This window comes from Rhineura floridana, chromosome 3 (assembly GCF_030035675.1).
Source record: "Rhineura floridana isolate rRhiFlo1 chromosome 3, rRhiFlo1.hap2, whole genome shotgun sequence".
Taxonomy (NCBI): domain Eukaryota; kingdom Metazoa; phylum Chordata; class Lepidosauria; order Squamata; family Rhineuridae; genus Rhineura; species Rhineura floridana.
In genome coordinates this window covers 95,077,106-95,365,463 of record NC_084482.1, presented here as the reverse complement: position 1 = coordinate 95,365,463, position 288,358 = coordinate 95,077,106, and the positions used below count along the sequence as shown (strand labels likewise).

Below are 288,358 nucleotides of genomic sequence, written 5' to 3'. Positions count from 1 at the left end.
TTGGAAGAAGCACATTGAATTTACAAAAACGGCCGCCTTGAGAATGTGTGGTTCATTACTCACCTTTTCTCGTTCAGTGGGGGGTAATTTGATCACCCCGGCATTGAAAATCTACCAGAGTAAGGTACTTGCACAGATACTGTATGGGGCCCTGTGACGCGTTTCCCTGGCTCTCCCTGTCAGGTTCCTACCTGCTCATGGTTACTGCCTGTCACTAGGCACCACCAGGGACTCCACCAGTCCGGACTGTCCTTTTTTATGGTTTCTCTCCCCGCTCTAGCATAGACCTCACCAGATCCCCCTGCTAGGCAGCACCACCAGTCACGTCCTATAACCCGTATTCCCAGAGACTCTGCCTGAGTCTCTCTATCAGGTTACCTCTGTGACTGCGTGCTTAAGCTGTCCCAATCCCTTTGTATCAATGCAGATAATCCTGGTTTGCTCTGAATATTTGTGGTGTTATTCTTCCCTTCCCCGCTGCCACCATTTGTCACTCTTCAGCCTTGGTATTTACCTTACCCTCCCTTCTGGTCTGTGAAACCCCAGCCAAGGATCAGGCCTTTGGTAAACTAAATACAGTATTTATTAAATAACAAAGATAACAAGATTACTTTATAAAGGCACATAAGCATATGGTTTCATCTATTACTATGATACTTGACTTATCATAAACTAGAACTCCCACTCTCTCTTTCTCCACACTCTCCTGACATCCACCTCTCAAACAACTCTCTCAATCCCACCAAAACAACCCTCTCACGTTCTCCCAGATTTAACTGTCATCCTTCCATTTATACTCTCCGCCATTCTCAACACTCAGCCAATCATCCAGCATTCTACTGCCCATTCACTCCCCCCTCCTCTTTCATTCCACTTACCATGTATCTCCTATACAAACAGCACTTACCATATATACACTAATACAGGAACATCACAGGCCCCAGTTTGGGGATGGGAGGACTCATATTTAGATATATTAGAGTCAATTCAAAATAATTTTTTTAAAAAACTCCTATTCTTACCATCAAGCACCCCGGCAGCCCTTTTAAGATCAGAGGTAGGCTTTCCTTCCATTAGAGCCAGAATTCATCTGGCCCTACTAAACTACTGGAGGGCCAGCTCACATCCTCCCTCTTCCAAGTCAACCCTAAAAATAGGCGTTGAAACCGCTTTGCTGGACAAGTTTTGGTCTTCTCAACTGGCTAAGATCTGTCAGTTATACCATATTCCTCAACAGATTCTATTAGACCAAACCAGCAAGTTAAGCCTCAAGGAGGCCATTTTTCATCATAGTGCTTGGCTTGATAGACTGACAACAATGAATTCTAAGTTCTCCAAGTGGTATGGCCTTTTCAAATATGATCATTGCAGAGCAAACTATCTGGACCAGATCTCAGTTTTGAAATTACGACAGGCATTTACAGCTCTCAGGTTCCAGACAATGCCAACTGCATCTTTGTCTGGCTAATATAATAGCATTCCATGGACCCAGCGGTTATGTATCTGTGGAGCCCCCGAAGTGGAAGACCTTTCTCATTATTTGTTAAAATGTCCACTTTACAAACACCCTCGGGCCAAATTTCTGGATGGGCTTTTGCCTTGTGGGGGCCCAGAGCAGTTAGTTCCTTCTATTGTGTTTCTTCTGTCAGATACTGACCCGGAGATTTCGTACCGCGTGGCTCTCTTTGCCCTAGCGGCCTCGAAGCTTCGGGTAAAGTATCTAGCCGACTAGCAGTCGGCCTGACAGCTGCTGTTGTGTACATGTTTTATTCTCTGCTTTTGGTGGGTAATGATAGCGCGTTTTGTATGTATAAATGTGTATAAATTTTATGCTTATTTAAATTGCCTTCTGTACTGGCATCTCCTGCTAAGGCCTACGTCCAGGCAGTAAACAATAAACTGAAAACATCACACTTGTTTCTTATCCATCCCCTTATGGGCTCCTTCCTAGCTGACCAAGGTGTGACGATCCCACAGCTGGCTATACCTGTGATACTCCCACCAGGGCCACCACCTGTCAGGATCTCAGTTTTTATTTGTTCTCTCACACGCTCTAGCACAGATCTCACAAGATCCCACTGCTAGGCAGTACTACCAGCCACTTCCTGTAAACAATACTGCCTGAGACTTCGCCTTTAGTCTCCTTCTGGCTTCTTGTTACTATGTGTCTGAGTGCCCTTGCCGTCCACAACCCCCCTGTACTTTGTCTATAAAGTATACAGCCCTGGGTTGCTCTATATGCTTGACAATGTTACAATATCTCTCTCTTCACTGCTGTCACCATTTCATACTGTTTCTCTCCAGCCTTTGGTATTACCCTGCCCACCCTTCTGGTCTGTATCAACCCCAGCCAAGGATCAGGCTTTTGGTAAACCAATAAAATATTTATTTATAAACACCAGGAAATAACAAGATTATGTAAGGTAGATTTAACAAGCGTATGGTTTCATACAGTGTCACTCTTTATGTTTCTGGTCATATATAATTTGCCTAAATATCAGCCAAATACAATCCAAGCCTCCCTCAGAACTCTGCCAACCAACTCATCCAAATAACTCTCCACTAATGACTCTCACAACTCCCCAACAACTCCCCTGTACTTCCTCTCATTTATACCTTCAGCCATTCAAACACTCAGCCAATCATCATCCAACATTCTCTAGCATTCTAGCCCATGTACTCCCCCCATCACTCAGTCACTTACCATATATCACTTAATAAACCCGCACTTACCATATTTACAGATATTAAAATACAGGGACATCACATTTCCCCCCCTTTAAATAAAAGCAAAGTATTACTCCTGTACCAAGGAATAATACGATGCGTTATATACAAGTGTCCGTCACTCAGGGGTAGAGTGTCCTTTTAGTCCCACATCTTAATCACTTGATTGCAGTATCAGCAATCTGCCTTGAAAGTCCGTCCGCCAGCATGTTGTCCTTTCCCTTGATGAAAACAAAGTCTACTTGATATTCCTGCAGTGCCCAGGACCACCTTTGCAGCATGGTGTTGCTGTTTTTCATAGTGTCCAGCCACAGCAACGTGCAATGATCCATGATGACCGTGCACTTCCTTCTCCACACGTAGGGACGCAGCTTTCCCAGGCCCCACATGACTGCCAAACATTCTTTCTGAACCGATGAGTAGTTCTGTTCTGTCGCTGACAGTTTTCGACTCAGATATGCAATGGGATGCTTGATGCCTTCCTTCTCTTGCATCAGCACAACTCCAAGAGTCAAATCAGATGCATCTGTCGCCACGATAAAAGGCTGCTCAAAGTCCGGAGCTATCAACACAGGACTCTGGCACAATGCTTGCTTCAGTTGGTCAAAAGCTTTTTGACACCTTTCATCCCATCTCATGCACTCAGCACACTTTTTCTGCATTAACTCATGCAGTGGGGTTGTTATTTCTCCAAACCCCTTTTATAAACTTTCTATAAAATCCAGCCATACCTAGAAATGCTCTCACTTGTTCCTTGTTTATGGGAACAGGCCAAGATTGGATAGCCTCTACTTTATCCCATAAGGGGGTTATCTTTCCACTCCCCACCTTATGCCCTAGGTAACTTACTTTGTGTAACCCAAACTGGCATTTTTTTACATTGATGGTTAAACCAGCCTTTTTAAGTGCCTCCAACACCACTGTTAAATGTTGAACATGTTCAGGCACCGACTTGCTGAATATAGCGATGTCGTCTATGTATGCCACAGCAAAATCTGGCATGCCTCTTAAAATAGTATTAATTAATCTTTGAAAGGAACTTGGTGGATTCCTAAGCCCCATGGGTAGTGTTGTAAATTCATACAACCAATCAGGTGTGTTAAAAGCAGTTTTAGCCTTGGATTGCTCTATCCCCCTTATGGGATAAAGTAAAGGCTATCCAATCTTGGCCTGTTCCCATAAACAAGAAACAAGTGAGAGCATTTCTAGGTATGGCTGGATTTTATAGAAAGTTTATAAAGGGGTTTGGAGAAATAGCAACCCCACTGCATGAGTTAATGCAGAAAAAGTGTGCTGAGTGCGTGAGATGGGATGAAAGGTGTCAAAAAGCTTTTGACCAACTGAAGCAAGCATTGTGCCAGAGCCCTGTGTTGATAGCTCCAGACTTTGAGCAGCCTTTTATCATGGTGACGGATGCATCGGATTTGGCTCTTGGAGTTGTGCTGATGCAAGAGAGGGAAGGCATCAAGCATCTCATTGCATATACCAATCAGGCTTCCAGTCAAGCCTCACCCCCCATGCCACCTTTTGTGCTTTCCCTAAGGCCACAGCTATGGGTTAGCTTTCTTTCCTGGTTAGTATCCCTCAGATGAACTTTTCGCTGCCACCATATATACCTTTTACCTCACACTTGTTTCTTATCCACCCCCTTATGGGCTCCTTCCTAGCTGACCAAGGCTATTTTAAACTCCAAACAGATTTTATTTGACAAAAGATATAAATAAAACAATTCTTTTACTTCATTTTTCAAGCATGTGGTTACAGATTGTTGTTCTTCAGTTCCTATTACTCATTAAGTTCCTTTATTACTACAAATAATCCAGCCTCACTACCCACTACTAAATACCCATCCAACCCTAGCCTTCTCAAAAACTCCTCCCTATCTCTTAAATGTCAAGCCCTATCTAACTGTCAGCTATCAAGCACTTCAAAAATAACCCAGTCATCCCACATTCACCCAGCCAATCATGCACATCATGCACCAACATTCCATATTCTCATTTCCCCCTCCCAGCTCTCAACACTTACCATACTTAACCTGCTAATCCTCACTTACCATAAACATTGAAATAAACCCACAACAATTATTTACACAGCAACATGGAACATAACATCTCCCTCACCCACATACACAAGCGCAGTACACTTCTTGTGCCCAAGAAGGTTATGCAGCATCCACTGAGAGTTCTCATCTCTCTTTGGGAAGAAAGTCCATACTGCATCAGTATGGAGGTTCTGGAAATACAGCCTCTGTACCAAATCTTGATAAGCCGTCCGCAATGATGTTGTCCTTGACTTTAATGTGCTGGAAATCTTGCAGACTCCACAAACATCTTTGAAGCATGGTCTTTGCATTCTTCATGGTATCTAGCCACAGCAGCACCCAATGGTCCATAAGCACCATGAATTTCCATCCCCACACTTAGGGACACAGTCAGTTTAAAGCCCATACAATCACCAAACACTCCTTTGGCACAGACTAGTGTTTATGCTCCCTCTGTGTTAGTTTACAGCTCAATAGGATGTTTCACTCCCTCCTTCTCTTGCATGAGCACAGCTCCCAATCCAAGATATGACGAATCAGTGGCTATGAAGAATTGTTTGTTGTAATTTGGAGCTATTAATATTGGGCTCTGACACAGGGCTTGTTTCAGCTCATCAAATGCTTCCTGATACTTTTTGCTCCAAATTATTTTATCAGGTCCTTTCTTCTTGGTGAGGTCATGTAAAGGGGCAGCTATGTCACCAAATCTGTCTATGAAGTGCCTGTAGTATCTAGCCATCCCTAAAAATGCATGCATTTGTCTTTTATTATTCAGAATTGGCCACTTCTGAATAGCTTCCACCTTACTCCACAAAGGTGATATATGCCCACTGCCCACTTTGTGTCCTAAATCTATAACTTCAAGCAATCAAGGGGCATTTGTTTGCCTTTATAGTTAATCCAACCTTGTCCATAGCCCCTAATACCATAGACAAGTTTTGCAAATGCTCTAACAGGGTTTTGTTGAAAATGGCCACATCATCAATATAAACCATTGTGAAGTCTGACGTGCCTGCAATTACTGTATTAATTAGCCTTTGAAATGAGGCTGATGAGTTCCTTAAGCCAAATGGGAGAACTGTAAACTCAAACAACACATCTGGTGTTCTAAAGGCTGTTTTGCATTTTGATTCCTCCTCCAACTCCATTCACCAAAACCCCTTGCACAGATCTAAAGTGGAGATACATGAGCTGACCCCAATAGTTCTAGCATGCCGTGAATTCTGGGCATAGCGTAGGTATCTGGGACAATCTGTTTGTAGATGGTTCTGAAATCTGTACAAAAGTGAATGGTTCCATCCTTCTTAGGGACTAGCACCACCCAATTCTGGCACTTCTTTGACTTCCTGCACTCTTTAAGTACCTGAAAGGCTGTCACATAGAGGAGGGTACAGATTTGTTCTCTGCTGCCCCAGAGGGTAGGACTAGGTCTAATGGTTTTAAGTTGCAGGAGCGTAGATTCAGATTGGATATTAGAAGGAACTTCTTGACAGTAAGGGCGGTTTGGCAATGGAACCGAGTGCCTAGGGAGGTGGTGGGATCCCCTTCACTGGATGTCTTCAAGCAGAGGCTGGACAGCTATCTGCGGGAGATGCTCTAGCTGTGGATTTCCTGCTGTGAGCAGGGGGTTGGACTTGATGGCCTACAAGGCCCCTTCCAACTCTATGATTCTATGATTCTATGGACTCAAGCACACTGCCATTCACACAGTATGGAGTTGATCTGATGGGAGGATGACTCCCAGTGTCTATATAGTGTTTATAGACACTGGTTCTACCAGGCTTGTTATAAAAAGGTGGGCATATGTTGTCAGCACTTTCATTATTTCACACTTCACATTCTCATTCACTCTTTCTGACCATATTAACTGATTTAGATCCCCCTCCTACTTGCTCTCCAGCAATAAGTCAGGTAAGTCTGGGCCACTTCCTTCAGGAAATAAGGTCAATTGAAGTGCCTTATGTTCCTTACTCTTATAACATGCTTCAGCATGTTAACAAGTAAAATTTTATCTTTCCTCTAGTTTCCCACAGCTAGTGCGTACATATGAGTGTCCAACTTCTATCTGATGGTAAATGGACCCCCTCCCAACTAGCCTGTAGCTTGTTGTGTTTCCTATGTATATAGGCTATCACCAGGTCTCCTACTTCATATGACCTCTCCTGTGCGTTCTTATTATACCAGGTGCTTTGCTGTTTTCAAGCCTTGCAGAGGTTTTGTTGTACTAACTTCATAATACCTTCCAGTTTGGCCTTGAATCCCAAAACATAATCTACCACTGATGTTTTCTGTTCACCAAACCACCTCTCACCTCTTTTAGTAATTGCAGAGGTCCCCTCAGTCTCTTCCCAAACATAAGTTCAAAAAGGAGAAAAATGTTTTTCCTCACTTAAGGCCTGCTCCCTGATTGTTTTTAAGCTGGTGTCATTGTCTACCTCCTGCTTAAAATCTTGGGTTTCACAGACGCCTTGTTCTGGGAGTGCTGTCATATTGGATTCTGTTTCCCCTCCACAGAGGACTCAGCAGTAACAATTTGTTCATTCATACTAACAGGTTCAGCCTCAAACAAATGGGATACAATGCCACCCAGGCTCTGTGCTTCTGACTCCACCTGACCAGTGTTGGCCTTTGCCCCTGGTGACTATGTATATCTTTTCTCCTGTTCCGATAATATTTCTGCCTAATATCATAGGGTCATTCTGATGTGAATTAATTCCAGCCTTAAAAACTCCCTCCTTGCTCCTCCAAGAAACGTTCACTTTAGCCAGTGGGATCTTATTTGGACCCCCCTCCCGACTCCTTTAATTTTGATGGTCTCATTGGGAACCAAATCTGAGGTAGCGATAAGATCTTCTCAAATCAAAGTAAGCTCTTCTCCAGTGTCCAAGACAGCCCAGTATTTGGTACCATTTAGTAGAACTTCTTTATTTATTACGGTAGGGCCCCACTCATACAGCGGGTTATGTTCCGGACCCCCGCTGTAAAGCAAAAACCACTGTAAAGCAGATCCCATTGACTTACATTGACCAAAATGGCGCCCAGCAGCAAAAAAACGCCGTAAAAGCGGAACAAGCGCTGTAAAGCGGGGCCTTTCTACAATTCACAACCGCTGTATTAGCAGAACACTGTAAAGCGAAGTGCTGTAAAGTAGGGCCCTACTGTATTTATTAAAACGTCTTCCCTCAGGCCAGTATCAAACTCATTTGCTTTCTCAAGTCTCACTTTGCAGTAGTGAACTGTTTGTGAGGACTCTGAAGAGGATTCTATAGCCTTACACATTTTTACTAAAACTGGGATGTTAGATGTCATTGAGGTCTCTGGACAAGCATACCATAGGTGTCCAGACTTTCAACATTTATAGCAAGTTCTTTGGTCATCCATATTAAACACAGGCTTGAACTGACCCACATTCACACTGGTTTTAATTTGTGAACTGTGCTCCTTAGGCTTTGACTGTTCCCATTTTAGCCCCATGTTGTATTCTCTGTGTTCAGTCAGTTTGTAATGGTTCTTCCTGAACAGTCTGCCTGACCCTCCCCCTCTGTTGAAGGCTAACCAGTCTTACATCAGTGGTACATGCTCTGGTAACCTCACGTTTGGACTACTGCAACGCGCTCTACGTAGGGCTACCTCTGAAGACGGTTCGGAAGCTACAGCTAGTGCAAAATGCGGCGGCCAGACTGCTAACAAGAACCAAGCGGTTTGAGCATATAACACCTGTTCTGGCTCGCCTGCACTGGCTTCCAATATGCTTCCGGGCCAGATTCAAAGTGTTGGTACTAACCTATAAAGCCTTATACGGCGCGGGACCACGATATCTGCTGGAACGCCTCTCCCGATACAAACCGGCTCGTACACTACGGTCTACTACAAAGGCCCTCCTCCAGGTCCCGACCCATAGGGAGGCCTGGAGGGTAGTAACAAGATCTAGGGCCTTCTCAGTGGTGGCCCCCAAATTGTGGAATAGTCTCCCCGAGGAGGTACACCTGGCGCCGACACTATTATCCTTTCGGCGCCAGGTTAAAACCTTTCTCTTCTCTGAGGCATTTTAATCTAAGTTAATTTGAGTAAATGTTGTAATTTTATTTTAGATGGTGTACTTTTATATACTTGTTGTATTAGATCCTGTAATTTTATTATTGTATATGTTTCTATGTTTGCCGCCCAGAGAGCTGTTTGCTAGTCGGGCGGTATATAAGCTTAATAAAATAAATAAATAAATAACAACTCAGCAGCCTCCTGAACATTCAGAGGTTTTCTGTCCCTCATTATTAACCAAATTTCTGAGGGGAGTTGGTAAAGGAATTGATCCAATATAATTAAAACCCTTATACCTCCCTTTGTTTTTGCATTAGCACTGTGAACCCATTTGTCAAATAGATCTGTTGATCTGGCACCTAGATCTAGGACTTGCCAGCTTGTAAATGACAAGACCAAAATTTTTCCTGAAATGATCTGGCTGCAACCTGAATCTGTTATACACAGCCTTCTTAAAGGGTCATAGGAGACAGGCTGCTTCTGAGGAAAAACTGTGGTAAAACGTCACAAGTTCTGCTGTCACCAAACTCAGGATAAATTTCATCCTCCCTTGGGATTTCCCAAATTTATGCTGTTTTCTCAAAAAAGGATAAAAATATCTCAGGATTTTCTCCAGGAGAATAAAGGTGGAAATCTCTGGGAGTTACTTTGGGCATCTTAGAGCTTTCTGCTTTAGCCCTTTCCTGAATTCTCATTTGTTCCTGACAAATTGCCTTATAATCTCTCCCTTTCAGTTCTTAACTTTTCTGCTTCCACCTCACATTGCCTTTCTCTCTCCTCCAGTTCTACTCTCCATCTAAACTCTTGTCATTCTTTTTCCTCAGTCTCCATTCTCAATCTTTCTGACTCTAATAAGCACTGTTTCTTTCTGTCCTCTGTCTTTCTCTTTCTGTAACATCTCTCTCTCTTTCTCTCTCTGCTGCATTTCTGCCTTCCCTTTCTCTCTTTCAGATTATAAATACTTTGGGCTCATGGTTGTCACATGGGTTCTTTCAAAAGGTGTTGCTCTTCCACCAGATCCTTTTGTTAATTGATACTGTCTCAACATTAACATTATTTCAACTATATTTTCCTTTTCTAAAGGGAGGTTTAATTTCCTATGTTGCTCAACAGAGTTTCCTTCTTCATACTCAAATATTGTCATGTTTCACTGTCACTAGAAACACACAGTTCACCACACACTCTTTAACGTTTTTCTTGCTTATTTTCCCCCTCATAAAACACACTATTTTGGAGGTATTTCTTTGGTTGGTATCACACACTTTAGTTTTCTGTGTACACACAAAAAAAACACTGTTTGGGGAAGGTATTTCGTGGTATCCCATTTCTGCCACCACCTGCTGTCACACCTCCCCACTACACCTTCTGTACCCATCAGGCTTCCAGGCAAACCTCACCACCTTGTGTCATCTTTTGTGCTTTCCTAAGGCCACAGCTATGGGTTAGCTTCCTTCCCTGGTTAGTATCCCTCAGAGGTACTTTTCACTGCCACCATACATACCTTTTACCTCACACTTGTTTCTGATCTGCCCCCTTATGGCCCCCTTTGTAGCTGGCCAAGAACCAGCCATGTTTTAAACTGCAAACAGATTTTATTTGACAAAAGATATAAATAAAACAAGAATTATTTTACTCCATTTTTTCAACTGTGTGGTTACAGATTGTTATTCTTCAACAATCCTATTACTCATTGTTCCTTTATTACTACACATAATCCTGCCTCACTACACACTACTAAATACCCATCCAACTCTTTGCTTAAAAAATCTTCCCTATCTCTTCAGATGTCGAGCCCTATCTAACTGTCAACACTTCAAAAATAACCGTCATCCCACATTCACCCAGCCAATCATGCGCACCCTGCACCAACATTCCATACTCTCATTCCCTCCTCCCAGCTCTCAACATTTAACCGTACTTAACCTATTAATCCTCACTTACCATAAACATTGAAATAAACTCACAACAATTATTTACACAGCAACATGGAACATCACTGGGATCACCCATCCCACCCTGGATCCATCCCTGAAGCTATTTGGGGGCGCGGCTAAGAGGTTTTTAAAATTAAAAATATGGTCAGGAGGGGAGAAAGAAGAAGATGCTATGTCTCCTTCTCACCACCACCACCCCACTGAGAGCAGGTATGTGCAATCAGCAGCACCACACAGAATGGAATTATTCTGCATGAAGGGAAGCAACCTGTGAATGAGCAGTGACCACTACCAAACAGGATGAATCCTCCTGCTTATCAGCTGGTAAGCAAGAGGATTTCCTACTGCAAGGTGCTAATCCTTTCTGAGCATCTTCCCTGCATGCAGGAAACCACTCACAAAGGGGATTTGGCATGTAGGGCTTAGGGAGGCCTGGCAGGAAGGAGGAGAGGTCAGGTAGGAAGGGCACCTATCTTTTCCCACAAAGAGATGCTTTCTTTTCCCACTTTCTCCCTTTCTTCCTACACATGCCTACCTATCCTTTCTGCCTGATGCCCCACCATCTGATACTCCCAGATTATTCTGGTTGCTTTGCTGTACATGACCAGTAGAGATCTAGAGGTATCTCAACCCAACTCGGTGAGGCCCAATTGCCTCGAAAGAGACTCGATTTGGCTCAGACGTCGGCCAAATCTGGAGCATTAGCCTAATATCTGTTTTCTATGACTATTGACATCTTTATGAGTCAGTTCATGCTACCTGTACTGGTGCACAGTGGAAAAACATTTTTTGTCAATATTTGGCAATTCAAAAGAGTCTTTCTAATGATCCCTTGGGGTTGTTGCACTGTGGAGGCAACATAGTCTGGCCAACTGACAGACAAACTGCATTTCATTAAATCACATTAAATCACATTTAGCATGTCTGTCTGTGTGTATGTGCATTTAAAGCAATCATGGGGGGAGCTCAGTTAGGATTTGAACAACAGCATGCAAGAACAGCGCCCTCCTGACAGGCACCGCTGCTGCTTACCTGCTGCTTAGCTGGGGTGGAGGAGCAGCAAGGTGGGGGCCATACAGTTCCACTGACGAGACTACAGCACCAGATTGGCAGTGGTGCTCCCATGAGTGCAACAGCCTGGCCCTGACCTCACCACCACCCAGCCCCATCCAGGTGAGCAGCAGTGATGCTGGTATCAAGAGGGTGACTCTTCAACTCCACCCCACCACATGCACTGCTGCTGAATGTGTTGTAAGTAAATAGTACAAGTACATAAAAATATGTGTGGCTTTTATTACCAAGTCATCCTGGCCTTCATGCTAGTCACTGATCATTGCAGTGCCATACAAAAGACACATTGCCCTCCTAATATATTTTATTACAAGTAGAACTGAAATGACATTTTCAAGCATCCTTGGAATTCACAATATTGTTCCAATGCTGCAACCAGATCTAGGGGATGCTGTACAGCTGCAGTTTAAGCTCAGCACAAAAGTGAATAAAGAAGCCGTCTCAATGTTTCAGTGTAATCAGGCTCAAACAAGATATGTGCTCCTTGGTGGGAAAGATACAACAGTGATTTCTCCTATGACAAGAATATGAGATGTATCAGCAGAGAGGAGAAAATAGATTGCTGCCAAGCAGAAAACAAAACTTCTTACTCAGTGAACAGTTATAGATAAATTCAGAGTTCAGTTGCAGTTTTAGAGACCCCCTGAGTTTCTCCCTAACGTTTGCAGGGAAGTTTGATATTAATTAGCACAGATATATTGCAGAAGATAAGAAGGATGCCCTCAATTTAAAAAAGAAATGAAAAGAAAGGCATCTAAGCTGTATACAGTGAGTGTAAGATGGTTTCAAAAATCCCAGTTGCCCTGGCATTAGTGAGAGCTGGTTGCTCAGGTTTCTTCCTGGACCCTTTTTTCTTTAAACTTGTTATAGGTCTTATTGCAGAGAAAGGAGAATGTATCTTGCTAATAAAGCAGAGAGAGAGAGAGAGAGAGTATGGTTCTAGAGGAGCCATGAATCTAAGATGTACAACAATGCACTACTTCTGCCATCTGGAGGCCTTTCATAAAAACGTCCTCTCAATGATTTAATCTATCACTGGCCTGTCAAAGCTTCTTAGCTCCATAACAACTGAGTTCTACAACAGCTGCTTTCCCTCTTCCCCAACTCATGAAGCAGTGCAATGCCAAGGCACAGCCAACCTTTCAGCTGCTACTCTGCTGGCTTGTTACAGCCCAACGTTTCTCCTATTACAAACCTGTCAAATTCCTCTCTTCTCTCTGCAGACACTGGATTGCATGTCTCTTGGTTTTTCAAAAGCTTTCAGCGTTTGACAAAATAATAAATGGGTCCATACAAAACATCCCAGCACTGATGTTGAAGTGAAAACTGATTTGCAGTAGGAAACCAGCTTGAAGGGTTGGGTTTTCACAATTCCAAAGTGCTCTTCATTTTTCTGTTACCATTAGCACTGATGCAGGACTGCAAACAGCTCTTTGACAATGGTTATTAATATATTCACTATGGCAACTGTCAATAGGGTTTGGACTCTACTGAATCATTGCCAGTAAAAGAGTGAATGTATCATAATATAATCAACAGCGAATCCAGCTTGTAAGCTGTGGAGAGCAGGAAAACAGTTCTCCCTACTTTACAAGTATTAAGACAAAAAGAAAGAAAATTGGGAGCAACATACAGAAATAGAGTACAAAAGCAGAGGACTGGCTTTGTATGCAATAGGAGACAGTTTCAAATCAACACTTAGCAAGGTGCACACTGGTAGTCTTAGACAGGACAGTCGGAAGTAGCCAACATTATTTCCCAGTGGTTCTGTGAGGGTCTGTATGTGCAGGATGATTTGGTGGCTGGTGATGTTGCTTGCAGGTCAGAAGGTAAGTGGTTCAAGCCTTCTTAAGGCTGCATCATAAAAATCCAATCCACAACAATAGAGTGTAAGTGAATTAATGGAAAATTCAGTACCAGATCTGAATTGGGCAGAATTCAACCATATCACTAATCTGTATAGGGAGGCCCAGGACTGATCCATGGCATCTCTAGTTAAAGGGCCTCAGATAGTAAGGCTGTGAAAGATACCTGCCTGAGGCATTATATAGTGGATGATACTGGGGCAGATAGTATATGGTAGCTCTTGGCAACTTTGCTGGTGTGTCAATTATATCATTTCTCAGAAAGAAATGGTTTGGCCAAGATTATTCATGCCATGGTCATATCAACACTGTACCATGGCAAAGCACTGTACATGGGACTTTCCTTGAAAAGTTCTCAGAAATGTCAACTCAAAATGCTGCCAGATTAATGACCAGAACAGACCACAGGAAACACATGATGCCAACATAAAAACAGCTGCTATATACCAGGCTGTGGAAATAAACACATATATAATATATGTTTTTAATATTATATTTTATATTATTGTGACCCATACTGGGACCGTTTGGTGAAGAGCCAGTAACAACAACAACAACAACAATAATAGGACCAGGAATATTAAAGACTGGATGGTTCCTACAGACATACATATCTGGTCCTCAGTCCAACAGTCCACTGTGTTTGGAACTTCAGCCCCTTAGGGACATCAGCCTTGTAGCCATTATATCAAGGATGCACACCTTCAGTAACCCAGATGACCACAGGGTATTATACAGCCACGAGAGTGGCTGTATACTATAGCCAGCGGGGATTTTTCACATTCCGCAATTTTAAATTGAAAATAACCCTCCATGCCATTCTGATGCTTCCCATAAGCTCATTTCAAAACAAAACCTTACAAAACTTATAGTTCTGAACTCAGAAACGCTTGCTTAACAACCCTGTCAATTTTCATGGCGATACACAAAACAGTCAGAGAGAATCGAAAGTTCAAAGTGTAAAAAGAGAGAGAAAATCCTCAGAGCCCTTTTGGACTTTTTTCTCTGTTCTCATAATCTGTTGAAATTCATTAAAGATCAGCCATGTTCACAGAGTACCTGTAATCCTAATACTGACGTTGCCCCATACTCTGACCTTCATCTGCTGCAGTTTAAAAGTTTAAAAAATGCCTGGCTGATGTTTAATTAATTTAATAAATTTTGGCTGGGACCCAATGATAGCGCGGAGCATGCTCAGTAAGGACCAACTGTCAGAGTTCTAAAAGCCTCACAGCTGCTGGGCTTGGCTAATCAGGGGGCCACACCCACACCAGACTTTGATTTCACTTGAGACAGTCATGGCTAAAGAATCCTGGGAAGTGTAGTTTGTGAAGGGTGCTAAGAGACTCCTATTCCCCTGAGAGAATGGTTTAACAGTCAGCCACTCTGATTGAAGGTCTGTGAGGGGAACAGGGCGTCTCCTAGCAACTCTCAGCACCCTTCACTAACTACACTTCCCAGGATTCTTGAGAGAAGCCACTGTCCAAAGTGAAATAAAGGCCTGGTGTGGATGTGGCCAGGGACAGCTTTGGTTTAAATTTGGGTGGGAGGCTACATGTGTCTGCTGTAGAATAAAAAGGTGGGGGAAAGGCTGAAAAAGAATTATTCTGTTTACAATGTTTTCCTTTTGGAAAGGAAAGGGGCTTCCCTTCTGCCCAGTGCCCACCCAACCAATCTCTCCCCTCCCACTCCCTGCCCCTTCCCTGGGTCAGTGTTGGACTACGACCTGGGAGACCAGGGTTTGAATCCCCACAAGGCCATGAAGCTGACTGGGTGACCTTGGGCCAGTCACTGCCTCTTAGCCTCAGAGGAAGACAATGGTGAAATCACCTCTGAATACCATTTACCATGAAAACCCTATTCAAAGGGTCGCAATAGGTGGGGATTGACTCGAAGGCAGTCCATTTTCATTTTCAAACATGATTGCATAGAAATAGATCCCACTGAACTCAAAAAATATGCAAATGATCAAACTCACCCTCCCTTCTCCTTCCTCTTATCCCCTCCTCTTGCCCCTTCCCTCCCCCTTCCTTTGCCCCTCACTCTCCATCCCCTTCCAATCCCCTCTTTCTCCTTCCCCCTCCTCCCCTTCCTCCTCCCCATGGTTAGTTTTACCTATCTTAAACATGATTGCACGGAAGTAAATACCATTGAACTCTATAAGCATGCAAATGATCAAACCTGCCCTCCCCTCCACCTTCCTTTGCCCCCCTCCAATACGCTCCTTCCCCCTCCCCCCTCCTCCTCCCCCATGGTCAGTGTTTCCTATCCTAACCAAGATTGCATAGGAGTAAATCCCACTGAAAATAAGCATGCAAATGATCAGACCTGCTTTTCCCCTCTCCTCTCCCTTCCTCCTCCCCTGCCCACTCAAGCCCTCCCTCCCTCCGCCCCCCGGTCAGTTTTACCTATCCTAAGCATGATTGCACGGGAGTAAATCGCACTGAATTTAATAAACATGCAGATGATCAAACCTGTCCTTCTCCTCCCCTTCCCATCCTGCCTGCTCCCCTCCCAGTCCTCCCCTCTGCATTTCCTCCCCTCCCTCCTCCTCCTCCTCCCCTCCCCATCCTCTGTGGACAGTTTCACCTATCCTAAGCATGATTGCAGGGGAGTAAATCCCATTGAACTCAATAAGCATGCAAATGATCCATTCATTCTCAGCAAACTTGCACAGGATCCCATTTCTTACCTCCCGGATTAAAAAGCAGGGAAATTCACTAATAGGCAAAAAACCTTGCGGTTTAAGAACATACCTATAGCCCACAGCTATTCTATCAAACTTTAAAAAGCAGGGAAATTGGGCAGCTATAGTGAATGCACCAGGGGAGCAGGAGACCTGAACTCCTCTCTGAGATATTGGACTGCCCTACAAATTGGTCAAAATGCAAACACCATTTGGGTTGGTCTTTCACAGTCCAATCCACTTCCTGTGTAGCTTGGAAGAATTTGGTAAAATGTGCCTCTGAGCATATGGAGAACTGAACTTAAGATTGCAAAAATTAGAAACAGAAACTAGAACTGGCACACCTAGATTTTCCAACTGGCTCTGAGGATGTTTTTTCTGTCATCCTCAGTTCAAGCATTACTCTCTACACTCCTAGAGATCAATGGACTTAACACAATTCAAAGACGCTACCGGAAGCAAGTAGTCCCTTCATTGAGCCTGATGGCATTATTCACTTCCCTGGGTAGTTGTACTCAAATGCAGTCTTTTTGTCCCTGTGCCAAGGCAGTATGTTATCTGGATCCATATCTGCAAATGGCGAAGCAATATACATTACATATACTCAAGTTATAGTCAGTTGGAGCTACTGAGCCTCATGTAGATATATTATTGATTCGCCCCTCCCTCCAGATGGTGCAATTCAGAAAAAAAATGTTTTTAAATTATGCCTTGCAGAGATGCTGAGAAGTGCTGCTAATAACAGGCATATTTCAAGTGAATACTGACCTCCTTTTCCTCCCCATCAAGCTAATGCGTCCAAAGTGCTGTCAGTATTTTGTATAAATTACCTGCACTGTAAGAACGTAAACTGGAGCCTCTGCTTAATTAGAGCTATTTAAGTACCATCTCTTCCCAACAGCTTATTTAGGTTTCCAATAGAAGTCATAGATGCGTGCAGAAAACAATGCATCTGAATTGCAGACAGACAGACAGACTGACAGAGAGATATATATCTTTGCCCTAAAATTAAGTTGTGTTATTTCTTGACAGCAGCCCATACTAAGGTACCTGTGCTCCAATTCAACCAGAAAGTGGAAAAATGAATGTTCATGGTCTGGCCTGACATAGACCTCATTTAAAACGACTCTCTCTCTCTCTCTCTCTCTCTCTCTCTCTCTCTGTGTGTGTGTGTGTGTGTGTGTGTGCGTGTGCGTGTGCAGATTATGAATGAAACTAGCTGCAAGAAGAAATCAATATCCTCCTTAGGATTGTTTTCTGGGGTAAACCCTGAGCACCTAAGCAAAGTGACATCCTATAATATTATGCTAGAAGAGAGTTTTACATAGAGAGTACCAGAGGAAAGGAAGACTTGCTCTAAAAACTGCCTGCCCATCCTATCTGATACAGAAATGCAGGATATGACAGAAAGATTTGTTTCTCTCTGGGAACGTTGTGACATGTGCGACAAAACTTGCTTAGTTATTTAGTAATTAATTACATTTGTATCCCACCTTTCCTCCAGGGAGCTCAAGATTGTTGGAAGTGGGGCAAGAGCAACTCCTGTTTTGTTCTTTTGTTTGTGTTCCAGAAGGGAGATAGAGTTAGGGTCCTCCAGATGGATAGGCTTGATTGCCTTTACCTGTGATGCTCTGACTGACTTCCTTCCAGCTGTTAGACTGATACGTCTTAAGGGAAGCTTACCTGCCCCTCCTCCTTCCGCCCTTTCCTCTCTTCTCTTCTCCACTGTCTGAGAGAGAGGAGACACCTTTGTCTCTGCTCTCTCTCTCCTAGCCATGAGGTCAACTCCCAAGCCTGGACGTTGTGCCTCCAACTTAGTTAGTTAGAACTAGGTATGCCTTTCTATCTACTATGTATTTCTATAAATAAAGTAGCTTTTCTTATTTTACTAAGTCTTAAGTCTCAGTGATCTCAGTGCAGGGTAAAAGCCTGCTTTCCTAGGTAAACGCACACACACTGGCGCACACGCATTTCAGACCACTGTTACTCTCTGCTTAAACTAATTTACACCACAACAAAGATGACATACAGAGCGTTGCCATAGTGCCCAGTTAGATGGGTTTTACCCAGATTCAAGTCATGTGACCTGGTTCCCACTTAGACCATTAGGTGGCCTAGATTCCCAGCTTTCATTTTTTTAAAAAAGCAAGTCTCTAGCCCTTGTGGATCCAGAGATATAAGGCAAAATGTGGAGGCAATTTTCTGCCCATTTTGCAAGAAATCAGCCTACTCCCGCCTTCCATTGTTCTTAGCAAATGAGGGAGACCACAGCTCTCCTGGGAAAATCAAGAATTTTACACTGACTGACTGCTGCATATACAGAAACTGATGTGCTCATGTGATCAACACATGGAGTTCTGCCCCTTATCCACAGACTTTCTGGTTGAGTCAGCAAGGAGAAGCAGCCTTCCCCTCAATTGCCTCTGTGTCTAAGGGTAAGTGTCTTAAGTGATGAATGCAATGGGAGTGTCTGCCTGCCATCATGGAGGATAAAGGGGTCTGACTCCACCAAATGCTCCCTCCCCTGAACAAATACAAGATATAAAGGCAAGCCTCTCTGTAGAAAAGGCTGAGATATTAGCATTTGCTTTTTTTGGCCTTGTCCCTGCCATGTTAAATGGTGCTTACTCCCAAGTGGAGTTGCATTGGAATTAGGGTTGCCAGGTCAGAATCATCTCAAAACCTGAGATTTTAGGGGCGGGCCCAACTGATGTCATGGGGCGGGCCCAAGTGATGTCATTAAGCATGATACATTAAGCATCAATCACAGTTGCTTGGAGCGTACAATTAAAAAAAATCTGACTGGAAATTAAGCTAGACATCTTAGCTAAAGGATGGAGCCTGGCTAGGGAACATTTAATCTAGCCTACTTGCTTTTGGCAAGAAGGGTTTAAGTGCCTTCAGGCCAGGCCAGTCACCAGAAGGTCACTGTAGGAAGAAAGGAGCCTAGTGTTGTGGAGATGTTAGATGGGAGCATTCGGGAGTAAAGGTGGATGCCCCTGAAGGCTGCAATTCTAAACACGCGTACTAAGGGACTAAGCCCCCATAGAACTCAACAGGACTTACTTCTGAGTAGATATAGTTTGGATGGTGCTGTTGGTAAAGCTTAACTAGGGATCCTCTGCAAAGACATCCATATCCAAGCAGGGTTGGCAACCCCCTGCCTGGAATGCCCTGCCCTTATCTTTTAATGTGGCTGCTCCAAACTTCTTTACAGATTTGACCCTTCACTTCAGAAAGAGGTCTGAGAAATGAGTAAGAGTAAGAAGATTCTCTACCCTTTCTGTCTGCATAGATGCCCTCATCCTTCCCCTGCGCCCAGCAGAAGCTCTGGACCAGGTGGGACACAGTGGCATCTCGTAGAGGGCACCCTCCCCTTTCATGGGGTGTATGATTTGTCCTGTCCCAGAGCAGATTTTGGGGTGGGCACCCCCAGTTACTTATTTTTCCTGTATGTCTTTTTCTGCTTTGATTTTGTATAGATGCCCTCTTCTGTTCCCTGCGCACAGCAGAAGCTCTGGGCCAGGCGGGACACAGTGGCATCTCATAGAGGACACCCTCCACTTTCCTGGGGTATATGATTTGTCCTGTCCCAGAGCAGATTTTGGGGTGGGCACCCCCAGTTACTTATTTTTTATGATTTTATGACATCATTATGTATTTATGATAATATCAGAAGCCTGATGATTTTGATGGCATAAATGTATTGTTATTCTTGACGGGGAGAGTCCCCCGATCACAGTGATATATCATACAGGGTACCCCAGCATATATTTTGGGGTTCAGAGGCATGTTAAATTTGGATTGAAGTTGCTGTAGTTGTCAACTCTTTTTTTTTTTAGTGTTTTGAACTTTCAAGCAAATAAGGAACTGGGAACTAGGAACCAACTTCAGCGTCGTATCAGTTAAATAGATTAAACAGTCGTGGGGGACGGCTGACACTTTGGTGTATATCTCGGGAACCAGACCACCTAGAAACTTAATTTTTTAAAAAATTGAAGCTGAGAGTCTGGAGATTAAGGGGTGCTAGCTGGAGAGCCAGAGGGGCCCCCAAAAACCGGAGACTCCGGCTGAAAACAGGAGACCTGGTAACTCTAATTGGAATTCAGCCTCACTCACCCTGTTACCCAGCAGAGCCTCTCTTCAGCAATTCAGAAAAGGCTAAAATGTTTTTTTTTAATACATAACCTCCTTCAAAATGACTTGCTGGCATCTCCCCACCAAAGATCACTCTACTTTATTTCCTCCCCAGAGATGTGTGTGTATATGTGTGTGTGCATATATAAACACAGAGAGACATATATGCATATGCACAGATTAGATTAGATTAGATCAGAGCTTGGAAAAGTTACTTTTTTTGAACTACAACTCCCATCATCCCAATCCAGTGGCCATGCTGGCGGGGCTGATGGGAGTTTTAGTTTAAAAAAGTAAATTTTCCAAGCTCTAGATTAGATAGATAGATAGATAGATAGATAGATAGATAGATAGATAGATAGATAGATAGATAGATAGATAGATAGATAGATAGATAGATAGATAGATAGATAGATAGATAGATAGATAGATAGATAGATAGATAGATAGATAGATAGATAGATAGATAGATAGATAGATAGATGCATTGGGCGTGTAACCTTTCCCCCTCCTTGACCAGTAGGAATGGTCCCCCCCTTGAAACAATAGGAATGGAACAGCTGCCCTGTCTAATGATAGCACTGCTTGCCAGGTCTCTAAAATTCACTGGGGGGGGGAGAGGTATCAGTACTCAAGTCTCCATCAAATTCCAGCCTGTATCATAAAAGGGTGTGTTTCCCTTTTCTGAACTGGTTTGTGAGAATCAGAGTACTAAAGACATTTCTTACATGCTCAGACACTACTCTCTTTAGATAAGATGATTGACTGAACAGATAATATTGAAATCTTTATTTCTATGTGTGTTACAAGTTGTAGCTGTGTGTTTATTTCACATTTCCTAATTGTTGATACAGGCAACCTCTCAACCCAAATATGCCTTTTTGTTTTATGCTTGATTTTTATACTGCTGCATTGACTTGTTTCATGTTTGTTTCTATTTTGTGTTTTTATTATGTTCTTATATTGATTGTGTATTTTTATTGTTTTTATTATATTTGTAAGCTGCCCTGAGCTCTGTTTTTAACAGTGGAAGGGCGGGATATAAATCTTCTTAATAAATAAATATTCCATAGCTCTGGAAACTAGAGTCTAGGCAGTTACGGCTGAAAATGTAAGCTTTAAAAAAATGATCCCTCACATCCTCTCCCAGTTTTCGGTGGTAATTACTAGGCACAAAAATAAAAACTGGACAATGCAACTATTAATATGCTTAATTTGCATAAATAGAAAATAATTTGCATAATAAGCAAATTGGACTGCCAGGATTAGTGGAGCTCCAATATGGCAACCCTAGACATACATGGTTTTCCTTCTCCCAATTTGTATCCTGTAAACAATCCTGTGAGGTAGGTTACACTGAGAGAAGGTGACTGGATCAAGGTTAGCCAGTGACCTTCATGGGTGAGTGGGAATTTGAACCCTGGTCTCCCAGGATTTAGTCCAATATTCAAGCCACCACACCACACTGACTCTCCCCTTGGCCCCCCCATCTACCTTGTTTCTTATCCACCTCACTGTTTCTGGTGCCACTTGTGGAGCTCTACAACAACCAGGAATCTGATGATGACATAAGGTTTTTGGTGTTAAAATCATTATGAATTGGAGGGGCAGTATTCTAAAGAGCACAGCTGCCACTCTGTCCCAGTTGGCATGTAGACTCAGACAAGGAGAAGTAATAGACACTTAATCCTTAACAATTTCTTAATTCTTCATGACCTTTAATACTCCTGTTATCAGAGAGATAAAGCCAGAAGAGCTGTTTGCCTCATTGCAGGATTTATTAGTAGTAATATTAGTATTAGCATTTTTAGGGAAATATCAACAATGTATTCTGTGGAACAGCATTCCCGTTGAGATAAGACAGATGCCCACTATCAGTATTTTCCAGAAACAGTTGAAAACATTTTTGTTTCAACCAGCTTTTCCAGCTCAAAGCAAAAAGTGAAAGGTCTATGTTGTAGGTGTGTTCATTTTGTATTGCTTTTGAACCTCTTTTCTGTAGTTGATTTGTACTATTTTGAAAACTGTTTTAGTTGTTTTTATGGTATGCCTGTAAATCTCCTTGAGACACATGTAAAAGCTGAATAATTTATCAAAATTGTTTATTTATTTATTTATTTATTATTAAACCGCAGTTAAACATTCCATAAAAGGGACAAAGGCCATGCAGAGTTCAAAATGGGATTAGTACATAGAAGGGAGTACAAAGCAAAGGAACCATGATTTTGCAGGTTTTGACACTCTGCATGCAGGATTAGCTCATCAATATTAGCGACAGACAGTCCATAGGCACTGACAGTACTCTTACATTTACTGAATTAGGTGCTCAGCCTAAGAAGGATGCTCTCTCCTTCTAGGCTTGACAGATGCTCAGATGGATCTATCCCAACCTATCCCATTGCAGTGTTTCCTTTTCCCACACACAATGATAGAACAAGGGTGGGCTTCAGCCTGACACCATCGTGGAAAGGAATGAAGAAAAAAGGAGCAACTGACTTCCACAGTTTAGACAGAAGAGCCTGTCTGTCAAATAATTCCAGTTATTAGAGTTGTATCATCAGTAACTGTTTGGGAAACCATATATTTGTGCTTATTAGTATTTACGCTGGTTCTGTCTTTTAAGATTGTCCAGATTTGTAAATGAATATAGCCATAAAGAAACTAACTTCATACACAGAAATTAAGTATGTGGTGATCACAAGTTCAGCTGTTCATGGACAGTGATGATTTTTTTTGTAAGCTCCCTTTCAGGCATTCTTAATGTAACCTGCATAGTGCTAAGGGGTAATACAAGCATCCATCTTTGCTCCACCTTGACAGAGTGAAATGATAAGAGGATGGAGTACTTGCTTAACATGCTGTTTTTTTAAAAAAGTCAAAGTCACCTGGATCAGACTAGAATGAATTATCTGATACATTATTTGGTGCATGCCATTTAAAAACACTGATCTGGGAGTTTTGGCTGGAAAATGGGTTATAAATCTCATACATAAATAAATAAATGCCATAGCCTCTTCATCATTTGTGAACTACTTCTAGAAGGGGAAAACTTGGTATGTGAGAGTAATGCAGGGATAGCTCTCTCCAGATGTTGTTGCACTACAACTCAGCCATGCTAGCTGGGACTCGCAGGAGTCGGAGTCCAGAAACATCTGGAGGGCACCAGGTTGGTCATCCCTGGTCATATATATTTGTACATATATCTTGATTCTTCCAAAGCACTGTTTTTTGGATTTTATCTTATGTTTATATTTTGTACTGTTGTTACTGCTTTTGACCAACAAATAAATGTACTTACTATTATCTTTTCCTTCTTTTTTGGGGGGGGGGAGGATTATGGGACATCAGATGTATACATGCAGGTCCTGGTCACACATCATATTACAACTACCAAAGTGATTATATGGTCTCAGCATGTGGTAGATATCACTGTTTGGCAATTTGGGGTGAGTATATGAGCCACCCTGAATTGCCACAGGACTTTTTCTTTTCAGCGCCGGGTTAAAATGTACCTCTTTTCCCAGGCATTTTAATATATTTTAGTATATTTATAGCACTCTGGTATACTAAATTAATTGTGTAATATGTTTTTAGCTTTGAGAATTGTTATTATGTGTATGGTAATTATTATGTGATTTTATCTTATTGTATTTTTTATATTTATGTTGTTCACCGCCCAGAGAGCCGTTGGCTGTGGGCGGTATAGAAACTGAATAAATAATAATAATAAAATAATAATAGGTCATGACTCATTTCTGCACTGAGCAATATGCCATTCATGGCAGATGGCTAGTGAAAGTCCCATGTGTTAAGTGGACTTAAAAAATTGGTTGGCACACAGCTGTTTAGAAAAGTAAATGGCCTCAGATGAACATGCCAAAGAAAATTCTCATGAAAGTAAGGAAGTAAAGGGGCAGGGGATGTTTCTGGAGCTAGTATGGATAACTTATATACTAGGAGATCAGGCTGGTTCTGTATAATAGCCTATGACATTTGAGTGAAAGAGGACTGCCCTCAATCAGAATTATACATAGCAACTGCTTCACTTTAGCTTTATTTGTAGTCAGTGTGACACATGGATTATAGAAATGAACTTTGTACTGGCAATTGAAATCTGGGCTGCAAAATTTTATATTCAAAGCTGGGAGACTTGATATAGTGAATCAGCCCCACGGGCACTCTCTCTTGGGTTATAGAGGTCTGGCATATACCAAAGAATTTTAATTTAGCTCCATTGTCTGGTTCTGAAAATTGACATAAGTTGGCTTTCTTTGGGGCTCACTCTTAGCTACTTCAAGTTGAATGAACACTACCCTGAATCTTCTATTGTTGGCATATTCAAGGTTTGTTCTACTTTGTGTCAGCTGAAATCCATCAAAATGTTCCCACTGGCTTCAGTGGGAATTGGAGACAGTCTTTAATCGCTATATTTTATTCATCAGAGCATAGGAAGATGCAAGATCCTTAAACTGTTTCAGCTGACCTGATATTCTTTATATCACTAAAGCTGGTAGACTCCCTCCACCTCCCTCCAAACTGTAACTTTGAAAAGCTAAAGTTTTCAAATGTAATATGTTAGATTAAAATAAAAGGCAGATTTGGGACAAAAAAGTTTTATCACCGTCACCTTCTAGATGACATTGATGAGCAGAAGTCTGCAGCTAGCCAAGTCATTCACCACTGAATCTTGAGGCTTCTAAGTGAACTCACACCAACTCACCAAGTCATTCTTATACTACCCTTTGGATATGTGTGCTGCACACAAACAGGGGCATAGGAATATACAGAAACAAGGAAAGATTATTTGCCTCTCTGTTTTCAGAGACAGGGATAAATATGATTCAATTTTTAAAGCCAACTCTATCATATTTGCACTTTCTGAAACAATATGAGAACCACAACACAGCCATCCTTTGGCATTTTCATCGGAATTTTGTGGTGCAGTTCTCCAACCAAGCAATGTTTACAAAAATTCATAGATTAGATAAACATGTGCATAAAATGAATATATGAATGAAAATAACATACAAAAATGCACTATATTAGGAGAAAATGCTTGCAAAAATGTGTACATTAGTCAAAACTGCCTACAAAAATGTGTTTAAAAAGAGAAATTTGCATGGGGTACCAATGATTGTGATAATGATGACAATGATGGGTCTATTCTTTCAGTGTTTCCTCTGGAGCCAATCCAATATCTAGTTTTTCCCCTCAATTATTTTTCAGAAGAAAAATTAGAGTATTCTGAAACTTAATCAGAATTTCTACTTTTATAAGGAACAGACGGTCATCTCTCCTGTATCAAATTTTGTGTGTTCAAATTTAGGAATCTGGACATGATTAGTAGGCATTTCACTGGATGAATCTTCCAGGATCAATTATACCTACCACTGCATGAAATGAGACTTCTCAATAGACAAGGATAACACTAACAGTATCCCAACATCTCTCAGCCAGAATTTGATAGTGGGGGAGTAGGTTTATTGCTCTCTTGCAAAAATATTTGCATTTTTCTAAATCTGGACATGGATGTTGCAATTCTATTTCATCTTTAGCACAATATATTTCAGATGTGAATGAGTTCAGAGACAGCAACAATGAACAAAAAAAGAAATGAATATGGATTTTGTTGGTACTTTTTCACTCAGAGCAGACGCAAAGAAACTGGCCCACATCTTGAATAAAATAGCCCATATCTCTACAGGGCAATCAAAAGGGGAGAAAAGGGTTAGACTAGGAAGAACCAGTAAAACCCAAAGTTGCATTTGGCTTGAAATAGTGACCGTGCATAACAGGAACTGTTCTGAAGTATCTGAAAGAGAGAAAATTGGGTCATAGTTGTACAGACAAGCACCTCATTGGGAGGGAGGGGAACAACTTGACACAGGATTTCAAGATAAATTAAAATGGTAACATTTTGGTACCTTCTCAAATTGTGCAATCCTATATATGTTTACTTAGAAGTAAAAGTACCACTGTGTTCAATGGGTGGGTGGGGACGGGGGAAATCCATGACAGAGCAACTACCACATTCAAAGCACTGCTGCCTAGCTGTGACCAACATGGGACATGGAGGCAGTTTCCCCATCTCCCCGAATGCAGTGGGCTGGAATTAACTACACCAGTTCCAGGGTTGCTATGGCTTCAGGGCCTATTTGGGGGCATAACAGAGAAATGAAAGGCCATAGGATTCTTGGTTACACCAGAATACCCTGTTTTGGACTTCATTGCTGACAGTACATCAACACATGCAGATCTTTCTGCTGGTGTAGCAGGGCAGTTCTTGCACCATAAGTGCCATCCCATGGGCAGACACCATCTTATGCCACTTCCTATGGACTTTTAGCCAACCAAATGTTGATTGTAGGATTTCAGCTGTAACCTGTTCCAATTGCACTCAGTAAAAGAACACTTGTGCTAGTAAACCGGTTGCATAACTGCTAGTAACTTTAAAATATCTGTTAAAACTGCCTCTGTGCCTTTATTATGAAAAGTATTGTTCAAGTTTAACAGCATTGCTATTTTATAAAGCAAACATGTTTTCAAATGCATTTCAATGCTTCAGTGTCTTACTGATTTTCATGTATAAATTTCAATGTAGCTTCTATTACAAAATCAGTGACTTCAAAAAATAATTTACGATGTCTGTCAATAAAAACAATATTTTCCAATATTGTGCAAATGTTCAATGAATGAATGTGCCAGCCAACAACATCCCATATAATTTATCATTATTCTACCTTTGGTAAATGCTACTGTCAGCTCTCTTAAATACTTCTGAATGTGATTGCTGATATCCTTTTTTTCCTTTATGCTATTCAGTATATTAGCTCTCAGCTTGTAATAATCTCACAGCAGTTGAGGGATTTTTTTTTAATTTGATGAGTCTCGATGACTTGGATAACTTGTTCTAATTAGCTCTAATTGTTTTCTCTCTATGATAATTATAAATTGGTTTGATATATCACAGTTAACATGCTTGAGGAATAAAAGAAATAGTGAATGGTTTGGGCAATAAATAATGACATATGGAGGTTTTCACTGCAAGGTTTAAAATAGTAATCCAGCTAAATGGCAGAACTAATTACCAGCAACAACAGTGATGTTGTTGTAAGGAAAGAAGACATGTTGTTGGTTATCAAGTGGTAACAGTATCTTTGTTCAGATCCATACCCACATTCATTTTTAAGGAACAGACCTGCATCAGTTCAGTTCCATATTGCAGATCCTCTCCGTCTAGAGGCTGGTTCACACATGCCTGTTCATCAGTTGACTGCATCAGCAGTCAGTGACTTAAATGCACAGACAGAACATTAATGTCTCCTTATAACAGCTCAAATGCAGTGTTCTTCAATGAACTCAGCCTCACAGTCTGCTGCCAGGCATTACAGCCTGGTTCACATGCTCCTTACATGCATGAATGGCAGCATGCATGAATGACACATCACAGTTATCTGTGTTAGTAAGCCCAGCATCAACACCTGACAATACATGGACAACTGTTGGGGGCCACACACACCTGTATGGCCCAAGGAGCGGGACACCTTGCCTGGGACTCCGCAGCCATGCTCCCCTGATATTACTGACACCTGATACCTCTTCAGGCTCCTAGTAGCTCAGGCTCTGGTCCCAGCAACACTACAGACACCAGTAATCCCCTCCCATGGTGCAGTCACGAGATATGAGCTAGGCAGCCATAATGCAATGCCCAGTGTCCACTTGGCTCCCATCTTGGAGTCCCAGTGTGGCGGCCTTACCCTGTGGAATTCCCTCCCCTTAAATATTAGACAGGTGCCATTTCTGTTATCTTTTCGGTTTCCTCTTTCAACAAGTCTTTTAAGTTGAGACCTATCCCAGTCTGTGTCTGTGTTGGAATTGCTTTTTAATATGTTATTAAACCTTTTTAAAAATGTTTTTAATCTTAGATGTTTTGAAAGCTTTTTTTAAGTAACGTTTTTGAGGATGTTTTGTTTTAATGTATTTTAAAGTTTGTTTTTATGATGTTTTTATGTTTTTGGTGCTTTTGTTTGCCGCCCTGGGCTCCTGCTGGGAGGAGGGGTGGGATATAAATCAAATCATCATCATCATCATCTTATTACATCATGATTACCACTGGGTAAGCTTATCTAGGGGTGGGACTGATGGTTGCAGCACTCGAAGGAGATCAAAGTGGAATGGGGGGGAATCATCTGGCACTTCCCCTAGCAGACATGTTTTATTTTCTGTCTAACACAGAGCCCAGTTCTACTATAAAAGTAAATGTCCTATAGATGTTGTCCCAGCTATACTTATCTAAAAGCAACTCTCATGTGGCTGGGAGAACACTGAAATTACCCAACCACATGTGTAGGACACTTACGTGTGCTCCTGGCAGAAGTTCTTCATGGGTATGTGGTTCCTATTTATTTGTTTTTACTTGCTTATTTATTTGATTTACAAAAGTATTTATATACCACTCTCTCATAATGTAATTGGGTAGTCAAAGCAATGTAAAACCATTTTTAAAAAGCAGCACAGAACAATCATGAAAATGACTGGCTACTCTTAAATAACTACAAAGGCCTGTTGGTGTAAAAAACAGTCTTCAAGAGATACCTGTAAGTCAAAAGCAAAGATCCCTGCCAAATCTCTGCTGGAAGAGTATTCCACAGCATGGGACCAGCAACACTTATTGCCCAACTTCTGGTTGAGGCCTATTAGGCCTCTGTAGCATGGAGGAATACCACCTTGGGATGATCTCAGTGACTGGGCTGGGATGTAAGGGCTTGGAAAACATAAAGGGCACCACAGAATGCTTCCTAGCATCACTCAAAGAGATCGCAAATACCATCAGTGCCATTACTGAGAGATAGTCATGGTGTAAATGAGTCCAAGCTGAAGCCTCACAGAGAGGTTGTCTGGGCTTTAGCCTTTAAGTGAGGTCCTCCCTGGCTCACTAGTCCATGAACAACCATCTGGGGAAGAACTCATCCACTACGGGTATCATTGGCCAAAGGTACAAAATATTAGGAAGCAGTGTTTGTTGTTTTGATGAGAACACTGGTTATCTGCTTCCTTCTGACTTTCAATGATCTTTTTATGTGTATATTGTTTTTTCTCTTTTTTTAAAGTGTGAATTCTAGGGATTGGAATTAATCATAAACAAGCTAACAGTGACAAAGGAGGAAAATGGAAACTACACATAACTAACAGTTGTGGGCTGGCTGATGGAAGTACAGCACACTGTCAAAATGATTAAACTGGCCAACTTGATTAAGACAACGGAAGTTTGACAGAGCCGTAAAGATAATATAATAAAATCTTCTGAATTGGCTTCCTGCAGCCAAGAGTATTATTAATATAATCTTTCCGATTGTTTTATTCCCCACAATTCAACTTTGCTCTGCTTTCTTTTGCTTTGTGTATAATTTCTTCATATTGTTCTTTCTTTCTGTTTGTCATGATCATATTGCTTGTTATATATTTTTGATGAATTTTCTGAATGTATATATTATTCTAATTTTGACACTAAAACCATTTGAAAAGAAAAAAAAAACACTTTTCTCTACCAGCACTGTGTCTGCTCCTATGGTACTATCCCTAATAAAGCCATTTCTGTATTCATTTACATTTAATAATAACAAAACAATTTAAAGTAGGAATAGTTTTGTTCTACTAATTTAAGGAACTCGTAATACATTATTTTAATTTAATTTTAAATATGCTTAATCTTAATTATTACAGTACCAAATTCCTGCTCAGCACAGTTTGGATCACTCCTGGTGGGATAAAATCTTTATTTTAGATTAAAAATAAGAATTCACAAAGATCAAATTTTGAGGCGTGCTAATAGAATTGACTGTTGCAACATGCTTTCCACAGGACTGTCCTTAATGACTGTTTGGAATCTTCAGGATACGGTGCAGGATATGGAGACTCAGTCCTTGATGATAGTGAAGTACCACACATGAACTGCCCACCCACTGGATCCTGAACATAATTTAAGGTATTGGTTTTGATATTTAATGCCCATGTTTCATTATTGAAGTTAAGCACTGAATGCCTGGATTGGGAATTTCCTGGGAGCTGCTGCTGTGAGTTTACTAGAGGAACAGTAGGATGTTTATGTAAACCATCATCGTTACCATCACCATCATCATCAATGGGCTGCACAGTTTAAACGAGTAGCTTACTCTAAGGAGAGTGGGGATGTGTCCTAGGAAAACACACCTGCCTTTTTAAGACTTCCAAGAAAGCTGTTATCTGAACTATGGGAAGACACTTGGAATCTTGCTTGTTATTCTCAGCAGTGGCTGGAGAGATGATTCAAGAAGCAATACTACAAGCAGCCACTGAGTGGTGATAGAAAAGGGAAGGGAATTACTGCCCTTATCTATTTGTACTGCGAGGTGGCAGTGGAGGCCAGGCCCAGGGTGCCACAATCAACAAAATGCAAGTTTATGAGTGGATAGCCACTCCTGCTGATATCTGCAGCCTCAGCCCATACCAAGGAACTTGCACAGTGCTGGCTGAAGCACGCTGTACCTCCATCACCACTACCCTGGCACTGAAATATCTGGGTGAGGATTCCTCTCTCTCCTTAATTGTCACACAGGGGCTGCCAGCAGTTATACTGAGATAGCCTCTGAGACACTTTTTCTGTTCAATGATTAGGCAAGGTGAACCTGTGAAGATGCCTTATGTCAAGTCAAAGTCAAATCACTGGGTCACCTTCTAGCCCAGGGGTTTCCAAAGGGGTGCCCTCCATACATTGTTGGACTCCAGTTCCCAGCTGCCCCATTCAGGGTAGCCAACGATCATGGAGGATGGAAATTGTTGTCTAACTACATTATGGAGGGCACCACATTGGATACACTTGCACTAGCCCAATATGTACTCAGACAGAGTCTCTGACTGAGCTCTTTTCCAGCCCTATTACCTAACATCTTTTTAGCTAGAGAGGTGATCAATTGAACCTGGAGGTTTCCACATGCAAAGCACGTGCTCTATCACTCACCTGCAGGTCCTCCCTGCAGCGGTCACACAGCACAATGCAAAACATGATGCAGACCTCAGAACTGGTGCATAAATACCACTTTCTACAACTATTATTTAACACTACATTGAAAATGAGCCATTTCTGTGAACACATTTTCTTGAACATGCTGCCAGGGTTGAACAGGAGGTGTGAACAAGAAAGGGTCGAGAAAACAGTTTTGTTTTTCAACTTATGGAAAGATTTCATGTTTCCCACCACCCTGATTCTCTTGCTTTCATCCACAAATGCCCTCTCACCCCCACTCCCCTTTCTCCCTTCTCTTTTTGACTGATGAACACCAACAAAGATATCAATCCTGTGAAGTTTAATTCTAGTTTCTTTACAGAGCTGTCCTGGGGAGTCATGTATTTGTATTGCTGCTCAAAAGGGTTTTAAATAATGCAATTATAACAACTGAGTGCCAAGACACCAAAAACTCCTAAGTGCTATGTATTTCTGAAAAATTGAGGGCTTTATTATGACTATAGAAAGTTGGAATGATTTGTAGCACAGTCAGGTTTACACAAAAGCAAAAGGACAAAAAAAAAAAGCTCCACAACAGCAAATAATGCATTTCAAGAATAAGGAGGAAGGTTTGAGGGGAAAAAGAAAAAGCCACCGTGTTGAAACTGCTTAGTGACTGTGTTCAACTTTATAGTACTAACAACAGATTGTAATTATTTGTTTAAGCCAGAGATGGAGAAACTGTGGCCTTCCAGATGTTGTTGGACTCCAACTCCCATTAGCCCCAGCTAGCATGGACAATGGTTGGGGATGATGAGAGTTTATGTCAACATCTGGAGAGCCACAGGTTCTCCATCCCTGGTTTCAGTCATATTGCCCATCCCTCAGATTGAGGAGAGGGGATTTCAGGTAACAAAGGGCTCATCCATACCTAACCGGAAAATCCACGTTTCCATATTCAGTTGGTGACCTCGAGATCCATACATGTCCTCTTTGTGGTTGGATTGTGAAAACTCAATAATCACGCATCCATACGTGTGGGATTCTTTTTTGTCTAAATTGCTTTAGCATTCCCCACTCCCCTAAGTCCACCCCTTTTCAGTGACTGGTCCATAACTGTCATTAATAAATCAAATTATAAATAATAATAAATTTGCTTTTCACACACTTTTTTGAAGAGCGCAGAAATGTATATCTTTTTTTAATTCCCATGCATGAGCAGGTTTGTGGATGTGCTATTGGATGGGAAGGAGACAGGGGGCTTGGCATATGACAGAGGAACACCCATGGTCCTCTTATTGCAGGAAAGTCCACAGCATTGCGTCGGAGCACACGGATGTTAACGCAATTTATTATTGGTTTAGGGAAGCATATCAGTTTTTTGGTGGTATGTCTAATGCAGATTTGTGAAAGCGAAAATCCGTACTGGCTTGCAATGTCATATGGATGACAGTGAATTAATGAGGACACAAAGCTATAACACTGCAGATTATACAGCGGTATGCACGGGTCCATAGATGGCAAGAAATCCCATACTTGAATGATATAGGCATTTGAAGATTTTAGGACATGGCTCAGTAGGGTCATGGATGTTAACTTGCTCCATCAGGTCCTAATACACACATTCTTTTGTGAAACTGGTGAAATGGGCCAGAGACATGGGACATTCCTTTTTGGGGACTGAAGATATGAAGTTAAAGGGGCACTTGAGCTAATGGGGATCAAGGAAATGTAGTAAGGACCATGAAGAGAGATGTGCCTGAGGAAATCAGATGGGGAGAAGTAAACATCTTGTCAAACATCTTATCTTGTCAAGTCACTTTGAGACTTTTTCTCTTGTATAAAGCAACTGACAGTATCAGTTGTATTAAATATCAAACATAATCAACAACAACAGCAGGGAGAAGACAGTTGAGGTATCTGGCTAAAAGGTGTGATAGGCTGAAGGTGGAAGCCCGAAAGTTGGACTGAGTTTATATTGTGAAGGGAATAGAAATGTTATGGTCTCCTCTTATTTCTTATGTATTGTTTAGCTCCCCAAAGCCTTTATTAACAAGATAAATACTATTATGTATCAATATATCAGTGTATCAGTATTGTTATACATTCTGAATAGTCTTTAAGAATAGTGTTTAAAACACTGTTAGAGAGGAACTGTCTGGGAGGAACAGCCTTATATGGAGTCTCAGGGACTGCCTTATATGGAGTTGCAGGAAATGGAATGTTGTAGCAGCCAGTGTTCCAGGCAATCTGCTAAGTCGAAAGTAAATACAAGATAAGGACATGGGAACTGCCATGGAAATGAACTATGCTGTCTGAAACACCTGCAAGGTCACCAAACTGACACACTGCAGTCTGAGTTGTGATCTCATGCAACCATCTGTCAGATAGTCTGAATTGTGGCCTTGGACACTTGTATAAAAGGAGGGCTGATTGAATAGTACTTTACCAGTGCTCTTGTAGCACTGGTCGAAGAAGTAGGCCTGTGTCACATCCATCCATGTCATCTGATAGTGAGAAGTATGAGGGTATGTATTTCCAACTACTTTGTAACCCTGCCTTAGTAAAACTTTGAGCTTGGACTCAGTCTTTTGCAATACCGCAGCCTAACTGATGCTGTTCCTTGAGGGTTTTATTCTTTAAAAGTCAAGGTTTCTATACTTTATATATTAATTGTATACTACAATATACCTGCTTCTGATATTTATTTCTGATTTCTGATTCTGACATGATGGCCAAGGTCACCTAGAGTGCATTTAATAGCTGTTGTGTATAAGACATAAATAAATAGAATATTATAACAATATTCCACTGTCTGACTCCCCATTTATTTTCCTGATTACTCCCAAGACCCAAGAATCCTTGGGTGGGATATCCAACCATTAAAATCTGCCTATTCAGACGACTGCTGTTGGAAAACTGCAAGCTTAGGTGAGCTAACATCTAATATATAAGGACTCTGAATAGATACAGGTAAAGTAGAGAAAGTAAGAACTCTCAGTCCTGTGCATTCACTAGAAAGAGACCATCTTGCCAGTTTCAGAAAGCTCTAAGATTGGTGTTGCCAGAAACAAGGAATGCAACTGCTGTTCTTAACACAGTATTGTGGAACCTGTGGTCCACCATCACTCCAGCCAGCATGACCGGTGATCTGGGACAGTGGAAACTGAATTCAGCAACAGCTCAGGGACCACAGGTTCTACACTCCTGGTTTGCCATTTTAACTCACTTTTCCCACACTCAAAGAGTATGACAAAAGAAGAATTTGAAGGACACTAGTCTGTAAATGACAGAGGGGACTCAATATACAAAACAAAAACAAGAAACACTTGTGATATTTATGCTGCAGTCCTATGCTCACTTACCTGGGAATAAATCCCATTGAAATCAATGGGGTTTACTTCTGAGTAGACATGTATAGGATTATACCAGGAAGGGAGAACCTGTGGCCCTCCACATGTTGTTGGACTCCATTTCCCATCATCCCTGGCCATTGCCATTGCTATCTGGGGCTGATGAGAGTTGGAGTCCAACAGCATCTGGAAGGCCACAGATTCCCCATCCCTGGATTATACTGTTAGGAGGATGGTTTAGATTTGTAGTTTACAGATTTTAAGTCAAGAAAACCATTGTGGCTTCATCATGAAATACAATGTATTTGCTAGCTTTGGCTAACACAAGGGAGGAAAAAGCTATTTTTCAGAAGAGTTGCCACCTTTATGGGCAGGCTCTTATCCTTTTCATAGCTGCATGACAGGAACAAACAAAAAAGTGAAAACTTGTCCAGTATGAAACCCTGTATTCAAGTAGCCTGGACATCAAATTTGCAACGGGAGGAAAAGTTCCATCTTAGGCCATTGATTAAAGGGAGCAAGCGGGATGGTTAAATCCATGATAGAGAACATGAATAGATTCACCTACTGATGAATGCTTGCATTGCTAATATTTAGTGATTTAAACAAAATCCAAAGAGATAATGGAACCTTTCTGAAAAATTACCAGGACTAATCTTGTTTGTGCTTATGCAACTTCAATGAAAAGAATGCAGTTACAGCAATCGAATCAGGCTCAAGTTCTGTAAAAACACGGTTCCAATTCACCAGACAGTGACTAAATACTACAAGATATATTTTCCAGAGGAATGTAATCCTGTGCTGACCAGGGAATTGACTAGATGGCCTCATAATAGTTCTTCTTTGCTGCCTCTATTGCATCTGCGGAGTGCTGTCCCAGGAGGCTGTTCCAGGTGGTCCGAAGCCTGGTCGGTCCAGTTGCTCAGGAACCCTTGGAACAGTCAAAGGCCTCCTGTGACTTATTAGCAAAACACTTCACCGATAAAATCGAACACTTACGGAGCTCGATCCCGTGCGCCGTGGACACAGTGGATGAACCAGAGTTGGCCAGTTGCATGCCGGTAAATTGGGATCGGTTTCGGCTTCTCCCTTCTGAGGAAGTGGACAAGGTGCTTTCATCTGTGAAGCCAACCACTTGTCTTACTGATCCTTGCCCTTCGTGGCTCCTTGTGAGCTGCAGAGAGAAATTGGGCGAGGGGATCAAAGCGGTGGTAAACGCATCCTTGAAAGAGGGTGTGATGCCATCAGCCTTCAAGGAGGCAATTGTAAAGCCCATCTTAAAGAAGCCCTCCTTGGATCCCCAAGTATTCGATAACTTCCGCCCAATTTCGAATCTGCCATTTCTGGGCAAGGTCATTGAGCGAGTGGTGGCCAACCAGTTGTCAGCACACTTGGATGAAACGGATTATTTGGATCCATACCAATCGGGTTTCAGGACTGGTCACGGAACTGAAACAGCCTTGGTCGCTCTGGTAGATGATTTGAGGAGGGCATTAGATAGGGGAGAATCCACCTTTCTTGTCCTCCTCGATCTCTCAGCGGCTTTTGATACTGTCGACCACAGTATCCTTCTGCTTCGCCTGGAGGGATTGGGAATTGGAGGCACTGTATTACAGTGGTTCCATTCCTTTCTCTCCGACAGGTACCAACAGGTAGCATTGGGGGAGGAGGTATCAGACCCTTGGCCTCTCAATTGTGATGTGCCACAGGGCTCTATCCTCTCTCCCATGCTATTTAACATCTATATGAAGCCGCTGGGGGCAATCATCAGATTTGGGCTGCAGTGTCATCAATATGCGGATGACACTCAGCTCTATCTCTCGTTTAAATCTTCACCAGAGTTGGCTGTGGAGACCTTGTCCAAGTGCCTGGAATCCGTGAGTGGATGGATGGGAAGGAACAAGCTGAAGTTGAACCCTGATAAGACCGAGGTACTACTTGTGGGGGACAAGAGAAGGTTGGGCGACATTGACCTGAAGTTCAACGGGGTGAGTCTACCCCTAAAGGACCAGGTCCGCAGCCTTGGGGTTGTGCTTGATTCCAGGCTGTCTATGGAGGCTCAGATTCCGGCAGTGAGCCGGGCAGCCTGGTACCAACTACACCTCATACGAAGGCTGCAACCCTACCTTCCTGTTCACCAGCTCCCACTAGTGGTACACGCCCTGGTCACCTCTCGTTTGGACTACTGTAATGCGCTCTACGTGGGGTTACCCTTGAAAACGGTCCGGAAATAACAACTGATACAAAATGTGGCGGCTCGACTACTTATGAATAGTCGCCGCCGAGATCACATCACACCAGTGTTGTTCGACCTACACTGGCTACCAGTTGTTTTCCGAGCCCAATTCAAGGTGTTGGTATTGACCTTTAAATCCCTACACGGTTTCGGCCCAGTTTATCTCACGGAGCGCCTTCAACGCCACCAATTATGCCGCCCGACAAGATCGGCCACACAGGGCCTTCTCTCAATCCCGCCAACAAAAACAGCCAGATTGGCGGGTACTAGAGAGAGGGCATTCTCAGTGGTGGCCCCCACTCTTTGGAACTCCCTCCCACAAGATCTCCGGCACGCCTCTTCCCTAAATGTGTTTCGGAAAGCCTTAAAGACCTGGCTCTTTCAGCAGGCCTTCGGGGTATCCGGGGAGGGTTAATTGTTATAACTGTAATGCCTCCTGCCCAGTTTTAATATTGTTGCTGCAGATGTATTGTTTTTATATTGTATTATTATATTTTATCAATTGTATTCTAACAAATTTGTAAGTCGCCTAGAGTGGCCATCGGCCAGATAGGCGACGAAGAAATTAAATTTATTATTATTATTATTATTACTTCTGCATCTTTACATTATACTATTTCAATGCTAAGTTATAAATCCTACTCAAGACAGATTTATATGTTTGCTTCCATGAACCTCTCAAGTGAAGCCAGGAAGCTGCAACACCATAGTGAAGCCTTAATATTCTTCATCCCCCTCCTTAATGTTTCCGCTGGCAGAGCTGGACAAGGGGCAGGAAGAGATACTGTGTTGAGCAGAAGGCCAACAGTTCATAACTGCTTTAGGGTGGCCAGCAATAAAGGAGCATGAGGGTGAAGGAAAGCAGCCAAAACTAAAACAAGCACTGGACTGAAATTGTGAACGTTATCAAAAGGAAAGTACATAATGGCTGGCATCTTCACAGCATTGCTGCTTCTAGATAAGGCCTCCAACCCTTTAAGATCTGTAGTCCTCTGTAATATTTCTTCCCATATATTCGGAATGTTCTGTGTTCCCTCTGCCTCCTGAGTGACCACAGCTCACATCCACACATTAAGGATTAGGAGGCAAAAATGTGGCCTTCCTAGAAACATGGGAAGCTGCCTTATAGCAAGTCAGGCCATTGGTCCATCTAGCTCAGTGTTGTCTACAATAGGAGTGGGGAACCTTTTTGAGCCTGAGCCTTGCATTCCCTCTTGGCCAACCTCAGGAGGGGCCACATTCCAGCTTGACCAAGAAAACCACTTAGTCGTGCCTTACAATCTATTTGAGGTGACATCAAGGGAATGTGAGTTTATTGCTGATCTCTCTATCTAGTAGTGCCGGGTCTCAACTATGAATGGGGAACCTGTGGTCTTCCAGATGTTGTTAGGCTACACCAGGTGTGGGGAACGTTTGGCTCTCCAGCTGTTGTTGGACTCCAACTCACATCAATCCCAGCCAGCATTGGACTGTAGCCCAGGTGTGGGGAACCTTTGGCCCTCCAGATGTTGCTGAACTCCAGCTGCCATCATCCCTGGCTATTAGCCATGTTTGCTGGGGCTGATGGGAGCTGGATTCCAGCAACAGCTGGCCAAGGTTTCCACACATCTGCTGTAGCCCAACAACATCTGGAAGACCACAGGTTCCCCATTCATAATTGAGACCCAACACAACTAGAGAGATCAGCAATGAATTTACATGATAAAATTTTAACTTCCCTTGGTGTCATCTCAAATAGAATGTAAAGTATGACTAAATGGTTGTCTCTTTACTTCCCTTGTTATGGTGTTTAGTATTAACTGTGCAAGTCTTACACAAACACTCATGTATCCTAATAAACTACTTAAAATATAACATTTTAAATATAACATACATCACGTAGTTAGTCATGTACTACAGTACAGTGCTTTTAAACAAAAGCATTATTGATAACACTGAATTGCCTACCATCATCTCCTGTAGAGGAAATTGTTCTAATAAAAGGTTCCTTAAAGTCCTTTTCTTCCTTCAACATAGAATAAATTTAGTTGTTTCAGACTTGCTAATTACTAGCCTCAACTTGTTATATATTTCATCATAGTACAGTATAATTTACGAGTCCTAGACTTTGGCGAGAATCATTATTTGACAGGCAGAAAAAGATTTATAGGGTAGAAAAAGATTTATAGGGCATTCAGAAGAAAAGGTATTATATATAATGATTAATAAAATTAATACTGTTTGGCTTTATTTCAAACATAGTAGTTCTGAACTTGAGTGGCCATTACAAAATATTTTTTTAAAAGCAGCAATAACTGAGCTGTAGTGTTGGACAGCTTAAAAAGGCTAGGTGTGAGCCTGAGGGGGGAAGTTTTCCCTTTGGTCCATTGTCCAGGTCTTGCCCACTGGACACAACAGGAAGCTCTAGCCAATGAGGAGCCAAGGCTACTTCTCAGCAGCCGCCATGCCATCAGCACAAACAAGATGTGCTGCAGAATGGAAGTGAGTCAGGGATTTTTTAAAAGAGCTTTATTGGTGCTACGGAGAATGGGAACACACACATACATACATACACACACTCTCTAGGGGCTGCCATCCCTGCTTACTTGCTTGCCATCCCCACCTACCATCACCAAAACTCCCCTGCACTCCCACAGATCACCAAAGCCCTCCACTTTCTCCCCATGGGTTGCTAAAGCAGCCCTCTTTCCCCCATGGGTCAGCAAAGCCTCCATCTCCCCCACTATGGGTTGTCAAAGTTCTCCCCTCCTCCACAGGCTGCCAAAGCCCCCACCTCCCCCCACAGAGGTGGCCAGATCTCCACCCTCCCCCTGCAGGTCATTGGAGCACTCCCCACACCCCACAGAGGTTGACAGAGCTCCCCCACCCCACCCCCCATGTGTCACCAAAGCTTCCCCCACCTCCCACGGGTTACCAAAGCTCCCCCTTTTGTAAGCATGATGCTTACACGCACACACACATATATATACACAAATAATGGGGTGGAAGGATAGGGTGAAGGTTTGCACCAAGGTGACTTGTCCTATAAATATATGATGTAATACTTTAAAAAATTCAAACTATGAGTAGGAAACAAATCACATTCTTTGCTGTTTTCTCCTTCCCTTATCATTTCAAGGTGGTATTTGCATCTGAATTACAACATATTTGAGGTTCAAAATTAAGCTCTGGAATAGATTGCAGTTCCTGGATCTGTGAAAAGCTTTATAATTTAGTTCATCGTATTCAGTGATAAAAAGTATGATGCCTAGCCCGTATGGTTTTCAAGCAGCACCTTTGGGGATAAATAGCCGCCGGAGAGGGGTTGTTTTCAGAAGGAAATAGACACAGATCAGAACCCTGCAGCTGTTTTTTCTTCAAAATATAAGTGCTGGTTTTAAGTGCTTTAAAAAGAAAAAAGCACAAGTGATGTAAAATGTAGTTTGGCCCTCAGGTGTCCCTTGTGGTAGAACATCAAATGCTCAGCATTTCAAATGACTGATTTTACGTTAATTAGCAGCATGCCATAAATACCCTCGTGCCTATGGAAGGGAAATGAAAAAGCAGTCCTCAAGATATTACACAGCATTACAGTTTAAGTCTTTATGGTTTTTCACTGTATTCTGAATTATAGAAGGCAGGGTTGGTCTAATACCAGTATACTTTTCTGAAATTTAAAAAATTGAATTAATTGGATCTTGGTACTTTTAGTTTTGCAGATATGAAGAAAATGGCTGTCAGTTGCCAGCTGCAACAAAAATAATTTCTAAGTTGTCACTATCATTGGATGACTCAAAATCTATTTGTTCATTGGGACTACATCAGTAGCAGATGCATTTTATTTATTTAATCAATCAATCAATCAATCAATCAATCTATCAATTAATTTTTATTCTGCCCTTCTTCCCAGAAGGAGCCCAGGACAACACATCGTCATCTGTGTACTCTTGTCCTTCAAACCAATTAATGACCAATTGATTACCACACTGTCTAGACTCCAAGCATAATAATTACAAAATATGTATTGGTTGATTCTTTGGTGGATATTTATTTTCCATATTGCTGTAATGTTGTTCATCCCAAGTGCAGGGCAAGACTCCTTGCCAGGACAAGAATATATTTTGTATGAACCAACTCTCAGCATGACTTACTTTTAAGGTGAATGATTTATATCCAGTACTGCACATTGATTACTTGCTATGGGGTGTTTGTGAACTGGCATGCGGAACACAAATAGATGCATTTCAATAAACACAAAGGTCAACAAAATAATTGCTTGTTTAGAAATTTAACACAAAAGCTCACATTAGCTACAGCTTGAAGTCATGTGTCAAGGTATAGAGGAAGACGAAGATGGTACAGGATCACTCTGATTTGCACTTGACAGAAAATGTCGTATGACAAAACACTTTGTGGCTGTGGGGAAAGTGCCACAGCTCAGTGGAAGAGCATCTGTTTTGCATGCGGAAGGTCCCAAGTTTTGCATTTTCAGTATTTCCAGGTAGGGCTAGGAGAGAACTCCATCTGAAATTCTGGAGAGCTGCTGCCAGTCAGTGTAGATAACACTGAACTAGATTAAATAACTGTCTGACTGTCTGGGTATCCAGAGCAGCCCTGTGCACGTAAAGAGAAGATACATAGAAAAATGTGTCAATGACCTCCACAGCAGAGCAATTTGTTTTCTCTGTTGCTCCCATATATTTGTGACATCCGCATTTTCTAATGCTAAATGCTACCCCTTGTTTCTGAAGTTCATTATTTGTACTAAGTGTGGGAGAAATGCCCCAGGCCAAAATAAAATAAACTGGGAAAGAAAATTGAAATGGTTTATTAGCACAGCATGCCCCTTCCATGAAAATAAATGTGTGCCTGGTGATGGCTCATTTTGTGCACTCTGTGCACCATCATACAAAGAATAAATATTCCACATTTGGTAACAAATGACACCTGAATTTGATGTCTAGGCACAGAGAGTGGATGATTGCTCTTGATTTCCATGCTGTGCTTGTTGGGATTGTATGTTATAGAGGGGCATTCGCTGAAGGCTGCTTCAGCCTCAGCATTACAACTTTCCTACATGCAAAGGGCTTCTTTGAATGAAAATGCATGAAAGGCACAGAGGAGTGATTGCTTCTGTGTCTTTTGCATCATGTTGTGCCTTCAACAGGAGAGATCCAGGGACGCCATCATTTAGGGATAGAAGGACCTATTAATTTCAGTTCTCTCCATTTCTCATGTTTCCAGTCTTAAATTCAGTTCACATTTTTGCAACAATTTGCATTTTTTAAAAAAATAATCATGAAAACTTTCCAGCATTTTAGTGTGAATTTCTCCTAATAAATATATTTTGTATGCATGTTTGCCTTTTTTCAAGCAATCTCTCGTAATAGAATACATCTGGTATTTTTTCTAATTTTTATCCACACTTTCGCCTAATAAATGCATTTTTGTAAACGTTGCTTGGTTGGAGATCTGCATCACAAAATTTGGATCAGTGTGATTTTTGAAGGATGCCCATTTATCAGTTCTCATATTATTTCAGAAAGTATTAATTTGATATTTTGGGCTTTAAATGTGAACTTCTTGAATTTCTTCCTGATCCCTCGCATCGTTGGATGTGAGCATCCAGGAATGCATCTTTCATGTTGTCTCCAACACTGAAATGCTTTCTTGATAGGAAAATTGTGACGTGCAAAGATTAGCATATTATCACATCACATTTGTGTATCACTCTTTCCCCAAGGAACTCAGGTCAATGTACATGGCCAGTGTAACATTAACTCTTCAAAAATTATTGCCCCAAGGTCACTCCATGACCTTCAGGGACAAGTATGGATTTGAATCCTGATTCCCATCCCCACCCCTGTTTTCAAAACTGGCTCTCAAATGGAGAGAAAACTGTTGTATTGTGCCATCTGTCTTTGGACTACCTACAGTTAGCCTGGGAAATGGTTGCTGGTCCCATGTGGCTTCCACGTGAGCTGCACCTGTGTGCCTAATGCTAGAAAAACTGTCTAGCTGGCAGTGCTTGTAGTAACTAATTGGTCTCCACGTGAATGCCAGGCACATTGATTCCATCATGCAATTTTTTGCACTGACTGTCAATATGTTTCTGGGCTCAGTTCAAGGTGCTGGTGTCAACTTATAAAGCTCAAAACAGCTTGGAACCTGGGCACACCTTAAGGACTGTCTCATTCTGCACATTCTTCCCCACATGGTCCGTTATCGTCTGAGCTCCTTCTCCAGTTCCCTCAACCTGAAAGACCGTCTTATCCCTTACATACCCAGTCAATCACTGCGCTCCGCAGGTGAGGGCCTCCTGCAGATACTATCTTATCAGGAGATCTGTTCTGTACAACATAGGAAGTGGACCTTTAGTGTAGTGGCACTTACCCTTTGGAATTCCCTTTCCTTAAATATTAGACAGGCGCCATCTCAGTTATCTTTTCGGTACCTGCTAAAGACCTTTCTCTTTCAACAAGTTTTTTACGTAGAGGACTTATCCCTGTCTGTGTCTTTGCTGGAATTACTTTTTAAGATGTTTTTAAAGATTTTTTTTTTAAAAAGAAGATCTTTTGAAAGATGTTTTGTTTTAATGTATTTTAAAGTCTGTTTTTAAAATATTTTAGAGTGTTTTCAGTGTTTTGTTTGTCACCCTGGGCTCCTTCTGGGAGGAAGAGCAGGATATAAATTCAATAAATAAATAAACCTCACAAATGTAGGGGTCTGGGGCTCTCCTGAGCAATGTGGGATGGGACACGGGGAGCTCCTGAGATGTATGTGGGGGAGGGAATAATCCAAAATCAGGTTTAAGGAAGTTGACAGAGGAAAAGGTTTCCCTTCCCCCCTCCTCCTAGTGGTCCCTGTGTCCTGTCCCACATTCTTCAAGAGAACCTCCTGACATTCTGTAGAGGTTTTTCAGGGGTTGCAGGTGGCTGCAGGAGGAATGAGAGAATGACACACTTTTCTTCTGTGAACTTCTTTAAATTAATTTATCTTATGATCCAAGCCATAGTGTGGATGCCTAGGCTGCAAGCTGGTGACTCTACTAACCCTATTAGCAGATAGTATCAGTCCTGTGATTTAGCCAATGGTTCATGTAAAATAACGTTGGGTTTCAAACCATATCCTGAGCCCTCAGTTGCTCACTATGACATGTTTGTGAGACACTTTGCAGATAAAATCGCTAACATCTGGAGTCTGGACTGACTTGAACTCGTCATTAACTACAATTGTACCAGATGTCCCCCAAGCTTCCTCTGGTCATTTTTCTATGGCTACTTTTCAGCTTGTAAAGCCTGAGGATGTGGACAGGACTCTTGGAGAAATGAGGGCCACTGCTTGCTCACCTGACCCTTGCCTATCCTACCTAATTAGAGGGGGAGCAGCCAGCTGGTTGGCATATTTAATTAATACCTCCCTAAGAGAAGGTTATGTGCCAACATTATTGAAGGAGGGTGTGATAAGACATTTATTAAAGAAGCTTTCTTTAGACCCTGCAGATCTTAACTTCCACCCAGTCTCTAATAATCTCTTTCTGGGTAAGGTAATTGAGAGGGTAATGGCTGCTGAGCTCCACATTTTCCCGGATGAATCGGATTATGCAGACTCTTTCCAATCAGGCTTCAGGCCTGGTCATGGGACAGAGACTGCCTTGGTCATTCTGTTTGATGAGCTATGCCAGGCATCAGATGGGGGAGTGAATCCCTGTTGGTGCTACTGGACCTCTCAGTGGCTTTTGATACCATTGACCATGGTATCCTCCTGGGCTGCCTAGCTGGAATAGGATTGGGAGGCACAGTTTTACAGAGGCTCCAGTCAGGGCCGGCTCCAGGAATGCCAGAGCCTTTGGGCATCAGCTTGCCCTGGGCCCCAGCATGTATGCGCGCCCGCACACGCATGCAGGCCCCCCACGTCCCCCCACCTACCTGTCTGCTGTCTTTTACCATTGCCCTTAATGAAGATGGGGGCCGCGGTTTCCCTAAGGGGATGATGCTACGTGCACCCATCTCTGCCATCAACTAAGATGGCGGCAGGGGCTTCAGTACCTTAGGGAAACCGCAGCCGCCATCTTAGATAAGGGCAATGGTAAAAGACAGCAGACAGGTAAGTGGAGGGAAGTGGAGGGGCGTGGGGGGGCCATAGATCACAGAAGGGGAGCGGAGGGGCCCCCTGTAGCTCCAGGGGCCGTCAGGCCAGTGCCCCACCTGGCCGCCCTTTAGAACTGGCCCTAACTCCAGTCCTACCTGGCAGACAGGTCCCAGAAGGTGGTGCTGGGAGACTGCTACTTGACCCCCTGGCCGCTGGCCTATGTGCTCCCACAAGGTTCCATCCTGTCTGCTATGCTCTTCAATATCTACATGAAACCACTGGGAGAAGTCATCCAGAGATTTGGAGTACAATGTCCTCAGTATGCTGATGACACACAACTCTATCTCTCCCTACCATCTCACTGCAGGGAGGGAGTGTTTATCCTAAACTGGTGCCTGGCGGCTGTGAAGGACTAGATCTGTGCTTACACTGAAACTTAATCTGGACCAGACAGAAATGTTGATGGTCAGGGGGAAAGCTACACCAGGGATAGGGCTACAATCTGTGCTGGACAGAGTGCTTTTCACCAACTCAAACTGGTCTACCACTACAACTGTTCCTGGAAGCAGCTGACATGGCCACAGTGACACATGCTTTGGTGACATCGAGGCTTGATTATTGTAACACACTCTATGTGGGCTGCCTTTGAAGATGGTTCAGAAATTGCAGTTGGTTCAAATTTTTATTATTGTTGTTGATGATGATGTTGTTATTAATTAGATTTATATCCTGCCCTTTCTCCCAGTAGCAGCCCAGGGTGGCAAACAAAAGCACTAAAAACACTTTAACACATCATAAAAACAGACTTTAAAATATATTAAAACAACCATTAAAAACATATTAAAACAGAATAACTACAACTAGTCCAGAATGCAGCGGCCAGATTGCTGACGCAGACCAGAAGGTCCGCTCATATAACACCTGTTCTGGCCCGTCTGCACTGGCTTCCTGTTCGTTTCCGCGCTAGATTCAAAGTGCTGGTTTTGACCTATAAAGCCCTACACGGCATGGGACTGCAATACCTGGTGGACCGCCTCTCCCAATATGAACCTACCCGGACACTGTGCTCAACATCTAAGGCCCTCCTCCGAGTGCCATCCCATCGAGAAGCTCGGAGGGTGGTGACTAGAACCAGGGCCTTTTCTGTGGTGGCCCCCGAACTGTGGAACAGCCTCCCCGATGAGGTGCGCCTGGCGCCGACGCTACTATCTTTTCGGCGCCAGGTAAAAACCTTTTTATACTCCCAGGCATTTTAATGTGTGTTTTAATGGTATTTTCATCATTATTTGTATTTTTGGATGTTGTTTGGTTCTTTTATTGTTTGTTTGTTTTGTTTTCTTGATTTATTGTATTTATATATTGCTTGTTTTTTATCTTTTTGTACACTGCCCAGAGAGCCTTCGGGCTTAGGGCGGTATATAAATTAAATAAAATAAATAAATAAATAAAATAAACCATTAAAAACATATTAAAACAAAATATCTTTAAAAACATTTTTTAAAAGCTTTAAAACATCTATTTTTTAAATGTGGCAGCCAGAATGCTAACTGGATCACCATGTGAGGATCATATCACCCCTGCCTTTTGTCATCTCCACTGGCTCCCAATTTGTTTCTGGACCCAATTCAAATTGCCGGTTCTGAGCTTTACAGCCCGAAACAGCCTTGGACCAATGTACCTGAGGGACCGCTTATGCCCATATGTACCTGCCCATGATTTAAGATCAGCTGTCTCTGGTCTCCTCTGCATGCCTGGAATGAAAGATGTCAGACTGGCAGGCACGTGGGAGACAGCCTTTTCAGCCATGACCCCCAAGTTTTGGAACACCCTACCCCAAGAAACCTGCTCTGCTCCTCCTTAATGGTGTTCCAGAGACGTTTGAAAATCATCCTGTTCCAGAAAGCCTTTGGGAGCAACTGAAGGTATGTAGCCTGAAACTGAATTTCCCATTCTGCGTCTCTGTTGAAATTCCTTTTTAATATGTTTTTAAACCTTTTTTAAAGATGTCTTGAAAGCTTTTTAAAAATGTTTTTAAGAATGTTTTGTTGTAATGTATTTTAAAGTCTGTTTTTATGATGTTTTAAAGTGTTTTTAGTGCTTTTGTTTGCCACCTCCTGCTGGAAGGAAAGGCAAGATATGAATCCAACAATAAATAAATAAATAAAAATTATTTTCCCTTGTCTAGTTTTACCTCTTTAGTCCTCTTTTAATATCATTCCCCTTAAATGGTTAACTGTATTTGTGTATTTTTATCAACTTCAATTTTTTTGTGTCTTAATTTACTGTTTATGAGGTATTGTGAACCACCCTGAATGCCCCATTGTAGGGGTGGGATAGCAATATTTTAAAAAAATAAATAAATAAAATATACCCTTTTTCAAGCATTGGTGTCCAGAGGAAAAAGATGTGAACTTATACAACATCGTTAACAGACATTCTTAAGAATTTATGATGCATCTTCCATTACTAATGGTGATCTAGCTGAAGTCAGATTATGCTTGATAGATGTGCTTTGGGCCAAACCAAATGTCTGCATGTTTTTTAAACATGCAGTTGCCTAGTTGGCTATAACATGAAGATGGGGTTTTTTACCTTTTTTATCCTAAGGAGCATGCAGCACATCCCTACACACACACACACACACACACGAGGGGGAGAGAGAGAGGGAGAGAGAGAGGGAGAGAGAGAGAGAGAGAGAGAGAGAGAGATGTGTGACCTCACCATGCTCCACAGATGTGAGCCATCTCCTTGCCCCACAGCTCTGCTGGAACAAAACAATAAAATGCTTCCACACTCTCCAGAACAAAAGCTGATCAATAAAAATGTTCTCGTCTATTTCATGCACCTGGTTCAGTTTTACTATTTATAGACTTGTTCCAACAATAGCATACTAAAACTCTTGATCAAAATCTCCCAAATAATAACATTCCTAGCAGGATTTGAAAGGAATCATTTCAGAAATAAAAAGCAAAACCTTCCAGGGTTGCAATTAATAAAAATAAATTTGGGCTTTGAAATTAATAAAAATAAATTTGACACAGATTTCTAGGATGAATAATGGGGGAAATAAAATTTTCTAGTTTAGATTCTCTGTAGAAACAGTAGTAACACAGGAAAGAAGCAAAGGAGGAAGAACACCAACAAACATCTCTATTTTTGGAGATGGCAGGTGTTGCTACCACTCACCATATGCTCAGAGGCACATGTTACCAAATGCTTCCAAGCTACACAGCAAGTGGATTGGACTGTGAAAGACCAACCCAAATTGTGTTTGCATTTTGACATTTGTAGGGCAGTCAGAGAGGAGGTCAGGTCTCCTGCTCCCCTGGTGCATTCACTATAGCTGCGCAATTTCCTTGCTTTTTAAAGTTTGATAGAAATACCTCTTGGCTATAGGTATGTTCTTAAACCACAAGGGCTTTTTGCCTATGAGTGAATATTACAGGGAAGGGAGCCTCCTGTGGGTTGGTTCACCAGCCCTCCCTGGACCTCCTCTGGTCTATGTTATTGATGTTCAGTGGTTGAGGCCTGCTGTCAGTGATGACCTGTACTGTGCTCTGAGCTCCCTTTATAGGAAGAGAAATTAAGGGACATACTCACTAGATGTTTACTATTCTGTTCCCACACTTCTCATTATCTTTTCCTCTGTAGTCATAACAAGACTAATAAGATATCTGCTGTCCCTTAGCTCATCCGTTGTCTTTTTCCAAGGAGAGTCATGCTTTCTGCAGGGAGTGAAGTAAGACTGCATTTCACAACTGGTCACTAGATAAGAGCTACAAGCAAGCATTTTTGTTCATTCATATACAGCACCAAGCCACTACTGTTTATTATGCTACATAATTAAGCAGTTTCAGATCCTAAAATAGGCTATGGAGGGGGGAACAAAGGAGCAATTGCTGGATTCCACGTATCTCCAGACAATACCATTTCCCTTGATGATACACAATTGAACATTTGGCTCCTCTCCTCCCCTGATGCATAGCCTAAATATGTTCTGGGGGCTCCCCCAATCTTCTGGAGCAGATTTGGGGATGGTGCAGTATGCACATGGGGGAGGAAAGGGGAGAAAGTCCCATTGCACTTATGCTAATCCTTGCACTAGAACAAGTATTTCATTGAATACCACCCATTTTCTTTATTGCAAATTTGGGGGTGAGGATGGAAGCAGGTTTGTTGTGCAACAGCACCAAATCCACTTTCATTGCACAACCTGAATCTGCCAGTATGCAAATGATACCACCCACAAAATAGCAACAATCTGGAAAACCTTGCAAGTCAATATTGCAAAATATATAAGGGAATAATTTGCAGGCTCACGAAAGAAAGAAAAATAATAATCAGACTCGGAAATCTGAAATTATCTGAAAAGTTAGTGGACAGCGAGGGATGCCTCAAGATACAAGCACCAGAAGTCAAAGGTGTGCTAAAGGAGAAAAGGGAGACTGCAGAGCATCTGAATGAACTATTTGCAGTTGTCTTTACTACAGAAAATGTGGGGCAGATCCCTGTGCCTGAAGTAACTTTCTCAGTAAGAAAGCCTAAGGAGCTGAGCCAAATAGTGGTGACAAGATATGAAGTTCTAGGCCTTACTGTCACCTAAAATGAACCAGTCATCAGCCCCAGATAGCAGCCACCCAAACAATAAGAACTCAAATATAAAATTGATTTTGTTAGACGATTTAGGGATCCCTAAGATCAGCCATGGTACCCAAGGACAAGAAAATGGTCAGTGAAACACCATTAAAAGGGGAAGGAGAATCCAGGGAGATCTAGAAAATTAAAAGCTGGTTAGCTTAATATCTCTTCTGGGGAAACTGGGGGAAATCATTATTAAAGATAGAATTGCCAAGAATATAGAACCATAACTCTTGCTGAAGCAGAACATGGCTTCCATAAGGTAAGTTCTGTCTAATGAAATGTTTAGAGTTTGTTGACAGTATCAATAAGCATATGGATAGGGGTGATTCAATAGATGTTGGAAGTTAGACTTTCAAAAAGATTTTGCTAAAGTCCATCACCAAAGACTCATGAGTAAATTTAGTTGTCATGGAAATAGAGGGCAGGTGTTCTTATGGATCAGTAACTGGTTAAAAACCAAAGGTGCTTGAAGAGGCTAATGTTCTAGATTTAACTGTGTGGGAATGTTCACTGAAGTCAGTAAAATACCCTTCAATATGGCTCAGCTGAGCTCTGTCAAGCAGACCTTGCTCAAAATCAACTTTAGCTGAAGAGAAAGGGAAGAAGAGTAGGCAAACCCTGACCATAATTTTGTATTGATTGAGCTGTGGGAAACAAGGGGTCACGGCTCTTGTCATAATAGGAGGATATAAAAAAGGTCAGTGTTGGAATCTCAATTCACTCCTGAAGGCAAAACTAGATCTATAAAGAAATAGTCGATACTTGTTTCTAGAATGCCCTGGATATGTCCAATTCAGAAGAGACAAAATAGAGATAATGGTTGCTACATTCTAGCTCCTTAACCTCTTTGCAATGACCCCATTTCTTATAAACTACAGGGCCCTAACTCATATTAGGTCAGTATAATACATTACCCACAGCAAAAGGGAAATCCCCAAATGTCCACAAGAAACTCCTGTGGGTGTCCAAAGTTTACTTTTTTTAAAAAAAATCCAGAGATCCTGACATGTAATAATTACTATCTTTACTAAAGAAACTAAGTATCTTTAAGATGATAACCTACTCAGTTAAATGCGAAAATGTATGTGTACTCTATGTGAAATTAATAATAAATAAATATCAATTATGAAGTACACAGAGTGTTTCTCAGCTTTAAAAAGTACATTTTTAAAAAAATGAGCAGGCACTTTTCATGTTCAATGTCCTCTAGTTTTTGCAAAAAAAACCCTCCTTCATAATAGAAGAAAGACGTCTGCATGGTATTAATGGATTTGACTAATTTTCCTAATATTTTTTACACCATCTGTTCTACCAACTCAGGATAAATTGTTATCTTAGAAGCTAAGCTTTAAAAAAGGAGCAGAATTTTAAAAACTAGTGGAGAAAATCTCTTAGCTCATTTTGGATCCAGTAGTTTGGATCAAGTAATGAGGAACAGAACCCCATTACAGGAATGGAAACTGTAGCCCATACCTCTGTTGCTGTTTTCATAAGACCTACGATGACAAAGGCAAGAGTTCAACAAAAGGAGGAGCTGGCACTAGCTGAAGATGAATAGACAGAGCTGAATTTAAGAAGAGGGTGCTGTTAGTGGGATGCCTAAATCAAAATCAGAGAAAAGATGTGGAGGACATGAAATTCAGCAAAAATTGGCTTAAGAGATCAGCACTCTTACAAAATAAGTGCAAGAACATGAATTAAGCCTGCCAAGGCCCACATTCAGTGAGCTAGACAACGACATAAATGATGGTGACAAAGCCAACATTGGCACTGGAGTGCTTAAATGGTAAACTCAACACTTCACCTCCTTGAGCTCATTATGGGCTATGCCCAAATTCCAATGAAGCTTAAGTCTACCACAGAATGGGTTATATCCAGCCAAGTTTTCCTGTTGGCACCAGGACTTCCATTTCCGCCACAGAACTTCCCCTCCCTCTTCCCTCCCCCGTGCACCCCTCTACATTTGTCTGGGGTTTATGGAGCAGATTTGAGGGAGCCTTGGGGCAGGTGGGAAGAGAAGACAGGGGGGAAATTCTATACCAGGAGGTCCTTGAGCTAATGGGACGACTTTGTTGGATAGAACCTAATAAGTTCATTCTGAGTGAGTTAATCACTTTCTGACTCAGTTTGCATGCAATGCTAAGCCAAACCGTGGTTTAACTCAAATAAGCAAACCTGTGGGTTGCTGGGGAGAATATTGCTGCTTTGCTTTTCCTCTAGTTCTGCTGCTACTGCGAGCAAAGCCATGGTTTAGCTTAGTTTTTCATCCAAACCCAGAATTGTGGGTTATTTTGCTCCAGACAAACTGGGTCCCTATCTCTGCACCCTCCTTCGCCTTACCTAGTGGCTGTGGTGATGGTGGTGCCTCTCTGCAAGGCCTTCATTTCTCCTTAGCACCTTGAATGCTGACATGGTGCCCAAGCACCGTGAGACATAACTGTTCTTTTCCCCAGAAAATTAACTGGTGGTTACTAAAGTGATAGGGAGGCCTCTCTGTGAATCCTTCATTCCTTCCTATTATCTTGAATGCTGATATGATAGCATCCTGATGCCAGGACCATGAGAAAAGTGGTTACTCATGGCAAAATTGGGCAGTATTGGGAGGCAGAAAGGGGTTGTAACTCAAGGGTACAGCACATGCTTTGCATGTAGACTATCAGAGATTCAATCCCTTGTATCACCAGATAGGGCTGTCTAAAACCCTGGAAAACCTCTGCCATTCAATTTAGACAGCACTGAGCTAGGTGGACCCCTAGGTGGATAACTTTTACAGTGCCACATATGTTGCTCTCTTTAATGTCCTGTAAATCTAGCAGGCAGCAGTAGGGAGAAAAAAGAAGAAATTATTATATGTAATTGGATATGCTTGACATTTTTCTGAGAGTCCCATGAAACATTGTTTTAAGATTTACCAATAATATTTTTTGCACTGAGGAAGTGACAGAAATCAACTTGTGTTTCAAAGCAGGAGGTCATATTAGATAATGCAATAGGTTAATGTATCATGATTGGAGAGCATTTTAAATGTATAACAGCCAGGCTGTGTGGTTTTCTCTTTTTTTTTTTTTCAATAATTTTTATTCAGATTTTCATAAAACATACAAGACGAAATCATAAAACATTCAAAGACAAAAAACAAAATCAAAAATAGTTAAACAAAAAAAAAAAAGAAAAAGAAAAAAAAAAGAAAAAAAAATAAAAAATAAAGAGTAAAATATTGACTTCCCATTTGTCAAAGATCAAATCAGTTATAAGTCTATAATATATAACAATCCTGTCTCTTAAGTCATATTATAAAATCACTTTCCTCCAGTAGTTATCTTACTTAATCATCAAATCTCATAAACATTACTTTATTCTTTCCACAAAAAGTCAAAGAGAGGTTTCAATTCTTTAAGAAATATATCTATCAATTTTTTTTCCAGATAAGCATATCGATTAATCCATCTCATTACTAATTATGATAATCTTATTGTCATAACCATAGTCAAAATAAACATTTCAATTAATCCATCACATCAGAATCTGTTAGGTTCAGTAATTTCAGTAGCCATTGTTCTATTATCCCTATTAGTTCCATTTTCCATCTTCCATCTTCAGTAGTCTTGTTAAGTCCAGTAATTTCAGTATCCAATCTTCCATTATCAGTATTCCATAATAATCTTGCTGTCAAAGCCATAGTCATATAGTAAGAGTCTGATGGGAATTACCTCTATCCCAAATATTTTCTTGCCATCCATTCTGAATAAGTTGCTGAAATACTGCTGTAAAATCATATCTCTGTTCTTTTTTTCAAAATACACTGGGTCATCTCTTGAAAGTTTTTCCATTGTCACATGGCTGCAGTTAATTCCATAGATTTTCTCTATATTGGGCTCCATCACATCATTCCAGTCCAGAAGATTATCCATGCCATTGATAACTTTATCTCTAGAATCTTCATTAATTTCTTCAGAGATAACATTGAGTTCCAAACAATAAATTTTATTTCTAAAGTCCATAGACTCCAAATCTTGTTCCTGTTCCACGTTTGTTCCAATCTCCGGGATCTCCTCTCTCACAGGGACCCCTGTTCCAGTCTCCAGGGTCTCCTCTCTCACAGGGACCCCTGTTCCAGTCTCCAGGGTCTCCTCTCTCACAAGGACCCCTATGTCTTTAATCTCCTGTGTCTCCAAACAATAGATTTTGTTTCTAAAGTCCATAGACTCCAAATCTTTTTCCTGTTCCACGTTTGTTCCAATCTCCGAGGTCTCCTCTCTCACAGGGACCCCTTCCAGGGTCACCTCTCTCACAGGGACCCCTATATCTTTAATCTCCTGCTTCATTTTACTCAATTCAATTTTCAGCTCCTTACAACCCTGTCACAGGTTTTGTTTCGTTATCTCAATCTCATCCATTATTTTCTGAAACATAGTTATTTCCAGATTCTCAGCCACTTTCTTAATTGCCATTTTAAAAGAAAAATATAGGAAAACCACTTCTTATTTCAGCAACAATTGGGTTAATACTCCAAACTTGGTGACATCACAGTATAAACAGAGCAGACAGCCTTATCTCTCCATGCTTAAGTAAACAAAATGCAGTTCCCAGGATCGAAACAATTAATGGCGGTCGTCAGGAAACAGATTCGTCAAAATAAAATAAACCAAAAAGAGAGTAGTCTCAGACAATATAATATTCTTCAAAATAAAAATCTGGAATAGAAATCCCTCTTCTGTGTATATCTTTAGAATGCAAATCCAGGACAGCTTTTTGCAACAAAAACAGAGATAAGCTATTAATTAGTGAGTAGCAGAGAGAAGTTATGGCTCCCCAGTGAGATGTCAAAAACCGATCAATCTGGCAAATCTCTTTTAAACAGCAACAATTTAAGTCAAGTAAAAGAAAAATATAGAAAGAAGGGTGCTTGCCTGTTAGTGCGTTCTCTCTTAGAAGATAAGATGAACGTTCGCTTTATCAGATAGAGCTTGTTGTTGAAAATCCGTCCCACCTTCGTCGGCTGGACCTCGTCCCATAAATTAATGAGATCTGGTCGTCCCAACAAAAATAGGCTTTGAGGTTAATCTCTTCGTTTCTCCCTACCCGGGAGAAGTTTAATCAGTCAAAAAAAAAAAAAATCTGACTGATATATCTGAATAAGCTTCTTTTGAGGCAGGAGCCCGTCTCAAAAGCAGGCACAGGCTAAGTCACCCTTCCCGGAAGTCGCTGTGTGGTTTTCTCAATAATTATAATAAAAGACTTCACTTGGAGTATTGCTACATGATGTTTTTTCCTGTCAATTACTATGATTAGGTAATGTAAGAACAGACAATAGGCATTGTTATTTTAAACAGTGTTAGTGACTATTGCTCAGACAACTAAAGACTCATTTTATTGAATGCATTATTTGATTCAGATAATTAAAAAAAAATTCATAACTGTCATTTTGGTATGTTCTAACAATATTAGATTTCGGTCATCTACTTTGACCTTACTGAGGTCATTGCTTTGCATTATCACTCACTTGTAAATCCACACAGGCTATTTAGAGTTTACCGACTTCACCCTGCCCAGCTAGACTCAGATGCTGCCCGAAGCGGGGGGGGGGTGATGTCGGAGGCGGCGGCAGCAGCAGTGGAGAAGGAGGAAGTTCCATGCAAGGCACCCCTGGAGGCACCCCTGGAGTCCCCAGAGGGGCAGTGGGGTTGCCCTCTGTCGCCTTGCCGGGGTAGCTGGACACCCAAGAAAATCAGGACATTCCCCTCCCAACAACAAACATATGAAACTATAGACCTGGTTGCAAATGCAATTCAGCTGGCTTTGAGGAGACTGGAATTTAACACAGAAAATGCAGTTACTTGTACCATGGATAAAGCCACCATTAAGAGCTATTATGTGTATTATTTAATTTTTGCAGATTGTATTTTGTATTGTTTTATTGATGCATTTTTATATTGTATTTTATATTTGTGTTTTTTGTAAACCACCTTGAGGGCCTTTGGCCAAAAAGCGGGGTATAAATAAACTAATAATAATGATAATAATAATGATAATAATAATGATGATGATGATGATGATGATAATAATAATAATAATAGATCAGAAGATAAATGAAACTGGATCTCCAATTTGTACCGCTAGAGACTAATTCTAAATTTTTCAGATCCCTGCTGAAAGGAGTGATGAGGTTCAATATTCCTCCAGTCCTTCCATTCCCACACCCATTCTCCACCACCTACTACAGAGCACACACATGGGAATATAAGAAAAGCCCTGCTGAATCAGACCAAAGACCCATCTAGTCCTGTTCTCACAGTGGCCAAGCAAATGCCTATGGGAAGCACACAGGCAAGCAGTACATGAGTGGAACAGCACTCTCCACACCTGTGCTCCCCAGCAACTGGTAATCAGAAATACACAGTCTCTGATACTGAAGGTAATTCATTCATTGGCGATCACTCATGGCCGAGTAAGATTGTCTTCCAGGGTAAGGTCTTTAACAGTGGGTCCGTAAGTGACCGTGGAGGCCAATTCTAGATCCACACAGCCTCCCACAGTGAGGACATAGGTTTCCAGATGGAAGATGGTCACGATGAGGATTTGCTTGACATGCTTTCTGCTTAGCTCGTTTGTCCCTTTCGCCCTGTACTCATGTTTCTTCAAAGTCCACAGCACCTTTGATAATGGCCGACCTCCAACTGGGACACTCATGGGCCAAGGCTTCCCAGTTCTCGATGCTTATGTTACATTTTTTTAGATTAGCTTTGAGAACATCTTTAAACCTCTTTTGCTGTCCACCGACATTCCGTTTTCCATCCTTAAGTTGGGAGTAAAGTAGCTGCTTTGGAGGACGGTGATCAGGCATTCGAACAACATGGCCTGTCCAGCGAAGTTGATTTGGAGGATCATTGTTTCAACGCTGGTGGTCTTTGCTTCTTCCAATATGCTAACATTAGTCCGCCTATCTTCCCAAGTAATTTGCAGAATTTTCCGGAGGCAGTGTTGATGGAATCTTTCAAGAAGTTGGGAGTGGCGTTTATAGATGGTCCATGTTTCACAGGCGTACAGTAAGGTCTGTAGTACAATGGCTTTGTAGATAAGCATTTTGGTCTCCTTGTGAATATCCCGATCCTTGAACACTCTATGCTTCATTCAGAAGAATGTGGCACTCTCAGAGCTCAGACAATGCTGAATTTCAGCGTCGATGTCAGCTTTTACAGAGAGATGGCTGCCAAGATAAGAAAAGTGATTGACATTCTCCAGCATCGCACCATTAAGCTGGATTGATGGTGCTACAGAGGGACTGGTTCACACTTGCTGATGAAGCACTTTGGGTTTTTTGATGTTAAGTGAGAGGCCAAGCTTTTCATATGCTTCTGCAAAGACTTTTAGGATAGTTTGAAGATCTTCCTCTGAATGTGCGGAGACTACATTATCATCGGCATATTGAAGTTCTACGACAGAGGTTGTAATTACCTCACTTTTTGCTTTCAGCCTACTGAGATTAAAAAGCTTTCCATCTGTTCGATATGTGATTTCCACGCCAGTGGGAAGTTTCCCCTCAACAAGGTGTAGAATCATGGCAATGAAAATAGCAAATAAGGTCGGAGCAATGACACATCCCTGTTTGATGCCTGATCCCACTTTGAATGAATCACTTTGAGAGCCATTGTTGTCCAAAATTGTTGCCATCATGTTGTCATGGAGGAGTCGCAAAATATTCACAAATTTAATATAGCCATCATGACTAGTAGCCATTGATAGTCTTATCCTCCATGAAGTTGTCTTTCTTGTTTCCTGAGCCTCTCTGAGACCTTCTAACAATGATGCTATGTCAGAGGGGAAGTGGCATTTTTCCAAGGTAAGAAGAGGAACCCAATTTTGGAAGAAGATAGCAGGCCCCTAAAAATGGGCTCATGAGCTGTGTTGCAAGTTCACCATCCCTACACTAACAAAGATACAGTAAGCCTCTAGTGCTCACTCTCATCCAAAGGGAACTGAGTTCTGCATTCCTAAAGTTCTCACTGCTCAGAGAAATAGGCAGTATTTGACACAGATATCAGGAGTGGAGAGAAACTATAAGCTAGTGAGTGAATCAAGCTGGAGCAAATAATATAGGAACTTCTGAAAGAAATGAAAGCACGGTATGCACATCAGTAAATGGAAGCTTTACAGAAGCAGTTTAACAACCACCCTGAAGCAAGCCTGAGCAGCCTATAAACCTTCCAGCTGCAGCTGAAGTTGAGCTTATGGGCGCTGCACCAGAAGGCAAAAGATGTGCTTGATCAGCAGCTACAGCGCATCAAAGCTCACCAAGAAGGCCATCACAGAGACACCAGTCAGGATTGGCTGAGGAGAAGGCCCCATACATGAACAAAATTCTTCCTGTAGAATATTTCAATCAGTAGATGACAGTCAAAAGGCTTTATCTAACTTGGAGCCAGCCATCAAGGACTAGAGAAAAAACCTGAGGAAGAGGTGGGAGGAGAAGCAAGCATAGCACTAAGCCGGAAGTGAGTGGCTTGGAACCAAGATGAGATAAAGCCCCATATAGACTCTTATGCCGTGTGTGCCCAGTGAAAGCCCGGGTGGATAGATCAGATGCCTACAACTGGCATATCCCAGGGACAGGAAGAAATACAGAAGCACATGAGTTATGAAGGCAAAAAGGACTGACAAGCTCCACAGGGCTGAGCCACAGTGCCCTCCAATGAGTTGAGTTCAAGCAGGGCTGTAAAGGAAGAAAGGAAAGAATGGGAAGCACGCTTAGAGTTGAAGTTGCATTACCTGACATCATGGTGATGTTTGGTCATTGACAGGAGGTGGGTGGCCCCACCCATATGTCAAAATGACTCACAGGAGCTGGGGAAGAATTCAGAATACAGTGTGCCAGCCAGATCCTGTCCCCCATTCCTGATCTAAAGTAAGAAAATTGTAGCTTATATCTGAGAGCAGTTAGAATGAATACTGGGATGTTTATCTCCATGGAACCACATACATCCCCAAAAATGGATACTGTCTTTTTCTAAGGATGGGTGATTCTTTTTGTTTAGTTAGTGGTGAATAGCACCTGTAACGGTGAATGGAAATAGTTTAGCCAAATGAGAAGAACAATCAACTGATGATGGAAAGAGTGCTTGACTGTAAGAAGAGATAACGCCTTGTAAATAGCTGACCATGTATCATCTTGTATGTTTTTAGTTCTTATTAATATTTTCAGTTGTCTTTAGTCATGAAACTTTGAGGCTGTAAGCCTTTAAAAGCCAATTTCCATGGAAGAAATATTTATTCTGAGAATTGGTTGCATCTGCTTGGCTAATCTGGTTGCTGCCAAATAGGAATGATCAGTAGATATTGGCTCAGGAGCAACTAACAGGAGAGGTATGAATTTAACTGAATTGGAAGCAGTGTTTTGTGGAGGGTCCATGTTGTTGATTTGGGGAAACTGAAGCAGGATTGGCAGTTGTGTTGGCTGCTGCAGGAGTCTTATTTGCTCCTCTGTGCCCTGCTTATATATTTGCACATAAAACTGATTTTATAAAGACCCCAATGATTTTTCATCCAAATTAAATAAAACCCTGCGACAGAGCCTCTAGAATTCTCAGAGCTTGGGGAAGATGGGAGAAGTTACCAATAGTTTTCTCTCACTTGTCAACAATTATGTGGAAGTTGTATATTCATTAATTGAGAACAGGAAATGGTTTGTGATAACAGCTTTTAGCTGTCTATACTGCAGCGGGGCAGGGAACCTGTTGTTAGATTCCAATTCCTATCAGCCCTAGCCAGCATAGGCAATGGTCAGGGATGTTGCGAGTCATAATCCAGCAAATTCTGGAGGACCACAGGTTCTCCAGCTCTGGACTACATATGGCCTGCAACATGTGGTGGGCTACATGTGGTTCTGGCAACAAAGCACTGAGAAATTAATCATTACAATAAACCAACAACTCAGTCATAATCATGCTTAATGAAGTCAAAGGGACTTGGGATATGCTTAAGATTTCATCCATGAGATCTTTTTTTCTTTTTTTTTTTGCTATATCAGAATTTTCTCCTAGTGGATTGCTCTCAACACAATGGCATGGTGCTTGGAAAATTGGATTTGTCCACCTCAGCTGATGCTTTATTTTTTATTTTAAATTATTTGTATTTAATTTTCCATAATATTCCAGATAGGAAAATATACATATTTATTACTAACCCCCCCCCCCCAAGAATAATTAAAAAAACAGAAAGGGGGGAAGAGAAAGAACAATCGACTACTACTGTGTCGGAAAAAATATGCTATTGTCATAAATTAAAGTTTTTCAGTTTTGTTTTTTTCTTAGCTGATCTTTATTATTGTGTTTTAGGAATGAAGTGTCTTGAACGCTTGAGGAAAGAGCTATTTTAATAAACAAACATTGGGAAATGCTCATCACTACATCCCAAAGTCTTGAGACATTAACATACATTTAGGCTATGGTCTGAAGGCACATAAGGCCAGCTCCCTGCTGAAGCTAAGCAGCGTCAGGTCTGGTCAGTGCCTGGATGGGAGACCGCCTGGGAACCTCATGTAAGCTGCCTTGGGTTTCTATCATGAAAAGAAAGGTGGGGTATAAATGTAATAAATAAATAAATAAATAATTTACAGCCTTACATATAAATGTATTGGTTGTTAATCCTTAAGGGAGAGGATAAGCTGCACTTGTGTGCTGCAGCTGCTCAGCTTCCAGATCCTCGATTGTCAGCTTCACTCGGTCAATGGGTTAATGTGATTCATGATCACTGTAATCAATCAGATGTCTGAATTTACAGTAGACTGACATGTTCCAGCTCAAGTGATTCAGTTTTAACTGTTTTGCTAGATTTTAAAAAGATAAAATCTAGATCAGACCAAGATAGTTTTACCCAAGCATTCTATTTCCAATAGTGGCTAGCCAGATGCCTCTAGAACAGAGATAAAGAGCCTGTGGCCCTCTAGATGCTGTCAAACTCCAACTCCCATCAGTCCTAGCCAGCATAGCCCATGGTAGGAATGGGGGAGAAATTTGATTGAATTCACATTGAAAGCAGAAGATATCAAATTTACACTTTCTGAAACAATATGGGAATCAAAACATAGCCATCCTTCAAATTTCATACTTACCTGAATTTTACGATGCAGTACTCCAATAAATGTTCACACAAATTCATATATTAGGGAGAATTGTGCATAAGATGAATATAACAGTGAAAATATGCATTAGGAGAAATGGCATGAAAAAATATGTGCATTAGTCAAAGCTGCTCACAAAAATATATTTATTAGGGAAAGAATTGCACTAAAATGCTGAAGAATTTTCATAAGGATTTTTTTTAAAAAAAAATCACAAATTCATGAAGAAATGTGGAGAGCTGAATTTAAGATTGGGGAAATGAGAGAACCGAAATGGACAGATCCTTCCATCCCTAACCAAAGGTCGATGTAGTCTATCATCATCTAGAAGGTCACAAGTTCCCCATTTTTGTTCTAGGAAGTTCACAAATAGGGCATGGCTATCCTGATAGATCATCCCTCGGCATAGCATCTCTATTTTGGGTTTGTGGAAGCAATTTAGCCTAAACTGTTTCTCTAAATTTTGTAAGAGATGGAAAGTTAAAACAACAGCTTGGTCCTTGATGCTACAACTGTCCATGGGCTGACATTAATTTCCCTGATCGTTAAAGAGAAGTGGAGAAACAGAGCATGCACCAGGAGGAGTGTTCTACAACGTGTGGCAGTTGTTCCATTAGCATGTCACTATGAACAAATGCGGATGGACAAAGATCACCCACTGCATTCAAAGGTTAAAAGCTTTTCCATTTTGAACTTTCTGCTGAATGTAATTTTGTAAAGATAAAGCAGCACCGGAACATAAAACTATGCCCTTTATTTCAGTACTTACATAATTCAAAGACACTAATGAGAATAATGGAATGTGGCACTGTGACCGCATCAAGGGACTCCTTCCGGAGAGGGCTGGAGACAAAAGCACAAATGGCTGGCCCCTAACTGCTTCTTCTGTATCACTCCATAATGGAGAAGGAAAAGGTTCGGGGGTTCCAGTCCAATTTTCTTAGACTTTGGAAGGCTTTTAAAAGAAATAAACAAAGGGGCAAGAGGAAATAAGACAAAGTCTACACACAAGTTGGACTACATCATGGGATTGACAATACACATGTTAAGGCACATATTTCTGGAATTTGCATCTCATACAAGAAGGCTAAACTTTTCCTGAAAGAAATCATCAGTAACTATCTATTTGCGCAGGGGTGGGAGATTGCTAGGGGATGGCGCAGGAGATCCAAGCCCTAGATCTTTCCAGACAGGCTCCAGATCTCCTGTTCTTCCCCACCACCACCACTTTAAAAAAAAACTTTTTTAAAAAACTTTGCTCATAGGGCACCTTAATTTTCTCAGAGGGATGCTATACATTAATGCAAATTTGTGTCATGGGTCTGTGCCTCAAGCCCTTTAAGTACCTAATAACACCTCTGTCTGTGCTCTATGGGAGTATAAAAGGTGATGTATAAATGACTTTCAAAAATGAAAAGCAGCACTGGTACAAAAATTAGCAAAGAGCTACCGTAGTTGCTAAGAGACAGACATTCCAAACTTATTTATTTATTTATAATAAATAGTAATCACAGGGTGGCTTACAGCATTGAGTGTAGAATTCCCTCCCTGCAGAGGTCTGTGTAGCATTATCACTGTATAGCTTCCACTGCATGCTGAACACTCACTACTTTACCCTGGCCTTTGATGGCCAAGAAAGATATATTTTAGGAGGCACCCTATTCTTCTGATCATAAATCATTTTAACTGGTTGTATCCAATGCTAGCTCTACTCAGAATAGACCAGTTGAAGATCATAGGCATGACTAATTTAGGTTCATTAATTCAAATGGATCTACTCCGAGCAGAACTTAGTTGTGTACAACCCATTGGTTAAAATATTTTATTTTTATATTGTCGTAACCCACCCTGGGACCTTATGGTGAAGGGTGAGTAAGAAATCCAATCAATAATAAAATAATAATAATATCTGAAAAATACAACAAATAAATCAAACCATACAATAATAATAAACTAAAATTCAGTATAAAACAATTACAGGAAAACAGCAGCAGTTCAGATAAAGGCACATAAGGCCAGCTCCCTGCTGAAGCTAAGCAGGGTCAGGTCTGGTCAGTGCCTGGATGGGAGACCGCCTGCGAACCATATGTAAGTCTTGCCTTGGGTTTCAATCATGAAAAGAAAGATGGGGTAGAAATGTAATAAATAAATAAATAATAAACTAAGACCTAAGTTAAAACCAAAATAAGTTAAATATCTCCAAAGACCTGAGATAACAAGGTATGTTTTAACCCAGTACAATTTCTTGAACAAAATTTCATGTATGGGAAAAGTCTATATTTGACAAATGCTTTCAAACTAATAATGCTTAAACCAGATTTACAGGAAAGAAAAAAAGAGGAAATTTAGTCATGTGGCAAAGAATCCACTTAAAAAATGACCATCTGTGTCCCCTGAGGAGACCCTATTTAGAAGAAAACATTGCCTATGACAGCTTTCTTTCCATTGTGAAAGCCCTCAGATAGGCCTGGACTGAGGTTGGATTGCAAACACAAGACAGGTTTTTAAGGAGGGAATATGCTTCTTCTAAGCCTACAAGAAAAGTGTCTTCTTATCAGCAAGATAACATGCTGAAATTTCCTACAAAAGTGCTTGCTCTTGGCTTCCAGCTGCAAATGGATCATTAGAGCCAGCAAAGATTAAAGGTGCACTTGTGGTGTAGTGGTTAAGGTGTTGGACTATAACCTGGCAGACCAGGGTTTGAACCCCACACAGCCATGAATTTTAAAGGAAATATCGATATTTTGAAAGGAAATATTGATAACATTGTTCTTAATATCACTATTTTAGGGGTGGATTTTTTTTAAAAAAAATCAATTTTCAAAAATAGTTGCAGAAAATTGCTACATTTTTATTTATTTATTTATTTATTTATTGGCTTTATATCCCACCCTTCCTCCCAGTAAGAGCCCAGGGTGGCAATCCACAACAATAAAGAATAAGCAAATTAATGGAAAATTCAGTACCAAATCCATATTGGGTGGAATTCTAGCACATCCCTATATGTGGTCCATGCTTTTCTCTTACAGGGCAGTGTCATCATGTCCACCATTTTTAATCACATTGTGTAAATCTGATTTTATAACCCCAAGGGTAACCAAAACAACTAGGGACACCACCTTTTTCTTTGGCAGTGTTCTTGTGCCTGTATTAGCAGTTTGACAGACTTTGCCTTGGTAAAGGCAAAGAAAACCGGTGGGGAGAGAAAAACTTGGCTACCTTACACAGAAGAAGGGTTGCCAACTCACCAATAAGAAAATACCCAGGCCTTTTCTTGTATTTTTGAACAATTTTGCAGGAATCAGCAGGAGAAGCTTTTTAATACAATTGAGCATCAGCAATGGCCTGCTGATGAAACTGTGGTTAAAGGCACAGCTACACAGACCAGTTGAAAAATTGGCAACCCCAACTAGAACTTGGTAATGATAAATGCCACACTGTTTCCGTAATTTATATTTCATTAGAATGTTTATAAAACTCTTTCCTAAACACCACAAACTGTAAGAGAGGAAAACCGACTTCCAATCTAAAAATGAGGGAGGGACCTGGGCTACCTGGGACAGAAAGAGGAAAGGGGTCACTGAATATAGGGCAGGAATATCAGGGTAAGAAGACAGGGAATAAGAACAGGGAATAAGGACAGGGAAGGCAGGGCTGTGGAAGACTACTTTTGCAAGACTGCCTGGTCTTACAATCCTTATAAAAAAATGCTCTTCAGTACAGCTAATAGGATTCTACCTGTACATTCAAGCCTTTTTTGAGGGGGGGAAGTTAGATATTTCCTTCTTGAGACATAAAGTACAAGCTTTTGAAAGAGATTATATTTCTGATATCTGGCAGGTAGCAATAATAATAATAAAAAGTAAAATAACATGGTGGAAATTTACAGCCTCTTCACTTCAAAGACAGTATTAGTGACCTGAGGTTTCATTGATGCCCCCTCCAATAGCAGTAACTTTTTAAAGCATTTGTTGTTTACCAGGTAACAACGAATGTGATTTTTTTTTAACATTTCAGAGTGCTTCAAAAATGTATCTTGAGAGAAGTGTCTCCCTTTGATCAACCCTTGATAATTGGCTTCTTTTAAAGCAAGGATAATTTTGTTTTCTTTCAAGATCAACTACAGTTATGCTTGGCAAGTTTCTGAAATATAAAAGAAACGTTTTTGTCTGAAACAAAGATGCTTAAGTTGCTACTGTCCACACACATTTTCAAACTGGCTTTTTTTGGGGGGGAAGGAAGTACAGAAAGATGTTAGTTCTGTTGACCCACTTCAGGCAGGAGGAGAAGAAGCATAATCTAAATGTATGGTGCGATTATTCATGGTGCTTAATACAGCTGGGAACAAGGCCTTTATTCCTTTTTTCCACAAGTATCAACCCTAGGTAGAGCCAGCCCTACCATTAGGCAGAGTGAGCAGACTGCCTCCGGTGGTAGATGCTGGGGCAGAGATGTAAGATGGCATTGGTTTCTGTTCTGACCCCATCTTCATTGCATGCAGGGCTGTTTCCATTCCACTGAAGTTTGGCATCTGATAAAAACTATGTTATTCAACTTACTGCCCACTGTGGTGAAATTGTACATAACTAATTATGCAATTAATTATGTTATTGTTACGTTATTTCACACCATTCATTTCAATGCAAAGGAAAAACATGCAAATGGGGGGGAATAATCAATTATGTATTGTTTGAGGACTGAAAACAGAAGCAAATACGGATTGCTGGATTGATTTCCATCCTGGACATGGAACAACAGCAGCAATTTCCACTGTGTTTCTGTCAGAATTCTCCGACTTCCTTAGCTGGGAGCAGCAACCCTTGCTGTTCCTCCTAAGCCTCCTGGCCATTCCCCTCTGTGGGAGGACAGATTTGTTTGTGCTCACCATGGCATGTCCTGGCTCTCTAAAACTAGCCTGCTGCCTCTGGTATGAAGCAAGGCACTACCCCATCTCCAGCAGAATTAAAATTCAACTGTCACTCCAGTCAGCTTCTTTATGTGAAATTTGGAGGGGCACATTCCAACAGAAGAGTCCCAGCTGAGCAAAAACACTTGGGAAAAGCTTGAGTACCTAGCTGACAATGAGAGGCATGAGGTTACCCTTAAGTGTTGTTCTGGCTGAAAACAACTGGAAGGAGGCTGGGGCAACCTAGGGGCCTTATCTGAAGAAGGCAATCCTCCTGAGCCCTTGAAGGGCTATTGGCCATCTTGTCTACTTGGAATGCCCCTAGGTAGCCACCTTGCCAAACGAAGAATCATTCTCTCAGGGCACTGATATCTCATAGCAATTGAGAGAGATCACAGCCAAAAAGACTAGATGCCATGCTGCTGTGGTGGGAGGCCAAGTGTCCTAAAGGCAGAATAAAAGACAACTAGAAATCATTCCCTGGTCAATGGATGCCCATTGCCATATATGAAGAGAGGCCCTTCACCATGAGGCCTTGCTGCCAAATAAAGAAAAAAACCCAAAAAAAGGCTTTGGAAAAAAATCTGGTTTTTTCCCAGGCCTTCACATCTCTAGTCCTGAAGGGGATCCTGGAAACCAAACATCTGGGAGATGAAGGACAGCCCCATTATCTACATGGACATCTCAGGTAAAGACAGGTCCTGGAAATCCATAGACCCCATGAAGCCTCTGATCTGATAGGCCAAGCTGAAGGTGTCGTTTCCTGTACAAAGGATAAGGCACAATAAGCAAGCCCAGACTAAGGAAGCAATTCTATAACACTTTCCAGAAAATGGCTGCTAAAGTACCATTCAATGCATGGCCTGCCATTTGACATGCTGCAGCAGCTGAAGTGTATTTTGAACTGATGACCAGACACACAGACCGGCAAGGAGATTGTGGGCCGGAACATTGATTGCTTCATTCCCATGACCAAACTGAAGTATTATTTTGCCGTGGACACTGTCTCTGTTGGCAAAAAGCTGGGGTTGCTCCTGTTCCCTTTCCTGCACCAGGACTGACAGGTGCAGTACCAGCAGGACACCCCAGTGGCACCAAGCTTTGATGTCAACACACTGATGTAAGAACTAGCAGACATTGTCAAAACATTAGGAAAGTACTGATTGTTATTGTATTGTTACTGAAAGATGTTGCTGTTGCTTTTTAACAATGTTAATATTTTGTTATGTAAATTTTTGTAAACAGTATTGTTCTTTTCTGATGTGTATTTTGTATTTGTGTTTAACTTTTGTGAGCCACCTTGAGAGCCTTTTTGGCAAAAAGGCGGCATAGAAATAAACAATAGCGAGGGAGCCTGCTCCACGAGCTAGAGGGAGCCCCAGCTGACGAAGCGTCAAGGTGAGTTAAGCAGCAGAGCGGAAAGAGGGTAAGTAGCTCCCATTTATTCCATTATTTAATTGAAGTAAAACAGCTCAGAGCAATAACTAATAAGGGCAGCCCAAGGTCACCCTGAGCTAGGAGCCAAATCCTGAAAGAACCTATATCTTAGGAGACAGATCCTAGGAGAAGGAAGCGTATAGAAAGCTAGTTTTCAACACCACCCTAGCAGGAAAGCTTCAGGGGACACTGTAAACAAGGCTAAATTCCAGTCAGAGAGAAGGGGGGAAAGGAAATTCCACCGATACATACAGGGAGAGAGTCAGCTCAGTCCTTGCTAAAAAGGGCAGCTTCAGCCTTCCTGAAACACAACCACAAACTCTGTTTCCCTAGGTTAAAGAAAGGTCAGGCTGTTCTAGGTGGGAAAACAACAAACACAAAAGACTTGCCTGGAAGGCGCAGCCCCTTCCTGAGATTAAAAGCAGCCAACAGCTTAAACAGCCCCGCCCCTCGCTCAGGAAGGAAGCCTGAGAGAATACTAAAGAGTTAAGCCCCAGCTGATAGCCATCAGCCTCAAGTAACACCATTGGCTGGCAGCAGTAGCTGGGAGGAACCAGCCACACATATAAAGTCAGAGCACCTAGTGAGGGAGCCCCAGTTGACAAAGCGTCAAGGCCCCAGCTGACAAAGCGTCAAGGCCCCAGCTGACAAAGCGTCAAGGCGAGTTAAGCAGCAGAGCGAGTTCGGCAGCAGGGCGAGGAGGCCAGGGCCCCCCACTCTGCCCGTCTGTTCCCTGACCTCAACTAAACCACAGTCTCCAACCCATTGACGTAATAAACCTTAAACAAAACTATGCAGGTAAGAAGCCAGCAGGGGTGTGGGGGCTTTCCAGTGTTTTGCACCGCCTGCAGCATGTACGACTATCTGCCTGTTGGACAGCAGTCGTGGGTGTGCTCTCGGTGCAATGAGCTCCTGGCTCTCTGGGAACGACTTCATTTCCTTGAGGCCAAGGTGGCGGACCTGGAAAAGCTGAGAGAGGCAGAGAGGTGTGTGGAGGAGGCCTTCAGCGACGTTATAGCTGTGTCCCACTCCAACGATGATAGCTCTCCTGCTATCATGGAGAACGATGGTCTCAGGGAAGGAGAGCATCCAGCTGAGGAAGAGGGAAACAATCCCTTAGAAGGGACCCATTCCTTGGGGGATGAGCAGCTATCCTCTCGTGCCGAGGATATATCTCCAGGGGGTGGAGGGATCCTTGTAGTGGGTGATTCGATCATTAGGAACATAGACAGTGGGGTGTGTGATGGGCGTGTAGACCGCAAGGTGTTTTGCCTGCCTGGTGCGAAGGTTGCGGATATCGCCCGTCGTTTAGATAGTTTGGTAGACAGTGCTGGGAAGGAGTCAGTGGTCGTGGTGCACGTTGGCACCAACGACATGGGGAAATGCAGCCGTGAGGTCCTGGAAGCAAAATTTAGGTTGCTAGGTAGGATGCTGAAAGCCAGGACCTCCAAGGTGGCTTTCTCTGAAATGCTACCGGTTCCATGCGCAGGACCAGCCAGACAGGCCCAGCTTTGCAGTCTCAATGCGTGGATGAGACGATGGTGTCGGGTGGAAGGGTTTGGATTTGTTAGGCACTGGGGAACATTTTGGGACAAGCCGGGCCTGTACAAAAGGGACGGGCTCCACTTGAACCAGAATGGAACCAGACTGCTGGCACTTAAAATTAAAAAGGTGGCAGAGCAGCTTTTAAACTGACTGAGGGGGGAAACCCGACAGGAGCTGAGAAAGGTCCGGTTCGGAATAAACCTCCCCCCTGGGATAAAAACCAAAGAAATGATGGAATTTTAAAAGGGATAGGCCTAGAAGTAGGTATTGTGAGAGCAGGGGCACAGGATATAAATTCAGAAGAGCAAAATTACCACAGGCCTAACCACAAGTGCCAAAGACACTTGAAGAGAGACACTGCTTACAAGTGCCTGTACGCTAATGCTAGGAGCCTCTGAACCAAGATGGGAGAACTGGAGTGCTTGGTCTTAGAGAAGAGCATTGATATAGTGAGCATAACGGAGACCTGGTGGAATGGAGAAAACCAGTGGGATACGGTTATCCCTGGATATAAACTATATCGGAAGGACAGGGAAGGACGTATTGGTGGCGGAGTCGCTCTATACATGAAAGAAGGCATTGAATCCAGCAAGCTCGAAACCCCAAAAGAGGCAGACTCCTCCACAGAATCGTTGTGGGTGGTGATACCATGCCCCAGGAGGGACTTAATACTGGGAACGATCTATCGTCCCCCTGATCAAAATGCTCAGGGAGACCTTGAGATGAGATATGAAATTGAGGAAGCATCCAAACTAGGAAATGTGGTAGTAATGGGTGACTTCAACTACCTGGACATAGACTGGCCGCATATGTGTTCCAGTCATGACAAAGAAGCAAAGTTTCTAGATATTCTAAATGACTATTCCCTAGACCAGTTGGTCATGGAACCGACCAGAGGGACGGCAACCCTGGACTTAATCCTCAGTGGGGACCAGGACCTGGTGCGAGATGTAAGTGTTGTTGAACCGATTGGGAGCAGTGACCACAGTGCTATTAAATTAAACATACATGTAAATGGCCAATTGCCAAGAAAATCCAACACGGTCACATTTGACTTCAAAAGAGGAAACTTCACAAAAATGAGGGGATTGGTAAAAAGAAAGCTGAAAAACAAACTCCACAGGGTCACATCACTCGAAAATGCTTGGAAGTTGTTTAAAAACACTATATTAGAAGCTCAACTGGAGTGCATACCGCAGATCAGAAAAGGTACCGCCAGGGCCAAGAAGATGCCAGCATGGTTAACGAGCAAAGTCAAGGAAGCTCTTAGAGGCAAAAAGTCTTCCTTCAAAAAATTGAAGTCTTGTCCGAATGAAGAAAATAAAAAAGAACACAAACTCTGGCAAAAGAAATGCAAGAAGACAATAAGGGATGCTAAAAAAGAATTTGAGGAGCACATTGCTAAGAACATAAAAACCAACAACAAAAAATTCTATAAATACATTCAAAGCAGGAGACCATCTAGGGAGACAATTGGACCCTTGGATGATAAGGGAGTCAAAGATGTACTAAAGAACGATAAGGAGATTGCAGAGAAGCTAAATGAATTCTTTGCATCTGTCTTCACAGTGGAAGATATAGGGCAGATCCCTGAACCTGAACTAACATTTGCAGGAAGGGATTCTGAGGAACTGAGACAAATAGTGGTAACGAGAGAGGAAGTTCTAAGCTTAATGGACAATATAAAAACTGACAAATCACCGGGCCCGGATGGCATCCACCCGAGAGTTCTCAAAGAACTCAAATGTGAAATTGCTGATCTGCTAACTAAAATATGTAACTTGTCCCTTGGGTCCTCCTCCGTGCCTGAGGACTGGAAAGTGGCAAATGTAACGCCAATCTTCAAAAAGGGATCCAGAGGGGATCCCAGAAATTACAGGCCAGTTAGCTTAACTTCTGTCCCTGGAAAACTGGTAGGAAGTATTATTAAAGCTAGATTAACTAAGCACATAGAAGAACAAGCCTTGCTGAAGCAGAGCCAGCATGGCTTCTGCAAGGGAAAGTCCTGTCTCAGTAACCTATTAGAATTCTTTGAGAGTGTCAACAAGCATATAGATAGAGGTGATCCAGTGGACATAGTGTACTTAGACTTTCAAAAAGCGTTTGACAAGGTACCTCACCAAAGGCTTCTGAGGAAGCTTAGCAGTCATGGAATAAGAGGAGAGGTCCTCTTGTGGATAAGGAATTGGTTAAGAAGCAGAAAGCAGAGAGTAGGAATAAACGGACAGTTCTCCCAATGGAGGGCTGTAGAAAGTGGAGTCCCTCAAGGATCGGTATTGGGACCTGTACTTTTCAACTTGTTCATTAATGACCTAGACTTAGGAGTGAGCAGTGAAGTGGCCAAGTTTGCTGATGACACTAAATTGTTCAGGGTTGTTAAAACAAAAAGGGATTGCGAAGAGCTCCAAAAAGACCTCTCCAAACTGAGTGAATGGGCAGAAAAATGGCAAATGCAATTCAATATAAACAAGTGTAAAATTATGCATATTGGAGCAAAAAATCTTAATTTCACATATACGCTCATGGGGTCTGAACTGGCGGTGACCGACCAGGAGAGAGACCTCGGGGTTGTAGTGGACAGCACGATGAAAATGTCGACCCAGTGTGCGGCAGCTGTGAAAAAGGCAAATTCCATGCTAGCGATAATTAGGAAAGGTATTGAAAATAAAACAGCCGATATCATCATGCCGTTGTATAAATCTATGGTGCGGCCGCATTTGGAATACTGTGTACAGTTCTGGTCGCCTCATCTCAAAAAGGATATTATAGAGTTGGAAAAGGTTCAGAAGAGGGCAACCAGAATGATCAAGGGGATGGAGCGACTCCCTTACGAGGAAAGGTTGCAGCATTTGGGGCTTTTTAGTTTAGAGAAAAGGCGGGTCAGAGGAGACATGATAGAAGTGTATAAAATTATGCATGGCATTGAGAAAGTGGATAGAGAAAAGTTCTTCTCTCTCTCTCAGAATACTAAAACTCGTGGACATTCAAAGAAGCTGAATGTTGGAAGATCCAGGACAGACAAAAGGAAGTACTTCTTTACTCAGCGCATAGTTAAACTATGGAATTTGCTCCCACAAGATGCAGTAATGGCCACCAGCTTGGATGGCTTTAAAAGAAGATTAGACAAATTCATGGAGGACAGGGCTATCAATGGCTACTAGCTGTGATGGCTGTGCTCTGCCACCCTAGTCAGAGGCAACATGCTTCTGAAAACCAGTTGCTGGAAGCCTCAGGAGGGGAGAGTGTTCTTGCACTCGGGTCCTGCTTGCGGTCTTCCCCCAGGCACCTGGTTGGCCACTGTGAGAACAGGATGCTGGACTAGATGGGCCACTGGCCTGATCCAGCAGGCTCTTCTTATGTTCTTATGTTCTTATGTTCTTAATAACATAACATTCTTGTCCCTCACCTCAAGCAACAAAATGTCTTGGGAAGACCCTGATCCTACTGCTAGCTCAAGCAACATGTATACTACCATCCACTCATTCCCCTTCACAAACATAGCATGCAAACCAGGCCATCATAGATATGGCCTGCAGGAGTTCCTGCAATTAATTAATTAATTAATTATTGCCTCAAACTACATCCTTGATTTTCTGTGCAGTTGTATTTGTCCACATGACATATGCATATGAATAGTCAGGACTGCACACAGATGCAAAATAAAAGTTAGCATGATCCAGCGCTTAAAATTGTAGGTCTGGAGAGTTTCCACAAGTAGGGACGTTGCTGAAACCCAATGACCATTTTAAAAAACTGCATTTTTGAGAGGACATGTCAATCACTTGAAAAGCTGTGGAGAACATTTTTGAGTGATAGATATGCACCCTGAAAATGATATTTTTGCCCCTTCTTTGATATCCCCTTCCCAAGCCCCATTCAAAAAATGTCTTACCTTGGGCATGGTTAGGTGTACCTCCCTCAACACAGGACAGGCACAACTTTCTCCTTGCAGCATCTTTCCCCTAGGAGTGCTAGGAAGAAATTACACTCTGTATGTCATTTGTAGCCAATGAGAAACCTGATGCTTCTAATACAGGAACATAGAAAGCTGGCTTATATGAAGCCATACAGACCATTGGTCCATCTAGCTCAGTATTGTTCACACTGGCTGGCAGCAGCTCTCCAGCCTTTCAAGCAAGAGTCTTTCCCAGCTCTACCTGGAGATGTCGGGGATTGAACCCAGGACCTTCTGCATGCAAAAGAGATGCTCAATCACTGAGCGACAGCCAACTGCAACCACATTTTTCAACACAAATCCAGATGTGGCTCTGACACATATAATAGGCACATATAATGTGATTGGGAAGCTACAATAAAGAATCCAGTGCCAACTCAGATAAATTAGCTGTCTAATACAAACCATTCTGTTGTATCCAGGAATCATGGGAGAAGTAAATCACACACGCTTTATTCTAAAATAAGAAGTAACAGCCATAGCAAAACTGAACAAGTATGCCTAGGCCTATGCAATTCCCCATTTCCTTGTACAGGCTGCCTCCCTTCACCTTGCTATATCATAGGTGGCTTAAAATAATGCTTAAAGGAAAACTACCTACTAAGATTCCAGATAATACCAACCAAACTGCAAGGTCTGCCTTATAGCCAATGGAGATGGGTCCATTAGGGCAAGTGGTACATTGCCCCATCTGCCTATCTTATTACTTACAACCAATCTAGACAATAACACTGGCTATCAGCCTCCTCCTCTTCCTTAGGCTTAGAATTGCCTTGGTAAAACTCAGCATGGAGGAGGATGGGGCCAAGACCAGAATTAGTTGGCTCTGTCTATCATTGGCTTTGGATCTACGAGCCATTTGCTCTGACTCCATCTGCCTTCTATGCTACCAGCCCAATGAACACCAGCCATTGTTTATAGCTAGTCCAAGCCTCAAACTTCAAAATTCAATTGCATCCCAAAAACTGCAGGCATGCAGTGGTAAAATGCATGAACACTATTTGCATATTTTGCATATTGCATACCTTCCTTTTTCAACAAGCCTTTTATGTTAAGACCTTATCCCAGTCTGCATCTATGTTGGAATTGCTTTTAAATATGTTTTTAAACCTTTCTTTAAAAAAACAATATGTTTTAACCTTTTTAAGATGTCTTGAAAGCTTTTTAAAAATGTTTTTAAAGATGTTTTGTTTTAATGTATTTCAAGTCTTTTTATGATACTTTGGAGTGTTTTTAGTGCTTTTATTTGCTGCCCTGGGCTCCTGCTGGGAGGAAGGGTGGGATATAAATCAAATAATAAATAAATAAATATTTACAAGGAACACAGGTCTATCTCTTTGATAAGACATCTCCCTCTTGGCTTTGATCTTTTTACAGCAGATCTTCTTGCAGAGGAAGGAACTGCAATTGCACACCTTGCACATGCTGAACAGATGATGTGCAAGAGGGACCCTGAGGACTGGATGAAGTTCAGCTGCAAGCTGGGGGTTCCCCACCCCCAGTTTATATCAAATTGTTGGGGAAGGTCATCCAGGAATTTGGAATTTGATGTCATCGACATACACATGACTCCCAACTATCTCTCTCTTTTCCATTTCATTCTAGGGAGGATGTGGAGGTCCTAAATGGACACCTGGAGGAGGCAATGGACTGGATGTTGTGAACAAATTGAAGCTTAATCCAAACAAGACCAAGGTTCTCATGGTCAGTAAAGACAGGGTTCAACCAATGTTGGGTAGGACTGCTGGTTCTTCTGGATACAGGCTTGAATAGAACACTTCTGCTTAGGGCAGGAGAGCCTTTCCCAGTTGAAACTAATGTGCCAAGTACAAATCGCCCTGAAGAATGAAGAATTTATCCTTAAGAATGGCTATGATGAAAGATGCCTTAGTTACATCATATCTGGATTACTGCAGTGCATTCTACACAGCAGTGCCTTTGAAGAGTAGTCAGAAACTACAGCTGGTCTAGAAGGCAGCAGCCAGAATGCTAACAGGGTCTTATGGTTGCCATGTCAGAAGCATCCCAAAACCTGAGATTTCAGGGGTGGATCCTAGTGATGTCATAGGGGGTGCCATGATGTTGTCATAGGGAATATGCCCTAATGATGTCATAGGGGTGAGCCCTAGTGATGTCATTAAGCATGATACATTAAGCATCAACCACAGTTGCTTAGAGCATACCACTCAGACAAAAAAAAATATCTGATTGGAAATTAAGATAGAAATCTATCTTAAAGGTAATGGGAACTATAATTAAGGGTGATGGGAACTATAACTGTAAGAGGGAAACTACACTTCCCAGGATTCTTTGGGGGAAGTCATGGGCTTTATATGAGGGTTGGATGTGCTTTAAATGTATTATGTGGATCTGCATTACTTCATAATCTTTGCCTGCATATAGATCATTTCTAGCATAGCCCTGGGCTCCTACTAGGAGGAAGGGCAGGATATAAATAAATAAATTTAAAAATGGAAATGAGATACAAAGTTTATTGGGTGACCATGGGCTATGTACCATCCCTCAGTCTAATCTGCCCCTCAGGGTGAAAACACCAGAGGGGGACCATGACCACCCCAAGGTGCAATCATCCGACTCTGAATGGATCACTCTGAAAGCCATTGTTATCTAAAATTGTCGCTGTCATGTTGTCATGAAGGAGACGCAAAATATTCACAAATTTATTCACAAATGTACCGGTTTTCAGAAGGATGCTCCAGAGAGTGATTTGATTCACAGTATCAAAGGTCTTAGTCAGATCAATAAATGCCATATATAAAGGTTGATTCTGCTCCTGGCATTTTTCTTGAAGCTGTTGTGCAGTGAAGATCATGTCCACTGTTCCCCTGGAAGGGTGGGAACCATTCTAAGATTTGGGGAGGACATCCTCTGAGATCAGTAGGAGGCAATTTGCAAGGATCCTTGGAAGGATTTTACCTGAGGTAGCAAGAAGAGAGATACCTCGATAGTTCCCACAATCTGTTTTATCACCCTTCTTAAAAATTGTGATAATTAAGGTGTCCCTAAAGTCTTCCTGGATCTCCTCCCTCATCCAGATTTTTTCAATGAGCTTATGAAGTTGTTGTGTAAGTTCAGGCCCACCTTCTTTAAAGACTTCAGCAGGAATTCCATCAGGTCCACTAGCTTTGTTGTTCTTCATTTGGTTGATAGGTTTACTGACTTCATCCAAATTAGGGGATACTGCAAGCTCATCTCTAATTTGTTGTTGTGGAATTTGCGAGAAGACCTCACCAGCCACAACAGAGTTACGATTAAGGAGGTTGTGGTAATGCTCTTTCCAGCGCAGTGCAATAGACTCTTTATCCTTAAGAAGTTTGCTACCATCCATTGAACGTAAGGGATTTGTACCATAATTTGTTGGTCCATAGACGGCCTTTGTGGCATTAAAAAAGTCCCATGCATTGTGAGCATCTGCAAAGTGCTGGATTTCTTGAGCTTTCTTTATCCACCAGGTGTTCTTCAGTTCTCTAGTTCTTCTTTGGACCTCAGCCTTTGCACTGGCATAGATTTTTTTCTTAGCAGCACAGTTAATGTCTATCTGTCATATCTGGAAGGCTTTCCTTTTCTTGTCGATGATATGTTCAATCTCACTATCATTCTCATCAAACCAATCCTGATGTTTCTTAGTTTGGTATCCAATAGTTTGTTCACATGATGCAATAATGGATGTCTTCAGTTTAATCCAGTGTTCCTCGACATTTTCAGGGAGTTCCGTTGGTAGATGTTTCTTGAGAGTTGTTTGAAAGCAGGCTTGCTTAATAGGATCTTGAAGGGCATGGATGTTCATTTTATGCCTTGGTTTTCTTCCTTGGAGCCTACATTGAGGAACAATATTAATGGCCATAGTGGATCGAATTAATCGGTGATCTGTCCAGCAGTCATCGGCACTGCTCATGGCCCTAGTGCAGAGTACATCATGACAATCTCTGGTATGGACAATCATGTAATCCAGGAGATGCCAGTGTTTTGACCGAGGGTGCTTCCATGATGTTTTAAATCTATTTTTCTGGCAAAAGAGTGTGTTTGGAATAACAAGATTATGCTCTGCACGTTTAGTCAGAAGTAGAATTCCATTCAGGTTGCTATTGCCAACTCCTTCTTTCCCAGTGGTTTCTGGCCATAAATCAAAATCACACCCAACTCTTGCATTGAAATAGCACAAGAGGATCGTTTTATTCTCCTTAGATGTCTCTGATAAGATGGTGTCCAGCTGGTTATAAAAAATTTCCTTGATGTCTTCTTCAGCATCTAATGTTTGTACATAAGCACTTAGAATAGTTGCCTGCTGGTTTTGGGCAAGTTTTAACAGGAGAGTTGAGAGTCGTTAATTAATGCCAATAGGAACTTATGACAAGAGCTTCACAAGATTATTTTTAATAGCAAAGCCTACTCCATGTATTTGTCGTTCTTGTTCAGGCAGTCTTTTCCAGAAGAAGGTATAACCTCCTTTTTCTTCCTTCAGTTGTCCTTCTGCTCTTTGAGTTTCTTGCAGTGCTGCTATGTCAATATTAAAATGTCTCAACTCCCTCGCAATGATGTCAGTCCTGCATTCAGGATGTTCACTATCTATATTGTCCAGCAATGTCTGTATATTCCATGTTCCAAAGTTCAATTGTCTTTTGTGACCCCACTGGACATGGTAATCCAATCAGGGAGAGAGATGAGGCAGACTATGTTTAGGGCACCTTTTCTAGCCCCCCATATGGGGTGAGCAGAGTGGATCCTGAATAGGACTGCTCAGTCATGGATATCTCTGTTGAACTACTCAACTGCCTCGGTCCTTGAGCCAGGACGACTGAGTCTGTATCCACTCCCATGTGCCAGTCCATGACTAGGGGCTTCTAGATTTCACAGTCCTGTCCCTGTCACCATTTGCTGATCGTCATGGGACTTTTGGTTTGGTTTGGTTGGAAGACGCCCGTGCATGAATTTTTTTTATGTGGGGAGATCGGCGCACAATGATCAACACACAATCTTGACAGAAAAAGGCTTTGATGCAATGGCATGGGATACCACGACGATTGGAAGTCTTTTATCTGCTGCAGCCTTCATCCGCCTTCACAGCAGTTGTAACATACACATTGTTGTCCTCCGCCTGTACTGCTGTTGAGGACATTCTTAGATCATTCTTTGTCTGGTTTCTCTCCCTTGACGTTACCGCCATGGGTGATCCTGCTGGGAGTACATGACTCCCGACGGCAACGCTCATAGGGTTCATTGGAACACACAAGCCCACTCACCACTACAAGGTGACAATCCAGCAAGGGGTAAAGAAAAAAAAGCTTCTACATGCCTGGATATGCTTGCCTAAACAAAACTGATTTTAGCAGGTGCTGAAAAGAGTACAATGAAGATGTATGTCTAATGTCAATAGGCAGGGAGTTCCAAAGTGTAGGTGATGCCACAGTAAAGGACTGATATCTTACAAAAGCAGAACAAGTACTATGTGGCACCTGTAACATGGAAAAGACACCTTGAACTTGGCCTGGTAGCAAATCAGCAACCAGTGCAGATTTCAGAGCAAAGGTAATATGTGCTGATAAGATCTCACTCATGTCAGCAATCGTGCCACAGCATTCTGCACTATCTGCAGCCCCTGGGTCAGGTTGTGCTGCATGGGACAGGATTTTCTTAGTTTTGGCTTTTTGTTACGAATCCTGACTGGTTGTAGGGGATGCTGAGTTTTCTGCCTTACTCATAGGAATCTTGTTGTGGTTGGTATGGTATTGCATTTAGGAAATCATCACTGTCTTTTGTTTTTCTTTTCTATTTACATTTCATTTATTTTTAACCTCACTCCCTTACATACAACAATAGTGGTTCCATGCACTCTGCTCAACCCCCTTAAACCCACTGATGATGCACCTTGTTGGCTGCATGACAGTTTGTTTCTTGCCCAATAGTAGTTAAACAGAATTCACATATTTGGAAGTGTGGTTGCAATTGTTGTTTCCAGTCTACTGCCTGTGAAGGTAAACCAAATCATGTGTGTTTTCTGTCTATCAGTTGTTACTCACTGGAAGTGGGTTGGCTGTCAAAGTGAGTTTACAGCAGCCCACAAGGTAGACAGAAAAGGGTAGAGAATCTTCTTTCTTTTACTCATTTCTCAAACCTCTTTCTGAATGAAGGATCAAATCTGTGAAGAAGTTTGGAGCAGCCATGTTAAAAGATAGGGCAGGGCATTCCAAGCAGGGGGTTGCCAACCCTGCTTGAGTATGGATATCTTTGCAGAGGATCCCTTGTCAAGCTTTACCAATAGCACAATCCAAATTATATCTACTCAGAAGTCCTGTTGAGTTCTATGGGGCTTACTCCCTTAGTAAGGGTGTTTAGGATTGCAGCCTTCAGGGCATCCATCTTTACTCCTGACAGCTCCCATCTAATATCTCCACAACACTAGGCTCCTTTCTTCCTGAAGTGGCCTTCTGGTGACTGGACTGGCTTGAGGGCACTGAAACCCTTTTTGGCAGAAGCAAGTAGGCTAGATTAAATGTTCCCTACCCAGGCTCCATCTTTTAGCTAAGATTTCTATCTTAGTTTCCAATCAGATAATTTTTTTTAATTGTATGATCCAAGCAACTGTGGTTGATGCTTAATGTAACATGCTTAATGATATCACTCAGGCGCACCCCATGACATCACTAGGACCTGCCCCTATGACATCACTCAGGCCTGCCCCTATGACATCCCTAGGGCCCGCTCCCAAAATTTCAGGGTTTAAGATGCTTCTGACCTTGCAACCCTATACTGAGATAATCTTCAGAGGGCCTCCCAATATCCCCTGAAACACATTTGGTTGGAAACAGAGAGAGGTCCTTTTCTGTTGTTGTGCATAAGCTTTAGAAATCCCTCCTTGGGGAACTGCATTTCACCCTCCCGTCCCCCTCTTTAATGGCCTTCCAGAAGATAGCAAAAATCTTCCTTTTTCAAGGTGGGTTTTTGTTGGTAGAAGGCTGTTTGTTGTACTGGTTTTAATCCACAGATCTGAAAGACCTTTTTACTGCTGCTACTGGTGCATTTTTTCTTCTTAGTGTTTTGTAAATGATAGCTTAAGTTGTTTAAAGCATCGTTTTGTTTTGTTAGCCTTTTAAGATGAAAGTCAGAGAATAATGTTTTCAATGTTAATTATGTTTTCATTATGGACATTTATGCTTTAATAGGATTTTTTGGAGGCGGTATTCAGCTGCTGCATCCCATCAACCCAAGGAGTTCTGCTACTCTTCAGGAATACCTTGACCTGAAACTTCCTGATATAACATCCTTTCCCATCTTTGCAAGGGAACTACTGATGGGGGTATGGGTTGTCAACAGAATTCCCAGCACTGTCTCTAGCATTCACCCTTTAGAAGAATTCTGGTGAATGGGAAAGCTTGCTCACTATTTTGCATTGGTTTTTAGGATTTGTGTTCTCAGAAATATGTTTTTAATGGTTTTATATTGTATTTACAATTGCATTGTATTGTATTTAGCTTTGTAGTTTTCCTTATGATGTAAGCTGCATTGTGGAGCATATGCTCAAGAAACATATTATAAACTTTAAAAAAATAAAGTTGCAATGTTTGCTCATTGATAAATACATTTACCTTCCATTTTTGTCCTTGCTTCTTGCAGGTTTATATTTGGGAAGCCAGCACATGAGTGCTAATATCAGTGCTTTTCTTACGGTGATACTCATGGTACAGAGTACTGTCACCTCTTCCACACACCCTGTCTTTTGCCGCTGCTGGCAGCCATTGTGTGCTTGCACCCATTGCACTTTTTTCAAGATATGAGTACTGGCACCTCATTTTTGTAACAGGCTAATATGGAACTGATACACAAAGGAAACAATGTAAACACTTTCTTAACAAATTTAAGGGATATTAAACTATTCAGCTACTGAATATTGCTCCAGCTTCAACAGAAACTTCTATAGATTTCTTGCTTGTTAATATACTAACAGTGCCATCTTCCACATGTCTACTCAGAAGTCCTATTGAATTTTATGGGGCTTACTCCCAGGTATATAGTATAAGACTGCAGTCTAAATAAAACTGTGAACAAGTGGCACACTGCTGGTTGAATTAATATCCAGTTGTTCTTGTTGCTAAAGCCTTATGCAGCCAATTTGTTAAACTCCAAAAGCAAGTAATAAAAAATGCAGAGTAATTTTTTTTTAAAAAAGCGTTTTAATTCAGATGGCATGATCAAGTTTATTTCCTCACACCTGACTGACCATGCACTTCAAATTCTGGCAAACCATCATCAGGTCTGACAGCTTGTTCACCATCAAAAGCATCATAAAAAGAAAAACCATAAAGATTTACTTTAGCCTTGAGGACTGATTTAGGTGGAAGTTGAATTCTTTACAACCTGACAACTGAATGAGATCATTCTTTGTTGAATGTCTGGAATGTAGGAACTTGGTTTCATTCTAAAAAGCATACCAACAGTGCAATCCTATGCATGTTTATTTAGAAGTCCCAATGCATTCAATGGAGTTTACTCTCAGAGGTGTGCATAGGATTGCATCCTAAGCAAGGCATCAAATGAACTATCAAACCAGATTTACTTCAGTTAGCAATCTGCAGCAATCTGTATTCGTAAACTAGTGAAAAAAACTGAAGGTGTACAGCTCAGTCTTGTGTATACTCATTTGGTTTAGGATTACAACCTAATGATTTAAATGTAAACACAATGGAGATTGTTTGCATCTGATAAACGCTATCACATGACAACTATCCAATGCTGTCATATCAAATATTGAAATAAAAGAACAGGAGGTATGAAGGATTTGGAGGATTTTTTACATCATCATTTACAAAGGAAAATTTTGAGAATTATTGAAAGCAAAATTATTCCCTGTAAAAAAATATATATCAAAACTTGCAGTTAATTTAATACTATCCTTTCATTTGTTTAAGAGTTAACATGTATGTGGACTCAAACTGATTTTGTATTGATATTTTTAGGGATGTTTTAAAAAGTGGATTTATGAGTTTTATTGATTTTTGGAAATGATTTTAATGTTCTCGTAATGTTTTATTTTTTTATCATTTTTCAAATAATCCACAAAAACAATGAAACAACTTTCCTGACCTTGGTTCAACCCCCACAGCACAGCCATCCTAGGCATTATTGCTTCTGTATTTCTGTACCAGCTAAAGCTGATCCTCCCCCCCAAGCTTGTTATATCATTTGTGGTTTGATCTCACTTTAGTGTGTCCCAAGAAACCTCACCACTATTTACTGCACTTTTTACTGTTAAAAGAATACAGGAGGAAGGCACTAAAAACATTCACTATAAAGTTTTTAGAGTCTAAACAATATGGTGACAAATGTAACTTCTCTTTCCACCAACCTCCTGTCTCCTTGTAACCTACTTCCCCTCAGGAACTCATCTGTCAGATCTTCTGTTTTTCTGCTGAACTCACTTTGTAGCATCCTCAGGGATTCCTTCTGCCCTTGTTGACTAGAATTTCTTTGATTTCCATGCCATTTGCTCAAATGCAAAGAGGTACAGTTAAAACAGGAAAGCAATTTAGGTTGCTCGCTGAAGGACAAAGCAATCACAGAGTTTGCAATTGATTTGGACCAAAAAATGAAAGGTGCTTGCAGTCATATGGATCTTAAAACCTAATTTACCTCAATTTTTTGCTTGTTAAAAGTTCAGCCATGCAAAATGTTTGACAGACTACACTGAATCAAAGGCATTTACTGAAAATAGATTCCCCTTCCCCTTCACTTTATACTTTAGTGACGTGCCCTCATATTTTCCCAAGATTTACCCTTTCTATGCTTTTCCATATTGGCCAGTTCCATTCCCCACATCCCACTTGAGGTCTTGTTCAATCAACAACTCCCATCATTGCTCCAAGAGAGCTGCAAGTGAGGCTCTTCTTGTGGTCCTACCTAGGAGAGGCTCATAGTGTCCCAGGTTAGACAATGACCATGGCACCATTGTTGACTACCTTTCAGCACCAATTAAAATCATTTTTATTCTCCCAGATTTGTATTGGGAATTGATCTGCCATGGAGTCTGTAATTTACACTGAGTTGTCGATAGTCTATTGTGGATCTACTATTTTACTGCATTTGTTATATTTTAAATATATTGATCGTGTTTTATTTGTTTCCCAGTTTTGTAACCTACCCTAGGATCATGAAAGTGATGAAGGGCATAGCAAAAGTGCAACTAATACATAAAAACAAATAAATGAGCTGTTGATTCCAATCCAGGTCTCAAACCTAGAGCCTTGACTTCCACAGCCATAGGGTAGGGCTATGGTTCAGTTGCCCAGTCAAGCATTATCAAACATTCCATAAAGCCAAGAATGCTTTTGTGTAAGCACTTTAAAAATCTAACCTACCTTTTTAATTGCTTCATGGATGCCATCATGTATGTCAGAAGTTATCATTTGAGGATATTTAAATGGTCTAGTTTTCTGCTTTTTTTAAATCAATGAAATGCCATGTGTGACCCATCTGACTAACAGTAGCCCAAGCTATGCTCTTGTGAGCCATCAAGCAAGTGATGCAAGGAAGAGCACCAATATCATGTTCCAACTGACCGGCACTGATACCAGCTCCAACTTGGAGCTCTAAGGATGACTACTCTAGGCTGATTGTTAAAGCTTTGGCTGTGCAACTGTGTTCTCTGCAGGCTATTAGGAAGTGTGTCCTCCCTTGCTTCAATTCTTCCCTGTCCTTTCCCACCATACTAAGCTTCCTCATGTTGGGATGGCAACTGGTTGGCCACTGTGAGAACACTGGACTAAATGGGACATTGGGTTGATCTGGCAGGCTTATGTTCTTGTGGATTTTTAAGTTAAAGTAGCAACATAGAATGGAATAAGCCAAATTAGCTTGTAGCCACTAGGTAAGGCCAGTTAGTATATATTAAAAAGTATGAAAAAGGCCTCTACTGTTATTCTACATTCAAATAATTTGACCAGACTTGAAGTCAGATATGTGGTAAAATGATCACCTTTATCTACTTTTGGTCTACTTCCAGTCAGAGATTATTATTTTTTTAATTATAATTTTTCCAAATGCAAGTATATATTGCATACATTCCAAAGTCCTTGTATGTTAGATCAGGTGCTCATTAGACTCAATGAAGAAGACTCCACCAAGACAATGGTTCATTGAGAGGAGACTAGTAATAAACAGGATATCCTGCTACTAACCCCTAAGGATACCTCATGCCCTATCATAAAGACCTTGGAGGTCCTTTAACTCATTACACCAGCAAGCTTCTAACAGTGAGTGAACAACTGTTTCATGTAACCATTATGTCTTAGACTGTCACACAACATCTGTAGCCCCATCAGCACAATATATGAATAGATATAAATAAGGGTGTTATGCTAATTAGCCGTGTATTTCCATTTGCTTGCACCTTTACAGAAATATAGGAGTACACAATGCTTTTCTAATTTGAAGGCTGTAATTCTAAAGTGGACATATGAAAATGATTCATTGCAATCTTGATGTTTCTTCCTTCCAGCATTTTTCAAATTGCTTGTTGTATTTTTGGTCAGTTCTCCACCCTCAATATTCCTCTTTTTCTCTCTCCTTCAGACGCCCCTTTTGATTTCCAAATAATATACTTCCCATCCTCCATGAGACAGACGTTTCTGACAACACAAGCCATCTTTCTTTCAAAAACAATCTGGCAAAACCTATCTTCAGAGATATTTTACTTGCACTTCTTCTCGTTTGTCCATGAATTACGCAGTAGTTTTGATGATGGGCAGGATCCATTCATTGTCTTATTTGTCTCCATTACATGACAAGCTGTCCCTCCCTTCCATAACATTACACACTAATTTAACTGTGAGCTACAGCTTAACTTCTACAGCTAAAACTGGTAGTATATCAAGTTCACCATCAAAAAGGTTACACTGATTTGCATACCCCTCTGCATGAGAACATATTTCATGAAAGAAGAGTTTCTTGGAAAAAGAATTGGCTGAAATCTTATGCACTCTTTCCTGGGGGTAAGCCCCACTGAAGATAGCGGGACTTAGTTCTGGGTATACATACTTAGGTGTGTATTGAAAGGCCTTTAAAAAAAAGTAAATCTACAAGTGGCAGCCTATCAGGAACTTGATAAACCTTCTGCTGACACTGCTAAAATAGGAGTTCTTAATCACCTGGCAAGTCTCAAAACATTGCTGATGTGCTGCTTTGTCCTTGGTGGGTCACAAATTGTGCCAGCCTGATGTTTGGTTAACAGGACATTTTTACACAGTACATAGAGGGGGTGGGGACAGGAAAAATAGAGCTAGAGTGAATGCTTATGTCAGGTGTGGGGAACTTTGGCCCTCATGTTACAAAACTACAACTCCCATCATCTCTGGCCATGCTCACATGCTGATGGGAGTTGTGGTTCAGCAACATAAGGAGGGCCAAAGGTTCCCCACACCTGGTTTATGTGGACTGAGGAAAACTGTCAGATTAAACTACTGCAAAGAGGTACATGGCCTAATTGTGTCAGAAACAATAGGCTTTACATTTGGTACTTCACTTAGGAAACAAAACAAACCACAGCTGCAGGCATGATTATCAGGTGATTCTGCATTTATATCCACCAACCAATTTCTAGGAAATTTAAGACTGTGAAAGGTACTACTTCATTTCAGTGGAGTAAACCATCACTAGTACCAACATACTGAATTGAAAAGTGTGAGATATTCATTACATTCATGCATGTGAATAAAGAGAAGTGGAATCCACAGCAAAAAGTTGCAATATATTCTCACCCCCTAAGAATGCTCCTCTTCAGGGCGCTAGACAGCTACACCCTCCTCCCGAGACACTATACCTACTCGTGCCACCCTGGGCTCCTACTGGGAGGAAGGGCGGGATATAAATAAATAAATACAAAAAAGGGGTAAGGGGTAAAGCAGGCCAATTCATTATTCCTCTTCACCATTGTTTTTCACACTCCATGGCTACTGGGCATACTCAGTTCTAATTGGATCATTGCTAGAATAGGGTTTCCCTTTAAGAGTTTTTAAAAGGACTTTTGTACTCCCACATACAACAGGGTGCCCAAGCATGCTGACACATCCCCCTTGTTTTTCAATAGCCACATTTTGGCTTCACTTTAGTCGCTACTCACCAGTTGAGTTCATTGTTACAGACAGTGATGGTTGTCACACCCAATTGCAATTATTGAAGTTATTGTCAGACAGAATCATATCTATGGTGCAGTGGTATCCCACAAAGGCTGCTTTAATGGCAAGACATAAATGCTAAATGGAAATACAGCCTGAAGTCACATTTCCAGAATTTGGAAAAATTTCATTTGTGTCTAACTTGTTAGCAGTCCCTCAGCTCCTACAATTCTACATACGTACCACAGATAGAGAGGTTACACTAGTAACCTGCCTGTCTCTAAAAGTTAAACCTTGCTGAATCTCTGAAATAGAATCTACTGCAGAAAGAACCACACATTAATACTACAGTGCTATACATATTTACTCAGAAGTAAATTCCAGTGGTTGAACGGAGATCATACCCAGGTATGTATGCATAACCATATTTACAACTCTCATTGAATTAAGTGAGAACTGCTTTGAAGTCATCATAATGCTTTTGAGTAAATATGTTCAGGATCAGTCTGCTAATTACATAGCCAATCATTTTAACAATGTGGAATTGGACACCCAAATTTTGAAAAATCTAACTTAATCAGGATCGCTAAGTACATGTTGTCCTCAAATTATTGATTAGTTACGTTTCACCAAGTAACTTTTTAAAAAAAGAAAAAGAAAGCTAATCCATTTTATTACCTTACCAAACCCTTGAGAACTATGCTTCCAGATGTAGGTTTTTGCTTTTCCTGCTGCATATTTAACAACACAATTCTGTGTGCAGCATTAGGAGATGAAATAAAACCAGGGTCAAATTTTTGAGAAAGGTAAAATTCTTTCTTCACTAATATACTCAAGCCATAATCCCAACAAGTTAGAATAACCTTGTGGCCATTTTATTATTCTCCATTCCTACTCCTGTTTGCTCAGGAGTCATTCCTTATGCTGTTTGCCAATAATTTCTAGGTAACTCATTTTGAAACCTAGTTTGGTGTGGGTTTTGTTATACATTTTGGCAGAGAAACAGAGTGCACAGAGTATCAATAGACCACCTGAAGGACAAACACTGTGAATGATCAGAACACATTTTTAATGAAGTTGCACAATTATTGCAGAAATTGATGCTGGGGAAAATCATTTATTTTTTCACTAGCACATTCCCTTAATTATTGATTGTAACACATAGACACTGTGAAACAAGTTGTGAGACAATGAAAGATAGCTGTTAATGTAAAAATATTGCAAATGATTTATAGGCTAAGAATCAGATTCTCAAAACATTATTTATGTTTAACATCTATGTAAACAGAGGTCTGCATTTCTTTCTAGATCACATTTTCAAGGCACAGATGTCATAAGCACTTGAGCATGACCAAACTCATGAGCCTAGTTGCATTTAGGCATCAAGTGCTCATAGTGTTCAGGCATTCTTACATTTCAACATTACTGTAGTCTACAAAGCTTTGGGCTATCCAAGCATTTAGCAGCTGGCAGCAAACACGGTAATCTACAAACATGTCGTTGACAAGCCTCCCCAAAACCTTGCCAGTGGTTAACTGGAACAATTTGTGATGTTGTGCTGGCATTGCTATTGGAATATACATGCTAAAACATTTATCAGTACATGTAGTATGTCTTGGAGTAGGCCTACATATCATAGTCTCCACATAAAGCTACAGTGTCTTACCATGCCAATCACACTTATTGGGGGAAGAATCTCCATGCCTTGACATCACTGTGCTTTCATAACCACATTCTGGAGCTGTTAATAGGATGTAGTTAACCCACATGGCAAGCCACCACACAGAGGGTATTTTAAGGGTATTGTTATGTATGGACAGGCCCTTAGAAAAAGCTGTTTTCTGACATGTGACCATATTTGTGCCATCTGACATGTGAGTGTATTTGTGCCATCACTCAGGTGATAAAGAGCCCCCTTTTAAAACACTAAGATTGATCTCCACATGGAAAAAGGAATGAGAAAAGGAGAGGCTCTATGAACCACTTCTGAAAAGCAGGAGAGGCTTCTGCAAACTGAAATACCTGATGTGAAATAAAATGAATTTTTTTAGCTTTCATAGAATCATAGAATAGTAGAGTTGGAAGGGCCATCAAGTCCAACCCTCTACTCAATGCAGGAATCCAAATCAAAGCATTCCTGACAGATGTCTGTCCAGCTGCCTCTTGAATGTATCTTGAATGAAATGTGTACATGTAAAACAGATGTTAGTTACAACTCAGTAAAGGAGACATATGAAATGGGGAAGAATCTAATGAACCCTACATACTATAATGATGTTCAAAGAGGACCATGAATTGTTTTTGCAAGAAAATAATAAAGATGTCCCTTGCTTTACTTATTTTTTTAATTACAAGACTGGCCTTAATATAAAGTGACTTGCAAAAGTAATCAGACCCCTGACCAATGCTCTCATATTAATGAATTACAAATGGTACATTGTAATTTAATTCTGTATATTTTATTTTGAAACACTGAAACTTAAAATCAATTATTGTAAGGTGACATTGGCTTTATGTTGCAAAATGTTTGTAAGAAACATAAAAAACGGAAACATGTTGTTTGCCTAAGTATTCAACCCCTATGCTCTGGAAGCTCCCAGTTTACACAATGAAAGAAACTGCCCTATTGAGGACACAATTACCTTACCATTGGCCTCCACCTGTGAACCATTCAAGTTGCTGTCACATTGTCAGGATAAAAACCCCACTGTTGAAGGATCATTGGTCAGGCTGTGGATCTGAAGGAAAATGAAGACCAACGAGCATTCTACAGAAGTGAGAGATAATGTAATACAAATGTATAGATTAGGGAAAGGGTACAAAATAATATCCAAGTGTTTGGATATCCCAATGAGCACAGTTGGATCAATAATCAGGAAGTGGAAGCTGCAACACACCACCCAGGCACTGCCAAGAAAAGGCCATCCCTCAAAACTCAATGAAAAGGAGACCTGTGAGAGACGCCACAGAGAGGCCAACAATCACTCTGAAGGAGCTACAAAGTTCAGTGGCTGGGAGTGGAGTAATGGTGCACCAGTCAACCATATCAAGAGCTCTGCATAACACTGGACTGTATGGGAGGGTGGCAAGAAAGAAGCAGTTACTCAAAAAGTACCATCTGAAAACCCGTCTGGAGTTTGCCAGAAAGCATGAGAGTGTCCCAGCTGCAATGTGAGAAAAGGTTTTGTGGTCAGATGAGACCAAGATAGAGCTTTTTGGCCAAAACTAACAGAGCTATGTGTGGCACAAACCTAACACTACCTGTGCCTCAAGACACACCATCCCTACAGTGAAGTATGGTGATGGCAGCATCATGCTGCGGGGATGCTTCTCATCAGCAGGGACTGGGCATCTTGTTAAAATCGAAGGAAGAATAGATGGAGCAAAATACAGAGAAATACTGCAAGAGAACCTGCTTCAGTCCACTAAAAAACTGAAGCTTGGGAGAAAACTCACTTTTCAGCAGGACAATGATCCCAAGCACAAGGCCAAAGCAACACTGGAGTGACTCAAGAACAAAAAGGTGAATGTCCTACAATGGCCCAGTCAAAGTGCTGATCTCAATCCCATTGAGAATCTGTGACGCTCTTTGAAAATTGCGATCTACAAGCGACATCCAACCAACCTGAACGACCTGGAGCTAATCTGCAAGAAGAATGGGCCAAAATCCCTCTGACACTGTGTGCAAAGCTGGTACATACCAACCCCAAAAGACTTAAAACTGTTATTGCAGTGAAAGGTGGTTCTACTAAATATTAATGTGTGGGGGTTTAATACTTATGCAAGCAACATGTTTCAGTTTTTTATGTTTCTTACAAACATTTCCCAACATAAAACAAATGTCACCTTACAATAACTGATTTTAAGTTTCAGTGTTTCAAAATAAAATATACAGAACAAAATTGCAATGTACCATTTGTAATTCATTAATATGAGAGCATTGGTCAGGGGTCTGATTACTTTTGCAAGGCACTGTAATTGCACATAGCATACTTGAAACAAACTTGCAATTGGGTTAACATAGTTATTTAAATCTAGACCTCTTCAACTGGAAGGTTGTAACTCAAGAAACAATGCAAGATTTCTACATGAACTAAAAGGATTCTGTCCTGATCCACATGGCCTGAGAGCAGTGGGGCACTGAGCAAGATCTGAATGGGCTCAACAGGAGTTGAGGTGATTGCACTAATCAGCAGGTATCAGTTTAACAGATAGTATGTTCTAGGTAGCAGGTGAAATTTAATTCTCGAGGACCTGAGAAAGTTCCCAGACAAAACAGATGTTGTTTCACAACAGTACTGGGTAGCTCATCCGAGCAAACGCAGACCTGCTTAATGCTCAAGTAGGTTCTTCTCATGCTACCAATACTTTATGATATACTGACAGTGGCAATATTCATACCACAACCTTAAAAAGGTAAAGGTAAAGATGTCCCCGCACTTTTAGTGCGAGTCGTTTCTGACTCTTAGGGTGACGTCTTGCGACGTTTACTAGGCAGACCGTATATATGGGGTGGCTTTGCCAGTTCCTTCCCCGGCCTTTCTTTACCCCCCAGCATATGCCGGGTACTCATTTTACCAACCACGGATGGATGGAAGGCTGAGTGGACCTCGACCCCTTTTACCGGAGATTCGACTTCCTCATTCCATTGGAATCGAACTCCGGCCGTGAGCAGAGCTTCGGCTGCGTTACCGCCACTTACCACTCTGTGCCACGGAGGATCCTACAACCTTACTTGCAATTAATTTCAAATGCACATTAATTTTCCTCTCTCTCTGTTGTCTTCCTGTTTTAACACCTACATCATGGATCTAAGACGGAAGGGCCTCAGTTGTTTCTCAGCACTGATTGGGAAGATATGTCTTTCTTTTTCTCTTCTTGCCTTCAATGTGTTCAGCAAAGGACAGCGGGAAAAGGAGGCAGCTAGCATGGCGACTGGCACACTTTTCAGTCCCATTAGCCAGCTGTCAAATTGCTGTTCAAATGACTGGTTAGGCTGGCTCATTGCTGAAGGAAATGAATTAAAAATGACCTGACATAACTGCTGTGCCTGGTAAATCTAAATTCAATCCAGACTGCTCTAGCAATCTCAGTCATAAAACTGTAGGTGACAAGGTTGAAAAGGACATGATTTTATGTCAAAACAACATAATCCTCCCTACTACTTCAGAACGTACTTTAACCAAGACTTAAATATTTCTAACACAGAGTGTTTACCTAAGTATTATCCAACAGACCATATAATGTCTACAATGTCCATGCAATGCAGAGGAGTTACCACCTCTGTGTAGATATTAACTGTCCTCCCAGCACTTTGCCTAACATATAATGCTGACAATGTTTATGCCAATAAAAGGGAAATTTTTATACATGCAGATGTTTAAGTACTTCTTATTAGCAGTATGGTACACATTACATATTATTAATATTTGAGAATATGCCCTTAGTTTACTTTTATTTCAGAAAAAATATTCAAATAAAATTTCATTTATGAAAATAAAATGGTGTACACACATACAAATTAAAAACCACCACCACAAAGGTTCAAGAAACAAAACTTGAGCCCTCATGTCAAGCTACAATTTAATTAGATGGCAGCTATCTGCTTAGCAGTCCTGAAAGACTAAACAAGGTTATCCTCTTTAAACACAGGGGGGTTGCCACTGGAGTTCAGCATGAATACAGAAAGTTTATACAAATTTTTAGAAGCTTTTACAGACTTGAACAGCTAGCCAAGTTTTGCAGTGTTTCACATTTTAGAGGGATAGATTGGCCAACCTGAAAAATATTAATATTATCTATTTGTGGGTTTTTAAATAATGTTTTTTGCATTACACATACTTTGAAACTAAAATAATCTTGGAATTCATGTGGAAGCTTCATACAATACAAATTCACAGTACCTATTAATAAAGTATTAATAAAATGTCTGCATTTCAGTTGCACTGCTGTGGAATAGATTCTCTGCCCTGGGCTACTGACCATGTACTAAAACAGGAGGAAGATCTTGTTCCTCTTGCCTGATGGTCTCTCCACAGAACCAGTTTTGTGGATTTTCTTTTCGATTACTAGTCTTTGGAGATTAAAGCACAAGTACACAATTATGTACTTGTCAAACTACACTCTCATTCTCCTTGATCATACTGGTTCACAGACTTTTAAATTGTGTCATTTCATTTATGTTACTTAGTTGGTAGACCATTGTCTTCTTTCACCCAGTCTTCCCTTTTTCATTATTGTAACCCATAAAGTTAGCTTCACCAAGAAGCAGGCCTGGTAATGTAGACATGCTGCTGTGTTCATCTTAAGACACATGGAGTTTTCTTTTCCTGAAAGGTACAAAAAAGCATGTCTTAGAAGAACATTTATAACAAGCCAATCAATAGCCATTTGCTCTTTTGTATAATTACTTGGAGAACACATGCATTATACTCCATGAATAATACTTGTGGGAAATTACTTTTATGAATAATGTTAAGTTCATTTATCACATTCTTATACAAGACACAAGAAACAGTATATACATACTCACTTTTCCTCTTTACAAAAATGGGCTCCCAAACTGTTCTTGTAGAAGTTTCTCCATTATTGAAATACCCTATAAAAATGACACAGACAAATAATGTTGCACATTCTACATAATTTACCAGCGCACAATATCTTTATAAATAGAATCTCTCTGTTTAGATCATCTAGGCAGTATATGACTAATGTCTCAGAGTTGTATCCCATGCTAGTCCTACTCAGAGTAGACCAATTGAAATTAATGTACCTATAATTTCAGCCCTGGATATCATCTGTTGCAACTTTCATGCTGACAATATGCCAACCAGAACCTGGAAGCTTGGTTGTGCTATTTTATTTTTATTTTCTTACTGCACACTGCTTGTTTAGTGGATAACTTCATCGGTCCGGACAAGTCCTGAACAATGGCCATAAACTAAAGCTCTATAATCATGGGATCTGCTTGTTCCCTTTTAGCAAAAGGGTAACTTCTAAACATGTAGTAAAGAATGTCCCCCTCAAAAAAGACACAGCAGGTTTCTGTCTCATATAGGAATATCATGGCGAATTTCAGTCACTGCCAAATAGCAATTATCTGAACAGACAATCATGCAATTTGGTTGAGTATCAAATAATGCAATGGTTTCCAAAGCTGAATTGGGCCAAATATTACTTTCTGCAAAACCAAGACCAGGAGCAGACTGTGGTACAGATCATGAACTGGTCATATCGAAAATCAGAGTAAAGCTAAAGAAGACCAACAAAGCAATCATAATGCCAAAATACAATTCAAATAACATCCCAGAAAAATATAAAGATCAAATAAGGAACAGATTTGAGGCTTTAAATTTAGTTGACAGAGAACCAGAAGAACTATGGAGTGAAGTCAGAGACATTATCAGGGAAGAATGCAAAAAGACAATACCTCTAGTTAAAAAGAGAGAAAGACCTGAATGGATGACTGAAAAAACTCTTAAAATGGTTAAAGAGAGAAGGAAAGCAAAAGCAAAAGGAGATAGAAGCACGGTCAGAATCCTAAATGCAATAATACAGTGACTAATACATAGGGACAAAGAGAACTATTACAATAGTTATTGTATAGAAATAGAAGAGGACAACAAAGCGGTAAGAACAAGAGCCCTATTCCAGAAGATTAGAGAAATGAAAAGGAAATGTAAACCAAGATTAGGGATGTTGAATAATCAACAGGGAAACACACTGACTGACTGAGACGAAATAAAAGGAAGATGGAAGCAATACACTGAAGAACTCTATAAAAGAGTTGTCAGGATGACATATTCATTCACAGAGGAACAGTATGATGAAGAACCAGAAATTTTAGAATGTGAGGAAAGCTGCTCTTAGAATACTGGGAAGAAACAAATCACCAGGAACAGATGGCATACCAACAGTTGCTACATGCTACTGAGACTGAATCTGTCCAAATTTTGACTAAAATTTGTCAAGAAATATGGAAAACTAAACAATGGCCCACAGACTGGAAGCATTCAATATACATCCCAATTCCAAAGAAAGGGGATCGCAGGGAATGCAATAATGATCAAACTATTGTCTTAATTTCCCATGCAAGCAAAGTAATGCTCAAGATTCTACAACAAAGGCTCTTACCATATATGGAGCGAGAAATGCCAGATGTCCAAGCTGAATTTAGAAAGCGATGAGGTACCAGAGATATCACAAACATATACTGGACAGGAACGGACCAAGGAATTTCAGAAGAAAATCACCCTGTGCTTTATAGATTACAGAAAAGCCTTTGACTGTGTAGATCATGAAAAACTATGGAATGCTTTAAAAAAAATGCGGGTGCCACAGCATCTGAGTGTCCTGATGCGCAACCTATACTCTGCACAAGAGGCTACTGTAAGGACAGAATATGGAGAAACCGACTGGTTCCCAATTGGAAAGGGTGTGAGATAGGGGTGTATTTTATCACCCTATTTGTTTAATCCATACGCAGAAGATATCATACGGAAAGCGGGATGGGATCAAGATGAAGGAGGTGTGAAAACTGGAGGGAGAAATATCAATAATTTAAGATACGCAGACAATACCATACTACTAGCAGAAACCAGTAATGATTTGAAACAAATGCTGATGAAAGTTAAAGAGGAAAGCACAAAAGCAGGACTACAGCTGAACGTCAAAAAGACTAAAGTAATGACAACAGAAGATTTATGTAACTTTAAATGAGAGCCAGCGTGGCATAGTGGTTAGAGTGTTGGACTATGACCTGGGAGACCAGGGTTCGAATCTCCCCACAGCCATGAAGCTCCCTGGGTGACCTTGGGCCAGTCACTGCTTCTCAGCCTGAGATGAAGGCAATGGTAAACCACCTCTGAACACCGCTTACCATGAAAACCCAATTCAAATGGTCTCCCATGAAGCTGGAATCGACTTGAAGGCAGTCCATTCAAAGTTGACAATGAGGACACTGAACTTGTCAAGGATTATCAATACCTCGGCACAGTCATTAATCAAAATGGAGACAATAGTCAAGAAATCAAAAGAAGGCTAGGACTGGGGAGGGCAGCTATGAGAGAACTAGAAAAGGTCCTCAAATGCAAAGATGTGTCACTAAATACTAAAGTCAGGATCATTCAGACCATAGTATTCCCAATCTCTATGTATGGATGTGAAAGTTGAACAGTGAAAAAAGAGGATAGGAGAAAAATCAACTCATTTGAAATGTGGTGCTGGAGGAGAGCTTTGCAGATACCACAGACTGCGAAAAAGACAAATAATTGGGTGTTAGAACAAATTAAACCAGAACTATCATTAGAAGCTAAAATGATGAAAGTGAGGTTATACTTTGGACACATAATGAGAAGACATGATGCGTTAGAAAAGACAATAATGCTGGCAGGGGAAGGGAATAGAAAAAGAGGAAGACCAAACAAGAGATGGATTTTCCATAAAGGAAGCCACAGACATGAATTTACAAGATCTGAACAGGGTGGTTCACGACAGATGCAGCTGGAGGTCACTGATTCATAGGGTCGCCATAAGTTGTAGTCAACTTGAAGGCACGTAACACAACAAATTGGTTTTAAAAAATCAGGAGAATGCTTTCCTTATCTTTCTCTCACACTTCCACAGGAAGTGAGAACTAGCTAACACAGTCCATCAGTCTAAATTAAGTTTGCCACCATTTACTAAGTAGTTAATTGACATAAGTGAAAACCCTGAGGTTTGCCTTAATAATTTAAAAATGTTATTTATTGAATCAGTTACGTTCACAGTGTGACAGGTGTTTTTGCTTTCCTCTTCGTAGCACAGCTGTTATAAGGGAAATTGTTTTACAGACAGGCTGGGGCAGGAGAGAAGGGAAATTTATAAGATGAGTAAAAAATGTTAAGAGGCAGTTATAAGTAAGCACTAGTATTTTCAGTCAGACATGGCTAAATAATTCTAATCAAAATATTCTTTTCGACTACAATGCTTATGATCTTGGCTACTAAGTGCTAACTTGTTATTACTTGAGACTGCAATGATGCACTTGAAAGGCACAGGAAATTTTGCCTATTAAAATATCCATCTTTTCATATGCAGCTTAAAAGCCCTTTTTACCATTTTTTTAACTCTTCTCTTTTTTAATTCAAAAGTTCATCCATTACTTATGTTCATAACAGTTGACTGGATTCAGACCAAGTTAGCTGCACACCAATTTCAATGGGACTTAAAAGCAACAAACAGGCAAAGCAATCTTAACTCTGCCCCAGGGTTGCTTGAAGAGATGGAGCTACCGCTACATTCAAAGATCTGATGGCTCTTGCCAGTCAGGGCAGGAAGGGGGGTCTTTATCAGCTCCAGGCTGGCATAGCATCAAACATTTCTCCAGCAAATGGCCCAGCTTAGGATCAGCAGATCCTTGGCTTGCCCTGCTCTGCCACGAAAACATAAGAGTATAGATGTAATGTACCATCTAGACAACATATTTAAACTACTCTATCCAATATTTTGGTTAGTTATCCATCTGGTTAGTTATCCAATATTTTCTAATTATGCAATGATATTTCCTCCAATATCTCAAGTCATTCTACCATATAATCTTTTACTTGTTATAACTCATATTTTTAAAATACGTTACGGTTTTTCAAAACTTGTTCTACTTCTCAGTAAAGTAGACAAGCCCTAATCTAAGCCCTTTTACTAAAATGGGTTCAATCCATTTATTTAGGTCTTAATCTCACTATAGGATATATCATCCTGTTACAGTCAATTCAGTCCATATATATTTATGTATCCCTGGTTCCCTCCAGATCTTATATTTCCCTTGCTCTATATTAGATGACAGGTCATCCATTACAAAAAGCTGTTAGTGACTTTGTGGGTGCAACTGTACTCCAGTTCTGTCTTACAGCTGTTAACAAGTTTGATAATAAAAAAATAATTCTTTTTAACTCTAAGAAATGTGAACTGTTATTATTCATGCCACCTATAAGCATAAAAGCTTTTCTGATGAATAAGTCATGGAATAGTTTTAATATTTTTTAAGATAAAAGATTCTGGCAGCTTGCCCCACAACACTGCCTGGTTCAGATGCTAAAAAACAGGTGGGCAGCTTGCTCCCCCCCACACACACATACACATATGCCTCCTGGAGCTGCCCCATTTTTTCATCCCATTAGACCCAATCAGTATGAGTGTATTATCCTGGAATTGCCATTGTGTGCAGTGGTTTAATTAGCTCTCCAAATTCAGATATTCCAAACAAAAAAAATGCCCAAATGCATTTTTGCCGAGAGAGAGAGAGAGAGAGAGAGAGAGAGAGAGAGAGAGAGAGAGAGAGAAAACAAACGAACCAATGGTTTGTTGTAACAATGAATTATTCAAGAAAACATAAGTTGTCTCACAGACAAGAAAGAAAGAAAACAAGATATGGTTCATAAGTCAACAACAAATCATGGCTCCACAATGTAGTTTGCCAGAAACCAAACCATGGTTAGTCTGCTAGAGTGGATTTGGACATCCGAACAAATAGCCCTTTGGCTGAAAAAGCCATGGTTTAGTGCTACGTGCAAACCAGACAAATTGGTCAAATTTATGTAGCAGCACTACCTGACCTGTAGTGGTTGCCAGGTCAGAAGCATCCCAAACCCTGAGATTTCAGGGGTGGGCCCGAGTGATGTCATTAAGCATGATACATTAAACGTCAACCACAATTGCTTGGAGCATACACTTCAAACAAAAACATTTATTATTATTATTATTATTACTACAATTACAGCCAAACTTCCAAATATGTGAATTCTCTTTTACCACTACTGGGCAAGAAACAAACCATCATGCAACCAACAAGGTGCATCACCAGTGGGTTTAAGGGGGTTGAGCAGAGTACATGGAACCACTGTTGTTGCTTCTATAGAAGTAAGGGAGTGAGGTTAAAGATAAATGAATAGAAAACAAAAGACAGTGATGATTTCCTAAATGCAGGGCTGGCGGCAGGTATGTCTGGGCCCTTGGGCACCAGTCTGCTATGGGCCCGCTCCACCAGCGCCCACCTGCTCGACCTCTTTCTGTGAATGCCCTGTGTGCTGCCCTACACTGCATGCGTACACATGCCTGCCATCAACCAAGATGGGGGTAGGGGCATTAGCCCCTTACAGAAGCCTCTGCCGCCATCTTGGTTGATGGCAGCTGCACACACAGCATGCAGGGCATTTACAGAAATGGAGGAGAGGTAGGTGGAGCGGCTGGGCACTGCGGGCCCGCACGGTCTTTAGAGAGGGTTGGGAGATGCTTCTCTGTGACCTGCAGCAGAGTCGGCCCTGCCGAGGACTGCAGAAGGGGAGCGCTACCTCCACACCCTAAGGAGGGGCCTTTGGCCAGGGTCTGACCTGGCTGCCCTTTGGCATACCACAACAAGATTCCTATGTGCATCGCACAACCAGTCAGGATTCATAACCAAAAACCAAAAGTAAAAAAATTCTGGTAGCCAGTCAGCCAAGCTCAAAGAAATCCCCATGCAGCACAACATGATTCAGGGGCTGCAGATAGTGCAGAATGCTGTGGCACAATTGCTGACATGAGTGAGACCCTATCAGCACATAATATCTCTGCTGTGAAATCTGCACGGGCTGCTGATTTGCTACCAGGCCAAGTTCAAGGTGTGCTTTCCATGTTACGGGTTCCACACAGTACTTGTTCTGCTCTTGTAAGAAATCAGTCCTGTAATGTGGCAGCACCTATGCTTTGGAATTCCCTGCCTGTTGACATTAGGCAGCCGCTGTTATTGTACTCTTTTCAACGCCTGCTAAAATCATTTTGTTTAGGCAACCCAGGCATGTAGAAGCTATTATGTTTTTTATCTGTTTTTAACTCATTGTTGGTTTTATTATTATTTTGAATGTTTTTAAATACCTGTTCTAAACTATTTTTGCCAATAATTTTATTGTTTTAATTCCTTCTGTAAACTGCTTTGAGATTTTTTTACAATAAAGCGGTATATAAATGTTGTAAATAAAATACATAAATAAATTTTGGAGTCACTGTGGCCCTTGGGTCTCTTTCCACTTTTAGGAAGAAAGGAATCTGCCTTACACATAGAATCATAGAATAGTAGAGTTGGAATGGGCCTATAAGGTCATCAAGTCCAACCCCTGCTCAGTGCCAACTCAGGCCATTTGATACCATCTAACTCAGTACTGATGATATGGACTTGCACTGGCTGTCCAGGATTCTAGGCAACAGTCTTTTCCAGATATTGGCTTTTGGACCTTTGCATGCAAAGCATATGCCCCACCACTGAGCTACAACCCTTCCCCTGGGGGATGACAACTGTAAATGTGAGGAGGAAACTACACTTCCCAAGATTCTTTTGAGGAAGCCATACCCTTTAAATGCGAGTTGGATGTGCTTTAAATGTGTTGTGTGGATCTACTTTATAAACTTTTATCTGCCTTATACTGACTCAGGCCATTTGGTAGCATCTAGCTCAGTACTAATGACAGGGACTAGCATTGGCTCTCCAGAATTCCAGGTAATAGTCTTTTCCAGAAATTTAATTTTGGACCTTTGCATGCAAAGCATGTGCCCTATCACTGAGCTAGTCCTCCCCGTTTAAAAAAGTATCTTTTAAAAGTGTTATTTTCAATTCGCTAACGAATGCACATCATTCATTTCTGCTGCAGGGGAAAGACTGTGCTGGGACCATCAGAGGCATGTCTTTCCACCTGCCTTGCCCCACCCCTCTGCCTGGTCCATATAAGGAAGAGCTGCAGACTGAGAGGTACTGCTGCAGGGATGAGACTGTGCTGGGACCATCAATGGGCAAGCTTTTCCACCTGCTTTGCCCCCTCACCTCTGCTCTTAGAGACATTTTTCTGGGGACTGCCCTTTATCTGGAACATGAGTGCTTTTGGTTTTTAGCCGTTGTTTCTTTTTAGAAATGCTAGGATTTTGTTGGCTTGAATTTTTGTACGTTGTGTTGTTTCTATTTCTATTTCTATTTTTGTATTGTGTTTTTCTCTGTGTGTAAAGCTGCCTTGGGGGGCTTTTTGGCCAAAAGGCGGCCTAGAAATAAACTATAACATAACATCATGCCTAGGGCAGATCCACACCATGCATCTAAAGCACATTCAACACCCATTTGAAGCATATGAATCCCACCATAGAATCATGGGAAGTGTAGTTTGTTAAGGGTGGTAAGAACTATAAATGTGAGGGGGAAACTACACTTCCCAGGATTCTTTAGGGGAAGACATGCATTTTAAATGCGAGTTGGATGTGCTTTAAATGTATTGTGTGGATCTACTTAATAAACTTTGCCTGCATGTAGATCATTTTAATTATTTTTTTCAAAATGGAAATGAGCTATAAAGTGTACTCGGTGACCATGGGTTACTCACCATCTCTCAGCCTATCTGCCCCGAGGATGAAAACAACAGAAAGGAAGCATGACCTCCCCAAGGAAGAAGGGCACATTTAAAATGTAGAGGAAATAATAATCTACGACCATAATGTGAAATCAAATACTTACTGGGATACAGCAAGAAGAAATATTTATATAAGAATGACAGTCAAAGATGTTTATTATTTACACAACCTGTAAAGATATTTATAGTGCAATCCCACTATAGGGGACCCCCACAATCCGGCATCTCCGGTTAAAAACTGGAGACATGGCAACCCTAGTAGTGTATACCCATCATGAAAAAAATACTTATGCCACCATTCAAATGTTAGAAACTACAAATGTTTTCTGACATGGATACCAATACAGGTAAATTCGCCCTATTTGGCTTACTTATATTTAAGAAGTGCATTAGGTGACTGTACTGCAACATCTGAAGCATATACCAAATAAGTCCAGTGCATCCATCTATTTCTGCCTGAAACTACTGGTTGATCATGAAATCCTTATCTTGTTGTGCCAAGCATGGATGTAACAGAAAAGGTCAAAACACAAGACTAGCCATCCAAAAACAGTGACAGAAAGTGCTTACAGTTGTAAGATTTGAACCATCTACAACTACACCAAGACTGTCAAGTATCCATTCAAACAAAGTAAGTTTCCAAGTTTATCAGGCAGAAAGAAAGCAGAAGTCTGAATGCCTGCAGACTAGAGGGGTTAAAAAAATCAATTATTCCCTTTATTTAGAAAAGGTATAGAAACAAGAGCTAATGTGGCAGCCATCACTTCCACTCATGTGGTGCAGTTCTATCTGCACAATCTTAAAATACTTTCCAGTTCTGACATTTATCCAGAGACCTCCAAAAAGATACCAAAATCAATTGTTTTCTTTTCTCAGATTTATTGTGCCAAGTCCTTTAAATTATTCACAGAACTATCTTATCCGCTACCACATGGATGAATGAAATCTACAAGATCATCGGGGGGGGGGAGAGAGAAATACACAGTGGAAGAAAGGAGATTTAATTTTTCACCTGCTTTAACATATTCCCATCTCCATATCATTTTCCAGCTCAATAGGACATAAAAAGGTTCCACAGTCCAGTCACCAGTCTTGAGGATCATTTTCTCTGCCCAAATGGTCCTGAATCTCACAACAAATAATGTCAAACTAGGAGTAAGAAATAACTATAGTCGGCATGCAGCTGGGAGCTGTTTTTCCACGGTGCATTCTCGGCTGTACTATTCAAAAGGTTCACACCATGTCACTGAATGTAGACTGGAGAAAGCCATGGAGAAGCAGCACCTATAAATCTTTTTACCCTGGAGAAGACATTCTAGAAGTAGATTCAGCAACTGCATGTAGCAGAATTTGGACATCTTTTATGTCTTTGGCTAGCACAGACTAGGGAATACTGTAAATTACAACTGTGGTTACCTCTCAAAACTTAGAATCATCATTTATTCAGTTGTTGCTAGTTTATTATTTTCACCAGTTTCCCCGACAATGAAATTATGTGTTCTATAGGGCTTGGGTGCTGACATGGTAAAAACTCAACTGTGGACCCATAGGAAGTAAAAACTAAATCTTTAAAAGAATAACATAACTCAGACAACTCCAAAGAATAGCATAGAGAGGTAGGTCTTGGTTTTGCCATAATATGCTATCAAAACTAAATTTATTTGTTCAGGTCAGGACCTTCACAGATGTTCCTCAAATGGACGCAGAGATCTAGGTTTTATGCCACTTTCCCATGGCTTTATCATTTATCTTATTTCAGCTCAGCAAATCAAGTATAGTTGGCCCAAAACATCACTCTTACAGCATCTTCTGTGGAACAAAATACAAAAAGCAAGAGGGCTCACAGTGGTTTCCCAGTTTAGAAATCTATTTTATTAAAAGGTTTATTTATTTATTAGATTTACATCCTGCCCTTCCTCCCAGTAGGAACCCAGGGTGGCAAACAAATACACTAAAAACACTATAATACATCATAAAAACAGACATTAATATATATTAAAACAAAACTTCTTTAAAAACATATTAAACAAAACATCTTTAAAAACTTCTTTTAAAAAAAGCACACCATATAAGGGTGCTTCCAGACAGGGACTTAATTTGCAAACATATCATTCAGATATAGTAAATGGGTCATCAGTAACAGGAGTTTTTAAAAACAGGTTTTCCCTGGAAAGGATAAATCCAGAGATACAGGCTAGCATTTTGGCATTGTGTGGGCACTGCAAAAAAACCCCACCACCCTTGCATTTACAAAGAACAACAATCCCACATTAAACACCCATCTGGAAGTATCATAGATATTTACATAGCACTATTTTTGAATGTTCAGAACACCTCATTATTTCAGTAATCTTACAACATACCTGTATGGTAAATCAGAATTATTCTCTGCACAAGTGGGAACTGCAACAAAATGTTGTGACTCATTCTTGTATCCTAAAAGTAGTGCTCCTGTTCAGGTTCCAGCTAACCAGCCATGAGTGCCTCCATCAGGCCACTATTCTATCTATTCCCACTCCCACTGTTACTTTTTTCCTGTTCCAACCAACACATGACACTCTATGCCAATGGAACTTGCTCAGCTCCCACTGAGCTCGTTTTGTGGAGAGGGTGCCCTCTTATAGTTGCTGCTTTTTTTTAACAGATATTTTATACTTCTACAGATTGTGGGGTTCTCCTGAGCATGCCAATACCTTTCTCAGCAGTCCCATTTTGGTTCCATTTCTGTCAGCATTCACTACTTGAGTTCACTCTGAAGGAGTGATACTGCAGATGATGAGCTGTGGCTGTGAGAGTGGCTTCCCTGAAGCCTGCAAGTGAGCTGCACACTTCCTGATTCACAGCTCAGTCTCCTTCTAACTATGTTACACATGCTCTTGTCTTCTACATCTCTAACAAGCAATAAAAGAAGTTTGCTTGCACTGGTATGCAGTGTGTGGGGACAACCCTTCATTTATTTTAGCTGCACATATGTAAATACAGTATTTTTTCCACACTGCTTCTTTGGCTGCCTACAAGATTCCTCAAGCATTGGCAAAATTATGAATTAGAATTAAAAGTTAATTGTGGACTATTGTAGCAGTTCACCAAACACTGGAGGCGGGGGTTAGAGTAAAGAGAATTTAGGTAGGGGGCTCACGTAACCCCTAGACATTCTCTTTTAGTTGAGCACCTGTTTCACACATTTGCCCCATCTGAATAAAATTACAAGGAAATGAAATTCAAACAGATGTCCAGCAGTACATGTAGGCTAGGAATCTAAATAAATACATAATAGGAGTTATCGTCTACATGAAAACTGCCTGCCACAGTCAACTGAAATTACTGAGCAAATGTTTGAAGAGGTCGTAAAGGGGGAGGGCACTAAGATGTCAAGAATATGAAAAAGATTATAAAACAATAAAGTTAAAGCGCTCACCTTTTTAACTCCTTGATTTAAAAAGGTTTGTGCAAAAACTTCCAGGAAGCAATTCAGCAGACCTGCCCCTTTTATTGACACTTTGCCTTTCTGAATGAATTCTGTCCTACAAAACAAGAATGGAATTAATATTTCCTCCCTCCATAGTAGGTACTGTGATTCTGTAATAAAAGTACACCCTATAATAGGCATAAATATCATATTCTAATATCAAAATGTACTAAAAGATTTTTCAAGGCCCACATAGTTGGACAAGAGCTATGAATCTGCCTATTTATTGTGGGAGCTTGTTTCATAATCTCAGGGCTAAACAGACAGAGCCTTCTTGGATGTCCCCACTGATTTTATAGCAATATGCAACTGCAATAAATTGCTACTACTGCATCTAATTTGTGGAAACAAACTTGCAAGCAACAAAGCTCACAAAGTAATGCAATTATGTTCCCTATAACCAACACAAGCAATCAAATTGCCTCCTTCATTATGAAGTTTCTGGATCATTCCAGGACAGGCCCATGTAAAGTGTACTATATAAGTATATAAATGAAAGGTTATCAGCACAAGCACCAAAATGGCAAAATCCCCCTCTTCCATAAAGGGGAGGAGTTGGAATATTTTAACTGAAGTAAGACTTCATATGAAGTAGATGTTACACATCATCAGAACCATAGATTTGACAGGGATGCCAGAGGCCATCTAGTACACCCCCTGCTCAGTGCAGGATCTCCAGTGTAGGATGCAACTACAACATCCCTGGCAAATGACTCCCCTTCCTCTGCTTAAATACCTCCATCCTCATTTCCTTCTGCCTCTGAGGAGGTTCAGCACATGATCCCAGGTAGATCTCCAGGCCAAGCTCCAGCAGTTTCTAATTCAAGTCCCAGCAACCCTATCAATAGGACTATTAAAGATCCAAGCTCACATCTGAAATACTCATTGTACTGAGTCAAGTTAGGAGGATTGTAAAGCTCTTTGCATACATGTGCTATAGAAATAACCAATAATAACCCAGCAATGCAAGCAACCAGCGGCTATGGTTTTTCCTAAGAGAGGTGGCAACTAAAGGCAAATGGCATTTGGGGGGGGGGGTATTAAGCCTGATAAAGTAATTGTGAGAAGCCCCAAGTTGCTATTCTTTTTTTGCAGCCTCTGAAAGACACAAAAAGCTCACAGAAAATATTGATCTCAGATTGATTCTTTCAGCACACAGCTGGGTGATGTGGCATCATTACAACACAGTCACAGAGAGAAGTCTATTAGCGAGATCTAACTACTGAATTATTGACTAGTTAAAGGTATAGCAAATTTGGCTTAATTGTATTTGTGATTGGCGTTTTATACTAAAGGTGCTTTAATTAAAGTCTTGACAGTTTAGTTCAGATAATATTTCTTTCCATGGATTTTGTGTTTTTTAAAAAATGCTTTAAAACTTGTATCAATTTAAAAGCTCTTGATGAAACATTCAGTGTAGATTCTGCACACCCATTTCTTATTTTTTTCTCATATGAAATTGTGCTGATAATTGTAGCAGTCCACTTGCTTGATCTGTAGAACTGGGGGGGGGGGCAACTTAAGGAAGACGCATTGGAAGTCTGTGCTCAAGAAAATTCTCACTTTCTCTCCCGCAACATCCCCCCTGCCCAATGTTACACTGTTCATGTGATCAGGCTACTTGACATATTGCTATTCATCCAAATCAGGACAATTTCATAACATGAATCACCAGAAGAGAATAATAATAATAATAATAATAATAATAATAATAATAATAATAATAATAAATTTTATTTCTAGGCTGCCTATCTGGCCGTGTCAGCGGCCACTCTAGGCGGCGTACAAAATCAAGTAAAATACAACATATAAAATACACATATAACCCAAGAACTTTGATATAAAATTAAACTAAAGAAAGAAATGGACAAGACTGGCATTTGGGGAAATACTCAACTGTTAGAATCTTACAGATTTCTTCCTGCATATTATAATTTTAGACATTTAATGGTGACAAATGGCATTTAAACATGTTTAACACATGGGATTTGAAGGAAAGGTTCTCTCAGCTGAACTAGAAATCGTGGGTGTTTTCATGAAAATGTGATGAAGAGAACACCACAAGTTTATGCACACAGTCACTGGGGAAATAGTTTTCTCAGCCAGTACAGTACAGAGGTAGACAGAATCATGCTCAATGTTGTGCTAAGAAGGGGGGGACCTAATATTGCACTTGCAACCTGCATAAATTATGTAAGTCTGCATTGTTACTCTTGCAAAATTTGTCCTTCAGCATTTCCCCCACCCACCCATTTTCTATAGTTTATTTTTCTTTTGCTAGTCATGTAGGTAGGCAAGGCATTGAATCTCTGCTCTCTGCAAAGCTTAGCAACTCTGTTAGCAGAGGAAAGGAACCTGTGGCCCTCCAGATGTTCTTGGACTAACTCCCATCAGCCCCAGACAGCATGAACAACAGGAGTAAGGGGAATTGCAGTACAAAACATCTGAAGGGCCACACATTCTGTATTACAGTCATACAGCTTCTAGGATTTTGTTAGGAACTCCCAAACTTTAAAGCATGTCATCACAATTATAAGGACTAGTTTTTTTAAAAAAAGAAATTAAGCCTCACATTCTCAGGAAGATGAATTCTGCTCCCAATGTACCACAATCTGTATTTCTGTAGAAATGCAATATATAAACAGTCCTGTTCATGATCTAGTGTAAAACAGTGATGAGATGGATTGCTTTCACAAATTACAGAATCTGGAGACAAATCAGACAAAGATAGGAGACTCATCTAAATACCAGTTTGAAAACCAGCGACAATAAACTAAAGTTTAGTTCTCTACTTTTAAAAAAGCTCCCTAATGTTATACCAGCCTAACTGAAATTAGTTAAGCTTCTAAAGTCATGGAGCTACAACAACATTCAATCTGGTCTTCAATTTGGCCTTTTGAAACCAAATCTCCCCCCTGGGGATTCCAAAAGAAGGTCTAGAAATTCATCTCTCCTACAAGAATCACAGCTAGTTGGACTGATATTCCAATCAAATACACTTCCACTTCCATAAACAGGTACACAGAGAGCATTAGTACCAGACAGCAAGCCAACTTTGATTTTCTGTCTTCTGTTTTTGTCTTCTATTACTTTTTCTATGACTAGTGAGAAAAATACATTACATTATGCAATGCAGATTAGGGGCAAGGTTCAGTCGGATTTAATGACAGAAGGTTTCAGCAAGCTGTAATTTCAAAGGGAACAAGTGCTGCTGCTGTAATTTCAAGGGGTGCCTTTCAGATATGCTGGCATCACTTTGACGGAGTATTTTAAAAAACAGGGTAGGCGAGAAGAATATAGAGGGAGCAAAATTCATACTGTAAAAATGTGGCTTTTTAAAAATGTATATGACAGTGTGACGTTTATGATATAAGATAAACAAAAAGAACCTTCAGTTGTCTGCTAAACATGCATTAAACAACATTTTTACAGGAATTGGCAATTGTCACACAAGTTATTATTTCCAAACGCAAGGGTATTTTTCCCCAGAATCCATCATCAAATCAATCACCAAGTAACATATGTCCCAGCGCTGCCTTTAAGATATGGTTTTTCAGAAAGGTGTTTTTCAATTCACATATTAATTCAGGCTACCAATATATTTTATAGGCTTGTAACTTTTGCTATGATGGTTTATGCACTTTACTAAAATTGTTGTACATTACAGTGTTATTTTATGCAAGGTTACACATAAAGATACTAGAAGCCTTGTACCCAGCATTGTTTGAGAATTCTAAGAAACCAAAAAATCAATGCAGTTTTGAAATCGGTGGTTAATATCAGTGCAGTTTTGAATCTTAATTCAAAATGGCATCCTATTGTATCCAAACCAGAGCTTGGAAAAGTTACTTTTTTGAACTACAACTCCCATCAGCCCCAGCCAGCATGGCCACTGGATTGGGCTGATGGGAGCTGTAGTTCAAAAAAGTAACTTTTCCAAGCTCTGATCCAAACAGACGAAAACTTGCTCCTTAGTCTCAGGAACCATCATGCAAAATTTGGTTATATATCTTGAGAGGTGTCCACATGCATAGCAACAGACAAACAACATTCCAAATTGTATAGTGGATTTGCTTATATTATTACCATCTTCTATATTACTTTATAGATTCTTAAATAGTTTTTTTAGGCTAAATCCTGAGGCTTATAAAAGAGAGAGGCACCCAGAACAGAAGCACTTCTGTTAGGAGATGAGAATACACTGCAATATTTTGTTGCAGTTCCCCTTGGATAATCTATTACCCACAGAATATGTGAATGTGTGTGTTATTTGTATTGCAGAGGAACCCCATTTTGGAACAAACTAGCAGAACATTATTTATTTATTATTTGATTTCTATCCCGCCCTTCCTCCCAGCAGGAGCCCAGGGCAGCAAACATTAGCTGTTTCGATCCCACCCCCACCCCCGGCCTTCAATAATGACATACATATTTCAGAAAGGCTGAAAAGGAACTATGCACCTGGTCATTTGTGCTCTACAATAACATCGAAGAGGTTTCCTCTTCAGCCCAGCTGACCGCTGGGGCTTACATTACCTGATGTAGATAGACACCTTACAATTTTTAACAAATTAGAGGGTGAAGCTGACAGTGCTGTGCTTATTTGTAAATTACAATTCAACTTGGGGGTTCACAAAATCACTTAGCATCCCTACAGGCTGTATGGTAACAACAGATTATTCATATGCTCATCAGATAAGTAAAAACACACAGTTGTCAATGCAAAGTTATCAACAAGAAGGAAACTTAAGAGAGAAACAAGCTAGAAGAAATGCATTGTGAACCCCCCCCAAAAAAAAGAGAGAAAACACCACATGGAATTCTGAACAAAAGGGGCATGGTTTGCTTCTTCCAGTCTCCAGAGATGTGAGAGGAAAGTTTACATAATGTATATCAGAGTTATTTTTCCCCAATGTGTACAAGCACTACATTAACACTAAACTTCAGTCTGCTAGATTTGTTGTCCATTCTGCCCAGTGTTGTAAGATTCTTGGGTAGCAATACCAGCCTTCCAAATTAGATTCTAGGAGTATGCTGGTGTTTCTGTAACATCATTAGAAATTCCAGTTGATTAATAATTTCTTTTTATAAAATCTACAGAGATCACATTCTCATTTGGTACTTTGAACTTAGTCATTGTTAAAACACATGCACACACACACAGACTGTTTTTGAAGTCCTAAGCAGGCTACAAAAAACAAGAAGTTTATTAAGTCCTTAGTCATTCACATGGTGCTGGAAGTCTGCACTTGGCTTGGAGGGTTAGACAGGCCTAACTTAGATATCAGCTATGAAACTCTGCCCTGAAGGCTATCAGCTGCCCTAGGGCTGCCAATATTCTCTAAGGCACAACCATCAGATCCTTCTGATGTAACCTGGCAAACAATACATGGAAATTAACTAGAAGCTCATGTACAATTATGTACCCATAAAGAATTTACACCTTACCAGTTTGGATTTTCCAAACTTTCCCTGAAGACTGACTCTTCTTTTAGAGTGGCATACTGCGTCCATGTAAGACACTGAGTCTTCATAGACATAATTCTTTCCTGCATATTAAGCCAAGATTCTTCTTCTAGGTAGACTTCAGACACTTTTAGGACACTGATCTGTCAGACAAAATTTTTACATGTTTCAACAATGTCACGGTGCTTGAAGAAACAAAGAATAATTTATTTAGATTTAGTATTTGTTTCCAACCTCACACAATAAAAAGATCAATAGCTAAACTAAGGATTAAAGACATCTGCAACATTAATCCTTTGACACTAATAGCCAAATTAAAAACTTTAGCGGTTAGCAGTAAAATCATGCAAAGATATAAAGACTTATTCTCACTGCTCAGTGCCTAGTTATATTTTGCAAACTGCAACATTTTAAGCATTGTAGATTAAGTCATTTTAGTTGCCTATTTGTTCTCTTAAAAGTAATAGATTCTAAATGAAGACATTTGCTGGCGGTTGTGCTCAAGACCAAAAAAAAAAGCCAAAACATTTGGTTCATTTTACATTCTGTTTGGTACCTGAAAATTTTAGGTTTTCCCATCTGGACGAGGCATGAAAAAGGCAAAACAGAAATGTGATAGAAATAAATTATTTGGGTTTCGACATACAAGATAAAGATTAAAAGTCAACAGTTCACAAAATAGAACATGATACATAGCAGAATGTAAATTCAAAGCATTGTTAATGTGCAAATTTAGATCATAATAAGCTTAAAAAAGAAGTCATCATCCTGTTATGATTCCAAAACAAGATTTCCTACTTAGATCATGAGGAAGTTGCTTAGATTTTCTTTTCAAGCTCTCAGAATTGTAGTTAAGGCTAGTTTTTTAAAACTGACCTTTTAGGAACTAAGGTAATGATCTAGGATTTGAAACAGAGGCCCATTCTCAGTAGTGGCTCATGGGGGGGGGCAGAGGCATCCTCCTGCTGGGAGTGCTATGCTTGTCAGGATAGGGCAAGGCAGCAGTGGCAAGGCCAGGGAAGCTCCGGGTTGGCAGCAGTAACCCTGCAGGAGCTTCTCTGACTTCAGCACTGCCTTGCTCCATCCCCGACCCAATGAGTGAAGTGGTGCCACCAGGAGGACGTCACTGTCCCCATTCCCCCTCATGAGCCACTGCTGCCTAGCTTCATTTGGGTCACATGGGATAGTTATTAAAACCTTCCTAGCTCAAGCAGGCAATACTCCTGTGGGATTTTCCTACACCTACGATGTTTCACTACATCCTTAAAAACCAGCATGTATCAACCATGACTGACAATTACCTGTCTTAAAAAGTGTGGAATTACATTCTGGCATGTTGCAATCCTTTTCCGGTATACAATTCCTGTTGACAAATCTGAGCATAAAAGAACAACAAGAGTTATTTCCTACTTTAGAAAACACAGATTTTTCAGAGTAACAAAACAAAGTCAAAGGATTGCTCTGCAAATGTAAGTGGGAAGGCAAGGAAGCCTGTATGTGGTAAAGGGATTCAGTTTCCATTCTCATTTTATCAGCCAAAGGATTCCAGCCTAGTTGCCAGATGGACCATGACAAAAAAGTTGAAAGGATTATACGCTTAGTCCAAAAACCGTAGTATGTTTGCCCACCTCAACACACCAAAACTCCATCCTGCCAGGGAACAGATGGTATGGATCAAATATTTTATTGACATCTATGCTGGCAATGACAAAGCACTACACACAATTCCAGAGACAAGGTTTACAGAACTGGCTATAACTGCAGTGAAATTGCTATAAGATTCAGACAGTAGCAGTTGGGGAGATAATTTCTAAGGTAAATGTGTTGGTATCTACAAGTTTCAAATACCTTCCTGGGTCAGCAGTTCAGATCAAAAATGGCTCATTCTGCTCACTGTGCACTCTGAAGTATATTCTGAGAGCACAAAATACATCTCCTCCCACCACTGTCAATGTCCGAGGCTAAAAGAGATTCTCTTCCTGGACAATTAAAATTTATTTTTATATTGAGTTGGGCCAGTGACAAGAACAAAGCTCACAACAACAACAAAAACACCACTAAAACCCTTCACAAATTATAATTATTGAGCTACAATAAGAGCATGACTAGCTTCCAAACTCACTTTGCATTTTAATATTTAATGATCCCAATCAAGTCCAAAAGCCTCAGGATGATGTTAAGTGATGATCTGACTAGACACATAGCCCAGTGGAAAAAAAGTTCTCAGAAAGAGACAAACCTCTCTCACAAAGTTTACCCGTGTTTTTTTTACTTATTGGTTCCTGGGAGGCAGCATTTTGCAGTAGGCTTTAAATAACCACCCAATGTGTTTCCCAATGTGACATATTTACAAGGGGTCGAATCTGATATTTTTCAACAGAAAGGGTGGATATAACTATCATTATGTATGAAAAGTCCAGAATCTGAACTCTTTTTTTGGGGGGGGGCATAATTTGGGTCTTCTTAGAGGCCTGGGGCTGGGGAGTTTAGGAGAACCAAATGTGTGATGCAGAAAGTGATATTTACACTGGGAACCCTGCCCACCTTGGCTCCAGCTTCTCACAGATCATCTTCTACGTAGTCCTTCATCAGCCTTTGCATGGGGAAGGGGAACTAATTCCTTTCCTCCACCTTAGCTACTACTACTTTCTCAGTTTGAAATGCCAAGATGACAAGAGGGTGGTTCTGGGAGAAGATAGAAGGAAAGCAGTCTGGCAGATACCCTGGGAAGAGAAACAGTAACTGCAATAAGCTCTGTCTACAACCACTTCCCAATGGTGGGCAACTGGGCAATTTGTCTTCAACAGCCTGTCAAGGCTTATAGGCAATGCAGAGAAAGAATAAGAGCCAGAGTGATAGTTCATAAATTGCTGACTCCGAACTGCTCTGAGCCAGAGAGACTGGATTTCAAAAACTGTGGAGAATGTTTGTTCATTTTGACTTCAGTAACGGTTAGGTGTGGGGAAGGAATTCAAGCGGTTCACATTCCAGCACAAACTTACTTGATCCGCAGCTCTCAAACCAATGTGCAGGCAACTGGATAACCTGCCAATTGGGATGGTCCAAGGGCAACCTTAAAAATAATCATCCAATAACCACCCATATTGACGTACTGGAGGATCAGCTTACCCCATATATGCCCACTCAACCACTCCAATCTGTGGAACTGGCACTTTTGCAAATGTTTGTTCTACGCTTGTAAGGAATCAATCTTTTATTGTGGCAGATCCTACACTCTGGAATTCCCTGCCCTTTGACATTAGGCAGGTGCCTTCCCTGTATTCTTGTTGGCATCTGCAAAAAAAGTTTTTGTTTAGGCAAGCCTGCCCAGACATGTAAAGTTCTAAGTAACTTAGAACGTGTACTTTTAACTGTTGAATTTATTCATTTTGCTTTTTATAAGCTTGTTTTTACCATTGATTTTACAGACAATTTTAATGTATGTTTTATATTCTTTGTAAACCGCTTACAGGTTTTATTTACAATTAAGCAGCATTCCAATAGATCTGTGAAATAGATCTGTCTTGCTGTTTCTAGAAACTTGCAGAGTGGCAACAAAGTGTGGTACTGACTGCGCACATTTAAAATGTGAGTTTTCTCTATCCCATTTCCCTTCTCTTAAGTTGTTGAGAGGTGGGCTGCCAGTGCCACTGGTTATTCTTCTGTCTGGTAAGAGGTGGGATGAAGAAGGAGAATTTTCCCACAGGGCAGGAAGGCAAACAGCATACTTGCGCTCCAGGTAGGCGTAAAAGATGAAGGGATTGTGTGGTAGGGGGACAAGAGGAGCTCTCTCCCAGTCTCCTTGCCTCACAGCTTTTCAAAAGGTGCCAGCTCAAGACAGCAGTATGGAGGACTAGGAGGCAGAGAGACAGCCCTACTGGTTCAGTGTCACCTGCCTAAACCTAGGGTCATTTACGTTATTGCATAATCTGAGCCACCTGCCTTCAAAAGGCAGGGTGGTGGGGGATGGGAGAGGAGAGTTCTAGACAAGTAATGAGCTCCATCAAATCCAGAAGAGGTGTCTCCAGATAGGACAGCATCTCCAAGCTTCATACCTGATCCTTCAGGATAAGTGCAAATCACACAGAAGAAGCTTACATAGCTATCCCCAATTGGTAGAACCCCTAAAAAGAAGCACCCATTTTATCTGGATTAAGTTTCAGCTTGCTTGCTCCCACTGTTCAGCTCAGAGGCAGAGCTGAGGGTCATTAGCATACTGAAGACATTTCACCTCAGACATCTTGTTGACCTTACCCACTGGTTTCATAGCATTAAAGAGGATATGGATCCTTGTGGGCACCCCATAAACACAAAGCCACAGGGTGAAATACTTCCAGAATCGCCTTCTGGGATCAGCCTCTAGGAAGCACCTAGCTACTGAAGAACCATGGCTTTTGGGTGCAACCCAGAAAAGTTGTCCAGAAGACACCATGATCATTTAGAACAAATGCTGCTGAAAGGTCCAGAGAATGTAGGGTTGCAGTCCCCCCATCCATCTCCTAATACAAGGCACCCAGCACAGCTAACCAAGGCAGTTTTCAGTTCCAAAATTAGGTCAGAAGCAGACTGGTACAGATCTAAGAATTCAGTTGCACTCAAGAATATCTTGGAGGAAATTTAAATTACCTTGTAAAACTGCATTGACAAGTTGAACAATACAATTCTGAATATGATTTCAAATGGACATGTAAATAGCTGAAAACTCTGTTGAGCATTCAAAGCAAGCAGAGAAGCGTCTGGCTTACCTGTTCGCTCTTCCACGGTTTTTACAGCCACAACATGTTTCTCCATGGGGCTGGGATACTAGAGAAAAATGCAAGAGAGAGAAGATCACAACTTATTGTTTGCAAACCGCTTTGGGAAACATTCTTTTCCTGAGAAGTGTTATATAAGTTAATGAAAATCAATAAATATGTACATGGAAGGACATTTTCTGCTCATTGATAAAATCCTAGGAGAATTTGCATGGCATTTCTCAACAGATTTGAAGGGAACAGGGCTGATTTATATCAAAGAGTTTGCTGTGATTGTTTACGCCAATTAGGAAATTTCCCAAGAGGAAAATAAATAACTTTTTTTAAATGATGAATTTAAAATATTACCCTACAACATAAATTAAGCACAGATTTTAAAATTGTGATCTAGGTTACAAGACATTTTCAGAACAGAAACTGAATGAACTGGGGAATTTTGACCAAGGTCATATCTTCCAAATTCTGTCCTACCTCTATGAAATGACCACTGTTCTTTCAGATGTGGGCTATAACGCCATCTATGAGTTATAATGAAAACGTGGAAGTACACAAGGGTGGAATTAAGTACTTAAAATTATTCGTGGTGTCATGAAACTACGGAGTGAATCTATCCTAAAGGTTGTATGGGGGGATTTGAAATGCATACTATTGTGCTATCTACCTGTTTTAATTGTCCTAAAGCTTATTTTAAAAAGTAGCCAAGCTCATTCTCTCCCCTTCATAATTAACGATTCATTTTTGAAACAGAAAACCTGGACTTTGGATTTCATTATTAAAACTTATGATCTACCTTTTTCAAGGTTCAGTTTGAATGATAATTATATTTCAACTTTTCCTCATAGACATTTCTTTTTATTTGGGACTTTGGAAAAGGAAGTATGTCCGTTTTACAGGGTGTACTGTCAGTGACGTTCCTGCATAAATGCAGAGTATGTTTCTAATCTCTCAGTGTACACAGGCTGGGTTCAGATGCAGCTAGAAACCTAATTTCTCATAACATACACAAACTGCAGTGAATCTCAGATTAATTCAGTTTCTCTCTCTCTCTCTCTCTCTCACACACACACACACACACTCACACACACACTTTTTGCATGCCAAAAAGGGGTTCAGAAATATCCACTTTTAACTTTAAACCAACTAGTTTTTCCATGACATATGAACCTGGGGAGCAGTAATTTGTTTTAAACTATGGTTTAAGAACAGGATCTGAACCATAGTATGATCTTGGCTTATTCTCTCCATACATTAAACAAATCACAGTTCCTTGAGTGTGGACATCACTGAGAATTGTTATTTGTTCAAAACTGGATAATCTTCCAACCTCCTCCTCTAGCAAGTGAAACAGGAAGGGGCCCGAAAGCACAAGGCTGAGGCTCATCAGTACTCATTTACATAATGGAAAGCCATGGTTTCCTGCTATGACTGAACTTGGCCATTAAGTAATCTGAATAGTACCATTACATTTTATTTGAGTTAAATTATATCTTTCTTCTAGTTTTGCCTATGAATATGAGAGACGGTGAATTGCAGAAAAAAAATGTTCAACTTTTTTGCTTACTTACTGCACATTCAATTTTGCATTTTACGTGACTATAAAAGATTCATTGTGTTAACATGTTGCTTGAATTTGTTGAAAAGCTGTAAAACCCATTTCTTATGTAATGATAGTGATAATGATAGTCTAAGAGTATTTGTGGCAGCACTCATTCACAAAACATCAACATATAAAAGTGACAGAAGCTGGATGTGTATTTTTTGAAACAGACTAGCAATTAACACTATGGAAATCAGTTGCTGCTAACAAGCTTGGAGCCTGGGATAAATTCTGTTGAGAGCCTAGAAAGTCAGAATGGTGGCCTTAATGTTAGCAATGGTGCATAAAATTGAGCTTCAGTGCAAGAAGGGCAAAACAGAAATTCTTTTCTCCCATACCCAATTATTCACTAGAAAGTGGCACTGTGGGTGGATGGCTTTAGGGTCTCGGAAATGGGTGCTCACCCTGTTCTGAATGGTGTTGCAACTCCTCTGCCCCACCTCCCAAAAAGAGCAGGTACAGAGTCTGAGGGTAGTCCTTGGTGCAACTTTTTCACTTGAGGCCCAGGTAGCCTCAGTAGCCTGGTATTGTACCAGCTCAGCTGGCTTGCCAGCTGAGAGTTTCTGTACAGGGATAACCTAGCCACTTTGACCCACATTGTGGTAACTCCTGTTTAGATTGCTGTGATGTGTTATACATGGGACTGCTCTTAAAAGCTGATCTGGAAGCTGTAGTTAGTACAGAACTTGGCTTTCAAAATTTTGACAGATATGGTCAAAGTTGTTTAAATTCCACCTGTTTTGAAAGATCTATGCTGGATGGCTGTTTCCAAGCCCAATTTAAAGTGCTGGTGCTTAGCTTTAAAGCCCTAAACAGTCTGGGACCCAAACGAGTGCCTCTTCCTGAGCCAATCCACCCATCTTTTAAGGCCTTCTGAAAAGGCCCTGCTTCCAAATACTCTCTTTAGAGGTGCATTGTTTTTCCACAAAAGAGAGGGCATTTTCTACAGTGGTGGACACCCAAAGTTTAAATGCCAGAGGTACATCTGGCACTAAGTAAAGACCATCCTATTTGTCTGGGCATTTTAAATTATAGTTGATTTTTGCCCTAGTCTGTTTTTTTTGGGGGGGGGGTTAATTGCTTTTTGTCTTACTATATTTTGATATGCATATTTCAAATATGTCTGTGTCTGTGTTGGAATTGCTTTTTAATATGTTGTTAAACTTTTTTTTAAGTAACATTTTTGAAGATGTTTTGTTTTAAGGCGTTTTAAAGTTTGTTTTTATGATGTTTTAATGTTTTTAGTGCTTTTGTTCACCGCCCTGGGCTCCTGCTGGGAGGAAGGGTGGGATATAAATCAAATAACAACAATTGCCAATTTTAAAATGGTTTTAAACATTGTATGAATTGGTTTGTATACTGCCCTAGAATCTTTTGATGAAGGATAGTTAAAAAATATGTTCAATAAGGAATAAATATTCTAGGGGTAGGAGGGGACTTTAGGGGAGTATCTATCCTTCCCTTACAACCTGGTTTCTCGCTTACAGTATTCTCATTTTGTGGTCTTACAAGTTAATATGAAAATGAATCTGTTCACATGAATGCATTTTGAAACATAAATCAAGTGATACTGCACTAAGCAAATGTGTAATTATAGAATGAATGCAAATTCATGTCACTACAAGAAATTTACCAAATAATCAGGAAACAAAAAAGGAAGGAAGAATGGTGAAGAAATTAGATCTAAGATAGTAGTAAATGGTTTGTAGAATGATAAAAGCCAGATATACAAGTAATTATGAATGCCATAAGCAAAAAACACAGTAGAACTCCAGAAAGCATTAACTATAAATATCCATTTCGATGTTCACTGTAGGAAAAGTTTTATTTAGTGAAGTATACGGCAGTGAAATCTGATGCTTCCATGCAGCTTGCAGCTTTCAAATGGCAAGTAACAGTGTAATTACATTATCAATGAAACTTGCAGTCTATAAGACCCATTCGTGTGAAACAAAAAAGCCATTTGCATAAGTCTTCCACTAAACAGCAGACTCTTATTACCCAAGTATTTAACTAGGAATAGACTCAATTTTGTACACAGTCTAATATAAGGAAGATGTTAAGACCTTGTGAGTAGGTGGAAAGTTTAACTATTAGCAACACCATAGCTTCCATGCAACTCTCTTTAAAACCACTTCAAGCTTTCCCTAAGCCTGTTATACTCTATTTTTAAGAGATTACAGAAAAGCACAAGAAATATATTGGCTGATGAGTTGGTAAAACTCTGTTTGACATATACCGCAGGGTATGTTCCCATGCTCATAGTTTGGCTCTTTAGCAAAAAACAAGAAATGCAAGAAGCTGAATCCTAAGAAGAAGATAGCATTACCACAGAAATTTCAAAGTTGCAAAATACGAGGCAAAACCCTTGAACTAGAGCAAGGACCCCATCCACAGCTTCCTTCTGTAAAACTACATCCATAATGAATGTCAAAACCAATCCTCTTCCACCTTTGCAACCCAATAAATTAGAAATATGCAATTTACAACAATGTTGGTAAAAATAGGGCTACAAAGTTCAGTGAATTATATTGGCTACTTTCAGAGAAGCGAATATCTTTTTTATAATTAATTCTAATTGCAAATTTATTAAGAAAAAAGGGGGAAAACAAAAACACACACAAAAGATGGAAAACTAACATCTTAAGTTGCATCTAAATTGGTGAGTTATGTGCATATGAACTGTCATCCCTCAATTACCTACAAAAGGAAAAGAGAAAGCAGGAAGAGCTCTCATTTCCACTCTGCAGGAGTCAGGAGCAATGACTGGTTCTACTATATAGCAGTTGGGGATAACAATGATGGGCTCCTGCTGGGAGGAAGGGAGGGATACAAATTAAATAATAAATAAATAAATAAATAAGATGGAGGTGTGAAAATTGGAGAAATATCAATAATTTAAGATATGCAGACAATACCACACTAATAGCAGAATCCAGTAATAATTTGAAACGAATATGGATGAAAGTTAAAGAGGAAAGCACAAAAGCAGGACTACAGCTGAACTTCAAGAAGACTAAATAACAGAAGAGTTATGTAACTTTAAAGTTGACAATGAGGACATTGAACTTGTCAAAGATTATCCTCAGCACAGTCAGTAACCATACTGGAAACAGTCAAGAAATCAGAAGAAGTCTAGGACTGGCAAGGGCAGCTATGAGAGAACTAGAAAAGATCCTCAAATGCAAAGATGTATCACTGAACACTAAAGTCAGGATCATTCAGATCATGGTATTCCCAATCTCTATGTATGGATGTGAAAGTTGGACAGAGGAAAACACGGATAAGAGAAAAATCAACTCATTTGAAATGTGGTGTTGGAGGAGAGTTTTGCAGATACCATGGACTGTGAAAAAGACAAATAATAACTGGGTGTTAGAACAAATTAAACCAGAAGGATCACTAGAAGCTAAAATGACGAAATTGAGGTCATCATACTTCGGACACATAATGAGAAGACATGATTCACTAGAAAAGACTAATGCTGGGGAAAACAGAAGGGAGTAGAAAAAGAGGCCAAACAAGAGATGGATTGATTTCATAAAGGAAGCTACAGACCAGAACTTACAAGATTTGAACAGAGTGGTTCATGACAGATGGTCTTGGAGGTCCCCAATTCATAGGGTCGCCATAAGTCGTAATCGACTTGAAGGTATATAACAAAAAGGATTAAAAAGCAGAAGAAAACAGTCTCCAAAGTATGCAGAACTGTAGGTTTGTTTGCTTTGTATAGGTGAAATATACAGATAAGCAAGCTTAATTGAAAATTCATTTTATTGGTTAGCACTGTTAGCTTGTTTCAAAAACACAAACTTCTTGAAGTAGATCACCATCTTCAAAATGATTTATTGCCATCTTGTGGGCAACTGTAGAAGTGCATGAAATAAGCAAGGAGACATGGCAATCCACAAGGGGTGGGAATGGGGGAAATTGGAAAAACATGCACTACGGCTGTTATTCCTTACTGTTCCTAAAAGATTCCTTGGTGATCATCCACTCTGCCAAAGCTTTAAAACCTACTGCTTATCAGATTTCAGAGTTAAATGAGAAAGTGACATGCTTATGAGGTGCCACAAGGGTCTTGTAAATCTGCGATAAATTAACCACTAATCATAATCAGCTCATGTTGGAGCCTCGTATCTATTTTTAATGCATTACATCACCAAGTTGGAAACTTCATTTTTAAGGTTATACAGCATACCCCTCTTCCATCAGCTACCCAAGATGCAAAGGGTTTGTTTTTATAGTGATCCAGGAAAAAGTCACATATTTATTACAAATGCATGGAAGCTACTCCTCTGTGGCATAACATCTTTCTGTCAGAACCACACAGGCAGTGGCAAGTGATTTCTAACCACTATTATTCAAGGTAACAAGACACCAGTTTCTGGCTACCTGTAGAAAGAAAGTATTGTATATAATGACCATACCTTAGACAACATTTTTTAAAAACATCACCAAAGACCATGGATATCTGTATGATATATCACAATTTTGCAAATCACTTTGATGGGTTTCCAATTTATATTTATTTTCCTGCAAATTTAACAAATGTCATGCTACATTAAAAGGAGAGGGTCAACAATTCAGCAAACTCCTTTGGGTGTGGAGAAGAGTTTGGGATTACTTTTCAGGACTTTAATTCTTTCTGCCCCTTTCTAACATCCTCCACTAAACATCAGATCACAACTACTTTTGAAACTCCACTACCATGAGATTATAAAGTAGTTTCCTTCCAACAGAGAGAGGTTGTTTGAAGAGATTAAAGCCCAGTTTGGTGTGAAGAAGTAGTAGTTCTTTGAATTCTGACCTATGATGAGGTATGATGGTGATTTTCCAGCTCTGTTGTCTATTGAACATGATGGATGACTTTGAGATAGGGTTTGCACAGTATGCAATTATTGATTAATGCTGTTATTGCTTTATGTGCTGCTATTTCTGAAAATGCATTTATTTCCCAATCTTTCAGCCAAAATAAAAATAAATATCACAAAAATCAGCATGAATTCACTTTTCAAGTGGTACTTCCACTGAGAAGGTTAAGACAGAATGTAATCCTTAGGAATACTATCAACACTGAAAAGCGAAGGTAAAAAGAAAGCACACCATGTAACATTCACCAAAACATGGCTTAAGTTAAATGGTAGGAAGAAAACCCTCTAGTCTTGTAGTTGAGTAGACAGAGAATTCAGCATGGTTTAATATAATTTTTAATAACTAAAATTCTTCAATGCAAGTACGGTCAAATGCAACTAAAGAAAAAGGAAGCATCACAAGACTGCAAAATATATTTGGATAATTCTATTTTAAATCCCAGAAGGAAAGAAATAAGTTCAACAATTTCAGGCTTCCAGAAATATCACAGCAAATAAAAGTATTGTAAAGTAAATTCTAATAAATGCATGACACAGCTAGTAAGGAAACTTACATCAAATATAGTAATGGTTTAGGTGAGCCTAAAAAAACCAGAAGTTACAAAAAAGCTGATATTTTTCCAATTCTAGCAAAAGTGGTTGACACTTTATTTTACTCTAAGTGAAGTGCCCCCCCTTTCATGTCTTATTCTTTACATAGTAGTAGTTATGGCACAGTGCAAATGTGGGATTGCACAGGTTTTTTTCCCCTTTGTATGTTTTTGAGAAATAGAAGCAGCTTTTTCTGTGGTGCTGTCCTCACACTAGTCAAAGTACCACAACGACAGTACAAATATAGCATAGAAGGGCTTGTTACAGGGCTTGTCCTTTAAAAAAACTTTTGATAGAAGTCTGGCATTTCAATGCTGAGAAGGAAAGCTGCAAAACTATTAAAGTACAAAGAGCAATAGCAATGCTCATGTAGAACTGTGAGGAAGCACACATCCTTTAATTTGTTTTAACAAAACTTTTAAATGGGTACATCAATTATGGGAGCATCATATATGTGAGTGGTTTGCTAGATCAGTAAAGACATTTATACACTGTGCAAAAGATGCCCATGGTTGCCACATAATATGCTAACATACCCCATTATCTGGAGCACTGGATGTGGTAGATGGAGAATTATTTTTCCTAGCATGCAGAATTTGTGGCTTAAATGCTGAGAAAATGTAGTTTTCCCCCCACAATAAGAAACAAGCTGGTATTCCTTAGCACACTGGAATTCCCAACCACCACCACCAATTAATTGCCTTTAGAAGCACTAACTCTTCAGTCACCCCTCATTTTTCCATAGCCAGGCAGAGTTACATTTTACCTTTCCTTGAGCAGCAAATCTAAAACTCTTTCCATTTTCAAGATTATGTTTAGTCACTTTTAAGTAAAACAAGATACTACACCCTTGTCTCATTAAAAGAGCGCTCAGGATCAATTCAAAATGACTACTAAGTGGTAGCCTTCCCACACACCCATACCACTCAGGCTATTTACAGATGTTACCTTGGAAATAGCAGCAGCTCCGTTTTTCTGCTGTGGGATGAACTCCTCTTTCCCTTGCCTCCACTACTCAAACAAACATACAGCCTCTGAATCAAACACCAAGTGACCCTTCCTTTTTTGCCCCCTACCATGCTTCAGGAGAACCATCGTCTTTGAAGGTTTCTTTCCTATCAAGCAACTTAGGTATTTATCTGATCACACATTTGTTTGGGATTTTTAAAGTTCCTTTTACATGTTAACGTTTTAAAAACTGCTTTGAGAAAGAGAAGAAATGGGTTCCTTACTGACCTCAGAGCAGTTTTTTTTTTACTGTTAATAATATGTAAAAGGAACTTTAAAAAATACTGAGCAGCCAACCAACACCATGGACAGTCCCTCTCAGTGGCAAACTGGTACAGATTTCCCTTGATCTTTTTTTGGGGGGGGGGGGAGATTGTGCATCTGCCTGAAATGGGTGAGTGCGCTTTCACAGTAGGGTTATTGTTAAAAACTTGATTCATTTGTGTTTGGTCCTAATAAAAGTATTATCCAACTCTGAACTTCTGGATTCTTTTTCATCTTACGGCCCAACATAGTTGCCCTTGGGTTTTTATGTAATAAAATGGTGCATGTATAGATGCATCTTTAGATTTTGTGTACTATTTTTGTTTATGTTAGACCCAGAAAATACTGCACTACAGAATGGTCACACCACAACTGCATACTAATGAGAATGAAAATGAAAATGAAGGTGATTAAGTATATAGGCAGTATAAACAATAGGAAGAATAAGTATAGTACACAAAATACCAGACTGCCTGTGAAGTCTAAAATGAGATCCATCAAATGAAAAGGGCCAGGTTGCTTAAAAAGCTATCTTTCTGTACACCTTGAACAGAGCAAGGATAGTATTAAACAAGGTCACTTGACCTTAGAATGCCAAGTGAAAAGCATGCACAGAAATAGCAATTATTTTTACATTTCAGTTTCATTTCTAAAAAGGCACAGCTAGAGGGCAATAAAGTCAGCATATTATGAGCATCTATAATTAAACTGTTTCTACACTTCTATTCAGATAAAAACAAAAGAACAGGAATATAGCAATAAGAATTAGAATTCAACGGCCAAACCAGACAGATGCATGTTACTTTTAAAAACATATATGAAAATCACCTTTTGCAAATGGCTGTTAAGTAGGAACAAAAGAGCAGCATGCAACAGGGAATGTGTGACATGAAGATGGCAATTTACTAAGGCTGCTTTTCATTTAAAATAAATTTGGGGGAATGGTTAGGTCCGTGTGTAATACCTTGCTTGGGATTAAGAGTTAATTTAATATTCAGCATAGGATTTCAAGTACTTGAGGCTTTAAGGAGAGGCAGGTATCTCTTCTGTTTGCAATGGGGTACAAACATAAGAAACACCCAGAGAAAACACCTGCTGTTTTCTACCTTTCCAGACCTCAAGATCAAATGAGGTAAGACCTAACCCTGTCTTTCTTCACTCCATTGGTTTGAGAGGTGGAATTTTTATCCATGTGATGCAGTTTGGAAAAGGAACAACAGGAGTTTCTCTTTCAATTGGGATTGGGATTGCAGACTCACTCACAGAAATATAATCCTCTGAACAAACCTAAATGCACCTTTCAACAGCAAACCATAACAGCTGTAATTAGGTGATCAGAGAGAGGAGCTTGGGGATTTTGAAATGAAATGAAAAGAAAATTAAACAATACAAAGAAAGTAATCATCCCTCCTCTCTGCAAAAAGACATAAACTAAGCAGCTATACCCCCTTATCCTTACCCCGCCCCCAGAATCAACTTGATGCAATTCTAGTTAAAGAGTAATTTTTCACAATTCTATATCCTTCAAACACAGAACACATCTAAAAGGTAGCTGTCCGAGATATCGGGGGGGGGGGGATCAGAGACTAAGTGCTCTGTTCAACGTTGTGAATAACTGAGCATGCTTAATCCTGAGGTTCCTAGGCCCCAAGGCAATGATCCTTACAGGAATATTATCCCTGGGTGAAGCTTAGACCAAGGGCAGATAGAGGATAAAACTTGTAGCAGGAAACTCTGCCAACAGCCTGTAACTTTCCCCCCCACAAGTTTGAGAGGGCAGCAGTGACAAAAATAAGATCAGTTAGTGGTATAACTCCACCCTTTCATCAAGGGGTGGGGAACCCTTTTCAGTCCAAGGACAACATTCCCTTGTGGGTAAACTTCCAGAGGCATATGCCAGTGGTGAACAGGGCCAGAGGCAAAAAGAGAGCATGACCAGAATCCAGAGCTTGGAAAAGTTACTTTTTTGAACTACAACTCCCATCAGCCCAACCCAATGGCCATGCTGGCTGGGGCTGATGGGAGTTATAGTTCAAAAAAGTAACTTTTCCAAGCTCTGCCAGAATCAATAGATGTAACTCTTGCGTTTGTACAGGAGGGCATTCAGCCCCCACTCCTGGGACTAAAGTTCCCTAAAAAGGTAAAGGTGTCCCCGCATTTATAGTGCAAGTCGTTTCCGACTCTTAGGGTGATTGTCTTGCAACATTTACTAGGCAGACCGTATATATGGGGTGGGATTGCCAGTTCCTTCCCCAGCCTTTCTTTACCCCCCAACATATGCCGGGTACTCATTTTACCGACCACGGATGGATGGAAGGCTGAGTGGACCTTGACCCCTTTTACCGGAGATTCGACTTCCTCCTTTAGTTGGAATCAAACTCCGGCCATGAGCAGAGCTTCGGCTGCGTTACCACCGCTTACCACTCTGCGCCACGGATTAATCCCTCCACTCCCTACTGGAGTCTAAACAGTGTTCATATGAATGCCCCTCATGCACTGAGGGAAGAATAGGTTCACAACTAACAGGCACTGTTGCCTAGATCTCTCTGGTCCATTTGACCAGGAGTGGCCACTCTGTGGCTCTCCAGATGCTGCTGAGCTACAGCTCCCATCAGTCTCAGCCAACACAGCTCATGGTCAGGGATGATGGGAACTGTAGTCCAGCAGCATCTGGAGAGCCACAGAGTGGCCACCCCTGGACTATGCATTCAAATCTACGGAGAACTGCAGGAAAGCAAGCTGAGCTGCTCCCTGGGAGAGACAGGGGTGGGCCTCATCTCCATACCCAGCATTAATTATTCATAGCCGTTAACACTGCCCTCATCTTAAGGTTAGAGGAACAGAGGGCTGGTGTCAGAATATTTCAGTTTTAGAGCTTTTGGGTTCTTCACCACAATGCGTTCCTTGGATGTGTAAGGGAGTTCATGTGAACCCTCTATAGAGAACAGCGCATCAGTGGGAATAAAATCAAAACCTTTGGTTAATGCTCTGCCTCTTAATACAAGACTCTAGCTGCATTTTTCTCATCCTCAGGAGAAGACGGAAGCATGTGGTCCAGAGGCTCATCCCACCAGTTTGTTCACATAATGGGAAACCAGAGGTTCCTATTACATCCAAACCAGCCCAGACTTTCTTTATTCACGCCCTCAGCTTTACTTGACCTAACACCCTTAACTTTCTCCGATTCTACTCACTCACCTAACAGCTTTAACTGCCTTAGAATGCTTTTGTCGCTCTAAAACAGCTTCTCCCTCAAAGTTCTAAAAGAGCAAGGGCATCACACAGCAGTTTCCTCTGCAGCTGTGTTTGAGCAGGTGTGGCAGGTGGATGAAGCCTGACTCCAGAATCCACACAAGATGCAGGGATATTATTTGTTCTCCTTTGTGAATAATTTGTACAGGCTAGCATTCTTCTGAGTTGTGGCTTGCTGCCAGATTATAGCCAAAGGCATAAGTGCATTTTATCAGCTCCATATTTTCATTGCTTTATTAGTTATTTGAGGCATTTATAAACAGCCTAATTAACCATGTCCTCTAGGCAGTTCACAAATTAAAAACAATAAAATACAAATACAATTAGCTTGTAAACACAATAAATAAAAAGTAGCACCAGTACAAAGTCCGTGCAAAACCAGCATAAAACCATACTGGTTGCAGCACTAAGATTTGGGGAGCATCATCCATGCTTACATAACTTCCACATTTAGTTGCTGTGTTGATACATATGTGTTGTTTCCCTTGAAGAATATTTATAGGGGTCAGCGTGAAAAAACTCAATGATGGAACAGTGGTTCCCAACTAGGGTTGCCAGGTCCATGGCCAGAGACTGATCCTGTATCTTTAGGAGAAGAGAAAGTCAGCCAAGTGCTGGTGTTCTTCTAACTCTGTAATGGGGAAAACCACAAGGTGGAGTTCTCCCTTCCCCTTGCACAACTTTTAAAGATACAGAAGACCTCTTAGTTGCCAGGCCCAGCCTCCAAGAGATCTTCTGTATCTTTAAAAGTTGTGGAGGAGGAAGGGAGAATTCCACCTTGTGGTTTTTCCCATTACAGAGTTGCAAAAACACCCGCACTTGGCTGACTTTCTCTTCTCCTAAAGATACAGGATCAGTCTCAGGCCATGGACCTGGCAACCCTATTCCCAATCTTTATGAATACAGGACCCCCTTTGTCACCTCAAAAAATTTCATGGCCCCCACATGCTAATTGTTGCAAGATGCTGTTGGAGGTCACTGATTCATAGGGTCACCATAAGTCATAATCGACTTGAAGGCACATAACAACAACAAAAGAAGCATTAAATAATGTTACTTTTTATTCATCACAATAATTTATTACCTGCCCTTCACCAGAAAATCCCACAGCAGGTTACAGCAATATAAACAACTTCTAACAAATTTTGAAGGAAATGAAAGGAAGGAGATAAAAGCAAACCACCCAGAGTTAATGGTTAATGTCTGGGCATTTGGATACTAGCTTTAAGTGTTCCATCTGTATACAATGATGTCTCCTCTTCAGCACTCAGCTCAGGAACCTCCATATCACAACAATAACATGTCTAATCAACAGAATGTCAACAGGCAATGCTTTCCCTGTAATTCTATTTCCGTACATTCATTCATTCATTTTATATCCTGCCCTTTCTCCCAGCAGGAGCCCAGGACGGCAAACAAAACCAGTAAAAAGACTTTAACACATCATAAAACAGACTTTAAAATATATTAAAACAAAACCACCATTAAAACTATATTAAAACAAAATATCTTTAAAAACATTTTTAAAAAGCTTCAAAAATCTTTTTTTAAAAAAAAGGTTTAAAAACATGTTAAAAAGCATATTCCAACACATACACAGACTGGGATAAGGGCTCTACTTAAAAGGCTTGTTGAAAGAGGGAGGTCTTCAGTAGGCACCAGAAAGATAAGAGAGATGGTGCCTGTCTAATATTTAAGGGGAGGGCATTCCAAAGGGAAGTGCCACTAACTAAAGGTCCGTTACCCATGTTGTGCAGAACAGACCTCCTGATAAGATGGTATCTGCAGGAGGCCCTCACCTGCAGGGCACAGTGATCGACTGGGCATATAAGGGATAAGACGGTCTTTCAGATATCCTGGTCCCAAGCTTTATGGAGCTTTGTAAACTAAAAAAGGTGATTTATTTGATTTAACTCGTTTAATTTCTGCCTGCCACATAGCTGTTAAAGGCACAAGAGCCCTGCTCTCCCCCAACCCTAAACCATGCAAAGAACTCAAGAGTAAAAACAACAAAATTTGGGGAACTTAACATATTTTAAAATATTTAAGAAATATATTTAAAATGAACATACACAACTGTATAAAAACACACTCAAAGCCTTGATAAAAAGCAACAAAAATACACTGAGTATGTGCAATTTCACATTTTTAAAACTTACTTTGTTGTTGTTATGTGCCTTCAAGTTGATTTTGACTTATGGCAACCCTATGAATCAGCAACCTCCAATAGCATCTGTTATATACCTCCCTGTTCAGATCATGTAAGTTCAGGTCTGTGGCTTCCTTTATGGAATCAATCCATCTCTTCTTTGGTCTCTTCCTTTTTCTACTCCTTCTGTTTTTCCCAGCATTGTTGTCTTTTCTAGTGAATCATGTCTTCTCATTATGTGTCCAAAGTATGATAACCTCAGTTTCATAATTTTAGCTTCCAGTGATAGTTCTGGTTTAATTTGTTCTAACACCCAATTATTTGTCTTTTTCACAGTTCATGGTATCCGCAAAGCTCTTCTCCAACACATTTCAAATGAGTTGATTTTTCTCTTATCTGCTTTTTTCACTGTCCAACTTTTGCATCCATACATAGAGATCAGGAATACCATGGTCTGAATGATCCTGACTTTGATGTTCAGTGATACAGTAGGGCCCCGCTTACCGGCGCTTCACATTCTGGTGTTCCGCTAATGCAGCAGCTTTCAATTAGGGGAAATTCCCAGTTTTAAAGCTGTTTTTGCGATTTTGCGGCATTTTGCAGCATTTTCATGCAACACGCCCCATTATACTCAATGGGTTCCGCTTTAAGGCAATTTCCGCTTTACAGCAGCAGTCCAAAATGGAACCTGCCATATAAGCGGGGCCTGCCTGTACATCTTTGCATTTGAGGATCTTTTCTAGTTCTCTCATAGCTGCCCTCACCAGTCCTAGCCTTCTGCTAATTTCTTGACTGTTTGGCTCAGCCACTAACTCTCAGCCTAACCTATCTCATATGGTTGTTGCTCCATTGAATTCTATAGGACGTCTGAGTAGATCTGATTAGGATTGCAGCCTAAGTCCTTGTATTATAGACACAAATCCTTTTCATCAGAATGATGCATCTTTGGTACTATGAAGCCCCATGCCCCCTCCCCAAAAAAGTAGTACAGCTTCAAAGCTTAAACACAATCAATCTAGTCTGATTACTGCAATTTGATTTACCAGGGAGGAAGCCCATTAAATATGAAGAAACTTACTTCTCAGTAGGCATGTATACATTATACTATAAAGTAACTACAGAGTGAATTTTTAGTGAGTGCCCAGATCCTGTTACTTTGTGGGTAGGCGGCCGCTCCCAGGGTCCCTCTGTCTGTACAGCTAGAGTCAATCAGCTTGATCAATCTTCCCTCATTGCTGGTGATAAAAGAAGGGGGGAAAGGCATGGAGCCTGAATAAACCCAGCTGGCCCTTTCTCTTGATGCACTCACTTGAGTGCTGTGCTGCTCAGCTCTCTGTGTGGCAGGAACTGACTGTATCAACTGGAAGAAAGGAAGGGGAGGCAGAAGCGGCTGTGTGCCCATACAGTGCAGGCCCGCAAGTTGTTGGTACACAGACCAGCCATTAATTAAAATTTTAAATTAATAAATAATTCTTCTTTTGGCTCTTTGCAACCCCCCCCCTGGATTATTTCATGACCCCCAGGTTGGGAACCACTGTGATAGAGTATTTCTTTTGCATGCACAAGGTCGTAGATTCAATGCCTAACATATCCAGGTAGGGCTGAAAGACCCTGAAATCCTGGAGAGCCACTGCCAATCATGGTAGACAATACTGAGCTAGATGGACCAACAGTCTGACTCAATATAAGGCAGCTTCTCCTATCTTCTTGCCTGGGAAACATCAGCATAATGGTATAACACTAATCTTATATAGACTGAACCAATTACCAACTGGCTACCAAGCACAATTAAAAGACATCCATTTTGACCTTTAAATCTTCTAGGACCAGCCTACTTTGGGGTAGCTTTACCTCAAATTACTCCACCACTGAGATCTGCAAGTGAGGCTTTTCTTTATGTTGGCACACAGTCACAATGAAAATGAATGAGAACGATCCCCAGTATATCATGTCAACACTGTAGTAACTGACTGTGAGTCTGACATGCATCAACCACAGCGCAAGTCCTGGGGAGCCTTCACACAATGCATCAGATTTGCCCTTAATGTTCTAACATGATGAAAATAGGCACCTTGGAAAGTATGCAAGACACAAAAATCTGTCAGAAAGGAGACAACATGGGCGTCTTGGTATTTATAACATCTGACGAAGTACATCTTCGTAAATCATGAGAAAGCAGCAGCAGCACCTGCTAAGGGGGAAAACGTGCTGAAGATAACACATGCAAAACAGAAAGCTAGTGGGAAGTAGAGATCCATGGATGCGTCCACACTCACGCACCCACACCAAATAAACACAAGACACAAGGGAGGATGGAGGTGAGATATAACGCACACACAAGCGTGCACCCCAAAAATCCAAACGGCAACAGACGAGCAAGGTCTAACTGCATATTATTTGGCCGGCAACAGAAAGCTGTTAAGGACACAAGCCAAATAAGTCAGGGTTCTGCTAACAACCAAAGAAAAAAAATTAGAGGAAGGCAAAGAAATACTTCTACTGAAACCAACGAGAGGTTTGCTAGCAGGACCGGAAGAGTACCGGAAAAGGTGGGGGGGGAGACTTCAAAATAAAGATGAAGAGAGCGTTGGCTGAGGTGTGCTGTTACCGCCATTTCTCCTCCTAAATAAACCCCTTACTCTTGGAAATCGGGGGCGGCCCACAGCTATTTGGCCAAGGCAAAGGGCAGCTCTTCCCACTTTTCTTTGTGGCGGCCTGTGGAACTGAGCACGGGGCTATTAATTCCTCCCGTCTCAGCTCGACAGTGCTTTTCTTGAGGGAGGGAGCCACGAGCCACACACACACACAAGGAAATGGAGTCCAAAGAACTGGGGTCTTTCCCCGGCGACTTTGGGAGGAGGAGAGAACTCCCCGTTTTACCTTGCGGAGGTAGCTGGCCACCACTTGCTCGAAGGGGTATTTGTAAACCTCGCGCGCTTCTACGGTCACCCCCATGGTGGGCGTAGAGCCGCCGTTGCGGCGCCCTCCTACTAATTTGTTCCCAAATTCCAGCGGCGCTCGCTTGATGGCCAGTCCCCTCCCGTCCCCGCGCAGGCTCCAACACCCCCTCCCCCCTCTTTGCACAAACGCTACTGTTGAGCTACGTCGTTTTACAACGTGCTGCAGCGTTGCCTTGAGAGAAACACCTTCCTAGGTCACAATGCAAACACGTGCGGAGGTGAGGGCGAGCGGTTTAGGCCTCTTTGGGTCTTGTTGGCAGGGAAAGTTTGCTAGGCCTACAAACTGACTGGACGTGGGTGCGTCTGCTTTGAATCGAACGGTGTACAGTACTCGTTCTGGGAAGCCGTGGCCATCGGTGACTTCTTAACGCGGAAACAAAACAAAATACGTGTTTGGTGGTAACGTGTGGCCGCCCTCACGTTCGGTTATTACCTCCTGCCTTATGGGGAAGTGCTTTCTTTGTAGGACAATAACGTTTGAACCGAAGAAGAGCCCGCTCAAGAATCCAGTTACGTAAACAATTTCTCCGCGTGTGCGAGAAGCCACACCTCCTTCCCATATCTCCGACTCCAGTTTTACGGGTCAAAGTTTGCGCAGCTGCTTGGACGGAAATGTAACAACAATACGCCCGACCTGCTTAAACGGAAATGTATCGCTAAAAATGCCTTACTATCTTGGGGACCACCATGCCGAGAGAAAAACCCACATGCAATGCAATCCTTTACATGTCTACTCAGAAGTAAGCCCCATAGACGTTAATGGGATTTACTTCAGGTATGGGTGCATACCAAGGGTGCAAACCTGTGCACATTTATTGTGGAAGCATGTCACACTGAACATAATGGCACTTCTGAGCAAACATGCTTAGGATGGGGCTGCTTGTGTATATATGTTAAATTGTCCTTAGATGGTGTCCACCAGGTTTCTGCGATATCCATATGACAGTGCTGGCATCAAATGCTGGTGCATATGTTTTAAAACATTTAATCCAGATTTGATACCTGAATATAACCTCCTATGAATCTGTAGTCACTGCTAGTGTGGAAATTCATTCATGCATTTACTTTTTTTATGAGTGGATCTTTTTATTGTTTCAGTGGATGCCACACCTTTACTTCATTTGCACTTCACCCAAGCACAACCTAGCCATTTTATTTCCAGTGGCCCCCTGTACCAAAGGAAAGAAAGCTATTTCCATTGATTGCCACATGCCCAGTTCAGAGACACAGGGTTGTTTTCAGAATAGCAGATTATCAGCATAGCAGATTGTTTTAAGCAGATTGTTCCCCCACTCGTCCCCCCATGCACCCCCTAAATCTGTTCTGGGTTTTCCCCCAACCCTCCAGAGCAGATCTGAGGATTGTGGCTGGGGGAGGAGAGGGGGAGGAAATCCCATTGCACTAGACTAATCAAGTACATGCGCCTGGCTTGTGCAAGACTTCTTTATCACTCTTGTGCAATGGCTCAGTATTTTTAAAAAATAAGAAACCAAATGGAAATGGATATTACCAACACCCCCCAAAAAGGCACAAGCCTCTATTTTGCCCATTGTGAAATATAATAAGCTAGTAATGTTTGCTCCTGCGCATTTCCTGGGATTTTTTAAAGGTATATGTGCAGAAATACCTGTGCACATGCCCAGAATGAAAAAAGGCAGTGAAAGAGGAGTAATTGAGAGAAGGGACAGAAAAACACTACCCAGATACATTCCATCAAGGTCCGCCCACTGATGTGGGTGAAACAGCTAGCAATGAATATTATGACTGGGGGTGCGGGGGACACCAGGAATTTTGTTTCATCTCCCACGTTTGTATAATTCTAAATTTAACTGTTCTCTTGTGGCCTTTGTCACCACTTCCCATGCATTGGACAAGCCTTCTGGTTCTGTATTCATTGTCCTTTCCTGACATCATAGGGCACTTCCAAACTGTCACTATTTTGGGGTGGGATTGAATCACATACCAGCAAATTCAGGTTGCACAATTATAGTAGATTGGGAGATCTTGTGCAACAAACCCACATCCCAAAAGATCAGACTTTTTGCAATAAGGAAAAGCTTGCTGAAAAAGATCAGGATGAATGGTCAGTAAATAGGTCATCTAGAAGCACCCTTGGTTTAAAAATGTAATATGTTTTCAGCTGTCTAACCACTCAGGTCAAAAGAACATGATTTTAAATTCAAAATCAGCCACAAACAGCTGTAATCTTGCCAGAGAGGGGAGAGACAGAGCACTTTTCATCTCTCCCATTTTTCACCTCATACTTGTCCCCATCCCAAGCTGCTTTTCCAACCAGAGGAGAAAAGATACAGGATTAGTGCTTTGTAGCAGGCATCTTTAATGGATGTGGCAACCGTTGGCTTCCTCCTTCTGCTAGCACTCAGCATCACGTTGCCATGCAAGATAACAGTTTCATCATAGCACTTAGATCAGAATCAATATAGTCATATCCCCAGCCCTCATCCACATTAGACCAAACACTCATTCATAACTTGCCTCCAGTTTTTTGGACCTCCCTAAGGACTAGATATTTGTCATACTTTGTTAATTTTATACAACCAGCAAAATGCCCCTCTTCGTGACTGGTTATATTGAGACAGAGAGAATATATACTATAGTAACATAGGTTGGGTAGGTAAGTCAAGGATGCAGAACTCTCTTGGAGAGCAGCCATGTCTGTGAGAGTCATCCAGTGACAAGAGTAGGAGGCAGGTTTTCCATTCACTGAAGGAAAATCTTAGATGCAGAGCTTAGAAGTGAATGTCAGCTATTTACTACATGCAGAAAGTAAAGGTATACACCATTGTAACGAGTGCTTAACTTGCTTCCCACCTCTGGGGACCCCAGCCATTATCAAGCCTGTTCCTGTTTATGTAGCATCCTCCTCCTTTACTTTCAATCATCCTGAATTTTAAATTCTTGGTCACATCAGAATGTGACAAAATATTGGAACTGGCTTTTGATAGGAGAGAGAGGTGGCAGGGAAGGCTCACAATGTTCTACTTTTGCTGGGACAGTTAGACCTTACTAGTGATGAAATATTTATCATAATGGAAAGGATCCATGTTTTGTAGCCATGCATTCAAGTCACTGCCAGTGCCACTGTTTAAGATATGTGGCTGGACCTGCAGAACTGGGCCCACAGCCTGTTTGTATGTCTCCAGTACCATGAACGAGAGGCTTAGGACACAAGCCACCCTCCTCATCTAGGATACTGCTGTTGCTGAACAAAGGAGTTGGGGGCTGGTAGGGTGGGGTGGTGATGTGCTCCTGCCACTCTGCCTCATTCTGACATCTCTGGAACACAGCAAGAACCCCACAAGAGGAGGTAATGCATATCTGTGTGCTTTAGGCAAAGAGCCATCCTGTGTCTTTTTTGCAGTGTGGCCAAGAGATGAAAGCCAGGAACCAGTCTTTTTAGATTTGGGAGCCTGATAACACATTTTCCTTTGTGCAAATGCTAGGCATGGTATTTCTATTACAGGTAGCTTAGCTATGATAGGCAAATGCATGTTCAAATAGTTTATTCATGTTTGTTTATATGAATAATATTGGCACTTGGGCAGCACCTTGTCATGGTCTCAATGCTGCATTGTTTTATTGATTTTATGAATTTCTTACCCTGCCCTTATTCAGATTCCCAGAGTGGCTTAATTGGTTATATGCTTACCACAAGAAACATGAAAGGCTTAAATATTACTGTTGAACAAGAAAAAAAGAAAGAAAGGAAGAGTGAACAACATTCACACAAAATCTTACATTTTTGTTATTTTTATCCACTAAATAACATTCACAAAAATCAATAACACTCCAATCCTAAACACATTTCTTGGTGGTATGTCCTGTTGATTTCAGTGGGATGTATTTCCAAATAATATGTTTGGAAACATGTAAGACTGCAATCTAAAAAATGGTTAAGAAACAGAATGTGATCAGTGACAATTACAGATATGAGGTCTGATCCAGAAGCTCCTAGACGTAAATGATACAGTGCAAAGGTGGCACTGCCGTATGAGTGTGGAATGTTGCCATATGAGAACAACCTTCTGTGTGCATTTGTACCTTGTGTGGAGAACTAATCTCCTTTATTTGAGTGGAAAGCCCTTATGGACACTAGTGTTTCCATGAACCTTTTAGATCATAGCCAACCAACCTCATCCAAAAATGTATATCTAGGATAATCCAAATGATTCTCCTGGAATTTATGCACTGTTGCATTTAGAACCTCTTAGCCTACCTCTTAGCCTTATTAGTTAAGAGTAATGCCAGTGCTACCTTTTACAGTGACCTTTGAATGATTAGACTGCTGCCAAATATGAATTTCTTCCTCTGAGGCTCAGAATAGGGATGACAGCAACAGACTTCAGTCTTCAAAAGTAGGTCTGCCTCAATGACATCTAAAGGTAATGCATAGGATGAGGATGTGAATTAAAGCACCAGCAGTGGAGCACATGGGGGTACTGAATCCTCTGTTCACCACTGTTAGCCCTGCAGTTTATTCCCCAATGTTGTTTCTCCCCCTACTGGCATCTGTTTCTGGAAGAGAGCCTGACTTGGGGAAGGGGGGTTTGCAGAGGGGGAAATGGCAGGTAAGAGAAGGTTCAGCACCCCTCCAGCTGACACATTGATGCTTTAAATCACATATTCTCCCCCCCCCCAATTTAGACCCACATTTGAAGGCACAGGTCTGCTGCTCAGACATGTCGTTTGGGCGTGAGGCGCTCAATCAAGCTTCTGAAGTGAAAGTGATATGAAAATGTGATTTAAAAATGACATCTACATGGTTGTAAGATGCAGAGCCAAAAAGCCTAAAAAGGACCTGCCATGCCCATTTCATAATGTGGTAGCTGGTAAGAAAAGCTTGCCCCCTCTTGATTCAAGCCAGTGCAACCCAGTACAGGGCACATGTGCAGGATTCAGTTTTGGGGGTGTCACAGAAAAATCATTTTTTGTGGTGATTTGTCTAAAGCTTAATCCTGTCCGTGGCAGTAGAGAGACAACCAGCTTGCCATTGGCTGGCACTGTGCATAGGACTCCTGTTTTTGCTCACGGAAAGGCTGTTTCCATATACATATGGCTTAGATAGCTGTTTTTCCTCGACTGTAAACATGTGCTCTTCTGGCTTTCACAGTCACAGGCTGCATATAAGGTAGGCTTCAGTCTTAGCTGAGAGGTGAAACTGACATAGAGCAATTCAGAAATGAAATATAACGGGCCATAAGATCTATGTGGATGAAAGGGTAAAATTTGAAGCACCCCCCATTTCATGTACTAGCCATACTTCTGTTAAAATTCAAAGCATTTCTATGTTATACATTTTTAGAACTAAGTAAAGGCTTACTGTAGTTATACATTTACAAGACAATCTTCAAAGCAGTATTATATGAATGGGAGTTGCACTGGTGAATGTCAACATTAGAGAATCCAGGTGTCTTCAAAATATGATGGCATTAGTGCTACTAATACAGCTATTTTAGAGAAATTTTCTAACATATACATTCCAAAGGACACAGTTGATCATAAATTAGTCTGGCTACACTTGAAACCTCAGCAGGCAAACAATGGGAGGAATCTCTTAGCGTATCAAAAGCATTAGATTTCATATGCAAGCATTAACAGAGTAACAACAGAAAGCACTCTCATTTGCCTTATTTGTAGTGGTTTTGGTGCTGTGAGTGGTAGATGCTAAGTATTCAGCACTGCTTCTTCATCTAAACTAATTAGAGTTCATGGTTTAGAAATTGCAACTGGGGACTCATTTAAAGAACACAAGCCTCATTTGTTAACAAGAGAATCCTGAGAGAGGCAGAGCTTCCCCATTAACATCAGTGGTAGCATCTCACTGAATAAGGCCATAAAATACATTTTTTCTCTTTTTTCCAATTGCCTATAGTTTTCCTCCATCCTTCTCTGCAGCAGTGTTTAGAACAGGGAGATGCTGCCTAAATCATACAACAAACGAACACAGTGTTCTTTAATAAACAGTAAAAATCAAATGAGCTAGATCTACAGAAAATGGCAAGCACCACAGGGAGGAATAAATGTACAGCTAATTGCAAAATAAGGAAACGACTGAAAAGGTCCATGAATGGTGGAAGTAAAAGGATGGAACTGAAATTATAATCGTACAACATGTTACAATTTATTTCATCAGTTGAGGTACAGTTGCTTCTGTTGTCAGTTGCAGAAGAAGAATTAATTTCTGTCCTAGAATGCTCATAACCTAAACCCAGGGAATTCAAGAAATTACATGAGGAATACTGTTAGCCTAAACATAAGCAACGTTTGAGTAAAAGTGCTCAAGAGTTGCAATACAGTTATCAAAAGGTGCACAACATCAATATCTCATGGGAAAGGGGCATAGGAGAGGGAGGTGAGATGATTTCTATTGAAAAGAATCTAAACTCTGCAACAAGGAAAAGCTTCTCTCCCTGTCTCTCTCTCATTTGACTTCCTCATTGAGTTCTGGTGCTGTTGCCCTTAGTATGGTACGTGTTCAATGCTGTTGCTTCAGTGAAACAAATTAGAGTTTCTTATTTATGATAGGAGACTCAAAATAAAAGAACCCAGAACATGATCCAGCCAAAGTTCTTTTTAATACTGATTTCAGTGGGAGAGGTCATCTTGAATCTCATCCACAGAAGTCAATGAGACTTAAGAATGTGTTACTTGGCTGGATCATAGCCCAATTTATTAACAATCTGATAGCAAACAGTAGCACTTGCAATGCCATGGAAGGGAAGTGTTATTTTTAAATGGCTATTACCTTAGTAAAACATCTCAACACCAGGTATAAACACTTTTACCTGTCACCTGAGTATGCAAAGAGCTAAACAACAGAAAGAAAAACTAGAGGGATTCCTTTTCTGCAGAAAATGAACAAATAATGGAAGCCAAGAGAAGCCAGATACCAGGTACAGTCAATGGACACAGGTCTGGCAGGGTTGCTGGCCACTTTCATTACAAGCAGGGCATCGCAGAGCTCTGTAGGACTCTTTAAATCGGTTCGCCAACATTGAAAACTTGCTTCCGTGGCACACAGAGCAGGGTGCAGAGCCTGATCCCTTACATTGAGAGCAACTGATCTCATCATCCACTTCCTGAAATATAAAAGGACTGATCAAAATAAGCTTCCTTAATATCAATTCACACAATCCTTTAGCTAAACTAAATCCAATCAGCAGGATAAATTCCTCTAAGATGTATATGGCTCTTGTGGTTTTTGAATAGCTCACTTTTCTGTTTGCTTGATTAATATTAATGGGGATGCCAATGCCCATCCCTTTCTGTGATCCTGGTTCCTTGACAACCTTCTCGCAACCCCTTTTTTCTTATGCATTATGCAAAAAATATGTGAATGCCCATTTCCTTAATGGAATACTTCTGATTTCAGAATTTTAATTACTGTTCTGTCCACACATAATACACATTTGATAGCCTTTAAGGGCTGCAACTATTGAGTTGTAGAGGTGGTTAGGACTACCCATTTCTGCTGTGGAGAAGGTTCAGCAGATCTGGATTTCTGACAAACTTCCCCTTCCAAAATCTGCTAAATTTTACCAAAATTGAGGGCTCAGTGGTTACTGCAGCACAGTGTGCCTCTGTGAGTGGGAACAGAGACCTCCTATTTTGATGATGGCACACTGAAATCCTTATGGTATTTCAGAGCAGGAAAACTTTGCTCATGTGTAGCAAGCCCTAGCATACTGCAGAAGCCTCCAGAATCCAAATTCCTTGCTGATTTTTGCCTGTGGAAGAGTTTGGGCAGAACATCATCTTGAATATTCTCACTTTCAAGGCTCAGCACATGTTTCCTTTGGAAGTTATGATACTAGGAATACAGTGTCTTTACAATAAGGTTGTGCTCTGTATTTGTACAAATAACAAACCAAATAGGGATAACTTGGGCCTATTTGTATCCTGTCCAAATTGGGTTGAAGCAGCTACAAACCTCTACAGAGCAGATCGGTTAGTCCCAAATTGAATTGTAGAGATTCATATAGATCTGTAGCTCAAAACAGTCTCTAATGAACCCAGACAGCATGTCTCTGAAATGGATCAATTACAACACCTCAAAGGAGAGCACTAGGGTAGAGAGAGGAAGGAAGGCTATAATGCTTTCATCCCACCCACTACTCTCCAATCATAGTACTTGGAAAGGGTGAGGTCTTGAAATGTAGAGATCTTTTGTAAGTTCTGTCTCTTAAAAATGTTTGGTGGTGGTTGGGTAGCATTTGTTCAGCTTGTGTATGTTTTCTGTTCTTTCCAAATTAATTCCACTCACATCCCTATTTACATACTTTTTTAAAAATGAAGTTTGTTGTCTGTAATTATTTATTAAATTTGTTATTTGCTTTTCTACACAAATATGTGCACTCAAAGCAACTTACAGTTAATAAAAAGTAGCAGTAAAAGAAAAAGATTTAAGTTAAAAAAAAAACCAGTATATAAGGCAGTGCAGCAACCCTTCTTAGGAAGGCTACACAACAGAAGCACTCCAAAAGCCTTCCAAAGTTGAGAAGCAAATGCCTAGGAGAAGAGTATTTGTTTTTGCCTGGTGCCTAAAGATGGGTAATAATGGTGCCAGGCATACCTCCCTGGGAGAGCATTCCACAAATGGGAGCTGCTACTGAGTAGGCCCGTTCTTATGTTGCCACTCTCTGCACCTCCTTCAGAGGGGAAACATAAAGAAGGGCCTCCCATGGCAAGTTGGTCCATATCAGGAAAGGCAGTCCTTGAGGATTATTTTATTCAATTCTGATTGCTAAGAATTACTATTAAACCTTGTGGGAATATTTAGCCACAGCTTTCTGAATTCAGTATCATCATCATCATCCAGTTGCTACCCACAAGCAATAAGAAGCAGCCAGCTTACATGGTTACACTTTTATTATTATCATCATCATGAGCCAGCCAGTTATGGGCATATTAGCCAGCATTCTCAGTTAAGAATTATTATTTCCGATTACTAACATCAGTGAATATTACTAATATTAAACTGTATTTTTATTTTTCCCTCACTCACCACTATCTGCCCCCTATAGCAGGTAATTTTTAAAAAAAATCTTTCTTGGAAAAAGCAACTTTTAAAGATGGCTAGCCATGAAAATCCCTGGAGCTACCCACCTTAAATTTTGGCAGGATTAATTCCCTTTATAGGGGCTATCATGTCACCAAATTCCATTTCCCGGTTTGAAAAAACAAAACGTGTTTTAATTTTAAAATATTTTAAATTTTAAAGGTGGCTAGCATGAACATCTGTGGAGCTATCCATCTGTAACTTGGCAGGTTTAATTCCCTATATAGCAGCTACTATCGCATCATATTTTGTGTCTCTAGGTCAAAAAACAAAAATGTTATAGTCATTTCAGTTTTGCAATCTAAGTCAGTGGTACTTCTGAGGATTTGTAATACCAGGATTGTGATTCAGATTTGGATCTGAACTGGGTAGGATCAGGTCCAAATCTGTACAGACCAGATTGGGACTGATCTGTATTTAACAATCTGAGCCACAGATCGTATTGAGGGTGGGTGGGGTACATGCACAGCCCTATTTTGTAATGACCAAAGTCTGTATTGAGGTATTATGGAGATGCAATAAAGAAGTAAAGACACAGGCAGGAGCGCTAATCACAATACATCTTCAATCTTATCATCAGTAGCATAGTGGTAAATTTAGAAGTGCAGTGTCCATTCATGAGTCATGCCAGACCCCTTTGCAGTGTGTGTGTGTGAGAGAGAGAGACACTACTTCAGCAACCTCCCTTTCAGAAAAGCTCCTCCCTGGGGCAAGGAAGCACCTCCTAGCAACTCCACTTTGCCGGCAGACAACAGTATCCTGAGCATGCAGGGACCCACCCACTGCTCCATCCTTCCCTCCATAACTTTTTTTTTTTAAAAGCAAGCCCCAGTCTCCCAAAAGCTTGCTCCCCAAGGCTCCCCAAAAGCCAGCCTGAGCTTGCAGTGATATCCCTCCCCACTCTCAGCACATTATTTTTAAAGTAAGCCCCAGCCCTCAGCACAGTTGTTTTTTAAGTTAGCCCAAGCCACAGGGCAAGGAGGCACGGACCACAATTTGGGAACCTCTGCCTAAATAATTAAAGTAAATACAGTACCTGGGATTGGCAGTCCACTCTCCTCACTTCTCTGTAAATTTCTCTCTCTCAACTCCTCATGACTCTTTCCTCCCCACAACAGCAGATGGTGTGAGCCAATCAGCATGCAAGGGAATTCTAGTGATGGGATCTGCAGTCAGAATTAAACGGATTTTTTGCCCAACCCAGCCTGCGGTCTGTCTCTTGCCCCATGGTATGGCACCTCTCTTCCTATTCCTATTCCTCCTCCGCAGTCTGGTCCTGCTTGGGGAGGCTGTTGCTGAGGCCTCTGCTCTATCACTTGCCCTAGGAGGGCCCTCCTCTCCTGCCTTCTTCTCCATGATGGCAAGGGGCAGATCAGAGGGGGCCTCCTGCAATAAAAGTAACAGGACAGGATCCCAGAGCAACCCAACAGGACTACACACCTGCTTATAATTATAATTAGGAATAGGTCTACACCAGCCAGATCCATTGTATTTCTTTATAGCTGTCCTTGCACGCATGCACTCACACACAACTCAGAATAGGCAAACTAACTCCAGCCCTCTCCAGGTGGAGATGCATGAAACTTCCCTTTATTATCCACTGTTTCCCATTAACAATCAGATCATTCTAAAAACATCTTATCAGGAAAACAACAGGGGAGAATAAGCAGCTACACAAGTACTGTACATTTGCTGAACGTTGCACGTGAATAACTACAAGGGTACAGCTTAGCTATTTGGTACACAGATTGCACACTCGTTGAATGGAACATGTGAACACTCACTCCTACTGATGCCACATTATGGCTGGCACTATTCTGTTGCTTCAGCATTACATAAAAAGGTATTTTTATGTATTTTCAAACCATTCTCTCCTGTTTTCTCAAAATGCCATGATATTGTACCATTTTTAGAGAGGATGATTTGTTTTCAAAAGCTAATGTGATTCCATTTCAAAGGGAATGTAAGTGTAGGCTGGTAGCTGGACAGGTTAAAATTAGTGTGGCCACCAAAAAAAGAGGAAATACATCACCAAACAAGAGGATTGGGTGGGGCTACAGAAAAATGACATATGCTAATTTATATTTATATATGTACATTAGAAATAATGATTATAACATAAAAATAAATACAATATATGTCACCACAGTGTGGAAGGCTGTGAGCTGTGTTGCTGCTCAACCTGCTGTCCAGGCACTCTTTGCTGATGGGAAACTTGAAGGCCATTGGTCTCCCTTCCTAGGGTTCATTGTCTTTAAACTGGATTTGGACTGGACAGCCCTTCAAAAAGAGGATACCATTCAAATAGAGGGTTGTGCTCTGCCAAGTAGGAGTTTTGAGCTCCCTCCAAGCTTTTTCGTAGGCCAATGATGTAGAAATAAGCACAGCCACAGTTGCACTGTGTTGGGTGAGACTTTTGTGCAGAATCCAACAAAAAATTCAGAGAGAATCTAGGACTCTGGACAACACTTTTGTTAAGAGCAAGTTTCTCTTCATCCTTGGTGTTTTGAAAAACAACCTGCAAAATGTGGGGGCAGGCATTTGTCTAGTAGGGACAGATCTACCTGTAGATTTACCTAGATACGTAGAATTACCTGTAGATTTACTTAGCCCATTACAGTGCCACTTGGGAAGAGGAATTCCATAGCAGCCTTGATTAGGATACTGAAATAAGTTAGCACTTCATGTTGAGCAAACAGCCAAAGTGAAAAAATGTTTTTCATTCTGATCTGCGGCTGCTAATAGTTGTCTCAAACTCAGGGCCTATCACATCACCTACCCCACCTAACAGGAAGGCTGTTTTTTGTTTGTTGCGTGCAGGAAGAAAGGGAGGGTTTTATTTTCCTAAAATTATGATTACTTCTTTATTTGTGAAAAATAAACCAGCAATCTGTGCATGTCTAGGACAGTCCTGTTATATCCACAAGCAATTCACGTCTTCCTCAGCCTCTCCCTTTCTTTCTGTAAGTTGCTACTTTCTCTACAGAGCCTCCCTCTCTTCCAGAGATACACGTAGCCAGAAGGAAAGAAGTGCTCTGCAGCAGATCCATTCCTCAACAACCTGTACCCATTGACAGAAGAATGACGGCAAAAAGGTAAGGCCAAGGGCAGTGCCGTAACTAGGCAGGTGCGACAGGCAGGGGTGTCACCAGCCGGGTGCGGCAGGTGCGGGCTGCACCCGGGTGACACCATGGAGGGGGTGACACCAGAGCCACCTGGCCCCACCCCTAGGCTGCGGACGGCACCAGGTCCAGGAAGAAGTGGGACAGGCAGACGCCGCTGAGGGCCGGCGGAGAGCTGAGCTGCCTGCCCGGCCTGTGCGGCATGGCACGTGCGCTTAGAGGTCATCAGAGGTGTCACATGAGGAAAGGGCACCAGCGGCCTGGATGATCTCCCACGGGGCGGGGCCTCAGGGTCCAGACTCCAGGATTTAATCACTGGAAGAGATCGTCAGCCTGGAGCACGCATGCACCGAGCACGCGTGAGACAAACCAGCCACCCCTGTCCATGCCCCTGGGAGGGCGCACGCCAGAGGTCCGCACCCCCCCGCACTCCCGCTAGTGACGCCGCTGGCAACAGGTGCACAGGCACAGGGCCCAGGACGAAGGGGGCCCTGAAATGGAACTGACAAAAAAAAATTGTCAAATATAATAATATTTTCAAATTTTAAATTTCACCGCCATGCTCTGCTGTGCAGTTCAGATGTCAGTGAACCAAGTGCGTCAAGTGGGCCCAGGCAGCCCATTGCATTATTTAGCGGTTTAGCGATTGGTCATTGTGTCGCTCAGTCCCTGGACGCCCTCGACACACTCTGCTCACCAACATCTGAATGACTGAATTGTCACTTAAAAGTTTTTCTGATACAAGGTGGTCATCAAAGGCCAATGCAATAAAGTCACTATGTTTACAATTATCTGAAGTAAAGAGAGGATTGGAAACGATTGCAAATGATTTATCAAATCCGGAAGCTGTATCAAATGCAAAAAGTTTGCTGTTAAAAATTAATTACAGATTTATCTGTACTCTTTCTGTGTGGAATAAAATTCTACAATGCATTGAATGAACAAATAAAGCATTACAACGAAAAGATGTATCGATAGACCATGCAACAAAATTAATTGATGGACTACATGGTACTTTACAAGGACTACAAGAAACAGGTTTCGAACAAAATTTCCTGGAAGCAAAAGATTTGGCTGAAACAATGGATATAGAGATTGGATTTCCTAATAAACGGAAGAGAAGAGTTAAGAAAATGGAAATAGATGAAGCACCGGATGAAGGAAGTAGCATGACACCCGAAGAATTATTTAAAATGCAATTTTACAGCATTTTGACACTCTGTTGTCTCAAATAGATTGGCGTTATGAGCAACTGAGAACTACCTGTGACGATTTTTGCTTTCTCTATGGCTCGTCTTTAGAATCGATGAGCGTTGCTGATTTACAAAAATCGGCTGCACATCTCGCTATTAAGTATAGCAAAGATTTAAATATGTATGAGCTCACATGTGAAATTCAAAGCTTTAAGTTTGAAGCCTTGACACTAATACAAAACATTAAAACTGCAACTCCACTTGATATTCTACAGGCTCTTCATGATTTTGGATTAATTGAGTCATATCCGAATATCAATGTTGCTCTCCGAATATTTCTCACTCTTCCCGTTTCTACTGCTTCGTGTGAGAGAAGTTTTAGCAAGTTAAAATTAATTAAGAATTATTTAAGATCGACTATCAGACAAGAACGATTATCCAATCTTTCCATAATTTTGATTGAATATAATATCGTTAAAGATATTAATTATGATGATGTAATCAATGAATTTGCTGAAATGAAAGCCAGAAAAGTGCAATTAAAATAATTATTTTCATTTATAAATACATGTGAATGATCTTGTATATTTCTTGTGTACACAACAATTATTTATAAACAATTGTTATATCGTATTTGTTTTATATCCTGGGCAAGGTCCTTGAACGAGTGGTTGCGGGCCAGCTCCAGACACTCTTGGATGAGACCGATTATCTAGATCCATTTCAGTCGGGTTTCAGGCCTGGTTTTGGCACAGAAACAGCCTTGGTCGCCCTGTATGATGACCTTTGTCGGGAGAGAGACAGGGGGAGTGTGACTCTGTTGATTCTCCTTGATCTCTCAGCGGCTTTCCATACCATCGACCATGGTATCCTTCTGGGGAGACTGGCTGAGTTGGGAGTGGGAGGTACTGCATTGCAGTGGTTCCGCTCCTACTTGGCAGGTCGCCTCCAGAAAGTGGTGCTTGGGGAACATTGCTCGGCACCCTGGACTCTCCAGTATGGGGTTCTGCAGGGGTCAGTTCTGTCCCCCATGCTGTTCAACATCTACATGAAACCGCTGGGTCCGGTCATCCGGAGCTTTGGAGTGCATTGCCATCATTATGCTGATGACATGCAGCTCTATTTCTCCTTTTCATCTTCTTCCTGTGAGGCTGTCAATGTGCTGAACCGGTGCCTGGCTGTGACAATGGACTGAATGAGGGCTAATAAACTGAGGCTCAATCCAGACAAGACTGAGATGCTGCTAGTGGGTGGTTCTTCTGACCAGATGGTGAATGTCCAACCTGTTCTGGATGGGGTTGCACTCCCCCTGAAGGAGCAGGTTTGTAGCTTGGGGGTTCTCCTAGAACCATCTCTGTCACTTGAGGCTCAGGTAGCCTCAGTGGCATGGAGTGCCTTCTACCAACTTCGGTTGGTGGCCCAACTACATCCCTATCTGGACAGGGATAACCTGGCTTCAGTTGTCCATGCTCTGGTAACCTCTAAATTAGATTACTGCAATGCACTCTACGTGGGGCTGCCTTTGAAGATGGTTCGGAAACTGCAGCTTGTGCAAAATGCAGCAGCCAGATTGGTAACAGGGACCAGACGGTCCGAACATATAAAACCGATTCTGGCCCGCTTGCACTGGCTGCCTTTATGTTTCCGAGCTCGATTCCAGGTGCTGGTATTGAACTATAAAGCCTTGCACAGCTTGGGACCACAATACCTGATGGAATGCCTCTCCCAATACGAACCCACCCATACACTACGTTCAAGATCAAAGGCCCTCCTCCAGGTGCCTACTCCAAGGGAAGCTCGGAGAATGGCAACAAGGGAGAGGGCCTTCTCAGTGGTGGCCCCCAAATTATGGAATGATCTTCCTGACGAGGTGTGCCTGGTGCCAACACTGTTATCTTTTCAGCACCAGGTCAAGACTTTCCTCTTCTCCCAGGCATTTTAGCATGTGTTCTATATTGTTTTAAATTTTTAAATTGTGTTTTAAATTGTTTTTTAAAAGATGTATTTTAAATTGTATTTGTTTTTAGTTATTGTAAACCGCCCAGAGAGCTTCGGCTATGGGGCGGTATACAAGTTTAATAAATAAACAAATTATTATCTCCCCCCCCAAAAAAAAATTAAGGAGCCCAAAAATAAAACCTTGCACAGGGCACATGGTGTATGATGCTTGCCAGTGTGTTGAACCCATGTGCTATATTTGCCCAGAAAGTTTAAACTAGACAGAGAAAAACAGGAGGTCTCTATGGGCTGCCCAGTTCTGAGCATTTTTACCTGTCTTGATGCTGCTGCTCTAACAGGCCAGGGTCAGGATGAATGACTATGACAAAGACCAGAAAGGAACCAGTACTTTTATCCTCTGCCTGTGAAAAGGGGACCCATTGTGCCAAGGCTACACATGAACACAATGCTTTCAAAAGATATGGCTGAGGATACTAATTATGTCACAGTATTAGCTAATTATTAGATGCTTCAACATACATTTAGCTGCATAACATGTATAACAGAGAATTCCTCCAACATATGTATAGATTTTACTAAAACGTGACAACACATCAATCATAAAAGCATTATGTTATCATTTATTTATATATCTCATTTTGGCCCAAAGCCTCCCCCTCCCCCCAACAATGAAACATGCAGAATAATGTTATGTATTCTGAGGTCACATCTATACCTTTATGAGTTTTGAGGGGAAGAACCTAGACGTTCTATTTCCGGGCAGTTGGGTGTGTTACTCTGAATTTCTTATTACTAGAAGTTCAACTTCCACCAACATGCCATAAATCAGGGGTGGGGAATCTTTTTCAGCCTGAGGGCCACATTCCCTCGTGGGCAATCTTTTGGGAGCTGCATACCAGTGATGGGTGTGGCCAGGCACACACCACTCTCCATCAGGCAAGCAAAAGGTATTATCACAGTTCAAGAACAGCCAGGTAAAACTACTAGAGGAGGGTGCAGAGCAGAGCCAGTGAGGGGTGTGCCCTGGCCAGATTTCCAAGGACTGGACAGAGAGAACTGGAGGGCCGCATTTAACCCCTGTGCCTGAGGTTCCCCAACCCTGCTGTAAGTCTTGAAAACTCACAGATCTTTATTAGGCCATTTGAGAATTTTATTAGGCCATTTGAGAATTTTAGCGTTTCCCTTTTTCTTATAAATTACTGTACTTATAAATTACTGTATACTCTTTTGCGGGACTCTCCAGAGCATGTAGATACCACTGCCTCAAGGATGGCCCTTTTCTGCTTCCAAACGTAGCTTGCCCTACCTGTGCAGGCTGGTTGTGAACAAGCTTGTATTCAGTATCCTTTATGTTCCCATCACTTTGGTTACTACTAGTTTCTCTTCTTCCTTCATGATACATTAAGGACCAGTCATCAAGACCTTCGTTCTGCATGATTTTTCTCACCAGCTCTTTCTTATTCATTGGTGTTCGGATGATTTTCAGATTGCTAGTGTAGATGATAATCTTCCCAAAATCTAAAATGGGGGGATCCTGGAATGAAACAGATTACATGTAAGTTAAAAATAGTAGAAAGCCAACAGCTGTCAGAGAGTAGAAACACACTCACTGTTTTGCCAGTTCCATCTCTCTCTTCTGAAAACGGGGGCACATGCTGCTTGTCAAACCCCACCCGCTTTTACTGTAAGACCTGGTGGGAGCAACTTGAGTGTGGGTTTTTTTTAAAAAAAAAAATTCAGCTTCAAAGAGATTTTGCAACTGATCAGCAGGTGTGGCTAATGGAAACACTTTGATCTGGTGATTAGTGTTTTTACAGCCTTAATCTGTAAGCACTGATCAGCACTGACGACTTTGCATTCTGTCAAAATGCACTGAAGTCAAAACAATATCTTACCATTCACTTCCAAGTTCAGAAGACTTGCATATTGAATATATGGCATACTCACTAATGTCCATCTCAAACTTTAATTTCCAAGTGTCTGTTTGAAAATACCATCATGTTATAAAAAGCATAATATAGCAATTAAAAGGATGTGTGCCAAACAGCTGGAGAAATTCTGAGTCTGGGTTTCAAACTCAGAGCACCATCCACTCCATTGCCTAAAAGCTTTGCCCTCATATAGCATGGACTCTGCTTACCTGAAATGAAATCCTCTCAGTAGACCAAACGAGCAATTTGGCAAACAGCATCAAAATGTTATCTTAAACCTAGAGTCAGAGTAGGAAAGCTGTGGCTCTCCAAAAGTTGTTGGACTCCAACTGCCATCAGCCCCAGCCAGCATGGCCAATGGTTAGGGATGCTGGGAGCTACAGTCTAACCATGTCTGGATGGCCACAACTTCCTATCCCTGCCCTAGAGACTTTGATGACTCTCACAACCAGCAACAGTGACTGCTATTTCCTATAGTGAGTAGCCACTGGATTTTGGAAAAAGGAAAGGTCCAAATAAGGAGGCATTGATTTATTCAATCAGTCAGTCATCTATTACAGTTATTTATATCCTGTTTTGCAGGATACAAATCTTTCTAAGACAGCTTACAAGTAACATTAAATTGTGTTGTTGTTTTTAAATCACTTTTTTGTAGGAAGAAGATAAAAATGGTAGTATTGCTATTTACTTCATCATTCATACTTTACAAAACACTGTAGCTCATTGAAAGAAAAGTGCTGCAGAACCTGAAAACATTGTCTATGCCCTGTTGATTTCACTTTTCACAATAAGGAATGAAATGGAAGAAAGTTCTTCATAAATCCTGGCATTTGTTTTCTCTGCTATTGATTTCTAAAGCTCACAGTGATCTTGTAGACGTTGACTGTTGCAGCAAGTGTACTCAACTGGGCAATTTTCTTTGTTTCATTTCCTAGGTATTCTGTAGTGTTTCCATTTTCAGCTACTTTACACAGTCTATGCTTCATATTGCACACCACACTGTTTCCACCCCTGGGTCTAAACATCAATAGTGACATTTTTAAAGGATAGTTACTTGGCCAACATGAGGACTATATGTTGTTTCTGCTTATTGCATTTGCCATTTTAAAGATGCCATCATCTCCATAACGACGGTCATGTTTAAACAAACATTACTTACCATATGGCTCTCCTCTGCCTGATGGTCATTTAAGAGGGAAGGACTACCTGTGAGGGTGTATTTGTTCCCTTCTCTGAATACACTGATCCTCTGTGCATTCAATTTAGCTGGTGGACAAAATCTGGATCCTGGGCCTTCACCAATCCCAAAGAAATTGTCTCTGGGTTCAAAGTCCCAGTGCCGAAAACTATGAGAACATTCTTCCTGTGGGATCTCAAGTTCCTGTCCATCTTCATATACCTGCTTTAAGACTCGGCCACTGTATGCTGAGGAGATTTTGAATCTCACTTTTTGGGATCTTGAATCATGCCTCTGGCTCAGTTTTCTCTGAAGCTCATCCATAGATATGGGTTTTTCACAGTGCTTCCCAGAAATTAGTTCAGCAAGGATAGCTTTGGACTTTCAAAAAAGCTGCTCACATTCAGCTAGGCAATGTATAATTCAACGATTCTATTGGGCTCTCTCACATTACAGTTTAAGGGGACACCTTGATATTAAACATTGATAGAGCCTCATGAGAAGAAACAATTGCTGTGATGAAATGTAACAGGAAATTTACTCAAGAGAATAGTGACTGAGTTGGTTTATAAGACATAAAAATTTGTTGCCTTTTGAAGGACAGTGTTTAAATGGGATTTATCACCAGAGGGAAAGAAAATAGGCACACAAATGTGCACACATTTCATAGTGACAGGAATCATTTCAAATACACAGAACCTGTGGGAGGTACAACAGCAGGGATCATTCAGTTTGTAACTTAGGAGTTATTGTGTTACTAGTAAGTCAGCCATGGGGGGTGTTGCTTAGCAACCAGGCAGAGTGGCATAATCTCTGCTGTGGTAGCACATGCTCTGATCGGCTGTGTAATTCTGAGAGAGTTTTTCCCCTGTAAGTTTGGTTGTATGTCTTTCTGCTCTGTACAAGGCGTGAACTGAAAGATAAAACCTCTCTGATTATTTCTGCTCAAATTATACAATGTTTTGGTTCAGTTTGCCCAGTAAAGTAGTAGCCAGGATCTTTTCTTTCTGGATTCTGTCTGTGTTATTTGAGTTACTCTGTTAACAGAACCTACATTTGGGTTAGCCATTATTTAGCAGCTAAGTTGTGCCATTTCACCTTAATGAATCAAAAGAACAAGTGGCAGAGTAATAAAGAAGAAAGGATCACCACTAGGTTTAAGACATTCTTGATTTTACTGCAAGATACAGAAAAAGACTAATTCTGCAATCCTACAACAGCAAGGACTGCAGGAAGCTGCATAAATACCACTCAGTGAAAAAGCAGGCCTGCCTGTGGTATGACACTTGTGAGGCAAGACACACACAGAAAGAGAGAGAGAGAGAGAGAGTTACGTGCACAGAAAGTTCAACAGGCAGAGTTGTCCTACCAGTGGTGTTCCACTGGCACTGGAGGTCCAAACAGGTTGTTCTTGAGGCACACTGAAGTGCCAGATGAAGACACACCTCTTTCCTTGGGACTTTTTCATGAAATGATGTAACTGAAACCAGACTCAATAAGTTGTTTATCTGCTCTGCTATTTAGTATGTATGGTTTTAATTGTGGATAGGTTTATTTAATGTGCTGTATGATTTTATTATTTGTAGAATTGTAATCCATCCTGGGATCATTAATTTGATGAAGGGCAAGCTGAAAATCAAAATAATAAATAGATGATGATGATGATGATTACTTGCGCTTTACCAGAAGGTCCCAGGGTAGGTCACAACAATATAACTACAACAGGTAAAACAAATTACAAAAAAATTAAAAGCAATTTAAAGCAATATATGTATAACACACCTACATTATATCAGCTACACTGGCTTCCAGTGTGTTTCCAGGCTCATTTTAAAGTGCTGGTTTTCACTTAGAACCCTAATGGTTTAGTCCCAAGCTACCTGATGAACCGCTTGCACCCATATCATCCTGCCCACACCCTGAGATCTCAGTCAGAGGCCCTCTTGGTGTGTCTGTCTCCTAGGCTGGAGAGTTGGGTGAGAGAGAGGGCCTTTTCCGTGGTGGCTCTGTATCTTTGGAACTTCTTCCCAGTAGAGTTATAGTAGGCTTTTTAGAAGGTTTTAAAGACAGATTTGATTGGCCTTCCCCTGAGTAGTTTTTGTCCCGCTTGCTGGATGGAGGCTAGTATATCAATATGTTATTGAAATTCTGTTTTTATTTCTGTGAATCTGTTTTATTCTTGGTTTTAGTAATATTAATTGGAAAATACTTGTAGCTTTTATTGGTTGTAGTAATATTGAGGTACTTTTTTTGTTACAGTACTCATCAGTACAAAGCACTGTCACCTTTTTCTTTTCTTTTTTGCTGCCCATAGCAATCATTTTGTGCTGGCACCCATGGCGCTTTTACCAAGGTATGTGTACTGGCACCACGTTTTTTTTACAAAAATAAGTAGTTTTTATTGTAAGCTGTTTTGGACTGGTTTTGCCAAGAAAAACAGCATATAAATCTTAATTAATTAGTTAGTTAGTTAATAGCAAAGAGGGGGGTCACAGCTCTACAGGATTCTAAGTCCCCTCTTTCCCCCCAACATTCCTCAAACAGTCCTCCAATCCTGGAGCTGGCATAATTAATTTTCTCATATTGTGGTTAATGTGAGGGGGGGAGACAGAAACAGAAGATGAAAAAATAGACACACACCCCTCCAATTTCTACCTTAAATACCAGAGCACTGGATGTGGTAGATACTCTGACATGCATTCTCCCCTTCTCCACACACAACACACACTAGGATTGTTATGTATAGCTACTCTAAGAGAAATCTTTCTAAGATACCTTTTGTCAGTCTGGTACCCTCCAGCTGTTGCTGGACTACAAATCCCATCAGCCTCAGCCATCATTGATGAGAGTTGTAGTCCAACAACATCTGGAGGGCACCAGGCTAGCAAAGGCTGCTCTACGAACACGCCTGCTATGACACCTACAAGCATTATCTAAAAACAAAGTATGCATTTTTTTCTTTTATAAAAACTATATAAGCCAATATAATAGACCAGTGATTTTCAAACTATATTCCAGGGAAGCTTATAGGAGGTTCTTCAGCAATCAAGAATGGTAGATAGGCCTGCCTGAAAGCTGAGCTGCAGAGGAGTAAATGGATATATATTCTAGGTCTTTGGTCTTTTAGTGGGTCACCTGTGAAGTGTATCACTGGCATGATGGCATTTGCTCTTTTTTTTAAAAAAAGTAGAAAGATTACAGGGAGAACAGTAAAGGACAAAGAGAAAGAATATGTCTTTTTACTGTCAAGTTTTACTGTCTTGGCTTTCTATTTTAAAAAATCAGAAAACTGAACTGGGAATTTTAGTTTCCTGCAGGTGCTAACGATTTCCCCACATCCCAGTCCTACAAGGACTAAATAGAATTGCCGAAATTTGGGGCATTGTTAGCAGTAATCATTTCAAGTGGTGAGTCCTCACCTTTACCAATATGGTCAAAATTATTGCCAATGCCTATGTCCACTGGCCCTTTCATGAACTACACAACAACAAATATGGACTTGGGTGATGATACAAGCAGGGAGACCCAGGCAATCCTGGCTCTCTGATTAGCGTATTGTGCTCAAATTTACAAAAACATGTATTTGTGACATTCACACATTACATTTTGAGGTACACCTTTAAGATTTTTCAAATACATGAAGAAGCCTTGGTGCTTAGTGGAGTTAAAAAAAAGCCAGGCTTTAACATGTTTGCTCAACGCAGCAACTGTGCAACCACCTTCTAGCAAGTTTGACAAGTGCCCAGTTTTCCTTTCAACTTTGAGGCTGCAGAGGTGGGTGGGGATTATCACTGCACACATGAAATCTTAAACACTAAAAGTTAGTTTTCTAAAAGGGTTCCCAGCTGTTTGTCAACTACTTAACTGATTGAAATAAATGTTACAAAATTCCAATGGAGCAGGGCAATCCAAGTTCAAAACATCATTCAGCTATGAAGCAGATACTATGTCTGCCCAACCTACCTCACAGGTCTGTTGTGAGTATAAAGGGAGGAGAACAACCAAGCCTGAGCTCCTTGGAGGAGTAGCAAGATAAAAAAAGACTAAATTTTGGAGAGAACAGATTGTCTTGACAAACTTACACTGACAAGTCACTTATCTGAATGGGAAAAAAAGCATTTGAAGCAAACACATTGCTTGGCCTAAATGATATTTGCATTTTGTTCAGTCATACAATTAGTAATAAATGTCCTTTCACAGATGACAGCTCTGATGAAAATTTACATTTCTGGGGTATTATTAACCAGCTAATGCATTAATCTACCGATTTCTCTAACTTTATTGTCAGCCACATTAAAATGGGTGCCACCATGCTCCCTGTGTATAATGTATAATTCAAACCTGCTGTTGCATGACACTACTGTAATTGACGTTGTTGTTGTTTCTTGCTACTCTTAATGATGATGATTAATATCATCATCATGTAAAGTGCGAGGAACCTCACACTGGTGACTCTAGCAGGGTCTAACTATCCAACAACATGGCATGTGCAGAACGACTTCTGTGAGCACAATGGAACTTCCCCTCCCTCTTCCCCCCATGCCCTCCCCAAAATCTTCTCTATGCATTCCCCCAATCCTCTGGAGTAGATTTGGGGGTAGTTCAGGAGGGGTGTGAGGGAGGAGAAGAAGAGAGAGGAAGTCCCACTGCGCTCACAGAAGTTGTTCATTACAACCCTTTATACTTATTTCTGTGTTTGCCATTGACATTATACAGCCACAAGAGTGGCTGTATACTATAGCCAGCATGGATTTTTCACATTCCACAATGTTAAATTGAAAATACCCCCATGCCATTCTGATGCTTCCCATAACCTCATTTCAAAACAAAACCTTACAAAACTTACAGTCCTGAACTCAGAAACACTTGCTTAACAACCCTCTCAATTTTCATGGCGATACGCAATACACTCAGAGAGAATGGAGAGTTCAAAGTGTAGAAAGAGAGAAAAAAAACCCAGAGCCCTTTTGCACTTCTTTCTGCCAGAGTTCTCGTAATCTGTTGAAATTCATTAAAAATCAGCCATGTTCACAGAGTACCTGTAATCCTAATACTGACCTTGCCCCATACTCTGACCTCCATCTTCTGCAGTTTAAAAGTTAAAAAAACGCCTGGCTGATTTTTAATTAATTTAAGAAAATTTGGCTGGAACCCTGTGATAACATCGGGCATGCTCAGTAAGAACCAACTGTCAAGAGTTCTAAATGCCAGACTCACAGCTGCTGGGCTAGGCTAATCAGGGGGCCACACCCACACAAGACTTTGATTTCACTTGAGACAGTCATGGCTTCCCTCAGAGAATCCTGGGAAGTGTAGTTTGTGAAGGGTGCTGAGAGGAGACCCCTGTTCCACTGAGAGAGCTCCAGTGCCGGACTGGTTTAATAGTCAGCCACTCTGATTGAAGGTCTGTGAGGGGACCAGGGCCTCTCCTAGCAACTTTCAGTACCCTTCCCTAACTACACTTCCCAGGATTCTCTGAGGGAAGCCATGACTGTCTCAAGTGAAATCAAAGTCTTGTGTGGGTGTGGCCAGAGACAGCTTTTGTTTAAATTTGAGTGGGAGGCTACATGTGCCTGCTGTGCAATAAAAAGGTGGGGGAAAGGCTGAAAAGCAATGATACTGTTCACAATGTTTTCCTTTTGGAAAGGAAAGGGGCTTCCCTTCTGCCCAGGCCCACCCACCCAATCTCCTCCCCTCCCTGCCCCTCTCTCAGGTCAGTGTTGGACTACAACCTGGGAGACCAGGGTTCGAATCCCCACACAGCCATGAAGCTGACTGGGTGACTTTGGGCCAGTCGTGGCCTCTTAGCCTCAGAGGAAGGCAATGGTAAAAACACCTCTGAATACCATTTACCATGAAAACTCTATTCAAAGGGTCAACATAAGTCAGGATCGACTTGAAGGCAGTCCATTTCCATTTTCAAACATGATTGCACAGAAATAAATCCAATTGAACTGAAAAAGTATGCAAATGATCAAACCCTCCCTCCCTTCTCCTCCCTCCTATCCCCTCCCTCTTGCCCCTCCCCTCCCCCTTCCTTTGCCCCTCCCTCCCCATCCCCATCCCCTTCCAATCCTTCCAATCCCCTTCCAAGAGGCACATGTTACCAAATTCTTCCAAGCTACACAGGAAGTGGATTGGACTGTGAAAGACCAACCCAAATTGTGTTTGCATTTTGACAAATTTATAGGGCAATCCAATATCTCAGAGAGGAGGTCAGGTCTCCAGCTCCCCTCGTGCATTCACTATAGTTGCCCAATTTCCCTGCTTTTTAAAGTTTGATAGAAAGATCTGTGGGTTATAGGTACGTTCTTAAACTGCAAGGTTTTTTGCGTATTAGTGAATTTAGACAACCGTTTGCTGGCTGGACTCCCTAGGGGTAGTTTTACATATTATAAGAAGCGGTGGCCAAAAATAAACCAACAACAAATGTACAAATCACTTACACAAACTGCTTTTCATATCACTTGGATGTACGTGTAGGAACTATACCGGAAGAATTGTGACAAGTTGTGCAAGTTTTACAACACAACAACCGCAATATTTAAACTGGCATAACTTTGATATGTGTTTTTTGCAGTCCCATAATTGCCATGTTCCAGCCAGTTTTAAAAGTGGCAACATTGTTCCCATCGACAATCTTTCCTCTGGCCGGCTCCCTGCTGCTCATGTATCTCTTCCGGAAGGTGATTAGTAATGGATTGAGGTAGTAATGTTCTAGGTCAGATTACACTAAATGTTTAAAATGTTGCCCACATTTTAGAGTGAAATTGGAAGGACAGGTTGCATTTTCCAAAATGGCCACGTACCACATGCTGCTATCAACAGTGAGGCAGCAAGGCTGTGTATGTCGAGGAAGGAACTGAGATTCAGTAGTAAATCCCACATTAAATTTCCCTGGAAAACTCCAACTGCTGAGAGAATTGAACAGTTGGCTTGAGTGTTTCAGAAAGGAAACATGGCTGTTTCCTATACTGCAGTTAGGCCCTTTTCTTAGGCCCTTTTCTGTTCTGTTGGAATTCTCCAGCATCCCAATTCATGGAGTTTTGTGATGAATTGACCACTGGGGCACCTCTTGGAACCTCCTTGAAAAAGAAGAAAGTGAGTAACATCATGTGCTCTGTGGGGCACATAAAATGCCCATGTCAATAAGAACTTTTGCCCAAACAATAAACTATAATGTCACAATGTCTAAGGGGAAAAAAGGGTTTCCTTCTCTTTTCCTACATATAAGGCAAAATCAAAACTTCAAGGGGAGAAGAGAACACTTAGTACTTTAGGAAAGCCAGTCAAAGGATGGCAGAGAGGTATCTAATTTCATTAGAGTTGCCAGAAAAATTAATGATCATCATTCCTTCAATAGTGAACTCTGGTACTTGATTGCCTATCAGACCAATAATGAAATGGGGGTCACATCCATAACATATATTTAAAGCACTCTTTTACCGCTTTAAACAGTCATGGCTTCCCCAAAGGATCCTGGGAACTATAGTTTGTTATGGGTGCTGAGAGCTGTTAGGAAACCTCTCACATAAACATAGCAACCATTGTCAGTCAGTGCCTGTACCTTTTCTAGAGCATTTATTCAAGAGTGCATCCACTCACAAATAATTGTGCTAACTTGCTGTGTGCTTATCATCACACTTAACACAGGTATGAGTCAAGGATACCTTGCTGCCATTTCAAATCACAAGCTTGCAGAAAATCCCTCCTATGATCTGTCCTGTCATCTCCTTGGACATATCTTGGGGATGGGGAGACAGCAGGTGCAAATGCAACCTAAAATGCTATATTATTTCTGGATGATAATTTCAATCAGGAAAAAAACAACACCCAAATTATAAGTTTCTGGACTTTAGAAGAATTGTTCATACAGACCAATATGATTCCAGGCATTAGTTAGAAAGAGTGAAGACATAGGTAAGTACATCTTTTGTTTCCTGCCAGCCTTCAAAGGCAACAAAAATAGAGGACTTGTGCAGAGCGTTTATTTCTGGGTGGGAGGACAAGCAGTTAGCTTTAGATCTATAATTTGTAGCATCTAGTAACTAGCACTCCACACACCCTATCCTTGGGGATCTTTTAAGAAGGAACAAGGCTGCTAAAATTTCCCTGAAACCTGGGACTATTCTATTGTATAACAGAAGTTTTTTTTTTAACTATCAGTTCCAAAGAGGAAATGCTACACTACATACACTTTCTGCCTTTTCTTCCCATCCCACCATTGCTGTCTCCATGATATCCAATTCATTATTATTAAATTATTATTTTTATAAATTATTTTAATCATCGTTATCAACATCATACAAGATCAAAATCGATCGACCCCTGCTTTAATTCATACCTATGGGGAGACTACCACATGTTCAAAGTCACATTTGCACAAGAGTAGATAGACCTGACTATGCACAGTCAACTCATGCATTCTAGGGTGTAAGAGCATGGACTTTTTTTTTCTTTTGCAAATGGCACCTTGAACACATACAGAGGCAGATTAGAGTCAGTGGGCACAACTCCAATCCCCACACACATGCATGTGAAAATGAATGAACACACCGGATTAAACCTTAGTGCAATATGAATTATAAGGGTGTGTGAGTATATGAGTGTTTCATGCAGACACGCACACATGCAACCTTCAAAATATGCAGTATGACATTTCCCCCTACACTACCAAGTTCTCTGTCTTACAGAAGGATTCCCTACTTTTCAGGTACCACATTAGGTGCTAGATTAGACATTAACCATTGTTGTTCTGTCCTGCTGTTTTGTTGACTTTGTTCTCAGTTACTGTTGTAATTTTAGTTTATGATTTTAATGATATTTTGTATCTGTCTTCTTATCAATTAAATTTACAAATTAAATTTATTAAAATAAATTATTTTTGGAACTTGACCTGGAACCATTCAGTGCAGAGTAGGCTGTAAGTACAAATAATAAATGGCAGAGCAATCCAGTTCCAATCCCACTTTCTGCCAAGCAGGGCAGGGTTTGGATTAGGTGGAGGTGTCCCTCCGCCTAGCCCTGCCAGCCTCCACTTGTGGAGTGATGTCAGCGCAGAGCTCGCTCTTCTGCCTGCCAAACATGCTGGTAAGCAGAAGTGATACTGCCGGGATCTTTGGAGGTGGGGAGTGGCTGAGATGATCTAAGATCTGTTTGATCCCAGGCTGGCTCCACTGGCATCACATGACAGATTCAAGCCCAATCCAGGCTGACACAGCGACCTGCCCGCCTGCCTCTTCTACCCTGGCTGTTCCACTGCTCTGTAAAGCACTGCCAGGCTGGTGTGTGGGTGTGGACTTAGGCAGTGGTGGCTGGTGCCCTTTTAGACTGGTAGGGCGGAAGACAGGGAGCCCAACAGTAGGTGGAGCCAGAGCTAATGACAGGAGGAGCCAACTAATTCTAGTTGTGTCCCCATCCTCCTCTCTGATGAATGCTACAAGGGCAAACTTGAGAACTGAGGAGGAGGAAGCTGACAGCCAGGGCCACCCCTAGACTAGTTGTAAGTAAGAAGGCAGGAAGGTGCAGGCTGGCTGAGGGAAGACAGAGATTGGTAGGGCTGTGTCCCCCTAGCCCCAATGGATCAGACTCCACTGGACAAGTGCAGAATTTGTAAAACAAAAATAACAAGCTCTGGAAACTTCTTGTGGCTCTTCTGAGCTGGTGTGTAGGTAGCTTTCCCCCAAAACACAAACCGTTGGGTAAAGGACCAGTTTTATAATGTCTATCAGTTACCTTGGTGTCACAGGGTGGGACATCTACCTATTAACTCATGCTTCCTCCCTCACATTCCCAGCAGCCCCAAATCCAGCTTGTCCTTATCCAAGAGAAAGCCTCTACAAGTCGTTCAAGTTCAGCTGAGCATTAGGACAAAAAATACACCCATCTTAATCAAGATTTCAAATGCTGTCAAGATATTCCTAAGGCAGTTCCTATTATGGACACCAAATGTCCCACAGGAGAACACCCAAAGTTAACCTTCCTACAGAGATAATAAAAGGCTAGAACAAAGGCTGCTGTTTCAGATGCATCATGTCTGCTTCTTTTACAAGAGCTAAGCCAACCACCTAGAGGCTTTTATTTCTGATTTCTCATATCTTGTTTTGTGTTTTTAAAAAGTCTTACAAAGAGTTTTTAAAGCAAAGTGGCTTAATGCTACATAACCACACTCTTTCCAGCAGATCCCTATTGGAGCTAAAGGTTCATTTCACCTTGTTAATCCCCTAAAATGCATTCCTTGTCCTAGGTGGTGTTTTCTAGTCCTTTGTGCACAGGCTTGTTGTGTTTTTTTTGTTTTGTTTTCTATCCTTTTTCCACTCCTCCTCCTCTATTCCTAAAACAGGATACACTTCATAAAATAAAATAAAGAACAGCTGAGCCAATTTATTGATCTACTTTGCAGGGATACAAAGCCAGAATAGCTCACTTAAAGTTTATCACACACACTAACAACCCCCTCCTGGTTCATAATTGACTTACCCATTCTCTCTTGTCTGAAATATGTGTAGGAGTAGCTCTTGGCAACATATGAGTTAACAAGGCAGCACGTGTTAAGTTGAGCTAAGTGAGTAATGCACCTAGTTAAAGTTTTCAATGCGGCTGCAATTTGGAGAGTGAGAGAAAGGGGAAAAGCCTGATCAGGAACTGTGATTTTGTGAGCTGAACTCGTTTTAAAGGGGGTCATGAACACAAGGTCAGTAGCACTTGCAAAAATTAGTAGCCTGCTCCACTTTCTTTTTTCCCACAGCTTCCTTCTTCAGACAACAGAAGCACTCTGAAAGAAATTGTAGCTCCCAAAGCTTACGATCCTTCTTCATCAGGGTGAAACTTGTTCAGTGGATAATGATTTCAAGCGTGTAAAGCTGGGGGGAGGGGCAAGATAGGGGTGGGATGGAGAGGGAAGTTGGCAACATTTGAAAATTTGATCAGGGTCGACTTTATTCAGTCTTTCACACATCCACTTCTGTGTGATATGGGATGGTGCTGGTTTTTGCAGGCCATGACTTGAATTTGGAATTTACCTTCCTGTTTCACTTCAGCTCAGTGTACAGTTGTGAAAGCAGCAAAACAGGCTGAGTGACTTTTATGCCGTGGGAGGAATACTGATTTCTCAGGCTGGTTTTGGATGATCAAGTCAGCTAAGATGAGGCAAGATACAAAACTGCTAGTCTCCTGAAGTCAAGCAAAGCTCTCTTACTTCCAGGTATGCCAAAGTAATATTTGCCGTCAAAGTGACTTGCAGATGAGAAAATATAGAGAAAGAAAAAATGCCTGTTAAACATAATGTGAAACACTGTGGGTGGTGCCAGCAGAGCAATGTCGGTATACCTCGGCCTGTTTAGAAAAGGGGAGTAAAGGGTGGCATGTGCTCAGCCATGTGTTTTACCAGAACACCTTCTGGCTTTTATCTGGTGTGATCATTTTTACTGCTTACATAATTAGTTTTTATATGGCATTAGTCTAAGATGGACAGATCCCTCAGCAGTACTTCTGAAAAGAAATGTATTGCCCTGCTGTAAATACCTCACTTTGAAAGGAACGTATGGGGTGGTCCTCTCATTATTATTATTATTTTATCAGTGCTTACCTGTGCCAGTGAATGGAATGTGGCTCTCTCTCCTCCTGACACATATCAGCCAATGGGTATAATTCTATTGACTGACACTTATATTCACAAATGACTAATGCCAAATTTTGGTGGTGGTGGTGGTGGTGGGCATACGCCATACAAATGAGCTGATGAGGCAGTGCTTTGAAATGTAGGTGGCATTCATTTCAAAAAACTGAAGAAATCAGATACTGCACTTTCCCTCACTCTGTTCTTTCCTTACCATTAGGATGGTGATTTTCCAATTCTAAATATTGTAAGTATCCTTCAAGGAACATTCCTGGTCCTGGCAAACATCATGTGGACTTTACTGGCTCTACTTGAGATTAGATTTTTTCAATAACAGAAAAAAGAACATGGATGATTTAGCCTTATTTGACATGTTAAACTGCCCAGTGTGCCTGGAGAAGCTGGACATCTCGGCCAAGGTACTTCCCTGCCAACACACCTTCTGCAAGCCTTGCCTCCAGAGAATCTTGAAGTCACACAAGGAGTTGAGGTGTCCCGAATGTCGAGTCCTGGTCCTCTGCAGCATTGAAGAGCTTCCAGCCAACTTGCTTTTGATCCGCTTATTGGACGGGATCAGATTTGGACCCAATGTGATGAAGTTTGGCTCACTCCAAAGATCTGGGGTCCTCTCCTCTCCTGCCTCCATCAGGCAAGTCCGGGGAGATCCAACAGCTTTACAACTCAATCAATACAGGCTGACTGACAATCCCAGGATCCCTATGGAAGGGGTAAGAAGGTTTCATTTATTTTATCACTAACTTTGTTAAGCAGAACATTTTTACCCCATTTTTCATTTTGAGGGGTTGAATGAATTCATTTAATTTATAGAGGTGGGTAATTTCTTCCCAAATTATCCAGCTATCTTAACTGGATTTATGTTGCAAGTCCCTTTTAAGTTTAATCTTATTCCAGCTGGAACAGAATCAAACTACTGAGTTTTTAAGGAATTGCCATCTCCAGTTGAGCTCAAAATTGTGCAGAGACTTTTCAAGTGACATTGTAGTGCTTCTATTTCCAGTCCTAGATTAAATCAGGGAATGGAGAATTTATACATGTGGGAGAGCAAAACTACTTTCACACCTGTTGAGGACTGAGAAACGGTTGATTTTTACTGACCTTTAAAAAAAAGTAATGCTTTGTCCTGTGCCATTATGATATGAGTAAGGAAAAATATATCTTTTATAAGACTAGAATCAAGTTACTTGATCCTTTAAAGAGATGTGTGACTGGGTCTGAATATGGATGAAAAGTAGGTCAGCTGTGCCCTAGTTTCTTCCTCCTCACCCGTCCGTCATACCAGTCCTTCTCAAGTGCCTTTCATGAAAAACACATCATGAGTGTTCCCCCTCAATGTTTGTTTTCATGCTTATGTCCAGGCACAAAGTGTGTGGATTTGAATGTTTGGCAAAGGCAGGGACTTCAGTGTAAGAATCACATACGTATGATTATGAATGCTTCCTAACAGTTTTGCTTGGATATTACAGGAAGAGCTCTGCAGCTTGCTATGCCTTATGTAAATACATTTCTAGGGAGTATGTGTATCTTGAACAGTTCTGATGTAATTTCCCTTCGACAGTGGTTATTTAAGGTCACATAAATGGCTATTTAAGGGAAATACATGTCAAGGAAGTCTCAATCATTATTAGCTTTTATTTATTTTATTATGTTTCTATCCTGCCTTTCCTCTAAGGAGCTCAAAGCAGCATACATGGTTCTCCCCCACTTCATTTTATTCTCATCACAGCAACCCTGTGAGGTAGGATAGGCTGAGAGATAGTGACTGGTCCAAAGTCACCCAGTGAGCTTCACATGGGTGTGAACATTCCGACACTCTAATCCCTGAAACACACTGGCTGTTTTTATTGTGACCTCAATAAGATTAGATTAGGCTAGCTCATTATCTTTTCATTCTGTGTGGCATCTTTTTTTAACATTTTAATTCCTTAGGGTAACAGTCCAGATAAGCAACCAGAGCAAATCAGAATGGGAGAAAGGTGTCTTCTCCCCATACCTGTCAAACTTGACACTATCTGTAACCTAGATCAATCACTTACTGGGCACCTATCAATCTAGTTTCACCCATCTTGTCACAGTCTCATTGCAAAAGCATCTGCAATATTCATTGTGTAATTCTGTTTATTCATCAAGGGTGGAATCCACCACAAGGTGCTCCTGTACAACCCCTATTGTGATAAATATGACAGTGTTTGGAAGACTGGACTCTTAACAAAGAAGGAGAGGGAAATGCAGTTCAACTAGTCTAACCACCTACATCATGGTTTCATTTTAATATGCAAATATTTAAAACAGTTAAAGAATGTCAGCATCTAACTTTTAAGTTAGATGCCAACATTCTTTAACTGTTCTAAATCCAGAATCCTCCATTTCAAAATCTGTTTTGAGGTTAATTATCTCAAGTTATTAGATTCAAGATTAGGTACATACAGCAGCCTTGCAGACATTTGCCCAGCAATGCCTGAAATGGGCAGGCTTAGTGGAACACTCATGGTTTGCAAGACTTTATTACCATGTAACATCTGACCAACAAGAAATGACTATGTGTACAAATGGAACAAAGAACCAAGGGGGAAAGTTGCAGAATATTAAGCCTACATCCACATAATACTGCCAATAGTAAAAATGGACTAGTTTTCAATCCCAGTCCCTAAAGGCTGACTTTGATGAGGTGATCTAAAGAAAAGGGTCTATACTGGTGTCACATCTGAACATGGCAGATCATATTGAGTCAGGTGAAACATGACAATTTTCTAGGGAACCTGGAGAGATTATAAAGCACAAATAACCATAATGGTGCTCTCCAGATGCTGTGAATTATATAACTACCATCATTCCTGACCATTAGGGGTGGGGTGGGAGTTCGAGTCCAAAACATTTGGAGGGCACCACATTGATTACCTCTGCAATAAAGTACAAAGGGATCAGAAGATAAAAACAGATCTACAGGATGCCAAGTAGATCCAGGTACAGGAGTCTTGGTGTATGCTAGAGAGCTGTAAGGATTACAAATATTCTTGACAAAAATAGATGATGAATTTGAGCGATAGAGAATGCAGTGTATTATTGATTGGCAGTTTTCTCTGTATCCATATTTCCTTAGCCAGCATGCTGAGTAAGTTAACATGCACATACAAAAAAAAGGTTTTTGCACCAGACCACAGTGATAAGAAATGCTGAACCTCTAACAGAGAGATCCTATACTCACATTGTGCCGAGACTGGCAGAATAGCCGTCACATACAATGTGTGCTCTGCCCGGCAGAGGGGTGAACTCACAAACAGAAAATACAAAAATGGCAGAAAAAATGACAGACATGCCCACTTGGGATTCAGACACAGAAGGTAGCCAATCTGCACAGACTGAACTGGGAGCATATCCATCACATTGCCACTTCCCCACCTGGCAAAAAACACAGTGAACTAGGCAGCAACCACAGGCACAGCCAAGTGATATTTGTGGTATTGCCTGTTAAAGCAGTGACAAAAACTCCTAGGAAGTTGCTGGTTTGAATCCCCCAAAGTCAAAACACTTTATCTCACACTCACCACCCCTCCCTGCTGGGAATAAAGGCATTCACTCTGGCAGCAGCGACTTGCAAGGGGACTCTGTGGTGCAGTCCTCAAAGCAGGCACACTGGTTACACTGGGGCTGGTGAAATCAATGGGAAGGAAAAGTCTGTGGCTGGTGTAAAGTTGCACTGTTGATGTAGGATATATGACAGAAAGGGATGTAAGGTATGACAAAAGGATGCTGCTGCTTCCCCTCTCTGTGCTGATGTCTCCACCCTGTTTCAGTCATTCTGCCAGCATATTTTTACTGTGGAGGGGTTCTGCTTCTGCGTGCGTATTTGTTGTTGTTGTGTGGTTCCGCCAGAGTAGAGGGCCTTCGGGGAAAATCCAGGAAGACTCATCAGCATAACTGAAGTATAGGATTGCACCTTAACAGACCACAGTTATTATCTGGATGCACACAATGAAGGTTGCAAGAGAAAGAAACAGTTTTCCCCTATTGTATGGTCTGAATACTGCTACCAACTCAAATTCAACAGTGTTGTGCTGGTTGGCATCAATTTCCATGCAAGATCTAAGCTTTACAGGCATTTGTTGTTTGCTGGCGAGATCTAGAGGGTTTAAGAGGAAGAAAGGTGGCCCCTTAGGAGAATCAATCGGTCATTTCACACTGGCCAACGTATTTTTACTATGCAAGCCCTCCATGTAGGATGGAAAATGGAAATGTACTGATTCCAACTTATGGCGACCCTATGAATAGGGTCTTCATTATAAACTGTATTCAGAGGTGGTTTACCATTGCCTCCCTCTGAGGCTGAGAGGCAGTGACTGGCCCAAGGTCACCCAGTGAGCTTCATGGCTGTGTGGGGATTTGAACCCTGGTCTCCCAGGTCATAGTCCAACACCCTAACCACTACACCACGCTGGCTCTCCCCATGTAGGACATTTTGTAGCAAAACCTGAATGAGTGAATGGAGCTGTCCATGGATGCAGTACATGTCACATTCTGGCAAGTCTGCATGGAGAAATGAAGAGGAAATGGAAGGGCTACACATGTGAACAGGCCCCATGTATTAAAGAGAAGTTTAACTGTTGCTTCATATAATAGAAGGGGAAAATAAACAGCATAATCTCTCAGAAGTATGTTGTGAAATTATTATTTCTGCTTCATGGAATTCCATAATTATTCTGGGCTCCTTCTGAGAGGATGGGCTAGAAATTTAATAAATAAATAAATAAATAATGATACTATAAAAGTTTAATATTTGAATGTCTAGAACAGAATACCACTGGAAAGCGGGGAGCATGGGAAGGCAGATGGGAATGTAATGTTTGGGTGGGGTGACAGGTCTGTTTTCATAATTATCTCCAGTGAGTACACAGAGGAGGAGGAGGAGATGGTGGTTTCAAAAAGGATACCAGATTGGCTTTCAGAAATTGCCCAGGATTCCTTTTAAGCCATTGCCCAAAAGCTGACACTGAAGCAGACCTTCACTAGCCAATCCATAGCCATTCTGTGGATCACATGTTGGGCCTTTGAATGGATGGAGGAACATGTCGGTATAAGAGAAGTTTTAAGCCTGATCTCTTCCTGGATTTATTTATTTATTTATTCTATTTCTATGCCGCCTTTTGGCCAAAGGCCCTTAAGGCGGCTCACACAAAAATAAAATAAACACAAATACAAAATACACATCAGAAAAGGATACAGTGCACAAACATTCAAACAAAATATTAACATTGTTTAAAAAACAAAACTACAAACTAGGGTAGGGGTGAGAGCCTCAAACTTTGATCCACCAAGAAGTCCAATTTGGCCTGTAAGGCCTTTTTCCCCCAAACCACAATCTCCCACCCACCCATCAGCTGACAAAGCATAGGAAGCACAGCATAGCACAGCAGTGGCAGGATCACTGGATTGGCTCTGCTTCCCCATGTCTTCTCCTTTCAGTAAACTGCAGCAACACTTGCCATTCAGAAGTCAGGTGCATAATGCCACCTCACCAACCGCTATTGCCAACAGGATATCCTGGGCCTATTACATTGCCTCATGCACGGGCACACACGCACCAGAATCTATTGGCAAAAACTGCTGCTTATGTACATATATTAAGTTAGCGTACTTCACTGAGCTGTTGTGAAGATAAAAGGGGGGAGGAGTTAAGACATTTTACACAGCCCTGAATTCCTAGGAGGAAAAACAAGATACAAATATACACAAACAAGATGCCTTTTAGGCATGTGCAGTTTCACACACACATATACACAAGCAATTTTACCAACTTTGATAACAAAAAAAAAACTGTCCTTGGTTACAGTACATGATAGGTTTTTAACTTGCTGCAGCTGTAAGATGCTTCATTACTTTTATGGCTGTATTTGCCGATTCATTTCTACTTTATATTTTTGTTTTATGGTTACTGTATATCAATAGATAACAGCCCAGTGGTGACAAGCAAACCAGTAATTGCTATGTGGGGGACATGGAAAATGGGGGGGGGTTGCAATTAGGGAGGGAAAGAACTGACAGTTTTGGCTCTCTCAGTTTCTTATTTTTCCAATCTTAAATTCAGTTCTCCACCTTTCTGCACGAATTTGCGATTTTTTTAAAAAAAGAATCCTCATGAAAATTCTCTGGTACTTTACTGCAAATTTCTCCCAATAAACACATTTTTGTGGGCAGTTTTGACAAGTGCACACATGTTTGTAAGCCGTTTCTTATCACATAATGCATTTTTGCATGTTATTTTGACTCACTTATTTTTACGAAGAGAGCCAGTGTGGTGTAGTGGTTAGAGTGTTGGACTACAACCTGGGAGACCAGGGTTCGAACCCCCACACAGCCATGAAGCTCACTGGGTGACCTTGGGCCGGTCACTGCCTCTCAGCCTCAGAAGGAGGCAATGGTAAACCCCCTCTGAATACCGCTTACCATGAAAACCCTGTTCATAGGGTCACCTTAAGTCGGGATCGACTTGAAGGCAGTCGAAGGCAGTTGAAAGTTGGCGAACTGCACAGCAAAATTTGAATAAGTTTGAATTTCAAAGGATGGCTGTGTTTTGGTTCTCATATTGTTTTGGAAAGTGCATGTTATAAATTCAGCTTGAAATATGAACTGAATCAAAATTCTCACCCATCCCTAATTGCAATATCACAATTTTTTCTCAGTAGAAAGGAAGCCTCATTTATTTCAAGGGAGTTACTTTCAGGGAAAATATACCAAAGCCAGCCCACTGTGTTTTATACTGTAAAGGCAGCACACTTGAATGAATGAAATAATTTGGACATGGAGGAAAGTGCTTAAAAAAACATATTCCAGTGCACACAGACTGTCCTCCGCCATCCAGCATTAGGCTAGCAGCAGCAACAAAGGTTTTTTCTACTGCTTCTCTGGGAGGCTCCCCTCTCAAGTCCCAGGGGTGGTGCTCAGCATACCTTCCCCTGATTGCTTAGCAACAGTGATTAAGCATCTTTAATAGTGTTGCTGCTTGCTGAGGTCTTAGACAGTTGCCTCTACATTTTGCTTTCTAACTTTCTTTATAGATATCTGGTAGACTCACTTTAAACAAAATGAAAGCTAAAAGTCCATGGGCCCTGCTGACTCATAGCCTGCTACAAGTGTACCCCCTGTACCTCCCTTGTCAACAGCCCTATAGGTTGCCAGTTAGGAAATTGGATGGGATGATATAGTATTTTACCACTAGAAGAAAAAATGCAACCTAGCTTCTCTGCCTGCAGATCAACTATTGGGAGGTGGTGCTCAGGGATTTGCCTCACCCTCTGGTGTTTGCTCGGTACCAGGACTTATCAGCAGTCGCACTGCCATATGACTGTCACTAATCCAAAAATTATAGTTATCCAATCCACAGTGTGTCCTCTCCCATAACAATTCTGTGTGAACCACTTCCAAATGTTTGTATTATCTGATGAGATATTCAGATAATCAAGAGTGCTCACCATATGTAAGACATTTCAAAAGTGATTTCAAGTCAGTCGGATCTTTTCAGTTGATTTTAAATGACATCAAAGATAATTAGAGCTGTCAATGTTGTTATATAGTTGAAAGGAACAAGATACAGGCCTTGCCTCCCTAGAGTTATTTAGCTGCTTATGTTTGTCGGAACCTCTGCAATAATTTCCATTCTCATATGGTTGTGATACATGCCCTTGTCTTAAAATGACCAGATAACAAAGGGATTAATTAAAAGAAAGAAAAGCAAAAATCTTCTGTGATAAGAAAAGTAATAATGTAAAGTATATTGGTTTCGGATTCCATGTCTGCATTATAATTATCTGTTACAAAGCCTCTATGTTAATAATGTTTGTCAAAAACAAGTTGTTAGAGCTCATGAAAAAGCATAATCTAATTCCCAAGGAGACCTCACTTTCTTACCTTTGCTGAATGGTTCTGCTTGGTGCAGAATTACATATGTGGCTTCTCTTGCCAGTTTCTAAAAGTGTTTCACAGAATTCTTAAGAACCCTTTGTTCAACTTTGCCATCTTATTTTCTCTCCTTGCCTGGTTCTAAATGGAGGCATCTCCACCCATGGCAAACTCAGCTTCCGCCATTCCAAGTTATATTTCCTACAGTAGTCTTTTGGCATTGTATGCAGAGTAAACACATTCCTGCATGCAGTAAAACATGATCCTTCCTGGATCTCAGCAGGCTACTCTCTCACAGGCTAGATTTGCAAGAACAGTTTTGCACAGAGTAACACCAGGGAAATTGACCTTTTCTCACGTTTCGCAATGGGATGACAGTAAGCACAACAATGTTGGTAGACATTCAATTCACACATTTATGATTTCTCAGAAGGCAGCCCTTGAGAAAGAGTTAAACTCATTCTTGTTGTCTTCTGATTGAAAATACTGTTAATTTCAGAACACTTTCAGAAGTCTCAAGAAATAACCAAAAAGCCTGCCAAAGCATCAGATTCTTCACCATGGGACTTTGGGCCCATTCACACGGCAATTTACTGTGAGATTGATGCTACTTGCATCCCCATTTAATTCACATGGTTCACATGATGTTGCAGGCAAAGAGAAGCTAGATGCAATTTTTCCCTTTAAATTTGCATTAAACTAATCCAGGGATAATCAAAAAGTGAAGGAAAAACCATCTCCGCTTCACAGAGTTACTCCATGTAGGCACTTTGCTTCTATGTTTTTTGCTGGGCAGGTGGATCCTCACTTCCAGATAGTCCCCTTTCTCCGCCCATTAACCTCTCCATGAATTCCATTTTGTTTCCAGCGGCTTACATCCGAGTTTCCTATAGCCTTCCTTTCTCCACTGCCCACTCTAATCAGTTTTGTGTCAATTGCACCCCCACCTCTGGGCTTCAGCCAGGAGAGGCGTGCAATTGACAAGAATTGTGCCTGGCTGCGACAATGGACTGGATGAGGGCTAATAAACTGAGGCTCAATCCAGATAAGACTGAGATGCTGCTAGTGGGTGGTTCTTCTGACCGGATGGTGGATATCCAACCTGTCCTGGATGGGGTTGCACTCCCCCTGAAGGAGCAGGTTTGTAGCTTGGGGGTTCTCCTAGAACCATCTCTGTCACTTGAGGCTCAGGTAGCATTGGTGGCACGGAGTGCCTTCTACCAACTTTGGTTGGTGGCCCAGCTACGCCCCTATCTGGACAGGGATAACCTGGCTTCAGTTGTCCATGCTCTGGTAACCTCCAAGTTAGATTACTGCAAAACGATTCTGGCCCACTTGCATTGACTGCCTGTATGTTTCCGAGCTCGATTCAAGGTGCTGGTTTTAACCTATAAAGCCTTACATGGCTTGGGACCACAATACCTGATGGAACTCCTCTCCCGACCCGAACCCACCCATCCACTACTCTCACCATCCAAGGCCCTCCTCCGGGTGCCTACTCCGAGGGAAGCTGGGAGTCTGGCAACAAGGAGTGGTGGCCCCCGAAATATGGAATGATTGAATTGACGAGGTGCACCTGGTGCCAATACTGTTATCTTTTTGGCGCCAGGTCAAGACTTTCCTCTTCTCCCAGGCATTTTAGCATGTGTTTTTAAATTGTTTTAAATTTTTAAATTGTGTTTTAAATTGTTTTTAAAAGATGTGTTTTAAATTTGTATATTTGTTTTAATGTTTTTAGTTACTGTAAACCACCCAGAGAGCTTTGGCTATGGGGCGGTATATAAATACCTCAGGGAGACAGCCACTTTTACAAGCACTAGGACAGGCAGGACATATTACATCACACAGAACATCACCTGCAGGTCCTGCAATATAGTTTACATCATCGAGTGCAAAAGACCAGGATGTCATATCCAATATGTAGGAAAGACCACAACTGACCTACGCACGCGCTTCAGGAATCACAAGTCGGCAATCTTGACAAAAAAAGTGGAGCAACCAGTTGCAAAGCATTTTAACTTCGAGGGTCACAGCCTGTTGGACTTTTCCATAACAGCAATAGAGATGCCAGCAGATCCAGCAGCATTGACTAAAAGGGAGAACTTTTGGATATACTCTCTGGACACATTGGCACCCCATGGCCTGAACCTGGAGGGCAGTACCACCACTACTTAGCTTCTGCAAATGAAGCCCCTCTGAGCATTCCATCCTCAAAGCTCTATAACTGCCACCTTGGTAACAGCATTTGTATGTTGGCAGCTGATGAAGGCGGAAGCTGAAACATTTTGTTAACACAATAAAAACCTCTGTTTGGTTAATCACAATTACGATATATATATATATATATATATATATATATATATATATATATATATATATATATATGTAAGAAGAAACAATGAAATAGACAAAGAAAACTACAGGCATACCCCGCTTAACGTTGCTTCACTTAACGTTGCCTCGCTATAACGTACATGCTCCATACGTCCCCATACCCCGCTTAACGTTCACGCGCTTCGCAATAATGTACACTTTATTGGCATGACGCCACTGCCATCTAGTGGTGATTGCGTGCAGTACAAGTGAAGACAATTGCTTCACTTAAAGTTTATTTTCGCTTAAAGTATACTCTCCAGTCCCATTGCAAAGGTTAAAGCGGGGTATGCCTGTATCTCTCCCCCCCAACAGTATTGTGTCAATTGCACCCCTAAGCTCTGGGTTTCAGCTGGGAGAGCCCTGCAATTGACAAAAAGAAACAATGAAAGAAAAAGATCTTCCCCTGCCCAGTAGTATCATGTCAATTGCACTCCAAAGCTGTAGGGCTTCAGCAGGGAGAGGCATGCAATTGACAAGAAACACTGACAAAAAAACCTTCCCCTTCTCCATTAGCAATAGTGATACACCAGAGGGAGTAAACATGTAAATTTGGGGGCGGGGGCACGAAACAGTGACACCAATCCTTCCCAGAGGAACTCTGACTAGTGTGAAGGGAAAACAGCAGATCTGATGGTAGGAAGTGTGAACGTTGCAAATATATCGCGATGGCAAAAGCTGCGTCTTTACATCTTTTAGCTCCTGTGTGAATGAGCCCATAAAGCACTGTCTGTACTGTACCATCACTTAATCCCACTTAAGCATACTGAAATAAAATGAAACCAAAGCAGTTTAAATGGAAGTAAATGCATGTAAGTAGTTTGCACACTGTAGCAGTGAACTCAGAGATGTGCTCTCCATTTTGCAAATATTTGGGTCTGTGAAGTGTAGAAATAAAGTAAGGGAGGGCTGCTCCAAGTATTCATTCTTTTTATTTTTTGATCAGGAATGGCAACTTATGTGCAGTATTTTTCTTCTGGCTACAGCAAAGATTCACCCCTTTCCCTACCTGGTGTTGCTTCACCATCTTTTTCCCCAAGCTGCTATTTCTTTCTCTCTCCTGAATTAGCCACATAACCAATCATGGATCATATAATAAATGAGATGCTGTCAAAGCATTAGGTAGTCAGTCAGATGTGGTTACAGGATAATATCAATGAAGGCAAGTGAATGCAGTTGAGAGTAGGAGCAAGTGAAAGCAACATAAATGAATGGGAGCGCATATTTTAAAAAAAGAATACTGAAAAACTGTCAAATAGGAAGGCATTTTTCTGCACTCCTGAAAATGTTCACAAAAAGAAATCTGTGAATACTGTCCTCTTAGCCCTAAAGTAGGGTGAAAAGAGATGTGTTTGCATACTATAGATGCATAAGAAGAATTAATTGTGGAATATATCAAACATTAATTCATTTTTATTTTTGTGAAATTTGCATGATCAATTTTTTGGTAATAGTTTAGAAGTAACTGAAATGTTTGGACTCTATCAAAAAATCTTTGAAACTTTCTGCAAATTCCCACAATGCTATTCTCAAATGCTTGCCTGATGTCACATCATTTTCTCACTATATTTTTCTGTAATTCATCACACTAGGCTGCCTTGTTATGTGCACTGCTGTGGTTTCTATCACCTCCATCTCTTCCCTTTTTTCATTTTAACTGTCTCTTTTATAAAGAGAAATTAATGTCACCACATACTAACAAGGAACACTGACTTCATCACACAACAATAGCTAGCGTAAGAAAACACACTACTGAACCTTTCCAAAAACCCACTGGAAAACTGACACTATTTTCAGAAAATGCTATAATAGTAATAATAATGATGATGAAATGCCAGATGTTATGTTTTGATACATCCTAGAAATTAATACAATGATTAAAGGTGGGAGAATGGGTTCTTAGACACAAGAAGAAAGGTAGTGGTAACTTTTGAAGTGCAGAAACTCATCATGACATCCCCCATAGCAACCATATCCCAAGAAGAGTTCAAAAATGCAGGCACCTGTATTGATCTATACACATATATACACACACATAAACAAATGCATGCACACCAAAGAGCAGCACTACATTACATAATGCCAAGTTTATTAGGATCAGCATGACTGCAATCCTATGTATAGTTAGTTACCTAGGAGTAAACCCCATTAAGCTTAGTGGGTGCTTACTTCTGACTTGTAAAACACAGAGCTTAAACAAAAGATTTTAAGCCAGCTGAAATGAGAACTTTAGCTTTTAATTAGCTAGGCCAACAATCTCACAAAGTAGTGTTACCATTTATTTAAACTGAGAGCATGAAGAACCCCATCAAAGAAAAATCTAGAAGTATCCAGCCTCTGCTTGACCATTTTCCTCATCCTTTCACTTCTTTTATGTTGATCAGTCACAAACAAAATGGAAAGCCTCATTACCTCCTGTTCAAGTGCTAGAGCAAGGGTGGGGGACCTGAGGCTTGGGGGCCAAATGCGACCCTCCAGGACTCTCTATTTGGCCCTTGGACTCTCTATGTGGCTCTCCAGGCCACTTCCCAAGTTACACCCCTCTCTAGCTCTGCTTCATACCCTGAGGGTTTTTTGCCTGGCTGGAATGTGTCTTTGAACTCTGACAATGCCTCTTGCTTATCTGGACAGAGGACAGAGAGGGGTGTGTCAGTTCAGTCTTGGTACAAAGGTAAAATTTACATTTATTGTTCTGTCAAATTTTGCCTCTGCCCTCACCCCATATTGGCATGTGGCCCTCAGAAGACTGTCCAAAAAGGCATGTAGCTCTTGGGCTGAAAAAGTACTTCAGCCCTGTGCTAGAGTAAGGATGGGCCGTTAATCCCCCTAGCACACCAGCAGACAACATCATCACTCCTGCTCTGAAAAAAGGCCTCGACTTGCCCTCCCATGCTTTCCCCCTCCACTGCACCACTGATAGTTGCTAATGGACTATCACATCATGCAGTTCCAAGACACTCCTCATCCTATAGGCAAAAATTGCTAGGATAATGATCATTGGTAATAACTATAGTTAGTAGCAAAATAGAAACCTCATTTTCAGAGTGACTGTATCTCAAATTGCCAGCTTTGGATGTTTAGCAGCAGAGGATGGATATTGTGATCATGCCCCCTGGGGGCATTTGGTCATTCCTGAAGTATATATTGGAGTTAGCATAGAGGTTAAGGGCATGAGCCAGAAACTCTTTGGTTCACATCTCAGCTATGCGTGTTCTCACTAAAACTCCAATCCTATGCCCACTTATCTAGGAGTCAACCCACTGAATTCAAAGGGGTTTACTAACAGGAGTTAAACTAACAGGAGTCTGGCATTAGAGGTATAGGGAGGAAAAGACAAAAGGGAAAGAGGTGAGTGACCTGGCATAACCCCAGGAAGCAGTTTTGCAAAGGAGGTCAAAGGGGAGGTCCCTAACAAAAGATATTCTTGTAGCACACACCTCATACCAGTGGAACTCTCCTGTTAACCTTCAAGGAGGACAGAACAAAGCACAGGCCATTCCGATACAAGTAGAAAAAAGAAACAAAAGGTAATAGTGGTTATGGATGAAAAGGACACTTCAGTGCTATTTCAGGCTTCATTACCAGAAGTATCATTTCCAAATTGTGTGAAGTACTAGTTCCCCCCTATATGACACTGGTTTGGCCTCATCTTGAGTACTGCATCCAGTTCTGGACACCACACTTTAAAAAGGATATAGACAAACTGGAACAGGTTCACTTGAAGGGAATGAGGATGATCAGGGGACTAGAAACAAAGCCCTATGAGGAGAGACTGAAATAACAGGAACAGCCTTGAGAAGAGAAGACTGAGGGGAGATGATAGCGCTCTTCATATACTTGAAAGGTTGTCACACAAGGAGGGCTAGGATCCCTTCTTGATCATCCCAGAGTGCAGGACACAGAATAATGGGCCAGGGGCGTCACTACCAGGGTGCAGAGGGTGCAGCCCACACCCGGGTGTCACCATGAGGGGGGTGACACCCAGAGCTGCCCCACCCCGCGCCGTTGCCCAGCAAGGCTGCTGCAACTCCTCCTCGGAGGCGGGCGGGCGAGACCGGGAGCAGCGTCCGCGGGGCAAGGGAGGCGCGCCGATGTTCCCAGGCCTTCTCCGGCTGGGTGCTCCTCCGGCGCACGCCCTCCCAGGGGCATGGATGAGGTGGCTGGCCCCGAGTGCATGCACACTCGTGCACGCAAGCCCAGCCACCTCGTCCATGCCCCTGGGAGGGTGCGCACCAGAGGTCCGCACCCCCCCCGCACTCCCGGTAGTGACACCGCTGTAATGGGCTCAAATTACAGAAAGCCAGATTTTGACTGAACTTCAGGAAAAACTTCCTGTTAGAGCAGTGCAACAATGGAATCAACTACCTAGGGAGGTGGTGAGTTCTCTAACCCTGGAGGCCTTCAAGAGGCAGCTGGACAGCCACCTGTCAGGTATGCCTTGAGCTGGATTCCTGCACTGAGCAGGGAGGTGGACTTGATGGCCACATAAGCCCCTTCCAACTCTACTGTTCTATGATTCCATGATTCTATGATTCTCCTTAAGAGTAGACATGCATTGTAAGCGGCATGTTGAAAGCCACTGTTTTTCACACTCAGCTGCCATCACCTATCTGCACTGCAGTACAGTAACAATAACACTGACCTGCCTTAGATGGTTGTCATAAAATTACTTAGATAATATAAGTGAGGTACTGTAAGCACAGAGCTATATAGATTATGATGATGATGATGGAGAAGGGGAAGTGCATAGGGAATTTTCCTTCCACAGAAAATAACATTGCAACTTTTTTTATTCTGATATGCAGTATCATCTGAGAAATATTTGGACTTTTATGAAAGTTTCCTATTATTGTGTACTACTTTGATCTGTGCACTCACATCATGGATGTGTAGTCATCTCTTAATGGAAGACAGAGATTCTTTAATCATGTACAGTGTGCTGCTCAGTCATGACTACAGGAGGAATTTTGGCATACACAAAAATCAGGGCAATCATCAACTGCTACAAAAAGGAAAAAGAAAAGTTTCTTTAGATCTTTACAGCCAAGACAGAGAAACAAGACTTTGCTTTTTAAAAGTCTTCTTAAAAAGAAAGCCTTTCCCCCTAAACACAGTAAATTGCAAGGAACTCAATTTACTGTATCTAGCCAAGATGAATAAAGGGTTTGGAAAGAGAACACAAGAGAGTTTAAATAATTTAAAAGGTGATGCTTTAGACCATTACATCCATTCTCTCCCCTTGCAACATATACGAACATCCTGAGGAGGAATCAGCCTTGAATCAAAGGAAAGGGGGAAGAGGAAATCTAGCACTGACACAAACTAATGGCCCAAAGAGAGAAATGTTACTGGATGGGACTCTCTGCACAAGAATTGTCCCAGTGGACATAGCAGTCTTCACTCCTTTTGTTTTCCTTCTTCCAGCCAAGAGTTTGGTTCATGAATTACAAAGAACTCTTTGGGTTATTGTGAACGCTTTGTAGGTCAGGTAACACTGATTCAAACTGGGCCAGTCCAAAAGAAAAATCCCACTCAAATCTCAAATAGATGTCAAAGATCCTTTGAAAAATACAACTGTTTCTTTGGAAGTCCTCTGCTGCACTCTCTATGTGTGAGCAAGAGAATAACATCCTTCCCTTGCTACTGTGATAATGAGACAGATAACTCATCTGCCAAGACAAAAATACACTCAACACCAACGCCGCCACCTTCTCACAAATCCCTGAATATATACGCTTATATTTTCTTATCTTTCAAAAACATCTTCCCAACTCTGCTTTTTCCCTTTCATTTTGGAAGGCACAGACAGGATTTGCCTCACTTTTTCCTCCAAAATTAGCCTCCAAAACTGGCCTTCACAGATCACTTGCCTTGGAATGTTGCTTGGTACTCCACTGACATTTGCATGCTAGAAAGAATGACCTGCTATTATTGATATGAGAGAGACTGCACAACATACAACTCCCAAGCTATGCATGGTATGCCTTCTCATTATGTATTGCAGCCTCCCAAATGCTTGATAAAATTTCTATTTCTGTGACCTGTCTTACTAAAGTCATAAAAACAAGGGGACATATCAAGTCCTTTGTGTGCCACGTACAATCTGGGAGCCACACATGACAATTAGTTTATCCCTATGGTTTTGGACTGCCTTCATCAAGCTGGTGCCTTTCAGATGTGTTGAACTACAATTCCTGTGAGGTTTAGTCTAAAACATTTGGAGGGTGCTAGGTTGGCTAAGTCTGGTTTGTATCTCTTGGTTGCATTTTATATACCTATTTATTTATTTAATTTTGACACCACCTTCAAGGTAGCTTGCAAAAATAGATCTGCTCAGCTTTAAGGTTCCACAAGGTCCTTTTTTGTTTTTATAGTATTAGATAATGACATAGCATAGAAGGATGGATATTCATAGCAGAGATGGGAAACACTGTGGCTCCTCACAGGGTGTTGGACTCCAACTCCCATCAGACTCAGCCAGCGTGGGCAATGATCAGGGATGGTGGGAACTGTCCAGAACTCTCACTCTCACTTGTGAAAATTGCCAGGCAATCTTACCCTCCCTTCTCTAAATATCCCAGATCCAGATAATGCCACTGCTGATGCCTGTCCACCCACCCCAATCCTGGTCATATTAAAGATGCCATCACTTCACATTGCTGCACTAAACCTGCAATATTTAGTTTCTGCTGTGGTCAAACAATGCTATTATCACCAGGGCTGAGGACAATGTAGAGCTGTCTGGAGGAATAAGGTAGTCACCGTAGCAAACTTACCTACTACTTTTGAGTGATTTATTTAATGCAGCCTTGGGCAAGTAGAGAGTAGAAGCAGCAGGACAGAAAGTTACTCTTCCCCATATCAGTACACTCAGGAGAGTAAGTGTATTCTCCTTTCTCCCTGCTTAGGAGTGAGCAGTGAAGTGGCCAAGTTTGCTGACGACACTAAATTGTTCAGGGTTGTTAAAACAAAAAGGGATTGTGAAGAGCTCCAAAAAGATCTCTCCAAACTGAGTGAATGGGCAGAAAAATGGCAAATGCAATTCAATATAAACAAGTGTAAAATTATGCATATTGGAGCAAAAAATCTGAATTTCACATATACGCTCATGGGGTCTGAACTGGCGGTGACCGACCAGGAGAGAGACCTCGGGGTTGTAGTGGACAGCACGATGAAAATGTCGACCCAGTGTGCGGCAGCTGTGAAAAAGGCAAATTCCATGCTAGCGATAATTAGGAAAGGTATTGAAAATAAAACAGCCGATATCATAATGCCGTTGTATAAATCTATGGTGCGGCCGCATTTGGAATACTGTGTACAGTTCTGGTCGCCTCATCTCAAAAAGGATATTATAGAGTTGGAAAAGGTTCAGAAGAGGGCCACCAGAATGATCAAGGGGATGGAGCGACTCCCTTACGAGGAAAGGTTGCAGCATTTGGGGCTTTTTAGTTTAGAGAAAAGGCGGGTCAGAGGAGACATGATAGAAGTGTATAAAATTATGCATGGCATTGAGAAAGTGGATAGAGAAAAGTTCTTCTCCCTCTCTCATAATACTAGAACTCGTGGACATTCCAAGAAGCTGAATGTTGGAAGATTCAGGACAGACAAAAGGAAGTACTTCTTTACTCAGCGCATAGTTAAACTATGGAATTTGCTCCCACAAGATGCAGTAATGGCCACCAGCTTGGACGGCTTTAAAAGAGGATTAGACAAATTCATGGAGGACAGGGCTATCAATGGCTACTAGCTGTGATGGCTGTGCTGTGCCACCCTAGTCAGAGGCAGCATGCTTCTGAAAACCAGTTGCCGGAAGCCTCAGGAGGGAAGAGTGTTCTTGCACTCGGGTCCTGCGTGCGGGCTTCCCCCAGGCACCTGGTTGGCCACTGTGAGAACAGGATGCTGGACTAGATGGGCCACTGGCCTGATCCAGCAGGCTCTTCTTATGTTCTTATGTCCCTTTGTCATGTAACATGGAAGGGGTAGGAAATGTGTGTAGAGGGTGGAGCAGAATCATGGTTGGTAGCCTTGCACCCCAGACCTTGCCATGTTGAACAGAACATCTGAATGGTGCCTGCACATGTGTAAGTTGTACAAGTGTAGGCTTTCTGTTCAAATGGCGGGGTTCACTATTGCACTTACATAGCCTAACCCAGTTGTACATGCATTGGCTTCATTCAGACCTTCCACTAAAAATGCAGAGAGCCAGGGACAGGACCAATAGGCGTTAATCCAGCTTTCCAACACCTTCATGCACTTCACATTCAGTGTGACATGAGCAGGGCCAGAGCCAAGAATCCCTTGCATGTGCCCCAATATCTTGGGTTGCTCTTGACATCCTTGTTAAGACAAGAACCATTTTGATCATTATTAACTTTCCAGCATTATTGCAAAAGTCTAATTGGAAAGGACACTACTACACACATTCTCGCCCTTTTGCAGACATATATTAGTGACAAGAATGGCAAATCTAACTTGCCAAATGTTATTGTTAGCTTCAGAATCAAAACACTGTATTTGCATTGTGTCAGAGTGCATCCTAACACTGTTTACTTTTTATTCATTCTGCAACCTGTTTTAGCCTGTTACTGCTGTGTACTGTAATTAGGAAGCAATTTACTGAAATGTAAAAAGCTTGACAACCTGAGGATTGAAAAAGTAGTTTACTGAGGCAAACATTCTGTTAAGGCAGGCATTATTTGGTGCTAACTTTTAATTCAGGGGGTACTTCCAGGCAAAGGTTAATTGTGGAATTGGTGCTATTCATTCCCGCACGTTTTTCACACCATCTACATGACATGTTCATAATCAAAATGCCATCCTGTTTTTTGTTTTTGTTTTTACATTTAATTTGGGCTTCCTCTTCCCATGTAAAATTCATTAAGTACATCCTCAGTGGAAGCTCTTTAGTGCATTTTTGTGTGTGTGGGAGGGTTGTCACATGTCTGGTGACATTTCAGCAGGTGGTCCCTATCGCTACACCCCTACTTCAGTTTGCTCCTCACCTGCGCATAATTTAGTCATTTGGCTTCAAGCAGCCTACACATACACATTATACATTTAAAGCACATCCTCCCTTGCAAGAATCCTGGGAGCTATAGTTTGTTAAGGGTGCTGGGAATTGTAACTCTGGAGGGTAAACTATAGTTCCCAGGATTCTTTGGGGAAAACCATGTGCTTTAGATGTGACTTAAATGTATGGTGTTTATGCAGGCAATAAAAGTGTGCCTATATCCACCGATCACATGAGAAAGCAGTCTGATGGCTACCTTGCAGAAAATGCAGTGCCTAATACTTACATGAGAACCCACATCTTATCACGCCTCCAGATATCATTTCTATTGTGCGTTTGATTTCTGTTCATGATGCAAAAATATCAGGGTGACCTGCTTGTTTTTTTTTCAGTCAGTGCATGTTCCATAACTTCCTGCTGAAATTATTTAGTTTTTTTATTCCGCAAATGTTTCACTTTATCTTTTGTCTCACTTTTGTTGTGCTACAGCACAAAAGTGCCCCTCTGGATGGCAACAATGTGACAACATTGAGGAAGCATCACAGAACAACTAGTAAAGCAGAATTATATGTGGATGGTTCTGTATAAATCCACCACTAATGCACTATTATTGCATCAATGATATGTTGCTGAATGCATCTGTTTAAAAGAAACCACCAGTCTGGAGGGGCATGAATATGATTGTGGAAATTAGAGGAAAGAGGCCACAGAAAGCTGCAGAAGTGCAGAAAGAGGGAACAAAATGACTGGAACAATTTTTACAAAACAAAATGTTAACTTCCAAAAATATTTGTTACCAAGGAAATCACTGAAAGAGAAAAAAAATGGAAAGGGATTAGCAGATGTACGCAATGTCATCAGTCGATTGCCGGCAGTGACTACAAAGAGGCTAGCAATCTTGCTTCCTAAATTCTCAATCCTAGATTTGAAAAATCACACCTGTAGATAGCAGGTAACTGCATAACTAACATGGAGCTATTCTCCAGATTTGTTTTCTACTGAAAGACAGAGGGACCAATGCATTTTTTGCTATGTCTAATCTGCTTCTAGCCTAGGGACCAATGCTGAAGAAGTGGAAAGGAATAATTACCTCCCACTGGGAAGAACGAATTGTTTGTTAAATTTGTATTGCACTGTGATGTTCCTATATTAATGTATATATGGTAAGTGTTGGTTGTTTAGAAGATACATGGTAAGTGGAGTGAAAGAGGAGGGGGGAGTGAATGGGCAGTAGAATGCGAGATGATTGGCTGAGTGTTTAAAATGGCTGAACGTATAAAAGGAAGAGTGAGAGTGGAATCTAGGTGGTGGATGAGGTGAGAGAGTTGTTTGCCAGGAGAGAGTGGAGAAGGAGGGGGGTGGAGTTCGGATTAGTATTGAATAAAACCATATGCTTATGTGCCTTAAGAAGAAATCTTGTTAATCTTGTTAGCTTTGTTATCTTTAATAAATACTTAATTTGGTTTACCAAAGGCCTGATCCTTGGCTGGGGTTTCACAGACCAGAAGGGAGGGTAAGGTAATGACCAAGGCTGAAGGGAAACTGTAACAAATGGTGGCAGCGGTGAAGAGAATAACAATACCAGTATTCAGAGTCTCTGGGAATACTAATATTAGGACGTGACTGGTGGTTGCCTAGCATGGGGATCTGTTGAGATCTGTGCTAGAGCGGGGAGAGAAACCATATAAAAGGACAGTCCGGACTGGTGGAGTCCCTGGTGGTGCCTAGAGACAGGCAGTAACCACGAGCAGGTAGGAACCTGACAGCGAGAGCCAGGAAAGGCTGTCACATGCACCTCTCCACCAAATGGTGCTCTAGATGGCTAACGACAATACACATACAATAAAATGTAATAAAATACAATAAAACAGCAAAAAACATAAAAGCAAGGGAATTAAAGCAGCCAATTCAAGGAAATTAGAACGTATTCACAGAGCATTGCTCCCATGATCAACTCTTCTTCTGTTCATCTTTTTTCTAAATTGTTCTTCCCAACAAACCACAGAACTTGCCATTCATTTGCTTTGTTTTGCTAAAGGTGAGGCTCTGTGTGTGCTGCAATTCAGTGAGGGCATGGGATAAGCACAGCATGTGGAACTGGGTGAAGAATTCAGCACCTAGAGGATCTCAGTTTTGTCGGTAGCTAGTTTTTCCTCATTCCTTAGAGCTACCATTTCCATCCTTCTTCCTCCCGTGTAAACTTCAACCATATAAGAGTCTGAGGCCTCATCTTCATGGGAGAACTTCTTTGTAGGAAATATACTTCTTTTACCTTCGTTTTTCATTTGCATCGTCTGCAGTTCTTGCTCAATGTTAGCTGCCAATCGGTTCTTCCCATTCACACAAGCAGGCATTCCTCTGGGGAGGATTAGTCTTGCTTTTTCCTTGTGGCCTTGCCCTCTAATTTTACATTTCCACTCCCTCTGGTTGCTAGGTGACCAAGCATGCTCAGTCTGTTCTACCAGCTGCAGTAGGTTCCTTTTTTAAAAAACCTGGAAGTGCAAACATCTGTGTTTTCCCTGGTGGGACACAGCTGAAATACAAATCTTTGTTTGAGCAGTATTATGCTTTTGTGCACAAGTTGGGGGGGGGAATAAAGGTACCATTTGCAGAAACATAAAAAAGGGCAGCAGAATAGAGGAGAGCAACCGAAGTTGCTTCTCAGCCTACAGGAAATAAAATGAACGAAAGGAGGAGGGGGGAGTGGGCGTGGAGAGGGGAATGATTGACCCACCCATCTAAAAGCATCGGAGCAAAGCATCTGCAAGCACTAGAGAAAGGGAATGAAAACTTTTTTCCTTCCTTTTCATATTATCAGTGGATAATAATGGGTTAGTACAGATTTACAGGTGGAAAATTGTGTGTTAGCTTCTGTTTGCCAATAACATAATGTGAAAAATGCAAATTTAAAGGAGGTGTGAGTAGCACCACACAGTAAACCACCAAGTAGTTGAGCCCTGATACAGAGAGGAATGTTTCACATGATTGATACCTCTGAGAAAAATGAGTCCAACATCAGTACAGTTCTTAGGGAGCCACAGGAAGTCAGGTGCTCCCTGCAGCATGACTCATGTCAAACACCTGTTTTAAAGTACCACACATACTCTGGTACACACTGAAGAAAGTCATAGATTGGAATGGGAGGAGTAATCTTTCTGAAGGATGTTTAAATAACTTCAGAAAGAGCTGCAATAAATATCGATCATCCATAGAATGAAAAAAGGAAAGCTAGAGTAGCCAAAAAATGGTCTTCCTTAAGTATACCTTTGAGTGAATGCAGTTGAGAATTTACCAAGAAATAACTAATCATAGTATGGATACCTGATGGAGAATCAAGCTATCAATGGCTACAAGCCACAAACTCTATGTTTTACCACCACTCTTGGTGGCAGTACATCTCTGAATATCATAAGAATATAAGAACATAAGAACATAAGAAGAGCCTGCTGGATCAGGCCAGTGGCCCATCTAGTCCAGCATCCTGTTCTCACAGTGGCCAACCAGGTGCCTGGGGGAAGCCCGCAAGCAGGACCCGAGTGCAAGAACACTCTCCACTCCTCAGGCTTCCGGCAACTGGTTTTCAGAAGCATGCTGCCTCTGACTAGGGTGGCAGAGCACAGCCATCACGGCTAGTAGCCATTGATAGCCCTGTCCTCCATGAATTTGTCTAATCCTCTTTTAAAGCCGTCCAAGCTGGTGGCCATTACTGCATCTTGTGGGAGCAAATTCCATAGTTTAACTATGCGCTGAGTAAAGAAGTACTTCCTTTTGTCTGTCCTGAATCTTCCAACATTCAGCTTCTTGGAATGTCCACGAGTTCTAGTATTATGAGAGAGGGAGAAGAACTTTTCTCTATCCACTTTCTCAATGCCATGCATAATTTTATACACTTCTATCATGTCTCCTCTGACCCGCCTTTTCTCTAAACTAAAAAGCCCCAAATGCTGCAACCTTTCCTCGTAAGGGAGTCGCTCCATCCCCTTGATCATTCTGGTGGCCCTCTTCTGAACCTTTTCCAACTCTATAATATCCTTTTTGAGATGAGGCGACCAGAACTGTACACAGTATTCCAAATGCGGCCGCACCATAGATTTATACAACGGCATTATGATATCGGCTGTTTTATTTTCAATACCTTTCCTAATTATTGCTAGCATGGAATTTGCCTTTTTCACAGCTGCCGCACACTGGGTCGACATTTTCATCGTGCTGTCCACTACAACCCCGAGGTCTCTCTCCTGGTCGGTCACCGCCAGTTCAGACCCCATGAGTGTATATGTGAAATTCAGATTTTTTGCTCCAATATGCATAATTTTACACTTGTTTATATTGAATTGCATTTGCCATTTTTCCGCCCATTCACTCAGTTTGGAGAGGTCTTTTTGGAGCTCTTCGCAATCCCTTTTTGTTTTAACAACCCTGAACAATTTAGTGTCGTCAGCAAACTTGGCCACTTCACTGCTCACTCCTAATTCTAGGTCATTAATGAACAAGTTGAAAAGTACAGGTCCCAATACCGATCCTTGAGGGACTCCACTTTCTACAGCTCTCCATTGGGAGAACTGTCCGTTTATTCCTACTCTCTGCTTTCTGCTTCTTAACCAATTCCTTATCCACAAGAGGACCTCTCCTCTTATTCCATGACTGCTAAGCTTCCTCAGAAGCCTTTGGTGAGGTACCTTGTCAAACGCTTTTTGAAAGTCTAAGTACACTATGTCCACTGGATCACCTCTATCTATATGCTTGTTGACACTCTCAAAGAATTCTAATAGGTTACTGAGACAGGACTTTCCCTTGCAGAAGCCATGCTGGCTCTGCTTCAGCAAGGCTTGTTCTTCTATGTGCTTCGTTAATCTAGCTTTAATAATACTTTCTACCAGTTTTCCAGGGACAGAAGTTAAGCTAACTGGCCTGTAATTTCCGGGATCCCCTCTGGATCCCTTTTTGAAGATTGGCGTTACATTTGCCACTTTCCAGTCCTCAGGCACGGAGGAGGACCCGAGGGACAAGTTACATATTTTAGTTAGCAGATCAGCAATTTCACCTTTGAGTTCTTTGAGAACTCTCGGGTGGATGCCATCCGGGCCCGGTGATTTGTCAGTTTTTATATTGTCCATTAAGCCTAGAACTTCCTCTCTCGTTACCACTATTTGTCTTGGTTCCTCAGAATCCCTTCCTGCAAATGTTAGTTCAGGTTCAGGGATCTGCCCTATATCTTCCACTGTGAAGACAGATGCAAAGAATTCATTTAGCTTCTCTGCAATCTCCTTATCGTTCTTTAGTACACCTTTGACTCCCTTATCATCCAAGGGTCCAATCGGCTCCCTAGATGGTCTCCTGCTTTGAATGTATTTATAGAATTTTTTGTTGTTGGTTTTTATGTTCTTAGCAATGTGCTCCTCAAATTCTTTTTTAGCATCCCTTATTGTCTTCTTGCATTTCTTTTGCCAGAGTTTGTGTTCTTTTTTATTTTCTTCATTCGGACAAGACTTCCATTTTCTGAAGGAAGACTTTTTGCCTCTCAGAGCTTCCTTGACTTTGCTCGTTAACCATGCTGGCATCTTCTTGGCCCTGGCGGTACCTTTTCTGATCTGCGGTATGCACTCCAGTTGAGCTTCTAATATAGTGTTTTTAAACAACTTCCAAGCATTTTCGAGTGATGTGACCCTCTGGACTTTGTTTTTCAGCTTTCTTTTTACCAATCCCCTCATTTTTGTGAAGTTTCCTCTTTTGAAGTCAAATGTGACCGTGTTGGATTTTCTTGGCAATTGGCCAGTTATATGTATGTTTAATTTAATAGCACTGTGGTCACTGCTCCCAATCGGTTCAACAACACTTACATCTCGCACCAGGTCCCGGTCCCCACTGAGGATTAAGTCCAGGGTTGCCGTCCCTCTGGTCGGTTCCATGACCAACTGATCTAGGGAATAGTCATTTAGAATATCTAGTAACTTTGCTTCTTTGTCATGACTGGAACACATATGCAGCCAGTCTATGTCCGGGTAGTTGAAGTCACCCATTACTACCACATTTCCTAGTTTGGATGCTTCCTCAATTTCATATCTCATCTCAAGGTCTCCCTGAGCATTTTGATCAGGGGGACGATAGATCGTTCCCAGTATTAAGTCCCTCCTGGGGCACGGTATCACCACCCACAACGATTCTGTGGAGGAGTCTGCCTCTTTTGGGGTTTTGAGCTTGCTGGATTCAATGCCTTCTTTCATGTATAGAGCGACTCCGCCACCAATACGTCCTTCCCTGTCCTTCCGATATAGTTTATATCCAGGGATAACCGTATCCCACTGTTTTTCTCCATTCCACCAGGTCTCGGTTATGCTCACTATATCAATGCTCTCCTCTAAGTCCAAGCACTCCAGTTCTCCCATCTTGGTTCGGAGGCTCCTAGCATTAGCGTACAGGCACTTGTAAGCAGTGTCTCTCTTCAAGTGTCTTTGGCACTTGTGGTTAGGCCTGTGGTAATTTTGCTCTTCTGAATTTATATCCTGTGCCCCTGCTCTCACAATGCCTACTTCTAGGCCTACCCCTTTTAAAATTTCATCATTTCTTTGGTTTTTATCCCAGGGGGGAGGTTTATTCCGAACCGGACCTTTCTCAGCTCCTGTCGGGTTTCCCCCCTCAGTCAGTTTAAAAGCTGCTCTGCTACCTTTTTAATTTTAAGTGCCAGCAGTCTGGTTCCATTCTGGTTCAAGTGGAGCCCGTCCCTTTTGTACAGGCCCGGCTTGTCCCAAAATGTTCCCCAGTGCCTAACAAATCCGAACCCTTCCACCCGACACCATCGTCTCATCCACGCATTGAGACTGCGAAGCTGGGCCTGTCTGGCTAGCTGGTCCTGTCTGTCTGTCAGTTCCTGGTAATCTCAATTAGGGAAGGTGCTATTGGACTCATACTTCCATAGGCATCTGTTAGGCACTGTGAAACTAGGATGTTGAACTAGACGGGTGATTGACCTGATCCAGCAGCAGGGTTCTTCTTATGTCCTTAGTGTACATGTCATCTAGGTAGCTGTCTCTGCATTCTGTCTAATATAAGTTGTTTTTTTAACCAAACTCCTGTTTATCTGGAGTTCTGGTTGGAGGCAGATCTGTGGCAGAAATATCCTGTCTGCTTGGCAAGACATTACAAATGGCTAACTTCACATGTGGTTATATCCCCACTGCGGCAAACTACCTCTTAGTAAAAGGTTGTCTGAATTCATCTTTTATATCAGGGACAGGGAACCTGTGGCCCTCCAGATGTTGTTCAACTACAACTCCCATTGTCCCTGATCATCACCCATGCTGGCTGGGGTTGATGCATTCCAACAACACCTCTCCAGGTTTCCCATTCCTGCTTTATATTTTTAAAATGCAAAATCAGAAGACCTTGCTCTAGGAGACGATCCTAGAATGGTTAATGCTCCAGAGTTTCCATCGGTCTGAATTTGGCCCTGCTTGCATATGCTCTTAAGAATCAACCAACTCATTTCTCCACATCAGTCTAGGGCAGGGGTGACTAGCCCCCAGTTCAGAGGCCTGATCCAGCCTCCTAGCATTTTTTTTTTTAAAAAAACCCAGACCCTACTTATTTGAGCAGTGGTAAAAGAAACAAAAAGTTAAAGTAGATACAGAACTGGGAGAGGTAGAGCCCAGTGCCCTGATGCAGATGGAAATTGATCCCTCTCGAGTCATCAGATCAATCATATGATGAGTGGAGAGGGTGTGATAACACAAAGGCACACAGCCCTCCTCCTTGGCTGTGCATATGAGTGCGAACTGGTGTGTGTGCAGGCACACATGCAGGCACACACACACACACACACACATGTACATGCAAGTGTGATATAGCTTCACCCACCATTGGCATGCAGAACCCAGGAAGTTGTTACAGGTGAATGTGGTCTTCAGGCCAACAAAAGGTAGCCACCCGTGGACTAGGGTATGTCTATTTAGCCAAGGAGGCACCTACCTTGAGATGATTCCATGCTAGGGAACGTTAAGAAAGGTACTGAAAATAAAACTGCTGATATCATAATGCCATTGTACAAATCTATGGTGCATTCGCATTTGGAACACTGTGAACAGTTGTAGTCACCTCATCTCTAAAAAAAGGATATTGTAGAGCTGGAATTTTTTCAGAAAAGGGCAGGCAAAATAATTCTTTATTTATTTCTTCGTTCATTCATTTATTATTCGATTTATATCCCACTCTTCCTTCCAGCAGGGATGCAGCAACTCCCCTATGAGGAAGGGTTGCAGCATTTGAGGCTCTTTAGTTTAAAGAAAAGGCTAATAAGAGGTCATATGATAGAAGTGTATAAAATTATGCATTGCATGGAGAAAGGGCATACAGAGAATTTTTTCTCCCTCTCTCATAACACTAGAACTCGTGGACATTCAATGAAGCTGACTGTTGGAAGATTCAGGACAGACAAAAGAAAGTACTTCTTCATGCAGCGCGTAGTTAAACTATAGAACTCACTCCCAAAGGAGGCAGTAATGGCCACCAACTTGGATGGCTTTAAAAGAGATTTAGACAAATTCATGAAGGCTATCAGTGGCTATTAGCCATGATGGCTATGCTCTGCTTCCATGGTCGGAGGCAGCATGCTTCTGAATACCTGTTGATGAAAACTGTAGAAGAGTGCTATTGCACTCAGATCCTGCTTGTAGGCTTCCCATAGGCATCTGTTGGCCATTGTAGGAATAGGATGCTGGACTAGATGGGTCATTGGCCTAATCCAGCAGGCTCTTCTTATGTTCTTATAATTATCTGACCATTAGGCAAATGTGCCACTAGGCAGATGTGGCAATGTTAGTCAGAGTCTCTGACTTTGTAGGTCTCCATAGACTGAACATAAATCTAGACTGACTGAAACTAGCTCAGTATAAGGAATCAACAGTTGGTATAGCACAATAGGGAGGAGAGCCTTTTCTGTTCTCATCTTAAGACTGAAACAGGCTGCAGGCTGGGCTAAATGCTATGCCCTCTCCCAGAAAGAACTATATTCCTCTCTTTAATTGCATCCAGTCTGACATAGAGTTATGTGTCACTATCACTTTGTAAACTTTCATGCTGATAAAGGTAATATTTTAATATTTCTATTTTCAAAACATAGTGTTCTATTTTTGTCTCAGCGTGAAGGCATTTACCTTTTCAACTTCTATTTGGGGCTATTTATAGCATATTGGGGAGGAGAGCCTGGCTGGGAGTCCAGAGTTTGTGAGTTCAAATCCCCGCTCGTGTCTCCTGGGTGTCAAGGGCCAGCTAAAGATCACCCCACAGTGAGTGGCTCAGGGGTTACGTGCCCTGCCACCTGTGCAGCAGTGGGCAAGCTGCATAGTCCCAAGGAGCCCAGTTGCCCCCCAGCTGGCAGTTGCGGACAGAAAGGGGCTGGCTTGTGCAGCTGTGGCAAGCTGAGCAGGCCCTAGCCAGCTGGGGAGGACTAGCCTCAGAGAGAGGCAATGGTAAACCCCCTCTGAATACCGCTTACCATGAAAACCCTATTCATAGGGTAGCCATAAGTCAGGATTGACTGGAAGGCAGTCCATTTCCATCAGGAATCAGCTTGACTACTTTGTGCCTCTTATTGGCCTCTTCATCAATAACTACAGCTTTAACTTTAGTTTTAAAATGAACCAAAGGCATTCTAAAAATATTTGATGTACTATATAAAGACAAATGCAAAGGGACTGGGCTTTTTCTCTATTGTTTGCTTGGGAAAGGCTCTGCAGTTTTTCTAAAGGGAAAAAGCAAAGTTAAAGAAACTCCAACTGTTTTGAACTCTCAGAAAATAATTATAGGAAAGGATTGAAATGACAACTTCACTTTTTGACAGTATTGTTCTTTGCGACAAGACTGAAGTATTCTCAGTTGCTTAAAAAGCAGAAAAACAGAACTGAAATTATTATGAAGTTACCATAAAATGGCACCAATCCTCCACATTAGAGATGTGGGTGTTTTGCAAGCTGATCACACAAACTATATAAATAACAATCTCTCCTTTTATCATGGAAGTCCAATCTGTGGGAATAACTGTTAATGGCTGCCCTGTACAATGATATAGACTGGTAATTTATTCTTTGTTTATTGCCTTTTTGTGAAATACACATAGCCTTTCAGGGCAATGCACTAGTCTGATGGACTTAACCACTAAAAAGAGCAAGTTTCCAAACAGGATGGCTCCTTATGACAGCAATGGACCTTTTAGTGAGGAAGGGCATCTCCCCATGTTTCAGACCAGATGTGGTTATTTCACAAGAGTGCATGTATTTCTAATTATTTTACAGCAAGAAAGGAAAGGACTCTTACAACATTTTGGGACCAATGGTCTGACTTGGTCTAAGGCCTGTGTTCTTAGGTCTCCCATGCTGAGGGCTCTTTTAAAATCAAAAGCCAATATACTTTAAAATTGCTTTGTAAATAAATAAATAAGATGACATGTAGTTTGTGTTGCGAATTGCGTGTGTAGGTCAGACGTGGTTTGAATCCAAAAGCCGTTTAGAACAGGAATAAGACAGGCCAGGCAAGTTTCATGTAAGAGTCTTTACTAGGCAAAGACATTAGAGACATCTTCCTCCATTGACATTGCTTCCCCCACACTCTGAGTTCCTGCCAGTTCCCAGCTTATCACACTCTCAGCCAGCCACTCTGACCTTGATTGTCTGGAACTCTGTTCTCACAGCTTAACCCTTCTGCTTCAGGTTTCTCTCTCTCTGCTAAAAACCTTGTCTGTGAGTCTCACAACCTGCGTCACTGACCAACAGCCCCCACCTGAGACTTACAGACTACAAAACATCATGTTACAATTATTACATTTCTACAACATTAACTTTTCATTACAAATACATTTCAGTACATGGTTTCTTACAGTTTCTATTTACAGTTTCAGTTCAGTTCAGTTTCTCTTTGTTCTTTATTTACACAAGTTTCACAGATTCATGTTTGCTTTTATTTGATGATACAATTACATTTCATTCTTCAACACAAAACTTCCACATTAGATCCATTGTTTCTTTATCTATTGGTCCCTCTTTTTCCCATTCTACTGGAATTTCATCTGTTTCATTATTCTGTTGTGTAACATTAAAAGCAAATCTCTGAGGAGGTTGACCTTTCGTTTTTCTGTCTGATTTCCTGACATTATCTATTTCCATTTCTTCTTCACTTTCAATTTTACTCGGACCAGCACCACTAGTACTAGGTATTTCTGTATCATGTGTTGTTATGTCTTCACTTCTCAGTCTTTTAACAGTACGTTTGCCATGGATCAAATCTTTTAATGCAGTTTTTAATGGAATTTGCTGCCCGAAAGGAACATCCGCAGCTTCCTGTTTGCTTTCACTTTCTAAGATCACTGTTTGACTGTCTCTCCAAGGTTTATCTATCACTTTTATGTTTCTGCTTAACACTACTTGTTGTTTCTCAGGTAACCAAACTCTGTAATATGAATTCTGAAATCCTAAAATGCGTCCTGCCTGCTCTCTTGAGTGTTTTGCAACATGTACCCAGCACTTTGCCCCAAAACGTTCTATGTGTTTCACCCTGGGTTTTCTTCCAGTCAGTTTCTCATAGGGAGACATGCCTATTGTTCTGTGCATTAGGCGGTTCTGAATATAAACAGTGTACAGAATACATTCACCCCAATAAGAGTTATTCATATCAGCATCTGCTAGCATTGCTCTCAATGAATCCTGCAATGACCGGTTCCTCCTCTCTGCCGTTCCGTTGGAGGATGGGCTGAAGGGAGCAGTTAGACTTTGAATTATCCCCTTCTTTTCCAAATATGTTTGAAATGAATTACTGGTAAATTCACCACCTCTATCTGATCTGATATTTTTGATAACAACCCCATGTTGTGTTTCTGTTCTCTGTATGAATGTCTTTAATTTCTCTTCTGCGTCACTTTTCTTTTTCAATAAGAACACATGTGTAAATCTGGAAAAATCATCCACAATCACTAAATAAAACCTTGCTCCACCTTTTGAGCACTGAAAAGGTCCAGCTAAATCCACATGTATGAGCTGATAGGGTTCTGAAGTCGTGCTTTCACAGCTCTTATTTACTGGATTCACGGTCATTTTTGTTTTATAACATACCTCACACTCATCCACATGCTCACAGTGTTTTAACTTCAAATCTTGACTATATTTTGGGGTGTTTTGTATCTTTTGAAAATGGGCGTGTGCTAGTTTTCTGTGCCATTCATGGACACAATTATCATGTTTCTCTTTATTTACTGCTATCCAAGCACACATGTCTTTATCAAGCTTGCACTCAACCATAAACATATTGTTCTGTAATTTCCCTTGCATGCATATTTCACCATCTTTTCTCACAAAACATCTATCCCCTTCAAATGTAACTTTACAACCTATTTGAGCCAATTTTCTCACTGATAGAATGTTATATTTTAAACCAGAAATCAATAATACATCTGTTAAAATTCCCAAATTACCCATCTTCAGCATTCCTCTCGCAGTAGCGTCCTGAGTTGATCCGTCAGCCAGATAAAGTTTCTCCTGCGTCGGCTTTGAAGTGTAAAATAAACTAGAGTCTGTGATTAGGTAATTAGACGCTCCACTGTCAAGAAGCCATTTAGAGTTAATCAGTTTATTGCTCTCCTTAGAAACAAAGTTCACGCTTGCTCTCTGACTTTCAAAGTTTCTGTAATTCCTCTTCTTTAAACAATGTCTCTGTATATGCCCACGTGATCCACAAAAATAACACGTTTTAGTCTCTTCCCTGCTTCTTTGATTTCGTTGTTGTACAGACACAGTCTCAGCCTCTTTTAAGTCCATTTTCTTATTTTCTTGTCTCCTACACCACTCTTGTTGAAGTTTCTGTTCCACAAAGTCCAAAGTTAGATTCCTGTCAGGTTGGCTTTCCAGACCAGCGACCAGCATGTCCCATTTTTGATCAAATGAAGATAACAGGAGATAAACCATTTGTAACTCATTATGATGAACGCCTCGATCTTGGAGCTCAGCATTTAATCTACGAAATTCAGCCAAATGCTCTTCCATAGTCACATCATCTGTAAAACGCATCTGATATAGCTTCCGTGCTAAACACAGCCTGCTTCCCGCAGTTTGCTGTACATGCGCGGCTCTTAACTTTTCCCACATCTGATTAGCAGTCGGCTCATTACTCACCAGCAACAGTTGTGAATCTGATAGCCCCAGAGTAATAAAAGCCTTCGCTTTCTCATCTTTCTTCAGCCACGCTGCTGAAGGAGCTGCCGGAGGGGTTTTTTCCACGACATCATTCAAATCCTCTTTAATCAGAACAGCTCTCATTCTCCATTTCCAGCTGGAGTAATTTACAGCATTCAGCCTCTCCATCGGCATCCCGGAAGACAGATTTACAGCCATGTTGCCCACTCTTACTTGCCTCTTACTTGCGCTTTGTTTCTCTCTGCAACAACGCCACTTCACCGGCTCTCGAACCCGCTACCACACCTCATAATCTGGGCCCATAACCCCTGTTGCGAGTTGCTTGTGTAGGTCAGACGTGGTTTGAATCCAAAAGCCGTTTAGAACAGGAATAAGACAGGCCAGGCAAGTTTCATGTAAGAGTCTTTACTAGGCAAAGACATTAGAGACATCTTCCTCCATTGACATTGCTTCCCCCACACTCTGAGTTCCTGCCAGTTCCCAGCTTATCACACTCTCAGCCAGCCACTCTGACCTTGATTGTCTGGAACTCTGTTCTCACAGCTTAACCCTTCTGCTTCAGGTTTCTCTCTCTCTGCTAAAAACCTTGTCTGTGAGTCTCACAACCTGCGTCACTGACCAACAGTTTGTTCTGAAGAGGTAGAATTCTAGGTTGAGGCAGACAATGGGAAATTCAGTTAGCTTATTGATTCATTGATACGGCCCAGCCAAGGACAGAAATGTGGTTCCATTTTTCTTGGCGAGGCTCGAAGAGCAGTGATAGACTGAGGTGGCAGAATTCCTGACTGTTTTGTTTCAGACAGCAAGGGTGGGGGTTATATTTTAGAATGCTTCCTCACATAAAAGGCTCCTTGCATGTAGTAAATCAGCACGTCAGGAGAAGAGCTATAACGCACCACAATCCTGTGCATGTGTTCATTGGGGCTTGCTCCCAGGTAAGTGTGCATAGGATTGCAGTTGAAACCTTTCTGTATCAAGGGGAGTTTTGTTATCAGGGAAGCATTCTTTCATTCAGTTCATCAATTCATATTCAATGGAACAGTGGCAACACCCACCAACCATGCATGGTAACAAGTGCAGAGAGACACTTGGACACTGATTTATATCCCGGGTGGTTTTGATATTAATTCCCAGCAATGTTCTTACACTTGCAACTGCCTGCAACTTTGTTTTTGTTTAAAAATAATAATGGTTTTCTAATATATACTCCCCCTGCAACCCCAAGTGGCATAGTTCAGAATTCTGTCACCTCAGTCTATTACCTCAGTCTGTGGCAATCCTTAGAATTGTTATAAATTTGATTAACAAGGAAATGGAGGCATTTCCTCACTCACCATTTCACATCTGGCTCAGCTTCTTTCTTCCATCCCTTCAGATCACAAAGGATTACGGGTAGGACCGTGGAGATGACAATCTTAGTTTCAGTCCAGCAGTACAAGCAGCAACCTGCTGCATGGTTTGTTCCCTCCATCATGTTTTACATTACCATTGTTGTTCTTATGTATCCTCTCTGTGGCTTCCTCTTCATGATACTTTTCACTGACTAGGCTTTGCTGATGAACTGGTAGATGATATAGCCAATTAGTTCTCTTTGATGTTCCATTTTATCTCTTTCTTAATTTAGTGACCTTCCCCCTCCCTCTTTTAAAAAGTCTAATAATATGAGCTGGCAATCTTATAATAAATTTAATGTCAACAAAAGCTATAACTAGCTCATTAGGCATAATTACAGTGCACATTTCTTGGAGCTCTGAAAAGAAGCTTTGAACAAGTTTCTTCACACAATATGTCTTCCGCCCCCTCCTCACCCTCTATTTTATATGATGGGGAATTCTAGCATATTAGATCATCACAATTACTCAGCTGAGACCAGACATTTTTTTCTGTTTTCCATAGAAAGCCTGAAACCACCAATGATGGTGAAACCATCACAAGCAGAGCTAAAATTAATTTGGCCCCAGTACTCTCTTCAAAACTGTCCCCTGCCATTTTTGATTCAGATATTCACTACTAAATATTCTCTAAATTTTCAAAGTATTCACCAAATATTTGATTGCAGTACTTAACATCCAATAATACCTGATTTCCTATCTGATTTTGATTTCAATTTCTTATATGAGGCAGTTGATATGCATATCTGATATCTGACAGTTGGCAAGAAATAACATTTTAACATTTGACTATATTTGACAGTTGTCATGCAGTACTAGTTAGTATTTGACTATACTGGACAGTGGACGTGAAGCAATATTTCACATTTGGCTGAATTTGATAGGTGTCATGCATTGTTATTTAGTATTGGGCAACTTAGGAGTTCTTATGTGACACTTGCAAAAATTAAAATATCAAAGCATACTAACAAATCTAGCATTGTAATTCTATGCATGTCTGCTCAGAATTAAGTCCCATTGCATTCAGCCAGTGGGTATAGGACTGCAGCCTGAAGCATTTAAATTTTAAACATTGGTTTAAGATTTAAATTTGAAATTGTGGCAGAATTTGATTGCTTGTGAAATTTTGTTTCAGCTGTAATCACTAGGTAAATACCACTGGGTACAACCTTGTTAATATCAATGGGAAAAAGAACATAGCATGAGAAATTGTTGGAAATTACAGACAGGCTAAGAGAGCTCTGGTAAAACAACCTGCCTGAGCAGTATCTAGTGATGTCAGATGACTAGCAAACCTATGATGAGTTGTGATGTAAAGGAACCTGACAAGTCATCATGGGCTCATCAGTTAACTGAGTTCATGGGGGACCACTCAAACGACCTGCTCTTTTCATATATAAAATGGAACCCTTGTCTCTTCTCTTATGCAGTGTGCCCTTCTTGTTTTTTTGTATAACCCGACACTTGCTAAACATAAAAATATAAGGCCTGTTGGATCAAGCTACTCCAGCATTTTGTTCTTACAGTGGGCAACCAGATGCCTATGGGAAATCTGCAAGCAGAACCTTAGTGCAAGAGCACTCTCCCCACTTGCAACTCGCAGCAATTGAATCAACCAACATTCCACTTCATTTAAAGTGGCCTTGAGTTCTAGTATTATGAGAGAGGGGGAAAACCTCTCCCTATCCACTTTCTCCATGCCATTCATAATTTTATACAACTCTATCATGTTTGCCCTTACAACAGAACCAGGACCGACTGGCAGGGAGGGACAACAGTACTTAGCTGGTTTCCTGGTACCAGCATTTCTGTGGGGAGGGAGAGGGGGATGGGAGAGGTGGCAAGAAGTTTGGCGCAGTGCAAATGCACAGATACTGGATTGGCTCCACCAGGGTGCTTACACTGCACCAACCTCCCTGTTGCCTCCCCCCCCTCCCTGTAAGCTGCAGCGATGCTGGTAAATGTCTCTGTCTCTCCCTGCTGGGCGCTCCTGAACATTGTGGGCAATGGTTGTTGAGGTGCAGCATCTATTCCAGCCAAACTACTAGAATGTATCACACTGCCTGGAGCTGAGAAGGAACGTTTGTGGAGTCTGAACTTTGCTAAACTAAAATAATGGGTGTGTGGAATGGGCCTTTAAAGGTTGTACCATTCTCTCATCCAAAAGCAAATTGGGGAAAAAAATCTGTAAGTGGCTGCTCTGCTACCTCTCACTGCTCAGGGAAGTGGTGAGTGCTCATCCAAAGTAGTTCAACATTTACAATCAACTTGATCTAAAAACAGACCCAGGTAATTAGTTCTGGATTGGCCCTCAATGAGGCCCAAACAAGCTTTATAGAGATTTCCGCCTTCTCAGATAGAGGTGCCTGAACTTTCCTCAGCTCCATTCGGAATTAGGTCGGCAATCATAAATGTCACTTGAGAACTCAAAGTGGGGGTGTAAGAAACGTGGTTTTCCTTAAGGGAAAACCCCCCTATGAGACCCCAAAAATGGTCTCCTGTGGAAGACCCACGACAGAGACAAGTGTGAATCAATTTTAAAAGCTTTTATTTCGTACTTGCAAGGACGGGTGTCCTACCAGAAGGCAGACACACCCAAATGACATTGGTACAAATCTTTTATCCCCTAGCCCGATGCTTCATGCCCTCCCCTGTTTTCCCCATTGGTCAGGTACTTCCAGGGTTCACAGCCTATCAGATCCGCCTGTCCCTGTCACATGAAACTCCTCCCCTGTTTACATCTCCCACTCCTCAGTTTTAGGCTACCTTATACCCTTATTTATTATTTCCCATATATGGTATATTGCTCCCCTCCCCTCCTCATTAACTAAGCATAAAAACTCCCTTTACATCAAGCAAAGCAATGAAGGGCTAAAAACATCAGCTGAATTAGTCAAGTGTAAATCCCCTTTTTATTTTGAAGTGGAACTCGACCACAAACTGTCTGTTCTGGCTGCTTTGTTTGAACTTCAGACAGATGTCCTATTCTAAGAAAAAGCCCCTTTTTCTCTACTTATGTTAACTTCAGCCTCTATAGAATATCTATTACAAACAGTCTATCAATTTATTAACCACTTATTCTTAACAATAAAATCACATATTTTATTTATCCTTAGAATATTTCTGAAAAAGCAACATAATATATGCACTTCTCACAGGGGGGAGATCAACTATGTTTAAGAGTTCTCTATAGACTTGTAATTCTGTGTACCAGCCCTCACAAGCCAAATCACTATGAAGATTGAAAACCTTTCTGGAAGTTTAGCTTCCCTGTAGTGGAACTTAACCTAGAGTGAATGGACTATAGCAGAATGAGATATTCACAAAAAGTTGCTTGTTCTGGTGGTCAGTCACAGAAATGTAGACAAGTTCCAAGTCTAAGGTCACATGCACCTGTATTACTTGATTGGCATGGTGACATCAGCATGAACGTCACTTTTTTACACTTCAAAATTATTTGTTGGATGCTCACAAAGCAAAGCTTCTGTGCATTAATTCGCATGCGAATTACATTCACATTTCAAAAACTGTGAGTCAATTTCAGCAATTAATCAAAGTTTCATTGAGAGTAATGAGTTAAAGTAATAACAGTAACTGCTGATTTTGATCACTTCATCCAGTTGTGCAGGTGCAAAACCAGCAGATACATTCAAAATAATTCCAATTTACATTTTGAGCAAGAGGAAGAATTTCAGAGCAAAGGAACTGTCTGAAGAATGCATGCAGACATTATAAGATAGGCAAACTCTTATTGTAATGCCATTCATTTTTTAATTTAAGTATTACTGTTCCCAAAAGGGCATACTATCACTAACCATCTTCCTCCGCCTTCACCACCAGGTATGTTTTTACTCCCCTTTTCTGTCACTGAAGTTTCTCTTTCTTGAGTGGTCTTGCTCAAGTGTAACAAATACCTTAACATTTTGTTTCTAAATCTGAATTTGAAACTTCATTAGAGGTTGGTTTGATCAAGAAAGTGTGGACAATTTTCCTTCCTGCCTCTCCAGCTTAACAAGGCTCCTCCAGAAGTATTTTTTATTGTGCACTAATGATTATTTGTGCTTATGATGGTATCAGAGCCGTTATCCATGATCCCACTTTCTATGCTGTTTGTGCCTACATCACTTTTGGGGCAGACATATTGCTTTGTTTGTAATTAGTGCATGTTCTGTAGCTTCCTGCTGAAATCCTGTAGCTTTTCATACTACAAATGTTCGGTGGGGGGGTTGCTTTTCCCATTATAGCTCCTGAGAGCCCCTCTGGATGGCAATAACGCAGTATCATTCAGAAAGCATTGCAGAACCACATCCCCCTGTTGTGTTTTGCTTTCCTTTCCTTTGTTCCTTCTGTTTTGCCTTTTCCCACCTTGCCCCTGTTCTGCTTCAGCTTGTGACCTTGACTCGTCCTTGCCTGGGCTTTCTGAGTATGTCTGACTGAACAGACTGTGCTACAAGCTTCTCTGGCTTTCATGCATCCTGGTCTCTGATGCTCCCCACTTGTGAAACATTATAATTTGGGTGGAACTTCTCTTGTCATGGCTGTATAGTAACTGTAGGTATTAATTAAATTGACTTGATCTCTAGCACTTGTTTCCTCTATTTTGCAAGCTTTATTGCAAACTTCATTGTTTTAACATAAAGTACTTCTTTTTTCCATTTCTTTCTTTCATTTTGCAGTTTAGATTACATTTTTGGATGCTTGTTTATTCTTCCTACTTACCCCAAAGTAAGCCCCATAGTGCTCAATGGACCTTACTCCCTGGTAGGTGTGCATAGGATTGCAGCCGCAACAACTAATCAATAGTTATACCCATTCATGCCAGCCAAAATCAGCTGCCTGAAGCAGCTGTCTCATCCTGCCTAATGGTAAGGCTGGCCCAGTTTCAGGATATGCTCTATTGCCAAGGATTTTCCTTGCTACTTGTTTGGAGAAGCATAGCAGAAGTGGCTTGCATCTTTGGAACATCTCTGGAGAATTAAGCATAAACCTCAAGGCTGAGGTCAAATGTGGCACCCAGGGCTCTCTATCAAGACTCTCTCCAGGCTCCACCCCCTCACCAGGCCACATCCCACACCAGCCCTACTTTGCACTCTCCTTGTATGCTTTTGTTTGGCTGGAATGCGTCCTTGAATTCTGCTAATGCTTCTTGTTTGTCTGTATAGAAGATAGAGGGGGATGTACAAATGTCTGTGGAGAAGCTAGCCTTCTGCAGAAAGGTAAAATACACATTTGTCGCTCTCCCCGCTTTTGCATTTGGCCACCATTGGCATGTGGCTCCCAGAAGGTAGCCCAGAAGATAATGTGGCCCCCGGGCTGAAAATGGTCCCCCTCCCCAACAGAAGCCCTTCAGCAAAGGAAAAAAAGCAGCCATATAATGCTGTAGATCCTTTCACTGATCAGGAAATGGCAGGCAGGAGTTAATGATGTGATAATGAGATAATGATGAGATAATCAAGATCAAGGGGCTAATAGGGAAAAAAAGATTGTTTCTATGGAGTGTTGTGATCTCCTTTTCACAACACATGGACATTCCAAAGTCTAAGCTAGCTGTATTAACAAGTGAAGAGCAGCTTGGCTAGATCAGGCTAAGAATCTAAACTTCCAATAATGGCCAGTTATATGCCTCCAGGAAGCCCATATAGTGGGCACAGAATTGTGAGTTCCAGTGTTTGTCCCCAGGATCTGATGTCAAGAGGCACCCTGCTGCTGAACATAGAGATTTCATTTTGTTGCAATGGCTAATAGCTCAAAATAATAATAATAACAATAATAATAACAATAATAACAACAACAACAACAACAACAACAACAACAATAATAATAATAATAATAAATTTAATTTCTGTGTCGCTTATCTGGCCAATGGCCACTCTAGGCGACATACAAAATCGTTAAAATACAAAATGAGAAAATACAATGATACAATATAAAAACAGTATTAAAACAATGCAGCTGCAACAACAATATTAAAACAGGGCAGGAGGCATTTCAGTTATAGCAATTAACCCTCCCCGGAGATCCCGAAGGCCTGTTGAAAGAGCCAGGTCTTTAAGGGTTTCCGAAATACATTTAGGGAAGAGGCGTGCCGGAGAACTTGTGGGAGGGAGTTCCAAAGAGTGGGGGCCGCCACTGAGAATGCCCTCTCTCTAGTACCCACCAATCTGGCTGTTTTTGGTGGCGGGATTGAGAGAAGGCCCTGTGTGGCCGATCTTGTCGGGAGGCATAGTTGGTGGCGTTGAAGTAAGATAGACTGGGCCGAAACCGTATAGGGATTTAAAGGTCAATACCAACACCTTGAATTGGGCTCGGAAAACAACTGGTAGCCAGTGTAGGTCGAACAACACTGGTGTGATGTGATCTCGGCGGCGACTATTCGTAAGTAGTCGAGCCGCCGCATTTTGTATAAGTTGTAATTTCCGGACCGTTTTCAAGGGTAACCCCACGTAGAGCGCATTACAGTAGTCCAGACGAGAGGTGACCAGGGCATGTACCACTAGTGGGAGCTGATGAACAGGAAGGTAGGGTTGTAGCCTTCGTATGAGGTGTAGTTGATACCAGGCTGCCGGACTCACTGCCGAAATCTGAGCCTCCATAGACAGCCTGGAATCAAGCACAACCCCAAGGCTATGGACCTGGTCCTTCAGGGGTAGGCTCACCCCATTGAACTTCAGGTCAATATCTCCCAACCTTCTCTTGTCCCCCACGAGTAGCACCTCGGTCTTATCGGGGTTCAACTTCAGCTTGTTCCTTCCCATCCATCCACTCACGGATGGATAGACCTAAAATAGACCTATCCTCCAGGAATTAGATTAACCCATTTTTAAAATCTTCTAAACTAATGGCCACACCACTTCCTGTGGCAACAAATCTTCCTGTAGTTCAGCAGTGGGAAACCTCCAGCCAGCGGGCACAATTAGGCTCACCAGCCTCCCCATTTGGCCCACATGGCTGTTTCAGGCTGTTCATCCCCATTTGTGGCTCACCTAATGTCATATGACATTCTGGCATAAGACAGGTAAAACCACAGCTGGATAGAAACAATTGGGAGCCTTACAGCGTATGCCAAATTGCTCCTTTGCACCCATAGATTGCATTTGGCACTGTTGAAATTTGACTCCAAATACAAGCCATATGGCTTTGGCAAGGATCGAACCCACTTGCATTTGGTGCCAAATTTAAACAGTGCCGAATGCAAGCTGCAGCAGCAAAGAACAATTGGGAGCACACTCTAAGCCATGCACTCCCCATTGTTCCTTTCCCACACCTGACGTTATATGATGTCTGGTGACTGAAAAGTGGGCAGCCTCGCTCACTTGTCAGTGTGGCTAGTGAATCCTGCCAAAAGTGGTTCCCTGCTGTAGTCTCTTCTCACCCTACCTACTGCTCATCAATTTTGTTAAATGGCCCGAAAATCTAATATTAAGATACACAGAGAAAAATCTCTGTTTTGCCTCTCTCTCCCCAATGACTCATATTTAAGTGTATTATGGTCTTACCAGAACATGTTATTATGCCAGTACTCTATACTACATGTTACTCTACAATAAGGGTGGGGAACCTATGACCCTCCAGATGTTGGACTCCAACTCCCATCAGCCTCACCCAACATGGCCAATAATCAGGGGTGATGGGGAGCTGTAGTCCAGCAACATCTGGAGGATCACATGTTCCCTATCCCCGCTCTATGTGCATGTGTGGTTACAGCAAAATTCCATCAGCCTCTTCTTTTGAGAAAAGTGGCTCCAGGAGGCAGAGATTTGGATTTGGAGAAGCAGGGGGTGAGAAGTTCTTAGCCTTTCCTCCCACCATTTCACTTTCCCATTGCAATTCTTCCCCATATGATTCCCCACATGGCTGTTTTGTTTGCTTTTGCTTTTTGAACACACTATTCTTTGGATAACTGTTATATCTGATAAATATTGTGAGCTGTTTTGAGGACTCCAGTCAAACAGCGGGATAAAAATCTGCTAAATAAAAATAAAATAAACATGCCCAGCCGTTTCCCTGCACAAACCTGTTTGTTGAATCCCACAGGTGTGGTGGTGGTGAGGAGAAACAGCTTGCGGGGGGCACATTGCAACATAAAAGTGAGCAGAGGTAGAAGGGTCCACAACCCTCCTTTCTCTGCTGCTGCTTCTCCACTCCAAATTGCTACCTCCCAAAGGCACTTTTTAAAAGACGCAACGGCTGTGACAGTTTTGTTACCCACAAGCAGCAATGAATTGCAGGATCCTAATCAACATTGGAGAGGATGAGGTGTCATTGGGGGAGCAAAGGAAACTGAATTCCGGCTTCCTGGGAAGTTCCAAGAAGCTATTGCTTTACTGCCCCTCCAGTAGTTCAATTTCTCAGATTCCACTGCACTGCTCTTGTATAACTTTGTGTACAGGACAAGAGGAATATACAGCAGAATCTGAGACCTGGAACCACACTGTTCTACAGAAAGCAAGACAACGCAGTAGCAACCTTATCTGAAGCATCAGTGTACCCTTTAAGATCTGAGGATTGTTTAAAAGTTAAGAAAGTTTTAAGCGTTTAAAAAAAAAAAACTTTGGGAAACAGTTTAGCATGCTGTCTCTTTTAAAATGTTGTGAAATGCAGAAAAGGATTTGGATTGGATTGGACCAAGCAGAAGCACTTCTTCTATTTCCATGTTGACAATGTGGTGCATCATCATTCCAGGATAAGTGGAAAATAGCTAAGTTTTTATTATTAGAACCTTCAAGGCAGCATGCACATATATGCATTGCCTCCTTGCCTCTACAGTTGTATAGAAACTCAGAAGCTTTCTCACATGCCACAATGAACACAATTGAAAAGCTGTTCTTGCTTGAGCTCTGCTCTTACAATTTATCACTGCTGTGGATTAAACTCTGTCATGTTGTAGTTCTTTTAATATCCAGATCTGCATGTGAAATGAATTGGTTAGGTATCTTGCAGGATATGTTGCCAAGGTTTTAAACCTCCACTGGCATCTGTGTATCCCAGAAGCTGAAATATCAAGCTGTTTCGTTACAGGCAGGCTCAAACACTAACAGCATTGCTTCCTATTTGCAAGGTCAGAGATCTTACAGAACAAGGATGGGGAACCTGTAGCCCTTCAGATGTTGTTAAACTACAATGCCCATCAGCCAGCAGCATGAGCCATGGCCAAAGATGATGGGAGCTGTAGATGTCCAACAACATCTGGGGGGCCACACGTTCCTCATTCCTGTTATAGAAGTTACCCAGAGGGCATTAATTTAGGCTCATCTGCCCGTAGTCAAATGAAGTGAAGTGCAGAGAACCCCTTCCTTGTACTTGAAAACTTGTTTTCACCCTCTCTGTGATTGACAATTTGCCTAGCCTGACAGGGAATTGATGAAGGAGCATAAGCTACTTTATATAGCATGGTAAAGCTTTGCGGGGGGGGCATATTAACATCGTACGGCCCCCTCTGCTGCAGATAAGAATGCTATTGCAGCAGCAATTGTGCTGCCTGGCTGTCCTGCTGCAGCACTGGCTCTTTCCTGCTCATGTGTATTCTCTGGTGTGTCAATGCATAGCCATTCCAGATGAATAAGGCCAGACAAAACTACCATTTGCTTCTCACTACGGGAAGTAGAATGAAAAAAATATGCCCTTGAGTCCTCTGAAATTATTTCATTCATACATACATTTGTTCTATAGAGAGCTGGGTGCTGGGGAAAATCTACCAGTAAAGAAATCTGTATAATTAGCATCATCACCACCACCACCACGTTGCAGCTGAGGTGGGGGGTGTCAGTGAATTGCCCAAGAGCACCACCTAGCATGTTAAAAGATGAACTGATATGTGAACGACCAAGTTCATAGTTCACTCTCCCAGCCTCTGCACCAGGGCTGGGGCACCTTCAACCCAGGGGCCAGATGTGGCTCTCCAGATCTCTCTGTTTGGCTTCTGGACTCTCCCCAGTTGCCCAGAAGGGAATGTGGCCCCCTCAGGCTGAACAAATTTCTGCCCCTCTGTTGTGCACCATTCCAGCTCTCAGCTCTGCCCCTCCCCTATGACAGTTTATCATATGACTGTTGAAACTAGTGTCACTATGGAACCATGCAATTTGTCAGCTCAGGAGCCCTGGGGTCCTTCTAGGAGGAAGGGCAGGATATAAATGTAATAAAATAAATAAACGCTACTGCAGATTGTATGGTGGAGGAAGCCAAAGGGAGGGTCACACAGGGCAGCTAGGCTTAAATGGGACCAGACCTCTTCCCCAGAACATGTTTCCAATGTCAGAGCTTAGTTCTGTAATGTGAGATGTAATGATAGAGTGTTTTTGAGCATGTGTGCAAAGTTCATAAGAACATAAGAACATAAGAAGAGCCTGCTGGATCAGGCCAGTGGCCCATCTAGTCCAGCATCCTGTTCTCACAGTGGCCAACCAGGTGCCTAGGGGAAGCCCGCAAGCAGGACCCGAGTGCAAGAACACTCTCCACTCCTGAGGCTTCCGGCAACTGGTTTTCAGAAGCATGCTGCCTCTGACTAGGGTGGCAGAGCACAGCCATCACGGCTAGTAGCCATTGATAGCCCTGTCCTCCATGAATTTGTCTAATCTTCTTTTAAAGCCATCCAAGCTGGTGGCCATTACTGCATCTTGTGGGAGCAAATTCCATAGTTTAACTATGCGCTGAGTAAAGAAGTACTTCCTTTTGTCTGTCCTGAATCTTCCAACATTCAGCTTCTTTGAATGTCCACGAGTTCTAGTATTATGAGAGAGGGAGAAGAACTTTTCTCTATCCACTTTCTCAATGCCATGCATAATTTTATACACTTCTATCATGTCTCCTCTGACCCGCCTTTTCTCTAAACTAAAAAGCCCCAAATGCTGCAACCTTTCCTCGTAAGGGAGTCGCTCCATCCCCTTGATCATTCTGGTTGCCCTCTTCTGAACCTTTTCCAACTCTATAATATCCTTTTTGAGATGAGGCGACCAGAACTGTACACAGTATTCCAAATGCGGCCGCACCATAGATTTATGCAACGGCATTATGATATCGGCTGTTTTATTTTCAATACCTTTCCTAATTATCGCTAGCATGGAATTTGCCTTTTTCACAGCTGCCGCACACTGGGTCGACATTTTCATCGTGCTGTCCACTACAACCCCGAGGTCTCTCTCCTGGTCGGTCACCGTCAGTTCAGACCCCATGAGTGTATATGTGAAATTAAGATTTTTTGCTCCAATATGCATAATTTTACACTTGTTTATATTGAATTGCATTTGCCATTTTTCCGCCCATTCACTCAGTTTGGAGAGGTCTTTTTGGAGCTCTTCGCAATCCCTTTTTGTTTTAAGAACCCTGAACAATTTAGTGTCATCAGCAAACTTGGCCACTTCACTGCTCACTCCTAATTCTAGGTCATTAATGAACAAGTTGAAAAGTACAGGTCCCAATACCGATCCTTGAGGGACTCCACTTTCTACAGCCCTCCATTGGGAGAACTGTCCGTTTATTCCTACTCTCTGTTTTCTGCTTCTTAACCAATTCCTTATCCACAAGAGGACCTCTCCTCTTATTCCATGACTGCTAAGCTTCCTCAGAAGCCTTTGGTGAGGTACCTTGTCAAACGCTTTTTGAAAGTCTAAGTACACTATGTCCACTGGATCACCTCTATCTATATGCTTGTTGACACTCTCAAAGAATTCTAATAGGTTACTGAGACAGGACTTTCCCTTGCAGAAGCCATGCTGGCTCTGCGTCAGCAAGGCTTGTTCTTCTATGTGCTTCGTTAATCTAGCTTTAATTATACTTTCTACCAGTTTTCCAGGGACAGAAGTTAAGCTAACTGGCCTGTAATTTCCGGGATCCCCTCTGGATCCCTTTTTGAAGATTGGCGTTACATTTGCCACTTTCCAGTCCTCAGGCACGGAGGAGGACCCAAGGGACAAGTTACATATTTTAGTTAGCAGATCAGCAATTTCACATTTGAGTTCTTTGAGAACTCTCGGGTGGATGCCATCCGGGCCCGGTGATTTGTCAGTTTTTATATTGTCCATTAAGCTTAGAACTTCCTCTCTCGTTACCACTATTTGTCTCAGTTCCTCAGAATCCCTTCCTGCAAATGTTAGTTCAGGTTCAGGGATCTGCCCTATATCTTCCACTGTGAAGACAGATGCAAAGAATTCATTTAGCTTCTCTGCAATCTCCTTATCGTTCTTTAGTACACCTTTGACTCCCTTATCATCCAAGGGTCCAATTGTCTCCCTAGATGGTCTCCTGCTTTGAATGTATTTATAGAATTTTTTGTTGTTGGTTTTTATGTTCTTAGCAATGTGCTCCTCAAAATCTTTTTTAGCATCCCTTATTGTCTTCTTGCATTTCTTTTGCCAGAGTTAGTGTTCTTTTTTATTTTCTTCATTCGGACAAGACTTCCATTTTCTGAAGGAAGACTTTTTGCCTCTAAGAGCTTCCTTGACTTTGCTCGTTAACCATGCTGGCATCTTCTTGGCCCTGGCGGTACCTTTTCTGATCTGCGGTATGCACTCCAGTTGAGTTTCTAATATAGTGTTTTTAAACAACTTCCAAGCATTTTCGAGTGATGTGACCCTCTGGACTTTGTTTTTCAGCTTTCTTTTTACCAATCCCCTCATTTTTGTGAAGTTTCCTCTTTTGAAGTCAAATGTGACCGTGTTGGATTTTCTTGGCAATTGGCCAGTTACATGTATGTTTAATTTAATAGCACTGTGGTCACTGCTCCCAATCGGTTCAACAACACTTACATCTCGCACCAGGTCCCGGTCCCCACTGAGGATTAAGTCCAGGGTTGCCGTCCCTCTGGTCGGTTCCATGACCAACTGATCTAGGGAATAGTCATTTAGAATATCTAGAAACTTTGCTTCTTTGTCATGACTGGAACACATATGCAGCCAGTCTATGTCCGGGTAGTTGAAGTCACCCATTACTACCACATTTCCTAGTTTGGATGCTTCCTCAATTTCATATCTCATCTCAAGGTCTCCCTGAGCATTTTGATCAGGGGGACGATAGATCGTTCCCAGTATTAAGTCCCTCCTGGGGCACGGTATCACCACCCACAACGATTCTGTGGAGGAGTCTGCCTCTTTGGGGGTTTTGAGCTTGCTGGATTCAATGCCTTCTTTCACGTATAGAGCGACTCCGCCACCAATACGTCCTTCCCTGTCCTTCCGATATAGTTTATATCCAGGGATAACCGTATCCCACTGGTTTTCTCCATTCCACCAGGTCTCCGTTATGCTCACTATATCAATGCTCTTCTCTAAGACCAAGCACTCCAGTTCTCCCATCTTGGTTCGGAGGCTCCTAGCATTAGCGTACAGGCACTTGTAAGCAGTGTCTCTCTTCAAGTGTCTTTGGCACTTGTGGTTAGGCCTGTGGTAATTTTGCTCTTCTGAATTTATATCCTGTGCCCCTGCTCTCACAATGCCTACTTCTAGGCCTACCCCTTTTAAAATTTCATCATTTCTTTGGTCTTTATCCCAGGGGGGAGGTTTATTCCGAACCGGACCTTTCTCAGCTCCTGTCGGGTTTCCCCCCTCAGTCAGTTTAAAAGCTGCTCTGCTACCTTTTTAATTTTAAGTGCCAGCAGTCTGGTTCCATTCTGGTTCAAGTGGAGCCCGTCCCTTTTGTACAGGCCCGGCTTGTCCCAAAATGTTTCCCAGTGCCTAACAAATCCGAACCCTTTCACCCGACACCATCGTCTCATCCACGCATTGAGACTGCGAAGCTGGGCCTGTCTGGCTGGTCCTGCGCGTGGAACTGGTAGCATTTCAGAGAAAGCCACCTTGGAGGTCCTGGCTTTCAGCATCCTACCTAGCAACCTAAATTTTGCTTCCAGGACCTCACGGCTGCATTTCCCCATGTCGTTGGTGCCAACGTGCACCACGACCACTGACTCCTTCCCAGCACTGTCTACCAAACTATCTAAACGACGGGCGATATCCGCAACCTTCGCACCAGGCAGGCAAAACACCTTGCGGTCTACACGCCCATCACACACCCCACTGTCTATGTTCCTAATGATCGAATCACCCACTACAAGGATCCCTCCACCCCCTGGAGATATATCCTCGGCACGAGAGGATAGCTGCTCATCCCCCAAGGAATGGGTCCCTTCTAAGGGATCGTTTCCCTCTTCCTCAGCTGGATGCTCTCCTTCCCTGAGACCATCGTTCTCCATGATAGCAGGAGAGCTATCATCGTTGGAGTGGGACACAGCTATAACGTCCCTGAAGGCCTCCTCCACACACCTCTCTGCCTCTCTCAGCTTTTCCAGGTCCGCCACCTTGGCCTCAAGGAAATGAAGTCGTTCCCAGAGAGCATTGCACCGAGAGCACACCCACGACTTCTGTCCAACAGGCAGATAGTCGTACATGCTGCAGGCTGTGCAAAACACTTCTCCTACCACTTCCTTCTCCTACCACTGGTAATAGAGCAAACCCTCCCACTTCTGGCATAATAAAGAGTGATTCTGAGATATGGTTCCTAGACTGGCTTGCACTCAAGCAACTGTTTGTTTAGGAATTAATCAGCCAGGAATTGTGTGGTATAGGATGACCTGGTACTAAAGTTGCTGGTATAGTACATGGGATGTGCTACAGTTGTACATATTGGTTGTGTTGTCAGTAGGCATATGGAATCAGTCTGATTCATGGCACAATTCAGATCATGTTGATCATTTACATGCTGGCATGTATCTGATGGCCAACCAGCCTGTGGATCTGCAAACAAAGCTAAAGCCAGTCACAGATCAGCTGCCATGGATCATTTACATTTTCTCAGGCAGTTAGGCAGCAAACACAGGCTGTTATTTCCATGCTGCCTGACAAAGAATCCTGTGCAACTTGGGAGTTTTCAAAGTCTTGCAATCAAAAATAGAAATCACCAGGCATTCTCATTTTCTGACTTAGGTAAGAGAGGGCTCTGTCTTTGTGAGCATCCCCACACTTCCCCTTTCTACCTCTGACATTGGGGAGGGAAAGGAGAACAGCAGGGAGGCCTGCAAAGGGCTTTGAGAGCATCTCTGTGCTTCCTCTCTCCACCTTCGACATCAGGGTTGAAAGGAAAAGTACCGGGAGGCACCCAAAGCTTAGGGTTGACAATACCCTTATGCTGTGGTTTCCAAGTTTGTGACAAACTTTGGGACAAACATGTAATGTCACAATTATATTGTGTGTTTAACAGATGGGTTGCCCTGGCCACCTGTCAAAATTGGTCCACGAGTGGGAGCTAAAAAGGTTTCCCACCCCTGCCTTTGGGGAAGAGTCATCGCTCAGTGGTAGAGCACATGCTCTGCATGCAAAAGGTCTAATGTTGAGTCCCTGGCATCTCCAGGTAGGGCTGGGAAAGGATTCTGTCTTAAACTCTGGAGAGTGGATGCCAGTCATGTAGAGTTGTAGGCCATTCTGAACTAGACGGACAAATGGTCTAAGGCCACTTACTTTGCTGTTTACAGCACTCCCCGTATGGCTAAGCAAAATTAATTATTTTGCAGCTTGATTAATTTAGGCAATTTATAATCTTCCTTTCAATGCACCGATTCCTAAAACAGGGAACAACTATTACAAAACACCATCCAAAAACATCAATCAAATCAACAGGTAACATGGATGAAGAAAACTATAAAGTTAATAGCACTTGCAGACTTATGAAATCCATCAAATTCAAAGTTTGTTGGGCATATTTGTTTTGGTTCTGCACAATGCTGCATTTTTCAAGAACTTATATTTTTAAAAACTGTTCTCTCAGCTTCAGTTTTGACATGCTGTGCTGGTGCTGTATGGTGGGAGGGCAATTTGGAAACAGTGAATCATTGTGTGAGCAGTTAGTAATATTTAAAGGAAAGAATAGCTGGATTTATTTTTTAAAAAAAATCAGTTTGATTCATCTTCATCCACTTTCAACAATGAGTATCTAATATATATATATATATATATGCACGCATGCACATATGCCCCCACACACATACACACTGGTACCTTTCTTAGTGGTGATAACTATGGGCTCATCCAGTCGTATAGTGGCAAATTCAGAAGTGCAGGGTCCCTTCATGATAGTGATGCCACACACCCTTTCCACTTTCCCTCATCTCCCTTGCTCTCCCTGTCATCTCATGAGTCCACACTCCACTGCAGCTGACATTCCTAAGAGTCAATCTTCATGAAGGGGAAGTTGTGTGTTAGATGCTGAGAAGAATCTTCTGAGTGGCTGACTCACCTCCTTTCACTCTGGTTTGCTCCAATCAGTGCAAAAGGACAAGGACTCTCAGTGGCTAGCACACACTCCTTTCATGATGACTGGCTCACACATAGGGATCTGGCTAGGACCCTCCCCCCCCCAAATAATGGGTCTACGACTCCCATAGCCTCAGATGACTGCACCCCTGGGGTCTTCAAATCAGAGTTTCCAGTGGTGTTGTGGCAATGTACTGTGAAACACAACTAGGAGTTCAGGAAGTGTCCTAATGTATTAAATCCAGACATTACATTTGCCACAGGAAACAGCAGTGTTCCTGCAGTACTCTTAATATGTGAAGTCGCCATAAGGCTTCAATCCTTTTCATACTCATAGTATGCAAATGAAACCTCATTGACTTCAATAGGACAGGGGTGTGGCCCTCCAGATATTATTGGACTCCACTTCCCATCAGCCTTAGCCAGCATGGCTAATAATCAGGGATGATGGGAATTGTAGTCTAGTAACATCTGGAGGGCCAATCACTGCAGCAGTCTTCCTTCCAGCCATTTAAGTATGCAAAGGATCAGACTGAACATTCCATTTCTCCTGGTGTGGGGACGCCTTTACTGTAAAGCATTCAGCTTTCTCTGTGTACTTTAGGGGTCTCCGTTGGTGTCAGCAGTAGAGTTTTAAAACCTACTGAAAGCTCAATGAACATAACTGTGCCATATTTTAATACTAGTGTACACTGCAAATAGGATTTCTCCTCTCAAGTTGCAAAATGCGAGAAAGGTGAGGGTTAAGCTTAAGGGCTTCAGAAATTAATGTTAAGCTATAAAAAGCACAAGCCATTTGCGTCTGCTGTCTTTGGCATGAACAGTTAATATCAATCTGGTCTCTGAAACATAGGAGGTGGGAAGTTTGGCATTTGTAGAGCTGACTATATATTTAGTCTTGGGCTCAAAATGCCTTTTAAAAGCATAGTACATGCCTTGTATTTACAGATCAGGAATCCACTTGTGGGGAAAGGAGAGCAGATGTCTTTAGACTGGAGAGCAGGACAAGCTGAGGCAGGTGCTATCTTAAGGCTCTTCGGGACTTTCTAATTATAAAGAAAGAAAGAGGTGTGCTTTGATTGTACAGCTCATCTAGACGGCTTTGGCTCCATTTGCATCCTGGAAGTGTCAGTGTGAGCTCAGAGGCTTTCAGTTTCCAGCACCCTTAACAAACTACTGTTCCCAGGATTCTTTGGGGGAAGCCATGTGCTTTAAATGTATGGTGTGGATGTGACTCTAGACCTGACCTGTGGCTATTTAAAACAAAGCAGCCAGGCGGATGTCTCTAGGAAACTGAGAAGCTGGGTGGCAAGTGCCCTTTCCAGCTGTTTGTCCCTAGCATTTGGTACATGGAAGTTGGGATACTTGAGGGTTTTATTTTGTTTGTATTCTTAAGTGAATCAACCTAATTCACACTTCCCAGACTAATAATGGATTGGAACGCAGTTATCCTTCAGTATTTCACACTTCTCCAAAAATTTGCAATACTGTTCTTGGCTCAAAAAGCAAACCAAAATGAATTAGGATCAAATGTGCACAAAAATTCACATTTTAAGATAAAACGCATACAAAACATCATATTGAGAAAAATACATACAAAACTAATATTAGCATTCATCCAGTTGTTGTTTTTTTTTTAAAGCACAGATCAAAAGGGGAAAGGGGAAGGAGTAGACTTTTGAATGAACATGTGCGAAACTGACCTGGACTGGGAATAGACTGATCTGTCCTTCCCAACTGAGAAGTAACATACTACTGTATCTCAGAATGAAAAGGATCCACCTAGCTGTAATGGCTAAATAGCTGCCAACAGATGTAGCCTTCACCTCAAGCCACCTTGAGTTTGAGTTTATCATAGAAAGGCCAGATAAAAGGACCAAATAATAGCATCCTCAATTCTCCAAATGACAGGGCTTGCATAGCCAAAATGGCACCACTCATGCACAAGAGGAAGGTATGACCAGGCTCTGGGGAATCCTGAGGTTTGCACAAGTACAAAAACAAATCTTTAGGAAAGAACTGTCAGGGTGGACACCCCCCTGTCCCCAAAAAGCAGTCCAATAAGGGCTGAGCATGCTGATGGGTTGGGGGGGGAGAGTGACCAAATGGGAAACAAGAAATGGAATGGAGTGTCTGGAAGACTGAACAGGGAGCCCTCTGCATGGCAACATTTTGTTGCTGGTCCCACTTATCCTCTTTATAGCCATGAAGTGATGCATTATGGGTCGTACTCTCCAGACAGTCTGACTTTGTAACTATTTTATATTTTCATCAGCAACTTCAGGTTACATTTAGAATACACTATGTATGAGGTACATAAAGGAAGATTCAGCATGCCCATTTACTTTCATGAGGAATTTCAGGAGGCCTCATATGCTGCCTGGTGCTTCCATCCACCTGTATCATTCAATCACTTTTTGCCCTGGGAGCATAGCAACCTCATTTTCTGAGTGGATGCAGCTACTTGTACCCCCTGCTTGATGTGTCAAGGGATAGGGCTGCACTTGGAGCCACTGTGCACTAATGAATAGCACTCTTCCCCTTATCTCTGCTCTGCTTCTTTGTGAGGGAAGGAGGAGGAAGCTGCACGGCTGCTCTCAGGTCATACCTGCTACAGGGACAATGATTCCAATGAAGCTCTCTGGGTTTGCTCAAGCAGTCTAAATGATCTGGTCTATTATATAGTAAATTGAAAGTTTTGGAGTGGATAAAATAGGATTCAGATCAATAAATTAGATACCCAATAACCATTTTACTTCAGATGCTGGCAAAAAAAAGTTTTTTTAAAGAGGCAATTCCCTCAACTGTCCTGATTTCAGTAAATTTTTCCCATTTTGATTTTGTAGGGAATAACAGTAAAACCCTTATGAAATACAAAGAGCATTATGGTCCAATACACTGATACACTTTTGGACTGAGAAACAAGACTTCAAATCCAAGTTTTCTTAGGATTATTAGCTGTCTTACAGCCTGTTCCTAGTTAGCGATGGGAAGAAATTCAGTTCAGTTAGCATTTTAATGAGAACCTACCTAATTTGCACTTCCCAAACTGTACATAAAAGTGCATATAAGTGAAAAGAACATACAAAATGCATTATATCTGGGGAAATAGCTTGCTAAAATATTAGGCAAAAATTGCATACAAAATACGTGTGTTAGAAGTGTGCACTAAAATGCTGACAAATTTTCATGAGGACTTTTTAAAACACACACAAAAAAAGCAAACTGATGTAAAAATGTGAAGAACTTGAGAGAGGAAAAATGAGAAACAGAGAAACTAAAACACAGAGATTTTTCCATCCCTAGTTCCTAGTATAAGCCACAGTGCAGACGCAGTTGGAGATAACCTAGGCATGTGGCAGTGACTAGTAGGCATCTTCTGGAATGGAAAGCAGATCTGGTAAGCTCTGTCCCACTTTCCAAGCATAATTTCTGCAGCAGTGCAAGCAGTTTGTAGCACTGCTGCAATGTAAGCCATCTGAGTGCGATCTGGCCGCTCAGGAAATGCCAAGACTTTGTTGACCTCTTCTAGATATCTCTTACAAACAAGAGGGCTTGAATTCAGCTGGTATAGCACAGTGGGGAGGAGAGCCTGGCTGGGAGTACAGAGTCTGTGAGTTCAAATCCCCACTCGTGTCTCCTGGGTGTCAAGGGCCAGCTAAAGATCACCCCACAGTGAATGGCTCAGGGGTTACGTGCCCTGCCACCAGTGCAGCCATGGGCAAGCTGCATAGTCCCAAGGAGCCCAGTTGCCCGCCAGCTGGTAGTTGCGGACCAGGAAGGGGCTGGCTTGTGCAGCTGTGGCAAGCTGAGCAGGCCCTAGCCAGCTGGGGAGGACTAGCCTCAGAGGGAGGCAATGGTAAACCCCTTCTGAATACTGCTTACCATGAAAACCCTATGCATAGGGAAGCCATAAGTCGGGATCGCCTTGAAGGCAGTCCATTTCCATTTTTCCCCCATCATTTACAAGAGTGTCCCATTCACTTCAGTGGAGGAAGAAGCTTCATAAGTGCAAAGGCACTAAGCATAGAGCTGCCATTCCAGCACAGTAAATGTGGAAGCCTGCGTGTACTAGAGCTCTGCATGTTCAGAGCAGCATGCATGGGCTACAAATTGGGGTATACGCCCAGCCTGAGGAGAAGACTTCTGGAGGGCCCAGGCCTGTGTGGGCCTGGACTGTGAAAAAAACAAATAATGCATTACAAAATAAATGTTGGTATCTCAACAGACCAGAAAGTGGCTATAATGTATGTTGCTAAATCTCAACATATCCAAGTCTTCTATAAGCACCAATGTTTATTAATATGATTCAGACATGGCAAAGCACAACATACACCTTGAGACCAGAACTACTAGACCCAGTTCACAGACCTACTAGACCCCAGTAGTAGGCCCCAGGTCAGTTTACAGAACTACTAGGCCCCAGTTCACATTTGCGCCATGTCCTTGTCACAGTCTCAGCTTGTGTGGAGTACATGCTTCTGAGAGTTGCCCTAAAGCAACTTTATAATCTGTTTAGTTGTAGTCCCCAATGATGGGGAAATTCTGAAAGAGTGTATTAGAAGTTGTCTATATTCAGTGTCTGATACCCGCTGGAGTCAATAGGTAGATTCTGTACAACCAATTGCAGCTCATTTAGACAAGACTGCCATTGCCGTGGAGTCTTTGAATAAGTTAAATTTGTCTATAGATATATGTTCTGTGCTGCAGGGTGTTTTCAAATGTATCATATAATTCAAGTGCATAATCATGGCATCAGTCTAGTTAAAGTTAGTGGTATCAATTGTCTACAGAAGTGAACTGCTATGGCTCAAAATGCTACCACTGATGTTGAAGTCAAGAACGCTAAAAGCTTATTAGTTGTCTTAAGCTATTCGAGAAAACTGGAATGTCATACTCTCTGAAGCTAAAGCTATTACCAATGCAATGAATATGGAGCCAGAATTTCCAAATGCACTAAGAGAAAATCATGTTGTAATGAAACCCTAGATGAAATGACAGTTAGAAATCCAGAAGATCTATTCAAGATAGATGTTTTTAATTTAATTGTCAACAATCTAATTTCCAGCCTTAAAAATCATTAAGAAGCCGTTAGGCTTTTAGATGAGAAATTTGGGTTTCTGTGGAAATACATCAAGATGACTGAAAACCAGATTGAAGAAGCATACATGTCATTGACTGAAGAGTTCCATGCCTATGTCGCAACAGAAATTTGTGTGAAGAAATTAAATATCTGAAAGCAATTCATTTGGCTAACTTTGGAGACATTACTTTGGAACCATTGAACCTCTTAAATAAAATTCATGAACTTAACATTTCAAGCTTATTTCCAGATGTTTGTGTAGTTCTGCATATCTTTTGCACTCTTCCATTGACTGTAACTGAAGCAGAGAGGTCATTCAGCACTCTGGCTCGTGTTCAAAACTTCCTCAGGTCAACTATGTGTCAAGATGAGCACTTCACAGATTTGGGAACCTTGGCCACTGAATCAAAACTTTCAAGAAATCTAAACTTTGGTGATATAATTGAAACATTTGCTAACAGAAAAGCCCACAAAGCACAGTTAAATGTGTTGCAAATGAATAGACTGTTGATCAGTCATAAACAGTGTGCTTTCATTCCAATGTATTAACACTACTAAAGTGGTTTACGAATGTAGTATTATTAAAAACATTAAGTTTATTTATTTTCAGTTGGGTTGGTGAATAGTGCTATTTTTAATAAACATATTAACTATCCTGCTCTGATAAACGGTTTTTACTTAAATCACTTAAAAACTTGTTTAAAGAAAGTAGTAACATTTGGTTTGTAGGAAGATTTAGGGAGGGGCCCCCAATCGTACATTTTGCCCTGGAGCCAGTGCCAGCTGTCAGCAGCCCTGCATGAATGAAATGGGACTGCCTTCAAGTCGATCCCCACCTATGGTGACCCTATGACTAGGGTTTTCATGGTAAACGGTATTCAGAGGTGGTTTACCATTGCCTTCCTCTGAGGCTGAGAGGCAGTGACTGGCCCAAGGTCACCCAGCGAGCTTCATGGCTGTGTGGGGATTCAAACCCTGGTCTCCCAGGTCATAGTCCAACACTCTAACCACTACACCACAGTGGCTCTTGCAGCCCTGCATACACCTGAAAAAATAATTGTGCATAACCTCCAGCTAAACAACTTGAGTACCTCACCTTTCCGTTGCAAAACATTTCTAGCTCATGCTAGGTTACTAGGATGTGTTTCCCACATTGAAAAGAGGTTGGGCTCAATTATACTTGTGGTTCCTTCCAACTCTATGATTCTGTGGCAATGTTTAGTTTGAAGCCAAAGGGCATGGCTTCCAGAGACCACATGTCTGTACAACCACTCCCTCCCTCCCAGTGATTCTTCTTTCCTGTACCATTTCCTTGAACTCTGCACCTACTTTAAGTCCCATGCCTTTCACTCGTCATGGTCTCTCCTTACTATTCATCATTCACTTATTCAGGAGAAGTCAAAAACTGAAATCAGAAGACACCATGGCACATTCCCATCAAAGTTAATATTCCAATATTTCAAGTCCTATTGATTTCACTACAGGAGAGGGAAATGCAGAAATTCTTCTATTGAAAATCAATGAGATTTATATGTCTTTAACTTTGGTTGGATTGTGCCTCACATCAATACAGCCACTGTGATGTTTTTAATGTACTTGATTTTCAATAAACCCCAAACTAAGATTAGGAGAAGCTTTAAGTTCACAAGATAAATTTCAACACTGCAAAATCACTTGAGAAGGATAGGAGTTACTTATTGGTACCAATTGCACTGGAAACTGATATAAATCAAGAATTGCCACTTTAGATCCTGTCATTTTAAAGATATGGGAGAAATTGTTTTAGCTTACATGATGCTGGCCACGATCTTAAAGTCAACATAAACTGCTGCAAATCACACATGGTTCAAGATTGTCATAAGCTAAGTCACTTCTCTGATTCTTTTATTTGAAGGTTCCCCAGGCTAAAGCCTTGTACAGCTATAGAGGACACAACCCCGGAGACCTGAGGTTCAACAAAGGTGACATCATTATATTGCACCGTCAGCTGGATGAAAACTGGTATCTCGGAGAGATCAATGGGGTCAGCGGAGTTTTCCCAACAAACTCTGTGCAAGTTATCAAACAGTTGCCACAGCCACAACCCCTGTGCAGAGCACTTTATAACTTTGATCTGAAGTCCAGGAATAAAAATGAAAAAACAGACTGCCTGCCATTTCACAAGGTAAGTCACCAGCCAATAATGGGAGTTTCATTTGAGCATGCCCAGTTCAGATGATAATCAGTCATTTATCATGGCTTGTATCTAATCCTTTATCAATGATGCATAGTCAGTGGTACCATGAAAGGGTGCAATGTAACAGGCATGCTCACTCAGTCACTACTATTAACATAGGCAACTAGCTAAATGGCTCAGGTATACTGTAAGTCAGTGATTGCTAACCTTCTTAGCAAGAGTGCCACAAGTTCAATCCACGGTATGAAATAATGGCATTTTAATGCACTCCATATTTTAATGCAGTCTGCAATCTTCCTCCCCTCCCTGGTGCCTTAGGTTAATTGTGCCTCTAATCTGCTGAACTGGGAAACAGGCATCAGTGCAGACTGTTCCTCAATTAGTGTCCCACTGATTCCTGGTACCTGTGCCACTTGCTGCATCTGTGTTGCAGGTTAGCCACCCATGGTTTAAGTATGTCCTTCACATTTATAATAAACAATACATCCTGGACATGGGCATCTATTACTTAACCAGATACACCATCCTTCTCCAAACTGGTGCCCTCCAGATGTTTTGGACTACAACTCACATTATCCCTGACCATTGGTCATGCTGCCTGGGGCTGCTGATGGGAGCTGTAGTCCAAAATATCTGTTGGGCACTAGGTGGGCACAGCTGATATGCACTGATGTTCCAAGAGTTCCATTATCATTCCTTATTCTAACAGATTTGGATATTTATGCAGAAACTTTCATCTCAGGCTCTCAAAGCTTTATGCAATCAGTCTTTAGGGAGAGGCCAACTCAGTGAAAAAGCTTTGTATTATTGTCATCATCAACATAAATTATGATGAGAAGTCAGAGAAGGAGATTTTGCATAAAGCCCAGTGCTGGATGTCAATGAGACAGAGAGAAAAAATGAGTCAATCAGATTTCTGCAAAACTAACATTGCCATTTGGCTAACATAAAGGTCAATTTGCAAAACCATCCTGGAACAGCCCAACATGAAAGCCCACTGGTCCATCTTTGTGTGTGTCATATTAATGCAAGGCAATATAATGATTGAATGACATGGATGCAGCTCATTCTAAAAAACATCCTTCCTAGAAACATGCTCATATCAAAATGTCCTTGTATGTGTACCTCCTACATCTCAAATATAACCACAACTTTCAGCAGCCAGTCTTTCCTTTCTACTGTCATATTGCTCCATATTTACTTCATCGGGCACATCATGACCCACAGTTCAATGAGTTTGCCTGTTGGGCTGTCTTTGGGCATATTTGAAATGTCATTGTTATTATTATTATTATTATTATTATTATTATTATTATTATTATTGCATTTATATACTGCCCCATAGCCGAAGCTCTCTGGGTGGTTTACAACAATTTAAAACATTAAAAGAAATATACAAATTTAAAAAACACATTTTAAAAAAGAAATTTAAAAACACATGCTAAAATGCCTGGGAGAAGAGGAAAGTCTTGACCTGGCGCCAAAAAAATAACAGAGTTGGCGCCAGGCGCACCTCGTCAACACCATTATTCCATAATTCGGGGGCCACCACTGAGAAGGCTCTCTCCCTTGTTGCCATCCTCCCAGCTTCCCTCGGAGTAGGCACCCGAAGGAGGGCCTTGGATGTTGAGCGTAGTGGACGGGTGGGTTCGTGTCGGGAGAGGCGGTCCATTAGGTATTGTGGTCCCAAGCCGTGTAAGGCTTTATAGGTTAAAACCAGCACATTGAATCAAGCTCGGAAACATACAGGCAGCCAATGCAAGTCAGCCAGAATCAGTTTTATATGTTTGAACCGTCTGGTCCCTGTTACCAATCTGGCTGCTGCATTTTGCACAAGCTGCAGTTTCCGAAACGTCTTCAAAGGCAGCCCCACGTAGAGTGCATTGCAGTAATCTAACTTGGAGGTTACCAGAGCATGGACAACTGAAGCCAGGTTATCCCTGTCCAGATAGGGGCACAGCTGGGCCACCAACCAAAGTTGGTAGAAGGCACTCCATGCCACCGAGGCTACCTGAGCCTCAAGTGACAGAGATGGTTCTAGGAGAACCCCCAAGCTACAAACCTGCTCCTTCAGGGGGAGTGCAACCCCATCCAGGACAGGTTGGACATCCACCATCCAGTCAGAAGAACCACCCACTAGCAGAATCTCAGTCTTGTCTGGATTGAGCCTCGGTTTATTAGCCCTCATCCAGTCCATTGTCGCAGCCAAGCACCTGTTCAGCACATTGTCCTTGATATGTTACATTATCTTCATGCATAACTATCTATTAAAGCATTGAAGTGATAGTTTTCCATGTATTTATAATTGGTTTTATACTTGTAAACCAATTAGAAGACACTTTGGCAATTAAGATATACATAGATATGGATATATAGAAATCATCTAATGTTGTTATAAAGGAAAGTGGTTCAGGATTAAGTGAGAAGAGACACAGCAGCTAGGTGTCTTAGCCATTTCATCCTCTAAGCACTCTGCATATATTTTATTTATTTATTTATCTATTTATTTATTAGATTTATATCCCGCCCTTCCTCCCAGTAGGAGCCCAGGGCTATATTCCCTGGATATCTTCCATTTGCCCCATTATTTGTACTAAGTTTAATTAACAGGACTGGCATTTGTTTTTTCGAAGCATCTGCCATTCAGCATCTGGAGGGAGACAAGAAGTAGCCTTTGCTGTGTGTAAATGACATTGTATGACACTGAGTAAGCTTCATGTTTCCAGTCTGTGGCTGTGCTGTGGAAAATTGAATGATAAGGCCAAGTTACACTTTAAGGATGTTTCTCACACAGCCCTGAAATTAGGGGGGGCTTGAAGGGAAGCTGCAGGAGGATGGTTCAGATATTCAGCAGCCAGTTATCACAGCCTGGGATGAGGAGGAACCAGCTGTGAGTGCCAGTTTTCACTGCGGCATCTGCTGCTGCTCATATCAACACTTTTAAAAGTGGCTTTCCACCTCACTGACAACAACTCAGGGAACACAGAAAAGGGACAATTTCTTTTGGTAGCTGCAGACATTGTCTCCATTTCATGCCATCGGGATGTGCCCTGTTTTGTTCCTTTTACTTTTTTTAAAAAAAATCTTTATTTGTATTTTGTTTTGATGGTTACTCATTCTGTTTATTTGCTGCTGGAAACAGAGGCCAACTCCTCTTCTGTGGCACAGGCAGAATGCTGGGATTTACTGTATTACGTTTCACCAAGGAGAGAATACATTAGCATTCCTGTGGCTGGCAACGTGATATCAACCTTGCAGGTTACGAGTAGGGAATGTGAACGGTTTCTTCTCTAGCTACTCCAGTTTGAAAATTCCCCACATTAAGAAGGCTGTGTTGTTATACAGGATGTCCCTGCAGAATTCACCATGGTTGTGTCCCTGAACCTTTGTGAGTTGCTTCCCAGCCCAGTGAATTGTAGCAAGATGTAATTCTGTTCAGGCTTTTCAAGTGTTGTACCTATGATTGACCTTTACAAGGGATTCAAGAAACATAAGGTTCTGTGAAGTTGCATGTGTCAGGGCTAATTCTTGACAGTGGCTGTGATTAAACTGGCTTCCAAACATCTTTGCAAACATTTTAACCTAGATACTTCTCCCCTCCCAACGTGCTGAGAGACCCAAACTCCATTTAACATTTTCCAGTTAGCATCCTGTTGCCATTGTTTGAGCATTAGATTTGCTCATCCACTACAGAATTGTGTTTAGATTTAAAGGCCATTCTGGCTTCTTAATGGACCTTGAAAGCATAATGAACTCAGCTCTCATCCTTCCACTTTGGCCTGAGTTTTGTGGATTTACAAGAGCCCCCACACTGTATCACAAGCAGTTTGTGACGTGTGCTGTCACCGTGTGTTGACTGTGTGCTTAGCTGTTCTGAGTCACCGTGCACTCAGTTTGGTAGGTGACCTTAGAGGCTAGGAGTGTCTTTTACTAGCTTCGGCTGGTAAGAAGCTGCAGCTGTTTCTGGACCAGGATAGCCTGACCACTGTTGTCCATGCACCGGTAACCTCCAGGTTGGATGACTGTAATATGCGCTATGTGGGGCTGCCCTTGAGGTTGGTCTGAAAGCTGTAGCTGGTGCAAAATGCGGCGGCGAGACTGCTCACTGGGGCAGGGTATCACCAACATGTCACCCCGCTACTGAAAGAATTGCACTAGCTGCCCCTGAGCTACCAAGCCAAGTTAAAGGTTCTGGTTTTGATGTAAAAAGCCCTATCCACTTTGGGACCAGGATATCTGAAAGATCAGCTTAGAGATGGACAAAAAAGAGCACATACAGGAAGTGGAAGGAAGGCCAGACCACAAAGAAAGAGTACAGAAAGGTAGCACAGAATTGCAGGGATGGCGTCCGGAAGGCTAAAGCTGAGAGTGAGCTGAGGTTAGCAAGAGATGCCAAAAGCAACAAAAAAGCTTTCTTCAGGTACATCCATAGTAAAAGACAGAGAAAATAAATGGTGGTACAGCTACTCAGTGAGGATGGCAAAATGACAACAGATGATAAAGAAAAGGCAGAAGGGATCAATTCCCACTTTGGCCCAGTCTTGTCCCAAAAGAGGGTCTATGACCCTCCTGAGAAATGTGAAGTTGAAAAGGCAGGATTGCAGCTTGAAACTGATAGGGAATACTTAATCACTGTGAACGAGTTCAAATCTCCAAGGCCCAATGAACTGCATCCTAGGGTATTGAAGGAACTGGCTGAAGAACTCTCGGAACCACTGTCTATTATCTTTGCAAAATTGTGGCAGATGGGTGAAGTGCCAGAGCTACAAAGAAATCATGTCAGCTCTGGGAAGGAAACTCAAGGACTTTGCGGCCCAGATAGTCTTCTCATCCATGCTTCCAGTACTTAGGAGTCAAAAGGGAAAGGAAAATACTCTGAGTGAATGAATGGCTATGAAGGTGGTGCTGAGGCAAGAGATTTGGATTCTGGGATAATGGGCTATGCTCCCTGGAAGATGGACTGCTGGCATCTTACAAGGACTGGGTAGAATGTGTTTGGTCACAGCATGGAGAACTTCATCAAGAGGGCGTTAAACTGAATCCTAAGAGGGAGGGAGACAATTGACAAGGAGGAGGTAACAATTGACAAAGGCTTATGCACAGTAACAGGAACTGAGAGAACTGCTCTAATGGGGCCCAATAATAGTATGCATAAAAATGTAGAAAGCAAGCCAGATCATAAATCACATGGTCTCCGATGTGTGTATGCTAATACCCAAAGTATGGGAAACAAACAGGACAAACTTGAAATCTTAATACAGGAGGGTAAATACAACTTGAAAAGTATAACTGAAACTTGGTGGGATGACTCCCATGACTGGATTACAGTAATTGAAGAATGTAACTTGTTCAAAAAGAACAGAAGGATTAGAAAGGGAGGTGGAGTGTGCTATATGTAATATATATATATATATCCCTGCATAGAAATACAGGAGGATGAACTTGGTAACCCTACCAAGTAAAAAGTATCATGAAGGAAAAGGCCACACAGAGGATCTAAACAATAACAAGTACTTTACTATAACTAATTATATACAGAGAACAAGGCCTACAGCATGGTACTGCTTGCAAGGCAGGTCTGGAACTGGAACTGGCACAGCCTGGGGCTGACTCAGCAGTTCCTGGTGTGGCAAGCCTGGAGGGCCAATACACTACACCCCTCCCCCCTAGATCTTATAGTCCTGAAGATACTTCGGATGAGCCCTGGTGCGGGTTGATCAATGACAATTTTGCATTGAAGTTGATAGTGCATCCCCTAGTTCCCCATTTGGCTCTGGTTGATGCTGGTCCACTTCAGGGTCCAGATGCAACTGCTCTTGTGTGCTTAGGAGCACACTCTCGTGTGCATCAGGAGCAGCCACTGGCTCATTTTCCCTTTCCACTTGAGTATTTCCAGTATCCTCAGAGAGAACTAATGGAGGTGGGCTTCGTCCTCTCATCTGGTCCACATGTCAACGTAACTCAGAACAAGGATATGTAAAGTCCCATGGCAAGCAACCTTAATGAGAAAAGGAGTTCAAGATGGATGGGAGTTTCTAAAAAAGGATATTCTACAGGCACAATTGCAAACAATTCCAACAAGAAAAAAAGGTGGAAGACAGCAGAAGAAACCAACGTGGCTTCACAGAAAGCTTAGAGATGACCTGAAAACAAAAAAGGACACATATAGGAAGTGGAAGGAAGGCCAGGCCACAAAGGAAGAGCACAAGAAGGTAGCACAGAATTGCAGGGATGGCATCAGGAAGGCTAAAGTTGAGAATGTGCTGGTGTTAGCGATGGATGCAAACAGCAACAAAAAAGCTTTCTTCAGGTACATCCGTAGTAAAAGTCAGATAAAAGAAATGGTGGTTCAGCTACACTATAAGGATGGCAAAATGATAACAAATGACAAAGAAAAAGCAAAAGGAATCAATTCCTACTTTGGCTCAGTCTTCTCCCAAAAGAGGGTCTACGACTCTCCTGAGAAATGTGAACTACAAGTTGAAGAGACAGATTGTAACTTGAGATTGATAGACAAATGGTCAAGGAATACCTAATTACTTTGAACGAGTTCAGGATCTGGCTGAAGAACTCTCAGAACCACTGACTATTATCTTTCCAAAGTCATGGAGGATGGGTGACATGCGAAATGACTAGGGGAGGGATAATGTTGTCCCTATCTTCAAAAAGGGCAAAAAGGAGGAACCGGGGAACTACAAACCAGTCAGTCTGACGTTGATCCCTGGGAAAATTCTGGGGCAGATTATAAAGCAGTCAATCTGTAAACACCTTGAAAACAATTAAGTGATTACTAGAAGCCAGCATGGATTTATCAGGAACAAATCCCACCAGACTAATCTTATCTCATTTTTTGATTGGGTAACTTCCCTGGTAGACTGTGGGAATACTGTGGACATAGTATATCTTGACTTCAGCAAAGCTTTTGACAAAGTGCCCCATGATATTCTGATTAGCAAACTAGCTAAATGTGGGTTGAATGAAACAACTACCAGTAGATCCACAATTGGCTACAGAATTGTACTCAAAGAGTGTTTATCAATGGTTCCTTCTCAAAGTGGGAGAGGTAATGAATGGGGTACTGCAGGGCTCGGTCCTGGGTCCAGTGCTCTTCAACATTTTTATTAATGACTTGGATGAGGAGGTGCAGGGAATGCTTATCAGATTTGCAGGTGATACAATATTGGGAGGGATAGCTAATACTTTGGAAGACAGAAACAAAATTCAAAGGGATCTTGATAGGCTGGAGCATTGGGATGAAAACAACAGAATGAAATTTAAAAGGGATAAGTGCAAAGTTCTACACCTAGGGAAAAGATACCAAATGCGCAGTTATAAAATGGGGGATACTTGGCTCAGCAATACTACATGCGAGAAGGCTCTTGGAATTGTTGTTGATCACAAGCTGAATATAAGCCAACAGTCCAGTGTTGCTGCAAAAAAGGCTAATGCTATTTTAGGCTGCATTCCCAGAAGTAAAGTTTCCAAATTGCGTGAAGTACTAGTTTCCCTCTATTAGGCACTGGCTAGGCCTCATCATGAGTACTGCATCCAGTTCTGGACACCACACTTAAAGAAGACAAACTGGAACATGTTCAGAGGAGGGCAACAAGGATGATCAGGGGACTGGAAATAAAGCCCACTGAGGAGACACTGAAAGAACTGGGCATATTTAGCCTTAAGAAGAGAAGACTGAGGGGAGATTTGATAGCACTCTTCAAGTACATGAAAGGTTGCCACACAGAGGAGGGCCGGGATCTCTTCTCGATCATCCCAGAGTGCAGGACAGAGAATAATGGGCTCAAGTTGCAGGAAGCCAGATTTTGACTGAACATCAGGAAAAACTTCGTAACTGTTAGAGCAGTACAACAATGGAACCAAGTACTTACAGAGGTGGTGGGCTGTCCAACACTGGGGGCATTCAAGAAGCAGCTGGACAGCCACCTGCCAGGTGTGCTTTGCGTTGGATTCTGCATTGAGCAGGGGGTTGGACTCGATGGCCTTATAGGCCCCTTGCAACTCTACTATTCTATGATTCTATGACATGAGATGATATTTAAAGGGGGGAGGGGGGAATAAAAATTCCACTAGGCACACCTTACACAGATCACTTCCTCCCATACGCTCTCCCCTGATCTAAGTTCATCCCGGAAGACCTGCTGTTAATGCCGCCTCCTGGTCTTAAGTGTAGCAGCTATTTATGAGATGTAGAGCTTTTTTGGATGTGACCCCCTGTATATACAGCTCTCAACATAGAGAAACCCACCTTACCAGTTATCTGTCATCATTCTAACAGCTTGGTGAAGACAGATAGTTACTAGAGGGCACATACTCTTTCAAAGTCAACGTTAGATTGGACATACTCTTTTTAAAGCTATTGCTCTTCACTTTACTGTTACTATTGTGAGCTGCTTTGAGGGTCTTGGATAAAGAATGGGCTAGAAACTAATCCAGAGCAAACACTTGGGGTGGGCATTGTCAGTCATCTGCCAAAACCCACATACCAGAGGCAGCCCCCTGCTGACCCCCAGACCCACCTGACCCTGCTCTTCCTGGGATGACATTGACATGATAAAGCGTGGGCTACATATTGGAGGGATAAACGAATACCTAGTTCTGCTGTTATTGATTTTTTTTAAAAAAAATTACACTGTGATTTAAAAAAAAAAGATCATATGCCACCTTGAAATACAAATAGGAAAGTGAGATTTCATAAACTTCATACAGGGGGTGGAGCGGGAAAAAGTGCCTTCCTGACTTTGCAAATATCATTATACGGTGCATTATTTCACATTTTAATGGTACAAAAATTAAGGCTAGCATGGCTCATCTCTCATTATATTACAGTAGACAAACCTATCTGTTATCTATCAAGTACAGACAAGTATGTTGGTAACCCTCTGTTATTATTATTCACTTTCAGGGTGATATAATCACTGTAATCAGCCGGGTAGATGAGAACTGGGCAGAGGGCAAGTTAGGTGACAGAACTGGAATTTTCCCCATCTTGTTTGTGGAGGTAAGAACAATGTGTTGAATATACTTAAGATAATAGCCGTCAACACCTTTACTTGTACCACATGATCTCAGAGATGATCTTTATGAGCTGTTACAGACAAAGGGTTTTCAGGGCCAGGTGGGAGGGAGGAATCTTCCAGCAGAAACAATCCAGTTTGCTTAAAGCTGCCTGGCGCATCCATCACCTGGAAGAGGGAAAGGAACAAATGAGAGGGTTGGATGAGGCTCTCAGTACCCAACTGATGGAGTTGAGACTGTCAGTGAGTTATTGATGTAGGTTTACCATTCAGTAAAAGCCTTTAATAAGATTGGTGATATAAAAAAATTTCTCTGCACTTGTGTAATTTTTAATTTGATTTATTAATAAATATTATTAATTGCCATAGGTGGGCATTTGGCAACAGGTTCCAGTGGTGGGATGGTTCAATCCATTCAGAAGCATTAGACTGCTGCCCAAAAACATCCTCCCACATTTTTTTTTGTAATGTGACACTCAAACTCTGGTAAACAGCAACCTTATTTATTAGTCACCAATTTCCAAAATTTGTGGTATCACAGGTCTCCAGAGTCTGTGCCAATTCCAACCAACCTTCTTTGATAAAGGTCTCCTGGTGTTTTGTCAAATATTTATAATTATTACTATATTTCAGAAAAAGGACAGGAATTTTTGTTTGCTAAATATCTCTGTGGTCATGTAATAGTGCACAATAGGCAGCTAAGCCATTTGGAAATAAAGATTAACTACCATGAGAGAAACAAGGGACTTTTTTCAGATGTTGTGGCCTGAATCTGGCTGTTGTCATGGGCAACTAGTCACATGTACTAACTGGCTTCTCCAGATTGGGATGCACAGCCCCATTTGTATCAAAAGAGATATCTAGCCAGTTCAGTAGGACTTGGATGGGGATGTGAATCCAGATGTGTGTCTGTGTCAGCTCTCTTCCCAGAAGGCTGCTTACATCTTCTATGCTAGATCAGCATGTTGGTTTTTAACATATGGAAGTGCTTTTGCAAATGACTCCTGCATATAAAAAGGGCTAAAGGTAGTCACTACTCTGAAAGTTATGGTAGAATGAAGAGCAACTTGGTTGTACCTGGACCTCTTCGAGTCTAATAACTCTTCCTCTGTGATATTTTTATCCAAGTCATAAAAATGTATGGACATCAGGCCCAAATATAGACAGAGCTAATTTCTGTGAGCATTATTTCTGTGGAGAAAGCCCCACAGACTAGCTGTTCAGGGGATTTTGGCATGCTCACCCCATGTTCGCAGCTCACTATGTCCTACAACATATTTGAAAAAGTAGGTTGGTATAGAACATGGCACCTCACAATTGCAATGCATCAGGGCATTTTCAAGTCCAATTTGCTAAGTTAGTTCCCCCATGAAAATGCTCCTCACATTAAAAACCAGTCGTTAGCATGTTGACAAAGACTCCAAATAAAACACTTCCTGTACTTGTTGAGTAAGACCAGCTTAGAATACTTGGGCTTCTACAACAACAAAATCTCATCTTTTGTTCCCCCCCTTCCAGCCAAATATGACAGCACGGCAACTCCTTCAGACAAGCAAAAGTTTCCAATCTTCCCCGCTGAAATGCGCTTCACCTTTGCGAAAATCCTTGCCCAGAGCGAAAGGCATGGAGTCACCCACTTTCTGCAAAGGGTCCGATTCTAGGAGGAAGAACATGAAACAATTCTCTATCACAACGGCCTTAAATACTCTCAATAGAATGGTCCATTCGCCCACAACACGGCAGACTCTAGACATCAGCTCTCCTGTGCTCATTAGCTCCAGCAACCCCTCAGTGGCAACCCAGAACTATGAGAAAATAGAATGCCCATATAGCACACCTGTTCAGGTAAATCCACATTTTCTGTGTGTGCGTGCGTGTGTGTGCGTGCGTGCGTGCGTGCTGCTTGTAAGGAAGACACTGGAAGCTCAAGACTAGAAACTACTAGACTAGTACATAGTTTTGCTTGGCAGACTGATAGCTTCTGCTGCTGCTCCTCCATGCCGTTGTCTTCTTCAGAGAAGATTGTTCAACTTTGGAAGTTCCTTCTTTGGAAGTTCCATACCATTGTGTTTGTTCATCTTTGGGAGGGCTCAAAATTCCCCACTGCTCTTCATCTGATCCCTTCACATCAGCGAAGGGAGGGGGCAGATTTTCCTCTGATAACAGTGAGCCCTCCCAAAGACAGGCAAACACAATGATGTGGAGGAGGAAAAGTGGCAGGGTTAGATAGAAGATAGCTGCTGTACTTGTAGTGTCTATGTTTTGGTTTGTTCCTGCCATTGTGAACAATCTCTCCTTCTCCACCCATTAAACTGTCCAGTTTTATTTTGTGTAGCTTCCAAGTGTCTTGATCCTAGCTTGTGGAAGCAAGTTAGGATTGAGGTGGCATCCAGAAAAAGTGATAGGCTGGTCAGGAAACCTTGATGGGCCACTGGTTGCCCCCTCCTATATTAAGGGATACATGAATGGGTTCAGGCAAGCACAGGGCTCCATGCTGAATTAGGGCAACTGAATTTAATTTTCATGGACAAAGATGAACTAAACGTTTAGTATTTCCTAGTTGTAAGTGCTGTTCAGCAATGACATAAGGTTGTTAAATTTACTGTCTTGGAAGTCTTTAAACAAAAGGCTGGACAGATTTTATGTTTGTGTATTAGAGTTCACTAGATGATCCCTGTGGGCCTCTTCTAACTCTCTGAGTCTTCTATGGAAATAAGAGTGCTTCCAGACAACCTATTTGTTGAGCATTCATCCTGATTTGTCTGCAGGGAGATTTAATGATGGTGACAATTTAATGAGCACTCATTCTTTTTTGTTTGTGGGGAGATTAGATGATGTTACATCAAAGCACATATTATGCTACACTGTCCAGTGCATTTCTCCATCACTTTCCTTACTGCAAAAGGTTTGATATTTTAGGAAGCAGGTTTGCTGTGCAAGACCTCCCAGTCAACAATTATTGCACAACTTGAATTTTGCCAGTCTGTGATTGCATCCTAGTCGAAAATAATGACAGTCTGTAAACACCCTAAATTGCACTGGAATGAGGGAATTTACTATTTACTATTTTGCACTGGGTTGAAAATTCCTTAATTTCTATAGAACCAGCTTACCCTGTTATGTACCTTCATTTACCCCAGCATAAAGGTTAGCTGACTACAAGCAGGACCATTAACCAACACAAGGACTACTCATTCTTCTAGATCAGTGCTGATATTAAATTCTTAAAACCACTACAGCAAGAATAATAAAGATTAAAGACTCCATTTAAGACATGCGTGTGTCAGACAAGGAAGGGGAGGGGAGAGAGATAAATCACTGGTGTTAACAATGCCCACAAGACAATGTACTACCCAACAAGTTAGACACTTTTTTCTCTGTCTCATTGAAATTGAGTTCTGCCTTATGAGTCATACAAGCCACCAGTGATTCATAAAGGAGGAGCTGAAATGAAAGGCAAATACACTTCATTCATTTATGTTCTTAAGTGTTATTTGACAAGATTAGAAAAACGGGGACAGGAAAAGAGTGAAGATTACATTTGGAAATGTGGTAGTCCATAATGGTGTGAACTATTTATTTGTTTTGCATACCCCACATCCCCAAACAGTATAAAGTTCCAGAACAGCTTTGCAGGGCTACTTTCCATGTGAAGAAGAACTAATGGAGACTTGAGGTACTTTTGTTATATATATTTGAGTGAGCAGGGGCAAAACAAAGAGGCCTACAGATAAGCACTGTTAGGCCTAGAGTAGCATAAATTCCCCAAAATCTTGACTGGGGAATCTGTGCCCTCCACAAGTTGCTGGACTACAACTACCACAGCCTTGACCATTAGTCTTGCTAGCCAGAACTGATGGGAGTCAGAATCCAACAACATCTGAAGGGTCACAGGTTCCCCGCCCATGCCCAAAATCATCAGCACCACCTTTACAGGTCCTTCAAATCCTGCTTTTTTGCCTTTTGGCTCCCGAAATCTGTACCAATTCTCTTTTTCTACTCAAATTCCAAACTGGGTCTTCTTTCCCTCAGGTTTAGACCTTGGACCATTTCAGTTCATACCCAGAGAGCTGATTATTATATCTCTACCTAGCTTTGATTGCCCATTAACTAGCATTCATTGTTTCTCCAAAGCCATTAGGGCAGAGTCCACTTCGGGAATGCAACATATAAATAAACTGCACTAAACCATTCACTATTCTAAAGAGGGACTTTGAATTGTTGCATGGCCCATCACATTATTTTCAGACAACATTGGTTAAAAGTACAACTACATGTTACAAAACATGTATGGTTATCACTGACCGATATATCCTCTGCAGATTTCCCTCGTAACATTGCAAGAATATGCATCATGCTCCGATGGCTCACTTTGTGAGCTGCCTCATGTGAGGGACAAGGATGCAAGACATCACCCACATCTTCTTAGCTAAACCTTATTGGAGAAACTTCAGGAAACATGAGTCACACATCCCTTTCAAATTGTAGCTGAGGCCTTAAGGTCTCTTTGGGGAGAAAATTATATATTTTCCATGTGTACTTTATAATTAGCAGGGAATATGGACATATAGAGAGACATAAATAATTATCTCCACCCTCCTATGAATTAGAATATAATGTCTATAATGAAAAACAAGAGAAAGCATGTAAACAGATCAGGTTCAGCTACCCCATTCTGGTGAGTGCAATCATATTCTTAGGCCTTTGACCAACCTGATCCCTTGGGGCAATCATGCCTTAGTAATGATCCATGTGCAAATGAGCAGTCACTCATACAGAGCTCCCATTACATTTTTAAACAGCATAGACGAGACTTTTGGAAAATCTTGAAAAGCAAAAAGTGACTATTTTGTCTTTTACAGTGTGAGCCAATCTCTCCCCCCCCCCAGGCAATCAGGAACCAGCTGGGAGGAAGGGAGCAGAATCTGACCTGGACACACTGGAGGAAGAACTCCCTCCTTTATGGTCTTCTTATTAGAAATATAGAGGCAGGCCTTCCAGGGACCACACTATTGCTTTTCTAGTTTACCCATCCCTACTTATCCTTCTGCTGTCACATGGGGTTAGCTGACTTAAGCTATTATTGTTGTGATTGCTTATGGACCCAGAGGTAGATGCTGGTTGTAAGGGTAGAGAAGGAATTTTAACCATGATCATAACTAGTCATTCCAGCCCTGAGGTTTCTGCTTTCCTCATAGTGTTTATATTCAGTGTATATGCTCTGATGTCCCTTATAGATTGTTTTACCTGTTTGCTATAACTCTGAAGTACCTTATGACAGTTGCTAGAGCAGGAGTAGGGAACCTTTGTCTCTCCAGACATTGCTGAATTACAACTCCCACCAGCCCTACAAGCATGGCCAATAGCTAGGGATGATGGGATCTGTAATTCAGCAACATCTGGAGGGCCAAACGTTCCCCACAGCTGTGCTAAAGCATCTGGCAGGATTCTTAGTCAAGAAAGGGCCAGGGTGGGTTGCTTGCACCTTCACATAGGAGAGATTCCTTCAAGGGGCATTGGGAGAATGGGACAGTCCATCTCAGGGTGTGGTGCCATTGCTATGTTCCTGGATGGATAGGCAACAGTCACAGGAACGGCATAAGCAATCAGTAGCTATAGCCTCAACTTACCTTCTCAACCTGACCGAGCAGATAGGCTGTGCCAAATAATTATGATAACACATGGGTTGTCATAATGCCATCATGCCTTACCACATCCACCCACAACCACAAGTTGTGATCCCCCACCACCACCACTCTTCTTCATCTGCAGGGCACAGATTACTAGTGTGAGAATTCTCAGTGGAGATATCTACATTTCACACAACTATAGTTCCTACCATTTCCTGTAAGAATAGGATGGTTGTTATACCACTTTTCATCTAAAGCAGGAATAGCCAACATGGTTCCCTCCAAATGTTGTTGGACTACAAATCCCATCATTCCTGATCACTGACCATGGTGGCTGGGGGCCGGGGCTGATGGGAGTAGGAGTCCAACAATATCTGAAAAGTGCTACATTGGCTACCCCTAGTCTACAGTATAGACCCACCTGTTATATTTTCAGTACAGCCAACAGCGAGTTGAAGGGTTCAGAATGACTCCCTAAGAGACTTGGAGGACAATTTTTATCCTGATGTATTTAATGTGCCCCTTGATTTCTTACTAGTACTTTCTAAACTTAAATTGTAAAAGGGAAAAAAACAGTATGAAAACTCAGTGTTTCTAAGTAGCTTATTTCATTAAGCAATAATTAGTATTCAGATCTTTCCCCTTAAAAAAAAATCCAGTACAAAAGACAATATTTGATGTTAAAAGAAGTTCTCCCACATAAAAACTGCATATACACATGTGCCTCAGCTGCTGCTTCTTCAGCTAGACAGAATGGGATAAATATTAGAACTCTTGTTTAATTTAAACATCTGATTAGTTTCAAACTTCCTCTTTCACCAGAAATAAAACCTTTCAAAGTCTTTATTACATGCCCTCTGCTGGCCACTTTGGAAAACTCGGATATTGGGTGCATCTACTAATTCTCTTCATCAGTTCTGTTCAGGCCTCTTCTAGTGTTGAGCCTGACCACACGAGGGCAGTCCAGATAAAATTATTCCTCTTAAATGGATAGTGCTGGGACTAAGGAACCCTAGTTTCAATCCACAGATCCCCCCTTTATATTTAAATCTGCCGCTGAATGAGGAGAAGGGGCAACCAGCGCTACTTCTGGCCTCGTAGTCCTGGAATTCACCCATAGTACTATCAACTATGGCATATCAACTATGTGGCACATCCCTAGAGACCTTCTCATTACTGCAGGGGGGAGGAATGACAGGACCTTGGATAAAATAGGCAGGAGAAGCTTCAGTTCCCAATTCAGCAGCAGTTTTAAAAGTAAAGGGGGATTTCCTGGTGGCAAGGATACCTAGAAGCCAGAGATAAAATGACTAAAAAAATAGGTGTGGGAGTTACAGGCATCATCAATGAACAGGTGAATCAGTTAAAAACCCAACTGACTCCCCAAGAGACATGTGAATGGTAACAATCCAGAATCTGGTTTGCAATGTATTAGTTTGCCTGAGAGCAAATTGCATGTATCACTCATAGATATAATCCCGGAGATCAGATTATTTTTTTTTGGGGGGGGGGGTAAGTAGCCCTTAATGAAATCCGGAAGCCATCTCCTAATTACTCCCCCAACCCCTGGTTTAGCAAAGTCATGCCCCCCATAGCCTTCTAAAACAGTCTGTATTATAAGAGGCTGGCATAAATGGTGAACAAGCCAGGACCCCTTTGCTCCCCTTTCCTGTAATACCTTTGCCAAGGTAGCCAAGCACAGAAGTAATCAAAAACAAAATAGTAGCATAACTATCAGATTTGAGTCACATAACCACTTTTCTAAAGCAGAAAATAAAATAAAATTAGAACAGGATGGGATGGACTATTTTGCCACTCACGACTCCAGGATGGAATCCACAGCTGAGCTGTTCAACTAATTAAAAAGGGCTAGGAAGAGATTTTTCAGCCACTAAAAAAATAGCACATAGAAAGAGCCAGCTTGTTGATGGCACATGCAACATGATGATGCATTTCAGAAGATGCTAATTATGCAGCAAGAGACACATACTTGAGCCTTACTCAAGCTTTGGCTAGCAATTTTTATTCATTTACATACCTTACTTTAATTACAAATATTTACTTCTTTGCAGTTGTTTCAGAAGAAAGAGGAAGGATGGTAAAAGAGGAAGATACTTCTTTTGTCACAGTCATTTCTTGGCTTGCAGATATAAAATATAATTATAACTATAATGGCTCTAGCATATATTAAACCCCAGAAAAAGGTCAGTGCAAATGGCCAGGCCTCTGTGGCTTAATAGCAGATCAACTTGAATGGTGCTCCTAAGAGGAAATGGGAATAAAATAATACAGGCGCTGCCTTCCTATCTACATTATCACACCATACTCTTATACCACTTTAACAGGCCTGGCTTCCTCCAAAGAATCATAGGAACTGCAGTTTGTTTGTCACAGAGAAACAGTCCCCAGCGCTCTTAACAAACTGCAATTCCTGGAATTCTTTGGCGGGAAGCCAGGCTTGTTCAGGTGATATCATAGTGCTTTAAAGGTATGGTATGGATGTGACCCATTGGAAAACATTACACTTTTCAGCATTTCAAAGTCCTTCTTATTTCCTTCCATGCCTGGATGATAGTTATAGGTATCAATCAGCTGTGGATTAATTTTTTTAAAAAATAATGGCAGTCAACATGTTTTTTAATTAATCCATTTATGTATGTACATGGAATATATGTAGATTTCTTATACTGAGGCCACCCTTTGGCCCATCAAGGTCACTGACAGTGGCTGGCAGTGGTTCTCTGGGGTTTCAAAGAGGAATCTTTCCTAGCCCTGCTTGAAGACACCAGAGATTGCAACTGTGACCATCTGCATTCAGTGGCCTAAAGCGCTGTATAGGAAGGGTAGCAAAATTAGGAGCAGAGTTCAAATTGTAACATTGTTGAACTTTGAATGGGTTTTCAAATCCTTCTTGGATCTGGAATCTGGCCAAAATTGCCACTGTTCCAGCAGGACTCCCAACCTTTTAAGAGCTTCATAAAGTGCAGAAATTAAACTGGTGCAGTTCTGTACTAGAAAACACTTGAAGTAGACAAACTGCCTGTCAGAAAGCAGTAAAATATACAGGAGTTCTGCCAGGAAGAAAAAAAAAGATAGTCACCCTTTTTGGAAAATGAAATTTGCCCAGGAGATGCCTCTGTATGCTTGCTCAGAATCCCAACTTCCTCTGAGTTTATTAAGGAAGCTGAGCCCCTGGAGGCAACCAAGAGATGTTTGGCCTTCGATGCATTCCTAAGCTTTGGGTGTGGATCTGGTAAATTGTTTTTGTGCTTTGATGAGCTGTGAGCCTGTCAGTTTCCCCAGCAGCATAGCTCAAGATTGACCACAGCGATGCCAGCTTGATGGAGTGGGCCCATTTGGCTCTTCTGAGAGGTCAGCTTTTGCTTTTCTTGGTTTTTAAATGCAAGTGCTTTGCTTTTCCTTTTAAAAAGCGGGGGGGGTGTATTATTATAGCAGTTTTGTATACAGATCGAAAAATGTAACAAGGAATTGATTTGATTATTTCATGTGAAAAGAAAACAGAATTTTCAAAGCTTTGATTTGGTTTTGAAAGAATGTGCATTTCTTTGCCTAGTCTCTGAAGAGTAAGGCTGGTCAGAATTTGTCCTTGTTGAGATGTGTTGCTTTCTGGAGGAAATTCAGTGCTTGGGAACATTTAGGCTGTAATCCTATACACACTAATCTGGGAGTAAGTCCTACTTAATTCAATTACATTTACTTTGAGTAGCTAGGCATAGGGCTGTGATGTGTTGGATTTAAAATACAGTCAATAGTTCATACAGAACGGCCTTCACAGCAAATAGCTCCTTTCACACCCTACCATATATCTGACATCCCTCTTGTGATCTATTTTACTTTATTTTGAACTATACGAAAAAGGGTTAACTCATTTCCACAGTGTGCCACTGATGACCCACCAGGGCCTGATGTTAAAGCTCCTGAATGTGCTGTTTTGGAACATACACATGACTTTCATTCATAAACCTTCACACTATCTTTTTAGTTTCCCCTGAAATCATTTGGATTAAACCAGGGGTAGCCAATGGGGTGTCCTCGAGATGCTATGGATTCCAACTCCATTGGCCCCAGCCAGCATTGCCAAAGGTCAGGGATAGTGGGACTTGTAATCCAATAACAGCTGGAGAGAACCGGATTCTCTACCCTTGGACTAAACAATGCACATCTTCTCATCCTGGCCTGTTGGCCAGAATTTTATCAGTTCTAGGTCTAGGGAAAGGGGCATGGGGCTGTTGTTTTGTAATGAGGGAGCAGCTGCTGTATGCTGAAACTCAGTGCAAGGAAGCACCATCAACCACAGCAGACTAATCTGCAGATTATTTAATGAAAGAGTTAGAGCATTGCAGCATGGTAACCAGAAACCGAGTATGCCAGGATCCAAGGATCTCTAGGCTATGCACCTAAGGAAGTCCTCACAATGCCAGATACTAGCATATTTTTAAAATTATTGTTGTTGTTGTTAGCAGCCATGGCTGGGCTGAGCACTGGGGCCAAATTAGATGTTATGAGGGTTCGTCATACTTCCCTCACAGCACAGCTGCAGGGGTCAGTTTGTAGGGGAGAGTCACTGGAGGTCTGTCCATTAGGGCAAATGGGGCACTTGCCCACCAACGTCTGTCTGCCCTCAGCCAGCCCTCACCTGCCTCCCGTACTACTTTCAACTAATCGGGGGGTGGTTCTGCCCATCATTGGCTTCAGCTCCCCCTACCATGGGTCTCCCTGCTTTCCGCGCTACAAGTCCCAATGGGTACTAGCCACCACTGGGGGGAGTCAGTAGGATGACAGGGGTAACACTTCCTCAGGCCACCAGTTCTGCCCTAAGGCTATTCCCCTCTGAGATGTTTTGGATTTCCTTCCTCTGTCTAGGCTCCTAAACTACAAGTGAGCCTGCTTGGGGGGGGGGGGCTTAGGAGTCCTTTGCAGGGGAGCGTTGGCTGGTATGGAATGGATAGGCACAGCTGCCTCCTGCTGAGTGATTCTGTTACCTTGGCATCTGTGGGATTGGGCCTCCACAACTGCCAAGATAACATCTTGTTTGGCCTTTGTATTGCATGTGCAACTCCAGGGCACTCTACAGACCTGAATGTTCCATCTTCTGTCCAATAATCAGGACAAAAGAATGCATCTGAACAACAGCCCTTTGCTCCCACTTCTGACCCATGTGGTTTTCCCCCAAAATACATGATGGATTTGTAATCTCATTTGCCCATGCATGGTGCACATACAAGCTGTTTGGCATATGTCAATATCTCATTTACTTATTTCAGATTCAAGCCCACCCCATTCAAATCCTATGATTAAAGTATAAATAAAATATACAATTAGCGTGAATAAAAATAGGGAAAACATTGAGTGAAAGATGGATTTGCACTGACTATGCATTTATATACAGGTGGTTCTTGTGTAAAATAAGGAAGGGAGTGCATTTCTACCATCCCTTGCTGCTGAAGCGAAAGGGACTGATTTTCATCCATATGAAAGTTCTGTATGCACTTTTGACTGCACATGGAGTTCTGCAACTGAACAGTTGCCTTTTGGACACATCTCGTACAAAGGTTAAATTCAGAGAACAATGTGAATCTAAACTTGTATTACTTTTGTCTTTCATCAGATGTTCCGTTAGCTTATGTTCATTAGGTGGCCAGGTGGCAAAGAGGAGAGGGTTCCTGCGCTTTGAACAATTGTGTAGAAGAAGGAATTTCAGCAGCTGGTGATGCTTGTCATGCTAAATTCACTCTTCTACACAACCATTAAAGAAAGATGCAGCAGCCTTGTTCCCCCTTGCATCCGGCCGTCTTAAAGTCCAATTACTTGTGCCAGCAAACATATTGGTGCCACACAAAATCTAGTTTATATCCTAATCCTCATAGGTTTCACATGAAAGGACATTCCATTGGTTTCACTATTTGGAACCTGGAAGTAGTGAAACCAATAGAACTTCCTTTCATGTAAATATATGTAGGCTTGGGATGATGAGCATAATCTGGTATAAATTCCACATAGAACGGGTTTGACAATAGCATACTTAAAAGTGGTTGATCTGTTGGAATGTCATTGCTAAATTCCAGCTTTCATTCCAAACAGGAGCTTTCCTTTCATGATCACAGAGAAAGGCACGAAAAAGGAACTAGAGAGAAAATGGGGGAGGAGGGACTCAACATGCACTTCAAATCTCATTATTATAATCCAAAGATCATCGTTTTCAAGAGGAAGGGGTGTTAACTTATACTTTCTTAATCTTTGGCCTTTTGTTTAATTAACACCAGCTGTGACTCCCTTCTTTCTGCCTGTGGCTCAACAATCCCAAGGGTGGGCTCTTGAAAACAACCATTTGTTTTCTGATTGGAATTCTCCATACAGTTTGGCCAGCTGTCACATCTTTTTCCCCAGCTGTACCAGGCAAGGGAGGCAGATGAATATGCTGTGAAATTGTCTCTTGACACTCAGTTGCAAACTTCCAACTACCTCAAAAGGACTTTCAACTATTCTCCCATCTGATTGGCAGGGGCCAATTAGCCCTTTATATGAAAGCAACCTAGCTATAACCAAGACCATCTACTGTAATTTGCCCCACACTGCTATCTTTTTCACATTATAACTCAGAAAACTCAGATAATACTGGTGTGACTCCTGATGTATGGGATGTTTGCCTGTTGCTCACATGCCAGTAAGGTTGCAACACAATTCAAATACTTGCACACTCAGGTCAACAGGGCACTTTCTGTTGCATGTTCATAAGATGAATTTTCACAAGCTGGGCATGCTCAATCCTATGTGTGTTTACTCAGAAGTGAATTTCACTGAGTTCAGTAGGACTTGATCCCAGGTAAGTGTACCTAAGAGCCTTAGAGGTTTTTACCTCTTTGAAACGCAAATAAGAATCCTACACTGGCCAATGTTCATTTGCATTACACAATTGCCTCTCTTCCTCTCTGTCTCTGTCCTGCATTAACAGTTATCACACGCTGACATAAATAGTACAGGAGAAATTAAACATAGTGTGTATGAAAGCCACCCTAACTTATTGTGCCATGAGCCCTCGAAGGCAAGCAGCAACTTCATCTGCTTGCTTACGAAAGTTCAAGTGGGATTAAGTTCGTTAAACTGCAGTCCTAATGGGATTTACATCTGAGTCAATATGCATAGGATTGCCCTGTTAGACTTTAGGATGCCACCGGACTTTCTCTTTGCTGCAACAAACTAGAGGCCATTTTGTGAGACTTAAGGGTGACAAGTATAAAGCACGCACACATACGTGTATGACAAAGGCAAACATGTATAAGTTATTGTGGTACTTCTTTTGGATCAGCACTCCTATGCATGCAGTGGTGGCTGGTGCCCATTGAGACTGGTAGGGCGGAAGGCAGGGAGGCCGACAGTAGGTGAGCCAGAGCCAATGGCAGATGGAGCCCACTAATTCTCCCTTTGTCTCCATCCTCCTCCTCTCCACTGAGTTCTACAAGGGCAAAACTAAGACTAAGGAGGAGGAAGCAGACAGGGAGTGTCATCCCCTGGGTTGGATCCAAATAAGAAGGCAGAGAGGTGGGGGCTGGCTGAGGGCAGACTGAGGTTGACGGGGCAGTGCCTCATTTGCCCTAATAGACCAGCTTCCACTGTAAGCATGCTTCCTAGGGCGTAAATCCCACAGCACTCAAAAAGGCTTGCTTTCTTTTGACACACAGAGTACACAGAAATGGGAGCCCAGCCCTTTCCCAGTTCTTGATTTATTAGTCACTTGTGTGCATTTTTTAATGTCTCTGATTAATATACATGCTTTTTTAATAGCTGATGAGCTACATTCCTATTTCCTGCCCCTGTAACTGAGCACCAAGCATCCAAGATGCAAAGTATTTACACTTATCTGCCTACTGTTTTAGGATGCACTGAGGATGTACACCCTTTAATAATAACAAAAGGTGGCAGAATGCAGCAAGATATAGACAGGCAAAAAAGAAGTTGCAGTCATTCAAGACTCTCTGCTCTCTTCTTTGAGGCTTTCAGTTTATTATTTATTTTTATCTATTTGTTTATTATTTGATTTATATCCCGCCCTTCCTCCCAGAAGGAGCCCAGAGGGCTGCTGAAAATCCTGCATTTTTTTGTTATGGAGGAATGGATTAAACAGAGAACAGGCTCAGAACAAAAGGAGTGGGTGACTGTGGTAAAGTCATCCTGCACACTGTGTAATACTACCCTGAGTAACCTGTGGGGGGGGGATATGTCCAAATAGCCATACCCCCTCTGTGGGACTGGAAGTCAGGGTGGAATCCATACTCAAGATAGGTGGGGCTGTCATTTAAAGCCCTGGAAGTTAACACACACTCTCTGCTGCAGGGCACCACACCTCAAAAGATGAAGCTTTGCTCCTATAAATGATAGAAACTGCCCGAGTCAGCAACATCCACAAGTCGTTTGCTCTGGCTTGTTTTCTGTGGCAGCTGCTCACCTCTGCACTGAAACCAATGTGGGTTTTTCTTTTCAGCTGCTGAACAATACCTAGACATCTTTGTTTGAGTTGCACTTCTGTCCTGGGTATATTAGATTTTTTAAAGTTTACAATAGTCTGTAAACTGGGAAATAAGCATATTGACTGTGATTGTGCATTCTATATGAATCGCATGTGCCATTGTACCTATGACAGGGATAACCAGCATGATGCCCTCCCGATGCTGTGGACTCCAATTCCCATCAGCCCCTCCCAGCACAGCCAGCAATCAGGGACAATGGGAGTTGTAGCCCACAACACCTGGAGGGCACCACATTGGCTATGCTTGACATATAACATCACTGGGCCAAACCAAGCAGTCTAACCCTTCTCCCCATTATTGATCATGGTATTTTTGACTTATTTTTTTAAAATAAATTGTGATTTGTTTCTTTGTAAAGAAAACAATCATTTCTCTGTTGAAGCATTCAAACCCAAGAATGCTCATCTCCCCTTTTAAACATTTTTCTTTTCGTAACATGATGGATGTCACCAAGGTGATCCTTTACTCAGCACCAATGTCCTGCCATTTTGTGTAAAAGCTTACTGTTGGGGGGAATAGAAGACATAAATCCAGCTAAATGCGTAGCTGAAACATTCTGCATAATCCTCTAATAATTCAAACACCCATGAAGCCACTGGAGCTGTTGCCGGATGATTCAGAGAAGTCCCTGAAATGATCTTGGATACACATTGTAGTGCAGGCTGCCTCATCTTACCTTGCTCCAAGTTCAAGAACGATGTAAAAGGAGATTCACAGTTTCATATTTTGTTACTGCCAGTAGAGAAATAGTAGAATTTGTGACTGAATAATAAGCACTTCCTTCAAATGCCATCGAGGAATAAATGCACTACCCTGATAATTAAGGCACATTTTGAAGCGATGGGAAGCAAAGGTCCAAATTCCAGTGACCTTGGCATTAGAAAGGGAGATGAAGGAGAAAGAATGTGTGCATGAGATTAAAGCTGGCATCCTAGGTAAATTCCACTATAATTGCTTTTTCCCCCTTTTTTGCTGATCCAAAATTCTTAAGTATTCTCCATTACTGGCAATCTCCCTTCACTCCCTTTTCTAAAAACAATTCAGAAAATGTGGCTTCTGAATCCTCCCGCAGCTGAAGTAGGTAGTGCTGACGTGATGTAAACCTAAGGTCAGAACAAACGGCTAGAGCATTACCAATGGTGTGACATACTGTGCTATAACATGAACTGGAAATGATTAACTTTGTGGATACAGGGAAGGAATTAAGGTGGAGGAAGAGAGCATTGGGAGGAATTAGGAGGAGAAGACAGACAACAATATCGCCCTTATGAAACATGCCTGCCTCAAGCATTGTGATCTTTATTCCTAGGAGTGTGCCCACAAGAGTCTCCCAAAATAGTATTTTTTAAAGATCCACTATGTCAGGTATTTATAATAGTATTTGTCTTGCTAATGAGGGCTCTTGGGGAGTAAACAATACATAAGAAATGGCAGGAGCTCATAACAAACATAGTTTCTATCATGGCACTGAGCTGAGTGAGCTTTGAAAATACTAATATCAGATGTAGCCCTTGCATTGCTGCTGTACACCTGCTGTTTATAAGGATTACTGTAATCCTCCTGGGTCACTACTGAATAACATGTTCATTGAACATTCATCCTGGTTTGTCTGCACAAAGTTTGTGGGGAGGTTAGATATCCATTATTTGTTCACCATCCATAGGTTATACAACATTGCATCAAGAAAGTGTTATCTTATCATCCCCATGCATTTTTCTGTCACTTTCCTTATCCCAGCAGGTCCAAGGGGGGGATGTAGAAAGGCACCCAATCAACTTTAATTGCACAACTTGAATTTGCTGGTGTGTGAATGTATGTATTCCACCCGAAAACAGAAACAGTCTGGAAGCACCCCTGAAATTAAGATGACAGATGACCTTCTTGTTGGAAAAGAAGAAGAACCCTTCTGTGTCAGGGTTCAGTTACTTATTACTTTTGAAAGTGCCTTTGACCATGTGAAAGCCATGCAGTTGATAAAATATTCACAAATGTGGAGTTCTTGAGATCTTCTCAGTCCATTTTCCGTTCACTTTTTCACATGCTCCCAAATGAATGCATCTTCATTTATTTACAATGGTCACAAAGGTTGTTATGCAGACACTACTCATGCATGCCATTCACATACCGCTCTCTGTCTACTCATGCAACAGTTGCAAGTAAGCAGTCTATCTGTTGACCAACATTTTGACAGTCCTGCCTTCTCCCTTCTCTGCTGAACCTCTCCTACCAACTGCAAGTAATCTCACCTGAGGATAACACTTTAACAGCTAAGGGGCAAGCTACATATTACACATACATGCACATAACAAAGGTCTGCCTTCTTTTTTTAAAAAAAATGAAAAGCAACTGTGGAGCATTTTGAGCTAAAAAATAGTGGGTCAGAGATAAGAATAAGCACTCCCTTTCCCCTGCCACTCCTCAAAATTGCAACTTCTAGGGACTGCTTTTCTATAAAGAAAGTTGGGACTTTGTTAACAACTGGGACTTTGCCCAGTTGTGGACAATGTATAATTTAGCCATGAGCCTAGGGTACAGAGGATTAATTTAAGTCATCTTAAGCTAAAACTCGTACACCCAAAGGCTATGGAGATTTTTCTTTTTATTTGTTTGTTTATATCCAGGGCGGAAAGACTTTTTGGTTGAGTGTTTCAGACTTGTAGGGTAAAATGGCAAATTCACTATTTGTTTGCAAATCTGTACCACTCTCGCATGCAAATCATGCATTTATGTGATAGGGGACCAGGTTGCAGGCTTTCCCTTAACATCCACACTTTCAGCTGAAGAGAGCCTGATGGACATTCAACTATAGGCTCTGTTGCATTCAGCTGGAAACACTGCAAAAGATACTGCACACTACCACCACCATGTGCTCACTAAATGTGTGAAGAGCCCTGATGTGTTTTGTGCTTTAATTTGCTACTTAATTAGTGTACAACCTTACAGAGATCATTTAAAGCAGGCTTCACCTTGGCAAAGAAACACATAGAAAATTGGATCAATCTGTGTTGTGTACTGTACAATCCTTATGCAAGGTATCATGTTCTGGTGGAATCTCCCCTCGATCCCCCACCCACCTACCCCCATAACAGCACACTGGTGGAAAGTAAGGGCCACTCTAGAGAAGTGTTTAATTCATAGCAGGTATCTTGTTCTTCCTTTACTAATTATGTGGGAGTGGGCCAGGCTCAATCTCACTACACTTGTTCACACATTACACTTAGCACAGGCAAATGCTATCTGTACACATGCACAAGTGTTTGTGTTTGTGTGAAGGAGTGTACAATTTTTGATTTGTACATCTCAGCTGTACACTTGTTTTATGTTACATCTGAATACATACATACGAGTGTACAACTCAACTGTTTGTGTGCAGACTGTGTGCACAGGTACACAGATTATGTGCTCATTGAATGTAGCATGTGAACACCCCTGTGAAGGCAGCATGAAGGAAAGGGAGCCCTACCTCTTCACTCCCCCACAACAATCAGAATGGATATTTTCTGCATATGCAGATGTCTAGGGAGCCTTGGAGAGGAGAGAATCCACATTCATCCTGTGGGGAAGGAGCTCCATCCCAACTGCAGTGGGGGAATGAAGAGATAAGCTTCCCCTCCCAGACCAATGCCCATTATGTAGCTGCTTCCTTTAACACATGGTGGCAAAGGAGTTTCTCCTCATTAGCAAGATCTTAAGGGTCCCCGAGTATCATATGAGCCAGGTTCTGGCTACTGAAGGCTGGTACGCATTTTAACAGCCAAGTGCAGTTCATGTACACTGAATGACATTATTTTTTTATTATTATTATTATTATTTTTATTCGATTTCTATACCGCCCACAGCCCGAAGACTCTCAGGGCGGTGCACAATATAGGATAAAATACAATAGAATCACAAAAACAGTAAAAGCATACATATTAAACAATTAAACGACCTGATATACATTAAAAGCTAAAAGATAGAATTAAAATGCCTGGGAGAATAAAAAGGTTTTAACCTGGCGCCGAAAAGATAAAAGTGTAGGCGCCAGGCGCACCTCATCGGGGACATCATTCTTTATTCAGAATTCATTGTAACAGACAGTCTTAGCTTTGAGTGGGTGTTGTTTTTCTTTGCCATTTATTCAGCTTAAGCCTTCCTAAAGCTTAAGTTCACAAAAGCAACAGCCACAGTTTGTGAGGTGAGTAATTGCTGTGGTTATCTGCTACAGGGCAATGGTGGTGGTAGCCTTGATGGTTCTATACAACCTGTTTTTCCATTGGCATTTTCTAGGAAATTTATATTTGATTTAGCTTCGACTCAGAGACCCAAACCTGCCTGTGCCTTCTCTGATAAGTTAACTGTGCTGTTCAGTGACTGTTCTTTTCTCAAGGCAAGCAAGCAACATCAGTTATCTGCTAAAAAGCTAATAAAACTATAAGCTGGTTTAGCAGACAGCTCTAACACTGGGATAAATACAGGTAAGAAAATGAGTGACATGAACTCTTGGGTTGGTGACCCTTCTCTGCTGATTCCGTGCAAATAAAAAGTGGAACATTCTGGCTGGACTGTGTGTGTGGAGATATTTCCATCTCATTTCCTGATGCTTAAGAACCATGAAACAAATAGGAGCCCACTAAGGATTAATGGGGGAGAAATTTGATTCAGTTCACATTTAAAGCCAAATTGCCAAATTTGCTGTTTCTAAAACAAGTTGAGAACTGAAACACAGCCATTCTTTGAAATTCAGCACTTATCTGAATTTTGTGATGCAGTTCTCCAACCAGTGTTTACAGAAATGCATATTGTTATGAGCATGGGGGTTGGAATGGATGATACCTGTGGGTCCCCTTTCCAGCCTCTGATTTGGAATCCTGTGCCTTGGGGCTGGCCCACATGAATTTCTTTTGTTAAACAAATAGAGCGGCCAGGTACGAAAATGGGTCTATCAGTTGCTCAGCAACTGGTGAATGGGCCAGGAAGACCCTGTTGTCATTGAAACTCTTCAGGAGAGCCTTCCCCCCCTTCCTGGCGGCTAGCAGAAGTTTGTGCTTTGAGTGTTTGTAGAAGTGTCTAGAGAATGGCTGGGGCTGGAGTCAGGCAGAGAGGCTATCCCTCTGCACCATGGCTTTAGGATGCCTCCTGCGACCCAGATGGAAAAGCTGGATATTGGACTGCTGATGCCTTGAACCCCTCCATTCTAAGCTCAGATTGGAATGTGTGTAAATAAATAAACCATATTTCATAAAGACACCGCAGTCTCCGCTGACCTTCTTCCCAAAGGAAAGCAAACCCTGAAGGAGCGCAGGGATCCCTGAAATCTCACCGCTCAGAGATTGGGGAGGCATGCAACAATATGTTAGGGGAAAATGTGCATAAAAATGAACATATTACTGAAAATAAGATATAAAATGCATTATATTAGGAGAAATTGCTAGCAAAAATGTGTACATTAGTCAAAACTGCATAGAAACATGCATTAGGAGAAATTTGCACTAAAATGCTGATGAGTTTCAGGAAGTGGTTTTTTTAAAAACAAATTGCAAATTGCTGCAGAAATGTTGAGAACTGAATTCAAGATTAGAAAAATGAGAAACTGAGAGAACTAAAATGGACAGATCCATGTGAGAACTTGGTAGATATCCTTGTGAGAACTTGGTAGTTTAGTGACTGCAACAAAATGAGAGCAAATGGATGTCCCAGCACTGCTTTCACTGATGAGATGGAGAGTGGGACACAAGGCATGAGTTCCAGGCTAACAAATCTCAATGGTGGCTTCTGGAGTAACAGAAGGATACCTTGCAGATCACAAGAAGACAATACTGTTGACTTGCAGTTATATATTGGAGCAGCGACTAAATCTGGCCATAATGTCCTATGTTTCTAGAGAAGAGTACCTTCCACAAGAGTCTTGGGGCAGACTGTCACTATTTTCAGTTGGGGTTCAACCACATACCAACAAATTGAGGATGCACAATTATAGTTGATTGGGAAGTCTTGCACAACAAACCTGCTTCCCCATGAGGTCAGACTTTTTACGATAAGGAAAGGATGGGGAAATGCACTGGATTGTTTGGGATAACACTTGCTTTGATGCAGAGTCATCTAATCTCTCTGCAAACAAATCAAAATGAATGCTCAATAAACAGGTTGTCTGGAAGCACCCTTGCTGTTTAATTTTCCCACAGACGTCAATGGGGTGCATTAAGAACTGACTCTGCTTCTGTGTGTTCATGCTGGTGTTCACAGTCCTACCGCAGATTCTGTCTCTTGATTGTATTAAAAGGGGGACACCAACATGTGCTGAGCCCCCTTAACTGGAGTGCAAGATCTGTTGGAGTGTTAATGCTGTGGAGCCCCTCCATCTCAGGTTCGCCTGTATCTGTGTGCATCTGTGTGTGTAAATAAAACAATAGATCACAAAGAGGCAATGTGCTTCTGTATACCAGTTGCTGGGAATCATAGGCGGGGAGAGTGCTGTTGTACTCAGGTTCTGCTTTCAGGCTTCCCATGGGCATCTGGTTGGCCACTGTAAGAACAGAATGCTGGATAAATGGGCCTTTGGCCTGATCCAGCAGTACTCTTCATATGCTCTTAATGACACCACCGTCTCCAGTGAACTGAAGTATACCCTGGCACCTCTGACATCTCCCACTGCTTGGAGACTGAGGTGCACCCACCATGGGGCTGTCTCAAATTGTTACTGGCCCGACACATGTATCAGGACATACTCTTGATCTGATCTTCACCGCTGGTCATGGAGATGGTGATCTGAGGGTGGGGTATTTTTCATCTACTCCATTGTCATGGACAGATCACCGCTTGCTGAGTTTTAGACTCACGACAGCCCTTTCCCTCTGCAGAGGTGGGGGACCTATTAAGTTGGTCCGCTCCCGGAGGCTTATGGATCCTGTAGCTTTCCAGAGGGCTCTGGGAGTTTTTCCGGCTGATAGTACTGGTGCTCCTGTCGAGGCCATGGTTGACCTGTGGAATATGGAGATGACCCGGGCCATCGACATGATCGCTCCCGCGCGCCCCCTTCGCTGCCGAACTCATATAGCACCGTGGTATACCCCGGAGCTGAGAGTGATGAAGCAAGAGAGAAGGAGGCTAGAGTGCAGGTGGAGGCGAACTCCTGACGGATGTAATCATTCCCTGGTAAGTGCTTCCACTAAGTTGTACATAAAAGCGGTTAGGGCGGCGAAAAAGTCTTATTTTGCTACCACCATTAGATCATCCCTTTGCCGCCCAGCGGAGCTTTTTAGGGTGGTACGAGGGCTCTTACATTCTGGCCCTCATGATACTAAGGAAACATCGGAAGCCCGCTGCAACGAATTTGCGGAGCACTTCCAGGACAAGATTGCATGCATCCGTCGGGACTTAGACTCTGATGTTATGACAGATGAATCCATTGAAGTGTCCAGAGCGCGGCCTTGTCCTTTATTATTGGATGAATTTCAGTTGGTGCAGCTCGAGGAAGTGGACAAGGTGCTTGGAATGGTGCGGGCAACCACCTCTGCTCTGGACCCTTGCCCATCTTGGCTGGTGAAGACTGGCAGGGCTGTAACTGCCGGCTGGGCCAAGGAGGTAATAAATGCCTCCTTGAGAGAGGGAGTAGTCCCTGGCAGTCTCAAGGAGGCAGTAATAAGACCTGTTTTAAAGAAACCTTCTTTGGACCCAGATGTTTTGAACAACTATAGACCGGTGGCGAATGTCCCCTTTTTGGGCAAGGTTTTGGAGTGGGTGGTCGCTGGCCAGCTCCAGGCGCTCTTGGATGAAACCGATTATCTGGATCCGTTTCAATCCAGTTTTAGGTCCGGTTTTGGCACTGAAACAGCCTTGGTCGCCCTGTATGATGACCTTTGTCGGGAGAGGGACAGGGGGAGTGTGACTCTGTTGATTCTCCTTGATCTCTCAGCGGCGTTTGATACCATCGACCATGGTATCCTTCTGGGGAGGCTCGCGGAGTTGGGAGTTGGGGGCACTGCTTGGCAGTGGCTCTGCTCCTACTTAGCGGATCGTCGCCAGAAGGTAGTGCTTGGGGAACATTGCTCGACACCCTGGACTCTCCATTGTGGAGTCCCTCAGGGGTCGGTTTTGTCCCCCATGCTCTTTAACATCTACATGCAGCCTCTGGGTGCGGTCATCAGGAGTTTTGGAGTGCGTTGCCATCAGTACGCTGATAACACGCAGCTCTACTTCTCCTTTTCACCTTCTTCAGGTGAGGCTGTTGATGTGCTGAACCGTTGCCTGACCGCGATAATGGACTGGATGAGAGCTAATAAACTGAAACTCAATCCAGACAAGACTGAGACACTGTTGGTGAGCTCTTTCCCTGCTCAGATGGTGGATGTTTATCCTGTTCTAGATGGGGTTACACTCCCCTTGAAGGAACAGGTTCGTAGTTTGGGGGTCCTTTTTGACCCTTCCTTGTCGCTCGAGGCTCAAGTGGCCTCGGTGGCACGGAATGCATTTTACCACCTTTGCTTAGTCACCCAACTACGCCCCTATCTGGACAGTGATGATCTCGCCTCTGTTGTCCACGCTCTGGTAACTTCTAGATTGGATTACTGTAATGCGCTCTACGTAGGGCTGCCCTTGAAGACTGTTCGGAAACTTCAGCTAGTGCAAAATGCGGCAGCCAGGCTGTTGACAAGGACCAATCGGTCTGCGCATATAACACCTGTCCTGGCTCACTTGCACTGGCTACCCATTTGTTTCCGAGCTAGATTCAAGGTGCTGGTGTTGACCTATAAAGCCTTACACGGTGTGGGACCGCAATACCTTGTGGAACGCCTCTCCCGCTATGAACCGACCCGCTCACTTCGTTCAGTATCTAAGGCCCTCCTCCGGGTACCAACTCACCAGGCTGCCCGGAGGACTGTTACTAGAACTAGGGCCTTTTCTGTGGTGGCCCCCGAATTATGGAACAGCTTACCGGAGGAAATACGCCTGGTGCCTACAGTTCTTTCTTTTAGCCGCCAGGTTAAAACCTGGCTGTACTCCCAGGCATTTTAATGTTCAATGTTTTATGTTTAATGTTTTAGTTTAATGTGTTCCTTTCTGTTACTGATTTTATTCTATATTGTATTTTAATCTCGTTTTGTACACCGCCCAGACAGCTATTAGCTATGGGCGGTCTAGAAATGAAAAATAAATAAATAAATAAATAATATGTTCAACCACTACACTATAGCCTCTCCCCAGCATAAGAGTTTGGTGCTACCGTTGGAGCTTTGGTGTGTGCTTGCCATCAGTCCTGATCAGGCTTACCCATTTGGACCAGCAGGAAGTGGCATAGTTCCTATGTGGGCTGTATATCAAACAGCCAGTAATGCACTTGGATAAAATGGAAGAGAATATTCTGTGACAACGGTAACCTGGCCATACCTTGAAATGCTGAGACATTTTCTTCCCCAATGAAAACTGTTCTGTGTTTGCAGCGTTCAAACAGAAACCCATCTTGATAATCACTTCAACATAAAACAGTCTGCTTATTTGCCATCACTGTCTAAGCTCCTTCCTTGCTATATTTAACAATGGATAATCTTCAGTAAGAAGCTATTGAGGAATGTGGGGTGAGAAAGGTCTGCCTCTTTCTTTTAGCGGTGATACAGCTGAACAAGCACTAGAGGCTAAAGAATTCAATGTTATGGATGTGTGGGAATTTGCTGCCTTAACCCTCGTCAATTACGAAATGCTTTACAGCAAAGGAAAATACTTGCCTGCTAAGTGTTACAGGCTGACTTGCTGGATCCTACAGTGCTTCTTAAGGCGTTAGAACTTTGCACTTGACATAAAGGTGTGATGAAAGTGTGAAAATCCATTAGAAATGGAAGGGAGGGCAACCCTCAGTTGCAAAAACCTATCACTGGCTAGGACCTTCTATTAATGTACTCTTTAATTTCAAGACAGAAGTGGAAAAGAAAGAAAAGTTGGAAAACAAGGAATCTACTCTGGATGAAATGGCATTTGTGTTGGTGGAGAACATATTGTCTACAATATAAATGCACTTTTCTCGGAGATTCCTGCTGAAATTCGAAGAACACCTTTCTTTCTTTCTTTCTTTCTTTCTTTCTTTCTTTCTTTCTTTCTTTCTTTCTTTCTTTCTTTCTTTCTTTCTTTCTTTCTTTCTTTCTTTCTTTCTTTCTTTCTTTCTTTCTTTCTTTCTTTCTTTCTTTCTTTCTTTCTTTCTTTCTTTCTTTCTTTCTTTAAGAATTATGTTTTTAGCCCTCATTGCTTCTTGTATTCCAAAGGTTTATAATTCTTATTTTAAAAAAGGAACCCTAAATTGTGTTAGTGAGCTTCTGATTCATAGATCAACATTATAATGAATTCGAGAACCTAGCCCTTTGTATTCTGGATGATAGCATCAGGGCTTTTGGTCATGATAGCTGGTTCAGCAGTCAGCTAGAGATAATGTGTTCCAGTTTCTATCATGTGTTTTTAAGTCACTTTCTGGATCATATGTTTTTATTGACCTCAGTATTTGCACAACATCCCTGCTCCTAATTATGGAAGAACCAAACTGGGCAATACAAAGACTTCTTTTTTCTCTTTTCTGCAATCTATGACATAGAAGCAAAGACAGTAGGTAATTTAGACTATTAGCTGGTTGAGGCCATGAGCACTAATAGTACTAAATAAAGAATAATAGCTTCATATCAAGACAAAACTGCCTTGTAGGAGCAAAAGAAGCTGCAGACATACACTGAAATAAGATTGCAAACCAATACAAAGTCAGCCTTTGCATAAACAAATCACTTGGACAACCTACTTGCAGAAGTTTATCCTTACTGTATTTGTATGAGGTTTTTTTTAAAGTGTAATGGAAATATTTTTATTGGCAAGCAGTATATATTGGGAACTTGACTTGAAAAAGAGTACAAGTTCATTAGTTTGGGAGCTGAAGGAGAATATCAGCATACACAGATCTCTTGAGTTTCAGCCATAAAAACCCTCTGTTAGCAAGTGGTGTCATGTTTCATTGTTGAACCCTTCAGGGTCAAACTACACAAGACAGTGATTATGAATGTATGAATATAGTTTTCACTCCCTTTAAATTTTTACAAATAGCAGCTAGGGCTCCCAATCCTGACTGGGACTATGGCACAGAGGGGGGTAATCACCTCCACTGTTTTCCCAATTAAAAAATATGCACAAACACCACAAGCTGCTGTTTGTCCTGGAAAGAAAAACACACATGCATATATGGCGGTGGTTTTTGCTGATGATAGCGAATTGTGTGCTTCATTAGGGCTTCTCCAGTCACATTTCAAGTCTCTCTGGGGTGACCATCTAATCCTCATCATCCCTCATTCCTGACTGACAACGAGCAAACCAGTCCAACGTGTCCATTGCTACATCGGCGATTAAAATTTTAAAAGATATTTGATCACATATACAGCAGAGTGAATCAGGATTCTTCCATTTAACAGGATATGCTGCTTTGCCTTAAGGTCAGCTGCTTGTGGATTCTTGTTCAGGCACACTTCCTTTGAAAGGAGAATATAATAAGGCTCATTTGAATTCTTTTCTTCTCCTTTACAGGTCAGCACTTCCTATTACTCTGCACCTGGGCCTCTGGGGCAGTCTGCAGCCATTGTCACCCTTCCCCATTTACAGCAACACCTATCAGTGAATATGTACGTAAACTATATCCTTGTTAATGGAGGGGGGCATTTTGCTAGGCCCAGAGAAGACACAATTCACTAGAAAAGACCATAATGCTGGGAAAAACAGCAGGGAGTAGAAAAAGAGGAAGGGCAGACAAGAGATGGATTGATTCCATAAAGGAAGCCACAGACCTGAACTTACAAGATCTGAGCAGGGTGGTTTATGCTGTTGGAGGTTGCTGATTCATAGAGTCGCCATAAGTCATAATCAACTTGAAGGCGCATAACGACAAAGCAAACATACCACCAACTGCTATTTCCTCCCCCCCCCCCGGCCTGGAACAAAGGCTGGGCCAAAGCTCAGAGAAGTGTGTGAGAACAGAAAAGGGGATGGAAAAACCCTATGAGGCTGCCTTCCCACTACTATAACATATCAGTTCAAGCCCCCACATCTCCAAGTAGGGCTGGGAGAGACTCCCTGCCTGAAATCCTGGAGACCTGCTGCCAGTCAGTGTAGACAATACTGAGCTAAAAGGACCAATGGTCTGACTCAGTATAAGGCAGCTTCCTATGTCCCTGGCACTGGCTGCTGAGAATCCTACATTCAGCTTGGACAACAAGAAGGTACATATCAATTTAAAATGCAGCTGCCAGAATTATTTGATCCATCAGGAAATGTTATCATTTTTCTGTTGTAGAAGTGAAGAATGTTTCTGACGTTTTTTGGAGAGGGGTTTTGGATGACTGGCTAGTAAAGAGTCATGTGACCAGGAAATACCAGGGCAACAGACCTGAGGACCAAAAAGCTGGTGCTGAATCTTAGGGTGCAGTCTCCTAATATTACAGGTTCTGAGAGCAATGCTGCTATTCTTACCAACTAATCACATAATTATTGTGCCCTCAGCCACATATGTTCCCTTTTGTGTTGTTCACCACATCACCTCTTGTTTGGGATGGTGTTCTTCCCTTCCCCCACCCCAGGACCTTAGTGCATTTTTTAATCCTGACTTTATTGCTTCAGTGCGGGACACATTCACCCAGCTCACGTGGGAGTGTCCTGCCTTATACATTGTTACCCATTCATTCAGCATTCTTGATGAGTTGTCTTTTCTTAGTCTGATTCACTGGGACAGTCCCACATTGTGTGTCAGAAGTGTTGTTTGAAGAGGCCTCAGACATATTGCTTTTGGTTTGGCAGAAGTCACAGCAACAGTTCCTAGAGTGGTTTTAAAGCAGATAGTTGTGTCATAGCCTCATGATGTTGCATAAATGGAACTGTCTCTTCGGAGCACATAGCATTGTTCTTTTCATTGCTTTTGTTTCACCAGGTGTGTTGCTCTGCACTCCTACACAGCTCACAGTCCAGATGAACTAGAACTGCAAAAAGGAGAAGGCATTCGTGTTTTGGGGAAATACCATGAAGGCTGGCTAAAAGGAATGTCGTTGGCCACAGGAAAAGTTGGGATCTTCCCCAGCAATTACGTCACTCCACTGTTCAGGTTTGGCTTATGGTTTTTAATACATGGAAAGAGAGGGAGAGGAGAGAGAGATCTCAAAAAGTGCAGTGAGACCTTTTTTACAACCCAGATCAAACTCAAATTGGCTTAACATGACTGGATAACGAGTGGGATGGGGTGCAGGCTTTTCCACGTGCATTTTAGAACGTTTCTGCCCTTGTCACTTATAGGCTTATCATGCTAGTTTATTTTTTTCTTGGAGTGGAGGTATTGTGGCTTCCTAACAACCATGGCATATAATTCCCATTTTCTGTGGCTTGGAATAAAGGTGGGTCCACAGCTCCTAAAAATAATGATGTATATAAGTGGGGATACACAGGCAGGTAATGACCCATATCTAGGGGCTACTAGTAATAGGTGTAGAGACAGAGTGTCCTACAAAACATCCTAAGGCCAGGCCTCCTTGGAATTCCCTTTTTCTTCTCCACCCCGCCCCTATTAACAGCCTTGTCAGTTGCTACTGTACAAAAATTCTAAGCAACATTCTTAGTTTTAATTGTAACAGTTAGTTAATCATCCTAGCACAAAGCAGCTTTGCAGCGGCTCAGCACTGAGTCAAAGGAAGGGCTGTTTTTTTCTGAGAAGATAATGTAGATCGTGCCCAGAGAACAGAATAGGAAGTTCATCCAGAAGTTGGTGTGAATGGACAATTATACTTTATGCAGCTCTTGTGGCACAATACGCTGTATTTTGTATGTTCTTTGTGTGATCACACAGCCTTTATGGGAGTTTTACCTCAGTCTGAAAGATGAAATAGAGGCTACTGCTAGCTAGGGATGAGAGAGAACTTTGATTCAATTTGCATTTAAAGCCAAATCTATTAAATTCACAGTTTCCAAAACCATATAAGAACTGAAACACAACCATCCTTAAAATTCGCACTTATCCAAATTCTGTGGTGCAGTTCTTCAACCAAACAACATTTACAAAAATGCATATATTAGGTAAAAGTTGAGTAATAATGAATATACCAGTGAAACTAACATACAAAAATGCACTATATTAGCATAAATTGTGTACATTAGTCAAAACTGCATACAAACGTGTTTATGAGGGGAAATTCACACTAAAATATGGAAGAATTTCCATAAGTGTTTTTTTTTAAAAAAAATCGTAAATTGCTGCAGAAATGTAGCAAACTGAATTTAAGATTGGAGAAACGAGGAACGGAGAGAACCAAAATTGACAGATCCTTCCATCCCTACTGCTAGCATTAGCACTGTTGATAGCAGCCAGTGAGCCTGTAGGAGCTGCCGTATCTGCTACTTAAGCTGACCGACAGGATGGACTTCTATCTTCACATTTGAAGTTGTCCTTTTTATAATGTAGCATGTCCTGACCCAAGCAGGATTGGCACTTAAGGGGATCTTGTAAATTTCAGATAAGTAACTAACCAGGAAGCTAAACATGTGTCATTATGTTTGTGCTAATGAAAACTTGCTTCTGCTGTCATTATGAAACTGAGTTCCTGAGTATCTTGTCTAAGTGAAGCTCGAACAGTTAGCAAGCAAAGGAGGCTGAGAAAGGAAATTGCTTAAAGGCATAAAAACAACTAAGAAGAATGGGACTAGCAGCTGCAACCCCACCCCTATCGCCATGCCTCCTTTAGAGCATCTCCTTGAGGCTATGGTCAAAACTGGCCAACAGGAGGTTCAAATGAGACAAAAGGAAGTAATGTTTCACATTTCATATTGTTAACTCGTGGAAGTCACTGTGCCACAGGATGTGCTGATGAACACGAACATATATAGCTTTAAAACAGGGTTAGACAGAAACTAATGGAAGGCGGCTGTTGTATTTTATAGTTGTAGTCCCTTTCCAGTTTGTTCTTCAGATGTTTGTCCCTAGGGGAGCCCAGAAGAAGTAAGGAGGTATCCTTTTGGATCTCCTGGAGGGATTGGAATAGGGGGCACTGTGTTACGGTGGTTCCGTTCCTATCTCTCCGATAGGCACCAACGGGTGGCATTGGGGGATGAGGGTTCAGACCCTTGGCCTCTCAATTGTGGTGTGCCACAGGGTTCTATCCTCTCCCCCATGCTATTTAACATCTATGTAAAGCCGCTGGGGGCCATCATCAGGAGATCTGGGCTGCGGTGTCACCAATATGCGGATGACACCCAGCTCTATCTCTCGTTCAAGTCCTCTCCAGAGTTGGCTGTGGATACCATTTCCAAGTGCCTGAAGTCCATAAGTGAATGGATGGGAGGTAATAGGCTGAAGCTAAACCCTGACAAGACCAAGGTGCTACTCGTGGGAGACAAGAGAAGGTTAGGAAATATAGACCTGGTGCTCAATGGGGTGAAATTGCCCCTGAAGGACCAGGTCCGCAGCCTTGGGGTCATTCTTGACTCCCAGCTGTCCATGGAGGCTCAGGTCATGGCAGTGAGCCGGGCAGCTTGGTATCAATTGATACAGAGGCTGCGACCCTACCTTCCTGTCCATCTTCTCCCACGGGTGGTACATGCCCTGGTCTCCTCTCGCTTAGACTACTGTAATGCGCTGTACATGGGGTTACCCTTGAAAACGGTCCGGAAATTACAGCTGGTTCAGAATGCGTCGGCACAGTTGATTAAGAACAGCCGTCGCCGTGATCACATCACTCCGGTGTTAGAAGATCTGCACTGGTTACCAGTTGTTTACTGAGCCCAATTCAAGGTGTTGGTATTAACCTTTAAAGCCCTATACAGTTTTGGCCCAGTTTATCTGAAGGAGCGCCTCCAGCATCACCAAATATGCCGCCTGACGAGATCAGCCATGCAAGACCTTCTCTCGGTCCCACCAGTTAAAACAGCTAGGCTGGTGCGGACCAGAGAGAGGGCATTTTCAATTGTGGCCCCCACCCTCTGGAATTCTCTGCCCTATGATCTTCGCCATGCCCCCTCCCTGCAAAGTTTTCGTCAAGCCTTGAAAACCTGGCTATTCAGGCAGGCCTACAAAATCCCGGGGGTAGATTAATCTTTTCTTGCTGCAGTTGTGGGTGGTTTTAGATTAATTTTAGATTGGAGTTGTTGGGTTGTATGTGTATTTTATATGATGTATTAATTGTATTTAATTCTAATTGTACGTCGCCTAGAGTGGCCGCTGACCCGGCCAGATAGGCGACCTAGAAATAAAATTTTATTATTATTATTATTATAAGGAGGGGAAAGAGGAACGAGTGGAGAAAAGAACGAAGTAAAAGGAAAGAAGTCAGATACTGTCAGAAGCAAACGGTGTTTGTGACCAAGTGTTGTCTACTGTGTCAGGACCAAGATGCAAAAAGAAGCCTGTAAATGGCTGTTAGCCATGATAGCTGCCTAGAACCTCCATGTTCTGAGGAAGTTTACCTTTAAACAGCAAACTTCATGCCCTTCTTACAGGCTTCCTAGAGGCATACGACTGGCCACTGGTGGAAGTATGGCTCTTCTTACGTTGTTACTGGGAGCAAATTAGCAAAGCGTTTATCTCAACAAAGTTGGTTTAGTTAAAAGAAAAATAAAATAAAATAAAATAAGAAATGATGATAGAGATATCACGGGTTGTATTCAATTAAGTCCTACTCCAAGAAGGCTCATTGAAATTAATAAACCTAAGTTAATCATGTCTATTAACATCAGTGGGTCTATCCAGAGTAGGGTTAGCATTGAATACCATTTCATGAGTTAGAACAGCCTTCTTCAACCTGGTCTCTACCAGATGTTCAGGACTACTGTTGACTGGGGCAGATGGGAGTTCTAGTACCAAATAACTGGAGTGCACCAGGTTAGAGAAGACTGACTTAGAATATAGAGGGGCAGTACTGTTCCGTAAAGAGGACAATTATAAGATGTAATCATGTAGGAATACCTCAGCTTCAGCTGTTTGGACTCCTGAAAAAGTGTGGATTGTTGTAGCTTCTAGTGACACTTATTACATGTAGACACTGATGGACAGATGACAGCACAGGTAGAGTATGTGCAAAAATAAACCATGGAAGACCTGTGAGGATAACTCCCCACATCAGCCAACTCTGTTTTTCTATGTGATCATAACAAAATAGCACAGCTCTCCCACACAGCCAACTCTTATTCTGAAGTAACAGAACAGAAGAGGTGAATACCATGGTAAAAGGTGAGTTGTTGAAGATAATCCAAGGAAGTTGATGACATGCAGAAACCTGGTATAATGCAGGCTGGGAATAAGATAATTAAGTGTCATTTTATAAAGAATATCTATATATTTGTAAAAAGTATCCAAGGAAAACAATGACATGCTGAGCTAAAATCCACAGTGGACTTTTAGCCTGCACATGCTGTGATTCACCTTACAAGTCTCGTCCGTTAAGCTTCTTCTTAAAAATAAAGGCAGCTCTGTCTGTAATCACTATAAACTGACAAATGAAATTCAGGTTGCTTTCCTCTTTGAGGGTCAGCCAAGATGAGGGTAGTTGTCTAATACAGTTTAGTTTTGTTTGTTTTATGATGGGGTTGTTCGTTTCTTATGTTACATATTGGACTTGTTTTATGGCTTCTGTAATTTTTGTATATTATTATTTTTCTGTATATTTTTATTATTTCATTCCATTGTTTCCTGCTCAATGTTTTCTTCCCCATCCTCCTAGAAGCTGATGTTTAGCTATAGCCTGTAAGGCAGTATAGCTGACTTTTCCAGTGACTTTGCTGAAGCCTGTGCTGAGCTCAGAGAGTTGTGTGTCCAAGCTGAACATCAGCTTTGAGAAGGCTCAAGTGAGCCAGAATCAAGTTTGGCTCCAAAACAGTGAATCTTCCTCGCAAGCTGTTCTGGGGTTCAGAGCAGAGAAGCAAATTACACCAGTTGAGACTTTACCTAAATCAGCATTCACAGCATCCACTTCCCTCCTTTTCCTCTGTTCTTTTCCATATATCACATTGTAGATTGTAACCTCAACGAGGCAGGGACTTCTTACATATAAACTCATCATCATCATCATCAAAAACAACAAAACAACAAGCAAAAGACTGCAGAGTGGAGTAGTTCTTGTTCAGGGTTCCATACATGCTATTCCATTCCATCCTCCACAGTTTTCCTTTTATTTTCTGCCAATCAGTGGTGCCCACTGAGCATTCTAAGTCCACATTTGTGGGATTTGTTCTCTGTTTGAGGGGTCCTCCATTTTGGATTTTATGGGGAGCATACTCATGCCCAATCCAAGCTTTACTTACTTACTTAATTAATTAATTTGTTTTGTCACCTCATAACATATGTTCCATTGGCAACAAAGCTCTGTCACTTCCATCCCTGGTGAGGACATTCAAAAAATAGCTCCCCAGGACCAATCTAGAAATGGTTTGTCCAGACAACTGGATGGTTCTCTTGATCTGTGGGTCTCTTCATTCATTCTCCTGTTCTTGCCACTCCGATTAATTCCCCCCTCGCTCTCTCACACACACCCAATTCTCAGTTTTTTCCATCAGTCAGCATTCTGTGGCCACTGAGCCCCCACTTGGCCGTTTCTGTGATCCCCTCCCCACCCCATTAGAATTTTTTTGATAGAGTTTATATGTACCCCTACAATCCTTAGGGTTACCCCAGGTCTGCCAATACTTCCGTCTTATGCATGATGTTTTGGCTACATTCGTGTGAGCACATGCAGACTTGAATCAGACATAGACATTAGTAGTAGTAATAATAGCAGTAGTTGAAGTAATGGTAGTAGATAGAAAGGCAGGGCAAGCCCGTCAAGTGGTCCTAACTTTCATGCAGTCTGATCAACACTACCCATTTCTAACTTAACCCAGTCATTTGGTGACAATCTGTGCTAGGCAAAAGGGGCTTATCCAAAAGAGATGTCGAGACAGAGTGTCTCCCTGCACACACACATGCAGGTCATCATCTTTCCACTCAAATGCCTCCTCTCAGATGAGGACCAGAATGAATGCTGTGTGTCACTATGCTCATTTCCTACCTCTGTGGTGTCTTTCTATTGCTACTTAACTATTCATGGTTGGCTGTTCGTAGACTTTTCCCATTAGTGGGACCTCGCTGACTGACCAGATTTTTAAACATAAATGCAAAGTTGCACAGTTATGAAAAACATAAGGAAACCTGCAGCTTCACAGACCAAAATAAAACAAAACCTCTCTGGGCTTGTTCAGTCCTCAGCTATCTTTTGGGCAATCGAAACAGGGGAATAAAAGGAAGGGCAAACAGTCCCAGTGCATCTCAGGTTGCAGTCCTATATTCCCTTTCCTGGGAGTAAGACCCATTGAACTCAATGAGGAATTGGGGGATCAGACATGTGCAGGATTGCACTGTGAACCACGATAGCTGATTTAGTTTAGATGGGTCTCAACTCTTCCACGTGTGTTCCTATCTTGCTTAATTTCAAGAGGATTTGTCTTTATTTGGCATGGTGTAGCGTAGGTTGATTGTGATCATCTCAACCACAAACGTAATATGTGAACAACCCTAAGATGTTGTAATCCTTGATAAAATGAAGTACAGGAAAACTGAGTGAAAAATACCCATTTTTAGCCTTCTGTCAGAGATATGGAATGCCCTAGTAGAAACCTAACTATCCATGTTATTGCTTTTACAGAGGACACACTTTTACTCATTTCTTCCCTTGCTTATATTTCACAATGTTAAATTGCACTGCTTGCATTGGAAACACCACAGCTATTATGGGCCCAGAATTATCCCTCCTGTTATCCACTAAACCCCTCACATTAAGATGAGCTGATGATTATTCTTCATGTCTGGTTCATTTATCCAGGAGATGGCCTCTGATAAGGCTGTGGCCCCGCCTCTCCAATAAACCAACCAAACAATCAAAAGCATAGCCCAGAGACTTTGGAAGTTGTTGTCCATTTTGAGTCTAAAAACTTTTCTAAAAGTTGATCAGGCAACTCAGGTGAATTGGTAAGGCACACTCCCATCATTTTTGCCTGTTGAGCAGCACAGGTTGTTGTGGTGGTTGTTTTCTGCCATTGTAAACTGCAAACAGTAAAAGAGTTGAACAGCAGTTTATAAAATGAAGCAGATTAATTCGCTGCATCAGATTTGATCTTTAGCAGTGCACTTCCTTAGGGAAAAAAAGAAATTATCTTACAATAGCTTGAATCCAACAAGAGCTCACATTTTATATTGATTCCCTTGCTGTCTTATATTCTGATAGACAAAATAAATCCTGCAGCTGCTCTCCTGCTCATCCCTCTATACAAACTAGAAAACATGAAATTAACTCTGGATGTGTTTGTACATACTTATTATCTTCACCGCATTCACACACACACACCAGTTTCTACTTCCACAATGTTTGCTTTCTGAATCACAGGCACACAAAAATGTCAATCTACATTATTTACTCCCCATTTCCTCCTCTCTCTTTTTTCCTGGCATTTCTTACTCTCAAGTAAATGCCTGCCAACAATCAGAAATGGCAATGGAGGAGACTGCCATCTCCACCCAAAATGTCCCCCTCTGCCTGCCAGACATTCAGCCCAACAACCATGTTTGTTTTGTGCATGCAGAATTAGAAAAATGTACACTGTACATATCCACAGACTGTAAACATGTAAGCGTGCACACAAGGAACACTGCAGCTGATTCAGCAGGGGCAAAAACACGAGTACCTGTGCTCTTCCAGATGACCTGTTCACTGAACATAGATGCTGATTTACTTGCTCAAAGCTTAGATAGAGGTTAGGCTATGTCTTGTGTTTATTGAGCATCCATTCTGATTTATTTTGGGGAGGTTATACAACAATGAGCATTCATCTAGCTTTACTTAGTGGACTTGTGGACTTCTTGTGCTTGGGCAACAGAGGACTTTAATCCACTTTAATTGCTCTAATCTAAATTTCCCAGTATGCATTTGAATCCATCGCACAAACTACTGACAGTCTAGAGGCTGTCAGCAGGACGGCATCAACAGTAGCAGATTAAAGCTAACAATGAAAGGTCGCCCTTTTTAAATCTGAGGATTCATTCAAAATAATAGGATGCAAGCACAGTACTAGAAGCTTTCTTGTACACACTCACATTTCCTCATTCCACAGAAACATTTGTGCTGCTGCTTTGAACCAGAGTGGTAAGTAATTGTGAGGGATATTCTTCAGCTTTATCCTCCTGATAGGTAATACAAATGCCCGTTGGTGATGCGCAGTCTACCATGACAGGGCTGTAATGCATGGTCTACATCATTAAAAGTTGGTGTGAATATTGTTGTTGGTATTATTGTTGTTGGTATTTTGTGGGATCATAACCTCTGTCATTAATACTATTTTTGTGGAATTCTGGCACAGCAGCGGAAAGAATTCTGGAAAAATATTAAAACGCACTGATACTGCATTTCAGAATGTACAAATGCTTGCTGCTCAGATTTCACACTTTGCCCTTCTTTTTCTAATTAGATAGCAAAACTCCTGGATCTGAATTGTGCAGCTGCATTTGCTCCCTAATTATCTGAAATCAGACTCTCTCTCTCTCTCTCTTCCTTATATTTGCCTCTCCTAAACAACCAGGAGGTCTTCAAGCTTCCCTGATTCAAGGACACCGTCCATCTATGCGACTTGGACATTATCCACTTCCTCACTTTCATCCCAAGGAAGCATCTCAGAGAACGGCCCAAGGCAAAGCAGACCTTTGAAATCTGCCTTCATGCCCACATCTTTGGCCTCACCTGTGAGGAACCTCTCTGTGCCAGGCACCCCAGGGCAAGCAACATTGCAGAGGAGAGGACGTGGCAGCAATAGGAAGAGTAAGTCCTGGTGAGAGAGAGAGAGAAACATATGAACCTGTTCCCAAGTGGCAGAGAGATGACTAGAAGCCTTTAATTAGCACACTAAAATGTGGGGCTGATGCAATAAACATCAGTGCTAGGCTAAGCTTCCTGAAGAGCTGATTGCACACATACAGCTGGATAGGAAGCCTTCCCTGCCAAAGACATGGATATACTAGTCACAACCTGAGATAAATCCAAACATTTGTGGCAGAATTAATTGTTCAAACACTATCTGGAGATAAATTTGATTATTTACTTACTGAGCAGAGAAATGTCAGCCAAAACTCTCTGTGTCCCACTGGGATATTCAGGGTCTTAGTTAACTCTTTCCCCATTAAGTAAAACTGAGATTTTGGGGATAAAATAGAAGTGTTGGCAGCAAATTTACAAGTATGTAGTCATGTAATCTATTGTTATTTGGGGTTCACCAAGGTTTCTACAGAGCAGTGTTCATTCTGGTAAACTTTCCCAAACATTAATATTTGTAAAGAGTTGTGTAGGCACAGAATAGTCAAGGGGCACACAGATGCGTTTGACAGCAACAGTCACTGTTATTTAAGTTACATCATCATTGCACATTGTCCTTTACAGAGTAATAGAGGTATACATTTTTTCATAACAAATGAAAAATTGAACTGAATGGGGCCCACTGAGTTCAGTTTTAATTTGTGTTTTGGATGTTACAAATGTGTACATGGTGGGGGGGGAATTGCATGTGCTTGATGTGATTTCTATGAAGTGATTGTGAAAAAAATGGGATCTTTAATAATGAAAACAAATGGAATAACCAAAAAACCACAACGCTGCTGTGCACCTTCATACAGAGTAAGATAGATAAAAGGCATGTAAAAAGATATGTGCCCTACTATTGTGTTATAGCTCCCTTGCAACTTTCTGTCAACCCTTAACACTCTAGAAGTATATGGTATGGTTGCCAATAAGTCTGAAGACTAAACTTCAGCTAAGTACTGCAATTTAGCAATTTTGTCCCATCTTTTTTAATATGAAATTTCAGCAATGAGCTGTTAAGTGGTTATGATAATCTCTTCTTGAATTCTGCCTCCCTACCTAGATGGATCTTTACAGAAACCTTTGCAACCAGGAGCTCTTATTCCATTTGTCAACTCGCTCAAGCGAACTCCTGCCACCCAGACACGACCCCAGCAATCTCAGATATATCAACATATCTCTACTCTGCCTCGAGGGATTAGCACGACCGACATAGGAGCCAGGCTGAATTCTTCCCATGATTCTTCATTAGTGTTAGTGCCCCGAGGTGGAAGCAGCCGAGCTCCTTCTGTGTGTAGCTCAGTAGTATTGGACACCAAAGAATTGCCTACAAAAAATGATCCAGCTCTAAAGCCACCTGCATCTGCTCCACCCTCCATTCTGGTGAAGCCAGACACCTTCAGGAACACCACTGAGAAGGTAACTATGGGGTCTGTTCACCATACAGGAGTAGTTTTATGTATCTAAAGTTATGATTATGGAAAGCCTTGAAAATCATATTAGCACTGTGGGATTGGACAAGTCCCAATCAACTTAAAATTACCTTGTTGGGTAGGTGGGGAAGGTATTCTCTAAAGAATTCAGAATTACGTTTGAGGTTTTTTATTTGTGTTGGCAGAACCAGACTGTATAAGGGCTCAGAGTCTAGGCCCCCTTTCTGTATTATACATTTAAAGCATTATCACACCACTTTAAAGAGTCATGACTTCCCCTAACGAATCCTGGGAACTATAGTCTGTTAAGGGTGCTGAGAGCTGTTAGGAGATCCCTGTTCTCCTCACAGGGCTACAAATCCCAGAGTTCCCTAGGAAGAGGGATGATTATTAGACCACTATGGGAATTGTAGCTCTGAGGGGAATACAGGGTTTCCTAACAACTCTCTGCACTCTTAAGAAACTATAGTTCCCAGGATTCTTTGGAAGAAGCCATGACTATTTAAATAGTATGATACTGCTTTAAATGTATAGTGTGGATGGGGCCTAGATCCTCCCCATTTGTGTCATTTGTGACTTCTCAAGGAGCATTTTCCTACTATGGGAGCGCATTCCCCATTGTGTTAACTTCACATTAGCACAACATCACCATGAATTCAGCATGCAGCACTCTCTCTCAGTATGCCAAGACGCTCCTTCACCTCTCTCTGTTCTCAACAGGAAAAGATCATCCATGTCTCGGTTGATTTGTGGATTGAAATTGAACAGTGGGAAATGTAGATATGATTTATCATTTCCACAGAAAGTCCTGTGGCTGAACAGGTAGCACATAGAGAAGTCCTCCTAATTCCTGAAGGTTAAGCCTTGGGATAAATCTTTTCAGACACCCAGCCCATGTGTAAACACAGATATTACAGAAGCAAAATAATAGACAAATACTAAGCATTTATATAGTATTTGTTACAGTTCAAAGCACTTCACATACATTATTACAGTGATCCTTACAAGTACCCTGTAAAGTAGGCTAGAATTATCTCCATAATAAATCAAAATAATGATTTCTTCCCTAAATCCACCTAGCAAGTTGATGTTATCTAAACCAGATATCATACACAGCACACCCACTGTCAATAGAAAAGATGTGTTTGTACTGACTATTAATATCTTTTGGAGTGGAATGGACCAGTGGGCAAGTAGTTAAGGAAAGTCCAATCTCAAAGCTCTCCCTGGAGAGAAGGTCAAAGTAGTTTGTTTTCTAGTACCCTGGCTGAGGAAATTCTAAAAGCTGAAGTTTGTAATTGTGTCTGCACATAAGAAAGTCAACACTGGTGGCAGCCTTCTAGGAACAGAATAAATCCTGACTTCTCTTCTATTTCAGCAAGTGAAAACGGTGAGATTTCAGAACTACAGCCCACCACCATCCAAGAGACATAGCTCTCTATCTTCACCAACCCTCTCCAATGGCAAACCTGAGCAAGGTGGGGTTCCAGAAGCAATGCAGCCAGAGACACTCAAGGGCCTTGAAATATCAGCTCTCTATTCCCGGCGTATTGTTATCTCTAGTCCAGTTTATCAAAGGAGGATGCCGCATCCCAAGACCTCATCACTGGACCTTTCTGGCCAGGTTGGCCAGCTGTCCTTTCCTACAAAAAAAAATGGCAGCATCTCTGAAAACTGAAAAGTAATCCAAGCTAAAATTGCTTACAGAGAAGAATGACAACAAATGACCAAAGTGAAGCAAACAACAGCCACCAGATATGCCATACGTCTCAGATCCAGTCTGCCAACACAAATTTAAATCTCACAGAAGTAGGCTGCTGTCAGGAATCTGTACCACCACTGGCAATTTAGTGGACGGGATGCTACTTTTTCTCATACTGGACAGAAGGGTCTTTTTTGAGTGGGTTTAATCTACAACTCAAACGGCAAGAGTGCATCATGGATATGTATTTTTCTTTAAATATGTATATTCATATGTATTTAAATACAGGTTAATTTGTAACAGATTGATGCAAAATAGAACTCACTTATGAATGAAATATAAAGCTGACATGGGCTGAAAAAAGACTGATCCATCCATCCCTGGTGGAAAGCGATCATACTGAAGACCACAGTGCCCATCCAGCTTCCATCTAGCTCCCCCTGATCTCTAGCCACTCTTCTGCCTGCCCTCAATCCCCATGTGTAGCCAGCAACATGATACTACAGGAGGACCAGTCAGTCCCACCCTGCAGAAGGCCTTTCCTCTCCCAAACTCCATCTGCGTTCTCTTCAGCTGGTCTCATCTGCACAATGCTTGCTTACTCCCAGCCTCTCTCATTCTCTCTGGCTACTTAGCCTCAGCAATAAGCAGAATCAGAATGCCATATCATATTAACCCAGCTATGACTGATGTTTAGAATAGTGCTATATGATAGAGCTTTGTTTATTTTGTTCCCACTGCTAGTTCAAAGGCCACGCATTCCAGCCAAAGTAAGGGAGCATGAGATTTTGTGATGGAACCTGTGGTGTCATTTCAATAAAAGTTGGGAGCTAAAGTTCTTGGATGATTGAGCAGAACGAATGAAACTGACACAGTAGATATTTGCAGCTCATATACAGCATTTGGACAACACTAGAAGGGAAAATTTTTCATTTCGAATCAGAGTAAGTGATTGATAGAAGCATCTATTAGCTTGCACCAATCACCTTTTCATCTTCGTTTGTAGCAAAATGCAATATTGATCGCTATTTTGGAATTACCCTACATTTGGGCCCAAAATTTACCCCTATATTGTATGGAAAACCAGTTCTCTGGACTTTGTAGAATTGTGCTCTTTTTATTTTCCTAAAGTAGGTTTGTCTTCCCAATGCATACAGAGCAGATGGGAGTTTACAATCTATGGAACACTTAAGAGACAGAGCAAAATGATAAGTTAAAGCAATTATTCTTATGAGCCAGCATTAGATTCAGGTCCATTTCATACATGTCTTTCATATGCAGCTGTGTTTTGTGGAATGGAAGAAGAGCGTCCATCCCTGTACAGCAGGAGTGGAGAACCTCAGTCCCAGGGGCCAAATGTGGCCCTCCAAGCCTCTCTGTCAGGCCCTCAGGTCTCTCCCCACACTACATCCTTTCCCCAGCCACCCCTCCTCTCCTCAGGCCACCCCTCTTACCAGCCCTCTTTTGCCTCCTTAAGTGAGTTTGCCTGGCTGGAATGTGTCTTGGAACCCTGATAATGACTCTTGCTTGTTTGGGTGGAGGACAGAGAGGGGTGTGTGTGTAGAAACTAGCCGACTGTGCAAAGATAAAATGTACGTGCCTTGCTCTGCTTGTTTTTGCCTTTGACCCCGCCCACCACTGGCATTTGGCCCCCAGTAGGTTGATCAGAAGGGAATGAGGCCCTTGGGCTTAAAAAGGTTCCCTGTCCCTGCTATACAGCATCATGTGTGGAAAATCACACCAGTGTCTTCTTAGAAACAAAGGGGGCAGCCCCACAGACCAGATGTTAGAAGCAAAGGGGACAAATCATTATCATGTTTGTGGGGCTGGCCCAAGACATTTTGCTGCCTGAAGCCAAAATTCAACCCCACCACTAAGATCAACCCTTTAAAATGTCTTGCTGCACTTTTCAGGAATTAATTCCTGCCTTTATCCTCACCCACTTCAACCCTTATCGTTATGCTGCCTGACATTTTATGCTGACCTTCATCATCCAGGGAACTCATGGTGATATACACGAGGCTGTCCTATTCTTGTGAGGGTTAGGATTAGGCTAAGAAAGAGTGGTTGGTCCCTGGGCATCTAGTGAGCTTCACGACTGAGCAGGGTTTGAGAACCCAGTCTTCATTGATCCAGACCCTGATATTCTGTCCACTACTACACAGAGGGCCAAACCAGATGTGATATTGTAGATCTGTGAACAAATCCCTTGTCTATTTAAATTATTTTTTAAAAGCAGCTGTCTGGGCAAATTGGCTTGAGACTGTAGTGCTTGGGGATGGGGGTGAGAGGATTGTTCTTGAGCCGTTTGCATGAAGTGAGTCGTCTCTATTGCTGCTATTTGACCTATTAGGTTGTGCATGTAACCCCTCTCAGCATCACATGTTGGATCCAATTTGACCTCCCCCTTCACAGCTACTTTTACAAAAAAAGAAAGTTAGAGTCCTCGTTTGGCCCTGACTTTCAAAACATACTGTAGAGAAGTTTAATGACAGATGACTAGTATTTTTGTAAAAAAAAACCCTCAAAAAGGCTCAATGGTATTACAAGATACTCATACAAGTAGTGGCCTGCAAGGGGAGGAGAAAAGGCAATGCATCTGCCTTCAATACAATTAAAAAAATTAAAGAGCCTCTTGGGATCAAAGCAAGTCAGTTATTTTGGGGGAGGGTGAGAAGGGGGGCTACAGCAAATAGTCACTTTGAAAAATACATATATTATCCAGACACTTGTGCCGTTTGCAAATCCCATAAGTGGGCCAGCCTAGTTTAGACTCAAGCAGGATAATGCAAATAGGAAAGTGACACACATTAAGCCAGCCTTTCCCAACCAGTGTGCCTCCAGATGTTGTTGGACCACAATTCCCATCTTTCCTGACCATTGGCAATGCTGGCTGAGGCTGCTGGGAGTTGTGGTCCAACAACATCTGCAGGCACACTGGTTGGGAAAGGCTGCATTAAGCAGTGGGAGTTATCCTCCAGACGCAAATAGCAAAGACTGGAGAAGGGGCATGCAGTTCACATCACAGTGATGGGGAAAGATCTAAAGTTCCCTGCCACTCACTCCAGGATCTGGATTGGGGCCTTCATGTCTGCTATTTACTCTTTTTTAGAAACACACACATTCACGAAATTGCTAACTGGGAGAAGAGTGTTGCAACTAGTATGGCAGAATGACTAATACGTATGTTGGAAGATAAATGTTTATCAAGCTGACCTCTTGTTAGACAAAAGGCATTCCTGCACCAGGAATAATCAGGCAAGAATAATCTGGCTTCCTTCAGTGTCCACAAAAGCATCTAATAGCATAATTGACATCTTTCTGCAACCAGATCTTTAGGGGAGGGGGTCATTTTGAGATCCTGCCTATTTATACCTTATATAATGTGCATACACATTCATTAAACTCACTTAAGCCAAAAATATCCATTGCTCCAAAATAAAAATATGCAGATGGAGTCACTGGCAAATGTTATGTTCACTGAAAACAGTGGTGGGTAGATGCCAGCTGGGGAAACAGACAAAAAACATGGAAAAGTGGGACTGGCGTTTTAAAGCCTTTGGGAGAAAACAAAACACCCCTCTTTCATCCATTTGTATTAACACACTTGTTTAGAAAGCCAGAGCTGGCAAACTCAATGATGGCAGGGTTTGCAGAGCCAGAGGGGCAGTTTTACTGCATCAGATGAGGCCCATGGGCCAAAGATCTGCCAGCCCTGATGCAAAACCATGACAACCTTATGATGGCTTGCCTTTAAGCAGCAGCAGCCTTGGCACTGGGAAGGCTTTAGCTTACTATATGCTACTGTAATTATTCACCAAGAGGTGTCATTTGAAAAAAAGAAAGAAAAACCTTTCCAGTACAAAAGAAGCAACTGCTCGATGCTGGTGCTGTAGCCTATATGAAAACTAAACTTGAAGCCTTCCTCTATTTCCCCTGAATATAGAGTAGATTTAGGGGAAATTATATTCAGGGGAAATATAGGAAGGCATCAAGCTTTGTTTTCATATAGGCTACAGCACCAGCATCGAGCAGCTGCTTGAATATAGAGTAGATTAATGAGAGCCAGTGTGGTGTAGTGGTTAAGGTGTTGGACTACGACCTGGGAGACCACGGTTTGAATCCCCACATAGCCATGAAGCTCACTGAGTGACCTTGGGCCAGTCACTGCCTCTCAGTCTCATGAAAACCCTATTCTTAGGGTCGCCATAAGTCAGAATCGACTTGAAGGCAGTATATTTACATTTATAGAGTAGATTAAGTTAAAGGCAGAAGGATCTAAAACCACGTAGATCTCAAATTACTGAATTCCTATTATTTGCCGTTTACACATTTTATTTGCAAAGTGCTTTGCACTCTGTATTTCACTTTCACAACTAGTGACTTAGATCTTTCTTTGTTCCCATTTTACAGAAGAAGTGAGGATGAGGGTGATTTATCCTAGCAATACTATTTTGCATACTGAGGCAGATCTAGAATTCCAAACACTGGTTTCCTAGATCCCAAGTCCAGTTCTAACACATAGACCCCACTGGCTTTCTTTGCATTAACTGCAAGGTATTGAAATCTACTTCATAGGATGAAATGCTCAAAAAGTAATTTTAGTATTTAGATCTTGACATCTATCTCAATGAAGTTATCTCCTTTCAACAGTATGACTTTGAACTCAGATGGGAAGATTAGACATCGGATAAAAATTCACAAATATCTGAAGGCCAGCTCAAACATTCCAGTCCAATGCCACATTCCATGTTTTTTCTGTGCTCACATGGAACTGTGACATATTTGTATATCTGTGGTTTCCTCCTATAATAGTCATCATCACGAAAATGCAAACGTTATAGAAGTAAATTTTAGCACAGGTAGACCACAGCACACAGAACCCAATGCTATACAATGAAATTCTGTCTGATCTGTTGAGCTGCTAAGGCTCACAATAAAAAACAGAACACAATAATAATAAACATCTCCCTATCCATGGAAGCCTAGGACTCAGAGAGCGGTCTGTAGTTTCAGAACTGTGAACTATTAAGTGGATTTGGCCGTCCTGTGACTCTCTTTAGCACTCACAACAGTCTGGGCAAGCTAATGCGTGGAAAATAGCCATATACTTCCACCTTTAAAAATTTCAGCACACATCTATGTGTATGGGTTTGAATCCCCACACAGCCATAAAGCTCGCTGGGTGACCTTGGGCCAGTCACAGCCTCTCAGCTTCAGAGGAAGGCAATGGTAAACCCCCTCTGAATACCGCTTACCATGAAAACCCCATTCATAGGGCCACCATAAGTCGGAATCGACTTGGGCAGTCCATTTCCATTTTGTTACTTAAAATGTGGACTTTGATTATTGCTCGTAGCAATACTAGCATCATTTGGTTTTGAAAGTGGGATTTGTATTCTATTTCTTATCTTGATTCTTGCATTAATTCATTTTCATTGGGATTTGTAAACCGCGTGGAGGTTTCTGTTGAAATACAAAGTGGTATATAAATTAAGCAAATGAACAAATGAATTTAGGGATGGGTGAGAATTTCGATTCAGTTCGCATTTCAAGCCAAATTTATCAAATATGCGCTTTCCAAAACAATATGAGAACCAAAACACAGCCATACTTCAAAACTCACACTTATTTGCATTTTGTGATGCAGCTCATCAACAAAAAAAGTTTACAAAAATGCATATATTGGGGGGACAGTGTGCATAAAAATGAATACATGAGTGAAAATACCATGCAAAAATGCATTATATCATGAATGGATTGCAAAAATGTGTACAATAGTCAAATTTCCCTATAAAAATGTGTTTGCAGTAAAATAGCAGAGATTTTTTTTAAAAAAATCACAAATTACTGCAGAAATGTGGAAAACTGAATTTAAGATTGGAAAAATGAGAAACAGAGAACTGAAAGTGACATATCTTTCCACCCCAATGTCCTTGAATCTAGAGTACAGTAGATTAAGCTAAAACTTAATAGCAGTTAAGTAATTTGAAATATATGGGATAGTTGCTAAATGATGAAAGGGCTATCCCATATATATTGCAAATTATTTAATTGCTATTATTTGACAGTTACATAACACTTTTCACTTGCAAGGTGCTTTACACCCGTTATCTCACCATCATAACTGGCGATTTAGGTCATGATTGTTCCTTTTTTATAGAACGAGAACTGAGGGTGAGAATGACTCATCCTAGAGGCACCATGATGCGTGTTCAGGCAGAGCTAGAATTAGAACATACCTTTCCCAGAGTCCAAATCCAGTTCTTGCAACTGGACTTCAATGGCTGTCTTCACAAGAACCCCAAGATGCTAAAGTCTACTCAATGTGGAGAGGAAGGTATTACTGCTCCAAATTCTATATTGTAGAGACTGCGTCTCCCACTGGTGGGTTGCAAAGCACAACTGGGTGGCACCTTGATCTAAGGGGGGGTAGCTAGGGTTAATAATTGGTCAGGGGGGGAAACTGGCCTGGCCTGCAGCTGCTGTTCCTTCATAAGCCAATATTGGCAGGTGACATTTACAAGGTCTAGAGAGCAACATGAGCACCTGCTAAATGCTGTAGGTCAAAGTGCTGCTAAAGGGACTGCAAAAAGAGCTAGTTCAAAAGCTGCCAGTCCTATGGGATGCACCAGCAGCACCACCATTTTAAGCCATACAGATCAACAACTAAAAATGGGTCTGTTCTATATAGGGTTGCCAGGTCAGAAGCATCCCAAAACCTGAGATTTTAGGGGTGGGCCTGAGTGATGTCACTGGGCGGGCCCCAGTAATGTCATTAAGCATGATACATTAAGCATCAACCACAGTTGCTTGGAGCGTACAATTGAAAAAAAAAACCTGATTGGAAATTAAGCTAGAAATCTTAGCTAAAAGATGGAGCCTGGGTAGGGAACATTTAATCTAGCCTACTTGCTTTCGGCAAGAAGGGTTTAAGTGCCTTCAGGCCAGGCCAGTCACCAGAAGGCCACTGTAGGAAGAAAGGAGCCTAGTGTTGTGGAGATGTCAGATGGGAGCATTCAGGAGTAAAGATGGATGCCCCTGAAGGCTGCAATTATAAACACACGTACTAAGGGACTACAGCCCCATAGAACTCAACAGGACTTATTTCTGAGTAGATATAGTTTGGATTGTGCTGGTGGTAAAGCTTGACTAGGGATCCTCTGCAAAGACATCCATATCCAAGCAGGGTTGGCAACCCCCTGCCTGGAATGCCTGGCCCCTACCTTTTAACATGACTGTTCCAAACGTCTTTACAGATTTGACCCTCCACTTCAGAAAGAGGTCTGAGAAATGAGTAAGAGTAAGAAGATTCTCGACCCTTTCTGTCTGCATAGATGCCCTCATCCTTCCCCTGCGCCCAGCAGAAGCTCTGGGCCAGGTGGGATGCAGTGGCATCTCATAGAGGACACCCTCCCCTTTCTTGGGGTATATGATTTGTCCTGTCCCAGAGCAGAGTTTGGGGTGGGCACCCCCAGTTACTTATTTTTTAAGATTTTATGACATCATTATGTATTTATGATAATATCAGAAGCCTGATGATTTTGATGGCATAAATGTATTGTTATTCTTGATGGGGAGAGTCCCCCAATCACAGTGATATATCATACAGGGTACCCCAACATATATTTTGGGGTTCAGAGACATGTTAAGTTTGGTTTGAAGTTGCTGTAGTTGTCAACTCTTCGTCTTTTTTAGTGTTTTGAACTTTCAAGCAAATAAGGAACTGGGAACTAGGAACGAACTTCAGCGTCGTATCAGTTAAATAGATTAAACAGTCGCGGGGGCGGGGGCTGACGTTTTGGTGTATATCTCAGGAACCAGACCACCTAGAAACTTAAGTTTTTTTTAAACTGAAGCTGAGAGTCCAGAGATTAAGGGGTGCTAGCCGGAGAGCCTGAGGGGCCCCCAAAAACTGGAGACTCTGGCCAAAATCTGGAGATCTGGTAACTCTAGTCCTATATAACATGAAGCCAAAGGTAGATTCTGGGCCTGGAAAAGCTGGATACAAAGTACAGGGGTGTATGATCTTGTGTAGAGGGTGCAAAGGTGCCCTGATGCAAGTTGTGTGCAACATACCTTGTGATGAGTGAGCTAACACCAGAGGAGGAAGGGATAAAGTGGGACACCTTTCACTTGAAGGGTGTTAAGCCCCTTCCAAATAAGGGTTTTTGCCAGGCCCAGCTCTGCCACACAGCAAGGCTTTAAAAAGCATTGGCCTTAACGGGGGTACTCTTTGGGTTCCACTTCAGGCAGGAAAATATGGCACTGTTATTTGCCGAGTGACAGTGTGGCTGACACTTGCAATCCACACAAAGGATTCATCCAGACCATACTAAAAATCCACATTTCCTTATTGAAATTCGCAGTCCAAACCTAATCGTTTTGCACTTTCTTTGTACTTGAAACAAACCTTTTCATCCAGACTTGTAGGCACACCCTTTTTTCCTTTCAAACTTCCCCTCCCTCCTTCTTATCTTGTAGTGTTGCTGATTGGCTCAGATCAGAAGGGAGAGGGGTGAGGGAGCCAATGGAAATCCAACAGGAGCAGGAGACATGGAAGGAGGTGAAAATGTGAGACAATGGAACTGGCATCCCTCCTAAGCAACTCTTTCTAATCACTGTTTCTCTCCATTTTAGTGTATAGCTGGTATTGGAAACTCCAGACCAAGGGAGGGCAAAGTATGGGAAGGCAGTAAAAGGAGAAGAATATCATACGGATGAGAGTAAATAATGTAGGCACATGGGGTTTACATTACAGACTATATGGATGTATGGATGATGAGCCCACAGACTACTCATCTCTGCTCAGTATGGTGGATGGAACAAGTGTGGCACAAGAAGCATTACTGACTATTGCTAAACCCCCATACTACACTGATATCTCTTTTATGAAGTACTTTTTTCCCTCTGACTGCATTGACTGCATCTAGAGTAGGGGTGAGGGACCTGGAGCCCTCCAGATATTGAACTCCCATCATCCCTGACCATTGGCCATGCAGTCTGGGCCTAGTGGAAATTACAGTCCGGTAATATCAGGAGGGCTGCTGGTTCCTCATCCATGAAGGAAGAGGGAACCAGGAAAAGGCAGCTTTTAAGGCCCTCTAACAGTCATGAGGGGAGTTGTGTGGGACTCAACTAAAATTTTGTTTCCGGTATCTTCAGGCAAACAGAAATAATAATTGGTAAATTAACCTGCAGGTATAGCAGATTTACCCTCCAGAAAAACTAAGCCAAAAGAGATTGTGGGAGTTCCTATAGTGACGTACTCATTCCAAGGGGTTAGAATAAGATAGCTAAATAGAAATATACTAAGCACTCTCTGTTTCTCATTTTAACCAATCCTGCTGAGAGAATTCAAAGAAGCCCCTGAGGACCTAGCTTTCAGAAGTGTTGAGAAAATTGTAAGCTCTCAGGGACAGATATAGGGGTTACAGGGAACCACAACTCCTAAAATAGAGATCGAATATAAAAACAGCCAGCTAATGCCACTTTTTTTTCAAACTTAACACCCACAAATTCTATTTTACATGTCTTTGTTATTATGTAGACTTGCTAAATGTCAGGTAGCTATTGAGCCAGTTGTCAAGACTTCAATTTGCCTCCCTGAACTCCTTCTGGGAGGCAGGGTGGGATATAAATAAATTAATTAAATAATAATAAATAAATGTTTTTCCAACATCTAAACTGGGGATAGCCAACATGGTACTCTCCTCATCTTGTTGGGATCCAGCTCCCATCAGCCGCAGCTAGCAGGGCCAACGGTCAGGGATGATGGGAGTTGCAATCCACAACATCTAGAGGTAACATCTTAACTACCTTTGCTCTAGTCTAGACTACCCTGCTCCCAGCCTGCCAGCAACAACTTAATATGTCCAGGTTCAGACACAATGTTGAGAATACACAAAGAATATGTCTGCACTGATGCCCGCTGTTTCTGGTGACGACACCACATCCATTTAAAATGTAGCAATAGGCTACTATGTTGATAATGCAGAAATGCCTGGGGAATGCATTTGGTATTCCAGTTTGACCCTCAGACCTGCATCTTAGAGACCATCCAGGCCACAGCTTTTGCACTCTTGGTTCAGCACTTGTGCAGTAACCTTTGGGGGTCTCATCACACAACTCCTCCTGGACTCACAGGATGCACAGGTGGGTAAGGTGAGATAAAGTTATAAAGGATGGGGAAGCGGTGCATAGGGGTCTGGTGTGTGTGAAACCGGTATACAGATGAACCCTAACAGATGAGAGATGCTTCATATGGCCTTGAGGACAAATGCCAGTTTCTGCAGTCAAAACAATCAGCTGGATACTGAAACTTTGATGAATGCAGTCACCACCCATTTAATATGAGTGCCTTAGAACATATCCCCACTCATTACCTTGTGACAGCACACAGCAGTAGCAGAATCAGGATGAGAAGAAAGGGTTGGAGGTTTGTTTTTGTGTTTTTGCTTAGATATAGTCATGTGAATTTAAGAACAGCAAGAGGGGAAGGGAAAATATAATGAAATGGGTGCTTTTTGTAGAACAGCATGGAGCTATTTTGAGCCAGGGCAGAAGATATCTAAAGCAGACTGCTGTGCTTCAGTGCTTTGATGCCATGGTGATAGGTTCCTTAGAAAGACCAAAATAGAGCAAAATGGATTAGAGGAGTTCAGAGAGGGGGTGGACATGTTTTACAATGATGGATCTTTTTTAAAGACTGCAAAATACACCCACTTTCCTGTTTAATAACTGCCTTCTCTAGGAGCCAAGAGAAGAACAAGAAGTGGTGATGAGAGATACCTAGTGGACCTTTGGTGGAAAGGAATGCTAATATGGTGACTAAAGGTGCCACTCACTAACAATTTGGGAGGGACAAAGAGTTAACAGAAGACCTCAACCTCTTTTGTCCTCCCACTTGAAACAAGATCAATGCTCATATAATCACTAAAACAGATAAAATCAAGCCAACACAGAATTCCCCAATGCTCAGGGATAATCCTTTCACTTTTACATCCTTAATTAATTTCATCTCCTCCAATCCCTCAGAAAGCTATCCCCACATTTTCTCCCATCACCTCTATAGATGGCCTTACCAGGGCTGGCACCAGGTATGATTGGGCCCTTGGGGCACCAGCCTGCCCTGGTCAGCGGCACCATAGCCCAACTCCCCCCCCCCATGCAGGTGGAGTGGGACTAAAAAGCCCGCCCTCGCATGCCACGTACCTCATGTTGTGTGAATGATGTGCACGTGTAGTGTGCATGCCTGCCATCAACCAAGATGGCAGTGGGAGTGTCAGCCCCTTGTGAACTCCTCCCTGCCATTTTAGGTGATGATAGTAGGCATGCATGCACAGTGCACACAGCATTGACAATGGGAGTTGTAGGTGGGGCATGCGGATTTATTGAAGCCCACACTGTCTATATTGGGGAGGTACCTAGGAGTTCCCTCTCTGTGATCCATGGCAGGGTCAGGTTGCAGGACCTGAAGCTGCCACGGATCATGGCATTGGACATGGCATTGGAGGAGCACCCTTGCACCCTAAGGAGGAGCCCTTGAGGGGCGCTCTGGGCCACAGGGGCTCTTGGCCAGGGCCTAACCTGGCTGCCCTCTGGTGCCGGCCCTGGGTCCCACAGCAAGGGTGGGCTGCCTCAGACCAAGGGGCCCAATGCAGCCCTCCAGGTCTTTTTATCTGGGTCTCTGGACTCTCCCCAGGTTACACCCCTGCTTCCAAGTCCACGACCATCACCAGTCCTACTTGTGCCCTCCTTGAGTGCTTTTGCCTGGCTGGAGTGCATCCTTGAACTCTGATAATGCCTCTGGCTTGCCTGGATGGAGGCTAAAGAAGGATGTGTGTGTAAAATGTTCATTTCTTGAACCACCCACTTTTGACTCTGACCCTACTCACCACTGACATTTTTATTATTTATTTATTTAATGTCTATCTCGCCCTTCCTCCCAGTAGGAGCCCAGGGCGACAAACAAAAATACTAAAAACTTTAAACCATCATAAGAACAGACTTTAAAATATATTAAAACAAAACATCTTTAAAAACATGTTTAAAATAGCTTTAAAAATTTAAGAGAACAAAAAGGTTTAAAAACATATTAAAAAGCAATTCTAACACAGACACAGACTGATATAAGGTCTCTACTAAAAAGGCTTGTTGAAAGAAGAAGGTCTTCAGTAGGTGGCGAAAAGATAATAGAGATGGTGCCTGTCTAATATTTAAGGGTAGGGAATTCCACAGGGTAGGTGCCACCACACTAGAGGTCTGTTTCCTGTGTTGTGCAGAATGGACCTCCTGATAAGATGGTATCTGCAGGAGGCCCTCACCTGCAGAGTGCAGTGATCGACTGGGTATATAAAGGATAAGACAGTATTTCAGGTATCCTGGTCCCAAGCTGTATAGGACTTTGTAGAGCAAAACTAGAACCTTGAACTTAGCCCATTAGCTAATAGGTTTGTTGTTGTTGTTGTTATGTGCCTTCAAGTCGATTACGACTTATGGTGAGCCTATGAATCAGCGACCTCCAAGAGCATCTGTCATGAACCACCCTGTTCAGATCTTGTAAGTTCAGGTCTGTGGCTTCCTTTATGGAATCAATCCATCTCTCGTTTGGCCTTCCTCTTTTTCTACTCCCTTCTGTTTATCCCAGCATTATTGTCTTTTCTAGTGAATCGTGTCTTCTCATGATGTGTCCAAAGTATGATAACCTCAGTTTCATCTTTTTAGCTTCTAGTGACAGTTCTGGTTTAATTTGTTCCAAAAAGGTAAAGGTGTCCCCGCACTTATAGTGCAAGTCATTTCCGACTCTTAGGGTGACGTCTTGCGACGTTTACTAGGCAGACCGTATATATGGGGTGGGATTGCCAGTTCCTTCCCTGGCCTTTCTTTACCCCCCAGCATATGCCAGGTACTCATTTTACCAACCACGGATGAATGGAAGGCTGAGTGGACCTCGACCCCTTTTACCAGAGATTTGACTTCCTCCTTCCGTTGGAATCGAACTCCGGCCATGAGCAGAGCTTCGGCTGCATTACCGCCGCTTACCACACAATTATTTGTCTTTTTTGCAGTTCATGGTATGCGCAAAGCTCTCCTACAGCACCACATTTCAAATGTTGATTTTTCTCTTATCTGCCTTTTTTACTGTCCAACTTTCACATCCATACATAGAGATCGGGAATACCATGTTCTGAATGATCCTGACTTTGGTGTTCAGTGATACATCTTTGCATTTGAAGCTAATAGGTAGCCAGTGCAATTCTTTCAGCATCAGGGTGACCTGTTGGCGATACCCTGCCCCAGTGAGCAGTCTCGCCACTGCATTTTGCACCTGCTGCAACTTCTGGACCTACCTCAAGGGTAGCCCCACACAGAGTGCATCCATCCTGGAGGTTACCAAGTGCATGGACAACAGTGGTCAGGCTATCCCGGTCCATAAATGGCTGCAGCTGTCTCACCAGTGTAAAAAGCACTCCTAGCCACTGAGGTCACCTGGGCGTCTAGCAACAACGATGGATCTAGATGCACCCCCAGACTACTGACCTGCTCTTTCAGAGAAAGAATGACCCCATCCAAAGCAGGCAACCAATTATCCAAACTCGGGAACCACCAACCCACAGCATTTCTGTCTTGCTCTGATTCAGACGCAGTTTATTGGCCCTCATCCAACACACCACCAAGTCCAGGCACTAGTCCAGGGCTTGCACAGCCTGTCCTGATTAAGATGTTACAGAGAAATAGAGCTGGGTATTGTCAGCATACTGCTGACACCTTGCCCCAAATCTCCTGATGACTGCTCCCAAGAGCTTCATATAGATGTTAAACAGCATGGGGAACAAGATGGTACCTGCACTACCCTACATCACAATTGCCAGGGAGCCAAAAGACAATTGCCCAATGCTATTCTCTGAAAATGACTCTGGAGATAGGATCGGAACCACTGTAAAACAGTGCCTCCAATACCCATCTCTCCAAGTCGGCCCAGAAGGATACCATGGTCAATAGTATCAAAAGCCGCTGAGAGATCAAGTAAGATCGCACTCCCTGATAAAGGTCAACCATCAGGGCAACAAAGCCAATTCAGTCCCATAACCAGGCCTGAACCTAGACTGGAATGGGTCAAGATAATCTGTTTCATCCAAGAGTACTTGCAACTGATGCACCACAACCCTCTTGATCACCTTCCCTAAGAAGGGGGTATTTGCAACTGTTGCAAACCAGTGGGTCCAGGGTGGGCTTTTTCAGAACCAGTCGGATCACCGCCTCTTTCAGGTTGCCTGGAACCACTCCCTCCCACAATAATGCATTGACCACACCCGGGTGCATTTTTGGCAGGTTGCTGCGAGCGAAATAATATGAAACATTGAATGAATGGGTTGGCATTACATGCATCTTTTTTATGAGCCCACTAACCAGGATCTGAGTTATGGTGTGCATGAGTGGATTTAACCCTTTCTCCCAACACTATGGTCATGATAAAAAAGTGTCCAAAAGTCCTTTATCTGCAAAAACATTTTGACAAAGAATAATTTGCTGCTTGTGGTTGACCCAACATGACCACATTCACTGCTTTTGCCCCTTCCCCTCCCATAAAAGAAATATAAATCTGTAGAATATAGAAAATAAATGCCTGATAAAATGGTGGTTTCCTGGTGACAGAGATGGAAGTTCTGTAGACCACAGCAACTCCTTCCCCCCAGCCCTGCAGCCCATGCTGGTTGGATATGACCCATAGAAAACTTCATATTTAAATAAGTTTTAATCCACTTCTAAACACAGTAAGCCACCATTTTGCTTTTGTCAATTGACCTCAATATTTTGCAAGATTATAACCTTTATTTATCAGGCATTTATTTTCTATATTCTACAGATTTATATTTCTTTTATGGGAGGGGAAGGGGCAAAAGAAGCGAATGTGGTCATGTTGGGTCAACCACAAGCAGCAAATTATTCTTTGTCAAAATGTTTTTGCAGATAAAGGACTTTTGGACACTTTTTTATCATGACCATAGTGTTGGGAGAAAGGGTTAAATCCACTCATGCACACCATAACCCAGATCCTGGTTAGTGGGCTCATAAAAAAGATGCATGTAATGCCAACCCATTCATTCAATGTTTCATATTATTTGGCTCGCAGCAACCTGCCAAAAATGCACACCAAACTAAGGCGGCTACAGATTAAGTAATCCCAACATGCCATTCCCGACATAACAAGTCATTGTGTGCTTTTTACACTAAAATGCATTCCTTGTGTCTTAAACAGCAGGATGAAAAAGCAGCAAGGTTGCCCTGCAGAGTCTTGTGTTACGCAGAGAAGAAAGGTTGCTTAATATGCTATTAAACGTATTCCATGTAAGAAATGAAACACAATTCACAGTATCACACGTATGGTAATTACATGTATATATTTTTAAGTATGTATGCCACAACTCAGTTCAGAAGTTCGGCTGTATTTGTAGATTTTTCTCCCTCTTCCTCACTGCATTGAACCAAGGAACTGTCTGGGGGATTTGCTTTCCCTTTCCAATTTGAGAGAAAGACATTAAGAGCTGAACAAACCTTGCAGTTGACAGTTGCAAGCACAGAGTTCTGGATACCCCAAAGAAGTGCACCAGGTACCCAGTGTGGTGTCCTCCAGATGTTGTTACATTACAACTTCTGGATCAGCCCCAGCCAGCAAAGCCAATGTTCAGGATCAGAATTATGGGAGTTGTAGTCCAGCAACGTCTGGAGGATACCAGCTATTCTCAAAGTACATGGAAGAGTTGCTATGAGGATTTGTCACAAATGCCAAACCGCCTCTTGCATTCACGGAGGCCAAGGGTAGTGAATGTGCACTGGGAAGTGGTTACCAGCCATTCCTTAGTACATTGAAATTCATGTGTGCAGTTGTCACATTATTGTTTGTGACAGTTGAAGGGGGAAGGGGAAATCATGTAAAGAACAATAAGAAGTTATTCTTCTTCATGCTTCATCAGACTAAACCCCCATCTAGTGCAGAATTCTGTCCCCACAGTGGCCAACTAGATGCCCATGGGAAGACTGCAAGCAGCACAGGACAGCAACAGCATTTTCCCTCTCATGTTGCCCAGCAACTGGAATTCAGAGGCATACTACTGACACCGGAAGTAGAACATAGCAATTGTGGCTAGTAGCCATTAATAGCTTTTACCATGGATTTGTCTAATCCCATTTTAAAGCCATAAGTCGGTAACCATCACTACCTGGGGTGGCACCAGCCTGCTGCAGGCCTGCAGCATCATACTCAACAACACCATTTCTGATGCAGGCAACGCATCCCGTATCAGTGCATCAGTGTGCACTCATGCTTGCTATCACCCAAGATGGTAGGGGTGCCAAACCCTTAGAGAGGCCCCCAACCGCCATCTTGGGAGATGGCAGACATGCACAAGTGGGACATGTGCACTGATGCAGCAGGTAGGTGGGGTGGATAGGCTTATTTAAGCCCATGCCACCTGTATCAGGGGGTGTTGCCTGAAAACTCCTGCTTGGAAATTTGCAGCAGCATCGGGTCACTGGGTCCAGCTTCCCAGGGTCCAACTTGGCCACTCACTAGCACAGAGCCTTACTACATCCTGTGGTAGCAGATGTCATAATTTAACTATGTGCTATGTGAAGTATTTTGTTAGTCCCCAAACATTGTACCCTTTCTTCATAGGGCTGCACATTGTTCATGACATGAAATGCTCTGTATATGAAACTGGAAGTAGCCTTGAACTGTTTTGTTGAAAGTAAGAAGCCATAAGCTAAGTAGCATATTGATTCAAGAGCAGTAGCTTTGGAGTTTATGATGAACATGACTTACTCATCTTATATGATGAGCTAATGAATTTCCAGAGCCAGAAAATTTGCATCAGATCATTTGTCAGATATAATTGCTCACACAGCTGTTCAAGAATGTAGAAATCCTTAAGTAATTTACAGTGAAATCCTACGCACATTAACTCAGGAGTAAGTCCCACTATATTAATTGAATCCTACTCCCATAAAAGTGTGCATAGGATTGTAGCTTTAACCCCTTGAGCTTAAAGCCACACAATCACATTTCTGAATTTATATAAAATGAGAAAAATAAATTAATAGTCTCCCCTCACCCAACCCATCAAGTCTTGTTTATCTAGAAATGTAGCAGCAAAGCCATAAATCTGAATATGATAAATTAAGATCTGCAGATAAATGAATGAGTTGCTGCTAATCCAACTGCAACACTGTTGCATTATCATAACTCTGGTAGTGGGAGAAAAGCCTGTAGAGCAGGAGTAGCAAGCTCCTTTCAGCCTATGGCCAGCCCACGAGAACTGCATGCCCAAGTAGTCAAGAAGTCACTGTATGTCCAAAGTCAATATAGTTATACTTATTCTGTAGTCAGATATGTATGCTGGTTGTGGCGCCCACTTCCTGGTGTAACCACTAGTTCTGGTATAGGATTGCCAGGTCTCTGGTTTTTGCCCGGAGACTCTGGTTTTGGGGGGTTTACTCCGGGTCTCTGGGTGAGTCACCCCAATCTCTGAACTTTTAGGTTTCATTTTTAAAAACTTTAAGTTCCTAGGTGGTCTGGTTCAAGAAATATATCCCACGTTAGCCACCCCTGCTGCAAATTCTGTTAGTACCAGCTGCTCTAATCTCCGCCCTTTCAGGTTTTTAGTCAATAAGTGAAGTCAGGGTTGTGATTGACAATCATATTTGTTAACCTCTAGCCAATAACTAAAACTGATTCCAAGTTCTGAAAACAGCTTTCTTGTCCTTTTTTGCATATCAGGAATTCAGTAAATTTATAGCTTTCAGCAGCATCAAGAATACTTTCTCTGTGCTGATCTAGAACAGAATATCACAGCAGAATGTTGGTAGGCATGAAATTTATTTATGTATTTTACTTACAACATTTATATACTGCTTTCCTGTAAAAAACCTCAAAGTGGTTTACAGAAGGAATTAAAACAATAAAAACAGTTAAAAACAGGTATTTAAAAACATTCAAAATAATAAAACCAAAAATGAGTTAAAAATAGATAAAAAGCATAATAGCTTCTACTTGCCAGGGTAGGCTTGCCTAAACAAAAATGATTTTAGCAGATGCCAAAAAGCGTACGATGAAGGTGCCTGCCTAATGTCAATAGGCAGGGAGTTTCAAAGTGTAGGTGCTGCCATGCTAAATGATTGATTTCTTTCAAGAGCAGGACAAGTACTATGTGGCACCCGTAACATGGAAAGCACACCGTGAACTTGGCATGGTAGCAAATCAGCAACCAGTGCAGATTTTAGAGTAGAGGGTCTCATTCATATCAGCAATAGTGCTGCAGCACTCTGCACTAACTACAGCCCCTGGTACAGGTTGTGCTGTGTGGGGATTTCAGTGACCTTGGCTGCCAGGCTGCCATGTATTTTTAGTTTTGGTTTTTGGTTTTTTTGACTAGTGGTGGGATCCTCAGTTTTCTGCCTTACTCATAGGATTCCTACACCTGTTGTAGATTTTGTTCTGGCAAGTTAAAGCATGTTTGTTTATGTAGGCTTTTAAAATAGTACCTTGAGATGGCTGAGTCATGCATGATTTTGAAGGGGAGTTTCACTGCTGTTGGTAAACATTGTCATCTTTTGTTTTTGAACAGATAAGTCATTTTAATTCTTAAGTTTTATTGTATGCCACTTTGGATGTTTTATACAGAAGTAACTAATAAGCTTTATATATAAACAAAAGTGAAAGCTCATATATGTGTGATTAATAATGACAATAATATCTGGAAGCCGCTGTGAGTTCCAGTTTTGGGGAAAGGGCGGGGTAAAAATAATGATAATAAATAAAATAAATAAATGTTTCAGCGGTGTATTGTCAGCGTGTGCCAGCCCTGTGTGTGCCCGCCTAGAGCCCAGTAGTAATAGATCCAGCCGAAAGATATCCACAGACACAGTTACTAGTTACTAGTCAGTCTTTTACTGACAGGATTTTCTAATAGATACAAACATGAATACTTTCCTAGCTGTTCTAACACCCTACACCCCCACACCTTGCAGTTTCTCTTTCAAGGCTTTATAGATGTTTCATTCTTGCCAGCTGGAGCCTCCGCTGTGTGCTGACCTTGGGCACTCTCTGCACAGTGTTAACCCATTACTATGTCTTTCTGGAAAACCAGACACATAGACTTCTCAGCAGCCTACATAGGAATCTCATTGTGGTTGGTATGGTAATGCATTTAGGAAATCATCGCAGTCTTTTCTTTTTCTATTTGCATTTCATTTACCTCTGACCTCACTCCCCTTAAAGCCACTGCTGATGCACCTTGTTGTTTGCATGAAGGTTCTTGCCTGAGCCTGATAGTGCTAAAAGAAAATTCACATACTGGGAAGTGTGGCTTCAATTGCTATTGTTCCTAAGCTACTGCCTGTGTGCTTTCTCTGTCAATTATTACTCAGTAGAATTGAGTAGACTGTCAAAGTGTGTTTATAGCAGCCCCCAGGATAGGCAGGAAAGGGTAGAGCATCTCCTTAACTCTTACTCATTTCTCAAACCTCTGCCTGCAGTGAAGTGTCAAGTCTGTAAAGAAGTTTGGAGCAGCCATGTTAAAAGGCAGGCAGGGTATTCCAGGCAGGGTTGCCAACCCTGCTTTGATATCAGTATCTTTGCAGAGCATCTCTAGTCAAGCCTTACCGACAGCACAATCCCAACAATATCTACTCAGAAATACGTCCTGTTGAGTTCTATGGGGCTTAGTCCCTTTGCAAGCATGTTTAGAATTGCAGTCTTCAGGGGTATCCATCTTTACTCCTGAGTGCTCCCCTCTAACATCTCCATAACACTAGATTCTTTTTTTCCTACAATGGCCTTTTGGTGACTGGCCTGGCCTAAAGGCACTTAAGACCTTCTTGCCAGAAGCCAGTAGGCTAGATTAAATGTTCCCTACCTAGGGTCTCTAAGCAGGTGAGAAGAAATGATCCCATCACTCCAGCTAGACCTGGGAATACTCTAATTTAACTAAGATGTCTATCTTAATTTCCAATCAGATAATTTTTTTTGTTTGATTAGTATTGTTGTAGGCTCCCTATTATTTTTCTCATTTTGACCCCCTCGAGGTCTCCAAGCTGAATAAATGTGTAAAATGTGTAAAAATTGGGAGATAAGAGGTTTATTGTACAGTGAAGAGGTTAGAAGCATATGTTTCTTAGCTGCTGTAATGCTTCCTCCCCTCCCGCTGAAAGAAAAGTGTCAGTTTGTAGAAATGTCTCAGAAGCGTTCCACGTCCAATGTATCAAGCTTCTAATAATGTCAGAACTGACCACCACCACCACCTCAAGTCCAGCCTTGAGACTGGCTATAAAAAGGCTGGATCGAAGTGGCTTTTTTACCCATCTGTTGCAGACCTGGTACAGTGCTAGGCTGCTGCTCAACAGATGGCTGGAGGTCGGAGACAGAAAGGTGGATAGTGTAAGTAGACATTCTTTGTTAGACTTAAGGATGTCTAAATGGAGATAGAAATTATTATTATTATTATTATTATTATTATTTATTACATTTGTATACTGCCCCATAGCCGAAGCTCTCTGGGCAGTTTACAACAATTAAAAACATTAAAAACAAATATACAAATATACAAATTTAAGAACACTTTTTTAAAAACACAATTTAAAAACACATGCTAAAATGCCTGGGAGAAGAGGAAAGTCTTGACCTGGTGCCGGAAAGATAGAAATGAAAGGAAATTTGTAGAGCATTTAAAGCTATTAAGAATAAGAGGTGTAATATTAAGAATATTATCTACTGTAAAGTATAGCACTGTTTAGTGAACTTATACCAAGAAGGTTTATATCTGTCAGATGGCTCATCTACATGGGAGCATTTCTTCGTAGCAAATATACTTCTTTTACCTTCATAATAGATTTGCACCATCCGCAGATCCTGCTCAATGTTAGCTGCCAATCACTTTTTCCTATTCACACAAGTAGGCATTCCTTTGCGAAGGATTAGTCTTGTGGCCCCACCCTCTAATTATATATTTCCACTTCCTCTGGTTGGTAGGTGACCGAACATGCTCAGTCTGTTCTACCAGTTGCAGTAGGTTCCTTTTTTAAAAAACTGGAAGTGTGAATAGCTGTGTTTTTCATGCCTATGGTTGGTAAGATACAGCTGAAATACAAATCTTTCTTTGAGCAGTTATGCTTTTGTGCACAAGTTGGGGGAAAGAAAATAAAGGCACCATATGCAGCAACATAAAAAAGGCCAGCAGAATGGAGGACAGCAGCTAGAAGTTGCTTGTCAGCCCACAGGAAACAAAATGAAAGAGGGGGGAGGAGGAGATAGTGGACATGGAGAGGGGAACAATTGACACACCCACCTAAAAGCATTGGAACAAAGTATGTGCAAGCACTAGAGAAACAAAGTGGAGACTTTTTTCCTCCCCTTTTCATATTATCAGTGGATTGGGGTAGTACGGATTTACAGGGAGAAAACTGTGTGATAGCTTCTGTTTCTCGGTAATGTCATGTGAACGATACAGATTTAAAGGAGATGCGAGTAGCACCAAACACACAGAAACAACCATGTAAATGAGCCCTAAGAATTATGTACTGGCCAAGGCCACATATATTCTATAAGTGTGAATTTGTGCATAAAAGGGCAATGATCTTACAGATGCATTAGCCCAATCCACTTCCAATGTAGCAGCTATATAAATGCTATATAAAATAAAGCAGCAACAGTTAAAAGTATATGATTACAAAGCTACAGAAGCTACCAAAAAAAATTAATGAAGGTTACAGAACCAAACCTGATAATGACAGCTAAAGACATGATTTTGAAGCCTGTCCTTCAAATTAAAGCTAAGCAACCTGCACCATGTTATAGCTCCCCAGATGAGAGCACTATTTTCCTAAAGTGAAAAGTTTGTACTGTAGTGCATTTCGGCAGGTATTATAAAAGTTTTCAGAACCCTTTCACTGGGAGGGAACAGTAAGTAAAGTTTTCAGCTTAGTGTTCTGAAATAAGAGTATAATTATATAAAGTTTAAAAACCCTTTTTTGGCTAAGGCCAAATAGAAGCCCTCTAGCTGAGAAAACAGAGGGAATATTATATACAGTTTATAAAGTATA

The 288,358-nt window shown here is 41.7% G+C and overlaps 3 protein-coding genes across 14 annotated transcripts; 1 reads left to right on the top strand and 2 right to left on the bottom strand.

The window, feature by feature from the left end:
* Positions 1 to 89,793: 89,793 nt before the first annotated feature.
* Positions 89,794 to 131,214, bottom strand: PRELID2 (PRELI domain containing 2). Of its 9 annotated transcripts, none has more exons than XM_061616964.1 (7): positions 131,086 to 131,214; positions 113,949 to 114,006; positions 110,505 to 110,578; positions 109,186 to 109,346; positions 103,687 to 103,792; positions 92,399 to 92,464; positions 89,794 to 92,195 (listed from the first exon to the last, which is right to left on the bottom strand). In XM_061616964.1, the coding sequence occupies exons 2-6, from the start codon at positions 113,992 to 113,994 to the stop codon at positions 92,408 to 92,410; spliced, it is 444 nt and encodes a 147-aa protein (XP_061472948.1). In that variant the 5' UTR covers positions 113,995 to 114,006; positions 131,086 to 131,214; the 3' UTR covers positions 89,794 to 92,195; positions 92,399 to 92,407. The 9 variants fall into 9 exon arrangements, 7 of the variants coding, with proteins under 7 accessions (XP_061472948.1, XP_061472946.1, XP_061472950.1 ...); XM_061616962.1 differs by lacking the exon at positions 131,086 to 131,214 and adding an exon at positions 130,573 to 130,768; XM_061616966.1 differs by lacking the exon at positions 131,086 to 131,214 and adding an exon at positions 130,332 to 130,353.
* A 3,251-nt stretch (positions 131,215 to 134,465) lies between these two features.
* On the bottom strand, positions 134,466 to 149,448 carry GRXCR2 (glutaredoxin and cysteine rich domain containing 2). Of its 2 annotated transcripts, XM_061616961.1 has the most exons (4): positions 149,096 to 149,448; positions 147,312 to 147,539; positions 140,768 to 140,897; positions 137,659 to 137,752 (listed from the first exon to the last, which is right to left on the bottom strand). In XM_061616961.1, the coding sequence occupies exons 1-4, from the start codon at positions 149,435 to 149,437 to the stop codon at positions 137,742 to 137,744; spliced, it is 711 nt and encodes a 236-aa protein (XP_061472945.1). In that variant the 5' UTR covers positions 149,438 to 149,448; the 3' UTR covers positions 137,659 to 137,741. The 2 variants fall into 2 exon arrangements, with proteins under 2 accessions (XP_061472944.1, XP_061472945.1); XM_061616960.1 differs by lacking the exon at positions 140,768 to 140,897 and having other exon boundaries at positions 134,466 to 137,752.
* A 10,137-nt stretch (positions 149,449 to 159,585) lies between these two features.
* SH3RF2 (SH3 domain containing ring finger 2) lies at positions 159,586 to 267,095 on the top strand. 3 transcript variants are annotated; one of them, XM_061616957.1, is made up of 11 exons: positions 159,586 to 159,806; positions 160,153 to 160,316; positions 160,951 to 161,458; positions 217,797 to 218,066; positions 226,999 to 227,094; positions 228,629 to 228,955; positions 252,813 to 252,907; positions 254,206 to 254,376; positions 262,857 to 263,092; positions 264,189 to 264,544; positions 265,937 to 267,095. In XM_061616957.1, exons 3-11 carry the CDS (start codon positions 161,078 to 161,080, stop codon positions 266,234 to 266,236), a joined length of 2,232 nt encoding a protein of 743 aa, XP_061472941.1. In that variant the 5' UTR covers positions 159,586 to 159,806; positions 160,153 to 160,316; positions 160,951 to 161,077; the 3' UTR covers positions 266,237 to 267,095. The 3 variants fall into 3 exon arrangements, with proteins under 3 accessions (XP_061472941.1, XP_061472943.1, XP_061472942.1); XM_061616958.1 differs by lacking the exon at positions 159,586 to 159,806 and adding an exon at positions 159,852 to 159,934; XM_061616959.1 differs by lacking the exon at positions 160,153 to 160,316.
* Positions 267,096 to 288,358: the final 21,263 nt, after the last annotated feature.

What these genes read in the sequence shown, in the direction of transcription:
- PRELID2 (XM_061616963.1), bottom strand. Translation starts at nt 130,647, where the DNA reads ATGGGGGTGACCGTAGAAGCGCGCGAGGTTTACAAATACCCCTTCGAG. An exon ending in TGGCCAGCTACCTCCGCAAG is followed by an intron (nt 114,007 to 130,572) that starts GTAAAACGGGGA and finishes ATTTTTCTCTAG; the next exon opens with TATCCCAGCCCCATGGAGAA. An exon ending in AGTTTGGAAAATCCAAACTG is followed by an intron (nt 103,793 to 109,185) that starts GTAAGGTGTAAA and finishes CTTGTTTTGTAG; the next exon opens with GACAGAATTCATTCAGAAAG.
- GRXCR2 (XM_061616960.1), bottom strand. Translation starts at nt 149,437, where the DNA reads ATGGATGAGCTTCAGAGAAAACTGAGCCAGAGGCATGATTCAAGATCC. An exon ending in AGGCAGAGGAGAGCCATATG is followed by an intron (nt 147,540 to 149,095) that starts GTAAGTAATGTT and finishes GTTTCATTCCAG; the next exon opens with GATCCCCCCATTTTAGATTT. An exon ending in TTCACAACCAGCCTGCACAG is followed by an intron (nt 137,753 to 147,311) that starts GTAGGGCAAGCT and finishes TTTATATTTCAG; the next exon opens with GAAGTGGATGATGAGATCAG.
- SH3RF2 (XM_061616959.1), top strand. Translation starts at nt 161,078, where the DNA reads ATGGATGATTTAGCCTTATTTGACATGTTAAACTGCCCAGTGTGCCTG. An exon ending in TCCCCATCTTGTTTGTGGAG is followed by an intron (nt 227,095 to 228,628) that starts GTAAGAACAATG and finishes CCCCCCTTCCAG; the next exon opens with CCAAATATGACAGCACGGCA. An exon ending in CAACACCTATCAGTGAATAT is followed by an intron (nt 252,908 to 254,205) that starts GTACGTAAACTA and finishes TTGTTTCACCAG; the next exon opens with GTGTGTTGCTCTGCACTCCT.